This window comes from Bufo gargarizans, chromosome 5, assembly GCF_014858855.1.
Source record: "Bufo gargarizans isolate SCDJY-AF-19 chromosome 5, ASM1485885v1, whole genome shotgun sequence".
Classification (NCBI taxonomy): domain Eukaryota; kingdom Metazoa; phylum Chordata; class Amphibia; order Anura; family Bufonidae; genus Bufo; species Bufo gargarizans.
The window spans coordinates 37,295,365-37,583,722 of record NC_058084.1 but is presented as its reverse complement, the minus strand read 5'-3'; the positions used below and the strand labels follow the sequence as shown (position 1 = coordinate 37,583,722).

The window sequence follows — 288,358 nt, the reverse complement described above, 5'->3', positions numbered from 1 at the left end:
CCATTGTGCCATTGTGTGTTTAAATAGTGATGACTGTCCTGTTGTCTCCACATGTGTATTGGCAATTTCCCTTTGCCCTGAGAGATAATTGGATTGCTCCTCGGTTGTCTCCAGGGCAGAGAGGAGGAAACCATGATGCATTGTGGGGATGTGTTGTATCTGTCCTGTGTCGCAGTCTCCCTTCTGGTCCCCTAGGGGCGTGAACGATTGGTTGCTGTACTTACATTGTATGTGTTGTAATATATTGATTGGTTGTATTTCAAAACCCTGTGGGCAGTACTATGTTGGTGGTTTGTGAATAAAAGAGGCTGTACGTGAAGTACAGTCAGTTCCTGTTTTAACCTTCAAAGTGAAGTGTCGTCTCATTCTTGGGGGGAGGATTTATGGTATGCTGTTCCAGTTTGACTGCTAGGAGTGTAAACCTATTCGTATGGTTTCCTATTCCACTGTCTACAGCATTAATATGTTTGAAGAGGATTTATCTGCTTCTTTGGTTCGGTGATGGTGGTGTCTGCCAGAGTGCTTGGAGACCTCAGGAAACGCTAGGAGCATCCAGCAACGGAGGTACTCAGTCGGGGTGCCAGGGGATCGGTTACATTGGTGGCAAGCAGTGGAATGGCGTCCTAGTGCGAGGAGAAGCAGCTTGGAGACACCGTTCGTGGATTTACAAAATTCAGGGCAACGCTAGTATCCATACAGCGCCCCTGGCTACAGCAGGATAGAATCGGCTAGTCTTCGAACAGCATTCCACTACGAGGAGGAGGATGACCCGGACTGGAGGGATGCAGTCCGGAAAGGCGTCTGGCACGAGGCCCTGGAAGATGCACAGCGTCGGCGGGGCGAGTGTCTCCCCAGTGAGGAGCAGCAGTTGCGGATGCGAGTGGCCCTGCGAATGCCCCTTCTGGGAGAGAAGCTCCTGAATGAGTGGGTGACAGAACTGGAGAGCCTGGTATGGAAGGAGCTTTGGCTAGACAACGCCTACCAGGCACTCTGGTGGTATGTGATTCGCCACTCCCCCTGGATGGCTGAGCACGACAGACCCGAGGGTGAGGATTATGATGGCCCTGGCCTGTTGTTTGAGGCCTTCGCAGAACCGGAGTTCGGAGATGCTGGAGAGTCCCGGTTCTGGGATATCTATGACTACAGGGAGGCTATGCATGATTGGGCTACAGCGAGAGAGGTGAGACAAGACCTGGCATCTCTAGTAATAAAGGAGTGGGAGCTGGAGCAGGACTACCAATACCTCTTCAGCTCAATTCGGTCCCAATATACACTGCCAGAGAGCTGGGTGGCAGTCCCAGACCTTCAACCCTACAGCTGGGAAGACCCGACTGAAGTATCCCCTGCTTCAGTACCAGCTACAGAGGTAGGGGACCTCATAGACTGGTCCTGGGGGGAAACCCATATGGTAGGTGGAGATGAGACCGAGATCTCTCCACCGGCCCTACAGGGATGCTGGGCAGTCGGCCCAGATCCCCAACGGCAGCTGGAGTTTCAGGGAGTAGGGACAGTTGGTCCTGCTCCCCAGCGGCAGCATGTTTTGCAGGGAGAGGAGAGCATCGTCTCCATTCCCCAGCGGCAGTGTACCTTGAAGGGAGAGGAGACAATCGGTCTCTCTCCCCAACCACAGGGGGACAGCACCCCTAACTCCGATGGTGCAGATGGGACCACAGTCTCTGCACCAGGCCTACCGGGATGCTGGATGGCCGGTACGGATCCCCCACCAACCCCACAGGAATGCCAGGAGGAGGAGGTAAGCGATCCCTCCTCTCCACAGCTGATTTGTAACAAGGTCTTGGGGGCAGGATTCCCTGACCCCATCCCAGCGGAAGAGCTGGCATCTGGGCAGAGCGCAGTTGGCCTCTGCCCTCCCCTATCCTCTTCTCCAGAGCCGGACTTCCCACAGGCTACCCCAGCGGAAGAGCTGGCATCTGGGCAGAGCGCAGTTGGCCTCTGCCCTCCCCTATCCTCTTCTCCAGAGGCTGACTCCCCGCCGGCTACCCCAGCGGAAGAGCTGGCATCCGGGCAGAGCGCAATCGGCCTCTGCCCTCCCCTATCCTCTTCTCCAGAGCCGGACTTCCCACAGGCTACCCCAGCGGAAGAGCTGGCATCTGGGCAGAGCGCAGTCGGCCTCTGCCCTCCCCTATCATCTTCTCCAGAGCCGGACTTCCCACAGGCTACCCCAGCAGAAGAGCTGGCATCTGGGCAGAGCGCAGTCGGCCTCTGCCCTCCCCTATCCTCTTGTTCAGATACTGACTTCCCACAGGCATCCCCAGCGGAAGGGCTGGCATCTGGGCAGAGCGCAGTTTGCCTCTGCCCACCAAGTACCTACAGCTCCAAGCTGGAGAACCACAAGGAAGCAAGGAGTAGCAGATGCCCACTCAACAGCTGGGGACATACAGAACAGAGCCAGGCCCCAAGATTCAACAGGTCCAGTATTGGGTTGTGGTTGGACTGCCAGACTAACTCAGGTACTGACCGTGAGGTCAGGTATCTGGTTAGTCTTCCCTGGGAGGGGGAGATGTGTGGCGAAACCAACCTCGCCACTGGGTTTTGGAGAGGCCTGTTTACCAGCCTCTTGCCCCAGGATTATGGCCCATACTAACTTTAAACCCCTGAACCTATTCAAGTGAATTTTGGATAGGTTTGTCCCCAAGTTATACTGGGTAAATTGATGTAAGTTATATGTATGGACAATGTAAACTCACGAAGTTGTAACAATGTATAATAAGTGTAACTTGTCAGCTTGGGAGGATAGTTGAGTGGATAGACAGAGGGGAGGAATATGCTGGGTGTGTTTCTATTGTCCCATTGTGCCATTGTGTGTTTAAATGGTGATGTCTGTCCTGTTGTCTCCACATGTGTATTGGCGATTTCCCTTTGTCCTGAGAGATATTTGGATTGCTCCTCGGTTGTCTCCAGGGCAGAGAGGAGGACACCATGATGCATTGTGGGGATGTGTTGTATCTGTCCTGTGTCACAGTCTCCCTTCTGGTCCCCTAGAGGCGTGAACGATTGGTTGCTGTACTTACATTGTATGTGTTGTAATATATTGATTGGTTATATTTCAAAACCCTGTGGGCAGTACTATGTTGGTGGTTTGTGAATAAAAGAGGCTGTACGTGAAGTACAGTCAGTTCCTGTTTTAACCCTCAAAGTGAAGTGTCGTATCATTCTTGGGGGGAGGATTTATGGTATGCTGTTCCAGTTTGACTGCTAGGAGCGTAAACCTATTCGTATGGTTTCCTATTCCACTGTCTACAGCATTCATATGTTTGAAGAGGATTTATCTGCTTCTTCGGTACGGTGATGGTGGTGTCTGCCAGAGTGCTTGGAGACCTCAGGAAACGCTAGGAGCATCCAGCAACGGAGGTACTCAGTCGGGGTGCCAGGGGATCCGTTACAATAAACTTGGGAATTCATTTTTCCTTCAATGATAGCAATCCGTCCAGACCCTGACACAGAAAAAGCAGCCCCAAACCATGATGCCCCCACCACCATACTTCACATGTTGGGATGAGGTTTTGATGTTGGTGTGCTGTGCCTATTTTTCAACACACATAGTGTTGTGTGTTTCTTCCAAACAACTCAACTTTAGTTTCATCTGTCCACACAATATTTTGCCAGTACTGCTGTGGAACATCCAGGCGCTCTTGTGCAAACTGTAAAAGTGCAGCAATGTTTTTTTTAGACAGCAGTGGCTTCCTCTGTGTTATCATCCCATGAAATCCATTCTTGTTTAGTGTTTTACGTATCGTAGATTCGCTAACAGGGATGTTAGCATATTCCAGAGACTTTTGTAAGTCTTTAGCTGACACTCTAGGATTCTTCTTCACCTCATTGAGCAGTCTGCGCTGTGCTCTTGCAGTCATCTTTACAGGACGGCCACTCCTAGGGAGAGTAGCAGCAGTGCTGAACTTTCTCGATTTATAGACAATTTGTCTTACCGTGGACTGATGAACAGCAAGGATTTTGGAGATACTTTTATAACCCTTTCCAGCTTTATGCAAGTCAACAATTCTTAATTGTAGGTCTTCTGAGAGCTCTTTTGTGCGAGGCATCATTCACATCAGGCAATGCTTCTTGTGAAAAGCAAACCCAGAACTGGTGTGTGTTTTTTATAGGGCAGGGACAGCTGTAACCAACACCTCCAATCTCATCTGATTGATTGGACTCCAGTTGGCTGACACCTTACTCCAAATAGCTCTTGGAGATGTCATTAGTCTAGGGGTTCACATACTTTCTCCACCTGCCCTGTGAATGTTTACATGGTGTGTTCAATGAAAACATGGTAACATTTAATTCTTTGTGCTTTATTAGTTTAAGCAGACTGTGATTGTCTATTGTTATGACTTAGATGAAGATCAGATTACATTTTATGATCAATTTGTGCGAAATCCATATCATTCCAAAGGGTTCACATGCTTTTTTTTGCAACTGTAGCTTTAAGCCGTCTTAAAGGGAACCTGTCATCAACTTTATGCTGACCTCACTGAGGGTAGCATAAAGTAGTGACAGAAATGCTGATTTCAGCGGTGTGTCACTCATGAGCTAAAAGTAAGTGGTTGCTGAGAACCAGCATCATAATCATTACAGCACAGGCCTTGAAAAGAGTCAAATCTACTTGAGAAGAGTCATGGTTATTTATAATCTCCTGCTCTCTCTACTTGAGAGAAAGGGAGAAAACTAGTTAAAAGACTGTCAATCGTCAGCAGTTGGGCAGGGAGAGCAGCAATTCATGAATAACCAGGACTCTTCTCAGGTGGCCGTGACTCTTTCCCAGGCCCAGTCTGCAATGATTGTGATGTTGGTTCTCCGCAACCACTTACTTACTTTTAACTTTTACATGACAGACCACTGAAATTAACTCACCTGTCTCTACTTTATTCTGCCCTTAGTGTGGGCAGCATAAAGTCGATGACGGGTTCCCTTTAAAGCCAGGTCATATTTGTGCAACTGAAGAAGGTGAAGCCTATGATGTAAGTGTCACGGATGTTCCCGCAACAGGTGACAGGAGATCGGTGAGACTGGTGACATGTGGTTTGATCTGACATGTTTTCCGTTTGGATTAAATGACTTCTGTGTTGTTTCTGGTGCTTGCCCCAGGTGTGGCTATTGTGGTAATTTGACTTTCTCTGTTTATTGTTGTTTCTCCCACTATGCTATGCGGTTTATAGCTTCTGTTTGAGTTGTGGATAGCTGGTGTGTGGATCTCAGCTGCCATAGCCACTTGAAGTTAAGTGTTTTCTTTCCCTTTTGTATTTTGTTTTGGGTTATTTTGTGTGTTGCATTTCCCTGTTATTTTTATTAAGGCCTGAGGGAAACTCCTGTTCGTCCTTCCTTTTGGAGGTACAGGTTGTCTAAGTCCTGACATTAGTACCAGGGTCCTATAGGATGAGTTAGGACACTAGGAATTCTCATGTATTAACTCACCTACCTCTGGAGTCTGTTCATACTGGTAGTTAGGTCTTTGATTAGGGTTTTAATAGGAGATGTCCATCTCCTTTCCCTAGTTTCCATGCCTTATTCCCTCACCCCTTTCCCTCCTATGTTCAGTGTAGTGTTTCCCTCCTACACCCGAAAGTGACAGTAAGTAAGTTCCTGTTCCCTCTCTGGGTCATAAGAATGTTTATTCAGTTGACTAAGTTTAATAATGGATTCAGTAAACTGCACAAATTGGGCTTCCCTTTCTTTTTTTGTCTCTTGACGCCATACTGATGCAATGACCCCTTTTAAAAGCTTTATGGGCACACCAAATTGAAGCAATGCCCGTTTCCTCGGTCTTTTAACATCATTAAAAGAAAAAAAAATTCTGAAGAGCTTACTGTGAATGGGGGAGATATTTAAAGGAGTGTAGAATCCTGCCATTAATCCTCCATGGGATTCTAGGGGGGGGGGGGGGGGGGGGATTATATTGTTCAGATATCATAATGGAAATAGGAGCATGATCAGACCATCCTATGTGGCCAATGGTACAAGAAGAAACCTTTTGAAAGGTTTTGAAAGGTCCGCCAAGAAGAGGTCAATTCTAGAATAAGTTTTGTGAGCAGATGAAAAAAAACTATAATCCTTTTCCGTGAAATGTGTCAGACACCAGATATCCAATAGTCCCTCTGTTTGAGTAAGGTGAAATAACTTAGAAGGTTGTAAAGATTTGGGCGTAGCTGAGGAGTCCAGCTCAGGCCACATAAGCGAATTAAAGTCACCCATGTACAGAAGTGACCCCTTATCTAGCAAATCAACCAGTGCAAAAAGCCTCTTGAAAAATCTAAGCTGTCTTCTGTTGGGATCATATACTGCTACAAGAGTAAACAGAATATTATTGAGTTCACAAATTAGAATCACATATCTACCCCCTCATCTATATGAGTCTATTAACTTAATTGCAATCGTATCCCTAATTGCTTGCTATAGAAAATCCTTTTTTTTTTTTATCAACTGAGGCAGACACAATAACTGGGAACGCTTGTTTTTAAGTCTGTGAAGATCGGCCTATAAGCAAGTGCGTCTCTTGAATACATAAGACATCAGTTTTATCTTTGACAGCATCACGCCATACTTGAGATCTTATAAAAGGACTATTTAGACCTTTGGCATTAATTGAAGTAAATTTAAGAACCATTATAATGGAGTATTAAGAATGCTAACAGCCGATCATTACATACCCAAACCTTCTGCATTATGGAGCACGTATATAACAGCAGCTTTTGCGAGCTCCAAATGTAGTTAAGTTGCAGAAAAGCATTTTCTCCGGCAAGAAAAACAAAAAAACAACAAATACAAGAAAAATGAACCAGAAACACAATATAGTGGTTTCCATATTAAGGAACGCCAATACGCCAATAATAGATGGAATATGGCATTACTAGGGGGGGGGAATAGAAGAAAGATTCCCAATATCGGCCAATCAGGACTGAGACAATGGAACAACATATTTGCTCACGGTCCCTTCAGTCATTGAGAGAATTTTGCTGATGAACCGTTGACCATTCTTCTTCCAAATGAGAAGGTGAGGCAGGTATAGATGTTGACATGGAGCCAGGAGGTAGGATTACGTTCCAGCTGGAGATCAATTGCATTGCTTCTGGTGGATTGGATACCACCATTTTACCGCCATCTCTTGAGATCAGCAATTTAGCTGGGAAGCCCCATCTATATGGGATTTTATGAGACCTCAGGATCTTAGTAGCCTCTTGAAACTCCTGCCTTTTAGCGAGAGTAGCTGCAGAAAGATCAGTGTAAAGAGGAATGGAATTGTTCCGGCACCTCTGGGTTGTTTCGGGAAGCGGCCATCAGATTTTCTTTAATGTGAAAGAAGGTGTCACCGCCAGTCCTGTGAGAAGGTCTGGAAGATGTTCTTCTCTACCTCTTGTATGATGTTCTTTGTTTTGGTTTCCCTTTTTCATCTCCTTTCCTTCTGCCAGGTGCCACTTATTCAGACTAATCCTTTTCCTTTATATTCCCTCCCATACTGCCTCACTTTGCGGTTTATATTACACTCCGTGTGCTGTCCGCTCCGTTGCTCCGTTCCGTGGCCCCACAAAAAAAATATAACATGTCCTATTCTTGTCCGCGCTTTGAGAACAAGAATAGGCATTTATATTAAAGGCTGTCCGTTCCGCAAATTGCGGTAAGCGCACGGACGCCATCTGTGTTTTGTGGATCCGCGATATGCAGACCGCAAAACACACCATGGTCGTGTGCATGAGGCCTAAGGCTGGGAGTATACCATAGGCCCAAAAACTTGACACTGAGGCCTCCCAGAGTTAGCATAATGCTGCCCAGGGTAGGTTTCATGGCTGAGATGTGTCGTCGCCATATTCTTCCCCAGCGTGTTATCTGGGAGAAATGTCCCTGAGGTGGCAGGAGAGGAGGTAGACCGGGAAGGAGTACCTGCAGGAGAGTGTGCTGCTTCGCGCTGGTTATTCAGAGGTCCGCTGCACACTGCCGCAGCCATCTTGTGTTGTGCTCGCTGCAGGGAAAAACTTCTAGTTTGCCAGAGGCAGCCTTCTTTCTGGTCTTTGTCATTGCCCGTCTGTTGAGGATGACAGTCTCTGTCTGGTAAGTGGACTCAGGGCACTGAAGCCCCGGTGCCGTGCTGAAGAGCGATCTACTCTATGCACTGCTGGCCACGCCCCTCCGTGCCAGTGTGTAATTAAAACCAAAAAGCCCCATGTTACTGTCACATACTGCATCAGGGATGTGGATTCTCTAATCCATAATTCATATGGTGCTGGCTAGACTGGGGTGTAAAATTTAAAGGGGTTGCTGAGGATTTTAATATTGATGGCCTACAGATACCAGCTCCATCCATTACAGAAGGAACAGAGCGGATAGGCCCTCAATATTAAAACCCTGAAGAACTCCTTTAAGAAATCCCCAGGTCTTCAGCATTAACCCTCACAAGGAGGTGTAGACTGCAGGAGGATCTCCGGTCACAGTCCCCAAAATAGTCATTAATGGGTAGCAGTAGTGTTTAGCAGTAATAATAGTTTAGTCAGGAACAAAGCCAAAGGACTATAGATGAGCGAACTTTGGCAAAATTCGATTCGGCTGCTTCGATGAATAAAAAAATAAATTAGCTTTGTGAGTGTGACGCATCACATTTTTTTGTAAGTAGCAGGTGCCATAACAGGGAGCTGCGATAGCGCCGCTCCCCTTCATTGTACCCCTCAGATGCCGTGTTCATACATGATCGCAGCACCTGAGAGTAAAAAATTTAATCATACTTTGGTCCATTTGCTCTCAATGGGTCTGCCGCCACCATCTTGCTTAAAGATCTTGCACGAAACCTTGCGTAACTCGAGATGACGTCGTCACCACGCACGGGATTTCGGCCGAGATCTTCAATCAAGATGGCGGCGGCCGGCCCGTCATGATCAAATGGAGGAGGTAATTATTATTATTTTTTTTTTTTTTACACTATTTCCGGTTAAATCGATTAGTTACCACGAAGCACGAGGAAATTCTGATACACGACGAATCAAATTTATCCGGAAATTTGGATTGAACTCCACTTCATTGGATTCGATTTGCTCATCTCTAGTCATGACCGTGAGTATGCTCAGGATGCAACAAGATAGGTGGATGAGACAGAAGTATAGAACAACAGGTACAAGGCAAAGGATCCAAAGACTGGGGTATATTCAGGAACAAGGTCAGGGTCAGTACCAAAACACCAGTGACAAATACACAGTAAGGATGCTGCCACACGTTCAGGTTTTTTTTTATACAGCTTTTGAAGTCAAAACCAGAAGTGGAATGAAAAAGTGGAAAAGTTGTATCTGCCCTTATTCTTTCTGTGCTGTTGTGACCCACACCTGATTTTAGCGTCCAAAACTGCATCCAAACAGGAGCCAGGAAAAGTGGAAAGCTCAATCAGTAGGCAATGTTTTACAGCTGTAGTCCCTTTTAAATAAACCACCAGAGCTTGACATCATCTTTGGACATTAGTTTCCTCTGCAATCCGTTGCCACAGAAAAAGGAAAGAAGACAGGAGACATCGCTGGAGCAGTGGAGGTGTCAGCAGCAGCCGTGGCCGACAGCATGGGCTTGTTTCAGGAACCAGGAGTGGTGAGTAACATCTCATTTAGTTACTTGAGATGATATTTCGATTCCTACCACTGTTTTACAACTAAGCCTGAATAGAGTATTTTATATAATTAAAAGGGTTGTCCGATTTAGAAAATTCAATTTCAAAAACTCCCCATTAGGCCTCATGCACACAACAGTATTGCTTTTTCAGTGTTTTGCGGTCAGTTTATTACGGATCCGTTGTTCCGTTTTTTGTTTCCGTTGTGTTTCCGTTTCCTTTCCGTTTTTCCGTTCCGTTTTTCCGTATGCCATATACAGTATACAGTAATTACATAGAAAAAATTGGGCTGAGCATAACATTTTCAATAGATGGTTCAGCAAAAACGGAACGGATACGGAGGACATACGGATGCATTTCCGTATGTGTTCCGTTTTTTTTTTTGCGGACCCATTGACTTGAATGGAGCCAAGAACCGTGATTTGCGGACAAGAATAGGACATGTTCTATCTTTTCACGGCACAAAAAAACTGAAATACTGAAACGGAATGCACACGGAGACACTTCAGTATTTTTTGCTGAACCATTGAAGTGAATGGTTCAGTATATGTTCCGTATACTGAGCTCAAAAAACGTCCAGTATACTGAACGCAAAATACTGTCGTGTGCATGAGCCCTTAAGGATTACTAGGGTTAGTAATTAATAAGGATCCTCATTACTTGGCCAGAATTGAGAGCGCTTGCAAAGAACATCTCTCGTTGTGGAGGACCTATCCTGCATTACAGACAATCTATTGAATATTCATTATGTAATTCTTAATTCCCAACTGTTGTGGCGCTGCAGGGAAATGGGACAGTTGCTGCACGTTTTCCCCACTGCTGATCACTGGGGACCCAGCACCAGGACACTTTGTGGCCAGCTTGTTGCCAAGGGACTCTTCTAACAAGTAGTGATTGCCTAAAGCATAGAAACCTTTCAAGAATGAAGATAGGAAGTGGCACACATATGGGCACTTTATTATGGGGAATACAATACAACATTCTTAAAGGGGAATTCCAGTATGCAAAATTTTTTTTTTTTTTTACTGGAGTACAAAGTAAAAATCCTCAATATGTAGTAACATTTTTTTTGTATTTCCCCAAATAATGACAAAATGCAATGTTTATAGCTACCTAGGGTTTACGACCTGTAGTTCAGCTTGCTGGTCGAGCATGCTCAGTTTTAGCACTAGGAGTTACAGTAGGGTGTAAACGAGAACTGATATGAGAGGCTCAGTAGTGAGGGAGTATAATAGAAGATGCAAGGGAGAGTGGAGCCAGGGGAATACAGGGGCGGAGAATAGTTTGGTAGCCACGTGTGCCCACTGCACCGAGGAGGAGCTCATAGGGGCAAAGTTAGGATAAAAAAAAGATATTTACTCGTGTTTAGCATTAGTGTTGTACTGTTCTCTGTGTAAACTCCAATACAATATAAAGACACAATTCCACCAATATTCAATAGAAAGGTACATCTTTATTATTGCAAAATATGACTGGTCGACTTAGAGAATTGGGTCCTATGCATTGGGGCTTGGGCCCCGGATCTTATGAGACCCTAGCACCCCTCCTCCTTGGAAGAATTGTGTGTGTAGTCTGAACTGAATGCTTCCGGGGTCTCTGTTTATGAACTGCCTAAACTAATTCAGTAAAGAACACTGGATTTGTTACCCCTACACTGGCCTGATTATTGCCTTGCACCATCTGTGCACCGCTGCTACTATCCAGCCATGCACTTGCCCTCCTGCCTTGCACCCTGCCAACCGTTCACCCTTAAGGGCACCCCAACTACAATCAGGCTGGAGCCCCAGAAAGTCAGGGAGTGCACGAAGGAAGAAAGGGCCCCCTTCCATTCACTGCTGCACAGCCCCAGGAAGAGCGAGAGTGAGGATAGCCACCGTGAAGCACTATTACTCCTACCAGTGTCACGAATACCACTCCCATCCTCCTCCCAGCACTCTAGCACTGCGGGCTGCCTGCTGCATATGTCCACACGCAGTGGATAGCTGTGGATTTTCCACAGTAAAATTGTGAGTGAAAAATTCACATTGTATAAAGTAGTATCAAAGTGGAATGAAAGGGAATCTGCATAAGACCTGCAGTGCAAGTTTTATATCCAGAGAGTGTCAATTTATACTGTGGATTTCTGCTGAAGATTTCCTCCTTCACAATGCAAGGCATATCTCCCAACTGTCCAAGATCCAGGGGGACAGTCACGGATTTTGGTAGCTGGCCTTCAGTCCCAGGAGGACTGTGGAATATGTTGATTGCAACTGTATTTGAAGGATGTAGATACAGTGGAGCACAATGGTTAAGCAAGGGAACCGTCAGCTCTCTGCTCCACCACTCCTTGGCCTTTGCGCTCTCCAGCAGCAGACACCATGCAGTGATGTCATTGTGCTTGCTGGGAAGGAAAGAGCACAAGCCAGGGGATGATGTGCTCGGTTCATCGGGGGAATAGAGCTAGGTGAGAACTTAGTGAAAAGGAAGTTTGTCTACTAGTGCATGAAGTAATGTCTTGTGTTCTTATAGAGAATAAAAGTCTTCAGTAATCCATTATAGTATACAGGTCCTTCTAAAAAAATTAGCATATTGTGATAAAGTTCATTATTTTCTGTAATGTACTGATAAACATTAGACTTTCATATATTTTAGATTCATTACACACCAACTGAAGTAGTTCAAGCCTTTTATTGTTTTAATATTGATGATTTTGGCATACAGCTCATGAAAACCCAAAATTCCTATCTCAAAAAATTAGCATATTTCATCCGACCAATAAAAGAAAAGTGTTTTTAATACAAAAAAAATCAACCTTCAAATAATTATGTTCAGTTATGCACTCAATACTTGGTCGGGAATCCTTTTGCAGAAATGACTGCTTCAATGCGGCGTGGCATGGAGGCAATCAGCCTGTGGCACTGCTGAGGTGTTATGGAGGCCCAGGATGCTTCCATAGCGGCCTTAAGCTCATCCAGAGTGTTGGGTCTTGCGTCTCTCAACTTTCTCTTCCCAATATCCCACAGATTCTCTATGGGGTTCAGGTCAGGAGAGTTGGCAGGCCAATAGAGCACAGTAATACCATGGTCAGTAAACCATTTACCAGTGGTTTTGGCACTGTGAGCAGGTGCCAGGTCGTGCTGAAAAATGACATCTTTATCTCCATAAAGCTTTTCAGCAGATGGAAGCATGAAGTGCTCCAAAATCTCCTGATAGCTAGCTGCATTGACCCTGCCCTTGATAAAACACAGTGGACCAACACCAGCAGCTGACATGGCACCCCAGACCATCACTGACTGTGGGTACTTGACACTGGACTTCAGGCATTTTGGCATTTCCCTCTCCCCAGTCTTCCTCCAGACTCTGGCACCTTGATTTCCGAATGACATGCAACAGTCCAGTGCTGCTTCTCTGTAGCCCAGGTCAGGCGCTTCTACCGCTGTTTCTGGTTCAAAAGTGGCTTGACCTGGGGAATGCGGCACCTGTAGCCCATTTCCTGCACACGCCTGTACACGGTGGCTCTGGATGTTTCTACTCCAGACTCAGTCCACTGCTTCCGCAGGTCCCCCAAGGTCTGGAATCGGTCCTTCTCCACAATCTTCCTCAGGGTCCGGTCACCTCTTCTCGTTGTGCAGCGTTTTCTGCCACACTTTTTCCTTCCCACAGACTTCCCACTGAGGTGCCTTGATACAGCACTCTGGGAACAGCCTATTCGTCAGAAATTTCTTTCTGTGTCTTACCCTCTTGCTTGAGGGTGTCAATGATGGCCTTCTGGACAGCAGTCAGGTCGGCAGTCTTACCCATGATTGCGGTTTTGAGTAATGAACCAGGCTGGGAGTTTTTAAAAGCCTCGGGAATCTTTTGCAAGTGTTTAGAGTTAATTAGTTGATTCAGATGATTAGGTTAATAGCTCGTTTAGAGAACCTTTTCATGATATGCTAATTTTTTGAGATAGGAATTTTGGGTTTTCATGAGCTGTATGCCAAAATCATCAATATTAAAACAATAAAAGGCTTGAACTACTTCAGTTGGTGTGTAATGAATCTAAAATATATGAAAGTCTAATGTTTATCAGTACATTACAGAAAATAATGAACTTTATCACAATATGCTAATTTTTTGAGAAGGACCTGTATATATCTTCTAATCCATGTAGCTCTGTGTTAAAGAGGACCTTTCATGGGTTTGTAGTAAGTGAGATAAATATCTCTACCTGCGGGGTACCACTGATGCTGCCACCCTGCCTGTTTTTTTTTTATTGCGCTCCTGCACCCCGTTCTGGCCCCCCGCAAATTTTGCGCTCAGTATGAAAAAACCTCACTGGCTGTGACGCTCTGAGCTGCGATTGGACAGCGCTACAGCCAGGGGAAAAGTAGACGCCCACAGAGAAAGAATCAGTCTCCTCCCCATTGCTCTGATGCTCTATTTAAAAAAAAAAAACAGGCAGGGTGGCAGCACAGCGGGGGGGAGGTCCTCTTTAATGTTGACCCGGTGAGAAGTAGAGAGGCTTGTGGAGTCAAAGTGATAGATCAATGTATTCAATTAACCCTTCTAGTAAAGTGTTGATATATTACGATTGTGCCAAAATGATATGTTAGTGACAAAGTTTGCAATGTTTTATAACCAATATATTCTTTCAGAGGATAGGAACAAAGAAGAAAGTAAAATCAAAGATTATTGTTATATGATTCCTAAGAGAATATATTGGGTACTCATGTGCTGAATGTGGTAGAAAACGTTAACTGAATCAAGCATTGTGAAATACATCAGGAGGTGTAGCTTCCCTTATGCGTATTATTGTATTGATGTTGTCAGCACATGAATAATAATGTTCTGATGTCATCATGTACATGAATAATAATGGATTGATGATGTAATATCTGTGAACCATTGAAGTGAATGTACTACAGTAGACTGCGGCATTTTAAGCTATGTTAATGATATATTTTTGCCATCTTGAGAAAAAAATTAATTGGTTGCAAAAATGTTACCATTCTACACCTTGCTTTCCACCATCTGCCTGCCTTTCTTGTAATCTGCCTTGCCATTTGTCACCAATAAACACACAAGTTCCTTCCTAGCAAGAATTATCTCAAGAATCTTCTTGTCACAAATGCACCTGCCCGGGCTCCAGCGCGGTATCTTTGGCTTTGGCGCAGCCGCACCGGGAGAGATGTGCTGCTAAGCCACACTCCCTAGTGACGTGACAGCATCCTTAGGAGCAGGATACAATTCTCTGTTTCTCCCCGCAGTGGGTGTGTGCTGGAGGAGATTAGCAGGAGGCTGATTGCTCAGCTGCTTTATTCCTATGTGCAAGTGTATCTAACTAATGGAGCGCCAAGTCATGACCTATCAGTTTCTGATACCAGTGCCAGTTATAGTATCTAACTCACTAGCTGTGTTCCTGGTTCCCATGTGTATTGGAGAGTGTATTCTCACCACTCTCTGTCTTTCGTTTGGTACTGCGTTGTCCATCTAGTTCTGATCTCGTCTTGTCTTTTGACCACTCTCTGTCTCTCATTTGGTACTGCATAGCTTGTCTGGTTCTGACCTATTTACATACGACCCTGTTTTTGTGTTGTTTTGTCTCTTGGTGTTTGTCTGTCTCTGCATGAAAGTAGTGCAGGGGCTGTCAACCATTTGCAGTCTTGCTACCTAGGGCTTGTACTGCAAGTAGGTAGGGAAAGTGGACTGGGTTCTAGGTCAGGGCTTACTGTCCGTGTTTGTGTAGGATCCCATAGCGGGCAATAGCATTCCTACAACCTGCTACTATCTCTAATAGGCTAACGAATAATGTCATCTGTATATCAAAGTCCTTTTAAATTGTAACTTTATAGTATTGCTATGTAACTGTTATTTATTGTATTTCATGTACTGTGCCTGGTTTACCAGCAGGTGGCAGTGTGTCTGGAAGTGAGCTATAGGTAGAATGGAACTCACCATTCCATTTTATCCCCCTCCTTGGAGAAATGGGCTTGCCCAGTTCTTCCAAGGGGAGAGATGTCTTGCCTGTTGAGAGTAAGTTGAGCCTGATATTTGGTCCTAGCCATGGGCTAGAGAAGTAGTGCAGTGCAGTCCTGGCCTAGAAGCCCGACGGAGAGCATAGCAAGAAATCTGCAGCCAGAGTCAAGTCAGCCCTAACCCAGGGGTGGTAAGAGTTGCAGTTGAGATCCTAAAGTCTATCAAAGTGTGGTCAGAAGCCCACCGGGCCCTGAGCCTGCTATCAGTGACATGTAGCCCAGATAAAAGATGCCCTTACAAGATACCAGACAAGAGGAAGAGTTCAGCACAGCGGAAAGAACCAAGTTCACCTGCCAGTGCACCCTAAAACCTGCTGGAGCCAAAAGCTTCTGTTCTTTACTTCTGCGCCTTTGGAGGCTTGTGGCCACTAATCAATTGCTATGGGGTGGTTTTTATGCTTCAGAAACCGGCAAAGGGACGAAGAAACTAGCACACCTTCGCCAGAAGTGGAAGCCACTGCCATCTTGGAAAAGGGCATTCAGTGCAGTGATCCGTTTGCTGTGTCCCTGGACCCCGAAATTCCACCACTATACAATGAAAGCCTGCAAATAAAAGGGTGGCTTCATCCTGTAATCCCTTCACTGCATCAAGGTCTAATCATATTACACGGTGCTTTAAGGCCCCTAGAGCCAGGAGGAGAAACCAGCCTAAGAACACCCTAAGCACAAGCTGAGGGTGGCTTGGGTTTTAGTTAGGGGGTATGTAGTACCACAGAAGCCCACCGGGCACTGAGCCTGCTATCAGTGGTATCTAGTCTAGATAAAAAGATGCCCTTACAAGATACCAGACAAGAGGAAGAGTTCAGCACAGCGGTAATAGAGGAAAGAACCCAGTTCACCTGCCAGTGCACCCTAAAACCTGCTGGAGCCAAGACCTTCTATGATTCTGTATGAGCTGCTATCCGTTTATGCCAATGCCAATACTGAGTACATCAACTCAACTTACATCAGAGTCTGGACCTTACTCATTTCAGTTCCTAGCAATTACTTTCTGTGTAGCCACTAAGTGGCCTGACCTTGGAGCAGCAGATTCAGGTAGGAGCAACGTGACACCCCTCATAGCCACACCACCACTCGGCATCCTAACCCTGAAACTAGTAGAGCCTCTGGGGAGGGGCTCCAGGGGGTCTGCATTTGTCCCTACCTACAAGAGTTACCCTACTTCAGCTGGGGGAGGAGTCCAACAGACTGAACTACTGTGTTGGGGCATTTGCAGGGCATTCTTACTGTGAGTGGGCACTAAGGGGCATAACTACTGTGTGGGGCACCAAGAGAGCACCACTACTGTGAAGATGGAACTAAGGGAGCATTCTACCTTGAAGGAGGCACTACTGCTGCGTGGGAGAACTTACGTGAATAACTACTGTGAGGAGGCACTAGCTGCTGTGTGGGGCACTAAGATAGCATCCATACTGTGAAGGAGGCACTAAGGGGGCATTCTACTGTGAAGGAGGCACTACTACTGCGTGGGAGAACTTACGTGAATAACTACTGTGAGAAGGCACTAGCTGCTGTGTGGGGCACTAAGATAACATCCATACTGTGAAGGAGGCACTAACAGAACATCACTTCTGTGAAGGGGACACTAAGGGAGCATCACTACTGTGTGGGAGCACTTAGGGGTAATAACTACTATGTGAGGGCACTTAAGGTGAATTCTATTGTGAAGGGGGCACCAAGTGGCAATAACTACTGTGTGGAGGCAGAAAGGTCACTGAGCGGGTGTGCTACGCCTCTGATATTGTACCTCCTCTAGCCTTTCAAAAGTTGGGAGGTATGAAATGCAGGGGCGTATCTATCACGAGGCAAACAAGGCATTTGCCTAGGGCGGCACTTGCCAATGGGGCGGCAAAATGCCTTGTTTGCCCCTTGTGCAATCAGTCTCATCTGCCTCCGGTATACTCAGAAGATCCGATGGTATATTCTAACCCCCAGGCGTTCCCATGGTGACGGGGACGCTTGCCTGGGGGTTAGAATATACCATCGGATCTGAGTTTTCACGCTCTCAGTGAGAGCGTGAAAACACAAATCCAATGGTATATTCTAACCCCCAGGCGTTCCCATGGTGACAGGGATGCTTGCCTGGGGGTTAGAATATACAGGGCCCCGCCGCTCACAGGAAAACATTTAAAAACGAATCAGTAACCTAAACTTTATTAATTAGTGATGTCTTTACTGTATACCTTACTCTGTCTTTCAGCTCCGGTAACAGCAGGCAGTACGGGCGGGCGGCGCTCACTCACTGACGTCACGCGCCTGCGCCGCCTAGTGGGAGGAGCAGGCGCGTGACGTCAGTGAGTGAGCGCCGCCCGCCCGCACTGCCTGCTGTTACCGAAGCTGAAAGACAGAGTAAGGTATACAGTAAAGACATCACTAATGAATAAAGTTTAGGTTACTGATTCATTTTCAAATGTTTTCCTGTGAGCGTCAGGGGGAGGAGGAATCTGTGGATGGCACCGTTTAGGGGAGGGGGGGAATCTGTGGATGGCACCATTTAGGGTAGGGGGGGAATCTGTGGATGGCACCGTTTAGGGGAGGGGGGGGGAGGAATCTGTGGATGGCACCGTTTAGGGGAGGGGGGGGGAAATCTGTGGATGGCACCGTTTAGGGGAGGGGGGGGGGGAATCTGTGGATGGCACCGTTTAGGGGAGGGGGGAATCTGTGGATGGCACCGTTTAGGGGAGGGGGGGAGTCTGTGGATGGCACCATTTAGGGGAGGAGGAGGGGGGATCTGTGGATGGCACCATTTAGGGGAGGGGGATCTGTGGATGGCACTATTTAGGGGAGGCGGATCTGTGGATGGCACTATTTAGGAAAGGGGGATCTGTGGATGGCACTGTTTAGGGGAGGGGGATCCGTGGATGGCACCGTTTAGGGGAGGGGGATCCGTGGATGGCACCGTTTAGGGGAGGGGGATCCGTGGATGGCACCGTTTAGAGGAGGGGGATCCGTGGATGGCACCGTTTAGAGGAGGGGGACCTGTGGATGGCACCATTTAGGGGAGGGGGATACGTGGATGGCACCATTTAGGGGAGGGGGATCCGTGGATGGCACTATTTAGGGGGGATCGGTGGATGGCACATAGGAAGGGGTGGGGTTTAGAGAGAAAGGGGTTTGGCCTTGACAGGAAGGGGTGGGTCAAATTTATATTAGGGGGGTGCCCGAGTTTAGTCTCGCCTAGGGCAGCACAAAACCAAGATACACCACTGATGAAATGCACTAAAAATCAGCAAAGATCTGCATGTAATTTGGGAGGATTTTGCCGCTGATTTGTTGTGGATTTTCAGCACCATAATACATCCTGTGTGGACATGCACTAAAGCCAGGTCCACCAATAGATTTACAGATACATTATGCACCCGTACGTGTCATGGCCCATCCGTGACTTTATGGACCCAAACTCACAGCATCCTAGGAATCTACAGGGAGTGCAGAATTATTAGGCAAGTTGTATTTTTGAGGATTAATTTTATTATTGAGCAACAACCATGTTCTCAATGAACCCCAAAAACTCATTAATATCAAAGCTGAATATTTTTGGAAGTAGTTTTTAGTTTGTTTTTAGTTTTAGCTATTTTAGGGGGATATCTGTGTGTGCAGGTGACTATTACTGTGCATAATTATTAGGCAACTTAACAAAAAACAAATATATACCCATTTCAATTATTTATTTTTACCAGTGAAACCAATATAACATCTCAACATTCACAAATATACATTTCTGACATTCAAAAACAAAACAAAAACAAATCAGTGACCAATATAGCCACCTTTCTTTGCAAGGACACTCAAAAGCCTGCCATCCATGGATTCTGTCAGTGTTTTGATCTGTTCACCATCAACATTGCGTGCAGCAGCAACCAGAGCCTCCCAGACACTGTTCAGAGAGGTGTACTGTTTTCCCTCCTTGTAAATCTCACATTTGATGATGGACCACAGGTTCTCAATGGGGTTCAGATCAGGTGAACAAGGAGGCCATGTCATTAGATTTTCTTCTTTTATACCCTTTCTTGCCAGCCACGTTGTGGAGTACTTGGACGCGTGTGATGGAGCATTGTCCTGCATGAAAATCATGTTTTTCTTACCTTGCAGACTTCTTCCTGTACCACTGCTTGAAGAAGGTGTCTTCCAGAAACTGGCAGTAGGACTGGGAGTTGAGCTTGACTCCATCCTCAACCCAAAAAGGCCCCACAAGCTCATCTTTGATGATACCAGCCCAAACCAGTACTCCACCTCCACCTTGCTGGCGTCTGAGTCGGACTGGAGCTCTCTGCCCTTTACCAATCCAGCCATCTGGCCCATCAAGACTCACTCTCATTTCATCAGTCCATAAAACCTTAGAAAAATCAGTCTTGAGATATTTCTTGGCCCAGTCTTGACGTTTCAGCTTGTGTGTCTTGTTCAGTGGTGGTCGTCTTTCAGCCTTTCTTACCTTGGCCATGTCTCTGAGTATTGCACACCTTGTGCTTTTGGGCACTCCAGTGATGTTGCAGCTCTGAAATATGGCCAAACTGGTGGCAAGTGGCATCTTGGCAGCTGCACGCTTGACTTTTCTCAGTTCATGGGCAGTTATTTTGTGCCTTGGTTTTTCCACACGCTTCTTGCGACCCTGTTGACTATTTTGAATGAAACGCTTGATTGTTCGATGATCACGCTTCAGAAGCTTTGCAATTTTAAGAGTGCTGCATCCCTCTGCAAGATATCTCACTAGTTTTGACTTTTCTGAGCCTGTCAAGTCCTTCTTTTGACCCATTTTGCCAAAGGAAAGGAAGTTGCCTAATAATTATGCACACCTGATATAGGGTGTTGATGTCATTAGACCACACCCCTTCTCATTACAGAGATGCACATCACCTAATATGCTTAATTGGTAGTAGGCTTTCGAGCCTATACAGCTTGGAGTAAGACAACATGCATAAAGAGGATGATGTGGTCAAAATACTCATTTGCCTAATAATTCTGCACGTAGTGTATAAGTGAGAGTCTGGTCAGTTAAACCTGTTATTGAGCCAGTTCACACATCCACTCTTGTGTGGACCTGGTCTCAGTGCATGCCACGGATTCAGACTTGCTAATCAGCACCTGGAGGAGCTTGTCAGTCTTATATGAGAACATGATAGCATATAAAGTCCTGATTTTTAGATCAGTCGCATGACCTACACCGGGTGCAGTGTTATTACATCCTTCCATGCATAGGTTTTCTTTAGATTATTTATTGACACTACCATACAATGTACATCATACAGCAAATATGGACATATACATTGTACAGGTCCTTCTAAAAAAATTAGCATATTGTGATAAAGTTCATTATTTTCTGTAATGTACTGATAAACATTAGACTTTCATATATTTTAGATTCATTACACACCAACTGAAGTAGTTCAAGCCTTTTATTGTTTTAATATTGATGATTTTGGCATACAGCTCATGAAAACCCCAAATTCCTGTTTAAAAAAATTAGCATATCATGAAAAGGTTCTCTAAACGAGCTATTAACCTAATCATCTGAATCAACTAATTAACTCTAAACACCTGCAAAATATTCCTGAGGCTTTTAAAAACTCCCAGCCTGGTTCATTACTCAAAACCGCAATCATGGGTAAGACTGCCGACCTGACTGCTGTCCAGAAGGCCATCATTGACACCCTCAAGCAAGAGGGTAAGACACAGAAAGAAATTTCTGAACGAATAGGCTGTTCCCAGAGTGCTGTATCAAGGCACCTCAGTGGGAAGTCTGTGGGAAGGGAAAAGTGTGGCTGAAAACGCTGCACAACGAGAAGAGGTGACCGGACCCTGAGGAAGATTGTGGAGAAGGACCGATTCCAGACCTTGGGGGACCTGCGGAAGCAGTGGACTGAGTCTGGAGTAGAAACATCCAGAGCCACCGTGTACAGGCGTGTGCAGGAAATGGGCTACAGGTGCCGCATTCCCCAGGTCAAGCCACTTTTGAACCAGAAACAGCGGCAGAAGCGCCTGACCTGGGCTACAGAGAAGCAGCACTGGACTGTTGCATGTCATTCGGAAATCAAGGTGCCAGAGTCTGGAGGAAGACTGGGGAGAGGGAAATGCTAAAATGCCTGAAGTCCAGTGTCAAGTACCCACAGTCAGTGATGGTCTGGGGTGCCATGTCAGCTGCTGGTGTTGGTCCACTGTGTTTTATCAAGGGCAGGGTCAATGCAGCCGCTGTCAGGAGATTTTGGAGCACTTCATGCTTCCATCTGCTGAAAAGCTTTATGGAGATGAAGATGTCATTTTTCAGCACGACCTGGCACCTGCTCACAGTGCCAAAACCACTGGTAAATGGTTTACTGACCATGGTATTACTGTGCTCAATTGGCCTGCCAACTCTCCTGACCTGAACCTCATAGAGAATCTGTGGGATATTGGGAAGAGAAAGTTGAGAGACGCAAGACCCAACACTCTGGATGAGCTTAAGGCCGCTATCGAAGCATCCTGGGCCTCCATAACACCTCAGCAGTGCCACAGGCTGATTGTCCTCCATGCCACGCCGCATTGAAGCAGTCATTTCTGCAAAAGGATTCCCGACCAAGTATTGAGTGCATAACTGAACATAATTATTTGAAGGTTGACTTTTTTTGTATTAAAAACACTTTTCTTTTATTGGTCGGATGAAATATGCTAATTTTTTTAGATAGGAAATTTGGGTTTTCATGAGCTGTATGCCAAAATCATCAATATTAAAACAATAAAAGGCTTGAACTACTTCAGTTGGTGTGTAATGAATCTAAAATATATGAAAGTCTAATGTTTATCAGTACATTACAGAAAATAATGAACTTTATCACAATATGCTAATTTTTTTAGAAGGACCTGTATATATTTTCTACTGTAAACTGAAAGACTTACAAGCTGCAAACCAAAAAGAAAAAAGCAGCTGCGAACAGTAACGCGTCACATCTACAGCTCTCCAACAGCATTTTTTGGAATTGTATATATTATTAGATAGGAAAATACTGCCATCTAGTGGAGGTTTTTAAGCTCCTACTGCATGCTGTTGACAAAAAATATTAAAAATATTGTCTTTAATATCTCCCTTCAAATGCAGATCTCCACGGTCAGTGACTGATCTCTTATGTGATATCATGTGTTGAGGAATGGCGAAGATAATTGCAACCCTGGGACTCAGTGGCACTAATGTAGCAGAGCTGAATTTGATATAAAGTGCATCTGTAGTCATGTGGTAAAACACATCCCAGGTACTTGCAATGGGATCTTCACCTGATGTTAAGACGCACCTAGTAGGAAAATAAGAAAAAAATATATTTTTCATCAGACCTCCAAATCAAATCATCAGATCAGACACCCATCAGACCTCCACTCCATGTCAGGCCCCCATATCAGACCTCAGATCAGACCTCCATATCATTATTATTTATTATTAAAGCACCATTCATTCCATGGTGCTGTACATATCAGACTGTAGATCAGACCCCCATATTAAATCCTCAGATCAGACCCCCCATATCAGAACTCCATGTCAGACCCCCATATCAGACCTTCATCAGAGCTAACATAAGTAAATTAAAGCAGCTCTGTCACCAGGATCAACCCTATTAAACCAGACATACTGCCTGGAAGTCCTCATCATGCTGGATAAAACAATACCTTTCTTTTGTCTGCATGGTAAACAGCTACAGAGAAATCTGCGTTTTATTCATATGCAAATGAGAAGTTTGAGCACCGGGAGGCGGGGCTGAATCCTTGAAGTACTGCTTTGTAACTTTCCCTGTGCTCTGCATACTCCCCCTCCCCTTAATTGACAGGGCTAGACATGCTGAGGGCAGAGCTGTGTCCTAACTTCTACATATCATATACTCTATGTACTATAGCTTAAAGGGGTTCTCAGGCTTTACCCTTTTTGTTTTCTTAAAAAATCTAACCTGTGGAGGAAAGATTAATGATCACATACTTACCTTCCACAGTGCTTACCTTCTCCTGCTGGAGAAAGCGTCGCCGGCAGTCTTCACAGCGCACTAGGCTGAATGCTAGTGCGCATGTTCAGGACTGCTGGCCGCTCTCTGCCGTGTACAGACTTCTATGTGAAGCCTGTACTGACTCCTGCACAGCGCTTCTCACTTGGGGCACTCACTGGCAAATTGGGATGGGGGAGGGGGGGGGGGGGCAGCGCTGTGGAATTGTGGATGGCACTCTGGGGCAATGAGAATGGCACATGGGGGCACTGGATTTCACTGGGGCACAGTGGATGACACATGGGGCAATGGATGGCAAAAGGGGGTAATGGATGGCACAATGGGGGCACTGCATGGCATAGTGGGGGTACTGTATGGTACTAGAGGGCACTGGATGGCACAAGGGGCACTGGCTGACAAATAGGGGGCATTGGATGGCACTAGGGGCACTGGATGGCACTGTTGTGGATGCACTGTGGATGTCACTGTTATGGGGCATTGTGGATGTCACTGTTATGGGGGCACTATGGATGTCATTGTTATGGACGCACTGTGGATGTCACTGTGTCACTGTTATGGGGCTCTGTGGATGTAATTGTTATGGGGGCACTTTGGATGTCATTGTTATGGGGGCACTGTGGATGTCACTGTTTTGGGAGCAATGTGGATGTCATTGTTATGTGGGCACTGTGGATGTCACTGGTATGGGGACACTGTAGATGTCATTGTTATGGGGGCAACGTGGATTTCACTGTTATGGGGACACTATGGATGTCATTGTTATGGGGACACTATGGATGTCATTGTTATGGGGGCACTGTGGACGTCACTGTTATGGGGGCACTGTGGACGTCACTGTTATGGGGGCACTGTGGACGTCACTGTTATGGGGGCACTGTGGACGTCACTCTTATGGGAGCACTGTGGATGTCACTCTTATGGGAGCACTGTGGATGTCATTGTTATGGGGGCACTGTGGATGTCACTGTTATGGGGCACTGTGGATGTCACTCTTATGGGGGTGCTGTGGATGTTACTGTTATGGGCACTGAGTATAAGTGATAGGGCTCGTGCACTGAACCGTATCTGTTTTGCGGTCTGCAAGTCGCGGATCCACTAAATAAGGTTACTGTCCGTGTGCGATTCACATTTTTTGCAGTCCTATTGAGTTCTATGGGCTTTAGATCTGCATTTTGAGGACCAGAATAGGACATGTTCTATCTTTCGCAAAACTGACATACGGATGTGGAAAGCACAGGGACTTCATCAGTGTACTTTCTATATCCGTATGTCAGTTCCAGTAAGGATAGAACATGTCCTATTCTGGTCTTCAAAATGAGGACCTCAAATCCATAGAACGCAATGGGACTGCAAAAAATGTGGATCGCAAAATGGATACGTTCGTGTGCACACTCTGGAGATGGTGAGGGCAGAGCCTGTGGGCGGTCAGTGATGGGATTAGATACACATGTCAGGGCAGAGTCTGTGGACGGTCAGTGATGGGATTAGATACACAGCTCAGCAGGCTGTATCACACAGGATAGGATTAGATACACATGTGAGGGCAGAGCCTGTGGACGGTCAGTGATGGGATTAGATACACAGCTCAGCAGGCTGTATCACACAGGATAGGATTAGATACACATGTGAGGGCAGACCCTGTGGACGGTCAGTGATGGGATTAGATACACAGCTCAGCAGGCTGTATGACACAGGATAGGATTAGATACACATATGAGGGCAGAGCCTGCAGACTGTCAGTGATGGGATTAGATACACAGCTCAGCAGGCTGTATCACACAGGATTAGATACACATGTGAGGGCAGAGCCTGTGGACGGTCAGTGATGGGATTAGATACACCGCTCAGCAGGCTGTATGACACAGGATAGGATTAGATACACATGTGAGGGCAGAGCCTGTGGACGGTCAGTGATGGGATTAGATACACCGCTCAGCAGGCTGTATCACACAGGATAGGATTAGATACACGTGAGGGCAGAGCCTGCAGACGGTCAGTGATGGGATTAGATACACCGCTCAGCAGGCTGTATCACACAGGATAGGATTAGATACACAATGAGGGCAGAGCCTGTGGACGGTCAGTGATGGGATTAGATACACAGCTCAGCAGGCTGTATGACACAGGATAGGATTAGATACACATGTGAGGGCAGACCCTGTGGACGGTCAGTGATGGGATTAGATACACAGCTCAGCAGGCTGTATCACACAGGATAGGATTAGATACACATGTGAGGGCAGAGCCTGTGGACGGTCAGTGATGGGATTAGATACACAGCTCAGCAGGCTGTATCACACAGGATAGGATTAGATACACATGTGAGGGCAGAGCCTGCAGACGGTCAGTGATGGGATTAGATACACAGCTCAGCAGGCTGTATCACACAGGATAGGATTAGATACACATGTGAGGGCAGAGCCTGTGGACGGTCAGTGATGGGATTAGATACACAGCTCAGCAGGCTGTATCACACAGGATAGGATTAGATACACATGTGAGGGCAGAGCCTGCAGACGGTCAGTGATGGGATTAGATACACAGCTCAGCAGGCTGTATCACACAGGATAGGATTAGATACACATGTGAGGGCAGAGCCTGTGGACGGTCAGTGATGGGATTAGATACACAGCTCAGCAGGCTGTATCACACAGGATAGGATTAGATACACATGAGAAGTAGATTCCTGTCTGGGTGTAGAAAGACACAGGAGTTATAGATGGAGGAGCTGCTGCAGACAGTGCAGGGGGGCGTGGCCAGCCTGTGACATCACTGTGCAGTGCAGCCAGGCTTGTGTATCAATAAAGTTATGTATTCAACAAAACAAGAAGGGGAGAAAGTAAACAGATCTGCCAGGATAGTCTGATGTCTTCCAGGGGGGAAGGAAAGCTCAGACATAAAAAAAAAACAGGTATTGGGGGCATATGTATGGAAGGTGAGGGGTGTTAGGAGCACTGAGATGTGCTCAGAAAGCTGATCTACATATTATTGCTTTACTCACAAGCACAATATATGATTAGAAAAACACCAGTGATATATGTTATCTTATGAGCACAGAATAAAGCATGCATCTCTATGTGGTAATGCTGTAGCGTTGTGCTAAGTGTCCTGGGAGAGACCTTACGTAAAAAAAAAATTCTGTTATTTTTTTCCCTCTCATTTAAACATAAACGGCTACACAGTGGTCCCTCAAGTTGCAATATTAATTAGTTCCAGGAAAACCATTGTATGCTGATATCATTGTAATTTGAGTAATCGGTTCCATAGCCCCAAAATGTCATCCAAGATAAGAGAAAATTGAGATTTAAGAAAAATAAGCAGATAACTAAGGCAGATAATTAGTCATTAAATATAACAGTCAGGAATAGCTGCTAACTAGCAACTTATTGTATCCTGAGGGATCACTGTACTAAAATAATATATACAGTCGTGGCCAAAAGTTTTGAGAATGACACAAATATTAGTTTTCACAAAGTTTGCTGCTAAACTGCTTTTAGATCTTTGTTTCAGTTGTTTCTGTGATGTAGTGAAATATAATTACACGCCCTTCATACGTTTCAAAGGCTTTTATCGACAATTACATGACATTTATGCAAAGAGTCAGTATTTGCAGTGTTGGCCCTTCTTCTTCAGGACCTCTGAAATTCGACTGGGCGTGCTCTCAATCAACTTCTGGGCCAATTCCTGATAGCAACCTATTCTTTCATAATCACTTCTTGGAGTTTGTCAGAATTAGTGGGTTTTTGTTTGTCCACCCGCCTCTTGAGGATTGACCACAAGTTCTCAATGGGATTAAGATCTGGGGTCCAGTTAATTGCCCAGGTCCAGTTGATTGACGTCCTAGTTCTCCTCTGTGCCCGTAAAATCTTGCGCCTGCGCCGTCCCGTTTAGTATTAGGCGCAGGTGCAGTGAGGAAGCCGGCAGCAGGAGAGCGTCCTTCACTCACTGCGCCTGCGCTGAATACTAAACGAGACGGCGCAGGATTTTACGGGCACAGAGGAGAACTTGGACGTCAATCAACTGGACATGGGCGTGCCAAAGGGTGAGAAAACAGAGCCTCTAGGTGCTGCAGCAACACCTAGAGGCTCATTAGCATATTATAAAAGTCTTTATTAAGCGCGAACGGCGTCAGGCAGGGAGATATAAGTCATACAGGTTATGTTCTGCGGACATTAGCACATCGCTAATCTCAGCCAGATACATAACGTTATTTCTGATGACAGAGGCTGTGTGCAGGAGGGTGGCTACTACCAGTTTAACTATTTATCACATAGTCGCCCTTCTGTCACACATAAATATTGTTACCCAATCTGGAGATACATGGAGACATATATTATACGTGTTTTGTATCCTTCGATACTATATATCCCCACACAATGTATCTCTCTCCATTTTCAACATGGGTAACAGCTTGGGGAGTTATTCTGGGATGTTATGTACGGCGAGAGCTATTATTTTTCATTCACAAAATCTCCCGTACTACAAGCCCCAATACACTCCCACACGTCACTGTATTGCTTCCACATAAATCTTTGTATAATTCTGCGTCTGCTCGACACGTTTCTATGCCCCCTAAATTTATATTGGCATGTCATCAGGAGCAAGAGGAGTAAAGTACAAGGTTAGTTGAGCGCCGCACGTCCCTACACTTGGCGTATACCAGCACTCAAAACAGAAACCAAAGAAGAACGCTGCTTCGGTTTCTTGAGACATTGACAATTTATTATTGCGCAAAGAAGCACAGTGGACATTCACATTGCAGACAGTAAAACCATTTGGACTTAATGATGTTATATCATACACGTGCTTCATTTAGTGTGATTTGAGATCACATATTCTCACATTATTTGCACACTATATAGCTGGTCTATCTGCGATAGACATTATCTATAGTTCCTTGGTATATTACCCTGATGCTTCATTTATGCTATGCTCTTTTTTTTAGCTTTACATGTGGTAAATGTATGCACTAAGTGGCTTTGATCAACATAGTCTACGGCCAATGCAGCGCCGGAGGCTGCGCTTTATTGTTGCTGCACACCCGACATTAAATGTGACCAGTGCGGCCTCCCCTCTTCCTCCCCCTCCTAATTAAAATCACCCCCCCCCCCCATCATTGGTGGCAGCGGAGAGTTCCGATCGGAGTCCCAGTTTAATCGCTAGGGGCTCCGATCGGTAACCATGGGAACCAGGACGCTATTGCAGTCTTGGCTGCCATGGTTACTTAGCAATAAATAGAAGCATTATATTTACCTGCGATGTCTGTGGCCGGCTGGTCGCTCCTCCTACTGGTAAGTGACAGGTCTATGCTATAAGCAATGCGCCGCACAGACCTGTCACTTACCAGTGGGAGGAGCTCCCGGCCGGTCACAGACATTGCAGGTAAGTATAATGCTTCTATTTATTGCTAAGTAACCATGGCAGCCAAGACTGCAATGGCGTCTTGGCTGCCATAGGTAACCGATCGGAGCCCCAGAGATTAAACTGGGACTCCGATCGGAACTCTCCGCTGCCACCAATGATGGGGAGGGTGATTTTAATTAGGGGGGGGAGGAAGAGGGGAGGCCGCACTGGTCACATTTAATACTGGGGATCCGCACTGGCCACCAATGAATATAGAGTGAGGGGGGCCGCAATGGTCACATTAAAGACTGGGGAGGGAGGGAGGCAGGGGGGGCCGCACTGGCCACCAATGAATATAGGGGGGGGGGGCCGCATTGGTCACATTTAATACTGGGGAGGGAGGGAGGGGGGCCTCACTGGCCACCAATGAATATAGAGGGGTGGCCGCACTGGTCACATTTAATACTGGGGAGGGAGGGAGGGGGGCCGCACTGGCCACCAATGAGTTAAATACAGGGGAGGGAGGGGTCTGCCCCCTCCTGCCTGGCAGCACCTTATCTCTTACAGGGGGCTATGATACGCACAATTAACCCCTCAGGTGCGGCACCTGAGGGGTTAATTGTGCCGATCACAGCCCCCTGCAAGAGATTGGGTGCTGCCAGGCAGCAGGGGGCAGTCATGTACACAGTTCTCAGTATATTCTAACTTGAAGCGTCCCCATCACCATGGGAACGCCTCTGTGTTAGAATATACGGTCGGATCTGAGTTTTACGGTCTAACTCAAATCCGATGGTATATTCTAACATAGAGGCGTTCCCATGGTGATGGGGACGCTTCAAGTTAAAATATACCATCGGATTGGAGAAAACTCTGATCTGATGGTATATTAATAGGGACTCCTGACTTTACATTGAAAGTCAATGAGGGACGGATCCATTTGAAATTGCACCATATTGTGTCAACGTCAAACGGATCCTTCCCTATTGACTTGCATTGTAAGTCTGGACGGATCCGTTTGGCTCCGCACGGCCAGGCGGACACAAAAACGCTGCAAGCTGCGTTTGGGTGTCCGCCTGCTGGGCGGAACGGAGGCCAAGCGGAGTCAAACTGATGCATTCTGAGCGGATCCGCATCCACTCAGAATGCATTGGGGCTGTACGGATCCGTTCGGGGCCGCTTGTGAGAGCCTTCAAACTGAACTCACAAGCGGAACCCCGAACGCAAGTGTGAAAGTAGCCTAACTAGGCTTGACCTGAATATATATAAGACCTGAACTTTATCCCCATCTAGTGGCGGGATGTATAAATTGCACCTAATAGGCCCAGGGCCGTCTTTAATATTGATTGGACCCTGTGCAAGAATTTACTTAGGCCCCCTGGATCCCGCCTTCACACACCCTAGCATGCAATCACGCCCTCCACCACAACACACACAAAAAATAATAATCCACACACCTCGTAGAGTAAACCGCGGATCCGCAAAAAACGGATGCAAAACAGACAAGAATAGGACATGTTCTATTTTTTGGCGGGGCCACGGAACGGAGCAACGGAGGCGGACCCAAACAACGGCCGTGTGCATGAGGCCTAAGCACATGCAGTCTCATGAGTGGTCCACACCACACCCCTGCCTTGCTGCCTCACAGGAGTACAGGACCAGTATCTGTACACGTATGTATGGCATAATTGGGATGCACATCACACATGACATGACACAGGTCTTTACCAGGCTGCAGGCCAGCAGACACATTATTATTGCCACATGTGTCACATGCCACTACTGACTGTACAGCTGTTCAGAGTTCAGACAGTTCACAGTTCCACTTCCTTCAGAAAAGTGAGCCTGCCGTGCACTCCAGCGACTCACAGATAGAGGCAGTGGCGTTGCTATGGCTGGTGTCACCCTTTGCTCAGGGGGGCCCTCATGGTGTGGTGTGGACTGGTCATTTTTTTTACTAAGGAATATAGTTTAACCATTTATGTGCAAAAGAGAAAATAAGAAGTCACTAAGTCAGCTCCAATCAGATATCTGCACATAGACCAAGACTCTTGATCTATGTGCAGATTGATATCTGATTGGAGCTGACTTCTTATTTTCTCTTTTGCACATAAATGGTTAACTAACTATACTCCTTTGTGAAAATGACCAGTCCACACCACACCATGAGGGCCCCCCTGACCCTGAGCACAGATTAGTAAATGTGGCCAGTGGTGGGGCCCCAGGCCACAGTTCAGCAGCAGACTGCAGACAGAGAGAACCGAACCCAACCCAACCCATTATGTCTCCTGGGGCCGTCTGTCTCTATCCCCCACTAATTTATGAATGGATCTGTTCATCTGGGGTTAATTATTAATTTGGGGTGACCTGACCGACTGACCGGCCTAAATTTCTAATATAAAATAAAATCAATATGCGTGCTGCTTTTGCTTTACCTACCTCCTCCCCTCCTGGCGCGGCAGTGGCAGGTGTCAGGTCTGGCTGTGTAAGGTAGGTACTAGGTGAGTGAGTCACTGGTGCCTTGGTCTGGTCACGTGAGGCCGTGAGTGACTCACCACCCAATCCCTTTAGCTCCGGACCGGAGGCGGAGACTTAGTCCCTGGACTCCCTGCTGCTGGCGTGGCTGCTCCACCGTGGCGCCACTCACCAGGCTGCGGTGAGTGAGTCACACACCCCCTTTTACCACGTGACGGCAGGGCGCTGACGTGCTTGCTAAGCAGCGCTTGTAAGTTGTTCTGAAGACTGCTGCTGGCGCTGCGCATAGTTACACAAATGCAAAATTATACATGACAACCTAGTGCTTATAATAAAGTAAAAAGTGCTTTTAAGCAGTGCCCACACACACGTAGTGGGACGCTGCATACACATTTCAACTTGAATCATCTAAGATCACTATATTCCCCCCCTCCACCCCTTATCTAAGGGTTTTATCACTATGGTGGGTACCTTACTTAGCATTTCCAAAGCCACTAATTCCTCCTTTGTGACATTCAACATGTGTGGTTTGTGCAACTGGAGTGATCTCAGTGTCACGGACGTTCCCATGACAGGTGGCAGGAGATTGCTGAGACTGGCGACACGTGGTTTGATCAGACACGTTTTCCGTTTGGATCAAATGACGTCTGTGTTGTTTCTGGTGCTTGCCACACCTTCTTTCCCCAGGTGTGGCTATTAGGTTCATTTAACCATCTCTATTTATAGTTGCTTCTCCCACAATGCTGTGCGGTTTATAGCTTCTGTTTAGACCTTTGGATAAATTGTGGTTGTATCTCGGCTGAGTTCCTGGTGCTTCCATTGCTCCTTTGAAGTTAAGTCTTTCCTTTCCCTTTTGTATTTTGTTTGGGTTCTGTGTGTTGCATTTCCCTATTGTTTGTATTACACTGCTGTTTTTCCTTCCTTTTGAAGGAACAGATAGTCTCGTCCCTGCCATTAGTACCAGAGTCCTATAGGGCTTGACTCTTGGAGTTCTGATGTATTTTTAGCTAGTATTTCCCTTTCCTCTTCTAAGAAGGAAAAGTATTTGATTTTACTAAGACAGATATCAAGACGAACACGGAAAGTGAGATAGATCAGTCATCATCTGACTACGATACTGAATCAGATGCACAAACAAACAGTGGTTCGTTTGTGAGAAGTAGAGGGAAAGGGAAAGATAGATATTGGAGTCGAAGTTGTGGATGTGGAGGTAGTGATAGAGGCAATAGAGGGGTTTTATTAGGAGTAACATCTCCAACATCGCATTATCAGTTGAGCAAAAGAAGGGGAACATAAAACATACTGGGGACATAGATGAATTGCAGATCATCAACATTTCTAAAAGTCCCCTGAATCAAACAGATGAATTTACTACGTAAAGGCCTCTCATTTGTCCCAGACTGCCATTTTAACCTGTTTAATTGGGTCATGGATCTGAACCTGTCAGGAAGCTCAAATGGCGTAAGTTCTTCCTTACAAATGATAAGGAACAGTGTCAGAAATTAGGAATTGAGCTAGAAGAGCTACGCGATGTGAGACTTCTTGCTGACCTCCTTGAAGAGAGGGATAGAGAAAAGAGTGAAGGTTCTTTTACGAACCTCAGATTACCGTCAAAGAAAAATCCCCCAACAAATGAATAATTCCCTCTTGACGCTTTTCTCATAGCCACCACAGAAAAATGGAGATCACTCCATTTGCACAAACCACACATGTTGAATGTCACAAAGGAGGATTTAGTGGCTTTGGAAACGCTAAGTAAGGATCCCACCATAGTGATAAAACCCTCATAAAAGGGGGCGAATTTGGTGATCTTAGATGATACAAGCTATGTTGAAATGTGTATGCGCCTACTGGATGATAAATTGTGTTATAAAAGGCTTGACCGCAACCCAATGGAACTGTTTAAATGTAAGCTGACCAACATTCTACAGAACGCAATGCAACAACACCTTATAGATAAAGCGGAGCTAGCCTTTCGGTTACCGGAACATCCAATACTAGCAGCCTTCTACAGTTTACCTAAAGTACATAAGGGGTTATCCCCTCTTAAGGGCAGGCCTATAGTGTCAGGGGTGGGCAGTCTCACAAAGAAGATCAGTATATGTGTCGATGAAATACTGAGGCCATTCCTGATGAACCCGAAGCACAACAACCCTCCATCATATGTCAGGGACTCAGTGGATGTCCTGAGACGTTTAAATGACATCTACTGTGAGACTGATACACTCTTGGCCAGCCTTGATGTAGAAGCACTCTACAGCTCAATACCACACGATAAGGGCTGTCAGGCAGTAAAAAATGACTTAGCAAAAAGGGTGTCACATTTGTCCTCACATAATGGATTGGTGATGGTACTGCTTGAATTCATACTAACTCATAATATTTTCACCTTTGATCGCAAAATATACCACCAGCTTAGGCGAGTGGCAATGGGGAGCCCATGTGCCCCTATTTCTGCCAATCTCTACCTGTGCTGGTGGGAAAGAGAACATGTGTTTTGTGAAGTAATGGAAAAATGGACCCCTTCAACCACCTTATGGTTAAGATTTATTGATGATGGTTTTTATACTATGGAATAATGCAAACACGGCGTTTAAGGAATTTGTCTCACAACTCAATAATAATGAACTTGGTCTTGTTTTGACCAGCGAAATCAATGAGACCCATCTAACATTCTTGGTCCTCTCCATTAGTATTGATAGAGCTAGAAAAATAACAACTAAGATGTTTTGTAAACCCACTGCCACGAACACCTTGCTTAGATGGGAGAGTGCGCATCCCAACAGGCTGAAAAATGAAATACCAAAGGGGCAATACTTAAGAGCCCGTCGCAATCGCTCGGAATGGGTAGACTTTAAACGAGCAGCAAATGACCTGCAGAGAAGGTTTTGTCAAAGGGTTTATTCTGAGTCTTGCCTCAAGAAAGCTTATCAACATGCTGCTATGAGTAATAGGGATGAACTTCTACATCCAAAAAACAGGACACTGGGGATACAAAAATTCAGATCATAGGTACGTATGATCTGGCGCACAGGGAGGTCCGAGATATACAGAAAGACCACTGGGGAATCCTCAAATCGGATCCCCGTGGTAGGAAATTTTGTAGCAGATCATCCCCTCATTACATACAGAAGAGGAAGCAACCTGAAGGACAAACTAGTCCACAGTTGTACAATCCTTCTATTAAATCAACTTGGTTGACAAATAAACAGGTACTTTCAAATGTGGCAATCAAAACGGGCAACAAAGTCACAAGTACAACCACAGGACGAGAATACATCAGGTCGTTTATTAATTGTAAGACGACAGGGGTGGTGTACGTGGCTACATGTATTTGTCAAAAACAATATGTAGGAAAGACAAAAAGAGGATTTAGGAGGCGTATAGGAGAGCATTTATTGAGTATCAACAAGCAGGATGATACCCCTATAGCGCAACACATACTGGAATTCCATCCAGGAATGAAGGACTGTATCAGGTTTCAAGTAATAGAGCATGTGAGAGGCTCACTGAGAAGAGGAGACATTGACAATTTATTATTGCGCAAAGAAGCACAGTGGACGTTCACATTACAGAGAGTAAAACCATTTGGACTTAATGATATTATATCTCATACACGTGCTTTATTTAGTGTGATTTGAGATCACATATTCTCACATTATTTGCACACTATTTAGACATTATCTATAGATCCTTGGTATCCTTGGTTTTTTCGAGCTTTACATGTATGCACTAAGTGGCTTTGATGTGGTGAATGTAGTCTACTGTGACTGTGTTACATTTTTGTAGTAAGAAGACCGGCACTTCGCAGAATTTTCGTTTAGGAATGCGATTTATTGGTCACATATTATTATTCCATAGTGACTCATTTCAGCACTAATGTGCTTTCATCAGACTACAAACAAACATCTCACTTACAGACTTTAAATAGACAAATGAAATACAGGGGAAATTACGTCATCAGTAAAGCTCCTCCCCCTCATTGACGAAAGTAGCCATATCATCGAAATTTTCGAAATTTTGTAATGGGATATAATCCGATACATAAAGTAATCAATCCCGCTGGAGAAAAAAGAAAAAATACATTTGTAAACTTTATATGAGCAGGATACCTCATAGGAAGCAAAACACACTGTATTCACGATTGAGGCCCCTGGGCTCCATCGTTTGTAAACGATGGATCCAGTAGGCCTCTCTTTTTAGTAACAGTTTATTTCTATCGCCCCCACGACGGGGTAACGACACTCCCTCAATAATCTGATACCTTAACTGTGAAATGTTGTGTTTTTTTTCGTGAAAATGAAAAGGGTATTGGAAGCAATAAATTTCCTTTTCTGATAGTAGATTTGTGCTTACTTTATCTGTCCTTCATTCTCATTGAGGTTTACCCCACATATAATAATCCACATGGACACTTAAGAATGTAAATCACAAATCTACTATCACATGTGAATGTACCCCTTATCAAAATTCTTTCACCTGAATGGGGATGCGAAAAACATGGACCCTTGATAACACTCGAACAATTCACACAGTTAAGACAGGGAAACGTGCCCCGTCTAGGAACAGACAAGGTACTCTGTCCTCTCTGTGTTACACTTTTGTCACAAACTATGTTGTCATAGTCCAGATTTCTGGTTAGTGGTCCTTACTGTTGTTGTGACCTTTCCCATGCGATTTCTTACCATTAACATTGGTCACTGTATGGTTTGCAGGGACTAATGCACCGCACTAGTAGGTAGAAACATGCTGTTATAGGTCTGCTAGATCACTTATATAATGGCAAGTGACCCCTACTTGATTGTGACCATCATTATAATTGCAGAAGTAATACTAATAATGATTCTGATAAGTTAATGATGTTCTTGCAGTGACATCATTATTGTAGGTTTCTAATTAAACTATTGGATACTTTGTTAGTGTGGCGTAATGAATACTAATAAAGGATAGTCAGGTCCATCCTATAATGCCCCCAGACACTAAAAGTTACGTGATGCCAATTAACATGTTCCCACTGGAGCATGTCGTGATATACAGAAGGCAGGGAAGAGAGAGGACTTACCACTCCTCATTAATTGTTTGCTTCCCGCCATTTGGGCTCTGCCCAGTGGGCGCGGCTTCAGCTATATAAGTAGTGGCTGTTGGCAGCCGCGCCACGGCCAATGCAGAGCCGGAGGCTGCACATTATTGTTGCTGCACGCGCGCCATCAGAGGCGTGCTGTGTTCTTCTTTGGTTTCTGTTTTGAGTGCTGTTATACGCCAAGTGTAGGGACGTGCGGCGCTCAACTAACCTTGTACTTTACTCCTCCTGCTCCTGATGACATGCCAATATAAATCTATGGGGCATAAAAACGCGTCGAGCAGACACAGAATTATACAAAGGTTTATTTGGAAGCAATACAGTCATGTGTGGGAGAGTATTGGGGCTTGTAGTAAGGGAGATTTTGTGAATGAAAAATAATAGCTCTCGCCGTACATAAAATCCTAGAATAACTCCCCAAGTTGTTACCCATGTTGAAAATGGAGAGACATACATTGTGTGGGGATATGTAATACCGAAGGATACAATACACGTATAATATATGTCTCTATATATCTCCAGATTGGGTAACAATTAGAGATGAGCAAATTTCTCAAAAATCTGATTCAGCCGGTTCACCAAATTTTTCTAAAAAATTCAGTTTGATCCAAATTTGTTAGCTGCGAATCGCGTTAAAAAACTGTTATTTTCTGGCTGCAGAGAGCATTTATAGTGGTATAGAACACTTTGCCTTGCAGTAACACTCATAGGGAGTCTGCTATGGTAGTGAAATAATACTGTGAGTCAGTATGACATGCAGATGACAGGCGTTGCTCTTAGAATCACTGCACACTTCACTTATTTGGGCAGTTACAGGGCCAAAATTGACCAAATAACTCAAGTGTAAACTCAGCTTACAGGTCGATGTTAGCGTCAAGAAGAAGCGCACTCCTTTTACACCGTCGTCAGATGATTCCACATGTATGCCTACAGAACCTGTTCTATTAAACGCTTATACAAGTAGAGCCCCCCGACAGTGGAGTGGGTGTCAGCAGTAAGTTTGTGTTGACGTCACTGATTATTTTGCCCTTCTTCTGATCCTTCAGAACAATAACTCCCAAAAAACGGATCCTGTCTGTAGAGCATCCACCTTCACTCGGTAATCATTTGGTCAGTAATGCATCAGTATTGCTAATGCCAAAAAAAAAAAACAGGAGTGGATCCAAAACAGAGAAGACACGTTTATGGAATATTTGCATTTCTTCTGTGTTTTGTACCCACTCCTGCTTTTGGCTACCAAATCACAAGCCAATTCGGATGGGGCCATACAGGCCTTACAGCTGTTACATATACAGGATCCGTTGTGCGTCTCATTTTTCCTTTCTTATGACAGATCAGAAGAAGGGTGAAATAAATAATGATGTCAGCCAGACCAAAAGGCAAAATAGTGGCCCAGTCATGAAGTGGGGAGGGTGGGAACAGCATGAGTAGACCACAGAGTGGCCCAATGACAGAGTCTGGAGGTGGCAGCAGCATCAGGAGGAGGCCACAGAGTAGCACAATGACAGTGTGGAGGTGGCAGCAGCATCAGGAGGCCACAAAATGGCACAATGACAGTGTGGAGGTAGCGGCAGCAGCATCAGAAGGACGCCACAGAGTGGCACAATGACAGTGTGGAGGTGGCAACAGCAGCATCAGGAGGCCACAGAGTGGCATAATGACAGAGTTTAGCGGTGGCGGCAGCAGCAGCATCAGGAGGAGGCCACAGGGTGGCACAATGACAGTGTCGAGGTGGCGGCAGCGTCAGGAGGCCACAGAGTGGCGCAATGACAAAGTGTGGAGGTGGCAGCAGCAGCATCAGGAGGAGGCCATAGGGTGGCACAATGACAGTGTGGAGATAGCAGCAGAAGCATCAGGAGACCACAGAGTGGTATAATGACAGAGTGTGGAGGTGGCAGCAGCATCAGGATGAAGCTGCAGAGTGTGATGCTGGCAGCATCATTTTTAGGAGGCCACAGAGTGGCACAATGACATAGTGGTGAGGTGGAACCAGCATGAGGAGACTTCAGAGTGGCCCAATGACAGAGTCTGGACGTGGCAGCAGCATCAGGAGGAGGCCACAGAGTGGCACAATGACAGTGTGGAGGTGGCAGCAGCATCAGGAGGCCACATAATGGCACAATGACAGTGTGGAGGTAGAGGCAGCAGCAGCATCAGGAGGGCGCCACAGAGTGGCACAATTACAGAGTGTGGAGGTGGCAGCATTATTATCAAGAGGCCACAGAGTGGCACAATGACAGTGTGGAGGTGGCGGCAGCAGCATCAGGAGGAGGCCACAGGGTGGCACAATGACAGTGTGGAGGTGGCAGCAGCAGCATCAGGAGGCCACAGAGTGGCACCATGACGAGTGTAGAGATGGCGGCAGCAGCCGTGAAGGACATGTATTTTTCCTGACCGTAGGCTCAAGGACTGGCCCACCTTCTGTTCTACATATTTGTGCAGGGCTGGTACTGCCTTTTTCGCAAAGAAATGTTGGCTTGGGACTCTCCACCTCGGCTAGGCACAAGCCATCAGTTCTCTGAAAGGTGCAGAATCCACTACTTGGAAAGGGAGGGACTGCAGCACCAGCAACTTCGCCAGTAGCACATTCAGCTTCTGCGCCGTTGGATGAGTGCACGCATACTGTTGTATCTTGTCAATCGCTTCGTTGATCGATTGCTGACGAAATGACTGACGAGGAGTAGGAGGAGGAGCAGGAGCATCAGGACCAGCAGATGATTAGAAGGAGAGACCGCTCCCTTCGGCTGAGGTGGTGGAGCATTGACTGCCTGAAATCTGGTGCGTGCCACTGGGTGATGTAGCGGTTGCTGCGGCAGGCTGGACCACCACATCGGAGACACGGTTCTCCCAGGCCACTTTATGGTGATGCTGCATATGCTGAAGCACCCTGGCCACGCTTCAGCTTCTGCCCACAGATTCTACAAATGGCCATGTTCACCTCCTCCGGCTGCTTAACAAAAAACGGCCACACAGCCGAGTAGGCGATTTTACCCCAACACTCCGCACTGACTGACTACTACTGTCACTGCTTCCGTGAAGCCCTGTACCACTACTTTCCGGGCAGGTAGGCTCCAGCAAAGCACGTTTGGCTCCCAACCTCCCACTGCTGACTCCCGGTCACGCTAGCGACTTGCTGGCTCTGCCGCTGCCTCATGGGGATGCTGCCACCCTCTTCTCCCGATGATGATGAAGCCCCTAATTCACCCAGCTCCCAAGTGCAATCAGCTACATCATCATCATCGAGTACTGTCTACACGTCACTGATGTCCTTCTCAACGGTCAGGGGTCAGGAGTCTGACTGCTCGCAACACCAGCTCCCATACCACTCTCCTTATCACTACTTGCCCACCTAACTGAGGAAGCGGCGGATGTCTCCTCCACATGTTGGCTGGCCAGTAGCTGCTGACTGTCCTCTAGTAGCTCATCCTCGATGTATAGTGGAGCCGAGGCCACAGCATATAATACTTCTCTGGGTGAGGGAACAGAAAAGGACAGAGGTAGGTTGAGGACAATTGAGGGCACAGGGCCTGCTCTCGGGCCATGCCAACTAAGGGTTGTGTCTGTGTCTGACGAATGCACCGACTCTTGGCTAGAGGTGTCTGATGTCACTTGGGACGCAGTGGATGACCGAGTCAACCATTCAAGAACCGCTGGGTTGCTGGTCAAAACACGACTACTAGATGACACTGGGAGCTCAGGCCTCTCGCTGCAACTCCTGCTGCCACGCCCCCTAACTCTGCTGCGACCTGTGCCTGCGCCAGAAACATTTAGGCCTTTGCCATTCCCCTGTGCAGGTCCTGGCACTTCTCTGTCTGACATACTGTTAGATGAAATAAATAAATAAAAAGGAGATTAAAACACCCCAAAAAAGTCTGTAATTTTCTCACTTCACCACACAATGGCTAAAAAGCCCCTTTTCCCCTACTAATACAATCCAAAAAGGGCTTTAGAACATATAACTGCACCTCTGAATGGCAAATAGGCCCTTATTTTTTCCACTTATATACATCACAAAAGGCTTTAGAACATATAACTGCACCGCTGAACGGCAAATAATATATATTGTTTTCCAACTAATACACGCCAAAAAGGGCTTTAGAACATATAACTGCACTGCTGAACGGCAAATAGGCCCTTACTTTTTTCCACTTATACAAGCCACAAGACTTTAGAACATATAACTACATCGCTGAACAGCAAATAATGAATTTTTTGCCACTAATGCACGCTAAAAAGGGCTGTAATTTTCTCACTTTACCACACAACAGCAAATTTTTTTTTTTGCGCCACTAATACACTCTAAAAAGGTTTTAGAACATATAACTGGACCGCTGAACGGCAAATATATATTTTTTAGCCATGTGGGGATCAGCTCAAACAGTGACTTCAGGTGTCATTTAAACAATAGTCTTTTATTTTGTTCAAACACAGCTTTAACAAATGCTCGCTTACTTCAGCGGGTAAACACAAAGAAACACAATTCATATGAAATGGTCTCACTCACAGTCCTTTGTAGTTCCAGAGTTCCACCACCCGCTGGAGAGGGGGAAAAAGATTAGTCTACGGCAGGCTGATCCACAGCAACACACCACACAGCTTTACTCCCAGTCTGTTACACTTCCAGACTAGGAACCACTCCCCCAGCTCTCCTGGGATTCCTGGCTTAAAGGGGTTCTGCACTTTCATTTAACTGATGAGCTATCCTCTGGATAGATCATCAGCTTCTGATCGGCGGGGGTCCGACACCCGGGACCCCCGCCGATCAGCTGTTTGATGAGAAGGCAGCGGCGCTCCAGCAGCGCCGCGGCCTTCTCACTGTTTACCGCCGGGCCGCCCGCCCACTGACGTCACGACTTATATCAACTAGAGTGGGCGCGGCTAAGCTCCATTCAAGTGAACAGAGCTTAGCCACGCCCACTATAGTTGATACAAGTCGTGACGTCAGTGGGCGGGCGGCCCGGCGGTAAACAGTGAGAAGGCCGTGGTGCTGCTGGAGCGCCGCTGCCTTCTCAAACAGCTGATCGGCGGGGGTCCCAGGTGTCGGACCCCAGCCGATCAGAAGTTGATGATCTATCCAGAGGATAGATCATCAGTTAAATGAAAGTGCAGAACCCCTTTAAATAGGCCAGCCAACACCTGGCCTGGATACGTGGGAGTAGTCATCCCACCCTGCTCTTTGACTACTCCAATGAAACCCGGCCCGGATCAGCTGCAGCTAGCAGCTAAACTACCTCTAGCAACTGTCAATAACCTAGGGTTACTGACGAAACATTACCGGTTCATTTCACTGAGGCCAGGCACCTCGGTGACACGTATCTATCATCTATTATGGCACCTTGTGCCTTCTCACAGCCACTAATACATGCCAAAAACGGCTGTAATTTTCTCACTTTACCACACAACGGCAAATCCATTTTTGTGCCACTAAGACACGCAAAAAATGCTTTAGAATATATAACTGCACCGCTGAACAGAAAATATACTTTTTTTTGCCACTAATACATGCCAAAAAGGGCTTTAGAACATATAACTGCACTGCTGAACGGCAAATAAGCCCTTACTTTTTTCCACTTATACAATCTATAAAATGCTTTAGAACATATAACTGCACTACTAAACTGCAAATATTATATCTTTTTTCCACTAATACACGCCAAAAAGGGCTTTAGAACATATAACTGCACAGCTGAATGGCAAATAATATATATATTTTTGCCACTAATACATGCCAAATAGGGCTTTAGAACATATAATTGTATTGCTGAACGTCAAATAATATATCTTTTTTTGCCACTAATAAATGCCAAAAAGGGCTTTAGAACATATAACTGCACCTGTGAACAGCAAATAATATATGTTTTTTGGCCACTAATACACGCCAAAAAGGGCTTTAGAACATATAACTGCACCGCTGAACGGCAAATATATATATTTCTGGTCACTAATACACGCCAAAAAGGGTTGTTATTTTCTCACTTCATCACACAACGGCAAATACTTTTTTTGTGCCACTAATACACGCCAAAAAAGGCTTTAGAACATATAACTACACCGCTGAACGGCAAATATATATATTTTTTCCACTTATACACGCCAAAAAGGTAGTGACTAGCCAACTGTGTAACACTGTCCCAAAAGGGGCAAGTACAGCAGCTTGGATATGGTAAAAGAAACGCCATATGTCAGAAAGGATGCATAAGTCTGCAGGGGAAGCCGGGAGAGTATACACTGATCTGTAGAAACCAGCTACCGGCAGAGCACAATGAAACCCCCAGGGGAGGGGGAAGGAACTGACAGGTGCAGACAATGGCAAGGCCCAAGGGAACGGCCCTTTTATCATGTAGTACAACTAATCAGAGAACATAAGGGAGTACCAAGAACACCAGGACCAAGGCAGAACTACGGGACCATGTATGCTACCAGAGCAAGCAGCGGAAAAGTCCACCCACCGGTAGGTGTGTGGCACTCACTAGTCCTGTCACAGTCATATCAGAGAGGACGTCCAGCGAAGACATTTGTCTTTGACCACCCAGAGAGATTCTGTGTAGTGGAGGACGTCCAGCGATGACCCGAAACTGCAGTAGCGGCTAGTGCTCACAACGCTGCGTACTCCTGCAGGAGAGAACATCCAGTGTTGATCCCTGTACTTTGCCAGGACTGTGCCATGTAACTCTGTGAAAAGAAAAACAGAGAAGCAGTAATAACAACTTGAGTACTCCATCGTGAAATGGGGTAACGCGGCGGTGCAGCATGCAGTAGTACTTTATAGGGGTGACAAAGAACAATCCTAGCATGCCAGTGCACAACCTTCCCCGGAGGGAGAGCAGTTGTCTGGTGCATGAAAGGACTGGGAAGTCTTGTTAAGTCATCAGGCAATGAGGAAAAACCATTCCTAGTACGGAGACAAAGAGAGGACTTAGAGGACCTGGTTCAGGAGGAACTGCACCTGGTGTCAGATCTGAACAGGCCAGCAATATACTGAAACTAGGAAAGCAACTCTACTCCGCCCAGGAAGGGGGGAGACATATGGATACCAGGTATGCCTATGTATGCTAGGAGCAGAAAAAAGTGATTAATACTGCATCAGGAGATGGAAACATCACTCCACATGAATGGGAGGGCCACATGATTGCCTATCACAGATCAAAGCCAGGGAAGGGAGGGAAATGCCCAGTAATGCAGGAGCCGTATGGGCCGCAGATTGTATCAAAAGGGCATAGCTCCTGGAGATACTACAGATACTCTGCCTATAATAGGAGTAATGTGGCTGCATGGAGCTCATTATAATGAGTGCGAAACATAGCTACAGCATTGGAAATGCTACAGTATTTGGAGACGGTACAGGTACTCTACCATAGGGGAGAATACGGCTATGTAGTGCAGACTTAAAACCAGACAGGTGTAAAGGGTACAGCAATGGCTACCACATTAGAGGATGGCCACTATACCTCGCCTGGTAAGGGAGCAATAGGGCTGCAAGGTGCACCATAGAACCAGAGAGGTGTAACAGCTACAGCAAATCTGGAGTCGGTACAGGTACTCTACCTCTAAAGGGAGCAATGTGGCAGCTTGGTGCACACAACCCAGCATAAGTAATGGTTACAGCCAATGGAGATGGAGCACCAGAGAACCAGACAGGTGTACTGACTACAGCATCTTGAGACGGTACAGGTACTCTACCTATGAAGGGAGCAATGTGGCTGCATGGTGTACACTAGACCCAGGCATAAGCAATTGCCACAGCCTGTGGAGATGGAGCACCAGAGAACCAGACAGGAGTACTGACTACAGCATCTGGAGATGGTATAGGTACTCTACTTATGAAGGGAGCAATTTGGCTGCTTGGTGCACACTAGACCCAGGCATAAGTAATGGCTACAGCCTCTGGAGATGGAGCACCAGAGAACCAGACAGGAGTACTGACTACAGCATGTGGAGACGGTACAAGTACCTATGAAGGGAGCAATGGGGCTGCATGGTGTACCTATAACAAGTGCAAAGGCTACAGCCCCTGGAGCACCATAGGACCAGACAGGTGTAATTATTACGGCATTTGGAGACGGTACAGGAACTCTACCTATGAAGGGGGCAATGTAGCTGCTTGGTGCACACTAAAACAGATAGGTGCAAGAGCTACGGCAATTAAAGATGGCCTCTATACTCGCCTGGAGGGAGAGAATACGGCTGCATAGTGTACTGTAAAGGCTACAGACACTCACTCTGGTGAACCAGGGCTCCCTCTGTATATATGGTTGCGTGTCACATGTTAGCACCAGAATGGCTGTACTGGCTACAGCGCCCGGCGGGAACACTCTCCGACTAGGAGGGTGTGTTGAATATAGCCCCTGGTACAGTGAAATTACTGCAGTGCTGGGTACAGCATTTGGCAGTGGTACAAGTACCCCCCCCCCCCCCCCCGTTAAGGGGAAGGCGTACGTACCTAGGACAACACGAAGGTGTGCCGGCATGCTAAACACTTGGCGGGCCGACTTACCAGTGTGCAGCCAGGGGAGTGTCATCTGAAAATCCACTAGGGGAGATACCAACCCTGGAGAGGAGAGGTTCCTCAGTGGACATTAGTCTTTAACCACCCAGATGGAATCTGTATGGTCGAAGACCGCCTGATGCTCTGATACCGAGAGAGAATCGGAGCAGAGGTGTCCCCCGAGGCAGCGGATGGAATGGCAGGGAAGGATTTGTCACCAGACTCAGACCTGTCCTGGGAGGGACCCAAGGATGCCTAGGATAGATGTGACAAGCCGAGGTCGTCTGCGGGACCTAGTAAAGTGTGCCCCATCCGTGGAAGGGTCCCTGGGAGGGCCGAGGTGGCCGCAAGTTTGGGCAGGCAATCGGTGCAGCGACTCTGCCATAGATTTGGAGATTCGGACAGGATTCCCTATGGCTTGGGACAAAGAAGAAGCCCAGTCAGGAGAGACCGACACAGAAGTAGGTCAGGATGACATGAGAGGGCTAGGGAGCTACCGCTTACAAACAGGGACAGACAACGCTTTAGCGCAACAGGCGCACATAGTTACATCTCCCAAGAGAAAGCAGAGGGGGAGCCTGGGAAGGGAAAAAAACACCAGCCAGAGGCTGTCCTACCAGGCCCCAGGTGCTGTCACCCGAAGAGGCGCTGCAGCAGCTGTAGAGGGGACCAGGGAGGTTGCAGGAGGCATGCTAACAAGATAAGGCACCTTCTTCTTCCAGGCAGAGGGAAGAGGTTCCGCCCCCCCCAACAGAAAAACCCGCGCTTACCAGGATAGGAAGAGAGGATAGCCCCTCCCAGAAGCCAGGAGGGGCCATTGAGGAAGCCCGGGAAACCAAGGAGGGGACGGGATGAGCGCAATCTAGCAGGCCCAGAAGCTGGGGCCTCGATTTATGAGGCGGCCGGGAAGGAGCGAGGTGGGCGGGGCTTATCACGGCAGATCGGGGGCCCTACGGACAACAATAAATAGGTGGAGAGGGAGAGTAGCAAAAACCGGGGAGGGAAGACATGAGGCAAAGGAAGCACCTGGGCCCGTGGACAGGCCGGGAAAAAAATGCGGCCTAGTCCCGGCAAAAGCTGGTGACTAAAGTAGCTGGAAGGGCTGGGGAGGGAGCCTGGGGGGCCGTGGATGGAGCCCGGAGGGCCGTGGAGGAGCAGGGTGACCAGGGAGAAGAGGAGAAACGGGGGGGGGGGAGAGAAGGCACCCAGAACCCCGGCTAAAGTAAAACTACCCCCAGGCCACAGAGGGAACTAACCGGGGACCCCATAGCCTTGGGACAGGGACGGGGGAAGATACTCACCGTCAGACGTCTTCGGGCACAGCAGGATCACCCCATTGGCAGACTCATCACGGGGACCATGGAAATGCTGGCATGCCACTGAGGATGCAGTAATGGGGGACTGGGTGACCGGCGATGGTACCTGGTACCTGCGAAAAAAGCATGTCATGTCTGCCTCCTACGGACACTAGACTAAAACTGAATAACCTAGTGCTGTGGAGAGGGTATAGCCCACCTGGGCGGAGCCAACCTTTTTGATGTCTAGTGCCTCCTAGTGGTAGCTGGGCATATACCCATGGTACTGTGTCCCCCAATGCCATTAACGAGAAATAGAATATTTTTCATCAGACAATACCTTTAAAGGGTTTCTACCACTTTGATTTCACATAATTAGGTGTCAGACACTAGCGATCCGCTAGTGTCTGCTCTGCCAAACTATCCTGCTATAATAGCTTTTGGGGCAACCTAAAAAAAGAACTTATATTGATATGTTAATGACCCTCTAGGTGCTATGGGGGCGTCATTAGCACCTAGAGGATCGGTCTACCTTCTCAAGATGCCGCTGCCCAGCGCCTCCCTCCAGCCCGCCCATCTGCTTCGGAATGCGATCAAACGGACGACTTCACGCGCATGCGCCGTGCGCGGCTGTATTCGGCGCATGCGCAGTGAATGTCCGACCGCTTCCCTGCTCAGACATCTCCACTGCGCCTGCGCCGATGACGTCATAGTGCCCCATCGGCGCAGGCGCAGTGGAGATGTCTGAGCAGGGAAGCGGTCGGACATTCACTGCGCATGCGCCGAATACAGCCGCGCACGGCGCATGCGCGTGAAGTCGTCCGTTTGATCGCATTCCGAAGCAGATGGGCGGGCTGGAGGGAGGCGCTGGGTGGCGGCATCTTGAGAAGGTAGACCGATCCTCTAGGTGCTAATGACGCCCCCATAGCACCTAGAGGGTCATTAACATATCAATATAAGTTCTTTTTTTAGGTAAACGGCTGCCCCAAAAGCTATTATAGCAGGATAGTTTGGCAGAGCAGACACTAGCGGATCGCTAGTGTCTGACACCTGATTATGTGAAATCAAAGTGGTAGAAACCCTTTAAAAACTAGTTATTCATTCATATTTCATACTTGCCAACAGTTCTGACAATCCTGCAAATCAGCCTGTGGAAAGGGTGGGTATTATACAAGCCCCAAACCAAAGTGGCCATTTGGGGGAGTTCCTGCTTTTTCCAAGGTGAAGTTCATAAATTTTTAATTTTTAATGTTGGTAAGTATGCCATTCAGGCTATTATACATTGACCCACACTTTGGGCTTTTGGAAAATAGTATAGTTTTTAAGTTTTCTGAATAAGGAACCAGTGCTATTCATGTAGATTTTATGGTGGAATTATCGGCCTGTTCCACATCAGATATTTCGGCTTTGTGAACAGGACCAAAAAGTTGTGCAGTGTCCAGTTATATACAGCCATGTTAGGGTTAAAAAGCCATTTTTATGTTTTGTGAATGTTCTCACTTAGAACCATATTTTTTAAGTCCAAAATGATGAGCCTAGTTCTCCTGATACAAAGCTCCATCTGCCCTGTATAAAGTGATAAAGTATTAGGAAATGAATTAACCCCAAATTTTTTGACCTATTTAGAAAGGAAAAAAAAAATTGTGGACATTCGCTTTAAACCAGCTGAGATGGGTCGTAACAAAACTTGACTGTGGAATGAAACATACCATTAATCCCGTGGTTTGAATAACCCATGTGAATGAGGTAAGAAACTCTGATGCAACAAAGAGCCACAGTCTTAGGTTTACGTTCACAAAGCAAGATGATAATACGTCTCTTCAAAGGGAGAATCTCTGTCGTCCCACAAAAGTAATTACATACTCTCCTGTCAGCACTCCTGCCGGAGGACGCTCCCTTAAAGATCCACATTTCTGACCATACATTGAATAAAACATATTAAGACTTTAGATCAGTGATAGAATTTTTGGCAAGGATTTTCTGAGATCTTTATACTGATGACCTATCCTTAGGATAGACCATCACTATCTGATCGGTGGGGGTCCGACACAGGGACCCCCGCCGATCAGCTGTTTTGAGAAGGTAGCGGCGTTCCTGAGTGCGGCAGCCTTTTCACAGCTAACCATGCACAGCGCCGTACATTGTATAGCGGGTGTGCTTGGTATCGCAGCTCAGCCCCATTCTAGTGCTCCTAGGCCACGTGAATGGTGACTGTCACTGGCCTAGGAAAAGCAGAGAGAAGGCCGTGGCGCTCACAGTGCCTTTGAAAACAGCTGAGCGGCGGGAGTCCTGGGTGTTGGACCCCCACTGATCAGATACTGATGACCTATCCAGAGGATAGATCATCAGTATAAAAATCTCAGTAAACCCCTTTAAAATGCTTATTTCAGTTTATTACTGCTTTTAAGTAAAATATTTGACAAGAAATTTGTTACAGGTTCAGTTCTAACAAATCAATTGGCAGATTGACATTTCGGGTAGAAATAAATTTGTCCCGAATCAAAGGTGCCGCAATTGCCCTGAAAGGTTGTGTATGGTACTCCTAGGACTAGTAGTCAAAGTGACAGTGACATATATGTCTATGGGTAAACGGGTGGTAGCCGATGGTAACAAACTGCCTGTGTAATAACACACTGCACTGTCTGATTTTTTTTCTTTAACCACTTGCCTACCGCCGCATGACTTTCTACGTCGCGGCGGTAGGCTCTTATCTGTAACCCGACGTATAAAAGCGCACCCTGCTACGAGCGTGCATTACATTGAAGTTGAAAGCCGTCAGGGAGCGCCAACCTGCTGGCTTTAAAATGAAATGTCAGCCTGCAGGCTGGGAATTAACCTCTTCCTGCCTTGACTGTGGCAGAAAGGGGTTAATTCCCTTAAAAAAGTAAATAAAAAATAAATAAAATAATAAAAAATTTTTATAAAAAAAAGAAATAAAAAAATTAAAAAGATATAACAATAGTTACTAGTATTAGCAATAGTAATAAAACTACATACACACCCATACAAACATCCCGCCACTTTTTCGCTCATAAAAAATAAAATAAAAATATATATTTATTATATTTATATATATTTATTCGTTTTGGCAATAGTATAGTGGAATTTGTATGTGTAAAATATACAAACATACACACATTTGTTTATTTTAAAAATCTAGGTATTTTTTTCTGCGTAAAATATACAAACGCACGCAAAAAAAAATACTTAAAATGTCCATTAAAAAGTGTCACTTTGAAGGGGCTTGTAGCGTTTTGGTGCTGTACAAGATTTTTCTGGCAGTACGGTGCTATAGAACCAGCAGTAGAAAAATAGGTCCCCAAAATGGTCTCCAGTCTTTTGAAGTCTTACGGCAGGCCCAGCCAGTAGATAAATTACATAAATAGTGCTTATTTTCAGAGTACAAGAGTACGGGACTGGTTTTAGAAATGTTTTGTCTTGAAACCTTTTGTAACAGTTAGAAAAAAAATTGATAAGAAAGGAAAAATATAATTTTTTCATAATTTTCTGAGTTTTTCCTTAATTATTATTTTTTTATATTGTATCCATCATCTGATGGCACAAAAGAAAGGTCTAAGGCAGTGATGGCAAACCTTTTAGAGACCGAGTACCCAAACTGCAACCCAAAACCCACTTATTTATCCCAAAGTGCCAACACATCAATGTAACCTGAATACTACAGTCCTGTATAGTATATCTTCCATGTACTTTATCATTTAGCTATAATAGCCTGCCTAGATTCAGTGCGCTGCCTGTGCCGTTCATAGTGTTCCCTGCGCTGATGAATGGCAGGCATATTGGTACACAAAATACTTTTTCCAGGGTGCGGGTGCCCACAGATAGGGCTCTGAGTGCTGCCTCTGGCACCAGTGCCATAGGTTCGCCACCACTGGTCTAAGGTGTCCCAAGAAAAATAATATCAAATACATGTAGGCTGGCGCAGAAATTAATCAGTTATTTACAGTTAGATAGACGCATTGCTACAACTGATAAGTAAGGGGTATAAACAGTGGTGTAGCTATCAGGGAAGCAGGGGAAGCGACTGCTTCGGGGCCCAAGCTTAGGAGGGGCCCCGAAGCAGTACTGATAATTTTTATTAGATCTATAGGCTTCCCCTACCTACTGCTGTGCTGTACTTTACAGAAGCAGGTACTACATACAGCAGCAGCGCTGGAGCTCCTCCCTCTAAAGGTCCTTGCTCAGTGAGGAGGAAAGAGTACAAGTGCTGTCTCCTCCTACTATGGCCGTTCCCACTCTGGGATCGGCAGTATTGTCTGGCACACCACTTGCCAGTACTGCTTTTTGTTTTCTATTGGCTGCCAGCTTACTAGGACACTTGCTGCCAGCCAATAGCAGAGCATTATGGGATCAAGCTCAACCCCAGCATGTAGCTAGTGTACAGCAGGCTGGCTGCTCCTGCACACAGAGCTCTATAATGCCTGCCCCCCTCCTGTGTGTCCTGTTCTCTGACCACCCCATAGTAGGTTACTGATTAACCCCTCCACTGCTGTCCCTGAATGGCACAGAGGGGTAATGGCACCTACTTCTCCAGGCTGCTTGTGAGCACCAGACATCAGCTGTCTACGGGAAAGGCAAGTGTCTGTGTGTAGAAATAGGTGTATAACTATGTTCATGTGTGTGTGTTTATGTGTATATATATTTATTTATATATGTGATGAGCTCATGTATAAGTGCGTCCATGTATGTGGTGACTGTGCATGAGTGCGTCCATGTATGCGGTGACCGCGCATATGAGTGCTTCTATATATGTGGTGACCGCATGTATGTGTCACGGCTGAGAATGGGGAAAACCCTCAGCCGTGCGGTATCAGCAGATGGAGTCGCTGCAAGGCCAGGACAGAGAATTAGGGAGCAGGTCCCCTCCTACACATCCCTAATTCTGACCCTGTCTCCTATCCGTATGAGCCAACCCTGAAGGTAGGAGGACTCATACTCCAGAACCTGATATTCCTGCTCGCCCTCAGGGTGGCCCTGGACTAGGAGCAGGGTAAGACGACCCGTTCATCCTAGACACGGAGGAACAGGAGTCTCACTGGCCAAGCTACATAGAAAGGGGAAACATAAACAGACATATGGCAATGACAAGTAAGTGAGACTAGTACCACACTTACCTGCCACAGACACACAACCTGGAACCCACGTGCAAGTGCTGCTATCCACAACCAACACCAAGGAAACAGCACACAGCAGACATCACACGGGAACCCGCTAAACCATATGCTGCAAAAACAGATAAACCATAAACTAACACCAGACATAACGTTTTTGACCACCAGGGTGGCCCTCACTGGCAGATGGTAAATAACCAGGAGGATGTCTCCAGCAAGCATGGCTGAAGTACCCTCTCTGACTACTGCCTTCCACTGAGGCTTTATAGGGCCAAGTAGCCACACCCACAGTCAGACACACCCAGTGCACACACACACTAGGAAGGAATTTAACCCTTCCAACACCAGGGAAGGGAAGACATCAACTTAAAGGGGAAGTGCACACAACACATATAACACCCCGTGCACACCGATAAAAGGCACACCCTTTAAGGAGAGATTGCCAGGTGCAACCACATGCACATTGCAGCAAGCTGCCTAGCACAGCTCAGGCTGCTTTGCTGCGACATAAACAATGTTGCCAGCGGCAACCACAGGTGAGGCAACATACTTCAGCCCTCACCTGTGATTGACAACCAGACCAAAACCGCTGACAACCGCATGCGACCACAAGAGTCACAAGCATAACCATGGTCGTGACAGTATGAGTGTGTCTATGTATGCGGTGACCGCGTGTATGAGTGTATCCATGTATGTGGTGAGCGTATGCATGACTGTGTACATTAAGTTTGGGGGGGGGGCTCATACAAAAATTTGCTGTGGGTCCCAGTCAGTTCTAGCCACGCCCCTGGGTATAAACACTCTGGTAATTAAGTGGTTAATTAAAAAATGTTCAAAAAGTTATCACTTTTTGGTGGCAGATGTCTTCTTCTCTGTTTTCTGACCTGTAAAATGGTGTCCACCGTTTTGATTCGTCTGAATCGAATCGCAACAGATTTAGATTTGGCTGGATTATACATTTTTGGGAAATTCGAGACGGATTTGGTTAGTTTAGGATCGATTTGCTCAGCTCTAATAGTGACATATCAAATGTTTTGGGGTCCAAGTGCTAAGACACCCGGGGATCACTAGAACGACGAGAGAGAAGAACTCACATAGCGCACACTTTCTCCTCACTTAATGAGATAGAATCGAGACAGTCTCATAGACTTTCTATTGAGTCCATCTCGCTTCCGTCTCCTGCAGTGATGAGACACAGTGCTTTGTGTGAGTGCTTCTCCCTCTGTTTTCTAGAAATCGGTGGGGGTCTTGGCACTCATACCCCCAGCTATCAAAACTTTTGATATGTCTGATGACATATGAAATGTTTTCCCAAAGTACAGAAATTGCGTTGCAGGATACAGCAGCAGCTCAAGGTTACGTTCATATCAGATACAGCTCAGTAGGTTATACACACACATCTTTATAGGTAATTACACACAACATTACATATGTATACTGTAATTAGGCCCTTGCTCCTAATCCACCTAATCTTTTTGAGATAGCACCTTGCTTTACATGGAGATAACAGAGGGCAGGGATGACTTTCTGGAACGGTTGGTGTTGCACCTGAACTTCCTATACCTGTCACTAAACAAGATCCGTTGTCTTTTTACCAGTTGGTTAAGTGAGTGGTTTAAATTTCCTCCTAAAATACACAGCTGATAGAACATCTTTAACATCTTGCTGCACACGTTAAAGGACCTCAGCCTCGTAGGGAAGTATAACCTGCTTAGTCCTTCAACATGTGACTTCCAGTTCAACTTCTTGTCAACGTGCAGACCCAGATATTTGTAGGTCTCCACGGATTCTACCTCCTGTTTGCTAATTGTTAGTGGTGTACAGTCGACCTTCTCACGACCAAATTTTACTTGCATCTCCTTGGTTTTTGAGACATTGATGACCAGTCCATTAGACTTGCACCATCCTACGAACCCATCCACCACCTTCCTGCATTCAGACTCGTGTCCCTCCGTGATGCAGTCAACTATCACTGAGTCAGAGTACTTCTGCAAGTGGCAGAGTTCGCTGTTGTACTGGAAACAGTGGCGTAACTAGAAATGACTGGGCCCCACAGCATATTTTTGAATGGGGCCCCCCTCCCCCAGTAATTTTTTCACAACCCCTTCCTTTCATGCCGCCCCCATTCCTGTGGCTAGTAAAGATCGCTCTCTCAGACCAGGCCCGGCAGCTGTTCCATCTATTTTGTACACTGTCTATACTGTTACTGTATATTATTTCATTGTGTAATACTGTTGAGGGGGCCCTGACAAAATCTTTTAGTCCTCCTCCTCCTGGATGGGCCTTTCTGGGTCAGGGCCCCAAAGCAGCCGCTTCCCCTGCTTCCCCTATAGTTACGCCCCTGACTGGAAATCAGCTGTGTACAGCGAGAATGGGAACTGAGATAGTACTGTTGATTTGGCTAATAGACTGGCACACGATATCTGGTGATAAGTAGAGAGCAAGGTGCATTAAATATATCTTGGTTTATTTTCCTTATTATAATAAAAATATGTACTGTAAATAAGAGATGATATAGTAAGAAATATATATATAGAAAAAGGATAAAAGGGCAAAAGATGGCACAAAAATATATTAAATAAAAAATATAAAAAAATGATGATAAAAAGTAATACACGAGACATGAGAAGGCGCTAGGGACAGCAATAGGAAAAACCTAATTGTGAAAAAAAAATGAGAAAACGATTTATAAGTGCAGGGGAAGGATAGGGAAGAATCATTTCACAGCATCTTAGTGCAGGGAGGACATCAGAAGGCGCTAGGGACAGTGATAGGAAAAACCTAATTGTGAAAAAAAAAGTGCAGGGAAAGATTATTTGGGGATACAAATAGCCATTAGACAGCTATGTTATTCCAGCAATTTCTTCATGGGGTGCAAGTGCTATGTTAAAAAGCATTTAGTGGCTTATATCTGTGGAAAAAGAAAAATATATATATGCATTTCACTGTTATTGGTGGTGAAAGCATTTAGTGTTGTATTTCAGTACAGAAAGAAAAATATATACGCACTTCACTGTTGCAGTTATTTGTGGTGAAAGCGTTTAGTGGCCTATTTCAGTACAAAAAGAAAAATATATACACATTTCACTGTTGCAGTTATATGTGCTGAAAGTGTTTTGTGGCCTATTTCAGTGTAGACAGAAAACTGTATATGCACTTCACTGTTGAAGTTATTTGTGGTGAAAGCGTTTAGTGGCCTATTTCAGTGCAAAAATAAAAATATATATGCACTTCACTGTTGCAGTTATTTGTGATGAAACCGTTTAGTGGCCTATTACAGTATAAAAAGAAAAATATATTAGTCGCTTTTAGGGCTGTTTAAGGGTACTTTCACACTTGCGGCAGAGAGATCCGGCAAGCAGTTCTGTCGCCGGAACTGCCTGCCGGATCAGGCAAAACGTATGCCAACTGATGGCATTAGTAAGACTGATCAGTCTTAAAAATGTCTGATCAGTCGAAAAAATGCATTGAAATGCCGGATCCATCTTTCCGGTGTCATCCGGCAAAACGGATACGGTATTAATTTTTTTCACCTTTTTTTCAGTCTGCGCATGCGCAGACCGGAAGGACGGATTCGGCATTCTTCTATTCTGAATGCCATATCTGGCACTAATACATTCCTATGGGAAAAAATGCCTGTTTTTTTCGCCGGAGATAAAACCGTAGCATGCTGCGGTTTTATCTTTTGCCTGATCAGTCAAAACGACTGATCCTGATGCATCCTGATTACTCTTCATTCAGAATGCATAGGGATATGCCTGATCAGTTCTTTTCCGGTATAGAGCCCCTGTGACGGAACTCTATGCCGGAAAAGAAAAACGCAAGTGTGAAAGTTCCCCTTAATTTGCTTTTAATTTATTTAGTTCAGCGAAAAGTATGTCAGACAGAGAAGTACCAGGCCAAGCACAGAGGAGTGTCAGAGACCTAAATGTTTCTGGCGCAGGCTGAGGTTGCAGCAGAGTAAGGGGGCGTGGCAGCAGGAGTCACAGTAAAAGGCCTGAGCTCCCGGTGTCATCTAGCGGTCGTGTCTTGACCAGCAACCCAGCGGTTCTTGATTGGTTAACTCGGTCATCCACTTCATGCCAAGTGACATCAGACACCCCCAGCCAACAGTCGGTGGGTTCGTCAGACACAACCCTTAGTTGGCATGGCCCAGGAGCTGGCCCTGTGTCCTCACATGTCTTCAACCTGCCTCCCTCCTTTGCTGTTCCCTCACCCACAGAAGTATTGTATGCTGTGGGCTCAGCTCCACTATGTAGCGAGGATGAGCTACTAGAGGACAGTCAGCAGCTACTGCCTTAGATTCAGCTAAAGATACCCGGTCTGGGTCATCATAAATCAGCCCCAGGGCTCAGAAAAATTCATCCACCAATCGGAGAGACTGCGAACCGATCGGCAGAGAAAAAGCCCAGGACTGAGCATAACCTTTTAGCAGAGAAATGATAATCCCCACTCTTTGATTTTCGTCTCCAGATGAAATCGAACGCAGACGAAAACATAATTTACAGGACTCCCTGAACCAAATAAAGTTATCACTTCCCCTGGAAAACCTATCTGGGAGAGCGACCTTTGGTTCAAGGCTGACCTGGTTCCCACCAGAGTATCAACAGCTTCCATTTTGCACGGAGCAAGGGAAAAAAAATTACGGTATGGGCGGTTTATAATGTCACGGAAGGTGAGGGAAGGAAAGCAAACCAAACACCACTAACAGGCAACAAAACACCTGGCTAGGCCCCACAGCTAAGGAACAGGGAATGGTCACCACCTGACAAACCCTAAGCCTTTCCCTCACTGCTAACAACATGAACAAATCCCAATGGTAGAAATGTTCATGCACTGGAACCTAATCCTTGCTGCAACTGAAACAGACCCTCAGCTAGGGAACAGGCGATAAGACAACCGGTTCCTTGCAAGAGATGAAGGAACCAGTGTCTTCCTAAGGCCTAGCCAGGAAATACAACAAAAGGGAAGAAAAGAGGACTTATCTCAAGACAGACTGGGATCAGGAGATCCACCAAGCATCAACAGAGAACTCCAGAAGAAACTATAAACCGCAAGGGTTATAGTGAGAGGCAGGTATAAATAGCATCACTAACAAACTAAGGAGCAGAACCTGTGAGGGGGTGGGATCCTGCCCAAAGCTACAACAAAGCAATCTGTCAAACAGGCTCACATGCCGCAAGTCTGACAGACCTTCTCGGATCACTCAAAGGGCAGGGCATGACAGTAGTGTAGGAGCACACAGGCAGTGTAGATACAATGCTAAAGCACTGTCAGGAACAAATGCTGAATAAACACAGGCAAAACGCAGAAGAATAACAGAGGCACAAGACTTTAACACCTTTGCTGGTCACTAGGAACCTTAAAGCTCGGGCACCCTCTGTCTTAAATACCCAGGGAATCCTAGCCATTGACTGGGAAAGGATTTGGAAGCATGCACACAGGCCCTAAGGAGACAGAGGCTGAAGCACTATGCAGAAGCATGGAAGCAGCAGCATGGTTGGTGAGTAGCACGGCTTCCATGCCTGCAGGTGAGAACAGGACAGTGGTGGCCAAGGACAGCTCTCCTTACATCATGGCAACCAAATGCTGTTCACATCAGCAAGAAAAAGCTTCTTGCATGTTGGAATTTGCAAGACAGTGTCTGTTCTGACAGTACAGCGAAATTTTCTGAATACATTTGGTAATAGAAACTGCATTTTGTATTGGGTGAATTAATTTGTAACCACTGGCCGTTTATGTTATGGGAAATATTAGGGCCTTCTAAAAACTTCAGAAGTAAAAATGAACATAATTCGACTAGTATAGAATTACAAGTGCCACAAAATATAGTATGACGTATCTTACAAATTTGATGACAGGCTGGTGTTGAAGCTACCTTTCACCTCAGTGGGGTCAACCACCATAACATTACAATCTGGGGTTCTGGCAATCCTACCCTGGGTACCACCAATACCATCTACAAAGGGGACTCCATGTTCCCGTTGCTTAACTGCAACTGGCGTCACGTTTACTTGAGAGGGACATATAATCGTAAAAACCTTTTAAAGGGTAAGGGATACTCCAAACGCTGAACTTGTCCGTTGCATGTGCGTCTGGTGTCTGGTCACTTTGTGGGCCCCATTCTTTAGATAGGAGCGGGTTCCAGAGGTGGACCCATACCTATTTGACATTGATGGCATATCCTAAGGAAATAGTATCAATATCCCAGATAGGACAACACCTTTAATGGGGTTGTGCACCTTTGGGGATTTGGCAACCCCCCTCTTTGTCAGATCTGCGAAGAGAGCCATACTTACCTGCTTCCTGCCATTGGCTCCTGATTCCTTCTCTTCCAAGTCTTGGCTTCCCTACTTGGCTCGTAGTATGTAAACTTCTGTTTTGATGCTGCTGCAGCCAATCGCCGGCCACAGAGATGACCTTCTCCCCTTGTGTCACTTGACCAGCTGGAACAGGTCACCAAATTGAAGTTTACAGCCTGGGAGCCGAGCGGAAAACCTGATGCCGGGAAGAACAGGAGTCGGGAGCCAATGCTGGGAAGCAGATAAGTATGTAAACCTTTGCAGGTCTGACAAACAGGAGGGAAGGGGTGCTTTTTTTCTTTCTTCTATTAGCCTATTTACTCCCCTTTGGCTCCACTTCACTGTTCAAACAAAGCCACTTGTGATTGAAGTTCCTTCTGTTCCAAGTCTCTTCCTGACATCAAAGTCTTTCTTGTCTTGCATCCAACCAGAAAGCACCTGAGCACTATATAGAGTGACTGATATAGATCCCATAGGGAGAATACACAGTCTCTGCACCATCCAAGGGGAAGAACGTATCAAAATATGTTGGATCTTATTTTTTATTTTTGTCCCTAAAAATTTGAAGCTTGCAATAAACGTCACCGTCGGCATGAAGGGATTAGAAAAAGCCTCCCTGGTCAGTGACAAATCAACAAAGATGTATTCGCTAACTATCAACAGGTAACATGACTTTACTTATCTACTTCTTAAATGACTAACATCAAAATATAAATACAAAAACACTAGAATTTTGGTTTCTATTTAATTTAAAAATCCATAGTGATTATGCAATCTACCATCTATTTTTGTGCACATGTTAAGATTACTTACTATATTATTATTTATTTTGTTACATTCAATATATTTGAATTTTAATTAATTTTAAAAATAAAAAGCTATTTTTAGTTTAAACTGTTAAAATGTAATTTGATGTTATTTAGAATATAAATAATCATAAATCTGACTGTAAAATACTGCACGTTATATACATGCAATGTAAGTAAAACACGTTGATTCGGACGAGGATCTGTTTATTCATTTTTTTTTTTTTTAGCATTATGAACAAAATTCCAGTCTACAATATATTTATATGTTCAGTGAAGCCCCTCCAAAAAAACAAACCTCATTACTCAGATCAGATTTCCTGTGACATTTTCAGTTCCACCATATATTAGGCATACTGACCATCTTCTGTCTATAGACTCCAGACAGACTCTGGAGCCCAGGAGCAGCCCCGTTCTCTCTTCTGCTGAGCCACCTGTGCCCCCTCCCTTACTCCTGTAATGGTAAATTCTGTTGTATAGGAGTGAATAGTGAGACAAGGAGACAATTTCTCCCTGTTGCACCATGGCTTTTAACAAAATATACATCCAGATGGCACAAGGACAGTTGAAAATGGTGCAGGTTCAAAGTTTGCCCTATGGTAATCCCAGCCCTTCTTACATGTACCATTATGAAAGAAAGGGAATGTAAAGATTGCCATAATCTAATGTCTATACCATTCTCCACCTCTCCAACAGAAGTAGGAAAATAAAAATGGAGCAAGGAAACCCCTAATTACATGATAAGGGACAGGTGTTACCTCTCCAATAGCACCATGTACCATAGTGCAGCACAAAATACCACCCAGCAGCGCGAACTGCCACAGTGCAGCAAAAAATACCACCCAGCAGTGCCAAACACCACAGCTGACAGCAGCATTGTTACCCCTCACTGCTCCTCCCCCACAGACAGCAGTATTGTTACCCCTAACCACCCATCCCACACTGACAGAAGCATTGTTACCTCTAACTACTCCTTCCCCACAGACAGCAGTATTGTTACCCCTAACCACCGATCCCCCACTGACAGCAGCATTGTTACCCCTAACTACTCCTCCCTCATGGACAGCAGCATTGTTACTCTAACCACCCATCCCCCACTGACAGCAGCATTGTTACTCCTAATCACTTATGCGGACTGGCAGCACTACTATCCCCCTAACCACTCCTCCCAAACTGAAAGCAGCATTGTTACCCCTAACCACCCATCCCCCAGTATAAGCAGCATTATTAGCCCTAACTACTCCACCCCCACTGACAGCAGCATTGTTACCTTTCACTTGGGTGCTTCTCCCTCCAGAGTATCAGAATGGAAATGGTCTGCAACCATTTGTATTACTCTGGGTGTTCTCCATACTGGGGGTAGGGGCTAACTCAAATTTGGTACATCTTCTGCGCAGATGGTTTGAGCAGCCAGTGAGATAGGAAGGTGTCAGCGTATAAGTCCCTTAGGGCTATGCATTAGCTTGCAGCCTCTACACATCAACGTTACTGTACTTGGAGCATTATTGTATGTCCAAATGCCCCTTTAACAGTGTGGTGTAATTTGACACGGCAAAGCCGCACTTACAGTTCCTTGAGCAGGTACTTGGTGCTTTTTCTTATTTCCTGATCCACTCCAGAACTGGATCCTACAGATACGATACTCCTGGGGTCATCACTGCAAACCTCTCCTTCGTGCTGCCGCCAGTCTCCACCATGAGCCGGTCCATTCCCTTCCAGATTTAGCAGAGATGATTCCTTGTGGTTTCCCGCAGCACCAAGCACAGCCTCCGTCTGCTCACTTCCTGCTTCTAAAGGAACCTCCTCCCCTTATACAGGGAGAGTGTGATGCCATAAGTCATTTGCTAAGTGCAGTGTCAAACCTGTATATTCAGTTTGCTAACATACTTGTAAGGGTCCAAAACAGCCCATAAATTAGCTATTTTCCAACTTTGCAAACTAAATAAACTATTAGTATTCCTCTGATAGACAGCATCAATGTAGACTTTTATCATCTTATCCTTTGCTGCCATCTACTGACCAAAGTGAGATGTTGCAGTAATTATATAATTTACAACATAACAGAGTAATACATTTAAGGTTCCTTGTCCCACATCATCACACGAGTGCTGTACTCACCCCTCCTCCCTGGTCTCCTCCAGGCCACACTGCACTGTTAAGGATGTAGTGGGCGCACTATGACCTGACGCTGCAGGTAGTAAGGTGGCAATGCAGTGTGGGAAGGAGAAGACCAGGCAGAGGTCAGGTCACACAGTGGAGGGTCAGAGTGAGGAAACAAGCAAAGTTTAGTAAATGGGCAGACAAACAGAACAGCACACCTTCGCAGGAACTAGCAAGCTAGATAACCTATTGCTCAGGCAGAGAATGAGACAAATAGCATGGCATATATAACAGAAGCTGATTAACACATTGCAAACAGCTGCATGCAGAACCAAATGAGGGGTTAAACCTTGCAATACTGCAGAATGAGGTGAGGGTCAATGAAGAATATCAAAATACATTTTCCCCAAAAGACACAAAAGGGACAGGTGCCTGGCCTGCTACCTGAGTGCCAGACCTGTGACAGACACAGGGTGAGTGGAGTGGCTCTTGTGTCCATCTGCAGTAGTGGGTCAGTGAGAGGCACGGGCTGCAGACATAAGATATATAATATATCTGACTGTGGATTAGTAAAGTCCAAACCCTTGAGAGATGGTTTTGTAACATTTTCTGGCCTCGTGAACATCAACAATTCTTCTTCTGAGATCCTCAGAAATCTTTTTTGTTCATGCCATGAAACACTTCCACAAATGTGATGTAAAGATTAGATTTAGATCCTTGTTCTTTAAACAAAACAGGTCACCTACTCACTCCTGATTGTCATCCCATTGATTGAAAACACCTGACTTTAATTTCACCTTCAAGTGATCAGCTAATCCTAAAGGTTGACATACTTTTGCGACTCACATGCATGGATCAATGACCAGATCTTATATTTTTGTCTTAATTGATTTGGTTATCTATCTACTTTTAAGATGTGTGAAAAAATTATGTGCATTCAGGTCAAATGTATGCAAATATACAGAAAATTCTGAAGGGCTCACAAACGTCGAAGCACCCATGTATGTATCAGATTGTCAGCTGGTCACACCAAAAATGGCTGACAAAAAGGGATTTTCCATCATTTTAATATTGTTGGCCTAGAGCAAGAAAGGCAAACCTGCGGCTCTCCAGCTGTTGCAAAACTACAACTCCCAGCATTCCCAGACTGCCTATAGCTCCCAGCCTACAGCAGGGCATGGTGGGAAATGTAGTTTTACAACAGCTGGAGAGCCACAGGTTGGCCATCCCTGGCCTAGAGCTACTGTAGAACAGATGATCAGCAGGTTGTAGGTGTCAAAACGCTGCCAATCAGATACTGATAAATAAAAGGGAGCTCGTCTGCATTCGGTCCGTGCGGCGAGCGGATGGACACAAGGCGCAATTTACAACCAAATTTTGGATACAAAGTATTTTTTATTTTGCAAAGACGACGCGTTTCGGGGTACACAGGACCCCTTTATCAAGTCTAAAAAACACAAGGTTGATACAATAATATGAATAATTAATGAGAAGTTCTTAATAGTTGGAGGGGGATAGCTAAAATATATATATACATTTAAGGTCATTTCATAAATAAATGCATCAATAAATAGAAGATTAGATTGAAATAAAAAATATATAAAATGTATATAAAAATATATACAGTACAGACCAAAAGTTTGGACACACCTTCTCATTCAAAGAGTTTTCTTTTTTTTCATGACTATGAAAATTGTAGATTCACACTGAAGGCATCAAAACTATGAATTAACACATGTGGAATTATATACATAACAAAAAAGTGTGAAACAACTTAAAATATGTCATATTCTAGGTTCTTCAAAGTAGCCACCTTTTGCTTTGATTACTGCTTTGCACACTCTTGGCATTCTCTTGATGAGCTTCAAGAGGTAGTCACCTGAAATGGTCTTCCAACAGTCTTGAAGGAGTTCCCAGAGATGCTTAGCACTTGTTGGCCCTTTTGCCTTCACTCTGCAGTCCAGCTCACCCCAAACCATCTCGATTGGGTTCAGGTCCGGTGACTGTGGAGGCCAGGTCATCTGGCGCAGCACCCCATCACTTTCCTTCATGGTCAAATAGCCCTTACACAGCCTGGAGGTGTGTTTGGGGTCATTGCCCTGTTGAAAAATAAATGATGGTCCAACTAAACGCAAACCGGATGGAATAGCATGCCGCTGCAAGATGCTGTGGTAGCCATGCTGGTTCAGTATGCCTTCAATTTTGAATAAATCCCCAACAGTGTCACCAGCAAAGCACCCCCACACCATCACACCTCCTCCTCCATGCATCACGGTGGGAACCAGGCATGTAGAGTCCATCCGTTCACCTTTTCTGCGTCGCACAAAGACACAGTGGTTGGAACCAAAGATCTCAAATTTGGACTCATCAGACCAAAGCACAGATTTCCACTGGTCTAATGTCCATTCCTTGTGTTCTTTAGCCCAAACAAGTCTCTTCTGCTTGTTGCCTGTCCTTAGCAGTGGTTTCCTAGCAGGTATTCTACCATGAAGGCCTGATTCACACAGTCTCCTCTTAACAGTTGTTCTAGAGATGTGTCTGCTGCTAGAACTCTGTGTGGCATTGACCTGGTCTCTAATCTGAGCTGCTGTTAACCTGCGATTTCTGAGGCTGGTGACTCGGATGAACTTATCCTCCGCAGCATAGGTGACTCTTGGTCTTCCTTTACTGGGGCGGTCCGCATGCGAGACAGTTTCTTTGTAGAGCTTGATGGTTTTTGTGACTGCACTTGGGGACACTTTCAAAGTTTTCCCAATTTTTCGGACTGACTGACCTTCATTTCTTAAAGTAAAGATGGCCACTGGTTTTTCTTTACTTAGCTGCTTTTTTCTTGCCATAATACAAATTCTAACAGTCTATTCAGTAGGACTACCAGCTATGTATCCACCTGACTTCTCCACAACGCAACTGATGGTCCCAACACCATTTATAATGCAAGAAATCCCACTTATTAAACCTGACAGGGCACACCTGTGAAGTGAAAACCATTTCAGGTGACTACCTCTTGAAGCTCATCAGGAGAATGCCAAGAGTGTGCAAAGCAGTAATCAAAGCAGCAAAAGGTGGCTACTTTGAAGAACCTAGAATATGACATATTTTCAGTTGTTTCACACTTTTTTGTTATGTATATAATTCCACATGTGTTAATTCATAGTTTTGATGCCTTCATAGTCATGAAAATAAAGAAAACTCTTTAAATGAGAAGGTGTGTCCAAACTTTTGGTCTGTACTGTATATATATAAAAATATATATAATCTTTTGAAGGTGTGTTTGTTATAAAAAATTTCATAAATATGAGCAAGTATAAGTATACGTAACAGCGGGTCAGAGTACATAGTTTAAAATGCAGTGCAATATAATACAAAGGGTCCCCACAATAGGGTGGGCCATACTTCTGCGGAACGATATAAGTATTTGGACTGAATGGATCCGAATATAAATAAATACATAGATAAATATGTGCATGCACAATTTTTCACCCTAGTTTAGCGGAGGGTGCTGTCACTTTTTGTTGGAAAAATGGACAGTTGGTATCGTTAGCTATAAAAATATTGTATACAGGTTTTTTAATAGAAGGGTAAGTTGTCGGTACCTGTATCCTTGTCACCGTAGGCTTACTGAGGGGCACTCCTGTAGAAATCCCTTTTCAGGGGAATAACAGTCGGCACAGCTGTGATAAATCATGAGGTTGTATTAAGTTGGATATTGTAATTTGAGTCAGTTCGTGTCAGATGGAAAGTGGTGGGCAGATACTGGTGTGCTGGTCAGATTTCAGTATTTGTTATTTGTTGATGTGTTTGGTAGTGTTGAGCGCGAATATTCGAATATCGAATTTTTTTCGCGAATATCGGCACTTCGCTAATTCGCGAATATTTCGAATATAGTGATATAAATTCGATATTTCAAATATTCTTTTTTTTTTTTTTTTTTTCTTTCCCACTTCCCTAAAGTTGTTCTTACCTGTCCTTTGGATTCCTGGCTTCCTGGCTGCTCCAGTCAGTGCCCGTTGCCGCTTCTGCCGACTTTCGTGCTCATGGAGCGTCCCCATCACCATGGGAACGTCTCCATATACTAGAATGTACTGTCGGATTTGAGAATTACGTTGAAATCGCAATTCGATTATTTCAAGTTATAATAATCGAATTTCGATTTTAACTTAGCACTGCTATATTCCATATTCGTTAATTCTAGCCTAATATGGAATATAGCAGTGCTAAGTTAAAATCGAAATTCGATTATTATAACTTGAATTAATCGAATTGCGATTTTAACTTGGACCTGGTTTACTATGGTTGGCTTGGTAGAATTAGCGAATATGACGAATATATTCGTTATATTCCACAAAACGAATATGGCGAATGTATTCGTTATATTCCACAAAACGAAGATAACGAAATATTCTCCATCTTCGTTTTAGCTACCTATTCATCAACTTCGCTAATTCTAGCAATCATATAGGAAAGTTTACTATAGAGACAGCTAAGTTTAATTCGCTATGCGATTATATTACTGCTTTTTTTTATAAATAGAATAATTATAATAATTATCAGGTATTATAATTATTCCATTTTTTTTTTTTTTAAAAGCAGTCATATAATCGCATAGCGAATTAAACTTAGCTGTCTCTATAGTCAACTTTCCTATATGATTGCTAGAATTAGCGAAGTTGATGAATAGGTAGCTAAAACGAAGATGGAGAATATTTCGTTATCTTCGTTTTGTGGAATATAACGAATACATTCGCCATATTCGTTTTGTGGAATATAACGAATATATTCGTCATATTCGCTAATTCTACCAAGCCAACCATAGTAAACCAGGTCCAAGTTAAAATCGCAATTCGATTAATTCAAGTTATAATAATCGAATTTCGATTTTAACTTAGCACTGCTATATTCCATATTAGGCTAGAATTAACGAATATGGAATATAGCAGTGTTAAGTTAAAATCGAAATTCGATTATTATAACTTGAAATAATCGCATTGCTATTTCAATAGGAGAGTAGCCTTTAAGTTAAAATCGAAATTCGATTATTTAAATCGCATATTAATCGCGATAACAAGAATAATGACGAATATTCGATTTCGACGAATATAAAACGAATATTCTATCGAATATTCGCGAATTTCATCGAAATCGAATATGGCACCTGCCGCTCATCACTAGTGTTTGGTGGGAATATGCTATTGGGTGTAAGTGTTCCGGTAGGTGCTGTTTCTGGAGGCTGATATTAATGATGATGCAGAGGAAGCTAATATTAATGATAATGCAGAGGAATCAGAGCAAATGAGCGTTATATACTGGTGTTTACCTGAAGAATGCGGCCGGGGAGTATCCTGGTGTAGTTGCGCTTCTGTACCGGCTGCACGTGTAGCCTGCGGTGTGAAGAAGCGCGCTCTGGCGAGAGGTTTTTATGGAGGGACTAGGGGGAGAGGGGGCATGGCAGGGGCGTGTCTATGGGCCGGTCATTGAAGTTGGAGGCTCCGCCGCCTGGCTTTTTGAATGATGTATTCTGCTGGTAGTGGGTGGTGACATGGGGCGGGAGGAGGGGCGTGTCGAAGGGGCGGTCCTTGAGGTCGGAGGCTGCGCTGCCTGGCTGTTGAAACAATGTATGTTGCTGATAGTGGGTAGTGACAGGGGGCGGGACGGAGGGAGGAGTTTGCGCAGCGATGACTTTTGCTGCGATGTATTGCCAGTGCCATGGTATGGGGTGTGACGATGGGTATAAGAGTTTAGGCTGTCAGGTGATTTTTGTAATATGATGGAGACAGTATGTTGGTGTGAGAGCTGAGTGTAATGATTAATCATGAGGGTCAGCTGAACTGTTGAGAAGGTCACATGGGTGGGAGTGGGTCACAGCGTGAGTCGTATGTTGGTGTTTCTGGTGAAGGGATTTTAAGAGATATGTTCTATAGGGGTTATGGATAGCTTTGAGGGATCCTGGTTGTGGGTGGCCAGGTAGTGTCTAGAGACGTTATGTTTTAGGTAACCCTTAGTGATGTTAGACCAGAGTTTATTGATGCGCTCCCTTAGGGCCTGGATAGTCCTGCCGACGTACTTGACCTTAAATGTATATATATTTTTTAGCTATCCCCTTCCAACTATTAATAACTTCTAATTAATTATTTATATTATTGTATCAACCTTGTGTTTTTTAGACTTGATAAAGGGGTCCTGTGTACCCCGAAACGTCGTCTTTGCAAAATAAAAAATACTTTGTATCCAAAATTGGGTTGTGAATTGCGCCTTGTGTCCATCCGCTCGCCGCACGGACCCAGTGCAGACGAGCTCCCTTTTATATACCCTAATACGTACCAAAGTGGCGGTTTGGCCCCCGCCCATGGTCGATTTGGACACTACTCGGCAGCACCAACCCAGACGGCCCCAACACTTCCAACCTGCCTCCACTGTACACAGTGCAACCAAACCAGGTGAGTAGCAATTATTCATCCTGGTTAGGAGTAAGTAGTAGTATCTTGTTCACCGTTACCTATGAGCGCCTTCTCTTTTCTTGTGGCCATCTAATTGCTGTATTGTCCTGAGCTATTCGGGTAAGGAGTGCTAAACCCACTCAGAGATATGGCGGCTCTAGGTCCTGATCCAGGGAATCCACCGCTGACAACTCCCAACAAAAATGGACTACTGCGAACATCGCCTACACAAACGGAAGAAACTTACCAGCATATGGACTAAAACAAAGACCATTTAAAAGGCCTCTAAATGCACAACGGCAGAAGAGATCATTAAAGAGACGATCAGTTCAAAAGATCTAGCGAACTTGTTTTTTCACCTGGAGTCCACTCTCAAAGAAGAGATACAACACCATTTGGACTGGATCCTTTTAGAAACCTAACTCAGCGAATCTTTGGTTCCACGAGGACTTCGCTTGAGATTCAAAAGCCCTTTTCTTAACGATCCAGACTTCACAAAAGACTGAAATAACTATCTCCTAGAATGTGCCCGCTGCATAATGACACGCCTGGTAGCAAAAACGGAATCCCTTTGCCACAATCTCAAAGACAAAATACAAGAACACACCAACCAACTCCTGAAACACAAGTCTCATACAGAGTACATCAGGCTAAACAGACAAACCACAGGCAGACTCACACAGCATGAGCGTGAACTCATTGAGAAAAAGTCAGCTAAACTAAAAAGGGACACAACTGACTTCACCAACAACAATATCCACTTCTGGTCAAATAAAAACACCAATCCAACCAATCCGCCCAAAACAGTCCCATCCACTACACATATGTCTATCAAGCACTCCATTCAAACACATCATACACACAATCACTCATACACACATTCCAAAGCACCGATCATGCAGCAACCTGGCACATATTCACGCACGGCAACCATACATCATAGCAACCAGCCCACAACCAAACCTACCCCCACATCTCCAACTACAATTCCATCTCACAGTTCCCACTCAACTTCAAACAAACAGCTGTCTACAGTTGGGCATCGGCCCATATTCCATTCGGATGGACACCATCCAATTAACCCTCACCTGAACTCCTCAATAACACCACCAAACCCAACCACCCACTTGGCAAAACCCAGCTCCTTTGCCATTCTTTCCAATACTCACTCTGGAACCCCTATCTTTTTAACACCACCGTCCATACCACAAACTTCCCCAGGGGTGTCCACTGAACCTACCTCCAACTTCTTTTGGTCCTACCAAACCTACACCACCCAAGACCAGATTAGATTCCTCCGTCTACGAGGACTCCCTACTCACAATTCATAACGACAGCGATCCAGAAGACTCATCAAAATCCCCCTACCACATTAACAACGCATCAGATTCTTTTTTGCCGCTTCCGGGGACCCTGACCCTGCAAACAACTTATGTCCTCAAACACCCATGAGGGAACACATCAACAATAACGGATTTTTTCAAACCAAAAAAAGCACCAACCCAAAAAGGGACCAAAAGAAAAAATGCAGACGCGGACGGAGAGGAGGAACTGCCGAACGTTACACCAAAAACAAGAGGACCAAAGAAAAAACCCCAGAGCAAACACAGCCCGAAAGAGAACAAAACTGCACAACTGTGAAAATCTTCAATCTCTCTGGATACGACCTTACACCAGCACAAACCACCTTACTACAGAGAGGGTTATCTTTCTGCCCAGCAGAAAAGTTCAACGAATTTGAACTATTCGTTGATCTAAACTCGTTCATTCGAAAAATCTCATTGCAGCAACATTTCGCCATTCAAGCTGAACAGCCCACAAATAAGAAAGAAGACAGTATACAAAACCCAGTTTTGGATATCACTTTACACACCGAGCTCAAACCGAAGTCCTCTTTCAACCCCATTTATCACAGGAGCAACCACATAAACACATTTTTTTCCCCTCGTCTCTAAAGATGTCAGAAACATCAACAAAAACACCAGAACCAAACCCAACCTTACTCCAAAAGAAAAAGATGCCCTGAAAGAACTGAGCAACAATGATAACATCACAATAAGGAGTGCAGATAAAGGAGGCAGGATCGTGCTTCAAAAGAAAGCCGATTACATCAAAGAAGCACACAGGATCCTGGAAGATGCATCATATTACCCCTCACCGACAACCCACTCACTGAGGACATAAAAGAACTAGGAATGCTACTGAAACTGGCAGAAGACAACCATACATTGACCAAACAAGAAAGGGAATTTATCACTATTGACCATCCGACCACAGCAATTTTCTATCATTTGCCAAAAGTCCACAAAAGCATTGAAAATCCGCCGGCAAGACCCATTATATCAGGTATCAACTCCCTTACTAGTAATCGCTCACATTACGTTGATCTTTTTTTACAGAAACATGTTACCAACCTTCGTTCCCACCTCAGAAATTCCGCCCAACTCATCTCTTTGTTAAAAGATATCAAATGGAACCCTATTTATCGCTGGCTGATACTAGACGTGGCTTCTTTGTACTCGAACATTCCACATGAAGCAGGCATTATTACATCCCAATATTACCTAGAAACTGACAACCAACTTTCCCCGGAACACGAGACATTTATTATAGACGCCATTCGGTTTATTTTAACTCATAATATATTCACATTTGACTGCTATGGGGATGCGTTTCGCGCCGAGTTATGCAAACCTTTACATGGGACACTTCGAAGAACAACTAATATACAATAACTATGACTGGAACGACATGATCATATTTTACAAACGATATATCGACGATCTTATCATTATCTGGGGGTAATGATAACACCTGGAATCTCACCTTTACAGCCAACATCTCGGACCACCTCAATCGAATATCTGGATCTACTTCTATTACCTTGTAACGAAAACATCCAAACAAAAACCTACTTCAAAAAAAGTGGATGGAAACAAATATCTCAACTTTAGAAAATGGAAAAACAACATACCATACAGCCAGTTTAAGCGTATAAGGAGAAATTGTTCAACCAAAGACAACTTCACTACACAAAGTAAAATCTTATGTAATAGATTCCTGAGCAAAGGGTATCCAAGCAGGATCATTCAGAATGCCTACTCCAGGGCAAGCACCCTAGTCCAAGATGAATGCCTGGCGACTAAAACTAAGCTAAGAGAGACAGAAAATCCTAACCAATATAAAACATCACTAATCACCACCTATAATTCCAACCATGAAACCCTGAGGGGAATTTTGACAAAGCATTGGACATTTTAACCAATGATCCGTACCTCCAACCTAATAGACCACAGAGACCGCAAATCACATTCAGAAAGGCGAAGTTGCTGAAGAATATCTTGGCCCCGAGCAAATTAAAAAAGAAAAAAACAGCCACGATTAGTAATATTAGTGGGATCCCTGGTCCTGTGGGCAGCTTTAGGTGCAGCCACACCTTTAGTAAGTGCTGCACCAATATCTCCAACAAGACTAGAACCTTCAGGAGTAACAACACTGGCGAGGATTTCCACATCGAAAGTTTCATCAACTGCTCCACATCTTATGTGATATACCTCTTGGAATGCGAATGTGGTTTGTGGTTTGGATATACCTCTTGGAATGCGAATGTGGTTTGCAGTACGTCGGCAGGACTATCCAGGCCCTAAGGGAGCGCATCAATAAACACCGGTCTAACATCACTAAGGGTTACCTAAAACATAGCTTCTCTAGACACTACCTGGCCACCCACAACCAGGATCCCTCAAAGCTATCCATAACCCCTATAGAACATATAGAAGCCCATTGCCCGGATAGATATAGGACCCTCCAATGACGTGAAATGTTTTGGATATTTAAACTCCACACACTTGAACCCAATGGACTTAATGAAAGTATGGAGAATCAGTGCTTTTAACTACTCTCGCCCTTACATCTCACACCGCTAGGCTCCCTCCGCCTTCCCTCCTCACCCCCCCCCCCCCTCCAACCCCCTCCTGATCGCATTTGGCCCTCAATCCGGATATCCAGTCCGACACCATCTCGTGCCAATTTTGCACATTTCCACCATGGACTCATCATACTTCCAACTATACAATTACCTCACATACGGTCCCCCCCCCCTTCCATCCACTCACCTTCATCCATCTGCACTCCTCTCCATACAGCTCCCCAAATTCATATTCACCCTATCCACTCAACTAACACTATCTTAGACTGACAGCTACCCCTACATTCTCCCCTATCCCTCTACCCCCCCTCCCAAGGTTTTTAGCACATCCTCCCATATCTTAAAATCTCTTCACCAGAAACACCAACATACGACTCACACTGTGACCCACTCCCACCCATGTGACCCTCTAAACAGTTCAGCTGACCCTCATGATTAATCATTACACTCAGCTCTCACGCCAACATACTGTCCCCATCATATTACAATAATCACCTGACAGCCTAAACTTTTATCCCCATCGTCACACCCCATACCATGGCACTGGCAATACATCTCAGCAACAGTCATCGCTGTGCAAACTCCTCCCTTTGTCCCGCCCCCTGTCACTACCCACTATCAGCAACATACATTGTTTCAACAGCCAGGCAGCGCAGCCTCCGACCTCAAGGACCGACCCTTCGACACGCCCCTCCTCCCGCCCCATGTCACCACCCACTACCAGCAGCATACATCGTTCCAACAGCCAGGCGGCGGAGCCTCCAACTTCAATGACCGGCCCATAGACACGCCCCTGCCATACCCCCTCTCCCCCCTAGTCCCTCCTTAAAAACCTCTCGCCAGAGCGCGCTTCTTCACACCGCATGGCCCACCCTATTGTGGGGACCCTTTGTATTATATTGCACTGCATTTTAAACTATGCACTCTGACTCGCTGTTACGTATACTTATACTTGCTCATATTTATGAAATTTTTCGTAACAAACACACCTCCAAAAGATTATATATATTTTCATATATGTATTTTTGTCATGACCGGCGTACCAATCACATACGTGACACAAAGGGAGGGAAAAGGGAAGGCCCTGTCCAAGGGAAAGGGAAAGGTGGTGACCCCTAACTCACCTTGAGGCTGGCACCCGACTGCCCTGACGTCCCTAGACGGGTTCCTCACCCGTACGCCGATCACGTGCCTAAAACACTGGCTTTCCCTGAGATGAGCCCTAGATAGTGAACGGGCCGGTGGGATCACTAGTCCGCACCACTACCACGAAAGGAAAACACCAAGGAGAGGACAGACAATACAAACAAAACATATAATCCCAGGTGGGCGACCACAGTGGACAACAAAAGCCCAACAGGGATCCGGAGGGTAACACTCTGGAACAACAACCAGGGATCACAGCTCCAGTGGGTCAGTATAGAAGTCCAGGCAGGAAGCTCTATATCTGGCAACCAGAGAAGTGGGAGAGGAGAATATAAGGAGGTTGGGAGTGACAGACAAGAAACAGCTGAGGAGAAGAAGCTACGGATCCCTGAGTGAGACAAAAAGGATAGTAAGGCAAACACAAAAAACTATCATTAAGAAACAACGTGATCTTTAGACATAGAGCGCGCAGCCACCCGCTGCGACTTCATGACCCCGGGTATAACTGAGTCAGACGTGGCTCTTGACACCCTCGTGACAATTTTTTATATACATTTATTTTTTATTTCAATATAATCTTCTATTTATTGATGCATTTATTTATGAAATGACCTTAAATGTATATATATTTTTTAGCTATCCCCCTCCAACTATTAAGAACTTCTCATTAATTATTCATATTATTGTATCAACCTTGTGTTTTTCCGCTCGCCGCACGGACCCAGTGCAGACGAGCTCCCTTTTATATACCCTAATACGTACCAAAATGGCGGTTTGGCCCCCGCCCATGGTCGATTTGGACACTACTCAGCAGCACCAACCCAGATGGCCCCAACACTTCCAACCTGCCTCCACTAGAGCTGCGCTGTACACAGTGCAACCAAACCAGGTGAGTAGCAATTACTCATCCTGGTTAGGAGTAAGTAGTAGTATCTTGTTACCTATGAGCGCCTTCTCTTTTCTTGTGGCCATCTAATCAGATACTGATGGCCTATCCCTATACATTGCAGAGTGCCCAGTGTCTTTGCCCAGCAGTAACTTATTGTTGTACTGATTTTATACAATCAAGGAAGACAGCTCCTATTACAGAGAGCTATTATAACACTCATAAAGAATCTTTATTCTTTGTTTATTCAGTTGCTTCAGTCATCCATAAATGCATACAATATCAATGTGCCCTATGTCTTGTACATGGCTTATGGCCACGTTATATTAAGCGGAAGGAACACTTGCAAAATTTAAAGGGCATCTGTCAGAAGATTTGTACGTGTGAACCTGGCTGACCTGTTGCATGTGTGGTTGGCAGCTGAAGGCATCTGTGTTGGTCCTGTGTTCATATGTGCCCCCATTGCTAAAACAAAAGAAATGATGTTTTAACCCCTTAGGGACACAGCCTTATTTAACCTTAAGGACCAGGCCTATTTTCGCAAATCTGACCAGTGTCACTTTAAGTGCTGATAACTTTAAAACGCTTTGACTTATCCAGGCCATTCGGAGATTATTATTTCGTCACATATTGTACTTCATGTCACTGGTAAAATGAAGTTAAAAAAAATTATTTTTTTTGCATAAAAAAATACCAAATTTACCAAAACTTTTGAAAAATTTGCAAATTTCAAAGTTTCAGTTTCTCTACTTCTGTAATACATAGTAATACCTCCAAAAATTGTAATGACTTTACATTCCCCATATGTCTACTTCATGCAATTTTCTCTGCAATGCTCACTCCACTCCAATATCTCCCTGGCCTGCCAATCTACCACTGGATTGTGCGCTACCAACCAGGGAAGACCCAATACCACAGGAGAGGGAAGGCCCTCCAGAACGTAACATGAAAGACACTCATTATGGTGGTCCCCTACCCGAAGGTGTAAGTTATGGACAATGTGAGTGAGGTTTCTCTGAGACAGAGGAGCAGAATCAATAGCAAATATGGGAATAGGTCTCTGTAGCGTACAGAGAGACAAACCCATAGTGCGGGCAAAATGGGCATCTATCAAATTCACCCCTGCTCCACTGTCTAGAAAGAAAGAAATAGTCTCTGTCTTAACACCAAAAACAATAACCGCTGGCAACACAAATTGAGATGTTCGTATGGAGGAAACGTATACCCCCCCGGCTGACATCCTCCGCACAGCCTGGGGTTAGTAGTTTTCCGACGGTCTTTTGTTTTTGAGAAAGGAAGGAAAGACATTAATGAAATGACCCCTCCCCCCACAGAAAAAACAAGCCCCACACCTATGGCGAGCCTCAGGAGGATGACCTGACGAGTAGTTCCTCCTAGCTGCATAGGCTCTTCTAGGTCTGTACAGACTAACTGCTGCTTGGGAGGGGTTACCAATTGCTCAGGAATTTTCAATCTCTCCCTAAGACGTCTATCTATTCTGATAGAGAGGGACATAACAGCATCAAGGGAAAGGGGGGTCTCATACAGCGCAAGCGCATCCTTAACCCTTTCGGATAACCCAGAGCAGAACTGACTCCTGAGAGCCGGGTCGTTCCACTGAGTATCCGTAGCCCACCTACGGACCTCTGAGCAATATTCCTCTGCTGGCCGATCTCCCTGTAGGAGTCTCCGTAACTTCGACTTAACCAGGGCGACTCGGTCAGGGTCATCATATATGAGACCCAAGGCCCCAAAAAATGCATCCACAGACCGGAGAGCCTGGGAACCAGGGGGTAAAGAGAACGCCCAGGATTGCGGGTCCCCCTGAAGCAGGGAAATAACAATCCCCACCCGCTGTTCTTCATTACCCGAGGAGTAAGGGCACAGCTTAAAATATAACTTACAGGCCTCACGGAACGTCACAAATTTGTCCCTTTCCCCAGAAAATCTGTCAGGAAGAACAACCTTGGGTTCCGCAGCAACCTGGTTACCCATAGCAACCGCTGGGCTTGCGGTCTGCTGCAATTGCTGCTGGACCGACACCTTCAATCCTGCCACCTCCAAAGACAGGCCTTGAAGTTGTTTTGCCAAAGCAGCAATAGGATCCATACTGGATTCTAAATAGGCAGAAAGAGAGAGGGAAAAAAATATATATATATATTTTTTTTCTCTACCTACAAAAAATATTGGCCAGATATAATGTCATGACCGGCGTACCAATCACATACGTGACACAAAAGGAGGGAAAAGGGAAGGCCCTGTCCAAGGGAGAGGGAAAGGTGGTGACTCCTAACTCACCTTGAGGCTGGCACCTGACTGCCCTGACGTCCCTAGACGGGTTCCTCACCCGTACGCGGATCACGTGCCTAAAACCCTGGCTTTCCCTGAGATGAGCCCTAGGTAGTGAATAGGACGGTGGGAGCACTAGTCCGCACCACTACCACTAAAGGAAAACACCAAGGAGAGGACAGACAATACAGACTAAACATATAATCCCAGGTGGGCGACAACAGGAGACAACAAAAAGCCCAACAGGGATCCGGAGGGTAGCACTCTGGAACAACAACCAGGGATCACAGCTCCAGTGGGTCAGTATAGAAGTCCAGGCAGGAAGCTTTATATCTGGCAACCAGAGAAGTGGGAGAGGAGAATATAAGGAGGTTGGGAGTGACAGACAAGAAACAGCTGAGGAGAAGAAGCTACGGATCCCTGAGTGAGACAAAAAGGATTGCAAGGCAAACACAAAAAACTATCATTAAGAAACAGCGTGATCTTTAGACATAGAGCGCTGCAGCCACCCGCTGCGACTTCCTGACCCCGGGTATAACTTAGTCAGACGTGGCTCTTGACACCCTCGTGACAATTTTTTATATACATTTATTTTTTATTTTAATATAATCTTCTATTTATTGATGCATTTATTTATGAAATGACCTTAAATGTATATATATTTTTTAGCTATCCCCCTCCAACTATTAAGAACTTCTCATTAATTATTCATATTATTGTATCAACCTTGTGCTTTTTGACTTGATAAAGGGGTCCTGTGTACCCCGAAACGTGTCGTCTTTGCAAAATAAAAAATACTTTGTATCCAAAATTGGGTTGTGAATTGCGCCTTGTGTCCATCCGCTCGCCGCACGGACCCAGTGCAGACGGGTTCCCTTTTATATACCCTAATACGTACCAAAATGGCGGTTTGGCCCCCGCCCATGGTCGATTTGGACACTACTCAGCAGCACCAACCCAGATGGCCCCAACACTTCCAACCTGCCTCCACTAGAGCTGCACTGTACACAGTGCAACCAAACCAGGTGAGTAGCAATTACTCATCCTGGTTAGGAGTAAGTAGTAGTATCTTGTTACCTATGAGCGCCTTCTCTTTTCTTGTGGCCATCTAATCAGATACTGATGGCCTATCCCTATACATTGCAGAGTGCCCAGTGTCTTTGCCCAGCAGTAACTTATTGTTGTACTGATTTTATACAATCAAGGAAGACAGCTCCTATTACAGAGAGCTATTATAACACTCATAAAGAATCTTTATTCTTTGTTTATTCAGTTGCTTCAGTCATCCATAAATGCATACAATATCAATGTGCCCTATGTCTTGTACATGGCTTATGGCCACGTTATATTAAGCGGAAGGAACACTTGCAAAATTTAAAGGGCATCTGTCAGAAGATTTGTACGTGTGAACCTGGCTGACCTGTTGCATGTGCGGTTGGCAGCTGAAGGCATCTGTGTTGGTCCTGTGTTCATATGTGCCCCCATTGCTAAAACAAAAGAAATGATGTTTTAACCCCTTAGGGACACAGCCTTATTTAACCTTAAGGACCAGGCCATTTTTCGCAAATCTGACCAGTGTCACTTTAAGTGCTGATAACTTTAAAACGCTTTGACTTATCCAGGTCATTCTGAGACAGTTTTTTCGTCACATATTGTACTTCATGTCACTGGTAAAATGAAGTTAAAATTTATTTATTTTTTTGCATAAAAAAATACCAAATTTACCAAAAATTTGGAAAAATTAGCAAATTTCAAAGTTTCAGTTTCTCTACTTCTGTAATACATAGTAATACCTCCACAAATTGTAATGACTTTACATTCCCCATATGTCTACTTCATGTTTGAATTATTTTGGGAATGATATTTTTTTTGGGGGGGTGTTACAAGGCTTAGAAGTTTAGAGGCAAATCTTGAAATTTTTTAGAAATTTACAAAAACCCAATTTTTAGGGACCACTACAGGTCTGAAGTCACTTTGCGAGGCTTACATAATAGAAACCGCCCAAAAATTACTCCATTCTATAAACTACACCCCTCAAGGTATTCAAAACTGATTTTACAAACTTCGTTAACCCTTTAGGTGTTGCACAAGAGTTATTGGCAAATAGGGATGAAATTTGAGAATTTCATTTTTTTTGCCTAATTTTCCATTTTAACCCATTTTTTCCACTAACAAAGCAAGGGTTAACAGCCAAACAATACTGTATCTTTATTGCCCCGACTCTGCCGTTTACAGAAACACCCCATATGTGGTCGTAAACTACTGTACGGCCACACAGCGGGGCGTAGAGTGAAAGGCGCGCCGTTTGGTTTTTGGAAGGCAGATTTTGCTGGACTGGTTTATTTACACCATGTCCCATTTGAAGCCCCCCTGATGCACCCCTAGATAAGAAACTCCATAAAAGTGACCCCATCTAAGAAACTACACCCCTCAAGGTATTCAAAACTGATTTTACAAACTTTGTTAACCCTTTAGGTGTTGCACAAGATTTAATGAAAAATTGAGATACAATTTCAAAATGTCACTTTTTTGGCAGATTTTCCATTTAAATATTTTTTTCCAGTTACAAAGCAAGGGTTAACAGCCAAACAAAACATTATTTATGGCCCTGATTCTGTAGTTTACAGAAACACCACATATGTGGTCGTAAACTGCTGTACGGGCACACGGCAGGGCGCAGAAGGAAAGGAATGCCATACGGTTTTTGGAAGGCAGATTTTGCTGGACTGTTTTTTTTGACACCATGTCCCATTTGAAGCCCCTCTGATGCACCCCTAGAGTAGAAACTCCAAAAAAGTGACCCCATTTTCGAAACTACGGGCTAGGGTGGCAGTTTTGTTGGTACTAGTTTAGGGTACATATGATTTTTGGTTGCTCTATATTACACTTTTTGTGCGGCAAGGTAACAAGAAATAGCTTTTTTGGCACAGTTTTTTTTTGTTATTTACAAAATTCATCTGACAGGTTAGATCATGTGGTAATTTTATAGAGCAGGTTGTCACGGACGCGGTGATACCTAATATGTATAATTTTTATTTTATTTATGGAAGTTTTACACAATGATTTTATTTTTAAAACAAAAAAAATGTTTTAGTGTCTCCATAGTCTAAGAGCCATAGTTTTTTCAGTTTTTGGGCGATTATCTTAAGTAGGGTCTCATTTTTTGCAGGATGAGATGCGGTTTGATTGACACTATTTTGGGGTGCATATGACTTTTTGATCGCTTGCTATTACACTTTTTGTGACGTAAGATGACTTTTTTTACACCGTTTTTATTTTTCTTTTTTTACGGTGGTCACCTGAGGGGTTAGGTCATGTGATATTTTTATAGAGCTGGTCGATACAGACGTGGCGATACCTAATATGTATACTTTTTTTTATTTATGTAAGTTTTACACAATGATTTCATTTTTTAAATCATGTTTTAGTGTTTCCATAGTCTAAGAGTCCAAGTTTTTTCAGTTTTTGGGCGATTATCTTGGGTAGGGTATGATTTTTGCGGGATGAGATGACAGTTTGATTGTTACAATTTTGGCCTACATGCGACTTTTTTGATCACTTTTATTACCTTTTTGGGGAAGTAAGGTGGGCAAAATTTCAATTTCATCATAGTTTTTTATTTTTCATTTTTATGGTGTTCGGGTAAAGTAACATGACCGTTTTATAGATCAGGTCGTTACGAACGAGGCAATACCAAACATGTGTAGGGAATTTTTTTTTTTCGTTTTTAATCAGTGATAAATGTGTTTTTTGATTTTTACTTTTTTTCACATTTTTTAAACTTTTTTTTTTACCCAGACCCACTTGGTTCTTGAAGATCCAGTGGGTCTGATGTCTGTATAATACAGTACAGTACACTATATAGTGTTTTGTACTGTATTTTGCTTACACTTTGTCTGAACAGATCTATGCCTTCAGCACAGATCTATTCAGGACCATGGACAGCAGGATGCCTGAGAAGGCGTCCTGTTGCCATGGGAACCTTCCCCGTCTGCTCAGTTGTGGCCACAACTGCGCAGACGGGGAAGGGTAAGGGGGGGGGGCTCCCTCCCTCTGTCACCCCATCCTGTCCGGGGGCTGCAAAGGCACAGCAGCCCCCCGATGGGAGAGGGAGGGAGCTCCCGACTGTTAACCTCTGCTCTTCCATACTGCGGTCCGTACGGACCGCGGTATGGAAAGGGTTAAACAGCTGACATTGCATCACAGATGTCAGCTGTTTATACCAGGATGTCAGCAATGTGCTGACACCCTAGTATACCCACTGGCCACCAACGATTATTCAAGGGGAGGCGGGCGGGGGATCCCGCTTGCCGCACCGCGTGCCTCCCGCAACGCCACAACCCGCCCCCCCGCCAACATAAAATCATTCAGCGGGGGGGCGTGGCCAACTGCCGTAATGGACGGCCGCATCTGAGTGAAGCTCCGGCTCCCGCCAACTATCCTGAGCCATCCTGATCCCTACATCTGCTGAAATTTGCCCCATCGAGTTTACCTAAGCCAGCAGCCAGCGCTCTACCTCTGACATGAGTCCCAGCAAGGCGCAGATGGCGGCGGAGCGACTTAAGGAGTTCGCCAGGCAGGACTCTCAACATGGCGCCGCGGCTCCGTCTCCGACACGTGCGGCCAGCACCAGAGGCCAGTCGTCACAACAGCCACTCACCGAGGCGGAGGCTGAACCTGAATTCACCCTGCAAACCTCTCACCAGCAACTCATGGCAGCCATCACTGGGTGCCAGGTCTCCCTGACCGGGAAGATAGATGAGGTAAGGGTGGATTTGGGCCTATTACGCCAAGATGTGCAGCAGCTGCGCGAGCGGGTCCGGGTGACCGAGACCAGAGTATCAGACCTGGAGGATCTAACCAATCCCTTACGGGCAAGGATCACTGCAGTGGAGGCGTCTGTGGAGCTATTTCGCCAGAAATGTGACGACCTTGAGAACCGCGCGCGGCGCAATAACGTGCGCATTATTGGCATGCCTGAGCGGGCCGAAGGCCTGGATCCAGCAGTTTTCCTGGAGGGATGGTTCAAAGAGATATTCCCTAATGCTGCTTTTTCGTCTGCGTATACGGTGGAGAGGGCGCACCGGGTACCTGCCAGACCGCTGCCTCCTGGTGCCCCCCCAAGACCCCTGCTAGCTCGCATGTTAAACTGGCGGGACAGAGATCTCATTCTGGCACAGGCCAGGGCCGCACAGAAGATATCACTAGGCTCTGCGAACATTTCTCTGTATCCGGATTTTTCTGCTGACCTTCAGAAGAAACGTGCTACCTTTGTCTCTATCAAGAGACGCCTCCGGGAGCTAAACCTCAAGTATTCCATGGCGTATCCTGCTCGCATGAGAGTTGTAGATGGCGACAAGTCACTTTTCTTCTCCAATCCTGCTGAAGCGGAGGACTGGCTGTCTGGGAGACACCGACGTTCCCCTCCCAGATGATCTGGATTGCAACTGAAGCTCTTCATGGATATGCCTGAGAGAGATGAAAAGGTTGCTGCGTGGACTGTACCCTGCTTGCCCTCTATCTCTATTCATGACTTTTACTTTATTTTTCCCCTATGCTTATGTTCTCCAACGCTGCTCCAAGTCAGAGTTGGGTAAAGTATTAATTCATGTTGTTAATTGGCCTCAGGGTCATTGAGGGTTAATTGCGGGCAGTTTCTCATACCACGTATTCATGTAATCAGCAGATGTAACTTCATATGGGGGGAGTCAGCTACTCCACCTGCATTGGGTTTCCACCTACATACACCGTGCAGGTCCCCCAAACACATGGCCACTTGTTCATATGGATGTGATTATGTTTACCCCCTGTTGGGGTGGTTTAGTGTATTTGCAATGGTTTTCGCTATTACTGCAATGTCTAACAAGCAAAATGCGAGAGTCCTATACAGTGCACATTATTCCTGCCATGGTGAACCCCAGGAGAGGGGTGATTATCCTTGTGTCTTTACCTGGTATTTATCATGGCGGGTTTAAGAGTGATGTCCTGGAATGTCAGAGGTTTAGGCGGACCTAGGAAACGAATGGCTGTGTTTTCACATATCCGCAGTTTCGCGCCGCATATCTTGGGCCTGCAGGAGACGCACCTCACCACAGACACAGGAGGGAGAGTTAGGAAACCATGGGCTCAGTGGGTGGAAAGCGCATATGGCAACTCGTATTCTAAAGGGGTGTCATTATTGATCCACAGGGCGGTTAGATGGGAACCTCATCACACGTCTGTTGACCCTGAGGGGAAGTTTGTTTTTGTGTATGCCCACATTAATGGTATGCCTTATGTGATTCTAAATATGTACAATCCCCCCCCTGCCAATCTTTCCCTGCTGCAGGCTGCGGCAGGATTTGCAGCACAATTTCCGTCAGCCGGGATACTTGGCATGGGGGACCTCAACTTGGTTCTGGACGATGTGAAGGACAGGTTTCGCAACCCGTCCAGCGACTCCTATAGACGGACTTCGGGTAAAACTGCCTTTGCTCGTCTGTTGGATGAGCTTGGGTGGATAGACATTTGGAGGGAGAGGTACCCAGACAGAATTGAATTTTCTTGCTTCACTCCTTCTAGAGGAGCCTTATCTAGGATTGACTACCTCCTGGGCACCCCTGGCACCTTCATGGCTATTCGGGGAATACATTACGGATCCCAGGGTCCTTCTGATCATGCACCTATAACGGCCTCAATCACTGATCCCTACTCTGCTGTCCGTGTACCCAAACAACGCATACACCCGTTTTGGTTGTCTTTAATGTCCCTGAATGATAGGATACCTGACCAACTCCATTCATTTCTTGCTGTTAACTCAGCTGACACACATCCGGCCCTGCTGTGGGAGACTTTGAAAGCCTTCCTGCGTGGGTGCCTTAAGTCGTCCATCTCTTACATTAAGAAATTCACTCGTCGTAAGGAGGAGGACTTGGGCATGCAGTGCAGGAACGCGGAATCCTTATATGTCTCAGACCCCACTGAAGAGAACAGGAGAGATTGGATGTTGAAGGGTAGACAGTACATGAATCATTTGCAAGAGAAAAGTGATCGCAGGATGCTTTTCATGCAGCAACAATCCTTTGAACAAGGCAGTAGGGTGGGCAAAGTGCTGGCGCAGGTAGTGAGGAGGAATAACATGTCTCCGCCGATACTACGCATTAGTGACAGGGAAGGGGAGGTGGTGTCTGAGCCTGAGGGTATCCTGGACCGGTTCAAGGAATTCTACCAGGACCTGTATTGCTCTCGTGCTCAGTATACCACACAGGCACTGGAGGACTACCTTCAGGAGGTTTCTCACCCGCAACTATCTGCATCGGATAGGGAACTGCTGGATGGGGAATTCACCCTGGAGGAGGTAGAGGAGGCGATAGCGGGACTTAATTTAGGCAAAGCCCCCGGACCAGACGGGATTCCATTGGAGGTGTATTCTAAATATAGGGAAATTCTAGCACCACAGCTTTTGCGCATGTACAATGCCTCCTTGGATGCTGACGGTCTTCCAGACTCGTTGTACGAGGCCTCTATTGTTGTCTTGTTAAAACCTGACAAAGATCCAACAGAGTGTGGGTCGTACCGCCCCATATCGTTATTAAATCTAGATTACAAAATTCTAACTAAATTATTGGCAAATAGATTGAACAGAGTAATATCGTCCATTATACATGAAAATCAATCTGGGTTTATCCCTGGTAGATCTACCTCCAGCAACATACGTAGGGCGCAGGTTATTGCTCAGTTGGGATGCGCGGATCGGAGACTGTGGGCATTGGCCGCGCTGGACACGGCCAAGGCGTTCGACTCTGTAGAGTGGCCTTATTTGAAACATGTCCTTGGATGTTTCGGTTTTGGTCCTAGTTTCATCAGGTGGGTCAATATCATTTATAAATCCCCATCCGCGAATATTCTGATCAATGGCTCTCTATCGTCAACATTTGCACTATACAGGGGAACCAGGCAGGGATGCCCCTTGTCACCCCTTTTGTTTGCGGTAGCTATCGAGCATTTAGCATTAAGAATCAGGCAAGATGGTGTTTTTAAGGGCATAGCTATGGGGAATAGGGAGGACAGACTGGGCCTATATGCTGATGACCTCATTTTGTACATGGACTCAGTAGAGGTCACCTTGCCCCGAGCAATCACATTGATTGAGCAGTTTGGGGTCTTCTCTGGTCTATGCATAAATTGGGCGAAATCGGCCATAATGCCGTTATGGGCCGCAGAGTGGCCATCGGTATATCAGAATCTAATGGTAGTTGACAAATTCAAATACTTAGGAGTCAATATCACTAAGGACCCTGCCACCTCACATGATCTAAACACGAGCCCCTTGGTGTCATACTTTGTAGATAAATTTAAGTCTTGGAATACCCTACCGTTGTCTACCATGGGACGCGTAAATCTAATCAAGATGGTACTTCAGCCCAAGGCTCTGTATCTATTGGAACATGCGTGTGTACCCATACCACGCAAATTCTTCGACAAACTTCACTCCCTCATGGCTACATTTATATGGGGTAAGAACAGGCGTAAACTGGCCGTGAAATCCCTACAGAGGAGCTGGGATGAGGGTGGGGCGGCCCTGCCGGATCTATTCTTGTATTTCCTTGCCGGCCAGTTGCGTTACTTGGTGCCATGGGTGACCCAGGATGTGCTTCCTAACTCAGAATATTACTTGCAGGAGTATTTGCATCTCTCCACTCTGTGGCCGGTTTTAGAGGGCCCGTCATCTCTAACAGGCTCACTCCTATTGATCCACAAGCTGGCGCATCAGGTGTGGAGGGCTGCAAAGATGCAGCAATACAGTGATCTACCAGATGATATACAACTATGGAACAATCCATTATTTCCACATTTGTTACACTGTGAAGGAGAGAGGATATGGAGAGGGTACAGGTATTTGCTGCTTGAAAGATCTTTATGAGAATGGCATTCTGTTCTCCTTTACTCAGTTACAGACCAAAGCGGGTGTCTTAAGGCCACATTTCTTCAGGTATTTGCAGCTGAGACATGCCCTTCAGGCCCAGATTCGAGATCTTAAAAGACAAGTATCTCTATATCCGCTCATTGGGGTCTTCAGAACACAAGGACCGAGGGGACTGATATCCGCCTTATATACACATTTGCTCAACCTTAAAATTTCAGCTTCTCCATTGAGTGCGGAATGTAAATGGAGAGGGAATATACCTACATTGACAGATGGTGAGTGGAGTGAGGCCCTTGAAGTTCCGATAACTGTATCCCCGTCCCTTACTAACAGATTGATTCAGTTATTTATTCTGCATAGGTGTTACCTCACCCCTACTAGGCTATATAAAATGGGTAGAAGATCACACACCGGATGCCATAGATGTGCTCAGTTGGGCGCGGATTTCTGGCACCTGATGTGGGACTGTAGTTACATTCAATCATTTTGGAGGGGTGTAGTGGAGCTCATCTCTTCCCTGATCCCAGATACTTTGGCAGTTTGCCCAAAGATTTGCGTCTTGGGAATATTAGACGAGGATTCAAGACCACGCTACACTCTCACCTTCATTAGTGAAGCCCTGTTTTTAGCCAGGAAAGCTATTGCTCTTAGGTGGATGGCGGACAGGCCACCCACGATTAATCAATGGAAGACCCTTGTTAACAACATAATCCCCTTTGAGAAGATTATGTATTCCCGTAGAGGGTGCCCGCAGAAGCATCAAAAGATATGGGGGCCCTGGTGTGGTTCTCCTCTGACTGTCACGTCAGCTCATCTGCACTCTGTAACCTAATTGTCTCATTTTGTTCTGTTACCTGCTACAGCAATCCGGATCAATGTTCAATGTAGAGAATTAAACATGTGTCATTGTTTTTTTTTTTTTGAATGGATGCTTACTGCTAAGTGCACTATTGATATGTCTTGACCATTAATAACTTAAAGAGGACAACCTTTATTGTTGTATTGCACCTAGGCATTGTGATGCGTGACTCATTGTACTTAAATGTGACTGATTTCTTGTATTTCTTGCTTGTTACTTTTCAATAAAGCGAGTTTAAAAAAAATAAAAAATCATTCAGCGGTGCAGGGGGGGGGGGGGGGGGATTTAAACATATATATTTTAGGCATATTAAAGTTTCCCAGGGACCGCGGGGATCAGAAACTGCAGAAAGCGCAGCAAACCGCAGGTCTGAATTGACCCGCGTTTTTTTTGCGATCGCCGACATGGGGGGGTCACGGAACCCCCCGCGTATTTAGCCGAGGTGCCTGCTCAATGATTTGAGCAGGCACCTTGTTCCGATCACCGCCGGCCGGGTGGCAGTTATCGGAACAACACATGACGTACCTGTACTTTATGTGTCCTTAAAGGGAACCTGTCACCGGGATTTTGTGTATAGAGCTGAGGACATGGGTTGCTAGATGGCCGCTAGCACATCCGCAATACCCAGTCCCCATAGCTCTGTGTGCTTTTATTGTGTCGAAAAAACGATTTGATACATATGCAAATTACCTTGAGATGAGTCCTGTCCCTGACTCATCTCACATACAGGACTCATCTCAGGGTAATTTGCATATGTATCAAATAGTTTTTTTTTACACAATAAAAGCACACAGAGCTACGGGGACTGGGTATTGCGGATGTGCTAGCGGCCATCTAGCAACCCATGTCCTCAGATCTATACACAAAATCCTGGTGACAGGTTCCCTTTAAGTACCAGGACAACATGACGTACCGGTACGTCATGTGTCCTAAAGAGGTTAATATATGCTGGGGAAAACATCACATTTACTGGTTTATTGTTAGACAGTGTTACATTTACTGTTGGTTTATTCTCTGTGTACCAATCTGTTTTATATATTCTCAGCTTCTCGTTCACTACATTGTTCAGTAAACTCAACTGCGCTTCACTCCCCCCGCCTCCTGCAGACTAGCGAGCGCTTCCATAATGAAAGTGATCACTATTATTCGCTTTATAAGACACACTGCATCTTATAAAGCGGTAAATACATTAATTGGCGGGCCCCCCCTGGTTTATGGGCCCAGTCACAACTGCGACCGCTGCAACCCCTATAGCTATGCCACTGATACTGGACCATGTAGTTCTGCAACTGGTTTATGCCACTTGATTTACAGTGACTGGACATTCCCAGCCTGCAGATCCTGTATGCGGTGATCTCCATTCCTGCACCAACATTGGTTATCCATATATTAAACCATATGCTAAGAAGCAAGTATAGATATTGACCAAAACCCCTTCCTTTAGGCTCTATGTTTCTAAATATATCAAAGCCAGAGAAAAGTAGCTGTAACTATTAGAAGCTCATGTACAAGCTTCTAATCCAATAGGTCAGGTCATCGGTATATGCACCATGACAACCCCAGTCTTTCTTCTTCAAAGGCTAACCATAGATATATTATAGATCTCAGCAAAAATGAAGAGTTGTAAGACTTTTATCGAATTGTTGGTCATTAAAAGTGTTGGCTGGTTGAGAAAACCCCTTTTCATTTGCCCCAGGGATGCCCAACCTGCGGTCCTCCAGCTGTTGTAAAACTACAACTCCCACCATGCCCTGCTGTAGGCTGATAGCTGTAGGCTGTCCGGGCATGCTGGGAGTTGTAGTTTTGTAACAGCTGGAGGGCCGCAGGTTGGGTATCCCTGATTTACCCGATTAGGAAATTTGGAGATACCAGAGGAGTATACCCACATCTATTATACATCTAAGAGTGGCTATAAAGAGCATTTCTGGCTTTGGTGAAGCCGGTCAAGTCATGCACCATAAAGACAGCCAATGGGGACTGTGTAATGCACCTTTACTCCTTTGGCAGCGCTGTAGGAAAATTAAACACTTGCTGCCAAATTCCAACCCAATGTACAGGAAAATACCCTATGATCAACATAATGTTGAGAGACCCATTGAAACTGGATTCCCCAAAGCAGAAAACCCAAGTCATAACATAACAGGAAATGTACTTTAAAGAGGTTGTACAGTGGGTACATTTTTTTCTCTTAGGGCTCAGAGACGGCTAAAAAAAAAAAAAAAAAAACGTAATCACCTCACCAATCCCCTGCCACTCCCATTTCAAGTACTCCATCGATCAATACTTCCTGGACCCATCTCACCATACAGGAAATGGATCTGGCCACAGTGGTGACTGAGCACGTATTTCTTGTGTGCTGTTACAGGACCAGTTCCGCATCAGAATAGGAGTGTCTGGGGATCGGTGAGGGGAGTAATGCTGCTTTTATTTATTTATTTATTTAAACTCAAAACTATGAGAAGTTTCAGAAAATATTTTGTCTTCTTGAGAACACATTTAAAGTAAATCTCCAGCTTTTAACACTGCTCAATTTATGTATAGAGATGGCCTTGCGGTTCGCCCGGCGGTCGTTTTGCGGAGTACTTTGCGAGTTTGCGATTCGCCGAACATGCGAACATATGGCGATATTCGCGCCCGCCATATTCATTTACATTGTGAAGAACTTTGACCCATGACACATCCATCAGGTGGTACAGGACACCCAATTGAGACATTTCAGCACATGGACGTACCCCCTACCTTATAAATAAACCTGATCTGGCCGCCATTTTACATTCAGTCTTTTGCCAGTGTAGGGAGAGGTTACTGTGTGGAGCAGGGACAGGCTGTTAGGGACACAAATCTCTAGCCAATAGGGCCACAAATGTCCTTTTAAGGACTGGTATAGGTGTGCTATCGATAGGTGTGATATACTGAGGGGTGTGATATACTTATAATATACTTTCTAACATAGAAAGCATATTATAGTGCAATTGTATTGTGCAGCAGTTGTGTGCGGTTCTGCTGTGATACCGCAGCTGCACAGAGTGCCAAGCGCTATTGGAATAACTAATTTATACTGGTGTGATTTACCAGTTGCCCCCCAAAAAAACAGATTGAAGCAGGGGTGCTATATACCAATAATATACTTTCTATATGGTGCATTTAGGTAGTGCAGCATTCAGCGCAGCAGGGGGCACAGCGCAGTGCACTCGCCTAGCTCACAACAGTGTAGACTACCTCACATTTAAAAAAATTAATAAGGCATGGATCTCTGAGGAATTCAACACATGTGACGAGTCGACCATGTGTATGTCACGGGATGCCAGGGCGCTCGCTCTCCTCAGCACCGCCAGCGTCCCGTTTCTGTGCAGGAGCGAGGACGCGCACTGCGTCCTCGTCTTCTTGGTGATAGGGGGCGGGACGGACCGGCCGTGCACATCTCCTCCGTCCGCGCGGCCGGCGTCCTCAATTTCCCTGGGGAGGTCTGAGCGCCGAGCTGGGCACTAGGTGCTCAGCTGTTCTTCCTAGTGTGGGTGATGTGGCGCTGGCCACGTCACATGACCCCAGCTAGCCAGTATTTAACAGGCAGCCTGCTGGCCACAGGTTGCCTGTTAATTTAGGTTTCTGGCGATTGTTTGATTCCTGTATGCTTACCTGATCTCTGCCTGCTCCTCCTGTACTGCGCATCCCTCCTGGTATTCTGACCTCGGCTTCCACCTGACTATTCTTTGCGGACTCCTGTTGTACTTCACTACTCTCCTGATATTTGACCCCGGCTTTTCCTGACTATTCTTTGCTTATCCGTCTGTGCTAAGCTGCTCTCTTGGTATTTACCCGGTCCGTTCACTATCCGTTATTTGTCTTGTCTGTTCTCCCAATGCGTATCCTAAGTTAGGGACTGTCGTCCAGTTGTCCCCTGTCATCAGGACTCGTGAGGCAAGTAGGCAGGGCCAGGGGTGAGGGTGGAGCGCAGTGGTCACTATCCTCCCCCCTGTGTGTGTGTGTGTGTACGGGACCGTTATAGTGTAATTGAATTTCCTCATGACAGCCCACAAATATCCGCCACCACCCAGAACAAATAATGGTCACTGTCTTAGGTAAATACAGTGGCATAAAAGGCCTTCTATGTCCGTTGAATGCCAAATTTCTGGGGCCTGTACTGGCCAACAGTTACATATTTATCCTGTGACCGCCTAATGCACCTCCAGCGACAGAATCCTACAAAGTTGTGTGCTGTCAGGTGAATGCCTATTGGCAAATTTTTGGGGCCTGTACTGGAGTGGCAAATTCTCACAACAATACTTAGCGCACGAATAACTAATATCTCATGAGACCTTATAAAATGTGAAATAAAAAATGCATCATTAGGGATTTTAACAATGGCGCTTTTTTTTTAAACACTTGACTCGATCTGCATATACAGCGATTGTTCTAACATGCATGTGAAACGTAATCAAATACACTGCTTTAATGTCAAATTACTTACAGTGAGAAGTTCTTCCTCAACGTTGCGAAAAATTGTTGGCAACAATCTTTTCTGATCGCATCCAACTTCGATCTGGTGGAAATTAGTTGCTGTAGTAGACCGCGCCTATTTTGCGCGTGTGCATACGCGAAAATTAAATTGCTGATATTTTGCGATTTTTTTTTTTTTTTTATAGAGATAGCAAATTCGAATAATACATCTGGTATGTCACTGTCCATGCTGTGGGACTATTTGTGCACTTCTAGTAAGTATTTGGTGGCTGCAAATATGACCTGAAGGTTTTTCAGGTTCGCCTGCCATTCAAGTTTATGGGGCCCGCCGCGAACACATGGTTCGCGAATATTTGAACGCGCATTCGCGTCCCGGCCAATGTTCGTCCATTACTATTTGTGGACCCAACATTCTTTCTTGCTTAATTTTATAATATAGCTTTATAACGTTCGGAGCTCCATTTTACTGATACAGAACTTTTAATCCTCTGCATCGACAAAAGTTTAGGGGGTTGTCTGTGATTTATTTATTTTTTTAAATGCACGTTATGTGATAAACGTAAAAAAATAAGTTATATTCGCTTGTTAGAGAGCACCTGTCAACAGGATCAACCCTATTAGACCATACAGCCTTGTAGGGGTGACTCTGCTGTATAAATTGATATCTGTCTTGTGAAAATCGCTTGAGGCCGGGCCAGCACTGAAAAGCTGAGGCGTTGAGGTGTGAGCAAGGCTTGGCCCCGCCCTTTTGTGCACTAAAGGCCTCGTTTGCATAAATAAGAAGAGTCTTTTTTTCTCAGAACTGCCACAACCGATTTTCCCAATGCAAGTATTTTAAAGGGGTTTTCCGAGTGTTTTACACTGATGACCTATCCTCATCAGTATCTGATTGGTGGGAGTCTGACTCCCGGCGGTGGGCGGTCTGACTCTATGGGGAGATCCGCAGCCTCTTCCTAGGCCAGTGCTGTCACGTTCATTGGTCACACGGCTCAATCACAGCTCAGCCCCAGTCAAGTGAATGGGGCTGAGCTGCTATACCAAGCACAACCGCTATCCAATGGATGGCACTCTTATAACGACTGATCGGCAAGGATGCCTGGAGTCAGACCCTCACCAATCAGGTACTGATGACTTATCCTGAGGATAGGTCAGCAGGCTTAACCCTTCCAGACAGTTGGCTTCATTTAAAATGGATGATCCTATGAACTGGTACTCTTCTAAATCCCCCTGCTGCTCCAGTGCTGCCACTGGTTTCCGTTTACTTCCTGGTGGCAACGAAGGGCCGTACATGCAGATGTGAATACTGCCACCAATCATTAATCTTAACTGGGATGTCTGCATACAGTATATTTAGCAGGAGACCACTGAGGCCAGTGACTGGCTGCAGCAGTCACATGCATATGTATGGTACATCATCACTGTAGGACAAGTGAACAAACAAGATTTAGCAGGTAATTATAGCTTTTTATTTTATCATACCATACTCCCTGCAGTTTATATTTTTAATTTTTATTCTGAATAACCCCTTTAAAATATGTTTAATTATTATGAGGTTAACTTTGTAACAGTATGCATTAAGCACATAGCTCCCCGTAGTGGAGGATACAGGCAGCCAGATTTTATGGAGGGAATTTATTAGGACTAGCCTTTTTTTTTTACACCAGACTTAACAAAAAATACAATGGTCCAAGGTGCCCCAAAATTATTAAGAGGAGCACGGAGCTGGTTAAGATTTCTGTTGTAATGTACGCCAATTTTGTTCAATTGGTTAGGTACTGCCATGTAGCTCCCCTTTCACCCACCCACACTTTTTTTTTTTTTTTTAGAAAAGTGCTAAATGCAGCATAATTTAGAGGAAAGTACAAAACACAACTTGCTCCAAAATCTGCAACTTTTCTAAGCTGATGCTTTACTAATTCCCCCCTCTTATATCTATGCAACAGATTTTGATTTCAATATCAGAACAATTGAACCAATTACTACAAAATATATTAAGTCACTAATAAGACTACTTTCACACTTGCATTTTGGGCGGATCCGTCATGGATCTGCAAAAACTGATCAGTTACAATAATACAACCACATGCATCCATCATGAACGGATCAGTTTGTATTGTCTGTAATATAGCCAAGACGGATCCGTCATGAACTCCATTGTAAGTCAACAGGAGATGGATCCGTTTTCTATTGTGTCAGAGAAAACGGATCTGTCCCCATTGACTTACATTGTGTGCCAGGATGGATCCGTTTGGCTCAGTTTCGTGCTGCAGGCAGCGTTTTGGTGTTCGCTTCCAGAGCGGAATGGAGACGGAACGGAGACAAACTGATGCACTCTGAGCGGATCCTTTTCCATTCAGAAAGCATTAGGGCAAAACTGATCCATTTTGGACCGCTTTTGAGAGCCCTAGACGGATCTCACAAATGGAAAGCCAAAACGCGAGTGTGAAAGTAGCCTTACTCAAAGTGTTGGACCTTTTTTAAGTTTGGAAAAAGATGGTAATGAGGGTTGGACATTCACTTTTTACTCTGCATAATGCAGGTCTTTGTCTACCTGGTATAATCAGTTTACATCATTCTGTAATTTACAGTGTTTTTTCATTCTTAATGAAGGGAAATAGTTGTGTGCTTTTTCAAAAACATAAATCAGGCATCATTCTTGTTTACATATCCGTATTTCTTAATGAGAGACTCTGCGACACAGAGAAATGGTGAAATGTTAATTATTGAAGCCGATTGCCTAGTTATTGTTTCCTGATTGTGATTTATATAGAGCTTTGTAAATCCCAACCTTCCCTTTGGAAAGTTGCCCAGGAATTTTGGTATCAAAGAAGACCACTTCCATTACTATAAATGGCTTTTGTCAAAGGATTATTCTTAATTCCATCTATAAAGTGCTTTTAAAGGGTTATTAAGAGGGTCAGAAGAACAGCCATTTAGATCATGTTCAGGAACAACACATGCAAATTAGCTCTCTTTCCAAAAAATAACAGAAAGCTGGTCTTCTGATGCCACCAGATGTAAGGTAACTATCCTATAAGTCAGGGTTCCTCAACTCCAGTCCTCAGTTGTCCACCTATTGGTCCTGTTTTCAGGATTTCCTTAGTATTAAACATGTGATTAGAGTTGAGCGGACACCTGGATGTTCGGGTTCGAGAAGTTCGGCCAGTCAATGGGGACCCGAACTTTTCGGCACTAAAAAGGCTGTAAAACAGCCCAGGAAAGGGCTAGAGGGCTGCAAAAGGCAGCAACATGTAGGTAAATCCCCTGCAAACAAATGTGGATAGGGAAATGAATTTAAATAAAAATTAAATAAATAAAAATTAACCAAAATCAATTGGAGAGAGGTCCCATAGCAGAGAATCTGGCTTCACGTCACCCACCACTGGAACAGTCCATTTTCATAAATTTAGGCCCAGCACACAGGCAGAGGAGAGAGGTCCCGTAACAGACAATCTGGCTTTATGTCACCAGAGAATCAGTCTTCATATCATAGCAGAGAATCAGGCTTCACGTCAGCCACCACTGCAACAGTCCATTGTCATATATTTAGGTCCAGCACCCAGGCAGAGGAGAGAGGTCCCTTAACAGAGAATCTGGCTTCATGTCAGCAGAGAATCAGTCTGCATGTCATAGCAGAGAATCAGGCTTCACGTCACCCACCACTGTAACAGTCCATTGTCATAAATTTAGGCCCTGGCACCCAGGCAGAGGAGAGAGGTCCCGTAACAGACAATCTGGCTTCATGTCAGCAGAGAATCAGTCTTCATATCATAGCAGAGAATCAGGCTTCACGTCATCCACCACTGCAACAGTCCATTGTCATATATTTAGGCACAGCACCCAGGCAGAGGAGAGAGGTCCCTTAACAGAGAATCTGGCTTCATGTCAGCAGAGAATCAGTCTGCATGTCATAGCAGAGAATCAGGCTTCACGTCACCCACCACTGTAACAGTCCATTGTCATAAATTTAGGCCCAGCACCCAGGCAGAGGAGAGAGGTTCCGTAACACAGAATCTGGCTTCATGTCACCAGAGAATCAGTCTTCATGTCATAGCAGAGAATCAGGCTTCACGTCAGCCACCACTGCAACAGTCCATTTTCATAAATTTAGGCCCAGCACCCAGGCAGAGGAGAGAGGTTCCGTAACACAGAATCTGGCTTCACGTCACCAGAGAATCAGTCTTCATGTCATAGCAGAGAATCAGGCTTCACGTCAGCCACCACTGCAACAGTCCATTTTCATAAATTTAGGCCCAGCACCCAGGCAGAGAAGAGAGGTTCCGTAACACAGAATCTGGCTTCATGTCACCAGAGAATCAGTCTTCATGTCATAGCAGAGAATCAGGCTTCACGTCACCCACCACTGTAACAGTCCATTTTCATAAATTTAGGCCCAGCACCCAGGCAGAGGAGAGAGGTCCCATAACAGACAATCTGGCTTCATGTCGGCAGAGAATCAGTCTGCATGTCATAGCAGAGAATCAGGCTTCATGTCACCCAACATTGGAACAGTCCATTGGCATATATTTAGGCCCCGGCACCCAGACAGAGGAGAGGTTCATTCAACTTTGGGTAGCCTCGCAATATAATGGCAAAATGAAAATAAAAATAGGATTGAATGAGGAAGTGCCCTGGAGTCCAATAATATATGGTTAAGGGGAGGTAGTTAATGTCTAATCTGCACAAGGGATGGACAGGTCCTGTGGGATCCATGCCTGGTTCATTTTTATGAACGTCAGCTTGTCCACATTGGCTGTAGACAGGCGGCTGCGTTTGTCTGTAATGACGCCCCCTGCCGTGCTGAATACACGTTCAGACAAAACGCTGGCCGCCGGGCAGGCCAGCACCTCCAAGGCATAAAAGGCTAGCTCTGGCCACGTAGACAATTTAGAGACCCAGAAGTTGAATGGGGCCGAACCATCAGTCAGTACGTTGAGGGGTGTGCACACGTACTGTTCCACCATGTTAGTGAAATGTTGCCTCCTGCTAACACGTTGCGTATCAGGTGGTGGTGCAGTTAGCTGTGGCGTGTTGACAAAAGTTTTCCACATCTCTGCCATGCTAACCCTGCCCTCAGAGGAGCTGGCCGTGACACAGCTGCCTTGGCTACCTCTTGCTCCTCCTCTGCCTTGGCCTTGGGCTTCCACTTGTTCCCCTGTCACATTTGGGAATGCTCTCAGTAGCGCGTCTACCAACGTGCGCTTGTACTAGCGCATCTTCTTATCACGCTCCAGTGCAGGAAGTAAGGTGGGCACATTGTCTTTGTACCGTGGATCCAGCCGGGTGGCAACCCAGTAGTCCGCACACGTTAAAATGTGGGCAACTCTGCTGTCGTTGCGCAGGCACTGCAGCATGTAGTCGCTCATGTGTGCCAGGCTGCCCAGGGGTAAGGACAAGCTGTCCTCTGTGGGAGGCGTATCGTCATCGTCCTGCCTTTCCCCCCAGCCACGCACCAATGATGGGCCCGAGCTGCGTTGGGTGCCACCCCGCTGTGACCATGCTTCATCCTAATCCTCCTCCATCTCCTCCTCATCCTCGTCCTCCTCGTCCTCCAGTAGTGGGCCCTGGCTGGCCACATTTGTACCTGGCCTCTGCTGTTGAAATAAACCTCCCTCTGAGTCACTTCGAAGAGACTGGCCTGAAAGTGCTAAAAAAGACCCCTCTTCCTCCTCCTCCTCCTCCTCCTCCTGGGCCACCTCCTCTTCCATCATCGCCCTAAGTGTTTTCTCAAGGAGACATAGAAGTGGTATTGTAACGCTGATAACGGCGTCATCGCCACTGGCCATGTTGGTGGAGTACTCGAAACAGCGCAACAGGGCACACAGGTCTCGCATGGAGGCCCAGTCATTGGTGGTGAAGTGGTGCTGTTCCGTTGTTTGACTGACCCGTGCGTGCTGCAGCTGAAACTCCACTATGGCCTGCTGCTGCTCGCACAGTCTGTCCAGCATGTGCAAGGTGGAGTTCCACCTGGTGGGCACGTCGCATATGAGGCGGTGAGCGGGAAGGCCGAAGTTACGCTGTAGCGCAGACAGGCGAGCAGCGGCAGGATGTGAACGCCGGAAGCGCGCACAGACGGCCCGCACTTTATGCAGCAGCTCTGACATGTCGGGGTAGTTGTGAATGAACTTCTGCACCACCAAATTCAGCACATGCGCCAAGCAAGGGATGTGCGTCAAACCGGCTGCAACGAGATTTCGCCCATTATCGCACACCACCAGGCCGGGCTTGAGGCTCACCGGCAGCAACCACTCGTCGGTCTGTTGTTCTATACCCCGCCACAACTCCTGTGCGGTGTGGGGCCTGTCCCCCAAACATATGAGTTTCAGAATGGCCTGCTGACGTTTACCCCGGGCTGTGCTGAAGTTGGTGGTGAAGGTGTGTGGCTGACTGGATGAGCAGGTGGAAGAAGAGGAGGAGGAAGCTGAGTAGGAGGAGGTGGCAACAGGAGGCAAAGAATGTTGCCCTGCGATCCTTGGCGGCGGAAGGACGTGCGCCAAACAGCTCTCCGCCTGGGGCCCAGCTGCCACTACATTTACCCAGTGTGCAGTTAGGGAGATATAGCGTCCCTGGCCGTGCTTACTGGTCCACGTATCTGTGGTTAGGTGGACCTTGCCACAGATGGTGTTGCGTAGTGCACACTTGATTTTATTGGATACTTGGTTGTGCAGGGAAGGCACGGCTCTCTTGGAGAAGTAGTGGCGGCTTGGAACAACATACTGTGGGACAGCAAGCGACATGAGCTGTTTGAAGCTGTCTGTGTCCACCAGCCTAAATGACAGCATTTCATAGGCCAGTAGTTTAGAAATGCTAGCATTCAGGGCCAGGGATCGAGGGTGGCTAGGTGGGAATTTACGCTTTCTCTCAAATGTTTGTGAGATGGAGAGCTGAACGCTGCCATGTGACATGGTTGAGATGCTTGGTGACGGAGGTGGTGTTGGTGGTACATCCCCTGTTTGCTGGGCGGCAGGTGCCAACGTTCCTCCAGAGGCGGAGGAAGAGGCCGAGGCGGCAGCAGCAGAAGAGGCCGAGGCGGCAGCAGCAGAAGAGGCCGAGGCGGCAGCAGCAGAAGAGGTAGCAGGGGGAGCCTGAGTGACTTCCTTGGTTTTAAGGTGTTTACTCCACTGCAGTTCATGCTTTGCATGCAGGTGCCTGGTCATGCAGGTTGTGCTAAGGTTCAGAACGTTAATGCCTCGCTTCAGGCTCTGATGGCACAGCGTGCAAACCACTCGGGTCTTGTCGTCAGCACATTGTTTGAAGAAGTGCCATGCCAGGGAACTCCTTGAAGCTGCCTTTGGGGTGCTCGGTCCAAAATGGCGGCGGTCAGTAGCAGGCACAGTCTCTTGGCGGCCGGTGTTCTGCTTTTGCCCACTGCTCCCTCTTTTGCTACGCTGTTGGCTCGGTCTCACCACTGCCTCTTCCTCCGAACTGTGAAAGTCAGTGGCACGACCTTCATTCCATGTGGGGTCTAGGACCTCATCGTCCCCTGCATCGTCTTCCACCCAGTCTTGATCCCTGACCTCCTGTTCAGTCTGCACACTGCAGAAAGACGCAGCAGTTGGCACCTGTGTTTCGTCATCATCAGAGACATGCTGAGGTGGTATTCCCATGTCCTCATCATCAGGAAACATAAGTGGTTGTGCGTCAGTGCATTCTATGTCTTTCACCGCTGGGGAAGGGCTAGGTGGATGCCCTTGGGAAACCCTGCCAGCGGAGTCTTCAAACAGCATAAGAGACTGCTGCATAACTTGAGGCTGAGACAGTTTCCCTGGTATGCATGGGGGTGATGTGACAGACTGATGGGGTTGGTTTTCAGGCGCCATCTGTGCGCTTTCTGCAGAAGACTGGGTGGGAGATAATGTGAACGTGCTGGATCCACTGTCGGCCACCCAATTGACTAATGCCTGTACCTGCTCAGGCCTTACCATCCTTAGAACGGCATTGGGCCCCACCATATATCGCTGTAAATTCTGGCGGCTACTGGGACCTGAGGTAGTTGGTACACTAGGACGTGTGGATGTGGCAGAACGGCCACGTCCTCTCCCAGCACCAGAGGGTCCACTAACACCACCACGACCATGTCCGCGTCCCTTACTAGATGTTTTCCTCATTGTTATCGTTCACCACAACAACAAAAATATTATTTGGCCCAATGTATTGTATTCAAATTCAGCTGGATATAAATTTGAGGCCTAGTGCACTTGGTATGGGTTTACTGACAGAATTAGACTTGGAAATGCACAGTAGCGGGTGTGTGAAGTTATTCTGAATGTCCCTATGTGCACCTTCAATATGATCTACCCTTTTAGGGATAGATTTCAAATAGCTCTGATACAGCAGAAACCACTAAATTAGGAAATTGCTAAATTGGGAATTGTATTTCAACCCAGAACAAGAAATGTGCTTGAACGGACACTAAATAACTCGCCCAGCTACAGCACTAACGACAGATTTAGCTGGATATAAATTTGAGGCCTAGTATTTAGGCGCTGGGTGACAGGTATAGATTTACTGACGGAATTAGACTTGGAAATGCACAGTAGCGTGTGTGTGAAGTTATTCTGAATGACCCTATGTGCACCTTGAATATTATATACCCTTTTAGGGATAGATTTCAAATAGCTCTGATACAGCAGAAACCACTAAATTAGGAAATTGCTAAATTGGGAATTGTATTTCAACCCAGAACAAAAAATGTGCTTTGACGGACACTAAATAACTTGCCCAGCCACAACAGTACAGCAGTAACGACAGATTTAGCGGGATATAAATTTGAGGCCTAGTATTTAGGCGCTGGGTGACAGGTATAGATTTACTGACAGAATTAGACTGGGATATGGCCAAAAAATAACCACACTATTGCTGGTTAAATGCACTTGGTGTGACAGCTTGACCAACCACACTACTGAGGGTTAAATGCACTTGGTGACGGGCGCAGCTTGCCCCTGATGTAGTATATGGCCAAAAAATAAACAGACTATTGCTGGTTAAATGCACTTGGTGTGACAGCTTCACCCTAATGTAGGCTTTAGCCAAAAAACAACCACACCATTGAGGGTTAAATGCACTTGGTGACAGGCGCAGCTTGCCCCTGATGTAGTATATGGCCAAAAAATAAACAGACTATTGCTGGTTAAATGCACTTGGTGTGACAGCTTCACCCTGATGTAGGCTTTAGCCAAAAAACAACCACACCATTGAGGGTTAAATGCACTTGGTGACGGGCGCAGCTTGCCCCTGATGTAGTATATGGCCAAAAAATAAACAGGCTATTGCTGGTTAAATGCACTTGGTGTGACAGCTTCACCCTGATGTAGGCTTTAGCCAAAAAACAACCACACCATTGAGGGTTAAATGCACTTGGTCGCAGCTTGTGCTGGCGCACCACAAGACACAAAATGGCCGCCGATCACCCCAGAAAAAAGTGACTGACAAACGGTCTGGGCAGCCTAAAAACAGTGAGCAATTGAGTATCAGCAGCTCAATGACTCACAGCTGCAGATCGATCAATAATCAAGTCCTTTGGAGGAGTTAATCTGCCTAATCTCGCCCTACTGTCGCAGCCGCAACCTCTCCCTACGCTAATCAGAGCAGAGTGACGGGCGGCGCTATGTGACTCCAGCTTAAATAGAGGCTGGGTCACATGGTGCTCTGGCCAATCACAGCCATGCCAATAGTAGGCATGGCTGTGATGGCCTCTTGGGACAAGTAGTATGACGCTTGTTGATTGGCTGCTTTGCAGTCTTTCAAAAAGCGCCAAGAAAGCGTCACAAAAGCGCCAAGAAAGCGACGAACACCGAACCCGAACCCGGACTTTTACAAAAATGTCCGGGTTCGGGTCCGTGTCACGGACACCCCAAAATTCGGTACGAACCCGAACTATACAGTCCGGGTTCGCTCATCCCTACATGTGATATAAGTAGTTTCAGTGCATCAGGACTTACCGCAGGTATTCATTCTATGGGATACTCTCAAATCATGACCAGTAGGTGGGCTCTATGGACTGGAGTCGAGGAACACTGCTATAAATCAATGCTCGACCTTTTGAAGGAGAACTAAAGGCAGAATCCAAAAACAAACAAACAAAAAAACGAAATAATCAGAAATGTAACATAATCATTATACAGGGAGTGCAGAATTATTAGGCAAGTTGTATTTTTGAGGATTAATTTTATTATTGAACAACAACCATGTTCTCAATGAACCCAAAAAACTCATTAATATCAAAGCTGAATATTTTTGGAAGTAGTTTTTAGTTTGTTTTTAGTTTTAGCTATTTTAGGGGGATATCTGTGTGTGCAGGTGACTATTACTGTGCATAATTATTAGGCAACTTAACAAGAAACAAATATATACCCATTTCAATTATTTATTTTTACCAGTGAAACCAATATAACATCTCAACATTCACAAATATACATTTCTGACATTCAAAAACAAAACAAAAACAAATCAGTGACCAATATAGCCACCTTTCTTTGCAAGGACACTCAAAAGCCTGCCATCCATGGATTCTGTCAGTGTTTTGATCTGTTCACCATCAACATTGCGTGCAGCAGCAACCACAGCCTCCCAGACACTGTTCAGAGAGGTGTACTGTTTTCCCTCCTTGTAAATCTCACATTTGATGATGGACCACAGGTTCTCAATGGGGTTCAGATCAGGTGAACAAGGAGGCCATGTCATTAGTTTTTCTTCTTTTATACCCTTTCTTGCCAGCCACGCTGTGGAGTACTTGGACGCGTGTGATGGAGCATTGTCCTGCATGAAAATCATGTTTTTCTTGAAGGATGCAGACTTATTCCTGTACCACTGCTTGAAGAAGGTGTCTTCCAGAAACTAGCAGTAGAACTGGGAGTTGAGCTTGACTCCATCCTCAACCCGAAAAGGCCCCACAAGCTCATCTTTGATGATACCAGCCCAAACCAGTACTCCACCTCCACCTTGCTGGCGTCTGAGTCGGACTGGAGCTCTCTGCCCTTTACCAATCCAGCCACGGGCCCATCCATCTGGCCCATCAAGCCTCACTCTCATTTCATCAGTCCATAAAACCTTAGAAAAATCAGTCTTGAGATATTTCTTGGCCCAGTCTTGACGTTTCAGCTTGTGTGTCTTGTTCAGTGGTGGTCGTCTTTCAGCCTTTCTTACCTTGGCCATGTCTCTGAGTATTGCACACCTTGTGCTTTTGGGCACTCCAGTGATGTTGCAGCTCTGAAATATGGCCAAACTGGTGGCAAGTGGCATCTTGGCAGCTGCACGCTTGACTTTTCTCAGTTCATGGGCAGTTATTTTGCTCCTTGGTTTTTCCACACGCTTCTTGCGACCCTGTTGACTATTTTGAATGAAACGCTTGATTGTTCGATGATCACGCTTCAGAAGCTTTGCAATTTTAAGAGTGCTGCATCCCTCTGCAAGATATCTCACTATTTTTGACTTTTCTGAGCCTGTCAAGTCCTTCTTTTGACCCATTTTGCCAAAGGAAAGGAAGTTGCCTAATAATTATGCACACCTGATATAGGGTGTTGATGTCATTAGACCACACCCCTTCTCATTACAGAGATGCACATCACCTAATATGCTTAATTGGTAGTAGGCTTTCGAGCCTATACAGCTTGGAGTAAGACAACATGCATAAAGAGGATGATGTGGTCAAAATACTCATTTGCCTAATAATTCTGCACTCCCTGTATATATTTGTTATTTGCTGCTGTTTCATTAGATATCACAATTTCAGCCCATGAAAAATACTATAAAAAAGCAGTGCAGTGTTCTCTGTGGTTGCAGCTATGTCTGCTACCCCTTCTTCTCCCCCTGTCATGCTAGTGCTCAAGAGCCAAGAAGTATAGGAGGAGGGGCTGGGTTTAGTCTGGATAACTTTTGTCTACACAGCAAGAGTGACCATTTTCTTGGAAAAAAATCTCCTAGTTATTTATAGTACAAAATAGATTTGGTGTCAACCATGTGGAACTATAATAGAGTACAGAATACTAAAACTAGTATGTCCTTTCTCACTCTCAAATCATGCCACAGCTAGGCAGATTAGCTTTTCAGATTCCTAGGAAAGCTGGGTTGCCACCATGTGGAAGTGTAATAGACTACAGATTACTATATCTAACAAGATAAATCCCCCTCCTCGCTCCTAAATAGGGCCACGGCTAGGTAGATTTCCCTTTAAGGGATTTTCCAATTTCTGAAACAGCCCCCACATGTGCCAGGCCCCTCACAGATAATATACTTACCCCGCTTCCGGCACCACTCCTGGTCCCCGCACCGCCGGTGCTGCTTCTCCCTGTACACGGATGAAAACATCCAGTGTCGGAGAAAAGCAGCCAATGGCAGGCGGGGACAAGACTCCCTAGTGTCACCCACAAAGCTAGGGAGGCTCGTCTTCATCCCTGCCTGCCATTGGCTTCTGCCCCCCGACGCCGGATGTTTTCATCCGTGTACAGGGAGAAGCAGCAGTGGCGGTGCGGGGACCAGGAGCGACGCCAGGAGCAGGGAGTGGGGTAAGTATACTACCTGTGAGGGACCCAGGACATGGGAGGGGGGGGCTGTTTCAGAAATTGGATAACCCCTTTCAGGTTTTTGGGAAAGGTGGGTTACTACCATATAGATTTGTAATGGAGTCTGCAGAATACTAAATCTACCAAGTATAATCCCCCTTGTCACTCTTAAATAGTGCCACAGCTAGGCTGATTTACCTTACAGGGTCCAGAGAAAGCAGGCATACAATCATGTGGGACTTTAATAGACTGCAGAATACTAAATCTCCCAAACAAAATTTTCATTCCCACTTTAATATATCAAAACCTAACCCAAACAAGGGTTTGTAGCGACAGTCAATGAGAAAAAATATCTGTTCTGATGGAAACTTTCCCCTTCTGTCAGAAATGTATTAGATCTTCCACTCTAGTGATCGTCATTATTACTCAAACATGTAAGGCTGTTATTATGGGGCATCAGTGTACATTATAGGGAGATGGGTATAAGAGGAGAGAACTACAAGTCCCAGCATGCTCAGATTATTATTATAAGACACCAGTGGACATTACATGGAGAGTGATATATGATGAGAGAACTACAACTCCCAGCATGATCAGACTGTTACTATCGGGCATCAGTTGATATTACATGGAGAGGGATTTACAAAAAGGAGAGAACTACAACTTTCAGAATGTCCAGACTGTTATTATGGGGCTTCAATAGCCATTACATTGACAGGGATATACGAAGAGAAAACTACAAGTCCCAGCATTTTTATGATGTTATTATGGTAGTGAGTATAAGAAAAGTACTACTGCCTTAACCCTCGGAAGAGCAAAGTATGGGAGTGACAATGCCTCTGGGTGTAACAGTCAATCACAGTGATGCTCCCTAGGGCCAGGTCAATGTTAGGAGGGCACACCCCTTCTTTCTTCAGCGAATACAATGATGTTGGGGCTCCTGCCTGATGGTAGTTGGGGTGCCCTATAGGTTTGTGCAGTAGAAGTGTAGGGTGGGATGGCCAGCGTATGGTGCGGGCATCATTAACCAGGCCAGATGTGGAAAATAAACCTCTCTACTAGTGTTAAGCGAATTTAAGTATTCAAAGTGGACATTGATCCGAATTTCATTGCGATGATGCCAAATTTCCTTGTACTTCGTGGTAATGAAACAATTTTTCCTAAAATGGTGGCTGAAAAGAAAAACAAGTTATACTCACCTCAACCACATGCTTGCAAAGAGTATAATTTTTTTTATTTTTAACCCCTGATTTACCCCTGAAAGTTTAATGTGAATCACAGATGCTGTGATCAGCGTTGAATGCGGCATCTGAGGGGGTTAAATGATGGGGGGGGGGGGCACAATTGCCGTTCCCTGTCATTTTGCCCCCGCAATGGGGACGAAATTTGCGCCCAGTTTCGCAAACCTTTTTATGGGGCGTTTTGAGGATCAGTTCATCTATGGCTCTAGGTATTGGACTGATAACATTGTCTTCTATCGTAGATACATAGATGACCTGATCCTCATATGGAATGGTGATGATGCCTCGATTTCCTATTTTTTTGAGGAGATGAGGTCCACGAATTGGGGAATAAATCTGATAGGGACATCCAATCGTGTCAAGATAGAGTACCTTGATTTGGAACTGGAAGCCAGCGGGAGGGCCATCATCACACAAACCTTTTTTAAAAGGGTTGACTGTAATAGCTATTTGGACTATTTCAGCACCCACTATAAGAAATGGAAGGTGAATATTCCGTTTAGTCAGTTCAAAAGAGTCAGACGCAACTGTTCCCTTGATAGGGACTTTATTTGTCAAAGTAAAACCATTCGTGATAGGTTTCTGAAGAAGGGCTATCCCCCAAAGATAGTCGAAGCTGCGTATGAAAGAGCAAAGGGCCTATCCCAAAGTATGTGTCTAACGAAGAGTAAAAAAACACATGTTGACAATGAACACTTTTGTATGAATTTTCTGACGACGTATGGGAACAATCATGACGCTATTAGAGACAGGGCCGGTGCTACCATAAGGCAGACCAAGCGGCCGCCTTAGGGCGCACCCTGGGGGAGGGCGGAAAAATGTGACATGGAGGGGGAGAAATGTGACATGGGGGTCTGATGGCTGACATTGGGGGCTGATGGCTGGGGGATGATGTCTGACATGGGGTTCTGATCTGAGGTCTGATTAACATTGGGGGTCTGATTGGGGCTGTGAGCTGAGGTCTGATTAACATTGGGGGTCTGATTGCTGGTCTGACCTGAGGTGTAATGAAAAATATTTTTTTCTTATTCTCCTCCTCTAAAACCTAGGTGTGTCTTAGAGGGCGAGAAATATGGTCCTTAAACCAGCCATTGTCTGAAGCAGAGAGAAGATACCAGGACCACAGAGAGGAGAAGCGTGGGGGGGGGGGCGCCAAAATGTAGCTTCGCTTGTGTTGGCAAAAATCCTTGCACCGGCCCTGATTAGAGACGTTTTGTCCAAACATTGGCACATATTAAAAAGGGACCCACACCTGAGGCAAATGCTACCCGGTCAGCCTAGACTGACTTTTAGGAGGGCACAAACCCTTAAGAGTGTCCTGGCCCCCAGTAGACTTAGACGCTTACCCTCACAGTGTGTGAAGCCGACTGTGAGTAATCTAGTCTCAAGACCCTTGGGGAGTTATAAATGTAATTTATCGAGGTGTTTGTGCTGTTTGACCATTAAGGCCCCCTGCACACGATCAGGATTGCGTGCGGATTTTCCGCGCGGATTTGCGTGCGGAAAATCCGCACCGTAGGTCATGTACATTGTATTCTATGAGAATTTGAAATTCTCAATGCACACGATGCAGATTTTTTCCGCGCGGATTTTGACCTGCGGTGCGGATTTTAAAATCCGTGACATGTCAATAATTTTTTTTTTCCTGACCGGATTTTCTTAATTCACTTAGTGAAATCCGCATGCGGAAAATCCGCACCGAATCCGCACCAAATCCGCATGCAAATCCGCACCAATTAATGCGGATTGACCGCACGGATTTGCCTGTGAACACCTGCGGATTTCAGTGCGGATTCTCTGCACATGAATCCTGAACGTGTGCATGTAGCCTTACACTACATCATCCTTTCGCAGCAAATCTACTGGGGATTCCTTTTCTATAAAAAACCATCTTAGTTGTGGCTCTCAGAATGTCATTTACCTGTTGGAATGCCCATGCGGCCTACAGTATGTAGGTCGCACTATCCAAACCCTACGTAATAGGCTTAACAAGCACAGGTCTAATGTAAAAAAGAAATTTTTACAGCACAGTATATCCCGCCATGCGACAGAACATCACGATGGGTGCTTTTCCGGGTTTAAGGTTACACCCATCGAACAGGTAAATGTCGACTGTCTCAATCCAAACGGTCTGAATGAGGCTTTTGAAATAAACTTTTAGGGTCACATGACTACCGTTATTGATATTATAGATTATTTATTATCAATTTTTTATATCATCAATATTGTTTTAATCATGTTCATAATTATTTATTTATTTATTTATATATATATAAATTTCAATCTTTATTATCTAATTATTTATTTTTTATTTTCTAGTCTGTAGTGTCTATTATGCACTATTTTTATAGATATGCATTTATTTATATATATATATATTTGTGGTCGGGGTTAACGATGGCGAGAAGGAACTTACCCCATCTACGGCCCCCTCAACTCTAAAGCGGCTAGAATTATGCCGTAACCGTGGCGATGTAGGGACGCCTGAATAGAGGGCAAAAACAGCAAACTTAAAGGCAGGATTTCCTTTATCACAACACAAAATTACAGAACCAGATTCTGAAAAGCAAGCGCCATTTTGACCTTAGGATGAGGAATATACCTGCTAAAACACGATGACCGCCAGCGACTAACTTTGGATGACGTGCGTCGGCACCTGATTTTATGAAGCTGCGGATGCAGCCCTGATGCGGAATGAATGACCCGACACCGAAGCTGGATCCACACCTAAGCTGGCCAACAGAGGGCGTATATGGGACACAAATTGGTGGGTTGTGAGAGGCGATTGGCCGAAAGGCAATAATGGACTACTCGGCCCAAGGCCATCTAATGCTGCCAGCAACTGATTGAGTACACGGATTTAGCAAGCAACATGTGAGCAGTAGCTAGGTGTTCAGTTAGACCAGGACTAGTGACTCGTGCGGAGGAATCATGGCACCTGTGATGTCCGCTTCTGGCATGATCTGAAAGAAAAGGGAGGTATTAGCTCGTGACAAGGCATCCGCTGCCATGTTTTGTGTACCAGGCAAGTGTGCACAACTGAAATGGAAATGATGCATTAATGAAAGTTGTACTAGACGCCTTAGGAGACTCATAATATGTAAGAACTTAGACAAACCGCTGGTTAAAATGTCGATAACAGCTAAGTTATCTGTTACAAACAAAACTGAGCAATTAGACCAATTGCTACCCCAAACACGGGCGGCCGCGACAATGGGATACAACTCAAATAGTGCTGAGGTCTGCAAGAAACCCGGGATTCGTCTGACTCCAACTGGCCACTCGCCTGCCAACCAATGGGTGCCAAAAATGGCTGCAAACCCTGAACTTGCAGCTGCGTCAGAAAAAATTACAGGAAAACTACTGCATATTGCGGGAATGAAAAGGGAAATTCCATTCCACTGGTTGAGAAAGTGATCCCACATGTGAAGATCCGCTAGAGCCAGACTGTCTAAGTGCACCGGGCTGTCCTGACAAGGTGCTGAGGGGAGGAGTGTCAACAGACGAGAAATGAATGACCTGCCTTTTGGGATTATACGCATGGCGAAGTTCAGCATGCCCAACAGTGATTGGAACTCGGCCTTAGTGGTCACAGTAGTAACCGTGAACCTGTGTATCACTTCCCTGATCCTGTTCAGTTTAGCTGTGTAGCAGTACTATAATATAGTACCAAACTGAGAATAAATCCTGATTAACCTACACAAACAGCCTCAGCCTCTTTTTTTTTTTTTTTTTTTTAAATATGACAATGTGCTGCAACTTAAAGAGAAGCCTGCTGAGAAACTACAAAAGGGGTGCTTAACATAATTGCCTAAACCACATATGTACCCCCCCCCCTTATATACTAAATATTTTATTTTAACCCCTTAGTGACCATTAATACGCCTTTCACTGACTTAAACAAAGGAGGATTTAGCTAAAACAGCTTGCTTTAATCAATCAGTACATGTACTTAAAATGGTGCATTAAAAACTATAACTTGTCCTGCAAAAAATAAGGCCTCATACAAGTACATTGATGAAAAAACACTTGGTCACTAAGAGGTTAATCTTTACCAGCAAGCAGGGTTCTGACCTGTGCACTGAGCTGGAGCAAGCAGACCTGACTAATAGACCACCGAGCCTGCTCCAGCTCAGGCTCTCTACCTTCCTATCTAACTGCACGGCGGCCCGTGCAAGACTTTACGGCTGCGTCGAAGTTGGGAACACGCTGTCCCCTGTAACCCTACGATGAATGGCCGCGTGGGGAGCCGCACGTAGCTCCCTTGCCGATCGTTCCGGTGCGGTGGTGCTCCCCCTCACCTTGGGGAGCCGAAACACCGCCGGCCGGACTACGTGGACATGGCTGCTGGATGAGGCAGCATACTCACCTTTGACCGCAGACTCGTGAGCCAGTAACACTGCCGTCACCTGCCTGCACTTGTGGTAGGTAGAAACAAGACGAGACGTTCATTGAGGGAGGGGCGTATGCCGGATATAAAGGCAGCTACACCCCTCCCACAAATGCAGGCCAATAAATCGGCCTTTACACATATATATATATATATATATATATATATTTATATATATCATATAAAATGAATATTTTTTTTTTGTATACAGAGTCCCATATGTACATGTATACAGAGTCCCATACGTACAGATCTGATATCACCTATTCAATTTTAGGGCGTTTGTTTGTGGAATTATTTGTGGGATTAATTAATTTTTTATATATATGTCATATTATAAATTTACATCCAAGATATTTGCTTTTGGATCGCTCCTTTTTCTGCATTCAAATCATTAATTTGTTTCTTGGACTAATGCTGTTAGATTCTTGCATTCATGTATTCATTTATTTATCTATCTATCGTAATCTTTCTGCTAATGTTTTTATTTTTAGTGAAGTAGGGCGTCACATCTCTTCTTTCTGTAGCGCTGCCGATCATATCAAGAAAGCAGCATGACGCAGGACCTTTCAGTATGCCGAGTTTCCTTCTAAGCCGGCTGTTCAGCGTCCTGTCACCCAGCAACAAGCATTGCATCACAAGTCACATGATCGGAACTGCGATCATGTGACTCTGTGTGATGCTGTTCCTCCTCCCCAGCCATGGGCTGCATCTAGAGGCGATGCTTCTTCATGTTAATGTTTTATAAATACACTTATGAATTTGTCTGTAAACCCAAAGGGTTAGTTTGTTCATTTGTGTACCTATTTGCATTATTTTATGTACCAATGACTTTGTTTCTGCTTTGAGGTAACGCCCACCTCCCCTCTGACCTTGTTTGCATGTGACCATTTTTGTGTATATATATCCAGCATGTTTGTCTACTCTCTATGCAATATTCTTCACCTGATGAAGGGGACCCTTTCCCCGAAACGCGTTGTGTGATTGCAATAGAACTCTTGAAGATTCACCGTCTACCTCTGGTTGGTTCCTTGCGCCGAGGGATGCTCCTTTTCTTCCTGTCATTTTGCCCCTAACATACAATGGAAAGCGATTTGTGACGAAGTAATTCGTAACAAGTAAAGTTTCTTGTTGAAGTTCGGTGAAGCAGCTAAATCAAATTTTTCTTTTCATCTCTACTAAAGTGCAGAATGGAAGTTGTAGTACATTAAACTGTATCAAAACACAGTACCAAATGATTCACAGTGCAAGCTTCCTAGATAGCAATGTATGGATTTGACACAGGAAGTGAATTATAGTACTCTTTCCTCTGTTTCTCTCTCTACAGAATCAATGGTGGGAAATAGGACCAGACTGTGTCCAAGTGTGAAGGGTGTTTTAGTAATGTCCTTCTCACTGCAGTAAAGTCTCCATCAGCCTTAAACAGCAAATACCTTACTGACTGACTCCAATGCACGGCCATGCAGATTCTGGACCATCTTGGTCCTCTTTTCTCTCTCTTTCTGGAGTACTGTAAAAATGGTGAGATCTTTCACTTTAGAGGATAATCCTCAAAGAATGTGATTCTCTGGAACTCTGGCCTAGTACTGCGAGGAGTGAAGCACATGTAGTCTCCATTCACTTCTTCTGCTAACTCTAGATGTATTAGACTGACTGAGCTAGTGGTGGACCTAAGGTCAAACCTAACTTCCTGCAGGGTCTAAGTCAGGATTGGTAACTCCGATAGTCAAGCAGACCGGTAACACAGGTCAACTTTGCAGTACCAAATAAAATAAATATGAGTATAGTTGGTCCAGCCAAATAGCATTAGAGTATAATGTGAGGGTAGTCAGGTGTGCTAAGGTTCCAATAATTGTGGTCAGAAAGAGCCAAGTATCCAGTAGTTTAAAATAACCAGGAAAGCTGAGATACAACAGTTGTTCAGGTTAAGTTCAAAATACACAGGAAAAGCACTTACCATTTAGGAAAAATGCACCCATAATGGCAAAGCGGTCAGTTTAATTTAACTATGACATTAAATATTACTCCCGAGTAGTAGTCCAGCGTCTCTGCAAGGCTTGCTGAGAGACTCATTACTGCAGTTGCTAAAAGGAAAAAGATACAGTGATGGAGTTGCAACGCGCCCCCCCCCCCCCAGGTGCCAATCCCAGGTGTATAGGAATGCCAAGTGGTGTGGTGTGGCCCTTGATGTGGTGTGGCCCACGGTGGCTCTTACCTGGATACAACTGATCTCCAGGGTTAGGCTCCGAAGCAATAAAAGGGGGAAGTTAATGGTGGAGGTGGAAAGTCCAGACCTTGATAAAGTCCAACAGCTTTTCTTGGGTAAACGTGCATCCAAACAATATTCAGGATTTCTCTTGGTTCCAGCAGGTTTTGGCATAAACTGGAAGGCAAACTTGATAACTCTGCTTTCTCTGTCTGCTGGGATGGTAGGCTCGCTTGATAATGCTGCTTTCTTTCTCTCTGCTGTACTAAACTCGGCTTGGGTCTGGTTATTGGACTTTTGGTCGGTTCTCTTATCCCTGAATTGTTGTCCCCCTCCTGACACACAGTAAGTAAATTAGCAGTCAGGGGGCTTTCTATTAGCTACTTCCCTTTGGAGAGATTCCAGCTGCAGCCGGAGAACATTTTTCCCTTGCTGCTACATACTTCATGTCTTCTGAGCTCCACTATCGAGTCTAAACTGGAATAAACTAGAACTGCAACCCCTCCCTTCTGGTAGGAAGCAGGACTGGTCCACTTCTGCCCAAAGCTGTCTAAGGATAGCTCTGCCATATATGCTGCCACCTGCTGGTGAACCAGGCACATTAATGAACAAAACAGTTTCATCACAACAGCTCAAGGTGAAGAACCTGGAAAGAAATACACAGAATGATATTGGTGTTAGCAATAAAAGAAAGTAGCATCGTGAATAAATAGTAATACTACTCTGGGGTGTTACAGAGTGAGGTAAGGTTAATAATTTACACAGGTAATACCCAATTTCTCCTGTGCAGGAAAATCAAACACTTGCTTAAAACTGATTTGTAGGTGTCGAAGCTGCAAAGTCTCCTGTGAGCTGCTTATTTTTGGAGGCTCTTCAAGCAAAGAAGTTTTGTGCACGGCAGATGACGCATTTAAAGAGGTTGGCTAGTTTATATTACTAGCTGAACATGCGTTGGTAACAGCACATGCATGCAGCTACGTAGTAATAAGCATTATTAAACCATCATCTCTGTTGTCCAAAGACTAATTTATATTTACATGCAGGTTTGCTCACCTGCTTCCAGATGCTTGATTCGGAACATGGCCGCTGATGGAGGGTCCCTGGTAAATGTTAACCTGCACCACCTTTATCCTTGTCTTGTCTCCTGTCCTTAAACCATACCCTGACACCAGGGGCACCCCACCTCCCACCTGGCAGGAGCCCACAACCTGGGTGTGCCCCAGTGGAAAACTACACCTATTGTCCTGCATCTGCCTCTTCACTATAATCACCTTGGGAGTGAGGGAGAGGTACATAGCCACCATGAGCATCAGGACTGCTACCACCCTCTTCACCACTTCCACATCCATCCAGTTTTTACTGAAGAGCAAGTTCTAAACAATCATTCACATAAAATGGAGGCATGATTCTAAAACAGTTCCAATAGTTTCTGGTCTGAATCAAAGGGCTTATCTCCAGATCCCTTTCTAAGATGCACTTGCTCACATAACACATTTCTACATTCAAATCCAGCCCAGTGGTGCAATTGCTCATAAAAATATATGTCTACAATTCCCATTGTGGGGGTGAAGAAACACATGTATGGATGGGAGAAGCCTTTTTGGTCTAGGCAAGGGCTGTGAAGTCCAGTAACCATAAAAGTGCGTTACCTTCACAGACTACTTCCATGTACCCTCCTATTCATCTGCTGAACCTTCTCAGTAGTTCTTTTTTACTCTCAGTCTCATAGGTTCTCTAGAGACCTCCCTGGGTTCCAAACTCTCCTAATAATACTCACACACAAACTGACTAACTTTCACAAGAGTGAGGCCAAGTCTAGGTAATTGGGCCCACCCCTTCCTTGAGACAGTTGCCATGGAACTGGGATTAACCCTGTCATTTAGCCGGAAGCACTCACAACCAAAAAAATACAGTACAACACCAAGTACAACATTAAAGAACATTTCAGATAATAAACAGATATAAAAATTGGCAGTGGCCTAATGGGTCATTGCATATCTTTTGTAACTGAAGGACAATCAGATACAAGGTTCTCCTAACATGCATGTTACATGATGTAGTAGAATAATATATTTTCTTTATTCAGTCTAAATTCTAAAAATTTTCAGGTCTGGTTAAAAAGTAGCTGGTTGCTGTTTCAGGTCTGGTTAAAAAGTGTATAGCAAAGTTTTAAGTTCTGCACAGAATCTTTTTCTCTTTCTTGTCTCATGTGTTTTAGCTACTGAGCCTCTCTATTTCAACCACCTAATGTTTGACAATTAGGTTTTACTGTATCCATTGGTCCTATTCCTGCCTTCACATTATTAATCTCGCCCCAACTTGTCAACTGCAGGATCGCTAGTCACTACGTTTTTTTATATTTGGTTCTAACATTACTCAGCAATAATCAATAACTACCCCACACTTGATGGTATTGCTTCATAAAGATGCTCTGGCAATCAACTGATCAGCTGCAGGTCAGGTTTCCAGGACTAGACCATGGTAGGACTGTAAGGGGTCACAAGCAGGAGACCCCACATTATGATGTCCACATACCCTAGGTTGTTTTTATGAGACATGCCCTCAAAGTGGTTGTGCAGGGCATATACAAGTCGTCTCTTCTGGAGAAGTGGTGTAGTGTAATTACAAGTCCTTGCTCCATTCAAGTGAATAGAGTGAGTACTTGTGATTACACTGCACCACCGAAACTTCCGAGATAACACAGTGTAATGAAGAGAAAGTAACGCTCGCATGACTCCCAGCATAGGCAGGCATGGGATTCAGCCAGCTTCCTCCAGTTCTCCAAATCTGGTTGTTAAAATTACAACTGGATCAGAGAACCTTGTTACCGGCTGAGTCCCGATCTGGTGCTCTGGTTGCAGCAGGGCAGCTAGAGATGTTTATTTCCATTGCTTTGCGCGCCCACTGACAGTTTAGTTCCCTAGTTGGGTGGTATGTGTGTGTAGTGTATATATGGTGTATTTATGTGTATGTGTGTTGCATATATATGGTGGTTGTATATGTAAACATGTGTCGTGATGCCGCGTTTCTGCCGTTGAGTAGGAAGCCGACCCCTGAGCATAGGTCATCTATATATATGGCCTGCACAACCCCTTTGAGGCCTGGGGACAGCAGAGTACCAAAACCAAACCATATGTGTGGAAAAAGTCTTTATTTTGATATAACAAAAGCAGTTTATTATACGAATTGATGTATATGTTTGGGCAGCAGGCTATCGTGGATTCATAATTCCATAGCCCTTCTATACTAGAAAGTCTTTAATAGTTGTGCACTGGTTGATATTTAAGTTCTTAAAAAATAATTAAAAGCAAAAAGAACTGTCTATGTGAGAGAAGTCTATGAGAACCTGACCCAGTTCCTTCTCTCAATCAGTGGCACACCTGACATGTGCTTACTGCAAATCTAGGTGGGGAAAGGGGGCCCATAAAAAGTTTTGCTATGGAGCCCTATGAGATCTTTGTAAGCCCTTGCCCCAATACCTCCAAACATTGCTTTTATACATGTGATCTTACAATGAACATCATGCCATTATGTTCCCTGTATATTGTGCAATTTTTTTAATTACAGTTTATACTTTTATTTTTCATCCAGTGGGGAACAGAGAAACAATAATAATGAGAAACATCAAGATGAAGAGTCCACCAACCCACACCACTGTCACAACCATAGCACAAAGGCTTATGATGCCAGACAGAAAGAGCACAACATAGCCAAAAAGAAGCTCTACATTACATCAGCCATTTGCCTGGCATTTATTGTGGCTGAAATTGCAGGTAATTTTAGTGCACCTAAAATGTGTCCAGTCTCAAGTGTCCAACATGTGATATATTTTCCTGAGAAGATGGGTTGACCATTTTTCCTTATTTCTAACCAAGTTTAGACTGGCCCAGTAGAGTACCAAAGGATCGTCCAATGGGCCTATGCACTGACCCAAGAATGTGTCTCAAAGGTCCTGGAGAAGACTAACCAATTTGAAATTGACTTTGGAGCAATTAATTATCACTAGGGTCTATTTCATATGGTCTACATGTCCAATAATAATAAGAAAGATTTCTATACAAGTAAACATGGACATGCACTGTACAGATGAGGGTGGCCCTCAGAAGCTTTTCTTCTGGTGGATAAAGGAGCCTCATTCTAACACCTGTTTTCAAGTGCAATAGTCCATAGTCATCTAAACAAAATTATTTGCCCTTTACTTTGTCCATAAACTAAAGCTGATTTGTTATTAGTTTATGTACCAATTTGAAAAGACCTAATCAAGGCTTGAACCCTATAGAGATGTCATGACAAGACCTAAAACAAGTATATCATGAGTTAAAATTTAGCAATGTGTCTAAATTAAAGGGGTGGTGCAACGCTACAATTTTAAAACCCTATCCTCAGGATAGGTCAGACAGAGGTCCTACTCCTGACAACCCCACGATCAGCTGTTTAAAGCAGTAGCCTCTTGTGCAAGCCTGCTACCGCTTCAAAATTACCTGTGTGTCGTCTCACTTGTAGAGGCGTACCACACGACTACAGGCTGCACACATGAGTTGTTGGCAGCCTGTAAGCATGGAGACACATAGAACTGCATAGAAATTGTACACACCAGACAATAGGATATTTTGAATAAATAATTAGGCTTTATAGTTTATTTAATATGCAATGCATCAATAGAAAAAGTCACAAAATAGGCCTTAGAACGTTCCTAGATAGGTTTTTATTAACCCCTTACTGGCCAAGCATTTTTCTTAATTTTTTTCGGCACCTTCCAAGAGCTATATATACTTTTTATTTTTCCATCTATGTAGCTGTATGAGGGCAATTTTTTTATGGTGCAATTTTGAAGTACACATAACTTTCTATTAACTTTTATTAACTCTTTCTGTTATAAATTTTGTGGTGTTTATTTTTCGGCATAAATAACATAAGATATCTTTATTCTCTGGGTCAGTATGATTACAGAAATACCAAATACATACAAACCGGATTCCAAAAAAGTTGGGACACTATACAAATCGTGAATAAAAACTGAATGCAATGATGTGGAGGTGCCAACTTCTAATATTTTATTCAGAATAGAACATAAATCACGGAACAAAAGATTAAACTGAGAAAATGTACCATTTTAAGGGAAAAATATGTTGAATCAGAATTTCATGGTGTCAACAAATCCCCAAAAAGTTGGGACAAGGCCATTTTCACCACTGTGAGGCATCTTCCCTTCTTCTTACAACACTCAACAGACGTCTGGGGACCGAGGAGACCAGTTTCTCAAGTTTAGAAGTAGGAATGCTCTCCCATTCTTGTCTAATACAGGCCTCTAACTGTTCAATCGTCTTGGGCCTTCTTTGTTGCACCTTCCTCTTTATGATGCGCCAAATGTTCTCTATAGGTGAAAGATCTGGACTGCAGACTGGCCATTTCAGTACCTGGGTCCTTCTCCTACGCAGCCATGATGTTGTGATTGATGCAGAATGTGGTCTGGCATTATCTTGTTGAAAAATGCAGGGTCTTCCCTGAAAGAGATGACGTCTGGATGGGAGCATATGTTGTTCTAGAACCTGAATATATTTTTCTGCATTGATGGTGCCTTTCCAGACATGCAAGCTGCCCATGCCACACGCACTCATGCAACCCCATACCATCAGAGATGCAGGTTTCTGAACTGAGCGTTGATAACAACTTGGGTTGTCCTTGTCCTCTTTGGTCCGGATGACATGGCGTCCCAGATTTCCAAAAAGAACTTTGAATCGTGACTCGTCTGACCACAGAACAGTCTTCCATTTTTCCACACTCCATTTTAAATGATCGCTGGCCCAGTGAAAACGCCTGAGCTTGTGGATCTTGCTTAGAAATGGCTTCTTCTTTGCACTGTAGAGTTTCAGCTGGCAACGGCGGATGGCACGGTGGATTGTGTTCACTGACAATGGTTTCTGGAAGTATTCCTGAGCCCATTCTGTGATTTCCTTTACAGTAGCATTCCTGTTTGTGGTGCAGTGTCGTTTAAGGGCCCGGAGATCATGGGCATCCAGTATGGTTTTATGGCCTTGACCCTTACGCACAGAGATTGTTCCAGATTCTCTGAATCTTCGGATGATGTTATGCACAGTTGATGATGATAGATGCAAAGTCTTTGCAATTTTTCGCTGGGTAACACCTTTCTGATATTGCTCCACTATCTTTCTGCGCAACATTGTGGGAATTGGTGATCCTCTACCCATCTTGGCTTCTGAGAGACACTGCCACTCTGAGAAGCTCTTTTTATACCCAATCATGTTGCCAATTGACCTAATTAGTGTTAATTGGTCTTCCAGCTCTTCGTTATGCTCAAATTTACTTTTTCCAGCCTCTTATTGCTACTTGTCCCAACTTTTTTGGGATTTGTTGACACCGTGAAAATTTTAATCAACGTATTTTTCCTTTAAAATGATACATTTACTCGGATTAAACGTTTGATCTGTCATCTACGTTCTATTACAAATAAAATATTGACATTTGCCATCTCCACATCATTGCATTCAGTTTTTATTCACAATTTGTTTAGTGTCCCAACTTTTTTGGAATCCAGTTTGTATAATTTTTTTAAGTTTTACAAATTTTTGTGCAATAAAAGTTTTAAAAAGAAGACAATCTTTTTGGATCGCCGCATCCCAAGACCCATAACTTTTTTTTTTTTTTATATGGAGTTGTGTGAGAGCTTGAGTTTTGTGGGACAACTTGTAGTTTTGTATTGGTATCATTTTGGGGTAAATAATACTTTTTGATCGCTTGTTAATAAATCTGCTTGGTGACGACTAAGCAAAAATGATCAATTGTGGCATTTTTGTTTAGTTTACCGTAGGCGATAATTTGCATGATATTTGTGTAGTGTGGGTCGTTATCGATGCGGCAATACCAAGCATGTAAGGTATATTTTTTATTGGAATTTTTTTTATGAATTTGTTTTTAACTTTTTTTAACCACCTTATAGTCCCACAAGGGCACTATAACAGGCAACCTTTTATATAGTGCATTGCATTACAGTGCATTGCATTTTACATAGTGTAATGCATTTTAATGTCAGTGCTATACTGACATTGACCAGCAAACTGCGCCACAGATGCTTTGAGCTTTTTCCAGGCTCTTGAAAGCCTGGGCCCAATCTGTGCATCCAATTTAATATATATAAAATCACGTCTGTTATATACCCGGCATCTTTTCACCTTCAATTACCATCCTGGTGCAAGATACATTATGTTTTCCATAAATTATTGCTTAAGAAGTACATCCCTGTTATGATTCCTCTACCTAAACCTCCTAAACCAGTGGTAAGTATGAGGTGGAGAAAATTCTTGACTCTCTGAGAGTTCAGTTCTCTCTGCAGTACCTAATTCATTGGAAGGGATATGGTGCTGACAAGAGAACATGAGTATCAGCTTGGGATGTTCATACTCCTCATTTAATAAGAAAGTTTCATCTTAAATTTCCCTCAAAGCCTGCTCTCCAGGTTGAGGGTCCAGTGGCCCCTCTTAAAGAGGGAGGGGGGGGTGTTAATGTCACAAACTCACCTGAATCACTAGCTGTGTTCCTGGTTCCTGTGCTTGTTCCTCTGAGCCCTACTTGTCTTCTGACCACTCTCTGTCCCCCGTTTGGTACTGTGTTGCCCGTCTGGTTCTCATCTCGGCTTGTCTTCTGGTCACTCTCTTTTGGTACTGCACAGCTTGTCTGGTTCTGACCCATTTACATATGACCTTGTTTTACTGTTGTTTTACATCTTGGTGTTTGTCTGTCTCTGCATGTAAGTAGCACAGGGACTGTCAACCAGCTGCGGTCTTGCTACTTAGTGCTTATACTGCAAGTAGGTAGGAAAAGCGGGCTGGGTTCTAAATCAGGGCTCACTGTCTGTGTCTGTCCCTACCTACAGGTGTTACAGGTAGGTGTCCTTTCTGCTGCAGCTCTTTCCCTTTAACTGCCACAGCTTCTAGCGGTAGATCGGGATGGTGGCAATTGAAGGATGGAACTAAGCATGTGCGACCTCCACAGTGATGTGGACAGTGAAATAAGCAAAGGAACAAACAGCAGGTGGCACTATACAGATAGATTTTATTGATTGACCTAGTGGCTATACTAAGTTTTTAATTACATGCAATTACAAAACTATTCAGATTCAGGCGCTGGTTTGAAAAATTTAGAATATTTTGTTGTGGGACAACTACTTTAATCTGGTTACCTAGGATCTATCATTTTTTTAAAAGCTTAATTGCATAATGATTCAGCATTTCAGGCGTCTACTGTAGAAGTATGATAGTCAACATGTTGAGTCAATATTGAGTGAAATCTAACCAGATGTCGAACATTTGCTACAGTACATCATAGTTAATTTAGCAAAATTTTTGTACTGTGGATATCAGAAAAATCAATGATCATCACATCATTGGTTTTAGAAGACTTGAAGATACTGCATAAAAAGCTACGATTGGGTTGACCATTAGGGCAGTGTCCAAGGGTTCCACAGACTCATAACACCTGGGTAATAGTTCTAAAGATAAGTGTAAATAACAGAGGCCTAAGAGAAATGTAAGATAACTGCTCAAGTGTCATAAATAAGGTCTTCCTAAGGTACCCATGACCATTTTTGTCCAGGGACCCAGTCCACTCTCACTCTCTTTCTAAGAGATTTATTTCTTTCTAACATAATCTTACATTTATCTGAATCTATTTCAGGTGGTTACATTGCAGGAAGCTTGGCTGTTGTAGCTGATGCTGCTCACCTTTTTGTGGATCTTTCTAGTTTCTTAATTAGTCTCTGCTCCCTGTGGTTGTCCTCAAAGCCAGCAACAAAACGACTTACCTATGGCTGGTACAGAGCAGGTAAACATTTGTTAATGTCCATGTAAACATTACCAAAAATCTGCTTTCTTATGTCTGGGAGGCAGCCTGCTAGAGCAGAAACCTCCCTTAGGTAAAGTCCCAGAAAACTCTTTATAATTTAATGTTTCTACAAGTTTGTCCCGGGGTTCTCAATCTTCCTAGAATGCAACGGTACCTGTGAAGAAAACTATATTTACTTGCTTCATATGGTCCATTCCAGCTCCGTGGCTACTGGTTTGTCTTCACTAGACTTCTAGTTCCCATCTGTCAACTTTCACACAGACTGGGTCACGTTTGCTCCTGAAGTCAATGACCGCATGTGACCTAGCACTGATGTGCCGATTGAGGACATACCACTGCTGAGGCCAGTCATTGGTTGCAACTGGTCCCCGTCCAGTCCAGTGAAGACAGCCCTGGAGCCACAGAGCCGGAACCGAGTGACAGGGAGCAGGTAATATAGATTTCTTTGCATGTACAATCGGTGGGGGAATAAAAAAAGTAATTCCTGGACAACCCCTTTAATTCCTAGGCATGTATTCATGGAAGACGCCAAAATGTCAAAATCAATGCATGTGCGCTGGGAAATATAGATTTTGCTAGAGCTACCAGAATCCTCTGAGAAGTGGTTTTTGAAGATGCATCGGTATATAGAATATGTAGCAGAATTTGAGTTTTCCTTGGAGTTTTTTTCAAAACATTTTTATTTTATTTTTTTTAGAAATTGTTGGTGCCTTGCTATCCATGATCACCATATGGGTAGTGACAGGAGTGCTAGTCTATCTGGCTTGCGAGAGAATCCTCCATCCTGATTACACCATTGATGGCACAGTCATGCTCATCACATCTGCCTGTGCATTAGGCGCCAATGTAGTGTAAGTCTGTTATTGTGTTACAGTTTTGTTGCTGTCATCAAAAGCAAAACGGAACATTTTCCATGGTTGCAAACTAAAAATGCAGCTAGTTTGTTCCATCATTGTTTGTACTGTGTGCATTAAATAGGTAAAAAATGAAAATTTGACATTATATAGTAAATGACAATCTCTTTCTAACAAATCTCTAACCAGCCGTGTACCTCCGCATTCTTTGCTCCTATTGCTTTTTCTAGATTTATTTCAAGCTGTCTACTCAGAGGGCTTGTGTCCTTTCTGAGGAAGTGTGTCCCTTCTCAGTGAGTGTGTCATTTCTGCTGCAGCTCTTTCTCTCGGTCACAGGTTCTATTTGTAGACATGGCTGGCGATAGATGAAGGATGAAACTGAGCATGTGTGACCACCTCAGCAATATTACTGAGGTGAAGGGAGGAATAGGGTACGGCCACACAGGTTTCCAGATGCAGCTTTGGAAGCTGGAGTGGATTGTAGAAGGAGAGAAAGTATAAAGGACAGACATGACTTCTTCTCTTCTTTGAATTAACCCCTGGCTTTGGTTTCCAAAACTGCATGAAGAAACCTGGCTGTGTGGCCATACCTATAAGGAAAAGGCAAGCAGTAGATGGCGCTATACAGATACATTTTATTGAATAACTCAGTGGCTATGCTAAATTCTTAACTATATGCAATTACAAAAGTATTCCGATCCAGGTGCTTGTTCAAAAAAGGTAGAATATTTGTCATGGGACAACCCCTTTAACTTGTCCTCTACTAATACTGTATATGGAAAATTGTACATTGAGGGTTCAAATCCTCCTTAAAGAAAACTCCCATTATTCTGCAAAGTATAAGGGAGACACGGGGAACAACATGAACACAGGATTATCTAACTTTATACTGCATTACTTATTTTAACAGCATGACAACCACAGTACACTAAAAACTAAGCACACAGATCACCTTGAGCCCCGATCATTGTGAGTCAAAATTGACACAAAAAAGGTGAATTAGGTAACACAAATTTTTATTTTTTTATTAAACAGGGGTGGGACAATCTCTCTTGGTGTCGAAGGCCAAGATTTCAGAGTATTTCTTTCCCAATCCCTAAAGGAATTTTCCTGGTTCAGTAGAAATAGCTTACAGGGAGGAAATGTCATAAAATAAAACAGTAAATTTCCTCTAACCCTCATCCCCCTCAACATGTGAAGGGCCAGCTTACCAACCCTACCAGATATCAAAAACATGGTCCAATGGCTTCTATAGCTCCTCCCTTGGCCCTGTCATTCACTTATCTTAGCATCTTTTTTCTAATTCATAATGCACACCCCCTTCAGTGTTGCCTTAGTTGCTGCTTCCTCTGCTTATCCCTTGTTCCTCCCCTGAGGAATCTATATATATAAAATAGGAAGTATATGTGTGTATATGTTTGTATATATGTATATATATATATCCATTTCAATGAGACCCCTGCATAAGACCTGGCTCTCTCCCTTACTGCTCAGCCTATGCAAAAATCCCAATGGTAGATGATCGCATATCCTCGTACCTCGACTGTATAACACCTAAACACCCTACAATAGTGAGGGGACACGACCACCGGCTCCCTACACTAGATACGGAGGGAATCAGGGTCACCTGGGATCCAGCAAACAGAAAAACACAAATGAATGCACAACACTTACTTGTAGAAGACTGGGAAGTAGGATCAGCATGCACACACACTCCAGGAAGTAATATAAACCGCAAACTGATGCACTATGGGAAGGAATTTAAAGGGATGCAATCAGTACAACTACATGACAGCTGAGCGAGGCTAACGAGATGAGGAACTGAAAGCAAAACAAAGGAAGCTCAAGGAGGAGGTTCTGAAAGGCATCTGTCAGAGCTTCTCAGATGTCTGGTGGTGACACGGTCACTGTGAAAGTCACTGTTAAAGGGGCGGTCACTGTTAAAGGGGCGGTCACTATGAAAGTCACTGTAAAAAGGGAGGTCACTGTAAAAGTCGCTGTTAAAGGGGCGGTCACTGCGAAAGTCACTGTTAAAGGAATGGTCACTGGTAAAGGAGTGGTCACTGTTAAAGGGGTGGTCACTGTGAAAGTCACTGTTAAAGGGGCAGTCACTGTTAAAGGGGTGGTCACTGCCAAAGGGGCGGTCACTGTGAAAGTTACTGTTAAAGGGGCGGTCACTGTGAAAGTCACTGTTAAAGGGGTGGTCACTGTGAAAGTCACTGTTAAAGGGGTGGTTACTGTGAAAGTCACTGTTAAAGGGGTGGTCACCATTAAAGGGCCATGTTAATTAATATAAAATTGCAATAAATAAATACCCGAGCAACGCCGGGTCATCAGCTAGTCTATACATATAAAGAAGGACGTGTATGTGTGTGTATGCATGTATGTACGACACATATACGACACATTTAGCAGTGTAGTTGTTCCCTATGTGTCGTGCAACTTATTGTCATGCGACACATGTCGTCGTGTAGCCCTAGCCTAAAGCTGACCTACAGCAGTGAAGAAAAATGGCTGGGTTGTTATGGAAACCTGGAGTAAAACTGTGCGTAGGTGGAGACTAAGGGCATGTGAGCTTCTATTGGCTGATAAGGGACATGTGACCATGTGTATGGCAGTTGGGATATGAAGAGAAAGACTTGCAGGCTTGTATTGGACAATGCAGGTCATTTTTGGAGAATATCTCAGGAACGGTACGTCCTAGAGAGCGGAGACCCCCACAAGATTTCTTTCCATCTTTCCAGGTAGCAAAAGATGTGTATACATTTTAGTTGAAATCGATGGTTGCATTTTTGAGTGATCATACGTGGAACATACATACATATATACATACATACACATACTGTATATACGTCCTTCTTTTAATATATATACAGTGGGATGCGAAAGTTTGGGCAACCTTGTTAATCGTCATGATTTTCCTGTATAAATCGTTGGTTGTTACGATAAAAAATGTCAGTTAAATATATCATATAGGAGACACACACAGTGATATTTGAGAAGTGAAATGAAGTTTATTGGATTTACAGAAAGTGTGCTATAATTGTTTAAACTAAATTAGGCAGGTGCAGACATGTGGGCACTGTTGTCATTTTATTGATTCCAAAACCTTGAGAACTAATTATTGGAACTCAAATTGGCTTGGTAAGCTCAGTGACCCCTGACCTACATACACAGGTGAATCCAATTATGAGAAAGAGTATTTAAGGGGGTCAATTGTAAGTTTCCCTCCTCTTTTAATTTTCTCTGAAGAGTAGCAACATGGGGGTCTCAAAACAACTCTCAAATGGCCTGAAGACAAAGATTGTTCACCATCATGGTTTAGGGGAAGGATACAGAAAGCGGTCTCAGAGATTTCCGCTGTCTGTTTCCACAGTTAGGAACATATTGAGGAAATGGAAGACCACAGGCTCAGTTCAAGTTAAGGCTCGAAGTGGCAGACCAAGAAAAATCTCGGATAGACAGAAGCGATGAATGGTGAGAACAGTCAGAGTCAACCCACAGACCAGCACCAAAGACCTACAACATCATCTTGCTGCAGATGGAGTCACTGTGCATCGTTCAACCATTCGGCGCACTTTACACAAGGAGATGCTGTATGCGAGAGTGATGCAGAGGAAGCCTTTTCTCCGCCCACAGCACAAAAAGTGCCGCTTGAGGTGGGCTAAAGCACATTTGGACAAGCCAGCTTCATTTTGGAATAAGGTGCTTTTTTGGCCATAACAAGGGGCATTATGCATGGAGGGAAAAGAACACAGCATTACAAGAAAAACACCTGCTACCTACAGTAAAATATGGTGGTTGTTCCATCATGCTGTGGGCTGTGTGACCAATGCAGGGACTGGGAATCTTGTCAAAATTGAGGGACGCATGGATTCCACTCAGTATCAGCAGATTCTGGAGACCAATGTCCAGGAATCAGTGACAAAGCTGAAGCTGTGCCAGGGCTGGATCTTTCAACAAGACAACGACCCTAAACACTGCTCAAAATCCACTAAGGCATTGTCACGGCTGTTTGAGGGTGACAAGAGCAAACACAGTGAAAAGAGCTACTGACCGGACCCAAACTAGGGAAGATAAGGGGTGACCCCTGTCAGACCCTCAAAGCTCTCCCTATGCTGCTAAAGCACATGCCTGGATCCAAATGGTGGAAGGAGGCATGCCCGCGTACCTCAGACTGATGGCCACTGTAACCCCTACAATAGTGGAAGGGGCACGGCCACCGGTGCCCTACTCAGTATATGGAGGGAACCGTGGCCACCTCAGATCCAGTCAGAAAATAACCAGGTAAACAACAATATCTGCACACTTAGCTGAAGGAGATGCAGCCGCAGAGAAGACGGATCCAAGGACAGCTGGCAATATCCGGAGTGCTTGCTGCAGCAGAAACCAGGTCCAGTGAACTGATAGCTTACAAGTGAAGTTACTCAAGCCAGAGCTACAACTGAAATGAGAAATATAATCCACGCCCTGCAACAGGAGGAGGGGTGATTTAAAGGCAGGAAAATCAACCGCAGGAGAAACAGCTGAGAGTAATGACCTCATCACAGGGGCGGAGAAACAGAACAGTGAGAACACCTCCAAGCTCTAAGTGACATCATCGCAGGGGTGGAGACACAGAGCTGTGAGAACTTCTCAAAGCTCTGGTAGTGACAGTACCCCCCCCCTCTACGGGTGGACTCCGGACACCCAGGACTCACCTTCCCAGGATGAGCCCTATGAAATGCCCTGATGAGGCGAGTGGCTTTAATGTCCGACACCGGAACCCACATCCTCTCCTCAGGACCATAACCCTTCCAATGAACGAGGTACTGAAGAGAACCGCGGACAATGCGAGAGTCCACAATTCTGGAAACCTCAAACTCCAGATTGCCATCAACCAAAATCGGAAGAGGAGGCAAAGAGGAGGGTACCGGGGGCTGGACATATGGTTTTAAGAGAGATCTGTGAAATACATTATGTATCTTCCAAACCCGTGGAAGATCAAGACGGAAGGCAACCGGATTGATGACTGACAAAATTTTATAAGGCCCAATAAACTTGGGACCCAATTTCCAGGAGGGAACCTTCAGTTTAATATTTTTAGTAGACAACCACACCAGATCACCCACATTCAGGTCCGGACCAGGCACACGTCTCTTATCAGCCACACGCTTATACTTCTCACTCATCTTTCTAAGATTACTCTGAATCTTTTGCCAAATGGTAGACAAAGACGAGGAAAATCTCTCCTCCTCAGGTAAACCCGAAAGAGCCCCTCCCGAGAATGTCCCAAACTGCGGATGGAACCCATATGCACCAAAGAATGGTGACTTATCAGAAGATTCCTGACGACGGTTGTTCAAAGCAAACTCAGCAAGAGGGAGAAAAGAACACCAATCCTCCTGGTTCTCTGCCACAAAACAGCGCAAATATGTCTCCAGATTCTGATTGAGGCGCTCAGTCTGACCATTCGACTGCGGGTGAAAAGCAGAAGAGAAGGACAGCCGAACCCCCAGGCGAGAACAGAAAGCCTTCCAGAACCTGGACACAAACTGCGAGCCTCTATCGGAAACAATATCAGAGGGAATGCCATGCAATTTAACAATATGGTCGATAAAAGCTTGCGCCAACGTTTTAGCATTGGGTAAACCAGGGAAAGGAACGAAATGAGCCATCTTGCTAAAACAGTCCACGACCACCAGGATCACCGACTTCCCCGAGGAACGAGGAAGATCCGTGATAAAGTCCATGGACAGGTGTGTCCAAGGACGGGAAGGTATGGGTAACGGGAGAAGGGAACCTGAAGGTCGTGAACGAGGGACCTTAGCGCGAGCGCACGTCTCACAAGCAGCCACAAAACCCTCCACCGACTTACGAAGAGCTGGCCACCAAAATCTCCGAGCAATGAGATCAACCGTGGCTCTACTCCCGGGGTGACCAGCAAGAACCGTATCATGATGCTCCTTAAAGAGTTTGTGACGTAGCTCAGGAGGCACAAACAACTTCCCGGAAGGACAACGGGCAGGTGCCTCAGTCTGGGCAGCCTGGACCTCGGCCTCCAAATCGGAATAAAGAGCAGAAACAACTACCCCCTCCGCCAAAATGGGACCCGGGTCCTCGGAGTTTCCTCCTCCCGGAAAACAGCGAGAGAGAGCATCAGCCTTCACATTTTTAATCCCAGGGCGGAATGTAACGACAAAATTGAATCTGGAGAAGAACAGAGACCATCTGGCCTGTCTCGGATTCATACGCCTGGCCGACTCCAAGTATGCCAGATTCTTATGGTCGGTAAAAACGGTGACAGGGTGCCTGGCCCCCTCCAACCAATGACGCCATTCCTCGAAAGCCAACTTGATGGCCAACAACTCCCTATCTCCCACATCATAGTTTCTCTCTGCCGGGGAGAGTTTTTTAGAGAAAAAGGCACAGGGTCGCCATTTGGCAGGAGAAGGGCCCTGGGACAAAACTGCACCCACACCCACCTCGGAAGCATCCACCTCAACAATAAAAGGTAAGGAAACATCGGGATGCACCAAGATGGGAGCAGACGCAAAACTCTCTTTAATCTTAGAAAAGGCTGCAAGCGCCTCCTCCGACCAAGAGGAAAAATCCGCCCCCTTTTTTGTCATGTCAGTAAGGGGTTTGACAACAGAGGAATAATTCAAAATGAACTTTCTGTAGTAGTTAGCAAAACCCAGAAAGCGCATCAATGCCTTCTGATTCTCAGGAAGCTCCCACTCAAGTACAGCACGGACCTTCTCAGGATCCATGCGAAAACCAGAAGCAGAGAGGAGAAAACCCAGAAATTGAATCTCCGATACCATAAAAAGACATTTCTCCAGCTTGGCATACAGTTTATTCTCCCGCAGTATCTGCAGAACCTGAAAAAGATGATCCTGATGGGTCTGAACATCAGGGGAAAAAATCTAAATATCGTCAAGATACACCAAAACAAATTTCCCCATTAAGTGGTAGAAAATACTATTAACAAAATGCTGAAAGACGGCCGGAGCATTCATCAGGCCGAAAGGCATAACGAGATTCTCGAAATGCCCGTTAGGGGTATTAAAAGCCGTTTTCCATTCATCCCCCTCTCTGACCCTGACCAGGTTGTACGCGCCTCTCAAATCCAATTTGGAAAACACCTTGGCTCCAACAATTTGGTTGAAGAGGTCCGGGATCAGAGGAAGGGGATAGGGATCGCGAATCGTGATACGGTTCAGCTCCCTAAAATCTAAGCAAGGTCTCAGAGAGCCATCTTTTTTTTTAACAAAAAAAAAACCCGCGGCAACAGGTGACTTTGAGGGACGAATATGTCCCTTATCGAGACTCTCGGAGATATAGGTTCGCATTGCGATTCTTTCCGGTTGTGAGAGATTGTAGAGGCGTGCTTTTGGCAGCTTGGTGCCGGGAATGAGGTTAATGGGACAGTCAAACTCCCGGTGAGGAGGTAGCTCCTGAACACCGCTCTCGGAAAACACGTCCGAGAAATCAGAGAGAAATTATGGCACAGTTTTAGTAGACACCTCTGCAAAAGTCGCTGTGAGACAATTCTCTCTACAAAAGTCACTCCACTCATTTATTTGCCTTCCTTGCCAATCAATAGTGGGGTTATGTCTCGTGAGCCAGGGTAACCCCAAAACTAGAGGAGAAGGCAATCCGTTAAGGACAAAACAAGATATCTCCTCCACATGAGTGTCACCTACAGCTAGCCGGATATTGTGAACAATGCCTTTCAGAGATCTCTGCGAGAGTGGAGCAGAGTCAATGGCAAAAACAGGTATATCCTTTTCCAATGTGCAAACCTGAAAACCATGCATGGCTACAAATTGAGTGTCAATAAGATTGACGGCCGCTCCACTATCGACAAAAATCTCACAAGAAATGACTTTGCTCTCTAGCGCCACCCTGGCAGACAGGAGAAAACGGGAACTGCAGATCAGAGGAAAAGCATCAATTCCTACATCAAGTTTGCCCAAAGTAGTAGATGAAGTAGAACTTGATGATTCGCCTTTTGAGGTTTTTCTCTTCTTATCACTCTTAGTACAGTTCAGGAATCTCCTAGACGGACAAACATTTGCCAAATGACCTATGCCCCCACAACAAAAACACACCATATTCTGAGGACTAAATCCTCTTTTATCAGGGGCAAGTCGGCCTAGCTGCATGGGCTCCTCCTCAGAGGGGAGCGAGACAGGATGAGGCCCCTGCACACTGAATGAGTCCGCACCATTGCCCCAAGACTGACAATGGCTGGACAGAGAGGTCTTGTTTCTTTCTCTTAGACGTCTGTCAAGGCGTACCGCCAATGACATGGCAGACTCTAAGGACGTTGGTCTCTCATGGAAAGCAAACGCATCTTTCAATCTCTCTGAGAGACCATGACAGAACTGACTCCGGAGTGCAGCATCATTCCAACCTGAATCAGCTGCCCATCTCCGAAATTCAGAACAATAAAGCTCCGCAGACAGTTTGTTCTGGCATAAAGCACGTAAGTTCGATTCGGCCAGAGCAACACGATCCGGGTCATCATATATTTGCCCCAGGGCCACAAAAAATCTTTCCACGGATCGAAGGGAGGGATCCCCTGATGGCAGCGAAAAAGCCCAAGTCTGAGCATTGCCCCTGAGCAGGGAGATGACAATCCTCACCCTCTGTTCCTCATTACCAGAGGAAAGGGGACACAAGCAAAAATGGAGTTTGCATGCCTCTCTGAAGCGAACAAAATTCTCACTGCCCCCGGAGAACGTCTCCGGAAGTGAGACCTTTGGCTCGCAACAGACTCCATGAGCCGGAGCAGAGCCTAATGCTTGTAACTGAGTCATAGATTGACGGAGATCCGCTACTTCCAAAGAAAGACCCTGCATGCGGTCAACCAGGCCAGAAAGCGGATCCATGTCAAAAAAGGACGGTTTTGGTGGATTATAATGTCACGGCTGTTTGAGGGTGACAAGAGCAAACACAGTGAAAAGAGCTACTGACCGGACCCAAACTAGGGAAGATAAGGGGTGACCCCTGTCAGACCCTCAAAGCTCTCCCTATGCTGCTAAAGCACATGCCTGGATCCAAATGGTGGAAGGAGGCATGCCCGCGTACCTCAGACTGATGGCCACTGTAACCCCTACAATAGTGGAAGGGGCACGGCCACCGGTGCCCTACTCAGTATATGGAGGGAACCGTGGCCACCTCAGATCCAGTCAGAAAATAACCAGGTAAACAACAATATCTGCACACTTAGCTGAAGGAGATGCAGCCGCAGAGAAGACGGATCCAAGGACAGCTGGCAATATCCGGAGTGCTTGCTGCAGCAGAAACCAGGTCCAGTGAACTGATAGCTTACAAGTGAAGTTACTCAAGCCAGAGCTACAACTGAAATGAGAAATATAATCCACGCCCTGCAACAGGAGGAGGGGTGATTTAAAGGCAGGAAAATCAACCGCAGGAGAAACAGCTGAGAGTAATGACCTCATCACAGGGGCGGAGAAACAGAACAGTGAGAACACCTCCAAGCTCTAAGTGACATCATCGCAGGGGTGGAGACACAGAGCTGTGAGAACTTCTCAAAGCTCTGGTAGTGACAGGCATTTATGCAGAGGAACAAGTACAACGTTCTGGAATGGCCATCTCAGTCCCCAGACCTGAATATAATAGAAAATCTGTGGTGTGACTTAAAGAGAGCTGTCCTCGCTCGGAAGCCATCAAACCTGAATGAACTAAAGATGTTTTGTAAAGAGGAATGGTCCCAAATACCTTCAACCAGAATCCAGACTCTCATTGGAACCTACAGGAAGCGTTTAGAGGCTGTAATTTCTGCAAAAGGAGGATCTACTAAATATTGATTTCATTTCTTTTTTTGTGGTGCCCAAATTTATGCACCTGCCTAATTTTGTTTAAACAATTATAGCACACTTTCTGTAAATCCAATAAACCTAATTTCACTTCTCAAATATCACTGTGTGTGTCTCATATATTATATATTTAACTGACATTTTTTATCGTAACAACCAACGATTTATACAGGAAAATCATGATGATTAACAAGGTTGCCTAAACTTTCGCATCCCACTGTATATATATATATCTTATACAAAAAGTAACCAATCATCATTACATACAGTACATCATCCAATGCAGAACTTTATCAATCATCATGAAGCAGTTTTGTTTAAACAATTATAGCACACTTTCTGTAAATCCAATAAACCTAATTTCACTTCTCAAATATCACTGTGTGTGTCTCATATATTATATATTTAACTGACATTTTTTATCGTAACAACCAACGATTTATACAGGAAAATCATGATGATTAACAAGGTTGCCTAAACTTTCGCATCCCACTGTATATATATATATCTTATACAAAAAGTAACCAATCATCATTACATACAGTACATCATCCAATGCAGAACTTTATCAATCATCATGAAGCAGTTAAAGTGTCAATTCAATAATTTTGCAAGGCACTGTACAGTCAGGTCCATAAATATTGGGACATCGACACAATTCTAACATTTTTGGCTCTATACACCACCACAATGGATTTGAAATGAAAGGAACAAGATGTGCTTTAACTGCAGACTGTTGGCTTTAATTTGAGGGCATTTACATTCAAATCAGGTGAACGGTGTAGGAATTACAACAGTTTGTCACGGGGCACCAAAGGCACACTCGGTCTCCCATCAGCCGCAGACCTGCTGCTTAGCTTCGGGAGCGAGGATCTGTGTTTGGCCTCGTTCCCAGGGCATCTTTGCTAGCTGGGAGGCTCCCTGCTCCTAGGTCTGCCTTGAGGGCCGAGCTGATCACTCGGTGCTCGATTTGTCTATCTGTCGGTCATGTGACGCTGGCCACGTCACATGACCCTCACTCCCCACTATAAATACAGGTAGCCTGCTGGCCACAGGTTGCCTGTTAATTTTAGGTGTCTGGTGATTGTTTTGTTCCTGCATACTTACCTGATCCTGTGTTCCCTGATGATTCTCTGCCTGCTCCTCCTGTACTGGGCATCTCTCCTGGTATCCTGACCCCGGCTTCCACCTGACTCTTCTTTGCGTACTCCTGTTGTACTTCAGTTCTCTCCTGGTATTTGACCTCGGCTTTTCCTGACTATTCTCTGCTCATTCCTTAGTACTGCATAGCTCTCTAGGTATTGACCCGGTTCGTTCACATTCCGTTATTTGTCTTGTCTGTCTTCCCAGCACGTATCCTAAGTTAGGGACTGCCGTCTAGTTGTCCCCTGTCATTAGGACTTGCGAGGCAAGTAGGCAGGGCTAGGGGTGAGGGTGGAGAGCAGTAGTCACTATCCTCCCCCCTGTGTGTAGTGTACGTTACCGTCAGTTTACATATGTGCCTCCCACTTGTTAAGGGGCCAAAAGTAATGTGAAAATTGGCTTCTCAGCTGTTCCATGGCCAGGTGTGTGTTATTCCCTCATTATCCCAATTACAATGAGCAGATAAAAGGTCCAGAGTTAATTTCAAGTGTGCTATTTGCATTTGGAATCTGTTGCTGTCAACTCTCAAGATGAGATCCAAAGAGCTGTCACTATCAGTGAAGCAAGCCATCATTAGGCTGAAAAAACAAAACAAACCCATCAGAGAGATAGCAAAAACATTAGGCGTGGCCAAAACAACTGTTTGGAACATTCTTAAAAAGAAGGAACGCACCGGTGAGCTCAGCAACACCTAAAGACCCGGAAGACCACGGAAAACAACTGTGGTGGATGACCAAAGAATTCTTTCCCTGGTGAAGAAAACACCTTTCACAACAGTTGGCCAGATCAAGAACACTCTCCAGGAGGTAGCTGTATGTGTGTCAAAGTCAACAATCAAGAGAAAACTTCACCAGAGTGAATACAGAGGGTTCACCACAAGATTTAAACCATTGGTGAGCCTCAAAAACAGGAAGGCCAGATTAGAGTTTGCCAAATGACATCTAAAAAAGCCTTCACAGTTCTGGAACAACATCCTACGGACAGATGAGACCAAGATCAAATTGTACCAGAGTGATAGGAAGAGAAGAGTATGGAGAAGGAAAGGAACTGCTCATGTCATAGTGTCATGGCGTGGGCATGTATGGCTGCCAATGGAACTGGCTCTCTTGTATTTATTGATGATGTGACTGCTGACAAAAGCAGCAGGATGAACTCATTGGACGGCTCTTCACAGTGCAGATGGACAATGACCCAAAGCATACTGCAAAAGCAACCAAAGAGTTTTTTAAGGGAAAGAAGTAGAATGTTATGCAATGGCCAAGTCAATCACCTGACCTGAATCCGATTGAGCATGCATTTCACTTGCTGAAGACAAAACTGAAGGGAAAAAGCCTCAAGAACAAGCAGGAACTGAAGACAGTTGCAGTAGCGGCCTGGCAGAGCATCACCAGGGATGAAACCCAGCGTCTGGTGAGGTCTATGCGTTCCAGACTTCAGGCTGTAATTGACTGAAAAGGATTCGCAACCAAGTATTAAAAAGTGAAAGTTTGATTAATTATTATTATTCTGTCCCATTACTTTTGGTTCCTTAACAAGTGGGAGGCACATATGCAAACTGTTGTAATTCCTACACCGTTCACCTGATTTGGATGTAATTACCCTCAAATTAAAGCTGACAGTCTGCAGTTAAATCACATCTTGTTCGTTTCATTTCAAATCCATTGTGGTGGTGTATAGAGCCAAAAATGTTAGAATTGTGTCAATGTCCCAATATTTATGGACCTGACTGTATATACCTGTATATGTACTGTATCTGTATGTGTCCTTATACTCTGTATTGTACATTGCATTACATTTGTGTGTGCCTTTGTTATAAAGTTTTATTAATGTACAGACTATAAGGAAATAATAATAATATAGTAATAATGTAAAATGTGAATGTAGAACTAAATATTCTTACTGTTTACAAGTCTAGAAACCTTTCTTCCTGCTAAATCCGATCCTGAACATGCAGCTTATAACAATTCTAGCTTTTTGCTCATGGCCGCTTCTCCTTGTTATGACTTGACAGCTTGGCTTTGGTCCTGCATAATACAGGACATGGTCACAGTCACTCAGGAGGTCAGCATCAACATATGGCACCTGATTACAAGCTTCAAACTAATGCCAGTATACGTGCCGCCTTCATCCATGTCATCGGAGACCTGTTTCAGAGCATCAGTGTGCTCATTAGCGCACTCATCATATATTTCAAGGTCAGTTTATAATAGCGCATGAAGAAAGGAAATCATTTGGAAATTATTTCTAGGTCCTGGGCGTTCTCTACTAATACATGAAAAAGGAAGCAACATATTTCCAAGCACTTCTTCTTATAATGTAATATCACATTGGGAATTGTCTATTAGAATAGATATCCCAAAATACCATAAAAGTGTCTATGGGTGAGTTCAATGGAAAGGGGTGTGATCTTTCAATTTGGTTAAAGTGATACTCCTGCATTGTTTCCCGTACGAATTCTCAATTGTAGCCATGATGTCTCATGCCAGTACTGTCTCTTCTAGGTTTCTGAATATTATAATGCCATGCAGAATGTGTCTGGGTTGTTACATAGCAGTATTGGAATACATTGGGTGACAACCCCAAATGTTCTTAGCATTGTTAACTTCTTCTGTTGTCACTGTATCTCCTTCAGGTTGCATCCTGTAGCTGGTATAAGGCTATTGCCCAACCAGTCATATCTGTCCCTCCCTGCAGTAGGTTGGAGTTTTCTCATTGCCTGTGATATGCATGCTGCTGCACAGGACACAGTCAGTAGCCTCTCCTGTGCAATAGACTTGCATTTATGGTTCCTTAGCACCCGGATCAAATATGGAATGGGCTACAGATACATTGCTCATGTTAGATGTGATCTGGCCACAATTTCCTATGTGATGCTTAAGTAAGGCATTATGAGAACTGTAGTTAACAGAACTATTGCCAACAACCTGTGATTTCTACAAAGACAGTGGGCAGGAAATTCTATATTGTTCTAAAAGGCAAGTTACAAGTGGCAAGAGAGAAATAGAAAAACAGTGATAATGTGGACTGGGTTAGGGGCTGGTCGGAACGATTTAGTGTGAAGACAGGGAAAATCCAGCAGCCAAACAGGGGTGGAGGTGGTGGACACTGATCCCCAGTCAGTCTAAGCCCAAAACAACAGTAGCAATTACAGGGACAGATCCAGCGGACTTGCAAAAACATCAGCTTTATTGTACAGTCGTAGCCAAAAGTTTGGAGAATAACATAAATATTGGATAATGGAAAAGTTGCTGCTTAAGTTTTTCTAATAGCAATTTGCATATACTCCAGAATGTTATGAAGAGTGATCAGATGAATTGCATAGTCCTTCTTTGCCATGAAAATTAACTTAATCCCAAAAAAAAACATTACTGTCATTAAAGGACCTGCTGAGATCATCTCAGTAATCGTCTTGTTAACTCAGGTGAGAATGTTGACGAGCACAAGGCTGGAGATCATTATGTCAGGCTGATTGGGTTAAATCGGCAGACTTGACCTGTTAAAAGGAGGGTGATGCTTGAAATCATTGTTCTTCCATTGTTAACCATGGTGACCTGCAAAGAAAAGCGTGCAGCCATCATTGCGTTGCATAAAAATGGCTTCACAGGCAAGGATATTGTGGCTACTAAGATTGCACCTCAATCAACATTTTATAGGATCATCAAGAACTTCAAGGAAAGAGGTTCAATTCTTGTTAAGAAGGCTTCAGGGCGTCCAAGAAAATCCAGCAAGTGCCAGGATCGTCTCCTAAAGAGGATTCAGCTGCGGGATCGGAGTGCCACCAGTGCAGAGCTTGCTCAGGAATGGCAGCAGGCAGGTGGGAGCGCATCTGCACGCACAGTGAGGGGAAGACTTTTGGAAGATGGCCTGGTGTCAAGAAGGGCAGAAAAGAAGCCACTTCTCTCCAAAAAAAACATCAGGGACAGATTGATCTTCTGCAGAAAATATGGTGAATGGACTGCTGAGGACTGGGGCAAAGTCATATTCTCCGATGAAGCCTCTTTCCGATTGTTTGGGGCATCAGGAAAAAGGCTTGTCCGGAGAAGAAAAGGTGAACACTACCATCAGTCCTGTGTCATGCCAACAGTAAAGCATCCTGAGACCATTCATGTGTGGGGTTGCTTCTCATCCAAGGGAGTGGGCTCACTCACAATTTTGCCCAAAAAACACAGCCATGAATAAAGAATGGTACTAAAACACCCTCCAACAACAACTTCTTCCAACAATCCAACAACAGTTTGGTGAAGAACAATGCATTTTCCAGCACGATGGAGCACCCTGCCATAAGGCAAAAGTGATAACTAAGTGGCTCGGGGACCAAAACGTTGACATTTTGGGTCCATGGCCTGGAAACTCCACAGATCTTAATCCCATTGAGAACTTTGTCAATCCTCAAGAGGCGGGTGGACAAACAAAAACCCACTAATTCTGACAAACTCCAAGAAGTGATTATGAAAGAATGAGTTGCTATCAGTCAGGAATTGGCCCAGAAGTTGATTGAGAGCATGCCCAGTCGAATTGCAGAGGTCCTGAAGAAGAAGGGCCAACAATGCAAATACTGACTCTTTGCATAAATGTCATGTAATTGTCGATAAAAGCCTTTGAAACGTATGAAGGGCGTGTAATTATATTTCACTACATCACAGAAACAACTGAAACAAAGATCTAAAAGCAGTTTAGCAGCAAACTTTGTGAAAACTAATATTTGTGTCATTCTCAAAACTTTTGGCCACGACTGTAGTATTCACATTAAGAACAGCACATCATCGGAGCGGTCTTGACGCGTTTCGACTATACAACGGTCTTAATCATAGAGAGAGTCTGTGATTAAGACCGTTGTACGGTAGAAACTTTTCAAGACTGCTCCGATGTACGGTTTTTAATGTGAATACTGCAATAAAGGTGATGTTTTATCAAGTCCGTTGCATCTGAATGTAATTCCAACAATTTCATGTGTCTAGCAAACTTTTATATAAGTTCTATAGCATCAGAATGTATGCGTGTGAATAAAGTGTTAAAGAAATCAGAACATAATAATAATAGTAACAGTAACAATAATAATTTTATATTTTAGCCACAGTACAAGATCGCCGACCCAATTTGCACATTTATTTTTTCCATTTTTGTGCTGGCCACAACAGTTGCCATTCTACGAGACGTTCTACTTGTGTTAATGGAAGGTAAGCGTAAACATCATTGTCCTATTTCGACAATTATAATCTTCACGAGGCAGGCCTTCACGTATGCCAACTGATGGCATTTGTAAGACTGATCAGGATCCTGGTCAGTCTTAAAAATGCCTGATCAGTCAGAAAAATGCATTGAAACGCCAGATCCGTCTTTATGGTGTCATCCGGCAAAACGGATCCGGCATTTATTTTTTTCACCTGCATGCATGCGCAGACCGGAAGGACGGATCCGGCATTCCAGTATTTTGAATGCAGGATCCAGCACTAATACATTCCTATGGAAAAAAATTCCGGATCTGGCATTCAGGCAAGTCTTCAGTTGTTTTCGCCGGAGATAAAACCGTAGCATGCTGCGGTTTTATCTTTTGCCTGATCAGTCAAAATGACTGAAATGAAGACATCCTGATGCATCCTGAACGGATTATTCTCCATTCAGAATGCATGAGGATATGCCTGATCAGTTCTTTTCCGGCATTGAGCCCTTTTGACGGAACTCAGTGCCGGAAAAGAAAAACGCTAATGTGAAAGTACCCTAAATTGAAGGGTTTGGCTGACATTTACCTGATGTGTTTGGGCACGTTTAGGTGAATAAGCACATTTGGACCATCTTCAGACCATTCACCTTTTTCGCATTGTGTTATGTTGCAGCCTTGTGCTAAAATAAAAATCCAGTTTTCCCCATCATTCTGCACTCAATACCTCATCATGGCAAAGTGAAAACAGAATGGTAGAAATATTTGCTAATTTATTGAAAAGGAAAACTAAAATCTTGCATTGACATACGGTAAGTATTCAGACACTCTACATGTGAAACCACCCAAAGAATATCTTTACTATAGATGATTGACATTTAATAGTACACAATTAACATTGACATTTTTCATAAAAACCTATTCAAAAAACATGATTAAAAGACTAAAGAAAAAACTAAAAGAAAAACATACAAAAGTAACCACGTCCTGTGGCAATATCGCGTTATGGGTCGTATAGGTGCTGGATCCGCTGAAAACTTGTTGGGCTGTAGAGAAATTTAGTAGCAGCCGTCTAATGTTTGTATCATTGGTGTCTGTTGCCCATACAACCACTTTAAGTTCCATAATATACTGTTTGTTGTATTTGCATATTGTTGTAATAAATGCTGAGTAATGTTTTCGCTTCCTTCTGATTGATCCCCCAAATGGTACAAATAGTTTCTGCTTTCTGTACAGATAAATAAGACTAATCTTACTTTTGCATCTGTAAATTTGTTCAATGCAAATGTGTCTGGTAATTTATTCAGTGCAGTAAGCTGATGAAGCGATACGTAAATATTGCTGGTTTTATATTTTATCCGTCATACATTCAAAGTTCCATTTGACTGCTCCTGCTTTCACATATATTAGCACTGGTAAGATACTAACAGTGGTCGATGTTGGATGCTTACTGTTCATAGTAGTAGTAGTACGTAGTAACTACTAACAGTGAGTATCCAACATCGACCATAGTTGTCTTAGCTGTGTGCTTAGGGTCATTGTCTTGTTGAAAGGTTGACCTTCGGCTCAATCTGAATTCCAGAGCTCTCTGGATCAGGTTTTCATTAAGAAAATCACTGCACTTTGCTCCATTCAGCTTTTCCTCAACTCTGCCCCAGCTGCTGAAAAACACTCCCACAGCATGATGCTGCCATCACGTATCTTCACTGTAGAAATGGTATTGGGTAGTGCCTGGTTTCCTTCAAACATGAGGCTTAGAATTGAGGCCAAAAAGTTCAATCTTGGTTTAATCAGACCAGAGAATCTTGTTGAATCTTTGGAACTCAGCCACAGTGATCATTGGGTTCTACGTCACTTTGTTGACCAAAGCCCTTCTCTCCAGCTTAGGCTACTTTCACACCTGCGCTAGGTGCGGATCCGTCTGGTATCTGCACAGACGGATCCGCACCTATAAATGCAAACGATGGTATCCGTTCAGTGCGGATCCGTCTGCATAACAGCTTTTTCAGATCTGAGTTTTCACGATCTGAGTGAAAACTCAGATCCGACAGTATATTCTAACATTGAGGCGTTCCCATGGTGATGGGGACACTTCAAGTTAGAATATACTAAGAACTGTGTACATAACTGCCCCCTGCTGCCTGGCACCACCCAATCTCTTACAGAGGCTGTAATCTGCACAATTAACCCCTCAGGCGCCGCACAGACCTGTCACTTACCAGTAGGAGGAGCGCCGGCCGGCCACAGACAGCACATGTAAGTATAAGCTAAGTAACCATGGCAGCCAGGACTGCAGTAGCGTCCTGGCTGCCATGGTAACCGATCGGAGCCCCAGCGATTAAACTGGGACTCCGATCGGAAATGCCGCTCTGCTGCCACCAATGATGGGGGGAAGGGGAGTTGTTAGCCTGTGGCCACTGCCACCAACAGGGGCGGATTAAGTGCATGATAGGCCCGGGGCTGTCTACCCAACTTGGGCCCCCCCCCCTCCATTTTAGTTTAGTTTAGTTTTTTTTTTTGTATGAAGAGGCTGCGGTGCTTTATGAGCGCCACAGTCTCTTCTTAGGCCATATGACATCTTCAGACAAAAAAAAAAAATACTCCAAATTGGGTCCTAAACTGAAAAATTTGGTCGTCAAATTTAAAATACATATAATTGTAATAAAAAAGACATGGAGGAGAATACAGCACCACATACCTGTTACATCCAGTGACATCTCCTGTCATGTAGACCTTCTATTTCCTCTTCTCCTCCATTTGACCCAGACCACCATGGCAAATTCTTTTAGCTGCATCTCGTCTCTACAGTTTGTAACACAGACACGTTCGATTTCTCAATTTTTCCATCAACCTCCTCATCCTGGTGTCCCCACAGTGTCATCCTGCCACCCCCAATACTGTGCCCGTTGTGCTCCCCAATGCCCCAGGAACTATACTGCTGAAAAAATAGTGACCCTGATAGATATAATTGGGGTAATTTATCAAACTGGTGTAAAGTAGAACTGGATTTCCAAAAGAGCTGTCAAATATGAAAGGTGGAATCTGATTGGCTGCTATGGGCAACTAAGCCAGTTCTGCATTACACCAGTTTGATAAATTACCCCAAATGTTCCTATAGTGTCCACAGCAGCTAAAATGTCCCCTAGAGACCCCCAGTAATAATACCACCCTCTATTGTGCTCCAGGCAATAATCCCTGTATAGTGTCCCCAGAAATAATAGAATTGCCCCTATAGTGCCTCCCCAATAGCAACACCCCCATATAGTAATTTCCACCACACTGCCCCCACATAGTAATCCCCCCATAGTAATTTGCCCCCACACAGTAATTTCCCCCAAACTGCCCCCATATAGTAGTTTGCCCCCACACAGTAATTTGCCCCACACTGCCCCCATATAGTAGTTTGCCCCCACACAGTAATTTGCCCCACACTGCCCCCACATAGTAATTTGCCCCACACTGCCCCCACATAGTAATTTGCCCCACACTGCCCCCACATAGTAATTTGCCCCACACTGCCCCCACATAGTAATTTCCTCCACACTGCCCCCACATAGTAATTTCCTCCACACTGCCCCCACATAGTAATTTCCTCCACACTGCCCCCACATAGTAATTTCCTCCACACTGCCCCCACATAGTAATTTCCTCCACACTGCCCCCACATAGTAATTTCCACCACACTGCCCCCACATAGTAATTTCCACCACACTGCCCCCACATAGTAATTTCCACCACACTGCCCCCACATAGTAATTTCCACCACACTGCCCCCACATAGTAATTTCCACCACACTGCCCCCACATAGTAATTTCCACCACACTGCCCCCACATAGTAATTTCCTCCACACTGCCCCCACATAGTAATTTCCTCCACACTGCCCCCACATAGTAATTTCCACCACACTGCCCCCACAAAGTATTTTGCCCCCACATAGCAATTTTCCCACATAGCAATTACCCCACACTGTCCCCACATAGAAATTACCCCACACAGAAATTACCCCACACTGTCCCCACATTGCAATTTCCCCCACACAATAGTTTCCCCCACATAGCAATTTGCCCCCACACTGCCCCATCTAGTAATTTGCCCCCACACTGCCCCATCTAGTAATTTGCCCCCACACTGCCCCATCTAGTAATTTGCCCCCACATAGTAGTCCCTCTCATAATAATTTGCCCCACATAGTAATTTGTCCCCACATAGTATTCCCTCTCATAATAATTTTCCCCCACACAATAGTTTTCCCCACACTGCCCCCACATAGTAATTTGCCCCCACATAGTAATTTGCCCCCACATAGAAATTACCCCACAATGTCCCCACATAAAAATTACCCCACACTGTCCCCACATAGAAATTACCCCACACTGTCCCCACATAGAAATTACCCCACACTGTCCCCACATAGAAATTACCCCACACTGTCCCCACATAGAAATTACCCCACAATGTCCCCACATAGAAATTACCCCACACTGTCCCCACATAGAAATTACCCCACACTGTCCCCACATAGAAATTACCCCACACTGTCCCCACATGGCAATTTCCCCCACACTGCCCCCACACGGCAATTTCCCCCACACTGCCCCCACATGGCAATTTCCCCCACACTGCCCCCACACAATAGTTTCCCCCACATAGTAATTTGCCCCCACATAGTCCCCACATAGCAATTACCCCCACACAATAGTTCCCCCACACTGCCCCCAGATAGAAATTTGCCCCCACATAGTAGTCCCTCCCATAATAATTTGCCCCCACACAGTAATTTGCCCCCACATAGTAGTCCCTCTCATAATAATTTGCCCCCACATAGTAATTTGCCCCCACATAGTAATTTGCCCCCACATAGTATTCCCTCATAATAATTTGCCCCCACACTGCCCCATCTAGTAATTTGCCCCCACATAGTATTCCCTCCCATAATAATTTGGCCCCATACAGCCCCCACATTCCCCCCCATGTAATCGACTTCCCTAATAGGTCCTCCTGTGTCCCCCCCAAGTAGGCAAATTAAATAAAAAAAAAAAAAATGAACAAAAAATGAAAAAATAAATACTCACCTATGTCCAGGGCCAGGCGCTTGCTCGCAGAGGAAGGAAGGCGGGCGGGATGAGTCAGGCGCGTCACAGTGCTGCGTCCCGGCACAGGCGCGCGATGACGTCATCAAGCACGCCTGCGCCGGGATTTCACTACCGCATAGGCCTCAGGCCTACAAGGCCTGAGGCCTATGCGCTGAATGCCGGTGATCGGCGACGGGACAGGGAGCTATGCGCTCCCGTGCCCCGCCGCAGTAAGTGGGCGTTCGGGTCAGCGTTGGGCCCCCCAGCGGTGCTGGGCCCGGGGCTGCGACCCGAACGTCCCTATTGTAATCCGCCACTGGCCACCAATGCTTTTAATACTGGGGACTGGGGAGGGAGGGAGGGGGGGCCACACTGGCCACCAATGCTTTTAATACTCGGGAGGGAGGGGGGGGCCGCACTGGCCACCAATGCTTTTAATACTGAGGAGGGAGGGGGGTGCACTGGCCACCAATGCTTTTAATACTGGGGAGGGAGGGAGGGGGGCCGCACTGGCCACCAATGCTTTTAATACTGGGGAAGGAGGGTGGTCTGGTCCCTGCTGCCTGGCAGCCCCTGATCAGGGGGCTGAGATCCGCACAATTAACCCCTTAGGTGCAGACCTGAGGTGTTAATTGTGCGGATCACAGCCCCCTGTAAGAGATCGGGTACTACCAGGCAGCAGGGGGCAGTCATGTACACAGTTCTCAGTATATTCTAACTTGAAGCGTCCCCATCACTATGGGAACGCCTCTGTGTTAGAATATACTGTCGGATCTGAGTTTTCATGATCTAACTCAAATCCGATGGTATATTCTAACAAAGAGGCGTTCCCATGGTGATGGGGATGCTTCAAGTTAAAATATACCATCGGATTGGAGAAAACTCCGATCCAATGGTATATTAATAGGGACTCCTGACTTTACATTGAAAGTCAATGGGGGACGGATCCATTTACAATTGCACCAATATTGTGTCAATGTAAACGGATCCGTCCCCATTGACTTACATTGTAAGTCAGGATGGATCCGTTCGGCTCCGCACCGCCAGACGGACACCAAAACGCTGCAGGCAGCGTTTTGGTGTCTGCCTCCAGAGCAGAATGGAGGCGAACGGAGCCAAACTGATGCATTCTGAACGGATCTGCATCCATTCAGAATGCATTGGGGTTAAACTGATCCGTTTGGGGCCGCTTGTGAGAGCCTTGAAACGGATCTTACAGGCGGACCCTGAAAGGCCAGTGTGAAAGTACCCTAACTTGGTTTAGTGGGGCTGCTATCTCTAGGAAGAACCCTGGTTGTTCCAAACATCTTCAATCTTGGGTTAATCAGACCAGAGAATCTTGTTTCTCACAGCCTGAGGGTGTTTTAAATGCTTGTTTGAAGACTTTCATGTTTTTTTTTACTGAGAAGCTTCTTTGTGGCCACGCTGACAGGAGAGTGTTGCAGTGATTGTTGAACTTCTGGAAGTTTCTAATATCCGCACACAGGATCTTTGGAACTCAGCCACAGTGATCATTGGGTTCTTGGTCACCTCATTTACCAAGGCCCTTCTCTCCAGATTACTTGGTTTGGTGGGGCGGCTAGCTGTTAGGAAGAACACTGATTGTTCCAAACATCTTCCATTTAAGAATTTTGGAGACTATTGTGCTGCTGGGAACTTTCAGTGCAGCAGAAATTTGCAGACACACAATAATGTATCTGGGCTCTACAGGCAGTTCTTTCTGCATTGTTATTTGTTAGACCTTATATACACAGGAGCCTGTCTTTCCAAATCATGTCCAGCCAACTTAATTTACTAGAGGTAGAGTCCAATCAAGGTGTAGAAACATCTTAAAGATGATCAAGAGAAATAGGAGGCCCACAGCTAAATTTCAAGTGTCATAACAAAGAGAGTGAATACTTTGTTACTTTGTCCATTTTAAATTGAAATGTTTCCTTTTTAATAAATTTGCAAGCATTTGTAAAATTCGGATTTCACTTTGTCATTATGAGGTATTGAATCAGAATGATGCCGAAATTTAGAATTTTTTTAAAAATGTTAGCACAAGACTGCAACATAAAATGTGAAAATGTCTGAAGACTTTCGGAATGCACTGTAAATAATGGGATCGTATGAAATCTAGACTAGGGTAATAGAGTTGTAAGCTAACAATCAACAAGGGCAAAAGCAGAAACCAATGGGAAGAAACCTGAAAAAAAATTTGAGACCATAGTCAGGATTAGGAGTCGATTCAGTTGGTTAGATTCTAGTAGATTTCAAGTCTGATTTCTCTAATGATGTCATCTGTACAAGATCCTGAATTTCATATTGATAAACTGCACCAGAGAGGATAGTGATTGTGGCTGTGTAGGATATTATCAAATTTCTGCTAAAGAGATAAACCCATCTGACATTACAGGTCACGAGGGGACCTCCAGACCATCAGTTATCTGACCCACCATTGCAGCTGTTGATTCCAATCAGCTGGCCAAAACCATATTCATTGTGGCTCTTTACTTGATCTACTGTAATACAGGGCTCCTCTACTAATAGATTGTCTACAGCAGACATCTCCTTCAGTAGTCAGACCATTGTTTTAAGAACCTGGATTTATACTTACATCTTGGCATGGCTGTAGCTTTAACATCTTCTCAGATCATAAGTCTGCCATAGAGAGAGAAGGCCCAACCCTGGTAAATAAGGAACTTAAAGAAAAAACATTGTTAGCAAGCAAGTGGTAGAAAAATTGTTCAAGGATTATGGAAAAGGCGTTAAGGGGCAATCTAACATCAGGTCCTTATGTCCTGGGTGGCTAAACTGAACACTATCATGGGGGTGCACAATTTAGCTCTTTGCTATGGTCTCCTTTGTATATAAGCGACGGTTGTAAAGTTAAAGGGCTATTTCTATCTTATAAAGCGATGGCTGTTCTGACTTGATAACAAGGCAGCAAGTGTGAGATTCAGGAGACAATATGGTTGTCTGCCTTGACCAGCGCTACTTACCCTTGATGATCTATCATGCAGGTTAAACTCCACTAAAAAACAAATATGAAGAATCCAGATGAGGTTTATTCCCACTCTGAAAAACAGGAGACGGAAAGATCGTTTTTTTGCTAAGGAGATTAGAACAGTGCAATAGCATAACATGAAATGCCTGCCAGGAGTAGGAAAGAACGGAAGGACCGAACGCATCAGGTTAGGCCTCATGCACACGACAGTTTTTTTTCACGGTCCGCAAAAACGGGGTCCGTGGGTCCGTGATCCGTGACCGTTTTTTCGTCCGTGGGTCTTCCTTGATTTTTGGAGGATCCACGGACATGAAAAAAAAGTCGTTTTGGTGTCCGCCTGGCCGTGCGGAGCCAAACGGATCCGTCCTGAATTACAATGCAAGTCAATGGGGACGGATCCGTTTGATGTTGACACAATATGGTGCCATTTCAAACGGATCCGTCCCCATTGACTTTCAATGTAAAGTCTGGAGTTCTTTTATACCATCGGATTGGAGTTTTCTCCAATCCGATGGTATATTTTAACTTGAAGCGTCCCCATCACCATGGGAACGCCTCTATGTTAGAATATACTGTCGGATATGAGCTACTTCGTGAACCTCAGATCCGACAGTATATTCTAACACAGAGGCGTTCCCATGGTGATGGGGACGCTTCAGGTTAGAATACACTACAAACTTTGTACAAGACTGCCCCCTGCTGCCTGGCAGCACCCGATCTCTTACAGGGGGATATGATAGCACATAACCCTTCAGGTGCGGCACCTAAAGGGGTTAATTGTACTATCATATTCCCCTGTAAGAGATCAGGGCTGCCAGGCAGCAGGGGGCAGCCCCCCCCTCCCCAGTTTGAATATCGTTGGTGGCACAGTGTGCGCCCACCATCGCCCCCCCTCCCTCCCTCTATTGTATTAAATCGTTGGTGGCACAGTGTGCCAACCACCATCGCCCCCCCCCCCTCCCTCTATAGCAGTAACATTGGTGGCAGTGTGCGGTCTCCCATTCCCCCCCCCCCATCATTGGTGGCAGCGGAGTTCCGATCGGAGTCCCAGTTTAATCGCTGGGGCTCCGATCGGTAACCATGGCAACCAGGACGCTACTGCAGTCCTGGTTGCCATGGTTACTTAGCAATAGTACAACAGTAGAAGATTCATACTTACCTGCTTGCTGCTGCGATGTCTGTGTCCGGCCGGGAGCTCCACCTACTGGTAAGTGAAAGGTCTGTGCGGCGCATTGCTAAAGAACTGTCACTTACCAGTAGGAGGAGCTCCCGGCCGTTCACAGACATCGCAGCAGCAAGCAGGTAAGTATGAATCTTCTACTGTTGTACTATTGCTAAGTAACCATGGCAACCAGGGCTGCAGTAGCTTCCTGGTTGCCATGGTTACCGATCGAAGCCCCAGCGATTAAACTGGGACTCCGATCGGAACTCCGCTGCCACCAATGATGGGGGGGGGGAATGGGAGACCGCACACTGCCACCAATGTTACTGCTATAGAGGGAGGGGGGGGGCGATGGTGGTTGGCACACTGTGCCACCAACGATTTAATACAATAGAGGGAGGGAGGGGGGGGCGATGGTGGGGGCACACTGTGCCCCCAACGATTTAATACAATAGAGGGAGGGAGGGGGGGCGATGGTGGGGGCACACTGTGCCACCAACGATTTAATACAATAGAGAGAGGGAGGGGGGGCGATGGTGGGGGCACACTGTGCCTCCAACGATTTATTACAATAGAGGGAGGGAGGGGCGATGGTGGGCGCACACTGTGCCACCAACGATATTCAAACTGGGGAGGGGGGGGGTCTGCCCCCTGCTGCCTGGCAGCCCTGATCTCTTACAGGGGAATATGATAGTACAATTAACCCCTTTAGGTGTCGCACCTGAAGGGGTTAATTGTGCTATCATATCCCCCTGTAAGAGATCGGGTGCTGCCAGGCAGCAGGGGGCAGTCTTGTACAAAGTTTGCAGTGTATTCTAACTAGAAGCGTCCCCATCACCATGGGAACGCTTCTGTGTTAGAATATACTGTCGGAAATGAGTTTTCACGAAGTGAAAACTTAGATCAGAAAAAGCTTTTATGCAGACGGATCTTCCGGATCCGTCTGTATGAAAGCAACCTACGGCCACGGATCACGGACACGGATGCCAATCTTGTGTGCATCCGTGTTCTTTCACGGACCCATTGACTTGAATGGGTCCGTGAACCGTTGTCCGTCAAAAAAATAGGACAGGTCATATTTTTTTGACGGACAGGATACACGGATCACGGCCTCGGCTGCAAAACGGTGCATTTTCCGATTTTTCCACGGACCCATTGAAAGTCAATGGGTCCGCGAAAAAAAACGGCACAACGGCCACGGATGCACACAACGGTCGTGTGCATGAGGCCTTACAGGGAGATAGCAGGGACAAACTTCAAACAAGCAAAAACACAGTGAATAAAACTAGTGTTGAGCGAATCTAACTCCACGAAGTGGAATTTGATCCGAATTTCAGGGAAAGTTGATTTTCCTTGAATGGGGGTAAATAATAAAAAAAAACAAAAAAAAAACAAAAAAAAAACACACTTATCTCATCTCTTTGAGCGCAAAGAGATGGCCACCACCATCTTGATTGAAGATCTCGCACAAAATTCCGTGCATGGTGACGTATGATGCAATCAAATGGATGAGGGTATGAATGATTTTATAATTTTTTTTTAAACTGTTATATCAGTCTGCAATCGCCACTCCCTGTAATTGCACCCACTACGTACAAAGAAATGTGATGAAGTAATTTGTCACAAAGCAAACATTCAGCGGCGCAGCCAAATCAAATTTTTGAATACTTCGCTCATCACTAAATATAACCATGAGACATGGTTGGGACATGACAATGGCGTATCGTTAGGATATGCCATCACTTTTTGATCTGTGGGGGAATCGACCTCTGGTGTAGCACTGCGCCCCTCAGTCTTCTTCCTGCACAGCAGCGCTCCTCTCCACCCAGCTGTGAAGCTAATGTTAGCTGACTTCATTCACTTGGCCGGGGTGCGGTGAAGAGGAAACAGAGCTACATGAATGGTGTGGCTCCTTCATTCTCAGGATCAATACGGGTTAGAGCTCTGGGTAGTAGTGAAGCACTTTGTCCCCTTCATACTTTTCCTCTGCACAGTGGATCCCCATAAAGGAGTAGAGTACCCTACCAATAGACCAACATTTTTTAAGATGAGTTGTTTCGGAACTAAACTATAGATTGAATTTAGTATCGGGTTCTGTGTTTTGCATGGCTAAACTTACCTTGTGGAACTTTTATGGGTAGCTGATATGAAGTTCCATGACCGATCTGTTAAACATGTCATTATCAGTAAGTGTCTTACAGGACATCCTTTTGCCCTACAGGAGTCCCACGGGAGATTAATTATAGTGCTATAAAGCAGAGTATTCTTGCAGTGAAAGGGATTAAATCGGTGCACAGCCTTCATCTTATGGCTTTAACAATGAACCAAGTCATCCTCTCAGTTCATGTTGCCACAGGTCAGTAAATGTATGTGTGTATGGAACAAAAGTTCAATTGTTGGCCAATAAAGCCATTTTTTGTGCTTTTATCCCAATGCTTTACCTGTCATTCAACCCCTACCACAGCTTTCATCACAATGTGCTTTACCGCTGAGACTGGCTGCTCCGCTATGGGATTTTTCTATCAGAAAATACAATGGCTTAGGTTCTGAGTGACCTGTCTGCCACTGCAAAATGTCTGTAGCTGGCAAGCCATCACTCATATAGACGGTACATAAGAGGCTTTGTAGAGTCGGAAAAGGCACCACTGACTCAACAAAAAAATCCCTTTTGTTTTAATACTATATATTTGTAAAAAAAAAAAAGTGTATAAATAGATACATAAAAATCAATCAAAACATAAAAACATGCAAAAATCCTGGTCCAATGATTTATCACGGTTAACCATTGCACTGGAGCTATTTACAGTGCCTTGAAAAAGTATTCATACCTCTTTTCCACCTTTTTTCACATTACACCCAAAAACATAAATGTATTTGAGATTTTATGTGATAGACTAACACAAAGAAGAAAGTGTGTGTGAAGTGAGAAGAGAAAGATACGTGGTTTTCAAAATGTTTAATAAATAAAAATCTGAAAAGTGCGACGTTCATGTATATTCAGCCCCCTGTTCTCTGATACCCCTAAATAAAATCCGGTGTCACCAATCGCCTTCAGAGGTCACCTAATTAGTAAATAGAGTCCACCTGTGTGTAATTTATTTTCAGTACTACTACAGCTTTTCTGTGATGGCCTCAGAGGTGTGTTGGAGAAATTTATGATCACACAGCATAATGAAAACCAAGGAACACACCAGACAGGTCAGGGATAAAGTTGTGGAGAAGTGTAAAGCAGAGTTAAGTTATAAAAAAATATCCCAAACTCTGAACATCTCACGGAGCACTGTTCAATACATCATCTGAAAATGGAAGGGGTATGGCACAACTGCCACCTATCAAGACATGACTGTCCACCTAAACTGGCAAGGAGACCACTGATTAGAGAAACAGCCAAGATGTGCATGGTCACACTGGAGGAGTTGCAGAGATCCACAGTTCTGGTGGCAGAATCTGTCCACAGGACAACTATTAGTCATGTACTCCACAAATCAGTTTTTTATGGAAGAGTGACAAGAAGAAAGCCATTTTTGAAAGCAAGCCATAAGAAGTCCTGTTTGCAATTTGCTACATGCCATGTAGGGGACACTGCAGACATGTGAAAGAAGGTGCTCTTCTCAGAAGAGACTAAAGTTCAACTTTTTGGCCTAAATGCAAAACGCTATGTGTGGTGGAAAACTGACATCACCCTGAACACACCTTTTCTTCAGCATGGACAGGGAAGCTAGTTAGAGTAGAAGGGAAGATGGATGGAGGTAAATACAGGGCGATCCTAGAAGAGAAGTAGTGTTGAGCGCAAATATTCTAATCACAAATTTGTATCGCGAATATCGGCACTTCGATAATTCTAGTGCTATGTCTTGGTAATCGAGAATATTCTAGCTTTTTTTTTCATCAGTACCTTCCTGCTTCTTGCTTGTGGGCCAATGAGAAGGCTGCAATATCTTTGTCTGAGCTTAGCAACATCCCTAGCAACCAATAGGAAAGTTGCCTTCCCCTTACTATATAGAAAACTCCCCAGCAGCCATTTTCTGCTGTTTTTTGCAGTTGAGAGAGAGAGCAGTGACATTGCTGTGTTCTGTGCTTTGCTGAGTCATCTGGATTATATATATATATATATATATACACATATATCTATCATATTTTTCACCCTATAAGACGCACCCCCCCCTCCCCCCAAAGTGGGGGGAAATGGCAGTGCGTCTTATGGGGCGAATGCTGCCATTTAACACTGATATATCGCCGGCCATGATGCTGCACAGCGCGGCCAACGATGTATCAGTGGGGAGGGAGGAGGGGCTGGAGGCTGGAAACTGATATTGGAATTGCAGCAGGGCCCGGCACCTGCTCCGCCTGCTTCATTCATAAAGTGAGTACTATGTGGATTTCGCTACCGCTGCAGAGGATTTCTAAAGTTTAACAAAGCTCCCATGCCTACACGTTACATATAAATACTACAGTGAGCGGGGCCCGATGTAAGGGAATACAGTGACTGCACCGGGCCCCACTGCCATTCCAACACCAGTTGCCGACTCCCACCTCCTGTATTGGGGGTCATTCATTATTTACACAGGGACACTGTTATAGGGGGGATCTGTGGATGACACATATATAGCATAAGATGCTATATATGTGTCATCCACAGATCCCCCCATTACAGTGTCATCCACAGATCCCCCCATAACAGTGCCATCCACAGATCCACCTCATTAGTGTCATCCACAGATCCCCCCATTACAATGTCATCCACAGATCCCCCCCATTACAGTGTCATCCACAGATCCCCCCATAACAGTGCCATCCACAGATCCACCCCATTACAGTGTCATCCACAGATCCCCCCATTACAGTGTCATCCACAGATCCCCCCATAACAGTGCCATCCACAGATCCACCCCATTACAGTGTCATCCACAGATCCCCCCATTACAGTGTCATCCACAGATCCCCCATAACAGTGTGTCATCCACAGATCCCCCCCATTACAGTGTCATCCACAGATCCCCCCCATTACAGTGTCGTACACAGATCCCCCCATAACAGTGCCATCCACAGATGCCCCCATAACAGTGTCATCCACAGATGCCCCCATAACAGTGTCATCCACAGATGCCCCCATAACAGTGTCATCCACAGATGCCCCCATAACAGTGTCATCCACAGATGCCCCCATAACAGTGTCATCCACAGATGCCCCCATAACAGTGTCATCCACAGATCCCCCCCATTACAGTGTCATCCACAGATCCCCCCCATTACAGTGTCATCCACAGATCCCCCCATGACAGTGCCATCCACAGATCCACCCCATTACAGTGTCATCCACAGATCCCCCCATTACAGTGTCATCCACAGATCCCCCCATTACAGTGTCATCCACAGATCCCCCCATAACAGTGCCATCCACAGATCCACCCCATTACAGTGTCATCCACAAATCCCCCCATTACAGTGTCATCCACAGATCCCCCCATAACAGTGCCATCCACAGATCCACCCCATTACAGTGTCATCCACAGATCCCCCCCATTACAGTGTCATCCACAGATCCCCCCCATTACAGTGTCATCCACAGATCCCCCCATTACAGTGTCATCCACAGATCCCCCCATAACAGTGCCATCCACAGATGCCCCCATAACAGTGCCATCCACAGATGCCCCCATAACAGTGTCATCCACAGATGCCCCATAACAGTGTCATCCACAGATGCCCCCATAACAGTGTCATCCACAGATCCCCCCATAACAGTGTCATCCACAGATCCCCCCATAACAGTGTCATCCACAGATCCCCCATAACAGTGCCATCCACAGATCCCCCATAACAGTGCCATCCACAGATCCCCCCCATAACAGTGTCATCCACAGATCCCCCCATAACAGTGTCATCCACAGATCCCCCCATAACAGTGTCATCCACAGATCCCCCCATAACAGTGTCATCCACAGATCCCCCCATAACAGTGTCATCCACAGATCCCCCCATAACAGTGTCATCCACAGATCCCCCCATAACAGTGCCATCCACAGATCCCCCATAATAGCATCTTCTACAGACCACCATTAGTTCAAAACCCACCAAAAGCACACCTTTTGGTTCAAAATTTTTTTTTTTCTTATTTTCTTATAAGGCAAAAAATATGGTAATACAGATAGTTAGTGTAGGTTATATCCTGATATAGTGTAGCTGGTTCCAGTGCAGGGTGTTAGGTAGTGTGATAGGGATTACTGTACTGTGCATTTTCTCCAGTCTCAGGAAACTTCTAGCAGCTTGAAAAATGTAGAAAAAGTGACCCACGCCGGTATTGCGTGTGCAATACGCGCATATTACATTGCCGATTTTCGCAACCAAGAAAATAATGACTGGAGATCATGAATTCTTAAATTTGTGAATTTATGGTGAATATTAGGCCACAAATTTGAGAAATGTTGCGAAAACGAATATTGCCTATGCTGCTCATCACTGAAGAGAAGCTGGCAGAGGCTGTAAAAGACTTTAGACTGGGGCGGAGGTTCACCTTCCAGCAGGACAACAACCCTCAACATCCAGCCAGAGCTACAATGGAATGGTTTAGATCAAAGCATATTCATGTGTTAGAACGGCCCAGTCACAGTCCAGACCTAAATGCTATTGTGAATCTGTGGCAAGATTTGAAAATTGCCGTTCACAGGCGCTCTCCACCCAATCTGACTGAGCTTTGAGGGATTTTGCAAAGAAAAATAGGCAAAAATCTTAACCTCTAGATGTGCCAAGCTGGTAGAGACATACCCCAAAAGATTTGCAGCTATAATTGCAGCGAAAGGTGTTCCTACAAAGTGTTGAGCTGGGGGTCTGAATACAAAAGCACGTCACACTTTCCATATTTGTATTTATTAAACATTTTGAAAATCATGTATAATTTTCTTTTCACTTTGCACATACTGTACTTGCTACTTCGTGTTGGTCTATCACATAAAATCCCAATAAAATACATTTAAATTTGTGGGTTTAATGTGAATTTTTTTTGAAAAGTTCAAGGGGTATGAATACTTTTTCAAAGCACTGTAAATAGTAAATAGTTAGATTGTATTAACAGGACAATGCGTCTTCCACAGGTTATCAGTGTCCTTTGATCCGTCAATATAACATAGGTGCGTTATTCCGGATGCTATTACAGGTAATTGCCAGGTACTGCATGCAAAGTGGTTCGTCTGCTCAGATATAACTCCTGTATAAAGTCCTATTCAGATGCAGCGCGTTATTTGTATGTGAGCCAAATAGCTAGCTGTAAGATCACTATGTAACTGAATCGGTCAGGCTACTTTCACACTGGGGTTTCTGGGTCCGCTTGTGAGATCCGTTTCAGGGCTCTCACAAGCGGTCCAAAATGGATGAGTTCCGCCCCAATGCATTCTGAATGGATAAGGATCTGCTCAGAATGCATCAATTTGGCTGCGTTTGGTCTCCGTACTAAGTTGGGTTTTTTAGACGGTCACTAAAACACAGCTTGCAGCGTTTTGGTGACCGTTTGACTATGCGGAGCCTAACGGATCCGTCCTGAATTACAATGTAAGTCAATAGGGACGTATCCGTTTTTCACGGACACAATATGGTGCCATTGAAAACGGATCCGTCCCCTATTGACTTTCAATGTAAGTCAAGACGGATCCTTTTTTTTAATTTATTTTTTATGAATAATGCAAACGGGTCCGTTATGAACGGATACCAGCGTTTGCATTATCGGTGCGGATCCGACTGTGCAGATACAAGACGGACCCGCACCGAACGCAGGTGTGAAAGTAGCCTTAGTGTGCCAGTCCTTGTATTATACAAGAGAATCCAGAAATCAGTATTTGTTTTAGCAAAGTGTAGCTTACTGGAGCGGTTTTATTCAGACTTATGGGCTGGATATTTTTGAATGGCAGGTAGGTTTGGTAACCTTGGTGACACATACCTTCCGTCAATGACGGACCCTTGCGCCTTCCTACATGTTGCATTTGGAACTCAACTGTTTGGAAATCTATATATGAAAAAACGTCTTAGGCTACTTTCACACTGGCGTTTTGGCTTTCCGTTTGTGAGATCTGTTCAGGGCTCTCACACGCGGTCCAAAACGGATCAGTTTTGCCCCAATGCATTCTGAATGGATAAGGATCCGCTCAGAATGCATCAGTTTGCCTCCGTTCCGCCTCCATTCCGCTTTGGAAGCGGACACCAAAACGCTGCTTGCAGCGTTTTGATGTCCGCCTGGCGATGCGGAGCCAAACAGATCCGTCCTGACTTACAATGTAAGTCAATGGGGATGGATCCGTTTTCACTGACACAATATTGGTGCAATTGTAAACGGATCCGTCCCCCATTGACTTTCAATGGAAGTCAGGACGGATCCGTTTGACTTAGATTTAGACTTTTTTGGGAAAGAATAATGCAGACGGATCCGCTCCGAACGCAAGTGTGAAAGTAGCCTTATATGCAAGCAGGACACTGTGCAATATAAGAACTATTTGTCGCTATTGGTACGTCATTTCATATGATACAAGGACTGACCCGCCCCTTTTTTGTCGGCCACCTATTTAATGATTGTTGCATGCAACATTTTACTTGACCAGCTAATTTTAGATATTATAAAGCATTTCCGTTACAATCCCCCCTCCCCCAATCAGCCTTTCGACCAAATAATAAAAATAGTAAAATAGAACATTTAATTAAAAAAATTTAATTGTAAAAATGTTCTCATATGCAAAACATAAAATAGCAGCATTGCAACGCCACTGCTAGTAGCAGTCTGCTACTGTTACTTCTATTGCGGCCAGAGACTCCAGAGCGTCGGCACCCCCAGCAAGAGTGCGCTCTACACGGTGGCCTACTCTGCTTATGGGTGGCACCGGCCCTGACTGCAATAGCATATGGAATAACGCACCTATGTTATGTTGAAGGATCATAGAACATTGATAACCTGTGGAAGACGCATTGTCCTATCAATACGATATAACTACCAATTTATATAGCTCCAGTGTAATATATTTTATCATTTTTATTGTTTGCTATTTATTGGTTAACTGCAAGGGCCCTGTGATAAACCATTGAACCAGGATTTATACATGTTTTTTTATGTTCTGATTAATAGATTTTTATGTATTTATTTATACACTTTTTACAAATATACACACTGAGCAAAAATATAAACACAACACTTTCGGTTTTGCTCCCATTTTGCATGAGCTGAACTCAAAGATCTGAAACATTTTCTACATACACAAAAGACCCATTACTCTCAAATATTGTTCACAAATCTGTCTAAATCTGTGTTAGTGAGCACTTCTCCTTTGCCGAAATAATCCATCCCACCTCACAGGTGTGGCATATCTAGGTGCTGATTAGACAGCATGAATATTGCACAGGTGTGCCTTAGACTGCCCACAATAAAAGGACACTCTGAAATGTGCACAGTTTTGCCTTACTGGGGGGGGGGGTCAGAAAACCAGTCAGTATCTGGTGTGGCCACCATTTGCCTCATGCAGTGCAACACATCTCCATCGCATAGAGTTGATCAGGTTGTTGATTGTGGCCTGTGGAATGTTGGTCCACTCCTCTTCAATAGCTGTGCAAAGTTTCAGAATATCGTCAGGAACTGGAACACGCTGTCATATACGCCGATCCAGAGCATCCCAAACATGCTCAATGGGTGACATGTCCGGTGAGTATGCTGGCCATGCAAGAACTGGGATTTTTTCAGCTTCCAGGAATTGTGTACAGATTCTTGCAATATGGGGCCGTGCATTATCATGCTGCAACATGAGGTGATGGGCGTGGATGAATGGCACAACAATGGGCCTCAGGATCTTGTCACGGTATCTCTGTGCATTCAAAATGCCATTAATAAAATGCACCTGTGTTCGTTGTCCATAACATATGCCTGCTCATACCATAACCCCACCACCACCAAGGGCCACTCGATCCACAACGTTGACATCGGCAAACCGCTCACCCACACGGCGCCACACACGCTGTCTGCCATCTGCCCTGAACAGTGAAAACCAGGACTCACCCGTGAACAGAACGCCTCTCTAACGTGCCAGACGCCATTGAATGTGAGCATTTGCTCACTCAAGTCGGTTATGACGACGAACTGCAGTCAGGTCCAGACCCCAATGAGGATGACAAGCATGCAGATGAGCTTCCCTGAGACGGTTTCTAACAGTTTTTGTAGAACTTCTTTGGGTATGCAAACCGATTGTTGCTGCAGCTGTCCGGGTGGCTGGTCTCAGACGATCATGGAGGTGAACATGCTGGATGTGGAGGTTCTGGGCTGGTGTGGTTACATGTGGTCTGAGGTTGTGAGGCCGGTTGGATGTACTGCCGAATTCTCTGAAACGCCTTTGGAGACGGCTTATAGGTAGAGAAATGAGCATTCATTACACGGCAACAGCATGCCAATTGCACGCTCCCTCAAACGTTGTGACATCTGTGGCATTGTGCTGTGTGATCAAACTGCACATTTCAGAGTGGTCTTTTATTGTGGGCAGTCTAAGGCACACCTGTGCAATATTCATGCTGTCTAATCAGCACCTTAATATGCCACACCTGTGAGGTGGGATGGATTATCTCGGCAAAGGATAAGTGCTCACTAACACAGATTTAGACAGATTTGTGAACAATATTTGAGAGTAATGGGTCTTTTGTGAATGTAGAAAATGTTTCAGATCTTTGAGTTCAGCTCATGCAAAATGGGAGCAAAACCGAAAGTGTTGCATTTATATTTTTGCTCAGTGTAATTAAAACAAAAGGGATTTTTTTGGTGAGCCAGTGTCTTTTGAGCTTATTTATCATTTTAATTTTGTGCACCTATAAATCCTTCCATATATCAAGTAAGATTGGTGAGCCAAGGTGGCCTGAGGAAGGGGGCGTGACCCCCTAAAAGTCATAGACTGTGTGTGTGAGCACGCTGCCTCTCCAGCCTGAACTGAACTGGCTCCTTGAATGGATAAATACTAATGGATTAGCTTTTTTTCAATTTATATGGATAAGGCCTCATGCACACGACCGTTGTGTGCACCCGTGGCCGTTGTTCCGTTTTCCGTGATTTTCTGCAGACCCATTGACTTTCAATGGGTCGGTTGAAAACTCGGAAAATGCACCGTTTGTCATCCGCCTCAGTGATCCGTGTATCCTGTCCGTCCCAAAAATATGACCTGTCCTATTTTTTTGACGGACAACGGTTCACGGACCCATTCAAGTCAATGGGTCCGTGAAAGAACACGGATGCACACAAGATTGGCATCTGTGTCCGTGATCCGTGGCCGTAGGTTACTTTCATACAGACGGATCCAAAGATCCGTCTGCATAAAAGCTTTTTCAGTATATTCTAACACAGACGCGTTCCCATAGTGATGGGGACGCTTCTAGTTAGAATATACAATGAACTGTGTACATGACTGCCCCCTGCTGCCTGGCAGCACCCGATCTCTTACAGGGGGCTGTGATCCGTACAATTAACCCCTCAGGTGCCGCACCTGAAGGGGTTAATTGTGTGTATCATAGCCCCCTGTAAGAGATCAGGTGCTGCCAGGCAGCAGGGGGCAGACCCCCCTCCCTCCCCAGTTAAAATTTCATTGGTGGCCAGTGCGGCCCCCCCCTCCCTCTATTGTAATAATAACATTGGTGGTAGTGTGCACCCCCCCTGGCCCCCCCCCCTTCTTCCCTCTATTGTAATAAGAACATTGGTGGCAGTGTGCGGCCTCGCCCGCCCCCCCCCCCTTCCTCCCTCTATTGTAATAAGAGTGATTTGTGTCCGAAAACACACGATAAGGTACCTCTTTGGCACACAGGGACGACCACAGTTTCAAGGTTTTTTGGTATAAATACTATTTATTGTTCAGTTGACAACGCGTTTCAGCAAGGGGCAACAGGCAAAAGGTGTGACGCCAGACACAGCAGCAGCACACATCAGCCACCCGGCCACCTTTTGCCTGTTGCCCCTTGCTGTTGGCGCCCCCAAGACTTGAAAAAGGAGTTATAAACTCCGAAACGCGTTGTCAACTGAACAATAAATAGTATTTATACCAAAAAACCTTGAAACTGTGGTCGTCCCTGTGCGCCAAAGAGGTACCTTATCGTGTGTTTTCGGACACAAATCACTCTTCTCGCCCCTAACATTCCCTAGGAGTTTTTGGCAACTCCATCCAAAGGGACTGAACGGGTACCGGCAGCACGGACCTCCCTCACCCTCCCAACCTTTGGTGTTTCTAACCTGTTGTGCGCTTACACCTGCACAACACTCATAGGTGAGCACATTCAATCCATCACGTTTATCTGCTTATCATCACTTACTACCCTATGAGCGCCTCTCCCTTTTCTCTCTTGCCATAATTGCTCTATTGTAATAAGAACATTGGTGGCAGTGTGCGGCCTCCCCCGGCCCCCCCTCCCTCCCTCTATTGTAATAAGAACATTGGTGGCAGTGTGCGGCCTCCGCCGCCCCCCCCTCCCTCCCTTTATTGTAATAAGAACATTGGTGGCAGTGTGCGGCCTCCGCCGGCCCCCCCTCCCTCTATTGTAATAAGAACATTGGTGTCAGGGCTCCGATCGGTAACCATGGCAACCAGGATGCTACTGCAGTCCTGGTTGCCATGGTTACTTAGCAATAGTAGAAGCATCATACTTACCTGCTGGCTGCTGCGATGTCTGTGTCCGGCCGGGAGCTCCTCCTACTGGTAAGTGACAGTTCATTTAGCAATGCGCCGCACAGACCTGTCACTTACCAGTAGGAGGAGCTCCCGGCCGGACACAGACATCGCAGCAGCCAGCAGGTAAGTATGATGCTTCTACTATTGCTAAGTAACCATGGCAACCAGGACTGCAGTAGCGTCCTGGTTGCCATGGTTACCGATCGGAGCCCCAGCGATTAAACTGGGACTCCGATCGGAACTCCGCTGCCACCAATGATTGGGGGGGGGGGGGGGCCGGGGGAGGCCGCACACTGCCACCAATGTTCTTATTACAATAGAGGGAGGGAGGGGGGCCGGGGGAGGCCTGCACACTGCCACCAATGTTCTTATTACAATAGAGGGAGGAAGAGGGGGCTGGGGGGGCGCACTGGCCACTAATGATATTCAAACTGGGGAGGGGGGGTCTGCCCCCTGCTGCCTGGCAGCCCTGATCTCTTACAGGGGGCTATGATACGCACAATTAACCCCTTCAGGTGCGGCACCTGAGGGGTTAATTGTGCTGATCACGGCCCCCTGTAAGAGATCGGGTGCTGCCAGGCAGCAGGGGGCAGTCATGTACACAGTTCACAGTATATTCTAACTAGAAGCGTCCCCATCACCATGGGAACGCCTCTGTGTTAGAATATACTGTCGGATATGAGTTTTCACGATGTAACTCATATCCGACAGTATATTCTAACATAGAGGCGTTCCCATGGTGATGGGGACGCTTCAAGTTAAAATATACCATCGGATTGGAGAAAACTCAGATCCGATGGTATAAAAGGGACTCCAGACTTTACATTGAAAGTCAATGGGGACAGATCCGTTTGCAATTGCACCATATTGTGTCAACGTCAAACAGATCCGTCCCCATTGACTTGCATTGTAATTCAGGATGGATCCGTTTGGCTCCGCACGGCCAGGCGGACACCAAAATGACTTTTTTTTCATGTCCGTGGATCCTCCAAAAATCAAGGAAGACCCACGGATGAAAAAACGGTCACGGATCACGGACCAACGGAACCCCGTTTTGCGGACAGTGAAAAAATACTGTCGTGTGCATGAGGCCTAATGAATATGAATTTGTGCAAGGAAATTGTGATGATGCACCTTATCTGAAGATGTAAATGCACTTTAAATGAAGTCGTTGTGTCCTGTATATGGAAAGGATTGGTGAGCCGCCACCTGTTTGATTATTTTTGTCTATAGATTATCTGGTATTGAAGCTCATTCACAGTTTGTGAATGGTGCTGAGCCGTAGTACCAGATACAGGTCCTTCTAAAAAAATTAGCATATTGTGATAAAGTTCATTATTTTCTGTAATGTACTGATAAACATTAGACTTTCATATATTTTAGATTCATTACACACCAACTGAAGTAGTTCAAGCCTTTTATTGTTTTAATATTGATGATTTTGGCATACAGCTCATGAAAACCCAAAATTCCTATCTCAAAAAATTAGCATATTTCATCCGACCAATAAAAGAAAAGTGTTTTTAATACAAAAAAAGTCAACCTTCAAATAATTATATTCAGTTATGCACTCAATACTTGGTCGGGAATCCTTTTGCAGAAATAACTGCTTCAATGCGGCGTGGCATGGAGACAATCAGCCTGTGGCACTGCTGAGGTGTTATGGAGGTCCAGGATGCTTCGATAGCGGCCTTAAGCTCATCCAGAGTGTTGGGTCTTGCGTCTCTCAACTTTCTCTTCCCAATATCCAACAGATTCTCTATGGGGTTCAGGTCAGGAGAGATGGCAGGCCAATTGAGCACAGTAATACCATGGTCAGTAAACCATTTACCAGTGGTTTTGGCGCTGTGAGCAGGTGCCAGGTCGTGCTGAAAAATGAAATCTTCATCTCCATAAAGCTTTTCAGCAGATGGAAGCATGAAGTGCTCCAAAATCTCCTGATAGCTAGCTGCATTGACCCTGCCCTTGATAAAACACAGTGGACCAACACCAGCAGCTGACATGGCACCCCAGACCATCACTGACTGTGGGTACTTGACACTGGACTTCAGGCATTTTGGCATTTCCCTCTCCCCAGTCTTCCTCCAGACTCTGGCACCTTGATTTCCGAATGACATGCAAAATTTGCTTTCATCCGAAAAAAAGTACTTTGGACCACTGAGCAACAGTCCAGTGCTGCTTCTCTGTAGCCCAGGTCAGGCGCTTCTGCCGCTGTTTCTGGTTCAAAAGTGGCTTGACCTGGGGAATGCGGCACCTGTAGCCCATTTCCTGCACACGCCTGTACACGGTGGCTCTGGATGTTTCTACTCCAGACTCAGTCCACTGCTTCCGCAGGTCCCCCAAGGTCTGGAATCGGTCCTTCTCCACAATCTTCCTCAGGGTCCGATCACCTCTTCTCGTTGTGCAGCGTTTTCTGCCACACTTTTTCCTTCCCACAGACTTCCCACTGAGGTGCCTTGATACAGCACTCTGGGAACAGCCTATTCGTTCAGAAATTTCTTTCTGTGTCTTACCCTCTTGCTTGAGGGTGTCAATGATGGCCTTCTGGACAGCAGTCAGGTCGGCAGTCTTACCCATGATTGCGGTTTTGAGTAATGAACCAGGCTGGGAGTTTTTAAAAGCCTCAGGAATCTTTTGCAGGTGTTTAGAGTTAATTAGTTGATTCAGATGATTAGGTTAATAGCTCGTTTAGAGAACCTTTTCATGATATGCTAATTTTTTGAGATAGGAAATTTGGGTTTTCATGAGCTGTATGCCAAAATCATCAATATTAAAACAATAAAAGGCTTGAACTACTTCAGTTGGTGTGTAATGAATCTAAAATATATGAAAGTCTAATGTTTATCAGTACATTACAGAAAATAATGAACTTTATCACAATATGCAAATTTTTTGAGAAGGACCTGTATATCCAATGAACAAGAGTGGTGCTGCTTCTGGAAAAAAGCAAGAACAGCTTACTATCTCTCTAGAGTTTAAAAGTCTACAATTAATGTGTTCACACAGGCCTCATAGCTTCTGTTTATCATGGCTGTGCTCATTTTTTTTAACCCTATTTACTATATAATATAATCTGTGCTATTTATCATTTTTAAGATGTCTGTGAAGAATCTATGAGAATTTTAAAGGATGTAACAAAGAACTTATTTGACAACTTCCCCTTCCATTCAGTCACCATTCAAGTTGAACCAGCTGAAGAACAGAATCCGGAGTGCATATTTTGCTATGAACCAGGTGATTAAAAACGTTGTCTTCTGTAAGCTCAACAGCTACGGTTCCAATGTTCCAAGAAAACCGATATTTCTGCATCACAGGAAAATGATTTAAGATGATTAGCATGGACTCCTGCTAAGTGTTTATCTGATAACATTAAGTATTGGACCTACTATTAGAATTTTTTATTTCATTTAATGTGGATTTAGATATAGATGATCCATTACAAATAACCCATGACTGGAAATGATCCATTGCAAATAGACTGGACATGATCCACCACTAATGATGCTTGACTTTAGATGTTCAATTACAAAACAAAACAAAAAACAATGGCTGCGCATGATCCAATACAAATAACTAATGACTGGAGATAATAAATTACAAACAATCCATGACTGGAGACAATCCATTACAAATAATCCAGGACTGGAGATGATCCATTACAAACAAATCCCCATGACTGGAAATTATCCATCAAAAAAACTTTGACTGGAGATGATCCATCAAATAATTCATGACTGGAGATGCTGAATTGCAAATAACCAATGACTGGAGATAATCATTTACAAATAACCAATGACTGGAGATGATCCATCAAAAACCCATGACTGGATATCATTTATCAAATAACCCATGACTGAAGATGGTTCTTTACAAATAACCCATGACTGGAGATGATTCACTACAAATAACTCTTTGTTATAGGCAGTGAGTGTGGCCCACTGTGCCAACCAACTGGTTTGAACTTTGGGCTAGCCGTGGGGTTGTTATCCAGGGTGTTTTCACCCTTCAACCTCTATACTTGGATCTGGTGCACGCTGCAGGGGAGCCGCCAGGCTGCTAACACTTTTAATAGCTCATGTGTAGTTGGCTGCTGACCCATAGGAATTAGAGACAACGGTGCCAAGCGCAGAGAGATGAGGCAATACACAGTTAGGAAACAAGCAGAGTTCAGGGTTGGCAGAGTTCGTGTAAATCCTTGGAACAGTCCAAATGTCATAGCAGGAAGCTCAGGATTAGTACAGTGAAAATACACAAGTCAGGTCAGGTTACAGACAGTCAGAATCCAGGAAACAAGCAGAAGTTGGTAAACAGTCAGAAAAACAGATTAAAGCTCTTTTACAGGGTCTAGCATGCAATTGAAACAAAAAGTAATCTATTGCTCAGGTACGAGGTGGAACAAACAGCCCAATATATATAGGAGGGCTGATGAGCTCAGTAGTCAAACAGCTACCAAATTATTACCGGACAGAAAAAAAAATCTCAAAAATTGCCGACCCACAAGGAGCCTAAACTATCACCAAAAAATTAGGACAAAAATCTTCACGTAGTAAATATAAATAAACTTTATTGACAATGTAAAACTACATACATGATAGTAAAAGAGGCAGCACAAAGGTGGAACACAAAGGAGAGGAATAGGACCCAAGGAGGGGCTGGGAGGTTAGCACACCAGGAATCAGGAAAAAAAAAAAAGGATAATCAGGTGCTGATCACCAAGATACCTCAGGGCAATAAGCCCCAAACAAAAGGAAATGGAGGCACATGTGAGGATAAACAGACTTGGTGATTAAAAAGGAGAATTGATAAGCATACCCTGAGTGGTGTGTCGATCTCTCAGCCGCCTCCTGACCCAACGCGGTGATCAGCACCTGATTATCTTTTTTTTTCTTTTTCCCTGATTCCTGGTGTGCTGACCTCCCAGCCCCTCCTTGGGTCCTATTCCTCTCTTTTGTGTTCCACCTTTGTGCTGCCTCTTTTACCATCATGTATGTAGTTTTACATTGTCAATAAAGTTTATTTATATTTACTACGTTAAGATTTTTGTCCTAATTTTTTGGTGATCAGTAGTCAAACAGCTGAACACAAAGCAAAAAGAGGAATTAACCCTTGAAGTGCTACAAGGAGTAAGCCAATGGCTAGACACTAATATACACACAGAAAGAAGCCTAGCAGCCAAGCTTCAGCCTGCAGCTGGCCTGTGAAGAGGCTATGTGAGTGATGTGGCACTCATCCTCTACCTGGACTGCAAGATTCTAGCAGACATGGGGTGTAACAACGACAACATGCAGTGAAAATCTTCCCATCAAAACGATAGAAACCACAACAGAGTCCACCAAATTCTGTAGGAATTCTGCTGATGGTGACTGAGAGTGCTTTGGAACCTTCTGAACCAATAAGGTATTTTCTTGATAGACACCTAACAGAATAGATCAGAGGATAAATTAAAGGGGTTCTGCAGTTTGTTTTAACTGATGATATATCCTCTGGATAGATCATCAGCATCTGATCGGCGGGGGTCCGACACCCGGGACCCACGCCGATCAGCTGTTTGAGAAGGCAGCGGCGCTCCAGGAGTGCCGCAGCCTTCTCACTGTTTACCGCTGGCCCAGTGATGTCACGACTAGTATCAACTTGCCCGGGCGCGGCTAAGCTCCGTTCACTTGAACCAGCGGTAAACAGTGAGCGCCGCTGCCTTCTCAAACAGCTGATCGGCGGGGGGTCCCGGGTGTCGGACCTCCGCCGATCAGATGTTGATGATCTATCCAGAGGATAGATCATCAGTTTAAACAAACTGCAGAACCCCTTTAAGCAAACTGGGCGACCTAAAGTAAATATTCACATATTTTCATTCGTTCTGCCAATTAGATCATTTTACTCTTCAGGTCACAGGCCAGTTATGTTTCGCTTAGCACACTGTTGCAGAATATCAACATTGAGAAACTGGACAATTTCTGCTTCTTTACCCCACAATAATTATGAACCAACACGAAATGGCCCGAAGTCACCCCTGAAACGTTGTTTCACCACCTAGGCATTGGTCATTAGAGGGACACAGGGGAAAACAAGGGGATGAAATGATTTACTTCTATATTAAAGATCTAACTTGTCATCATGTTATTTTTTGCCACAATTAATGGTGTCATATAATGTTAAAAACTCTGTACCCACTAAACCATGTCCAGGTCTTTTTTTAAATAAATATTTGCAGGAGGTAATATTGACTGTCTGTCACATATTTTACTATTTATTTGCACTATTTTGAGACACACGAATAGGTGTTCTTTAGGTCACTTTAGTACAGAGCTACGATTGTAGTAATGAAGTAGGGTGCAAAGAAATGTGCAATGTCAGGGGCGCAGCTATGGGAGACTGGCAGGTGGAGCACACAATAACAGCACTCGGAGGTCAGTACTAACCCTGGTAGGTCACCCTAGAATTCCCTGACAACTGCTGAGCGGGTACCCTGATAATGGTGACCCCACTCAACAGCATTGCCCTAGACATGCCTAAATTAAGCTAATTGCAAAGGTAAGGGGGGAGGGGTGTAAAAATGAAATATATATGACTAGTACTAGTTAAGTCCACTACCAACATCACAAATTCTCCATTGCATGATCAGTCTTGATATCAGTACAGTCATGTCTGAAGTATACCACTAGTGTGAAAGTTCAGGATCAAATATCAAGGAACGTACATTTGTCCCAATATTCAAATTATCGTGGCCATGAATTTTTATCATGGTAGCCGAATAACACAGACTCCTGTTTGTGAAATTACAATATCCAAAATGCTGAAACTATGATGATGTGGATGATTCTGTTCACAGTGGAAGGTGTAGCCCAATATATCATTACTGTGGTATTTATCTTCTACCCTGCGTGTTATTAGTTTCATCGGTTTGTCAGTAGTACAACATAGAAACTGTCTATGACTGAGAAGACCCATTCGTCGTAAAAGTCGTCTGCTGATCATGTCAAACAGAAGTTAGATTACCCAGAAGTTTACAATATTGGACTACATCACCACTCAGGATGTCTGGTTTAGCCCATGATGTGGAGCGCCCATCCGCTGCTCATTGTAGGTTGATCTCTGATGTTTGAATTTTGATACCCTGTGGTGTTCGTGAGGATTGCTGTGCTCCTCTCATTAACCAGATTAGTACATTATGGAATGTAATGTTAGTAAGAACTAGGTGGAAGGGAGTAACATATAATTGCTGGATCAGACTACACAGGGTTTGTTTGTAGTCTGTAACCATGGTGAAACATAAACACATATAGGAGTTGCATACACAAAACAACAGGAGATTTTTAACCAAGTCTATTTACCGTAACATTGCTTAAATTAAGTTGAAAAAATGGTTGTAAAAGTGGTAGTAGTGACTAGAGATGGCCTTGCGGTTCGCCCGGCGGTCGTTTTTTGTGTGTTCGCGATTCGCCGAACATGCGAACATATGGAGAAATTCGCGCCCGCCATATTCTTTTACATTGTGAAGAACTTTGACCCATGACACATCCATCAGGTGGTACAGGACAGCCAATTGAGACATTTCAGCACATGGACGTACCCCCTACCTTATAAATAGACCTGATCTGGCCGCCATTTTACATTCAGTGTTTTGCCAGTGTAGGGAGAGGTTACTGTGTGGAGCAGGGACAGGCTGTTAGGGACACCAAACGCTAGCTAATAGGGCCACAAAAGTCCTTTTAAGGACTGGTATAGGTGTGCTATCGATAGGTGTGACATACTGAGGGGTGCGATATGCTTATAATATACTTTTATAATGCGTCAAAAACATATAGATCTATATAGTGATCACCTGGAAGTCAGGGGCCTAGGGGCTTACTAGGGCCATTTTTTTTATAGGGTAATGTTCCGGACGAGGTCGCTCTTATCAGGGCGGGTGGTCTGTGGTTAGGCTATCAGGGCCAGAATAGCACCCCCTGTAGGGCAATATCAGGGACAGTTCTTTGCCCACCCTGTCCTTCAATACCATATCATCATCTAGCCCAGGGATGGATGTTTTTTTTTGCTTCCCCTCCGGGATTCATGGATGTGCACTGGAGCCCCCCGGATTGTGGTAGGACATATGGTTTCTGATTTGGTGCCGCCGAGCACCTGATTTAGTGCCGCCGAGCACTTGTTATTGCCGACCACATCTATGCTTGTTTGTTAACTTTAATAATTTAATATATTTTCATTTTGAGGGATATCTTTTCCATTCACACGTCCGCAAAATGGGTCCGCATCTGTTCCGCAATTTTGCGGAACGGATGCAGACCCGTTAATTTTTAATGGGGCCGGAATGTGCTGTCCGCATTTGCAGATCCACATCTGCATTTGCGGATCCGCACTTCCGCATCCGTGCTTCCATTTCCGCAAAAAAATAGAACATGTCCTATTCTTGTCCGCAATTGCAGACAAGATTAGGCATTTTCCATTATAGTGCCGGCGTCGTGCGGTCCACAAATTGCGGAATGCACATTGCCGGTGTCCGTGTTTTGCGAATCCGCAAAACACTTACGGACGTGTGAATGGACCCTCATAGTAAAATGATTAAAGGTTACGTTTTATCTTTATGTATATTCTAATGGATTGCCTTCCTTGTACAGAAAGTATATTATAGTGTATTTGTATTGTGCGGCAGTTGTGTGCGGTTCTGCTGCGATACAGCGGGTAAATAGAGGGACAAGCGTTATTGGAACAAATAATTTCTACTGGTGTGATATACCAGTCACCCCCCCAAAAAAACTGATTGAAGCGGGGTGTTATATACCAATATACTTTCTTTATAGTGCATTTGGGTACTGTATAGTGCAGTTACGCTTGCGCGTACGCGAAAATTGAATTGCCAATATTTCGTATTGAGAAAAAAAATGAATGGAGATCACAAATTCGAAAAATAGATCTAGTATGTCACTGTCCATGTTGTGGGACTATTTGTGCACTTCTAATAATTATTTCTTGGCTGCAAATATGAGCTGAAGGTTTTTCAGGTTCGCCTGCCATTAAAATGAATGGGACCCGCCGCGAACTTGCGGTTCGCGAACATTTTATCGCGTTCAGGCGATCGCATTCGCGAACCAAACCGGCAGATGTTCGTCCATCACTAGTAGTGACTATAAACCAGACCTGACATTCAATGTAGGAAGCAAAAGAAGAAGAAGAACTCCTGCAGGAGAGATCCCAGATGTAACTGGAAATTAACATTATATCATCAAACTAATACACAGCAATACAGAAGTATTGCAATGAATTATATGAGCTCTCAGAGGATAGCATGTTCAAGTTCCCTAGTGGGACACTGAAAAAATGGTTAAAAAAAATCATTTTTTGTTCATTTAATCAGATGAAAATCTCAATAAAAAGTGGTCAAAACATTGTATGTTACCCCAAAATGGCACCAATAAAAATGCAGCTCACTCACAAAAAATAAAAATGAGATGGATCTTTGAATTAGGCAAGAAAAGAAATTTTGTGCAAAAGTTGAAAATTTTTTATAAATAAACATATATAAATTTGGTATTATATTAATCCTACTGACCCATACAAATAATAAATGTTTTATGTCACTTACAGACCATGGCAAACACCATAAAAACAAAACCCCAAAAAACTATGGTGAAATTGCTGACTTTTCTTTCTAAATCCATTAGATGTACCTGAAAATGGTGGTATTACAACACAGCCCTTCTCACAAACAAAAAGTTGATAGAAAAGTAAAAAAGTTGTAGGATATGAAATGCAGAGATGAAAAACTATTCATAATGCAGTAATAATTATTAACTAATTCAAATTATAACTCAGAAGCATTTAGTGTGACAAGTATTCAATAATGATGCAGAGAGAGAGGCTGGTGACAACCCCCAGTCAGGCAAAAGAAGTCACGGGTGCCGGCCACGAGTGGTCTAGAAGTCACTTTATTGTGATGCATCTCAGAGAAACCCTCTTCCTTAGATATCTCCAACTTTACTTGAAGAAGGGGGTGTCCCTAAAACGCATCATTTGTTGAATCAATAAAGTGATTTCTAAACCAGCTGGTGCCGGTGCCTTCTTCTGCCTGACTGGATGTTGTCACCAGCCTCCCACTCTGCATCACTGACTTGGCGTCTGGAACCCCACTGCGATGAGATAAGATGTGACGGCCAGCCAATTTAAGGACACTCTGCCCTGTCACAATAACACAAGGTGCTCCAATCCTAAATCCTGCCCTTTCACACTGACCTTTGCAATCCTAGCAATACTACTCTATGCTGCATCTTTTCGGCACTGCAAATATTCCTTAATAGGGTTCATCTGTAAATCAGCACATACTTTTACCTTTTCACAGGACTAAGTATATTTTCATACTGCCGGCTCAATTTTGGATCCATAAAACACTAACAAACAAAAACGACCCCTCACCCCCCCCCCCCCCCCCTAAAAAAAAAAAAACAATAAACAAAAAAACTCTATAAACATTTTGCATCTGGATGGGATTGCTTTAGAGAAGCAGCATTGCCCCAACCTTCATAGACAATGAAGAGATAAGAATATTTTCCAAGATATTAATGTAATATATAACCAAAGGAAAGTGACCTGGATGACGGGAACATCTGTTCCCCATATAAATAGCTTAGAAAGGACATGGCCAGAATGGAGAGTTGCTAGGTACAACTAATTGTAATTAAGTCATTAATTCAGGCGCAAAGCTTCACAAATTGCCCACAAAGTGTTCTGTTTCGCCGTCAGGAAAGCATTTAAAATTAGCAATTTAAACGGTTTGCACCAGTAGCTCAGGTCCACGCGCTTATTATCCGTACAACTGAAAGCCAGGTCAGACTCATACAAGTTGAGGTTTAATGAGCTGTATACAATTATCTAAATACAGTATATTACCGTAAAAATTCACATGACAGCCACTCTACTAATGTATATCACAGAGTCTGACGTTCTTATCATCACAGGAAGGCCGTTATCTGCGGGGAGCAAAATTTCTCTCTAAAGGCCCCTTTCTATGGGATGACTTTTCAGGCAATTATCAGGAAGGAGCCGTTCATTCTCAATAATTGCCTGACTGATCGATGATTTCTATGCATCTATCACCTCATTTGTACGGGGACGAGTGATCGCTACTGACATTGCTGGTGCCCATACAGATTAACTGTTTCTGGGCAGTAGATCCCTGTTTTCATAGGACCATCTGATGAACAGAAATTATTATTTTGGTGCTGCAACAAGTATGCTTTATTTGCTCGCTGTCGCACCTTTATACAGGTCAATAAGCGGTGAGGACGGATCACGGACCCATTTAAGTGGAATGGGTCTGTATCCGTCTGTGCCAGCCACACCGGACGGTGCCCATGCTTAGGGGACTGCAGTTTGTGGTTCCGATGCACGGAACGGGCGGCGCACCTTTGTGGGCATGAGCCCTAATGCACAGGGATAAGGGACACATTGAACACGAAACATGCACATAGCGATGTAATAATAGTGGAATAATGTGCATAGTGAAGTCACATTAATGTCACAGAATTGGGCTAATGCACACAGCGATGTCACAATACAAGGATAAAGTGATGCTACAACAGTGGAATTACACAAACAGTGATGTCACATGCAAGTAGAATGCCTGTATGATGTCACAGTACACAAATTATGTAGAGATTTAATAGCACAGAAAAGTGCAAAAAATAATAGCACGCAGAAGGGATAATGTTTCCTTAGTAAAACAGAATGGATTTGTATTAAATTTTCCATGGCACCTTATATACAGTTTACCACTAACTGCACCTTATGTTTGGATGGAAATGGGCTCCCTTTATTACTGAACCCCATAGCAGCTGTTATGCCTGCAACCCTGGCAGTGACGCCTATGCAGCAGGGCAACACATATCTTCCCCCCCCCCCCCCCCTTGACCTGTTTCCATCTTTCAATGTACATCTACATCTTCAACGAAAATAAAAATGTGATGGCCAGGATTGTAGTCTGAGTCTAGTATTAAACCCTTTAGATGCCACAGTCAATGCTGATCATGGTATCTAAGTGGTTTACAGAGGAAATGGGACTCTCTCAATCACCGGATACTAATCATTGCTATTGGAGCCAGAGGCCTACCAAGGGCCTCCAGGCCTGCAAGGTGTGGAAGCAGCCCTGGAAGGTCCAGGGTCCAATAGGCAGCCTGCCAGTGTAAAAATAAGAAGGCATCAGTATACCATCAGTATAAAAAATACAGAGTAAATGCTACCTTGTATGTACCTGAAAATAATGCCTTAGAAATGTGTAAATCACTCTGCAGTAAGGATTCACCTTAGGAAAACCTTTATAAGCACTACCGACAGAATCAGTAAGGGCAGAGTGGATCCGGTTACTTCCTTTCTATGACGGACAATAGGCTTTTCAGTAGTGCACGGCAAGTAATCATGGATGATCAAATACTATGGACTACGGATCAAAAGCTACCAAGATACTGATCAGTAGGGCCCAAGAGTCACATGTGTCACACAAGAAAAATGACCTAGGTTTATTTAGTCTAGGTGATGATTAATAAGACATAGCCAACCTTTAACTCCAGAGCCTAGGGGTCCATTTACACAGGCAAATAATGTGCACATCATGAGCGGCGATCCACAATAAAGCAAGTCTATCGGCACTTGTCTACTTCCATTTAAATATAGCAATTATCATGTGTTTTTCAAACGAGATTTCATACACTTTGCATTATGGTTGACAGTGTATCTCCTAATTACACAAGGGGATCTGCTACAGATACAGGTGTACCAGTGGCCCACTGCATAAGTGGTGAATAAATGTCATCATGCACTGTATACCTCTAAGGCTGTGAAGGGAGTAGGGAATCAATTGACCAGCCAGTCCCCTAGTAACAAGTTCTAGGTGCAGGCTGGTTCCACCCCCTTCCTCTACAGAGAAGCAGTCTAGTCCTGTGTAGTTTATGAGAGAGCAGCAGAAAGCAGAGCTGAGCAGAGAAGACACCAGGAGAAAGGCAGTAGAACCCCAATGCCAGGGCGTTTACCCCGAGGGAACAAGGGTGCGAACTCCTATTCCTGCACAGCCCAAGGAGAGTCAGAACGAGGACTGCCACCGTGAGTACTACTACTCCTATTGTTGCCGCCACTGCCACTCTTGTCCTCCTCATCTCCCAGGATCACTGCCTATATGATCAGTGACACATCAGCCATTGATCATTTGTCATTCGAATGATGAATAGGGCAATAGTTGGTAGTGAATATTCTTGTGAATTATTATTCAGGTAATTATAGCTTTGTGCAAAGGAGCTTAAAGGAAACCTGTCATCAACTTTATGCTGACCTCACTGAGGGCAGTATAAATTAGTGACAGAAATGCTGATGTCAGCGGTGTGTCACTCATCAGCTAAAAGTAAGTGGTTGCTGAGAACCAGCATCATAATCATTGCAGCCCAGGCCTGGAAAAGAGTCAAATCTACCTGAGAAGAGTCCTGGTTATTATAATCTCCTGCTCTCTCACCATCTGCTGATGACTGGCAGTTCTCTCCTAGAGAGAAAGGGAGAAAACCTGGTAGAAGACTGTCAGCCATCAGCAGGTGGGCAGGAGAGCAGGAATTCATGAATAACCAGGACTCTTCTCAGGTGGCCGGGACTCTTTTCCAGGCCCATTCTGCAATGATTGTGATGTTGGTTCTCGGCAACCACTTACTTTTAGCTCATCAGCATTTCTGTCACTATTTTATTCTGCCCTCAGTACGGTCAGCATAAAGTTGATGACAGGTTCCCTTTAACTCTATTGATATAAAGTGGATTGGGGAAGAGATAGGGTCGCTGTCAGTCTTCTCTACCGTGTATTGTCAGCAGTGTTGGGCCTAGGGCCCATTAGTAAAATACACATTCTGGAGGCTCGATGTACAGCTACATGTAAATATTATCTGACACCTATTCAGTTTGTATTGTTTGTTGAATAAAGTGTATATATACACAGTACATATATAGTGTTGAGCGCGAATATTCGAAAAGCTAATTTTTATCGCAAATATCGGCACTTCCAGAATTCACAAATATTTCGAATATAGTGCTATATATTCGTAATGACGAATATTCGTTGTTTCTTTTTATGATTGACACTCTCTCTTCCTACTTCCTTTTAAGTTTTCTTTTTTTTTTTTTTAACACAGTACACATCAGGTGATCATCCCTCCCTTCTTCTAGCTTGTGGGTCAATGACAAGGCTTTGTCACAGCTTAGCAACATCCCTAGCAACCAATAGAAAAGTTGCCTACCCCACGCCGGTATTTCACTTGCATTAAGCGAATAATACATTGCCGATTTTCGCAATCAAGAATATAATCTCAAATTCGCAAATATATGATGAATATTCTACAAAATATTCACGAAATATCGCAAATTTGAATATTGCCCCTGCCGCTCATCACTATATAAATATATACTGTGTATATATATACTGTGTATATATATATATATGTACAGTTACAAGAGAAAGTATGTGAACCCTTTGGAATGATATGGATTTCTGCACAAATTGGTCATAAAATGTGATCTGATCTTCATCTAAGTCACAACAATAGACAATCACAGTCTGCTTAAACTAATAACACACAACAAATTAAATGTTACCATGTTTTTATTGAACACACCATGTAAACATTCACAGTGCAGGTGGAAATAGTATGTGAACCCTTGGATTAAATAACTGGTTGAACCTCCTTTGGCAGCAATAACTTCCACCAAACGTTTCCTTAGTTGCAGATCAGACGTGCACAACGGTCAGGAGTAATTCTTGACCATTCCTCTTTACAGAACTGTTTCAGTTCAGCAATATTCTTTGGATGTCTGGTGTGAATCGCTTTCTTGAGGTCATGCCACAGCATCTCAATCCGGTTGAGGTCAGTACTCTGACTGGGCCACTCCAGAAGGTGTATTTTCTTCTGTTTAAGCCATTCTTTTGTTGATTTACTTCTATGCTTCGGGTCGTTGTCCTGTTGCAACACCCATCTTCTGTTGAGCTTCAGCTAGTGGACAGATGGCCTTAAGTTCTCCTAAAAAATGTCTTGATAAACTTGGGAAATCATTTTTCCTTCGATGATAGCAATCTGTCCAGGCCCTGACGCAGCAAAGCAGCCCCAAACCATGATGCCCCCACCACCATACTTCACAGTTGGGGTGAGGTTTTGATGTTGGTGTGCTGTGCCTCTTTTTCTCCACACATACTGTTGTGTGTTTCTTCCAAACAACTCAACTTTGGTTTCATCTGTCCACAGAATATTTTGCCAGTACTGCTGTGGAACATCCAGGTGCTCTTGTGCAAACTGTAAACGTGCAGCAATGTTTTTTTTTGGACAGCAGTGGCTTCCTCTGTGGTATCCTCCCATGAAATCCATTCTTGTTTAGTGTTTTACGTATCGTAGATTCGCTTACAGGGATGTTAGCATATGCCAGAGACTTTTATAAGTCTTTAGCTGACTCTCTAGGATTCTTCTTCACCTCATTGAGCAGTCTGCTCTGTGCTCTTGCAGTCATCTTTACAGGACAGCCACTCCTAGGGAGAGTAGCAGCAGTGCTGAACTTTCTCCATTTATAGACAATTCGTCTTACCATGGACTGATGAACAGCAAGGCTTTTAGAGATACTTTTATAACCCTTTCCAGCTTTATGCAAGTCAACAATTCTTAATTGTAGGTCTTCTGAGAGCTCTTTTGTGTGAGGCATCATTCACATCAGGCAATGCTTCTTGTGAAAAGCAAACCCAGAACTGGTGTGTGTTTTTTAATAGGCAGGGCAGCTGTAACCAACACCTCCAATCTCACCTCGTTGATTGGACTCCAGTTGGCTGACACCTCACTCCAATTAGCTCTTGGAGATGTCATTAGTCTAGGGGTTCACATACTTTTTCTACCTGCACTGTGAATGTTTACATGGTGTGTTCAATAAAAACATGGTAACATTTAATTATTTGTGTGTTATTAGTTTAAGCAGACTGTGATTGTTGTGACTTAGATGAAGATCAGATCACATTTTATGACCAATTTGTGCAGAAATCCATATCATTCCAAAGGGTTCACATACTTTTTATTGCAACTGTATACACACCAATTTATGTAAAAAGTTCATGCTACAGTAATATATTATGAAAGCAGGGCATTCAAATAGAAGCATGCAGTGGTTATTCCCTCATCTCAAACAATTTATTGAAACAAACAGTGGTGGGTATATCCCCACAAAAAACGTCAATGTCTCAATAACTTATCATGTGGCCTTGAGCATCAATTACAGCTTGACAACGATGCCTTATGCTGTTCACAAGTCAACTTATTGTCTGCTGAGGCATGTCATCCCACTCTTTTTGAAGGTAACCCTGAGGTCATTGAGGTTCTGGAGTACAGAGTTACGAGCCTCTACACGGCGACTCAGCTGATCCCAAAAGGTTTTCAATGGGATTCAGGTCTGGAGAAAGTGCAGGCCACTCCATTTGAGGTCCCCCAGTCGCTTGCAGCTGTTCCCTAATGATGCAACCTCGATGAGCTGGCATATTGTCATCCATGAAGATGAAATTAGGCCTGTGTTGTTCATGCAGAGGCACAATGACTGGATAGATTATGTTATTCAAGTAGTATCGGCTTGTAATTGTATGATTCACAAAGTGTAGGGCAGTTCTGTATTGACTAGACACACCTGCCCAGACTGTAACACCACCACCACCAAAGGCTCGTCTGGTGACAACTGTGGCTGATGCATAGCGCTCTCCCTGACGTCTCCAACATTGTTGGTGGCCATAATTTCTGCTCAGCATGAATCGACTTTCATCAGTGAACAGCACTGAGGCCCAGAGTAGATGCTCCCTGGCCCATGCAGGACACCTGTGGTCAGGTACCCTTGCAGGTCATCTAGAATGCAGACCATGCAGTTGAACAACGCATGAGCAGCATGAGAGCGTCATACTTGCGACGCTAGGCTCCGCCCCCCGACCCCTCCGGCACGCCGGTCGCCTGGTCCGTCGGATCGCATGTTCATGGAGACGCCAAAGTGAGACGCTGAGACGCTGCTACGCCGCCGGACCTGTAATGTGAGAAGTCGGGAGAGTCTCCTGCTGTTGCCCTTGCCCTGTCTTCCACCCTACCGGCGCCCAGATCCGCCGGTCTGCTTGATATTTTGGCCATCTCCCTGCCACCGGAGTGGTGACTGGATCGCTGAGACCGAAGGAGGCTGCTGAGGTGGAGCGGTGGTATGGCGTGCAGATGCTGTGAGGACCGGTGCAGCCGGCGGTGAGCAGGAGGTAACAGTAGACCCCGGTAGAAAAAGGGGACCTGTTGAGAAGGTACTTTTTCAAAGTTGTTTTGCAATCCGGCATGTTGGCTGATAGAGCTGCCCCCCTCTCCTCAGTTGGATAAGCATTTCTGCAGACCAGTAAAAAGCGGGTGAGGACCCTTAAATGAGGGTGAAGAAAGACGTGGAGGAGGGAGAAATTTATGTTCGAGAGTGAAATTAAATATGAAATCTAATGTGAAACTAGAGGCGTATGCTCTGGAAAGTGTCGATTGAAGCTGATGCGGTCTTCTCAATATCGGTGGAATAAAGTAATGAAGTGAAAGAGGGGAAAGGGAAGGGAAGTAAAGAAAGGAGAAGAAAAACAGGAGGAAAGGGAAGGGAAGAAAAAAAAAACAAAAAAAACGGGGGGTTCTGGGAAGAGGAAACATTGAGCAGGTGGTCTACGATAACATATGGTAGTCGCTACAGTTCCTGACTCCCCCAGCTTGATTGTGCTTAATTGTTTGAAGAACCCCCCCCCTTTATGAATTCTAAACCCTTCTAATATTTAATTTTTCTAACGCTTCCATCCCTAACCCTCCCTCTGGACTTAATCTGGATTAACGGACTATCATTTATCACCTTTACTTACAGTACTACCTCATGCTGAAGATTTAACGGACAAGTGGATATTAAGTTGCTGTGTTTTTTTTTTTTCCCTAGAGGTGACTTTGAGTTCCTTCAGGGAAAATAAGGACATCATCTATAACCTCGGACGTTTTTTTTTGTTATATCTCCACCCCCCTCTTGCTGTTGTGCGGTTTTTTTTTTCCCTGTCTCTCCTTCTCTTCTTTGTTTCCTTCTTTTTTTTGTGTATTATTAACAAATTGTCAATACTCCTGTTAAACTCTCTTCCTGTTCCCTGTGACTCGTAGTGGGAGATAGGGGGAGCTCAAAATGCCACCTAAGAAAGGCCCTACGGGGGGTAGTAATAGGAGATCAGCTACGGGATTGGAGACTGGGCCCAAACAGCAGGCTTTAAATAAATTTCTGACTCCGAACTCGCCGGGTCTTGGGTCCCCACAGAAGGAGAGAACTGATAGATCCTGGGTCTCATGGTCTGGTGCAGGACAGTGGGACCGAGAGGGGAGGAGGGGAGAGGGGAACAGCAGTCGCGTATACAGAAATTGATGCAAAGTTGATGAAAGACATATTTTGCACATGTCTCGAGGTTGGAGAATGTAATGGGGAATATAGTGACCCAGCTCGGGGCAGTGCAAATAGATGTTGGTGTAATCCGGGATGAGATGGAGAAAATAAGGCAGCGCTTACATGAGATGGAGGAAAGGGTTCCTGTTCTGGAACATTCGGTACAGAAATTGGAGAAAGAAGTGGTCTCGTTAAAGGAAATGAATACTAGGATGGAGCAAAAAATAATAAGTCAAGAAGATAGATCAAGGAGATCTAATATAAGATGCGTAGGGATTCCAGAGCGTGCAGAGGGCGATAACTGTACCGAATATATGGAGAGATGGATAAGGGATAATTGTACGGAAGGTGCTCTCTCTCCATTGTTTGCCATTGAAAGAGCACATAGGCTCCCTACAAGAAAGAGGGTTCCAGGAGAATCCCCTAGACAGATACTAGGTCAAATGTCTATTAAGTAGGGACCGTGATATAATATTATTGATGCCAGGACTTCTGAAAAGTACCAGATACAGGGTGTAAAGATTAGGCTATTCCCAGACTATTCTGCACACACTAACGCCCAGAGGAAAGAATATATTGCCGTTAAGAAAAGATTAAGGGGAGCAGGTCTAAAGTATAGTTTACTTTTTCCGGCAAAATTAAGGGTGGAATATAAAGGCAGGACTGTTTTTTTTCAGACCCCGGAGGAAGTTAGCGACTGGGCGGATGGGGAGGGGCTATGAGACCGGGGGGTGCGGAGGGGGAAGGAGCTATTATGCTAAGGTATGGAGTCACCCCGACTGCTGGATGGCAGGGAGGGGGGCTATTTGGGAGGGTAGGGTGGGTGTGGGTTGTGGGAGAGGGAGACGTGTTTTTTTATTTTTTCCTTTCTTTTTTCTTCCGCCTTTGCTAGATGGTTAGGATTGTCTCGTTGAATACGAGGGGTTTACGGGAGAGAGTGAAGAGGTATGCTATCCTTGAGTGGATGAAGAGGTTTCTGCCAGCTATCATTTGTCTACAGGAGACACATTTGGATAAGGAATCTTTAAGATGGTTGCAGAAGAGATGGATTGGGGAAAGTTACCATTCTGTATACACTACTTATTCAAGAGGGGTCTCAATTTTGGTTCATAATAAAATTAAATTTGAGTGTTTGACGTGTGAGGCCGATGACTATGGCAGATACCTCTTTTATGTTGTAATATAGAGGGGGTTAAAATGGTAATTGCAAACATCTATATTCCTCCACCGTATAAGTCAGAGATTTTATACCAACTGTATGGATTCATGCTGGATAGACAGGAATCTATAATGATTGCGATTGGAGATTATAATGCAGTAATGGATCCACTCAGGGATAGAACATCTAGCAGAGGGGGAAGAATACAAAAAGTAGATTTTATAAACTAGCCCAGGAATTTAACTGGATTGACGTCTGGCGCCTCCAGAACCCGGATGAAAACATGTATTCCTGCTACTCAAAAACACACCAAACCTGGTCTAGAATAGATCTGGCCCTGGGAAATAAAAATCTGATGTCCTATAATAGGATTAAAATAAAGTATCTTCCCATGGCTTTATCAGATCATAATGCCGTGGTAATGGAACTAGATTTGAACAAAAGAAGGCTTCACTACCGTTCAAGTTTAACTCCCATTGGTTACCAATGATCCCAGATAAAGAAAGTATAATGGAAGAATTAAGAACTTTTTTAGGGAGAATAATTATTCCTGCGAGTAGGCTAATTGTATGGGATACGGCTAAAGCATATCTAAGAGGATTGCTTTGTAAAAAAGTGAACCATTGGAAAAAAACCACCAGGGAAAAGGGGATTGTTCTGGAAAAAAAAGTTCAAGAATTGGCAATGACATGTATGAGATACCCCACTGACTATAATAAGAAAATATGGGAGGAAGAACAGGAAAAGTTAAAGCTATATCATATGGAGAGAAGTAGGAAAGAATTAAATTTTCAAGGGATCCGTCTGGCCACAGAGGGAGAAAAAGTTGGTAAAATCTTGGCAAATATAGCAAGAAATCAAAGAGAGAAATCCTGGATAGGGGCGATTAAAGATAAAATGGGTAGGACAATCAATACACCAGAAGGAGTTAAAGAGGTGTTCCTAAAATATTTCCAGGAGGTATATAAGTCTAAGGCACAATACTCAAAACAAGAATTAGATTTGTATTTAGACCAGATTCCTCTTAGGGAGATATCCCAGTCCCAAAAGACATTCTTAGAAAAAGAAATATCAATTGCAGAAATAAATAAGGTCTTGGGGCAGGTAAAATCTGAAAAAGCACCAGGATGTGATGGGCTCCCATTTGAAATCTATAAATCCTTCTCCCAGGTGTTAGTACCTGAATTAAAAGCAACATTGGACGAGGCTAAAAAAATTGGGGACCTTCCAGACTCTATGAAAGAGGCAATTATAACACTTATTCCAAAAAAAGGCAAAGAACAACTGGATCCGGGATCATATAGGCCAATATCACTTTTAAATACTGATGTTAAAATCTTGGCAAAAGTTTTGGCCGATAGGCTTTCAAAGGTGGTTAAAGGTATAATAAACATAGATCAAACAGGTTTTATACCTGGTAGAACGATATACTCAAACATAAGAAGGCTGTATCTAAATATCGAAGCCAATAGAACAGAAGCGGGGGAGAAAGCTGTACTATCATTGGATGCCCAAAAGGCATTTGACTGTTTAGAATGGGAATATTTATGGGCAGTATTAAAAAGGGTCGGTATAGGGGAAGGATTTATAAGATGGATACAATTAATATATCAGGATCCGCGGGCTAGAGTGATGGTGGATGGGAGCTTGTCCCCGCCCCTTGCCTTATCTCGGGGCACTAGGCAGGGATGCCCTCTCTCTCCACTATTATTCGCTATCGCGATTGAACCTATGGCATGTATAATAAGAAATGATGGGGAAATTAAAGGTTTTCACTATGAGGGTGGGGAAGAAAAATTGTTAATGTACGCGGATGATATTTTGCTATTTATGCACAATACTGGAGACCAGTTTAATAGAGTTATAGATATAATAGATAAGTTTGGATGCTTTTCTGGATTAAATATTAATTGGGGGAAATCACATATGCTGATGTTGGGAGAGGCACAACCACAGGGGTTTTTGAAGGTTCAGGTGTTGGGAAAACAAGAAAACTTTAAATATTTAGGGATACAAATTTCCGGAAACATAGGAGAATATGAAAAATTAAATGTACTTCCCCTAATAAAAGAACTTAGGACCAAAATACATGTTTGGCGTAGATTACCAATTTCAATACAGGGTCGTGTAAATTTAATAAAAATGGTCTTTCTCCCTAAAATATTATATGTCCTTCAAAATGCCCCAATTAGACTGTCGCAGGACACTTTTAGATTACTGGATAGTTTAATGGGTGATTTCCTCTGGAAAGGTAAGATTCCCAGAATAAAGAGAGAGATACTTCAGCTCCCAGTGAAAGAAGGTGGACTAGCAGTTCCGAACTGGTTTTTTTAATTATATAATCACGCAATATGGTCAAATAAAGAGTAGCTTAGATGGTTTGGTGGGTAGGCAGGTAGTAAACAGATTGGGATGGAAAGACAAATGGAACTTTTTAGAAGTACTGGAATCAGGCACTTTGGGGAGAAATAGTATTGGAAATAGAGTTTTAAACTTAACGGAATACATATGGGTGGAGATTAAAAAAATACTAGAGATTAAAGGGTTTCTGCAATACACACCTTTATGGAAAAACATTAACCTTAAAGAACTGCAGGGGATTAAGATGTATATAAACTGGGAAAAAAATGGGATGAAATATTTAAACCAGATATTTGAACAGGGTAAATTGAAAGACTTTAATACAATGGTTAGAGAGTTTGGTATACCGCATAAGGACTTATATAAATATTTTCAGCTTAGGAATGCATTGAGGTCAGCTATGCAAGAGGAAAAATATAAGATGGAAAGATCTGAGCTATTGTACAAATTCACTAATGTGGGTGAAAGAGCAGGCATAACGGCAAAAAGATATAAGATATTGATGGAAGGAAAAAAGAAACGGGTTATAATATTAGCTAGAAAAAAATGGGAGAATGAACTCCAATTTTTTACGGAAAAAGACGCATTAAAGAAAAATGGAAAGACGCATTAAAGAACTATTCTCGAGTCTCAAATAGGGGTTCACATAAGATCTCACAATTCTTTGTAGTCCATAGGTTGCATAGATCCCCATGGATATTGAAAAGAATGGGTGTTAGAGCCTCGGATGATTGCGTAAAATGTGGGGGAGAGAGAGCTGACTTAATGCATTGTTTTTGGAGATGCCCCAGATTGTTTAGATATTGGACAGAAATAACAGATACTATACACCGAATTTTGAAGGTTCAAATATCAGAAGATCCCATGACTTGTATTCTGGGGGCAACCGAACATCTGGGTCTAAATAGAGACATAAGTATGGTCCTGAGTAAGGTGCTATTTCAAGCTAGACTCTTAATACTTAAGAAATGGGTAGGTGCTGACCCTCCAACAGTTAGGCAGTGGAGAAAAGCAGTGGATGATATGATTAAAGAAGAACGGGTGATGGAGGGCCATAGCAGTAAAGAAAAAACTATGGATGAAATATGGAAGAGATGGCTACTTTAGGGCTGGATAGATACACTTTTTTTTTTTTTTTTCTTTTCACACGTCTCCCTCTCCCACTCCCCAAGGGAGGTGGGAGGGGGGGTAATTGGGGAGTAAAAAAATATTTGTATATGTATGGAATAGGATTGGAATGTCCTCTCTCTTTTTGATGGTCCAAAAATGTAATTTGTATCCAATCTATTGATGAGGAATTTTGAGATAATGGAAATAAAGAGATATCTATTTTAAAAAAAAAAAAGAATGCAGACCATGCTAATGTAAACGGTTTTGAATGGTCTGACATGATTGGGTGCCTCCCACCTCCCTTAAATGTGCCTGGAGTTGTGTGGCATCCATCATCTGGTTCCACAGGACATTGTTCACAATGAAGCGGTCATCAGTGTGGGATGTGGCCAAAGGACGTCCACTTGTATGCCTTTCTGTGACTCTTCCAGTCTCTCTGTATCTCTGTTGCAATCTACTGATAATACTCTGTGACACTCAAAGCTCAGTGGCCACTTCCATCTGAGAACACCCTACTTGAGGCCTCGCAATGGCGAGGTACTGTTGATCAATTGTTAGGTGTCGTCTTGGTCTCATGATGTCAAAATGTGAACACCATGATGAGGAGCATTGTTTAAATACCAATTCTAATTGAACCAGGAAATTTATTGGGTGATTCATGGATCAAACACCTGTTGTTAGTTTAGCCATTAAGCTCCTTGTTAGAGAACAGCAAGTTGTGCAAAAAGTACTAAAACATTGAACAGTTGGACGTGCATTCAAAAGTTTAGAGAAGGTCACATTAAGTTCACCTGTCATGGTGCACTCGCAATTAGTACATATAAATATATGCAGAAAATATACATGGAGGATGCATGGAGCACCTTGGAAATTAGCATTTGAGTTACCAGAGTGTATAAAATAACAGGCCTGATAAGTTACACGACATTAGAAAGTCTTTTTTTTACTAATTAGGATTATTTGCCCTGAGTTTTACTTTCACAGCCAAGAACATATATAAATGTCACATTATCCATTAATATATAGAGTTGGAAAGTTAAAATGATTTAACCCCGCCATGTAATGAAGCGCTCTCCTCCCGACCATATAACTCAGCCTCTAATCATATTTGTATTTACTATCTCTTTTTATGCCTTCATTAGTTTATTATTTAATGCATGCTTTTTCCTTGAGTTGCCGGATACTTTACAGAAAGTGCATATTTCATTCGGTTTATTTATTTGCAGGCAATGGAATCTAAATCTAAGTCTTCTCTACAAATCAATATCTCATTTTTAGCGCGCTCTGAGTGTAACGTGCAGATCAGAAGAGAAATCATTTACCGAACCTGCAGACTAATAACAGTAACAAAATGGCTCAGTGGGAGAATTTGTCCAGACGGCTTCAAATACACGAGTGCCATTGTGTTTTTATTCCTTCTGCAAATCAGTGGCGAATGCGCTTCAATCTTCACAATGCCTCCCTGGAATATGCAGGCATTATGGTTTAATAAATTACTTTTCCCGTTCCCACATGACAAAGTTCAGAAATATATCATATAATAGGGCCATTATCATAGCTAAGATGATTCAGTGCGCTGCTGCGTTGTAATGAAATCTGGTTGAAAGATGTCTACTTCATAGTACGAGATATAAGAGATTGGCTGGATGAGTCTAAGACAGACGTACAGTCAGTTATAGAGTGGGAGACAAAAAGTTTTGGTATCTTTATATTGTCTGCAAAATTCTCGCAATGTAACAGTATCTTCCTCCATTATAACATTATGTATGGGAGAGGGGGGTAACACTTCCAACTAGTGTTGAGCGAAGTGAAGCATCCGTAGCGAAATTTGGTCCAAAGTTTAGGAAAACTTTGATTCTAAACAAATCCAAATTTCCCTGCCGGTCATGGTAACAAATTAGTTTTCCTAAAATGGCGAATAATCGCCAACTATTCGTAATTTTGTGAAATTCTTTTCGATTGCGCTATTATTTGTGCGCGCGCACATGTACGTACGCACGCACTATTAGCGCTACATAAGTGATGAAAACGGTTGGCAGCAACTTTCGAGATTGTGAGGAAGAACCCCTGATCACGGTAAGTAATTGTACATTACAGCACTGTTTTAGATTTAAATTCCATGCATGTCATAACATTAGATTTATATGCAGATTGAGTTTTTATAAATATTCGAGATCGAGCAAATCGCCACAATTGATTTGAATAGTTTAGCGCAATACATACAACTTTTAATCAGGTCTGACAACATAATACTGATTGTTGAACTTACTATTGTGTCCTCTCGAAGTGACGATAGCTGCATCGCAATAAATATTTGTGTTACGAATATTCGCGCTCTACTCACTGACTCACTGTCAGTAATATTGGAGCCTTCTCATTTGGACCACAAGCTAGAAGCAGGGAGGGATGGTCAAATTTTTGTGTACTGTGAAAAAAAAACGAAAAAAACGAATATTTTACGAATATATAGCGCTATATTCTAAATATTCGTGAAATCGCGAAGTGCCGATATTCACGATAAAAATTTGCTTTTCAAATATTTGCGCTTAACACTAGTGGCCAGGGTATACCTGATTTATTGAGATTTGTGACATATTAATTCGTAACAAATCAAATTTCTTGTTAAACTTCGGTGAAGCTGCCAAAATGAATTTTTCAAAACTCATCTCTACTTCCAACCTTAAAGGGGTTCTCAGGGATACAAATATTCATGACCTATCCTCGGGATAGGTCATTAATAGCTGGTTGGTGAGGGTCCAACACCTAGCACCACAACTGATCAGCTGTTTTGGGCAGCCCCGGCACATGGAAATGTACATTGTATCGAGCAGAAGCAGAAGGTTTAGAAAGCTGTAGGGGCCATGCTGGGTACCATAGCTCAGTTCCTATTAAGTGAATGGGAGATGAGCTTCAATATACCGGTTCTGGAAACAACACAGTGTATTTCTGCTTCTGATCCGTACACTGCTAGCCAGTGTTGTTACTGCTGATGGCTTCTCATCTGCCAGCTAACAGGAGGAGGTGCCAACATCAGTGTAGGCCCAGGAGGAAGCTGACATTGGTGTAGACTACCAAAGCATGGTGTGAACAGAGCAGCCAGAGATGCTAGCAGCTATTTTACAGAAATAAAAAGGGGCTGAGAATAGAAAATTGAGGAAACGCACAAAAGAGGTCTACAAAAATTTAACTACAGGTAGGCACCTTTAAAGCCACTTTAAGGCATAAAACTCTGGAGAGTCCACAAAGGTTCTCCATGGATGCAAACATTGAAAAAGGCTCATTGTTCTTTGCATTCTTATCCAGAATTTGCATTGTAAAGTTCAATATTCAATTAACAAAAAGAGGGCATTCTCCAATGTCTACCATTAGAAAATATCCTAAAAAACTGTTTTTGACTCGATTGTTGCAAAAAGACCGGACTCGCTTCATGCATTTCAACACTTTATTATGTACATGTATATTTGAGGGAGGCTCGTGCCTGAGCCAAAACATGTTGCATGTACTCACACTGATGCGACAATAAAGTGTTGAACTACATGCAACGAATTCCGCTCTTTTTGCAACAAATGAAACTGGGATGCTTTCCTTAGACGTCAGCACAGCGAAGAACTGGTAACGTAGTGCCAACTGGATTATATACAATTTTGTTTTTGACCCGAGTCAGAGCACCCAGGAAGACTGACTCTAAATGGTATCAGGGGTTTTGTTTCCCTCAGTACTTTTGTAAAATGTTTTGGATTCAATCTAAAAAGGGCTGAATGTGAGGACAGCCCGCCATATTAGAAAATTAGCATGCTTCTTTATACTGCACAGCCAACACATTTCAGAGACTCTGACATGCGATGTGCATCCACTTGGCAATAGTACTATCTGGATAGTATCTTATAATTTTGGGACATCATGCAGGAAAATACAAACCTTCAAGATGACACTTTGATCTAATGTGACATCTAGCTCCAATTCTCATTTGTAGAAAAAGAGTGCTTTGTTCGAGTTGCAGGTTTGCGTGAAGAGAATTTAGAGAAGGACAAGATCATCTACATCAGTTAGCAATGCTGGGTAAGATGACCTGGAGATCACATGTGTTCATATTCTAACCAAGATAAGTTTGAACCAAACCTATGCGCTTATATAAATTCAACGTTAAGCAGTTTCCTCGCTACCATCACATGTTGGAGACAAGGAGCCACTAATTTGTCTTAAAGGAAAGAACAAGCTAAAAGACTTTGTCGAAAGGCTGGGTTTGGAAATGGGCGCGACATGGAGCCAGGTCTAGAGGGAATACCATGTTTCACCATACAAGAGTCCCATACTGCTAAATAACTTTATAGAGTCACTGGTCACTGTACTTTCACACAATTTTATTTTATTTAATAGAGAATGGTATAACTAGCATATTTTTTTTTTTCATTTAAAAAATCTGCCTGCATCCACCTGAAAAAAAAAAAAAAAGCTGTAAAGTCATGGCCACTAGGAGTCTCACTTCCAACTAAATTGCAGTCCATTGCCTGTTGTCAGGCAAGATCTGTCCCTAGTATCAGAAACGCAGAAGGCGGTTCACAGGAAATGTGGCGTGTCAGAGCTACCTGACTTCCAGAACATGATAAAACCAATGCTTCTACATAGCTTCTAAACATCATAGGAGCCTTTTTGTAAATCTGATTCATGCTTCTTATCAGCTTTATGAGCTCCCTAGAAGAAAACAAACATAGTGGGAAGTAAGAGAAGTGAGGTAACTGCATACAGTACTGAAGGACAGGAGATATCCACTGCTTCTGAGAGAAATGCATCTGGCTGTGCAGCCAAAACAGGGAATAATATGGCTAAAAGATACTTTAGGGAAGCTGAAACATAACTGTTCCTTCACAATTATGATTCTACAATGAAGCACAGCCATTATGCAAACTTTTCTTGAAAGCTCAGGTATGCTTTAAAGGGAACCTGTCATGTTGAACCTGATGTTTGAACTGCTGGCAGCATGTTAAAGAGCAGGAGGAGTTGAGCAGATTGATACATAGTTTATGGGAATAGATTCAGTAAAACTTGTAATTTATTTGCTTACATTTCTGTTCATTCTGGGCTTTGAAGTCAAGGAGTTCTGTCTATGACTGTGCATACATAGATAACTGTCTATGACTGTGCAAACATAGATAGGACAGTCTCCTTCACTTCAAAGCCTAGAATGAAGAGGGATTTAAATGAATAAAATACAAGTTATAATGAATCTTTTCCCACAAAACTACAGTTTATATGAATCTCCTCACCCCCCCCCCCCTCCGCTCTATAACATGCCACCTGTAGTTTACATTGCATTTTCGTGGTGACAGGTTCCTTTTAAACGTAATGGGGGAGATTTATCAAAACTGGTGTAAAAGTAGAACTGCCTTAGTTGCCCACAGCAACCAATCAGATTCCACCTTTCATTTTTTCCAAGGAGTTCTGAAAAATGAAAGGTGGAATCTTATTGGCTGCTATGGGCTATCCATTACACCAGTTTCGATAGATCTCCCCTAATGTGCTCAAAATTAAATTCTTTGCACTTTCCACTTAACATATAAAAGGAAAAACTACATTTTATTTAGAGAAAAATTATACTAAAACATAAATAAACTCCAAGAAACAAGTCCTGAGCAAAAAAGTAAAAAAAAAAAAAAAAAGTCCTGCAGTAAGGCAAGAATGGAAACATATGCTGCGTTGGAGGCTGACTTAAAAGGGAATGTGTCACCTATAATTTTTTTTCTGACAGTTCAAACCCCATAGTGAAATACATAGATAAATGTTCAATGGCAGGAAAGTGTTAAAACACCAACAATATACTAACTGGTTCAAAACCCCCGTGCACCAGTGGCATTGCTCTGATCCTCCGCACTGTTGCAGCCATTAAGTCTTGTATTCAGCAAAATACCATTGAGGTCTGTGATTGGCTGCAGAGGCCATATGTAAACAAAGCCCTGCAGCTCGGACTGGAGCAGAGACAATGGAGCAGAGGGAGTTTGAACCATTAAGTATAACTTTTTGTTATTTTACACCTTCCCCTTACATCCCCTTTAAGTCTGGTAGTCAAAACTTGCACCCTGAAGTTCTACATATGAAGATTTATTTTATTTTTTTTATGATTTTTACATTTGTTAGGAGGATTTTTCTGCTTCTTTGCTTTTCAATGTCAAAAATGTGCCTCCTGAAAACCAGAGTGTGATTTTTCACCGATGATTTATTTATTTTTTTAATCTTGAAACTACGGTTCCTCACCATATTGTGGTATGAAGCTCTCATCGACATTATTTCTTCCCTAACAATCTGAAAAAGAAGATCAAGACATCTTACATCTTATTACTGGAAGCCGTGACAAGAACCATTTTCTCTTCCCCTTGGGCAGCACAATAAATTGGACCACCCTTGCATTTTATCTTATTTAATAGCCATGTGAACAACATTTAACTGTTAATCGGTTAATAAAAGTGACCCCTGTACTCCGCAATGCGTATTTCTATTTACATAGATTACTCTGTCTGAATCCATAAATCGATTTTACTACATATTAACTATCTAATTAAAAATAACCTCTGTTGAAAACACAGCTTAAATATATTTTAGGGCGTCATTAAAGTTATATCAACAGTAAAACTGGTGTTAATTAAATTCTACCTCTTAGCGTGATAATTTAAAGGTCATTACATAACTTACATTGAGAAGTTTTACCTCTGAATACTGTAAATGGAAAATGTAGCTAATTTTGTAGATATATGCCGTTTCCATAGTTTCCAATATCACAGGAATTATCTCTGTGATACATAACAGATAATAAACCCAAAAAATAAAGGTTTATCACAAGTAGCCCCCCTCCCCCCTCAAAAAAAGAAGAAAAACTAGCTTCATTCACAGCATGTGGTCTATATAACAACCATGTGGAACACCTTGAGCTCAGACATGACATTAAGCTTTTCCCTCTATCTTAGCAGGAATTCCCAGCATAAGCTCAACCACAAGTCAGCACAAACTAATCAAATCAATGCAAATCCTCATCTCTCTGAAGGTAAAGGCAGGGGCGTTGCTATAGGGGGTGCAGATGTAGCAGACGCTACTGAGCCCCTGAGGGGGTCCAAAGACCCTTGTGCCTCATAATAAGACACTGGTATTATAGAAAGGGCATCCTGGTCATGTTACACCTCTGGCTGGAAGGAAGTGGTAAGGTTTCAATTTTTGGGTCTGGCAGCATGAAGGCTAGGTGCTTCCCTGCCCCTGGCCACAAAGCACTGTGGGAAGAGGGGCCCAAGCTGAACTGTTGCACCAGGGCCCATGAGCCTTTAGCTACGCCCCTGGGTAAAGGGATACTCCACTTGAAAGAGTTTCCCATGTGAACTCTTAATGAAATCAGACAGTGCTGTTTCATTTGGTTTTCTGTACAATAGAAACTCGGCATCTGACAATAATACAGTGTAAAATATATAAAAAAAATAAAATAAAATCATACTTACAACCATGGGATTGCAAAGAGCTCTCCACCGCCATCTTGACTGAAGATCTAGCGCGAAAACGGGATTTCGTGCAAGATCTTCAATCAAGATGGCGGCAGTCGGCTCTTCAAGCTCAAACGGATGGGATGAGTATGATCAGGGGCGTAGCTAAAAGCTCATGGGCCCTGGAGCAATAATTCAGCTTGGGCCCCCCGTCCCTCAGTGCTTGTTGGCAAGGGGCAGGGGAGCACATATCCTTTCTGCTACCTGAGGCAAACATTCTTAACCTAACCCCTTCCCTCCAGCCAGAGCTGTAAATAGACCAGCATGCACTTTCTATAATGCCAGTGTCTTATGTGGCACAAGGGTCTTTGGGCCCCTCAGGCTCCTGGGCCCGGTAGCGACTGCTACCTCTGCACCCCCTATGGCTACGCCCTTGAGTATGATTATTATTATTTTTTTCACTGCCATTGAGGGAAAATTGATTTGCTGCCACGAAGCATTAGGAAATTTGGCTTTGCGGCTTTGTGGAATTTGATTTGCTGAACGCTAGTGATGTTCTTTATCAAAGCAGCGGCATTCACTTCGCACATGCACTGCTTTTAAATTCTCATTGTCTTGGACGGCTTTATTCAAGTTCTGTGGCGCCGGGATTCACTTACGCTTTTCAGCCGGATGAAATACAAATGTAATTGTGGCACAACCCCTTTAATGATACGCTATTGAAAATAGAAAATTGTAAGACACCACGCGACCGCTTGCAACTTTTTCCCTTGGAGAACCATTGAAGTGGCAGTGCGGTAGCAATAATTCTATCATTTTACCATCAGCCGTAGCTTTATTCATTCATGTAAAGAGTTGTGTATGTTATTGCAATCTATTCATATAGAGGCCACAGGGAAGCATAGTGCGAGCCCTGATAGCACCGTTATAAACTAAACTTCATGAAGCACAACACAATAATGGATATTCCTTTCAAACTAATGGTAAAATGTGTGCGATGGAGTCATCTTCTGCATTAAATCAGAGCCTCGATGCGTTTCCCTTTATTTCCATCGTTATGAATCCTCTGACATTGGAAAATTTGAGTTAAAAAGCAAATAGGATTAAGGTGATGTTGATCCATCTGCTGAATGATGAGGGGTCATCAGTCATTTGCGGCAGGGCGATCGTGCACAGATGTTGATAGCCCGCGTCTACAGCCACCTCCAGTGATTGGGCAGACCCCATCTGCTGCCTCATTTCTACGTTTGGCTCTCACAGAATGAGATACTTTGAAGACAAAGGTCACTTTTGTACCTTGACAATCAAATTGCATATTAACTCCGCGCTATCATGTTAGGGATGTGTATCTACAGGCAGACGGGCTTGATGCAATGACTGAACAGGTCTTATGTTATGGGAATGAGAATAGACATGACGTCGGCTGATGGGAAGAAGAGAAATTCCATGTTGTCCATATTATCACTGTAATATTATTAGTGATGGACGAACATCGGCCGGGAAGTTTCACGAATGTGATCAAATATTCGCGAACCGCAAGTTCGCGGGGGCTTCATTCACTTTAAAGGCAGGTGAACCTGAAATACCTTCAGGTCATATTTGCAGCCACCAAATACTTACTAGATGTGCGGCAAGGAAGCCTGCCTTTTGCCAGATGAACGTGACGATGGCAGAATGGAAGGTGGAGTGGGGGATAACTGGGAGGAGAGAGGAGAAGGAGAAGAGGCAGGACGATGAGCGCTGGGAGTGTGGCTTTGTGGGTTCTGACGGTCTTGCCATCACTGGGCTCAGTGATGGGAGGCCAGGTGCCTTCTTAAGGCGGTCGTCACTAGGTGAGTGTTGGGCTTAACGAGACTTATGCGTTGACAGCACAGGTTGCAGATGGCAACACTATTGTCAGCATCGGACACATTAAAAAAAGCCCACACTGCGGAGCCATGTGCCGGCATCCTGGGAGCGCCAGATGTGACCGTGCATGGTGGATGTTTTGTTCCAGATACATTAGTAATCTGCTTTTTGACTCCTGTGCCCTGTGAGCTCTGCCTGCTTCTCCTTCCTGCTGCTCCGTCTCTCCCTCTGAACTCCCCTCCTCTTCCTCTTTTGTGGGCACCCATGTGACGTCCATCGACACGTCCTCATCGGATTCGTCACCTTCACCACCACTGACATTAGAGATCTCGGAGTAGGCAGCAACAGCGGGGACCACCCTCCTTGGGCTGATCTGGGTACTGTCGTCAGACTGCTCGGTGGCGACCGTTGATACCTCCTCTTTCTGATCCGATGCCAAGAATGGCTGCGCATTGGTAAGGTCTTGGAATGTATGGGAAAATAATTCCTCTGACTCGAGCGGAGGGGATATGGTGGTGGTGGTGTCTTTAGGGGGTGCACACAGCAGAGAGTGAAGAGGGTGCAGATAGAGAGGATGAGGAGGGTGCAGAAGCAGAAGGCTGAGTGAGCCACTCAACCAAGTCTGGTGCGTCCTTTGACGTAATCGCACGCACCTTCTGCAACTTCCCACTTAGGCTCCAGCCTGGTGCACCGACCCGACCTCTACCACCCCTGTGGAATAGCCTGCCTCTTCCTCTGCCTGTCATTTTCTAAATGACCCTGTGACAAAGTCCCTATAGAAGAGCAGTATGGAAGAAGGTATATCACACCCCTGCCTCAATCAGTTTTTTTGGGGGACAACTGGTAAATAACACCAGTAGAAATTATTGGTTCCAATAGTGTTTTTCACTCTGTGTAGATGCGGTAAAATGCAGCAAAACCCCAGACAAATGCTGCACTACCTAAATGCACTATATGGAAATATTTGGTATATAAAATCCCTGCTTCAATCAGGTTTTTTGGGGGGCAACTGGTAAATCACACCAGTAGAAATTATTTGTTCAAATAGCGTTTGGCACTCTGTGTGGCTGCAGTATCGCAGCAGAACCGCACACAACTGTTGCACAATACAATTGCACTATAATATACTTTCTATGTTAGAAAGTATATTATAAGTATATTACATCCCTCAGTATATCACACATATCGATAGCACACCTATACCAGTCCTTAAAAAGGACTTTTGTGGCCCTATTGGCTAGCGATTTGTGTCCCTAACAGCCTGTCCCTGCTCCACACAGCAACCTTTCCGTACACTGGCAAAAGACTGAATGTAAAATGGCGGCTAGATCAGGTCTATTTATAAGGTAGGGGTATGTCCATGTGCTGAAATGTCTCAACTGGCTGTCCTGTACCACCTGATGGATGTGTCATGGGTCAAAGTTCTTCACAATGTAAAAGAATATGGCGGGCACTGAATATCGCCATATGTTCGGCGAATCGCGAACGCGCAAAGTTCGCTGCGAACCGACCGCCGGGCGAACTGCAAGGCCATCTATAAATATTATATTTAGCATATGTGATTTTATAAAGAGAACTCTATTTCTGAACAAAAGTTCTACAAGCTACACCGCATGTTGAGTTAGTTTAAAAATATATCATCCTTCACATCTCCTATTGGTTTTTATTTGGGGGGTAATATCTCTCCTTGGGGAGAGAGCGCTTTAATTGACGTGAGGAGACTTATAGGCCATACATGCTCCTCTGGAATTCTGGGAAGAAAGGGATGCAAATGAGCTCTTAACAAGCTCCGCCTCTAATGCCACCAGATGTAAGGCAGCTATCCTATAACATACCTTCCAACCATCCCGGATCCGGTTGGACAGTCCCGGATTTCAGTGGCTGTCCCACGGTCCCGTTACGGGGGAGGTATGTCCCGTTCTCTGGCAGCTGTCCCTGCTTCAGCAGAGACAGTTACCTGTAATGATGAAGCAGAGAGCCATTGGCTCCCTGCTCCACCATTCCTCCCCCCTGCTGGCACGCCATACTGCTAGTCTGTGCAGGGGGCGGGGCCGGCCATCAGCCTCTGCTCCTCCTCCTCCTCCACAGACCAGAGTAGCCGATGTGGATCCTGCTGCTGCTGCTGAGGGAGGTGAGTATGTTGAGTTTTGTTTTTTTTGTGAAGGGGCGCAGTCCTTGGTATATTTATGAGGGGGCACAGTCCTGGGACATATCTGAGGTGACATCACTGGGCATATTTATGAAGGGGCACAGCTGGACCTATTTCTGTGAAGGGGGCACAATGCTCACATAACTACTGTGTGGTGGCATAAATGGGGAATTATTACTATGTGGGGCATTTAGGGGACTGGCTGGGATTAGGTGTTTAGTTATGTTTTGGGCAGAGTTAGAGACGTAGCCTAGTGTGGAAATAATTTGCCTTGTGTGCAGCACATAGTGTCCCTCTTCCTTCTTTTCAAAAGTTGGGAGGTATGCTATAAGTCAGTGTTAGACCCTTTAAATAGACCTTGAGACATGACTTGGATATTAAATAAGCCAGCACCTCATCTGCAGACAGCTGTTTCGGGGTGATTGCCCCTCATCAGTTAGTGCAGAAAGTACTTGCTTAACTGGTCAGAATTTGGGGGGTACTATCTCTCCTTGGGGAGAGAGCGCCTTAATCGTCATGAGGAGAATTATAGGCCACCCGAAACAGCTGTAGATGAGATGCTGGCTTATTTGATAACAGAGTCATGTCTCAAGGCCTATTTAAAGGGTTGAACATTGACTTATAGCAGCGGTCCCCAACCACCGGGCCGCGGCCCAGGACCGGGCCCTGGAAGATTGTTTGCCGGGCCGCGGCAATACAGAGGAGGGGAGACGCCAGGACAGGGGCGGGCAGGGGGGCGGGCAAGGGGGAGGGCCCGCGGCCCCGCAAGTGATTTTTTTCAGTGCGCCGGCCGGGCCCTTTCTTATATTTTGAGTGCGCCTGCACTGCGCTTCATAACCTGTTATAATCCTGCGAGACCCGTGACCTCCTGCGTCGGGTCTCGCAGGATCACTGCTGGAATGACACGGCGGTGCGCCGCAGGCAGAGCCACGGCATTGCGCACCAAACTGAAGCCCGCCACAGCCTGCAAGTACAGGGGGGCAGATGATCAGTGGCACTAATGTTTGAATTCAGAAAGGGGGGAGCCCGCACCGGCCATATGAGGGCAGGGCAGGGACAGCAAAAACTGAAATATATAGAGAATGGGGGCAAAATGAAATATAGGTAGAGAGGGGGCTTCTGACAAAACATTGGCAATTATAACTGGGTTATTATTGCCAAAGTTTTGTCAGTGGCCCCTCTCTACCTATATTTCATTTTGCCCCCATTCTCTATATATTTCCTTTTCATTTTGCCCCCTCATTATTTTCTGCCCCTGCCCTAATATCATATCACATTATAATAACCGGCACTAATGTCTGAATTCAGAAAGGGGGGCCCACGCCGGCCATATGAGGGCAGGGGCAGCAAATAATCACGGGGCAAAATGAAAATGAAATATATACACAGAGGGGCAAAAAATGAAATATATAGGAGTGGGGGCAAAATGAAATATAGTGAGAAAGGGGGCGACTGACAAAACTTTGGTAATAATAACCACGTCGGCCACATGAGGGGCACGGTGGTGCTCATGGTTATTATTGCCACAGGGGGGGCTCAAATTCAAAGGTTGCCCTGGGGCCCATAGAATTCTAGTTACGCCACTGCGCCAGACTCATGCGTGCCCGACGCGCATATCACACACAGCGTGCGGCCGTACAGAGGGTCGGAAGGAGAGCGTTCCTTCCTTCCAACTGTGATGCTGGCCAGCCACTGCCACCAATATGAAAGCTGAAAAGGGCTAGTGAGGGAGGGATTGGTTAGGTCTCATTGCCCCACCAATGGAAATGAACATGGCGGGGGGGGGGGGGATTTTTCGGCATCCAGTTTCAGATAGTATCTGAGGGAGTGAGTGGGAGAATGACCTGCAGTTCCTTTTCCATGTCACCTTGAAAATATCAGCAGTGCAGCAGAGACCCTAGTCAGTTTTGAGTCACATTTAAATAATAAATGTAATAGTTATCTATTTTAACATTAACCTTGTGTTTTGTTTTGCGCGTGAGTCAGTCAGCGCCGACCATCACCCACTAAGCCCCGCCCACCCCCTAAGCCCCGCCCAATACCTAACACACACACCCCTCCCCGATCCCTGGGAAAATTGTCTGACATGAAACTGGTCCTTGGTGCGAAAAAGGTTGGGGACCACTGACTTATAGGATAGCTGCCTTACATCCGATGACATCAGAGGCAGAGCTTGTTAAGAGCTCATTTACATCTCTTTCTATCGGTTGTGAGTTACACTTTTCTTTATTGCTAAAGATGCAAACACATTGGCAGAGACGTATGTCTTTGTTTCCCATAGCAGCCAATCACAGCGCAGCTTTTATTTCATATTCTCCTCTTCGAAAATGAAAGCTGTTCTGTGATTGGTAGCGATGGACAACACAGACCTTCTTTCTTTTAGACAGTTTCCTAAATCTGCCCCATCATTTCTACTAAAGGTCGATTACAAAATGGTGTGATTTGTAGTAAAATGGCGAATTATCGCTGATACCAGAATGTGACATCCAAATGAATAGCTCAAAATTACTTCAAAAACAAAGTAAGCGGGTGACTATGCAATGTTATTAACTCTTTAGTGACCTGTTTGGGCCTTAATGACTAGCAGGGGCGTCGCTAGGCATGTAGATTCCGGGCTTGGGCCCTGGACTACAAGCACATTACCCGGAATCTCTGTCCGATAGCGGTATTTTTCACTGCACTGGAAGCTTCTTTTTATGGTTATATTGAGCCACCAGTGAGGGACTGCAGTGGGGCCCCAAATGACATCAGCCAGGCGCACATTAAACCTGTAAGGAGGTGCTCCATTGTGCAGTGAGACCGGCCAACAGTCCCGCACCGTGACTTAGTATTAGAGCAGAAGCAGGGCTTGTGTTTAGCCCCGCTTCTCACTCAGGCCTGGCAGCGGAGGACCAGACCCAGCCCTGCAGGAGATTCAGACAGGACAAGCAGATTCCCATCACCCACGTGTCAGTAAGGAGCCGTGCACGGACATCGCCGTCAGGGGCGTAGCTGAAGGCTCATGGGCCCTGGTGTGAGTGTTCAGCTTGGGCCCCCCTTCCCTCAGTGCTTTGTGGCCAGGAGCAGGGGAGCACATAGCCTTTGTGCTCCCAGAGGCAAAAATTGAAACAGCACTCCTCCCATGTCAAATTCTTTACCTAACCCCTTCCCTCCAGCCAGAGGTGTAACTTGACCAGCATGCACCTTCTATAATACCGGTGTCTTCTTATTTGGCCCCCTCAGGCTTCCGGGACTGGTAGCGACTGCTACCTCTGCACCCTCTATAGCTACGCCCCTGATCGCCGTCCTTTTCTAGATTGTGCACCGTATAGGCGGCAATCTCTCCTTGTCAATCTGCGTGCCTTGGGACTGCTGAGCGATTCCCTAGGCCGGGGGAGTCCCATCGTTTTATCATTCTGCCAGCAGTAACACGGACTGACGGGAAGGCTGAGAGCTGATTGCTATCCCCTATTTGGAAGTGAATACTGGTCTTGTGGGAAAATGATAATAGATTATATGATTTATGATCAGAAATGGTTACTAGTCTGTGCATTGATAGGATTGCGCTGGTTTCACACTAGAGTGTGTCTGCAGGAGCTCTGTACTGCCGGGGGTCGCATAACATTATATTGATTTATGATGCTATGTAACCCTTACAGTTCTGGAATGTATTGTATAACACTGACAGCATTAGCTCCATCTTATCGTCTTGCCACTCTACCCCATAGCCCAGACATATGAAGAATACGGGAGATTGTTGTCACATGTACCACACAGCCAGTACTTGTCAGATATTCCTGCAGCTCCTTTAATGTTGCTGTAGGCCTCTTGGTAGCCTCCCAGACCAGTTTTCTTCTCGTCTTTTCATCAATTTTGGAGGGACGTCCAGTTCTTGGTAATGTCACTGTTGTGCCATATTTTCTCCACTTGATGATGACTGTCTTCACTGTGTTCCATGGTATATTATATCTAATGCCTTGGAAATTCTTTTGTACCCTTCTCCTGCCTGATACCTTTTAACAATGAGATCCCTCTGATGCTTTGGAAGTTCTCTGTGGACCATGGCTTTTGCTGTGGGATGCGACTGAGAAAATTTCAGGAAAGACCAACTAGAGCAGCTGAACTTTATTTGGGGTTAATCAGAGGCACTTTAAATGATGGCAGGTGTATGCTGACTCCTATTTAACATGATTGTGAATGTGATTGCTTAATTCTGAACACAGCTACATCCCCAGTTATAAGGGTGTGCACACTTATGCAACCACATTATTTTAGTTTTTTGTTTTCTTCCCTCCAGCTAAAAGATTTCAGTTTGTCTTTCAATTGAGTGGTACAGTTTATAGGTCATATTAAAGGTGGAAAAAGTTCTGAATTGATTTATCTTTGTCTCATTTTTTTTACATCACAGAAACCTGACATTTTAACAGGGGTGTGTAGACTTTTTATATCCACTGTAAAGCTGATTGTATATGTGTGTGTATGTATGTGTCTGCTAAAGGAATCCGCACCGTCGCATTTACAATCACGAAATTTAGCACATCAGGTGTCCGGGAAGGTTTTAGACCGGGTCTCAGCTCTCTACCACGTACCGTTCCTGAGATATTTCCAAAAAATGCATTAGCCAATAGATGCCTTGTCACATGATCCTCATCAGCCAATAGAAGCTTGCAGGCCCTTAGCCTCCACATACACACAGTTTTACTCCAGGTTTCCATAACAACCCAGCCATTTTTCTTCACTGCTGTAGGTCAGCTTTAAAGGGGCAGGGCGTTGTGGATGACACTCTTAAGGAAGCGGAGAGCTGTGGAGGTTACAGTTCAGGGGGCAGGTATGGTGGCCATTCATGCAACCCTCAAAAGACGGACTTATAAACCCCTGATCTGGTTAGGCATGCCCCTCCTACTCCGCAGCCAACGGGGATTGAAAAAATGAAGGTAAAAATCTACTTCTGTCAGCTACAGGGAGGGAGGGTGACTTAATCCCTGCAGCTCACTCTCAGACAGCCTAGTGCTGCTGTCTGAGAGTGAGCCCTCCGTCAGACAGGGTGCCGGACTGTCCGGACTAAAACTGGACCTTTGGCCACCCTAGTGGCAGGCTGATGTGGAGGTCACATTTAAGGAGATAGTCGGCTATGAAGGTCAGTGTTAAGGAGCAGATTGCTGTAGAGGCCTCTGTTAAGGGGACGGGGTGTTGTGGAAATCACTGTTAACTGTGGCACTGTGGAGGTCACTAATAAAGGGGCGGCCACTGTGGAGGTCACTGTTAAAGGGTAGAGTGCTGTGGATGTTACTGTTAAGGGGGCATGCCGCTGTGGAGGTCACTGTTAAAGGGGCGGGGTACTGTAAATGTCACTGTGGATACTGTCGTGGATACTGTCGATATCTTTTAACGACATGCACAAATATTAACTGAAATAAATGAAATATACCCGTGAGAAGCCGGATCCTTCTTCTAGTATATATTTAATTTAATGTTTGTGTGTGTTGTTAAAAGATATCAACACTGTCAGTGGCGTAGCTACAGGGGTCGCAGCGGTCGCAATTGCGACCGGGCCCCTGAGCCAGGGGGGCCCACGGCCCCCCCACCGCCTCCTATTCAAAATGTGATCTAATAGTGCCGGGGCCCGGGGGCAGTGCGCACGGCGCAGCGCAGTAGGCAGCTCACGTGACTGTGTCAGAGGGGGCGGCCGCGGAAGCAGACATTGAGTGAGGTGAGGTCTGAGTGACTGAGTGAGGAGGAGCCGCCCGGAGGCGTGGTTTGCGCGCATCGCCGGCTCCCTCCCAGTCAGACACTCAGAAGCAGCAGGCGGCAGTGACTGTGTGGTCCTGCGGACGTGCGGTGGCTGGCGGCGCGAGGTGAGCTTTGAATAGCCTCTGGCCGGCCGCCGGGCCCTCTAGCCTCTACAGTACTTTATAATACAGATGTGCCGCCGTAAAGCCCCCTCTCATCTCCCCTCTTGCTGCAGACTCAGGAATGGCAGAAACAGTAGCACAGCAGCATGCAACGGTGAATGAATTATTGCAAAGTGTGTCTGACCTTAGCTAGATAGAACATCACTGTGCTGCATCGACAGAAACAGCAGTGGCTGAAACCACATCAGAAGATCATGCACCAAATAACCACATTAACCTAGACTGCGCGCTTTCTTGTTTTCACTCAACAGATCTCAACTTAAATAATTACCGAATCGTTAACAAAATCCGTCTTGTTCTGGATCATTACTACATTTAAACGCAAGCGTTTTCCTCATTTTGATCCATCAAATAAAAGATATGTCACCCCCCCCCCCCTCCCCCATGGATAGATCATGTTGCTTTTCATAATACAGCTTTCTACTCACTAAACAGTATAATGTTAACAAAAATGAAGTAAAAAAAAAAAATCACAAATTTGGGTCACAACTTTGTGTTTTTATGTCACTTTTAAAAGTGAGTGGGCACCAGATTTGTGAAATTTGACTATTATAATGGTGGACCATGGCCGACACTGCTCCAGTCACTCAGACAGTCAACCCTACATTTGCCCATCTGCTCTTCCTCTGTTGACCTGGACCCGTCGATCTTCCTCAGCTTCCTTGCATTGGATCAGGCCACCACAATTCTGTTTTGTCTCTCCTGGCATGCTGCAACCTGCTGTTGTTAGCTAGGCCTCTCCCCTAGTCCTCAGGGTATGAACAGCTCCCTGGGCTCTTACAGGGCAAGCACCCATGCGCCCAGTGGCGTAGGGATCGCCATAGCAATGGCTATGGGGCCCTACGCCACTGGGGGCCCGCCGCCGACTGAGGATTAAAAAAATAATGATATAAAACCATGTGGCGAGTGGGCCGGGCGTGGCGCTGTGATAGGGGGCGGTCGGACTCTGAGCCGGAGGCAGAGAGGCAGTCTGGGCTGTGGTTTGCCGAAAGTGTAGGAGGCAGAAGCGGCATGTACAAGGAAGCTGGAGTGTGGGTGGCTGGCTGGCTTGGCGGCGCGCGCAGTACGGTACGGCTTCACCGTGTCGGTCGGTTCAAGTGGCTGAGGTGAGGGCTGGCTGGGGAGTGGGACTGAGTCCGTCCCTGTTGCGATGTGTGTCCAACCGAAGCAGCAGGCGGCAGCGTCAGTCAGTCAGTGAATGGAGTCAGACGTGGAGTACTGTAACTGGAGACTAGAGTGGACAAGTATTACAGACCCCTCAGGTAGGATTAGGTGGCTGTGTCTTTGCCAAAATCCCACTAACCATTACCACAAATGCAGCTGCGCCTGCCAGGCTTGAGCAGGTATATGTGTGAATAGGGAAGATGCTGAGATCCGGCGGTACCTCACAGTGAGCTACCACCGGATCTCAGCATCTTCCCTAGTCCATATTCACACATATACCTGCTCAAGCCTGGCAGGCGCAGCTGCATTTGTGGTAATGGTTAGTGGGATTTTGGCAAAGACACAGCCACCGAATCCTATCTGAGGGGTCTGTAACACAGGAAGGTGAAAGTACATATCGTGGGGTGTGTATGTGTATTGGACAGAAGGTAGGGATATGTCTCTTGTGTAGTTTAGGTATTTAGGGAGAGTAAGGGGTATATATCTAGTGCTGATACAGAGCCACTCTTCACCTACACATGTATCAGCACTAGATATATACCCCTTACTCTCCCTAAATACCTAAACTACACAAGATACACATCCCTACCTTCTGTCTCATACACATACACACCCCACGATATGTACTTTCACCTTCCTGTGTTACAGACCCCTGTACAATTTAACAATCTTTAATACACAGACATTTAGGCTGGGTTCACACCTGAGCGTTTTACAGCACGTTCCTACGCGCTGTAAAACGCTCAACAGGCAAAAACCAATGATTCCCTATGGGAATGGTTCTCACCTGAGCGTTTTACAGCGCGTACGAACGCGCTGTAAAACGCCCTACGCCCCAAGAAGTACAAGAGCTTCTTTGGGGCGTATTGTCGCACGTTCCCGCACATACTTGTTTGTTTCCTCGCGCGTATGTAAACGCACGATAAAAACGCCTGAAAAAAGTGCATACAGAGTACACTCAGGTGTGAACCCACACTTAGATTCATACATTTCCTACACTGACACAAATGCGTTGCCAGTGACCAACTGTCTGTGCTCAGTCCTACGCGTAACCGTCACAAGTGCACGAGGAGCTGCGGATGTGGTGGCAAGGTCTGAGAGGTATGTGGGAGATTCGGGACGGGGGGGCCCATAATTTTTTTTTGCTATGGGGCCCAGTCATTTCTAGCTATGCCCCTGAACACTGTCCACTATAACAGTGACATCTACAGCACCCCGTCCCCAAAACAGTGACATCCACAGCCCTCCCTTAACACTGACCTCCCCCACAGTGCCCCGTCACTTACAATTTGACCTCCACAGCAGCCCACCCCCTTAACTTTGACCTTTACAGCAGCCTTCCCCTTTAACAGTGACTTTCACAGCACCCCCCCCCCCCCCCCTTGACAGTGACCTCTACAGGGGCCTGCCTCCTTAACAGTGGCCTTTACTGGATCGGAGGCATGTACTTTTGAACAGCTCACTCTAAGACAGTAGCACTGTACTGTCTGAGTGTGAGCTGCAGGGAGAAAGTCACCCTCCCTCCCACCCCTGCAGCTGACAGAAGTTGATTTTTACATTCATTTTTTCAATCCCTTTTGACTAAGGAGTGGAAGGGGCGTGGCCTAACCAGATCAGGGCGTGGCTTAGTGGGACATGGGGCGGGGTTTTAAGTATTTTGAGGGAGGACACATTGTGGTAGGGGTCGTGTCTGGGCTCCTTCCTGCAAGAGTGACGCCCCTCTGGGGCTCGCTTTGTTGCTCCTTCCTCAGTGCGCCTGCGCCGATGAAGTCAGCCCTACACCCAGAAGACAGTCTTCTCTTCTGGGTGTAGGGCTGACGTCATCGGCGCACTGAGGAAGGAGCAGCCAAATGAGCGTCCTTCTCTCAGAGCGCCTTCGCCGAATGAGGACTGGTACGGCTCAGGCGCGGGATTTGAGCTGCAGGCAGGGCCAGTTGGAGAATAAGAGCGCTCGCTGGCCCTGTCAATCAAGTGGAGGAGGGGGTGTTTTTTCAGACAGAGGATGCGGCGGCTACCAGCAAGTCCGCCGAACTTGCTGGTAGTGAAGAAATTTACATATCACAAAAGTACGTTTTGTACTGAAATTACTGCACAGCCCGAGGTAAGAGGGGTATATATGGAATCTGCTTACATTAGCAAATATATTAAGTCAAAAACTGAAAATTGGTGTTTGGGGGGTGACAGAAGCCCTTTAAGGCCTGCTACCTTGTTTGTGTGAAAGCAGGTGGATTCGGCTTTGTCCAAGGACTTCTTCTTTACCGCATGGTGTGAACGAACACCAGAATCACAAGGTGACTGTTTTCCTTGAAGCAGACTTTTTGTTTTGTCATTTACTTAGGCCGCATGCACATGACCATGGTGTGTTTTGCGGTCTGCAAATCGCGGATCCGCAAAACACGGATGGCGCCCGTGCGGAACGGCACGGACAGCCTTCAATATAAATGCCTATTCTTGTCCGCAAAGCGCGGACAAGAATAGGACATGTTATATTTTTTTAGCGGGGCCGCGGAACGTAACAACGGATGCAAACAGCACACGGAGTGCTGTCCGCATCTTTTGCGGCCCCATTGAAGTGAATGGGTCTGCATCTGAGCTGCCAAAACGGCGGCTCGGATGCGGACCCAAACAACGGCCGTGTGCATGAGGCCTTAATGTGTGAATAAACACTGAACTGTTTAATTCAAAGACTTTGTTGTTGCCTCTATACTGCGTCCGCTAACCTGCCTACCAGAGCGAATCCCCACAGAATGTACAGAAATACTGTTCAATATTTCTTTTCAGAAATATATTTCCATATCTTTATTTTGGCTGCACTAAAAAACTATTACATTGTGTTTAGAAATTTAGAAGCCAAGTGTGCAGAGGCTTATAGGAGCTAGAATAATAGCAATCCCCTGGAAATGAAACCGCTTGGGTTATTTATTAGGGCAGTGTTTCCCAACCAGTGTTCCTCCAGCTGTTGCAAAACTGCAACTCCCAGCATGCCTTGACAGCCTTTGGCTGTGCGGGCATGCTGGGAGTTGTAGTTTTGCAACAGCTGGAGACACACTGGTTGGGAAACACTGTATTAGGGGATGTCATCAGTATTTTGACCCCACAGTTTGTTTTTGTTTTTTGCAGGAATTAATGCTAAGCAATTGAAATATTTTTTTTTTTTTTACACAAACGTGTCATTTTGAAGACAGTTTTTTTTGTACAAAAGACATGAAAAGATCCTTTAAAGCAGGGATGCTCAATCTGCGGCCCTCCAGCTGTTGTAAAACTACAACTCCCACAATGCCCTTCTGTAGAATAATAGCTGTAGGCTGTCAGGGAATTATGGGAGTTGTAGTTTTGCAACAGCTGGAGGGCCGCAGGTTGGATAGTTGGTAGGGTGCGAGGCAGAAGAGCAAGATGTAAGTTGCAGACCAATAACTAGGCCTGTTTGGTTACAATAAATAACTTCTCTCTTTACTGAATAGATGATAGGAGTAGGAGTACATACAGCAGCAATAGGCACAGTTCTAAGGCATATCTCAGAGTAGCCTTTTCCTAATAGTTGTGTATAGGCAGCAGCAATGATGATAGTAATTCTCCCTGAGTATGTTTCTAGATACACTTTGCAGTCTTCCCATACAACCACAGGTGTACAATTCTGTTTTCATCAACTCCTTCTGCAAATCCCAGTCTGCAGGGTGCAGATATTAGATCTGGATGGCCATTCCATCTGACAAGTGTGGAGGGCACTGAAGCAACATACCCTTTCCACAAGCAGTAAAGTCTTTTGCCATAAACGAGCGATTACCTTGCCGTCTTTGCAGCATGGCCTTGATGGTCCTCTACATTCCATAAAAGTCTATTCTCTTTCTCTCAGGGGTAGTCTCTCAGTTAAGTTGCTCTATGGTAGTTTTCAGTTTCATCTATAGGGGTACCATGGATCAGGCTTCTCTTTGGGCCTACTTTTTTAGGAACCTACAAAAGCATGTCTTCACTCTAGCTTAAATGACTAGACACTTCCTCTCTACAAGCCAAGGGGGCAAGTTCAGCCTGTCTCCTGAGAACAGGAGTGGACTGGGAACTTAAAGGGTTTCTGTCACCGCACTTTTCACTATTAATTAGGCTGATATTATACATGTGCAAATATCACCTAAATTAAACTCTGCTATTTTATTTTTCAATGTGCCCCCGTTTTTGAGCAATTATAACTTTTATTATATGCTAATTAGCCTCTAGGAGCGGGGGGCATTGCACCTGCTCCTAGAGGCTCCGTTCGCCAACCTCTTTCCACTCCCTTCTACTCTTGATTGACAGGGCCAGGCCAGCATTTGTCGCCTCCTGCTGGCCCTGTCTCCCGGGGAAATTTCGCATCTGTGCAGCCCCGTTCAGTATTCGGCGCAGTGAGGGAAGGACGCTCGCCAGCTGCCAGCTTCCAGCTTCCTCACTGCGATGTATTCGTCGCAGTCGTTTCTCTCTCCATTGAAAAGTACCTGCCAAAGGCTGACATCACCAAGTCTTCATCATGACGTCCTCAAGCTGAGCGCAGGTCCTTCGGCAGCTCCTTTTTAATGAAGAGAGGAGCTACGTATCATGAGCATGTAGGCCTAAGCAGTAATTTGCTGAGTCACTGCATATAGTTTTCTTCACATTTTTTATACATATATTTTCACACAAAACAGGAGAAATCAAAACATTTTAAAATGGGCCCCTCTGTTACTGTCTTTGAAATACGCTACATTCTTATCTTTGTGGTGTATGCAGATGAGACGTGAAGCTTTGTACCTATAAGGGAGGCATGTTTCTAAAAAGACTTGTGCCTGTACATATGACTATGTCTCGCTAACAAAGCAGTTGTCCCGCATTTCTGTCATCCTGATGCTGTCGTGAACAACATTCTGGTCGGACATGTGATAAAATATTGCAGGAAAAAAACTACACTGTAGTGAAGGGCAACATGCAAGAAAATGGAGGAAAATGTATCCAACTATGTAGCAATTTGGGTTTGTTCACAAGATGAAAGAACACCTGTACAGCTATAATGACAAGCTATTTTTCAAAGTGACTGGTCGTACAACGTCTCTTTAGCCCCAACAATCCCTATATGAGAGACGGACGTGCCAAGTGACGTGATGCACGATAACAGGCCCCTGTCCGGCCATGTAGAAACCTCTATGCACAAAAACAACCAATCACCTACAGAATAGATAAAAGGACAGTGTCCAGAACCATCTGTAGGAACAGTAATGGATCACTAATCCCCAAAATGCTGTCAGTATTTCTATTGTCGGATGTAAGAGGTCCACCAAAAAATAATCCTTAATAAAGCCCTTAGTGTATTGGTAAAAAGCAACTCAATTATTAGAGATTCTCTAAATAAATAAAAAAATGTATATATACATATCATGCCCCTATCACAATACAGTAAAGTTAATGGAAATAACATCTTTATGTGACAGGACACAGTCATAAAGAAATTAGGACTTTAAATTCATCCACTAATAAATCCATATCTGGGATTCCAGCAGGAGAGTAATCCATGATCTCATCTTATTTAGGCAGTCATAAGCATTTTTTATTTTTATTTTTTGTTTTTTGGTGAAACCTGAAAATTGGCACCAACATGCATGAACGTTGCTAAAATACAGGGGTGGCATAGGCAGCATCGGTTGCCCAGCAAGAGCGGGCTGATGTTTATTTGTTACCAAGAACATTTGTGGGAGCCAGATGTGAGCTTCTGCACAGTAAAACACCTAAATAAAAATGAATTTGTCAGTGATCAAGTCCTGGAATTAATTGAAAAAAATCCTAACTGGTAAAATTTGTTTCACTTTCTGAAAAAAAATCTACTTCACAGCCCATCCTAAAAGGATCCCTCCCTGGAAAGCCACAAACTAAGCCGAAAATAAGAATAAACTTACTCCCTGAAAAGGTTTATGCTTTGCAGCAGTAGAAGAGAAAAATCAAAGGGGCAGTAGCAATTAAAACGTGATGTTTATTAGTATGACTAAAACAAGTAAAGTCCCCTTACAAGACAAACAAACAGATACGGTCGGGTCCTGTGTACGAGTGTGTCACTGGAGCAGTGACCCACTGTACCCAGGATCCCTAGGGCGAGCCCTTTATAAGGTTGTGCGGACCCCAAAGGTCAGGAGGTGCCACAAGTGGTGCTAATAAACCCCGGCAAGGGTGTCCTAGATCCCAATTGGAGAGCAGGGACGAACCCAGGTGGAATAGAAAATAAGGATGGGTCTTACCGGTACCGGGGCAAACCGTGCTTGATGGTGAACAGTCACGGCAGACAACCAAGGTGAGTTCTTATTCTAGCACATAGATAGGGTGTTCCAGTCCGGGGGAAGGGTACTTCGTAGGTAGGAGGTTGCCTTTTGGAGAAGGGGCCGCAAGGGGAACAACTGTCCCTGTAGCGCCCTACTTGACCTACTATGGCCCTGTTACCCTAACACGGGATCCGTGCCCCGCAAGGGGTGGTCCCGTCCGGAACCTTGCCCTGCAATAAGGTCCCTAAGAGACCCTGTCAGGGTAATGGAGAGGGGAACACCTAATCTGGTTGGACTAAGGTGGTAATAACACCGTGGGCAAATTGAGGATATGCTCATATGCCCCTAAATGTAAATGGTATGCTCATATGTCCCTACGCGTTTCGTCAAAAATTGAACATACATGAAAAGAGTACTAGTACTAACAACCTCTTGAGTCATCAGGGGACAGGGGTTGGTACTAGTGGCTGTGGTCCAAGTCACCAGGCGTCGGTGTTGTAGTACCGAGCGCCCGTGGCCTAGACCAGACTAGAGAAGGTCATTAGGTGTACTTAGTCTATTTATGAGAGTCCTCACAGCCACATAAGAAACTAAGCTTATGCTCGGCTATTAGGAGGGAGGTACTGGCTACCTCCAACCACTTAATGGTGAATAGCGTGGTTGATGCTGTAGCTAGAGTGCGTATGGCATGTCCAGGTACATCTGAAACACAAAGAATAAAAAGCGTACAAACGCCCCATGAACTACTAAAATGAGGTTGATCTATTTAGTAGAAGACAGCATACAAAAGTACAATGATCCCCTGAAAGCGATATGTGGATACATAGTCTCCAAATATAAGGGTGGGGATTCTGGCAATAAAAGATGCTAGTACTTACAGTCAAAGCTTTGGTGCGTATGGCATCCAACTGGCTAGGCCGGCGTCGTTCCGTTTTATTGAGGCCGGATGTATGGTGTCTGGCAGCGCTACTCTGCGCGCCGCTACTGTTTTTAAATCATAAGGGGACGCTGCGCATGCGTGCGTCACTCTCCAATGGGTGGCGCAGATTGATGATGTCGGCGCAGTCAGAAGACCTGACGGTCCCAGTCTGATGACGCGGCCCAAGTTCTGGGTCACGTGTGCAGCGTCATCAGTCAGGAGCGCCGCGGCCGTCCCTCCGCTATGTATACGCCCACATCCCAGTCCGTCCACCACCAGGCCGGTGACCGCTGCTGAATGGGCGGAGCTGGCTGACGCTGGGAGGGCGGGGATCGCGGCATCTCCGAGAGGCTGAGAGGGTGGAGCTGAGTGTATCCTTTAGACTCGGCTGCTACAAGCCACTCGCAGGTAGTTGGTCCATGGAGGGTCATAGTTACAGGACCTCCAGATTGGACAACAAAGTGGATATTTAATAGCAGGGAAAACCACCATGACTGGCAATAGGTACCCTATCTTTTTTGTTATTACAGAGACAAGCGAATAAGCAGCAATATATGAAATAGTTGCTGCATACCCAATCGGAATTAAACGTCACATAGGGTACTATGGCTATGAGCCCACATGAGGTCCAGTCAAAGGGGGGAGGGGGAAAAAACCAGATGAAGAGGGTTTGCCTGGAAAAAAGTATATTCATAAGTAGGCAATATACATTTATGGTCCTTTCACAGAAAACAACCAAAATGCAATTGTTCGTTTAAGCCTAGTGGGTGGGTGGTTTTTAATTTAAAAATCCACCAACACTCACGCTGAAGTATACGTTTATCCCAATCGCCTCCACGTTGGCGCTTCTGGACGTTGATTTTTCTCTTACGCTTGACAGCAGTACCTTGGTGAGAGGTGCGTTTGCACTGCTCTCACCTTTATAGGACAACTTAACTAATTTTTTCCTTTCACTATTCTTGTGCCCTGTGGATATGGCAGGTTTCCTAACCACAGGCTTAGATAGGAACTCTTGGCTCAACGAGGCCAAAACAGTTTTTTCAGAGCAAGCCTTCACGCAAAAAAAGTACACCCCCACCCTAAACGGTGCGTTCACCGAACTTACACGCATATATAAGGAGCACATTAGCTCCTGGTGGGAAGTACAGGGCCTAGACCAATACATAAAACAAGGCATAGTACCACGTGGTCTCCGTATATCCCTGACTCCTGCCAACCGCATTATAAATCCCGACCTTCTGAGAAAGTGGGAGAAAGAGGCGACAAACAGTTCCCTTAGGTTCATGCAGATACTCTTAGATGAGGAAAGGATTGTCCTTGAACGAGTAGAAAAAAACCTGGGGGATCAGATCGAAATCACAAAGAGGTTCCATCAAGATCCCGAGTTCAGTAATAAGGAAACACAACTGCAGAACACCATCGAGCGTTATCAGTATCACCTCAAAGAACGCAAACATAGACAGTTTTCCAGAGACTCACAGGACTTTAAAGAAAACAAAGCATACCTTTTTCTGACAAACCCCGATAACCCCCAGAAAACAGATCAATCCTCCACCGAGACTGACATCTCGGATAACGAAAGAGAGAGACAACCCATAACTAGGGGTCGGGGCCGGGGAGGGTATAGAGGAAGGCGTCGGGGGGGTCGCTATAACACAAACCACTATAGCAATCAATCGCAATGTATTCCCCCCACCTCACAATCATCCTCCTCATCATCCACTTTTTTAGATCAAGGGATGCATTACGATCTGCGGAATCGTATCAACCAACCCCCGGCAACACAACAGCGTTAACTGACGATAGGCTTGTGATTAATCTGTCATCCCGACCTCTGACTCCAACTGAGGTCAAGATTTTGAGACGGGGCCTATCGTTTGTACCAACCAGCCGATTTGATCTATTCCGCTGGACCAAGGATCTCCACCTGTTCGCACGCAAACTTAGATGGCATAAACACTTCCAACTAAGGGATAAAAAAGAAAGTCGCGAGCTGGGGATACCGGTGGAGATCCTCGGTGATGTTCGCTTTCTGTACAATCTGGATAGCATGCCATGCAACCCTGAAGGTAAAGGTCCTTTTACGGACCTGAGAAATAAGAGCTCTAAAATGCCGCCCACCGGGGAAATCTCGTGCATTGACGTCTTCCTCAAGCATACTCTAACACAACTCTCCACCATGGACTCATCTCCTATGAGGTTCAACTGTAGCAAGGGAGAGAGGGATGCACTACAGACACTAGAGAAGGATAGACAAATAGTGATTAAACCCTCAGACAAAGGGGGCAATGTAGTTGTTATGAATACCTCAGACTACAAAGATATGTGCCTTACTATTCTCCAAGATACCCAGGGATATGAAATTCTGTCCACCAACCCCACCTGTAGATTCCAAAAAGAACTACTAGACATCCTTACCCAAGCTAAGTCGGATAAGCTCATCAGTGTGGATGAGTTCGCATTTCTCTATCCCCCCCACCCAGTAATGGCGACCTTTTATTGCCTGCCAAAGGTTCACAAAGAGACAACACCCATCAAGGGACGTCCTATTGTGTCGGGGGTAGGGAACCTTTCACAGAATGTAGGTATCTACGTGGACCGGATTCTGAGTCCTTTTGTACAAGCACTGCCTTCGTATGTGAAGGATACCGGGGATCTCCTAACCAAACTTGAGAATATAGAGATGGAACCGCATTGGCTCTTGGCGTCTATTGACGTGGAGGCCCTGTATTCGTCCATACCGCATGACAGGGGTTTGGATGCAGTGGCTCATTTCCTAAGAGCCAGGGGACTGCAGTACACTGCACACAATAACCTGGTCCTACAACTTCTTCACTATGTTCTACATAGTAATTTTTTTCTCTTTGATGGTCGTATCTTCCACCAGCTCAGGGGCACCGCCATGGGCAGCTCGTGTGCGCCCTCCTACGCGAACTTTCTCCTGGGCTGGTGGGAGGAGACACTGGTCTTTGGTGATACACCTAGAAGGTATCTGGAACATGTGGTCCTCTGGTCCCGCTACATAGACGATATTTTCGTTCTGTGGAGCGGGCCAGAGGACGCGTTCACCACGTTCGTAGAGGACCTGAACACCAACAACATAAACCTCAGGTTTACCTCCGTCATAGTGAAGGATCACCTTCCGTTCCTAGACATCTCCATCTCTAGGGGTAGTGGCGGTAGGGTACAAACAACCATCTACCGCAAAACAACGTCCACGAATTCCCTTCTCAGGTGGGATAGCTGCCACCCTACCCCACTAAAACGGGGCATACCGGTCGGACAATATTTAAGACTCAGACGCAATTGCTCCGATACCAGGGAATTTAAGTGCCAGGCCGACGACCTGAGAAGGCGCTTCCGTGAACGTGGTTATCCAGATAGGACACTTAAAAGGGCCTATTAGAGAGCGTGCACTGAAACACGCACCTCTCTTTTATACCCCATTAAGAACCCGGTCAGCGAGCCTAGGAGACTGATACGGGTCATAGGGACTTTCGATGCGGCATCTACCAACGTAAGAGAGATCATAGGCCGCAATTGGGGGACCCTTTTGATGGACCCGGACTTGACCACGGTTCTAAGCCCTCAACCCTCCGTGACTTTTAGGAGGGGCACAAACCTGAGAGATAAATTGGTGAACAGCCACTACTGTCCACCTGAGAAACCTAGAACGTGGCTGGACAACCCGGTCAATGGCTGCTTTAGATGCGGACATTGTAGTTTCTGTGGTCAGCTCACCCAAAGTAAATCCTTTGCGTTGGACCCAGGTGGCCATGCTTATCACATACGTGACTTTATCAATTGTCGTACCACAGGTGTTATTTATCTTATCACCTGTGAGTGCGGCAAGCGATACGTCGGGAAGACCCGCAGGGAACTGCGCAAAAGGTTGGGTGAGCACCTCGGGGACATACGGAACGATAGGGACACTCCAGTGGCAAGGCACGTCCAGCATCACCATGGGGGCCGTGCATCTGCGGTGACCTTACTGGGCATTGAACACGTCCAGAAGCGCCAACGTGGAGGCGATTGGGATAAACGTATACTTCAGCGTGAGTGTTGGTGGATTTTTAAATTAAAAACCACCCACCCACTAGGCTTAAACGAACAATTGCATTTTGGTTGTTTTCTGTGAAAGGACCATAAATGTATATTGCCTACTTATGAATATACTTTTTTCCAGGCAAACCCTCTTCATCTGGTTTTTTCCCCCTCCCCCCTTTGACTGGACCTCATGTGGGCTCATAGCCATAGTACCCTATGTGACGTTTAATTCCGATTGGGTATGCAGCAACTATTTCATATATTGCTGCTTATTCGCTTGTCTCTGTAATAACAAAAAAGATAGGGTACCTATTGCCAGTCATGGTGGTTTTCCCTGCTATTAAATATCCACTTTGTTGTCCAATCTGGAGGTCCTGTAACTATGACCCTCCATGGACCAACTACCTGCGAGTGGCTTGTAGCAGCCGAGTCTAAAGGATACACTCAGCTCCACCCTCTCAGACTCTCGGAGATGCCGCGATCCCCGCCCTCCCAGCGTCAGCCAGCTCCGCCCATTCAGCAGCGGTCACCGGCCTGGTGATGGACGGACTGGGATGTGGGCGTATAAATAGCGGAGGGACGGCCGCGGCGCTCCTGACTGATGACGCTGCACACGTGACCCAGAACTTGGGCCGCGTCATCAGACTGGGACCGTCAGGTCTTCTGACTGCGCCGACATCATCAATCTGCGCCACCCATTGGAGAGTGACGCACGCATGTGCAGCGTCCCCTTATGATTTAAAAACAGTAGCGGCGCGCAGAGTAGCGCTGCCAGACACCATACATCCGGCCTCAATAAAACGGAACGACGCCGGCCTAGCCAGTTGGATGCCATACGCACCAAGGCTTTGACTGTAAGTACTAGCATCTTTTATTGCCAGAATCCCCACCCTTATATTTGGAGACTATGTATCCACATATCGCTTTCAGGAGATCATTGTACTTTTGTATGCTGTCTTCTACTAAATAGATCAACCTCATTTTAGTAGTTCATGGGGCGTTTGTACGCTTTTTATTCTTTGTGTTTCAGATGTACCTGGACATGCCATACGCACTCTAGCTACAGCATCAACCACGCTATTCACCATTAAGTGGTTGGAGGTAGCCAGTACCTCCCTCCTAATAGCCGAGCATAAGCTTAGTTTCTTATGTGGCTGTGAGGACTCTCATAAATAGACTAAGTACACCTAATGACCTTCTCTAGTCTGGTCTAGGCCACGGGCGCTCGGTACTACAACACCGACGCCTGGTGACTTGGACCACAGCCACTAGTACCAACCCCTGTCCCCTGATGACTCAAGAGGTTGTTAGTACTAGTACTCTTTTCATGTATGTTCAATTTTTGACGAAACGCGTAGGGACATATGAGCATACCATTTACATTTAGGGGCATATGAGCATATCCTCAATTTGCCCACGGTGTTATTACCACCTTAGTCCAACCAGATTAGGTGTTCCCCTCTCCATTACCCTGACAGGGTCTCTTAGGGACCTTATTGCAGGGCAAGGTTCCGGACGGGACCACCCCTTGCGGGGCACGGATCCCGTGTTAGGGTAACAGGGCCATAGTAGGTCAAGTAGGGCGCTACAGGGACAGTTGTTCCCCTTGCGGCCCCTTCTCCAAAAGGCAACCTCCTACCTACGAAGTACCCTTCCCCCGGACTGGAACACCCTATCTATGTGCTAGAATAAGAACTCACCTTGGTTGTCTGCCGTGACTGTTCACCATCAAGCACGGTTTGCCCCGGTACCGGTAAGACCCATCCTTATTTTCTATTCCACCTGGGTTCGTCCCTGCTCTCCAATTGGGATCTAGGACACCCTTGCCGGGGTTTATTAGCACCACTTGTGGCACCTCCTGACCTTTGGGGTCCGCACAACCTTATAAAGGGCTCGCCCTAGGGATCCTGGGTACAGTGGGTCACTGCTCCAGTGACACACTCGTACACAGGACCCGACCGTATCTGTTTGTTTGTCTTGTAAGGGGACTTTACTTGTTTTAGTCATACTAATAAACATCACGTTTTAATTGTTACTGCCCCTTTGATTTTTCTCTTACGCTTGACAGCAGTACCTTGGTGAGAGGTGCGTTTGCACTGCTCTCACCTTTATAGGACAACTTAACTAATTTTTTCCTTTCGCTTTGCAGCAGTAGCCACCATCTCTCCCTAACCGCCACTGTGGTGTCTGTGTGCACGGTGGTGAGCATGTAGACATCCTTCCCGTCCTTTGACTTCACTGCAAGCAGCTGGCGTCCTGCAAGTGTGAAGGATATTCCTCTCTCCCACGCTCCATTTCCGTTCCGTTTTTCCGTATGGCATATACAGTATACAGTAATTATATAGAAAAAATTGGGCTGGGCATAAAATTTTCAATAGATGGTTCCGCAAAAACGGAACAGATACGGAAGAAATACGGATGCATTATGTGTTCCTTTTTTTTGCGGTCCAATTGACTTGAATGGAGCCACGGAACGTGATTTTCGGGCAATAATAGGACATGTTCCATCTTTGAACGGAACGGAAAAACGGAATGCATACGGAGTACATTCCGTTTTTTTGTGTGGAACCATTGAAATAATTAGTTCCGTATACGGAATGCAAAAAACGGGCCGTAAACAAAAAAAAAACTGTTGTGTGAAAGAGGCCTTACAAGGCGTCATATTGGTCTAAGGGCTCGTTCACACAAATGTTTTTTGCGTTCCATATATATGGGCTGTTTTTTTTAGTTCCGTATACGGTCCGTATACGGAACCATTCATTTCAATGGTTCAGCAAAAAAAAAAACGGAATGTAACCCGTATGCATTCCATTTCCGTATTTCCATTTTTCTATTTTTCGTTCCATGAAAAAATAGAACATGTCCTATTATTGCCCGCAAATCACGTTCTGTGGCTCCATTCAAGTCAATGGGTCCACAAAAAAAACAGAACACATACGGAATGCATCCGTATGTCTTCCGTATCCGTTCTGTTTTTGCGGAACCATCTATTGAAAAAATGTATGCCCAGCCCAAATTTTTCTATGTAATTACTGTACACTATATATGCCATATGGAAAAACGGAACGGAACTGGAAACACTACTGAAACAAAAAAACTGAAAAACGGATCCATTAAAAACAGCCTGCAAAACACTGAAAAAGCCATACGGTCATGTGAACAAGCCCTAAGAATGGGTTTCCTATAGGAATATTTTATTGGCATAATTATGCTTGTCTTAATGAGCTCTGTATTTGGGATAGGTCATCAATATCTGATCTGTGAGGGTCCAACACCTGGCACCCCCTCTAATTAGCTGCTTTAAAAGAAGGTGGCGCTCTATACGAGCACTGCTTCCTGTTCATTACACTATGTGTTGTCTCTGGAGTGGTGGCGAAGGGTAATTACAAGTGCTCAAGTGAATGGAGCGAGTACTTGTAATTAACCTACACCGCCAAAACTTCCAAGACGACAGGCAGTGTAATGATAGGAAGTAGCGCTTGCAGCACCGCCTTCTTTTCAAACAGCTTATCGGCGGGGGAGCCTGGTGTTAGACCCGCGACGATCAGATATTGATGACCTATCCTGATGATGACAATCCCATAATGTTTTTTTGTTTTTTTTGTGACAAGGTGCCACCTATAATAGACTATTAGGCAGACTTTTCCTCCAAAACTTTTTAGTTGGAGAAGGACAAGGCACCCGTTTTTAAATGGAGGTCTTGAGAAGAACTAGACCACATGTTGATTCAAGCAAAAAAAATAAAAATAGATTATTTTGAAGCTGCAGAAAGTTCTTTGCCCAGAGATATAAAACTTGAAAGAATATTATAAAAAATGTTCTAAAAAAGTTGTAATTTATAACAGCGGATGGCATCTATGGGAGATGCCCAGTGTATTGCTATAAAGGTAGCATTTATAGGTCCCTGGTGTTATCTGAAGTGAGGAGACCAAGTAATTATTAGCCTCAGGAAGAATGTGGATAAATGTCTTCCTTCAAAAGCTGAGAAGAAGTCATAATTCTTAAATCTCTAATGCCAGTCTCAGGTCCTGACTCCTGAATTCACAATTGCTGCAGTTTACCGCCAACTGATCACAAGTGTGGAAATAGATATATATCTATGTAGCAAAGCTGTGGCCTGTGATGAAGAAGTTAAGGTAATTCAGTAGCTTTACCTTCAGACAATCAGAGTTGTCAACAATGTCCCATTTATTTCAACTGAAAGTAATCCAACATGCAAGACCAACCACCATACCGTGCAGAATCTCCCAGAGTAATAAGAACTACTCAAATAGTTTTGTCAATAATGTATGTGTCCATACAATCATGCCAGCCATAGTAATGCCCAACTGCCCATTCACAATACCAGCCATAATACCAGCCATCAATGGTGCTAACCATAATCCTTATTAAAGGAGTTGTCCAGCCATTCTTTAGCTATTGATGAACTATCCCCAGGATATCAGATCGGTGGGGGCTCGAGACTCGGCAACCCCCACTGATCATATTTCTATGGCAGCCACCACTGGACAGAGATGGAAGCATAAGTCATCAACTGTGCAGAGGACGTACTGATGTACTGCATCTCAGCTCCCACCAATCTGGTATTGATGATCTATATCTAAAGAGTGGACAAAAACATTAAGATTTATTTGAAAACACTCATCATACTCATAAAAAAAATTCTTACTCAACAATCCCCAGCTTTTTCTATTATGATGCTTCCTGGGTTCTGCTCTCCAGTTTCTGCACTTCCTGGTCCCTCTCGACACGTGACTACTACAGTCTACCACTGGCTGTGTAGACCTTTGCTGCGAAAAGTGATTGGTTGCAATGTCACATGTCTATGTCAAGAGGGACTAGGAAGTAGACTATGGAGGCACCTTAGAAAGCCTTGGAGATGGAGTAGTGGTGAATCAGAAAGACATTGTTTTGGAACATTCAGTTTTTGTAAAAAAAAAAATGTAAAGGGTTTGTCCGAGTAATTTTTTTGTTCTTTGTAATCAAATATAAGGGGTTTACAATTACGGTAACTTCCTTCATCTGCAGTGGCTCCTTTCTCAGATTTCACTTAGGGTCAGCTTCTCTCCTTGCTCTGATGATGTCTCGTACACAAGCCTGAAAGAGCAGGTCTGTGTCTGTGCACCAGATGTCACTGTTCTGGCCATGCCCCCTGTACTGCCGTCTGCTACAGTCTGCCCTGTGTCTCCTCCCTACTGGATTCTTCAGGAAACTTTAACCCCTTCTGCAGAACAGACTCAGGGCTAGAGGCTTTGCTGAGCAGCTGCAGGCAGTCAAGAGACACAGGATCTGCCCTCCTCATCTGCAGACACAGAGCTGACAGACGAGGAGTTCTGAAAGCATTGCAAATGAACAGATAGGGCCAAGATCCTGTGTGTATCAGCAGTGTCATTGTACAGCTGGGACTTGTAGTCCTACACGTGCAACATGCTGCTGAGTATCCCAGCAATCAGACATTTCACTCAGGGCAATACAATTTTTTTGCCTAAAACTTGATTAGCTTCATTGTACAGTATATTGCTGACCATCAGATTTACAGTGCTATATCTTTTTTTCATAACTCGGGCAAACCCCTTCAAGTGGCTGGACAACTGCTTTATTAATGTCAGCCAAATATACTTTCTATATTATATAAATATACTTTTTTAGTACCTCCGATCAGGCCCACCAGGCCCACCTGTGACAATAATGGACCCTTAATAAAACAGGCACCTTAAGGTTCTATAGAGGGTTGTCCCTCAGTAATTTCCTCTGGTGAGCCCAAGGCAGTCGAATGCTGCCTCCGATACACACATTTTCAACTATAGTGCCTAAAAATAATGCCACCTCTGTCCATATAAATAGTGGCCAGAATTCCAAGAATGAACTCCTCCATATAGGGCTACGTAGTGCCCACTAATATACTGTATGCAGTGCCCAAGCCAAATGCAGTTTACAGATATACTGTATAGCACTTCCTTTGGCCAATAAATTGTCTAAGAGTACTAAGCCCCCCCCCCCCCCCCCCTGCCCTCTTTAGTTATGTTGTGATTTCTGACTACCAATGACAAGTAGTCCTGCAAAACCAGAGAATGGAGAGGTGCTCTATACCAGGAGCTCCTCTTTTCTAACCATCCTTTTATTTTCAAGGCAGGTGATACATGCGGTGGTCGGCTGATCAGTGTGGCAGTCAAATTTTGAGATGGATTGTCTCTGATGAGACCACCCCTTTAATTACAATGCAGGCACTGTTTATAAGGGGGCACTCTAATAGCCACTTTAATAAAATTCAGATTATAATTTTTTTTGCAGCCTTGATAAACAAAAAATATCAGTTCATCAATATTTCATCTTCTGTGTACCAATATTCACAGTCAATTCACTGATTATCCAGCTGGAAAAAAAATCACTTCATAAATATTTCATTCTCTAATGTTCCATCAGTTCATTCATCTGTGGCAAAGGATTGCCTCTTGTAACCGAGCTTCATTCTGTACATTAATATCAATACCCCGAGGGCCAAAAAGTGGAATTAGGCGGTTATAATGTGTGCAGAAGATACATTTACATCAGGGAATTTCCATTCATGTGTGATAATTCCGCTATCTAATCAGGCCAGTATTAGTGTCCATAGCGGAATTAAGCGGCATCTGTAAGGTAGTAAAGAATTCTACCACGGCGCCATTCTAATTCACTTAGAAATGAAGTGCCATGCCATTTCTTTAGATGCTGCTTGCTACTTCTGTAGTTGTAATATACTCGTACATAGGAGGCAGTATTATAGTAGTTATATTCTTGTATATAGAAGGCGGTATTATAGTAGTTATACTCTTGTACATAGAGCGAAGTGGTATAGTAGTTATATTTTTGTACATACCGTAGGAGGCAGTATTATAGTAGTTATATTCTTATACACAGGGGAAAGTGTTATAGTAGTTATATTCTTGTACATAGGAGCAGTATTATAAAACATATATTTCAGCCTCCTATGTGCCACAATATAACTACTATTTTATTGTCATAGGAGCAATATTATAGTAGTTATATTCTTCTACATAGGAGACAGTATTATAGTAATTATATTGTACATAGGAGCAGTATTGCAGTAGTTATATTCTTGTACATAGGAGTCAGTATTATAGTAGTTATATTCTTGTATATAGAAGGTAGTATTATAATAGTAGTTATATTCTTGTACATAGGGGCAGTATTATAGTAGTTATAGTCTTGTACATAGGAGGCAGTATTATAATAGTTACCATATGTTATTGCACATAAGAGCCAGTATTGTAGTAGTTATATTATTGTACATAGGAGGCAGTATTATAGTAAATATATTCTTGTACATAGGAGGCAGTATTATAGTAAATATATTCTTGTACATAGGAGGCAGTATTATAGTATTTATATTCTTGTACATAGGAGGCAGTATTATAGTATTTATATTCTTGTACATAGGAGGCAGTATTATAGTATTTATATTCTTGTACATAGGAGCAGTATTACAGTAGTTATATTCTTGTACATAGGAGCAGTATTACAGTAGTTATATTCTTGTACTTAGGAGCAGTATTATAGTAGTTATACTCTTGTATATAGAAGGCAGTAAAAAAAAGTAGTAGCACATCTAGGGCAGTATTAATGTAGTTATATATTTGTACATATAAGACAGTTATATATTTGTAGTTTTATATTTGTACATATATTTTTGTACATAAGGAGGAAATATTATAGTAGTCATATTCTTCCTCATAGGAGGCAGTATTATAGTGCTTATATTGAACATAGGAGGCAGTTATATAGTACCGTAGTTATATTCTTCCACATAGGGGCAGTATTTTATTAGTCCTTTTTGCCTCCAAAGTTAATTTCTATTTATATCATACAGTGTTAGATGTTAATAAACTGGCTAGGAGGTTAATTGTTCATAACAATTTTTTTCAGGTATGCTGAGTGTAGTGGGAGAATAGTGAATCAATGTGAACATGAACCTGCTAGTAATCTGTCTTCTTAGGAACACATTGTCTGACCTACAGATGTGGTCACGGAATTGTTAGTCAATCACAAGGGTATACGTCTATTTAGACAAACATGATTTACTGCTGATATAGACGTTTAAAACTCAAAAATAATAAATATTAACAATAAACAGTGATTCTTTTTTAAAATCTCCCAGTCATGAATGAAAGAAGCCCTAGTCCGCAATATGGATGTCTGCGGAAGGGCTGACTGGGGGATAGAGAAAAAATAATAAATGAGTCTGAAGGAGACAAAGTGGCCCTCTGAGTGCCAGTTGAGCCTAATGTATACCGGCTACAAGGAGAGCATAGTCCATCCGGTCCATAGATACCGGTGCTCTCCGTGGCATTAGCTATACTGCTCACTTGTTCCTTAAAGAAGACCACAATCCATCTTTGCTTATGACTCCACTTAAGGTGCTGCTAGTCTGGTGTTAAGAAATGGTTGCTAAGTCCTACACTTGACGCATTTCTACTGCTAAAGTGTCATCAGTAGTGATCGCACAGCAGCAAAGTAACCAAGTACAGCAGCCACAGCACGTGTGGCGTGGTGTCCGGCACTAGTATGGCCATGACGGGCGCCCCCAACACCAGCGGTTTTATCAGAGCTATCTGCGCCCATGGGCGAAGTCGAGGGACTGCAGGCAGTGGAGTCCGGGGAGGAGGAAGCCAAGTCTCCAGAGTGTATCCGCCCAGGAGAGTACATCGCCCGGTTCACATGTGAGAAGCCTCGGCGACCTGCTTTGTTAGGTGACCTACAGATGTAGCAGAACTAAAAGAAACTATAATAACACATCACAGCGTTATCTATTGACAAAAGCCATTGAAGAAGTTAACATTTTCTTGCCGTTGTTTATTTAAAGGGGTTGTGCAGTCTGCTTGTATCGATGACCTATCCTCAGGATAGATCATCAATATCTGATCGGTGGGGGTCTGACACCCAACAACCCCTCAGATCAGCTGTTTGAAGAGGTGCCGGCCCTCCATGCGAGCGTTGCTTCCTGTTCATTATGCTGCCCGCCATCTCTGAAGTGCAGTGTAATTCACGTGAATGGAGAGAGTACTTGTAATTACACTACACCACCGCTACAGAGGATACGATAGAGAGTCGGACCCCCGCCCGATCAGATATTGATGACCTATCCTGAGGATTGCTGTCTACAGTCTACATGTTAGCTTTATGGATGAGCACTCTGTGACTTTGGATGTGTTAGTCTAAATTTTCTTGCAGTGTGTTTGGAGGCTAGCTCCCTCCTTTAGATTGAGCCCTCCCTGCGCACCTGCCCAGGGCTTCTGAGCAGAGTATGAATATTTCTGGTTCCTACACCACCGTGAACATTGTAGGCTTAGATTAGGCTCAGGATAGGCAGTTCTGTTAGTGTTAGGTACCCATCTGCAGAAGTCACCTTGACGTTGGTTGATGGGCCTAACACACGTTTGATCAAAAATGTCCACAAAGAGGTTACATTTTTCATGTATAGTACGTATAGTACCACTCTAATCCAGAATAATCCCAAATCTCTAGTTCTATGAATTGTATGTATGACAGTGTGCTGCCATACATATTTTCTTTGCTATCCTGAGGAGCGGTCATCAATATATACAGGCTGCACAACCCCTTTAACATGTTAACAATACCTTTTAGCTCTGCTTCAAGCTGAAAATGCTTCTGGTGACAGTGTGAATTTTTCTCAATCTTTTATTACAAAAAATCCTTATTTCTATTCTGTGCAGTTGAGATCTTCTGCTCCTCAGGAGATTGTTGAAGACAAACTGGTGCCGTTACTCAGGAGCTTAGATATATCAACAACTAATAGTAATATGAAGCAGTCTGAATGCAAAGCTATGCCTGATTTAAAACTGATGACTGATACGGTAATCAGACAGGATAATACAGGGAAAGTGATGATTCTGTTGGATTCTGCTGTATATAAAATTCAAAACCTTCAGATGCTAAAGGATGAAAGTACATATATAGGGCTGTCATCTAACCCTACAGAGTGGTGGAATGAGAAGTTTGGTAGATGAAGGTGTTACTGCAGGGCAAATGACAACTAAGCAAACAGAATATATTCTGGTTGACAGCCCTGTACATGCAATTTTTCACTCTTTACTTAGGAAATACAAAGTCCCTCCTCCGCTTGCTTCCACCCTTTAGTAGCTGGGACTGGGTCATTGAATGAGAATTTGTGCGGCTAGCTGACAGCTTATTGCAGCCACTGTTCCTGGTTATTTACAGGATACTAAGTCAGTGTTGTTTGCATTGGAAAACTAAGACAGTCTGATTCATATTCACGGATTACAGCTGATATTACATCCTTATATAGAGCAGTCCCATTATTGGATTGAAATGGTTTCTCAATATGTACAGCAACTACACGGAGGCACTACAAAATGTTATAAGCGCAGTGGTCAAATTTCTTTTGGAACAATTTAGCTTTTTTAATGGTCAAATTTTTCTTCAAAAATCAGAAGCTTTGATGGGGAAGGGGGGGGGGGGGCTAAATTCTGTCCGTCCATTGCAATTAGTTACCATCGTTTTTGCTGGGGGAAAATAGCAGTGCCTCCTATAAAACAAATACTAATGAGCGCTCACTAGTATGCAGGAGATGCGGAGAGTGGTGAGTGAATCCCTGATAGCACTGATACTCACTGCTCCCTGGTCTTCTTCCGGGTACAGCCCTGAGCTGTGTCCCAACCACGTATAGCATCAGAATGTGGTGCACGTAGACGTGCATGATGACCTGACGCTGTGCGACATCATGTTACAGTGCAATGGGGGGGCCAGCAGAAGACCAGGAAGAGTGCAGGAAGAGAGTGTGGTCCAAAGCAGGAAAGGCAAGTTCATTTATTTATCTTAATGGATGATAAAGGTTTGGGGTCAGAATGTATTCCTTATTATTTATTTATTATTATTATTACCTTTTTTTCTTATAAAAAGAAACTAAAACAACCTACAACCTAGGTGTGACTCAGGCGGGTCTTATAAAGCAAAAAACACAGAATGTTGCATGGTGGGAGAGTTTTTTTTTGTTTTGTTTGACCAACATAACCCCTTTGCTGCCTCTAGTATCTGGAATGGTTGATATATTGATGACCTACTCATTAGGTCAACATAAGACCGTGCCATAGGCGGAAGCATATTTCAGTTCCAACTTGTGTAATTAGTTTTTTTTTTCATCATGTTTATCAAATAAATTTTTGGGAGGTCAGTCTGGTAGGGAACTTAAAAATAGGGCCACCTTTCACAAAGCTGCTGAGGGTAACGTTTTTCTTTCTATGGTTTTATGTGAATCCAAACGTGTAAAAAAAAAATCCCTGTAGGGGAATATATACACGTAGAATGTAATTGCTAGACTGATATAACTAGAGCTAGCTAGTACGCTTCTTGGAGTCTGAAAAAGGTCAAGCGAATTGCAGATTTTTTAAAAATGCATTTATTTTACGCATTTTCTGCAGCGCTTAAGGCCTAAGACCACCATCCTTCTTCTTAACAAATAATAACCCTGCTCCCATAGTAGAGACTAAAGGTCTAATATGCCCTTTAGCAAGGCTCTCCTTAATATAATCTTCCATAGCCTTGTGTTCGGGCTTAGAAAGATTATAAATTCGCCCTTTAGGAAATTTGGCACCCTCTATTAGCTCTATGGCGCAATCATAAGGTCTATGGGGGGTTAGAACCTCTGGAGTAGGGGATGAGAGCACATCAGAATATTCCTTAATAACTGAGGGTAATGTATTAGACCTTACTGAAACCCCAGCCTGGCCCACGGACAAGCATGAGTCACACTTTGGTCCAAAGGAGAGTTGGTGAAATGGGGACCTATCTATTGTGGGGTTATGTAAACGGAGCCAAGGCAACCCTAGTACCACCTCAACCGGTAGGTTCTCCAGGACTAAAAAAGAACATATCTCAGAGTGGCACACACCCACGGTTAGAGAAATTTCAGAGGTACATGACCTCACCGTACCACCAATCAGGGAAGTAGCATCAATAGCCATGACATGGATACCCAATTTACTAGCATATTTAAAGTCAATAAAGCTGGCCGCTGAACCGGAATCACTAAAGGCCTTACCCGGCCACTTATTAACCCCCAGAGAAATTGTTATGGGTACCAAAAGCTTACATTTAGAAAAATCAGGGTATACCTGGTCTTTAGGTTGTCTTCAGGGCCGTCTTTAATATTGATTGGACCCTGGGCAAAAATTTACTTGGGCCCCCTGGATCCCGCCTTCCCACACCTTAACAGGCAATCACGCCCTCCACCACAACACACACACAAAAAATCCACACACCTGGTAGAGTACAGTGAATGACTGTAAATACTTCCAGTTCTGAAGACTCCAGCGGCTCAGGATCAGTGCTCTGGGCTGGAAGTGGGCACCGCTCTGCAGGAAGGAGACCAGGGCTCGGTTCACCCTAGTGTTACAGTGCACCCCAGCACCCCACAGTATGCAGTATAGCACCCTATAGTATACAGCACCACACAGTATGCAGTTTAGGACCCCACACTATACAGTACCCCACAGTATATAGTAGAGCAGTATAGCAGCCCACAGTATACAGCACCTCACGGTATACAACACCTCACTGTATACAGCACCCCAAACTATACACGATACAGCCCCCCACACTATACAGTGCAGCAGTACAGCACTCCCCCCCACTATACAGGCCCCCCCACACTATAAAGGCCCCCCACAGTATACAGCCCACCACACAGTATACAGCCCACCACACAGTATACAGGCCACCCCCCCCCCATAGTATACAGCCCACCACACAATATACAGCCCATTACACAATATATAGCCCACCACACAGTATACAGCCCACCACACAATATACAGCACCCCACTATACAGTATTTTACAGTATATTAACATAACAGCCACTGTCACTTTTTTTGATGTAATCTTTACACAAAAAAGCTCCACAGTTAACTTCTGTAGGACCTGTGATGACCTCATAGCCATGTGACCAGTAATTGCTAGGTTACTGGTCACATGATAATGATGTCATTAAGGTCCTAGAGCAAAACTCATTAAGGTCCTAGAATTAAGATCATTAACACAGTACGATCATGATGCCTGTGTAGCCGACAGCCTGACACCCGGGCAGTAGCTAGCAGGGCTCAAGAGGCAGCTGCCTTGGGCCCCCCAGGAGCAACTGGGCCCAGGGCAGCTGCCCCTTTTGCCCCTTGGTAAAGACGGCCCTGGTTGTCTTGCCTTAGGAGACTTGTCAGAGAGTACCCTCTTAGGACACTTGTTGATCCAATGGTCAGGATCTCCACAGTAGAAGCACTCTCCGCGTCTGCGACAAAGATTACCCCGGGTCATAAGAGGATTCATGATACAGTGGTTATTAGGCCTGTTAATCTGTAACGGTCACGTGGGGTCTGAGGGTCATGTGACGTGGCCAGCGTCACATGACCGACAGACAGACAAGTCGAGCACCGAGTGATCAGCTCGCCACTCAAGGCAGACCTAGAAGCAGGGAGCCTCCCAGCTAGCAAAGCCGCCCTGGGAATGAGGCCAAACACAGATCCTCGCTCCCGAAGCTAAGCAGCAGGTCTGTGGCTGATGGGAGACCGAGTGTGCCTTTGGTGCCCCGTTACAATGCAGATGTTGTCCTTGGACAGATTTGTACCTAGGACCCCAGTGCTAACCATTGATCCACTGTAAGATTAGGGGTGAACTTCTTAATGAACATAAAATGCATAATGACAAAAAAATGGAAAAACATCCTGTAGTTTTTTCTACTTGTCAGGGTACATGGACACGGTGCATATTTGTATGCAGAAAATCCACATGAAATCTACATCAAAAACGCACAAAAAACGCACATTAATCCGCACTAGTTATCATGATTTTGGTATATTTTTGTGCATTTTTTATGCAGTTTTTGGTTGATGATTTTTCTGTGGATTTTGTGTTTATGTTAACAACCCCTTTGAAGTCTATGGGAAAATCACTCTACAGAAGGTGTGGAATCGCACAAACAATTGACATGCTGCAGATTTTAAAATCCACACAATGGTTCAATTTACACACAGAAGAAAAAAGCAAAGTGTACATGATTATTTTAACATGAGAATGCAGGTGGAAAAACCGTGTGTAATCTGCATTGTGTCCAGGCACCTTAACAGTATGGGATGTGGAGCGATTTGTGATGTCGTTAGGAAGTTCATCCCTACCAGGACCCAGGCTATCCAAAGGTGTTAGATCAGGGTATTACATGTGTCTCCTGTAAGGGCCCTTTTTTAATCAGATCCTTTCACCCAGTTTCTATGCTGATCCTTCAAACAAGCAGTGCACATGGTTGCAACATAGGGGCATGTTCAGATGTGGACACAAGGTCTGCATATATTGTTTGGTTGTCTCTTCATCCCAATCATTCCAATTAGTGGACAATACATTAACATAATAAGATGCATTATGACTAAGAGTGTGTTGTACACCTGAAACGCGTCAATGTGGAGTCTTACCCACCTGTGTGTCTTGTACTGGAGAGTTTTTGAGACGATTGAATAAAGTCGTGGAATTTTACCGTATGGCTGGGATTTCTTTCATATTGCAGTGCTTATATTCTTGTATATAGAAGGCAGTATTATTGTAGTTATATTATTGTGCACAGGAGGCCCTATTATAGTAGTTATATTCTTGTACATAGGAGGCAGTATTATAGTGGTTATATTCTTGTACATAGGAGGCAGTATTATAGTGGTTATATTCTTGTACATAGGAGGCAGTATTATTGTAGTTATATTCTTGTACATAGGAGGCAGTATTATAGTAGTTATATTCTTGTACATAGGAGGCAGTATTATAGTGGTTATATTCTTGTACATAGGAGGCAGTATTATTGTAGTTATATTCTTGTACATAGGAGGCAGTATTATAGTGGTTATATTCTTAACCATATTTCTTTTTATTGAAAGAAAAATCAAGGCCATAGCCCACACATGACATTACAATGATGGCAATAGGGTACAAGATAGTCATCCAGCATACATGTCAAGTGCAAACAATACAAGCTGTCATTGACATTGATCATATAATGAAATCAAGGAAAAGAGAAAAGGGGGAAAGGGAACGTCAGGAGAGGAAGGGGGGAAGGGAAACAAGGAAGGGATACACATCTGCTCTATCAAGTAAAGTTTCTATAGACTTTCCATGGAGACCATAATTTTAAGAAGCGAGAGCGTGAATTATTCTCCCAATGCGCTAGCTCCTCGAAACGGTAGATCTGATCCACCTTCTCAGACCACATAAGGGTAGTCGGCGGGGAGTCATTCTTCCACAAAAAGGGGATGAGCAGCTTAGCCGCTGTGAGCAACAACGTTGGAAGGTCGTATTTGGTAGGTGTGAGGGAATTGTTCGGGCACCATAGTAAAATAAGCTTGACATCCAGTGATATCTTAGTATTACATATTTGGTTAACTAATGCCTCGATAGTGTTCCAAAACGGCCGGATCTTTTGGCAGAACCACCAAATATGTGACAGAGATCCAATATCTGTGCCACATCTCCAACATTTCTCGGAGACTTCTGGGTTCAATTTATGCAAAAATTCCGGTGTTTTGTACCATCTACAAAGAAGTTTAAATGAGTTCTCCTGAATCCTCACACAACGGCTGAAGCCGTGTGCATGAGCCAGGATAAACGCCCTTTCTGGTTCTGTGAGGGATATGGAGAGCTCATGTTCCCATGAAACCATGAAACGAAGCTCCGGGGGCAGGGAGGAGAGCAATTCTTTATACATCTGAGATAACGGCCGAAGGGGGGGTTTAGTAGATAAAACCCTCTTTTCAAGCCAGGAGGGGGAGCTGCTATCAGAAAAGGGTCCAATACATAGTTTGGTATCTCTCTGGAAGTTCGCTAGGTGGAAAAAGGGTGCAGCCTTGACCTCAGGGAGGTCCATTACTGAGTCCCATTGTATACTACCGTCCGGGAGAAGGACATCCCGCAGAGAAATGTCAGCGAGCTTAGACCAAATCCCGGAGGGGTGTAACACAGCAGGATGTAAATGGCTTTGAAGTAGTCTAAGTGGCATGCAAGTGTTCGGAAAATCAAAGGTACGGGATTGGACCATTTTGGACCACTCCACCAGCATGCCCTTCCAAACCGGGGACGTATAACAATGATTAGCTGAAATAGGCCTGATACCCCACAGAGTAAGCAATTCCTGGTTAGTCAAAAGAGCAATTTCAAGACGGGAGCAAAGGGAGTTGGAGTGGCGAGACATAATAGATACACATCTACCTAACTGTACAGCGGTGTAATAAAGCTTCACATCTGGCATCCCAAAACCCCCCAACTTTTTATCTCTTGTAAGCACAGAGTAAGCAATGCGTGGCGATTTGCCATTCCATAGGAAGCGTGTAAATACCCTGCGGACTTCAGTAAAATATGAATTCGGGAGCCAAATAGGGAGGGATTGCAGCAAGTACAAGAATTTGGGGAGGATAAAGGTCTTAATGTAGTTTTTTCGTCCCACCCAGGAGACAAATGGGAGTTTCAAATTTTGTAAGTGCGAACGAACAGTTTGCAGGAGCGGCATGTAGTTAAGGGAGGCTAGGTCTTGAACATTAGCTGATATGTGCGTCCCCAAATACACAATGTCTCTGGAGGCCCAAGAGAATGGGGTGGTCTGCTTAAGAGCAGTAATCACTGCTTGTGGGCAAGAAATGTTGAGAGCCATGGATTTCCCATAGTTAATTTTGAAATTTGATATAAACCCAAAGTCTTCAAATATATCCAGCAACCTGGGCAAGGCCTCCTTAGGGTTTGAAGTCATGACTAAAAGGTCATCCGCGAATGCTGCAGCAACGTGAGTACAGGAACCGATTTGTAAGCCCTTAATCGCCGGGTCCAATCTAATTTTACATAAAAGGGTCTCCATCACTAAAATGAACAGTGCAGGGGATAAGGGACACCCTTGCCTCGTCCCATTAGTAATGCGAAATGGCGGCGATAATGTTCCATTTACTTTGACCATGGCAGAAGGGGCCGAGTATAACGTATAAATAGCTGTAATAAATTGGTCTGGTAGGCCGAACTTCGACAGGGCCCCCGACATAAAATGCCAGCTGACCCTGTCGAAGGCCTTTTCCGCGTCAGTACTTACCAACACCAAGGGCTTAGCTGATCTTTTGGCCCAATTCACAAGATGAAGAAGCCTTACCGTGTTTTCAGACCCCTGTCTGCCATGGACAAAACCCACCTGGTCCTCATGGACGATGTCAGGTAGCACATCCTGGAGCCTAGTGGCTAAAATCTTCGCCCACCACTTCACATCACAGTTAAGCAGGGAGATCGGCCTGTAGTTGCTGCAGCATGTCGGATCCTTATTCTCCTTATGTAGGACCGTGATGTGCGCCAATAAGGAGTGTGGAGCCAGAGAACCCCCAGTAAGAAGGTAGTTGCATAGGTCCCTGAAGCGGGGAATTAAAACATCCTTAAAGGATTTAAAGTAAGCAATAGAAAACCCATCCGGTCCTGGGCTCTTGCCCGAGGGGATGGACATGAGAACCTTATGAATCTCTGAATCGGTAACAGGCCTAGTCAGCTGAGATGCCTTGATAGAGGGTATGGAAGGGAGGTTTAGATTCTGCAAAAACTTATCAGTGGCTTCAGAGAGATCACTAGAGACAGCGCCCTCTGGGGGGGGGTATGTTGTATAGCGTCTCATAAAAAGCACAGAAGGCCTTAGCTATATCCAGGGTAGATTTATGTACCTTGCCTTTGGGGTCCTTAATAGAGGAAACAAAGGAGTCAGAGAACTGCTTCTTGGCAATCGCCGACATCAGTCTGTTTCCTCTATCCCCATGAGCATAGGCTTTAAATCGAGAACGTAAGATCAGCTTTGCAGAGATTATATTTAAAAGATTTTTCAAATGTACTCTAGCCTCAGTAAGTTCCGTCAGGGTGTTCCTAGCCTGAGATTCCTTGTGAGAGGATTCAAGGCGAGCAATTTTCGCTAGCAAAGCATCTAATGCCAGCGTCCTTTGCTTTTTCACATAGGCCCCTAACGCTATTAGTTCCCCCCGTATGACTACCTTATGTGTCTCCCATAAAATGGAAGGGAAAGGGGGTGAGTCTGTTGCATCGTTGAGCACAAAAAACTCAGAAAGCGAGGCCCTGATTTTGCAAGCGTGGGTAGGATCCAAAATCAGGGTGTCGTTCAAACGCCATATGCGTTCTTTCCTCTTTGATCCTGACAGAGAGAAATTAATGATAACAGGCGCATGATCGGATAATGTGATACTACCAATCCGGGCCCCAGAGACATTGCGTATATGTGACGCATTCACAGTTTGAACATAATCCTGTTCAGGGGAATCAGTAGTAGAATGAGGTTATATACCAGGGAATCACAGAATTACCACCATTCTAAAATATAACCTTTAATTGTATTTAAATAAAAGTCAATACACCCTTATCTATACAAAAAATAGAAAATAAATAAATACAAAAAAGAAATCAAAAAATAAGGTCTAATGGTATAGCCCATCTAAGGCTGATAGGGAGGTGGAAGAGCAGTTGTATTGGGCCTATAGGGAAAAATGTCCCTGATGCTGGCCCTGATGTAGATGATCCTGCCTATATACGGAATAGCCGCCCTGATAAGGGCGATCCCGTCTCTCGTACCTCCTAAAAACCCTAAAGAACCCTAGCGGGAGAAGGAACACAAGAATTATTAAACTTGATAGAGGACCTATACTAAAGTACACAAAATAATAAATAGAAAAAGTACCCGAGGAGATTAAATGTGGCAGTCAATAATCAAAAGAAAAGGTGAAAAAGATGTCCAATGCCGTCCCTACGCGTTTCGCCTGGTTGTTGTCAGGCTCATCAGGGCACAAAATTGATCATGGAGGACCGACACCAAAAAGTACTAAAGTAATATTATGTACATGAAGATTTATTTTTGATTTTTTTGAGCTATTTTAGATAAAATAATAACAATATAAGCCGCTGGCTCTAATAAGAATAGTGACACCTGTCAGTAAGATAACAGAATATTTGATACAGGGGATCCCTAAGTAGCCGGTGGTGGATCGAGAGGTGGGGGTCTGGATTGATGAACTCTACATATCCCCAAATCTCAAGATTTCCAGGGAATGGCTACGTGACGGTATATCATTTTATATATATAATGTATAATCCGAATAAGAAGGTCCCCCTGACTCGCTGCAAATTGGTTATAATAATATTATGAGCGGACACCACACATGAAGAATCTGGACAAAATTAGATAATTTAAACCAAGATGTGGTAAGGCGATGTGCAGTAGGTACCATAGAAATTAGCTATTGAGATTATAGCAGTGCAAGATAGCAGGCAAATAGTGCTATTAAAGCACATGGTACTTGCGTTCCCTTAAACGGTTAGGGGTCCACATGTTGAGTCCATGGATGAGGAAGCCAGAGTCAGATGAGATGTTGAGGTGGCGCTCAGGTGGTGATGTGCGGCAGGTAGCAGGGAAACACTAAACGTGATTACCTATATATAGAGTACTTCCGGGTATCGGGGAGGCCGGGCGTCCACGTGATGGATGTGACGTGAGGCGTGCTACGTAGCACGCCCCCACGTGACCGGGAGACTGACGCGGCCGTGCATGTGACCTAGTGAGGTCACTGTGTGGGTCACGTGACGGGTAGCAGGGAGGCCGGGCGCCCACGTGATCGGTGTGACGCGAGGCCTCCTACGTCAGATGCCCCCACGTGACCGGGAGGAGGACGTGATCAGATGAGGTCACTGTACTGGTCATGTGAGATAGGCGGAGCATAGGGGCCGAGATGGCTGATTGCACTGGCCATCATTAATGAACAGTATCAAAATGTGAGTGGATTAGATATTAAAAAGGGGGTTGAGGAGGAGTGTGGGCAAGGGAGATGGTGGGGGACTTAATTGATGTATCCTAAAGGGAAGTAAGTTAATAATTGGATGATGGCGAAGAGAGCCGGGGATCGAATTAAACAGAATACTGGAAGTGTATCAAATATAGGTGTATGCATCCAAGATGGATGCATTAATAATGGATAGCCAGGGAATAGTTGATAAGGGGTGACCAACTATTAAATAAATAATTGAGGATCAGCTGTGGAGGGGTTAATCTCCCAGTCAACATACGTTGTACTAGATAAAAGATAAATTGATCCTATCAGATTGGAGGCCTCAAATAAAGCACGCATAATCTATGTTTTCGTTTAGTCCAGATGGTGCCACAGTGTTTAGTCTGAAGATCCATCTGGACTCTTTCTGTTTTAATAATTTGTCTATATCCCCACCTCGCTTAGACATTTTTAGGACTTCAATCATGAAGAAGTGGATACTTTTAGTGGACCCTGCATGACTCATCCACATGTGTCTGGATATCGGTTTGTCTCGTTTGTTTCGGATATCTCCGATATGTTCAAGAATCCGTTTTTTTAAAATTCTTTTGGTCTTGCCTATATATTTGAGTCCACAGTCACATTGAGCCATGTAGATTATCCCAGCTGTGTTACAATTTGCAAAACTGCGAGGATAGAATGTCTGATCACCTAGGCTATTCATGAATGTTTTACCGGGGACTATATACATGCATGCCTTGCATTTACCGCACTTAAAAGTGCCCACTTGTCTGTTAGACAGCCATACCTTCTTTTCTGGGGGCTCAAAGTGACTGTGGACCAAGGTGTCACCTATATTGCGTCCGCGTCTATAGGTGATTGCCGGATTATCCGGTAGAACCTTTGTAAGATCAGGGTCGGTCTTCAGAAGAGACCAATATCGATTTAAGATGTCTCAAATTTGTCTTGATTCTGAGTCAAAGGTGCCGATGATTCTAATTAGATCCTGAGGGGCTGGTTTTTTAGGGTTTGGTTGAAGGAGGGTGGTACGGTCCTTAGAGTTGGCCCAGTTCCATGCCTCAAACAGACAGGGGTCAGGATAGCCCCTTTGTTTGAAGCGATCAAAAAGTTTAGATGCTTCATGCGAGAAGTTTTGACTATTGGAACAGTTCCTTCGAACTCTTAGGAATTGGCCTTTTGGAATGCCCCTCTTAAGGGGAGTGGGGTGAAAACTTTCCCAGCGTAGAAGACTGTTGGTTGAAGTCCTCTTCCTAAAGAGGGTGGTTTTAATGTAATTGTGTTGATCTCTTGCCAGACAGACATCCAAAAAATTGATGGTATTGGGGTGCATTTCAAAGGTGAAAAACAGTCCAATGTGATTTGAGTTCAGGGTGTCCATGAATTGTTGAAATTGACTAGCTGTACCTGACCAGAGTAGTAGAATGTCATCTATATATCTGGACCATAAAGAGATGAATCTGGTCCAGGATGACATCGATTCAGAGAAGATGACCGTGTCCTCCCATTGCGTATATGTGAGTCAGACAGGAACAGGTAATCTAACCTATGGAATGACATCTTAGCGTGCAAATAAAATGTATAATCACGGCCATTAGGATTCATAGTGCGCCAAACATCAAGGACCTTCAATTTCCTTAGGGAAGTTTTGAGCCTTTTCAAGAGCCTGTAGGATACAGATGGCCTCCCCATCGATGTGTCAACAGCTGGTTCCAGAGCTACATTGAAGTCGCCCCCCAGAACTAACAGCCCATCAGAGAAGGATGACAATAAGGCAAGGGTCTGAACGAGCCATGGTACTTGGCCTCTATTAAGTGCATATAGATTGGCGAATGTAACCGGCGAGTCACCAATTACACCCTTTACAAAAATGTACCTGCCCTCAGGATCCGCTGAAGTAGCGGTGTGCTTAAAGGGGAGGTTTTTGTGTATCGCTACACTAACTCCTCTGCTGGCGGAATCGTGTGTACTATGAAACCACTGAACAAACCTCTTAGGAGGAAGTTTAGGGATTTTATTTGTTCTAAAATGCGTCTCTTGGAGGAAGACTACCGAGACCTTGTCCTTCAGCAGAAGGGAAATGGTTTGAGACCTTTTGCATGGCTCGTTCAGCCCGTGTGCGTTCAGAGAGGCGACTACAATCGATGACATGACAATATCTGTACTAGGAAGAGAAAGCACACAGCACCCATGGAAATGTCTAAGAGAGTATAGCATATATGAGCAGGATAAGGGAAGGAGGAAAAGGGAAAACATGTAAAATAAAATAAATTAAGATAAATAACCATCAACATATTGGACTGGTAAAAAACCAGCTCAGATGTAACATACATCTAGAGAAAAGTAGGTGCTCACCTATCACCATCCAAGACAGGGTTGGATTGGTGAGGGGGCAAGTAAAGCACCTCTAGGTCTACCACAAAAACGGAGACCAAAAACATAAAATGCTTCCAGCACCGGAAACGATCCGGTCATTCCCCTGCAGTTGGGGAGAGAAAAAATTGCCTACTGAGAGGCAGAGTTCCAAAACATCAGAAAAGTGTCCCGAATAAAGCGTGACTTCTTATAAAAACACTAGGCCAAAAACGTAAAACATTGCTAAAAGCAAGATGATCAGAAAAAGGCCATTACCCTCCATGTAAACAATAGGCTATGCAGCCGAGAGACAGTCATCTCTAATGTAGAAAAAGAAGGTAAGGCATATTATTAGCAGCCCCTGCTAACAGGCAAAAACAATCAACGGCACCTTGGTCTGAGCTCAAGTGAGGGCCCTGTCCATCTTGCTGCGTCCCAGGCGATCTGGCTTACTTGCGGATGCCGTCTGCCAAGAAGACACCCGCGGCGGGATAGGTAGGGGGCCATCCTGGTCGGATGGTAGCCACGAGGGAATCTCCACCGGAGGGACATCTAGGGACCTCCATACTGACTCCAGGTCTGCTGGTGATCGCACTGTGAGCAGTTTACCATTCCTGGAGACCGCCAGCCCAAAAGGGTAAAGCCACCGGAACGGAGTTGACGTCTTCCTGAGAGCTTCGAGGAGAGGCTTGAATAGGCGCCGCTTAGCCAAGGTGGATGGCGCCAGATCCTGGAACATCTGTATCTGCACATTTTCGTACTCTAGCACCTCCATCTCTCGTTGCCTTTTTAGGAGGGCTGCGGTGTCTACATAGCTCAGTAGGCCGCAAATTACGTCACGTGGTGGCTCTTGTGGTTTAGGCCTAGGGCGCAGCGCCCTGTGTATGCGCTCCACCACGATCCCCTCCGCTCTGTCTGGCCCCAGCATTGTGGAGAACAGCTCACGCACCACAGTCGGTAAGGCCTCTGCCGCAATTGACTCAGGTAGGCCGCGTATGCGTATATTGCGCCTGCGACTCCGGTTCTCCTGGTCCTCCAGTTTCAGGAAGGCCTCATTCAGTAAAGCCTTATGTGATGCCAGCACTTCTGACGCTTTACCCTCATAGGTCAAGATGGCGTCTTGCGTACCCTCCAGCGTGACCACTCTCTGGCCTAAATGCTTCATATCATCTTTGATGTCCGCCAAATCTTGCTTGAGAGGTGTAAGGGCCGATTCAAGGACCCGGCGAAGGGTCCGCTCTGACAGAGGCGGATCCCTGGGCCTCCTGTCCGAGGCATCAGAGCCGCTGCCCGCATCGGATAGTTCTCCTGCGTCAGAGTCCTGCGCAATAGACGCCGCCATATTGGCGCCTTTCTGTGCGGCAGCTCTCGGCGTTTTTCAGAGAAACTTCTCCATCTCAGGCTGTCTGGAGCGCTGTGGGGTAGACTCTGAGCTTCCTCTGTTCTTTTCTTTGCCAGGTTTCCCCATAATCAGGTAAATTATAAGCTTTTATAGGGTAAATGAGCCGGAATGCTGGAGGAGCTCGTGCGGCCATTCAGCAGCGTGGCTCGGCTCCGCCCCCTATAGTGGTTATATTCTTGTACATAGGAGCAGTATTATAGTAGTTATATTCTTGTACATAGGAGGCAGTATTATAGTGGTTATATTCTTGTACATAGGAGGCAGTATTATAGTAGTTATATTCTTGTACATAGAAGCAGTATTATAGTAGTTATATTCTTGTACATAGGGGGCAGTATTATAGTAGTTATATTCTTGTACATAGGAGGCAGTATTATAGTAGTTATATTCTTGTACATAGAAGCAGTATTATAGTAGTTATATTCTTGTACATAGAAGCAGTATTATAGTAGTTATATTATTGTACATAGGAGCAGTATTATGGAAGTTATATTTTTGTACATAGCGGGCAGTATTATAGTAGTTATATTCTTGTACATAGGGGGCAGTATTATAGTAGTTATATTCTTGTACATAGGAAGCAGTATTATAGTAGTTATATTCTTGTACATAGAAGGCAGTATTATAGTAGCTATATTCTTGTACATAGGAGGCAGTATTATAGGAGTTATATTCTTGTACATAGGAGCAGTATTATATTAGTTATATTCTTGTACATAGGAGGCAGTATTATAGTGGTTAAATTTTGGACATAGGAGCAGTATTATAGTAGTTATATTCTTGTACATAGAAGGCAGTATTATAGTAGTTATATTCTTGTATATAGGAGCAGTATTATAGTAGTTATATTATAGTACATAGGAGGAAATATAGTTACTGTAGTTGTTATAGTTATATACTTGTATATAGAAGGTTGCATTACAGTAGGTATATTCTTGTATATAGGAGCAGTAATATAGTAGTTGTCCCAAACAAAAAGATAGAAAAAAGCAGACGGCACTCACCGCTGTAAAGTTCATTCCTTTATTCTTGGCATCATACTAAATATACAAGCCGAGTACATACATAAGGGCTGTGGCGGACTATTCCTACACAGGATGCTGAATGGCTTCTAGTATAGTAGTTGTAGTCTTGCATATAGAAGGCAGTATTATAGTAGTTATATTCTTGTATATAGAAGGTAGTATTATAGTAGTTATACTCTTGTAAATAAAAGGCAGTAATATAGTAGTTATATTCTTGTATATAGAACGTAGTAGTATAGTAGTTATATTATTGTACAGAGGATCAATATTATATTCTTGCACATTTAGGGCAGTATTTTGTACATACAGTACATAAGTATGCTACTTTCACACTAGCGTTTTTTGTGGATCCGTCATGGATCTGCAAAAACACTTCCATTACAATAATACAACCGCATGCATCCGTCATGAACGGATCCGGTTGTATTATGTCTTCTATATCCATGACGGATCCGTCTTGAACACCTTTGAAAGCCAATGGGGGACGGATCAGTTTTCTATTGTGCCAGATTGTGTCAGAGAAAACGGATCCGTCCCCATTGACTTACATTGTGTGCCAGGACAGATCCGTTTGTCAGGCGGACAGCAAAATGCTGCAGACAGCGTTTTGGTGTCCGCCTCCAGAGCAGAATGGAGACTGATCGGAGGCAAACTGATACATTCTGAGCGGATCCTTTACCATTAAGAATGTATTAGGGAAAAACTGATCTGTTTTGGACCGCTTTTGAGAGCCCTGAACGGATCTAAAAAAACAGAAAGCCAAAACGCCAGTTTGAAAGTAGCCTAAGACAGTATTAGGGTCCATTCACACGTCCGTGGTGTGTTGCGGACCCTCAAATTGCGGGTCCGCAACACACCAGCCCGTCACCCCCATAGAAATGCCTATTCTTGTCCGCAAGCTGCGGACAAGAATAGGACATGCTCTATCTTTTTGCGGAGTTGCGGACCTAAAGATCGGGGCCGCGCACCGCAAATGCGGATGCGGACAGCACACTGTGTGCTGTCCGCATCCATTCCAACCCCATAGAGAAGGAATGGGTCCGCACCTGTTCCGCAAAATTGCGGAACGGATGCGGACACATTCTGCGGACGTGTGAATGGACCCTTATAGTAGTTATATTTTTGTACATAGGAGGTAGTATTATAGTAGTTATGTTCTTGTACATAAGGATGAAGTATTATAGTAGTTAGTTTTGTCAGTTTGTTTGTATATGTGTACCTGGAGGTGTGGAAACTCCAGATTGAGTATTATTTAGGTGCACCTGTGTAGCCTGCGTCACATGACTCAGTGATAGGTGGGACTCACAGCCTCCTCCCATTTTATGTGTGACTTCACGTTGGAGGTAACTGGGAGTCGATTGCTGTGTAGCCCATATGGCCCCTGTAATTGCTCATACGGCACAGGTAGGTTAGCGCTAGGTCCCGTGCCACTATGAGAGACCTTGACGAGGTGCGTGGGCTCCGGTATGTTCTTGATATAGGAATATATTGGCGAAAGTCTAATTTTAATATCAGAGTGAGGGTTTAGCCATATATTGTCAATTGCATTTACCATTGTAGTGCACCAAATTTTTGCAGTGTTTAGTTATATTCTTGCACATAGGATGCAGTATTATAGTAGTTATATTCTTGCACATAGGATGCAGTATTATAGTAGTTATATTCTTGTACATAGGAGGCAGTATTATAGTAGTTATATTCTTGTACATAGGAGTAGTATTATAGTAGTAATATTCTTGCACATAGGATGCAGTATTATAGTAGTTATATTCTTGTACATAGGAGGCAGTATTATAGTAGTTATATTTTTGCACATAGGATGCAGTATTATAGTAGTTATATTCTTGTATATAGAAGGCAGTAATATAGTAGTAGCACATCTAGGGCAGTATTAATGTAGTTATATTCTTGTACATAAGGAGTAAGTATTATAGTAGTTATATTCTTGCACATTGGTGACAGTATTATATTAGTCATATTTTTGCTCGTAGGGGGTAAAATTATACTACTATCTTTGGGCAAGCATAAAATGAATTCAGACCTTATGGGCATGAATATGGATCTGTAATAGCAGGGCATTGGAAATGCTGATGTTATATAATATAAAGAATGATATCTCCATATATTTAGGACATTGTATAAGATTACGTCCAGGTAGAAAACTAATTTCTGTTTACAATAAAAGACAAACTAATCATCAAGCAGAGAAATAAACAGATGCTTTGTTTCCTTCATGTGATTTTGTGATAACTCTTTGAAGAGGCGAGCACCGCGGGAATTGTTATCCGTTCTACACAAATTCTGTCAATAGCGGATCCAAGTGTCTGTTCATTTTTGCAGCTTGGTTTTTTTTTTTCTTCTCTTTTATCACGGATCAACAAATTGTTGACCTTTTAAAAATAACAAAGTCAGACATCAAACTGATGGGAGATGTGCCCTAGAACAGTACAGGCTGTTTCCACCTTCCACAAAAACTGCACAAAACAATTAAATCAGACCGATGCAGGAGTTATAGGTTTATCTGTTATCTGTTTACAGATTTAAAGGGGCTTTTTTAGGTGTCAAACATTGATGGTCTATTCTTTGGATGGGGCATCAAGTTTTCATCTGTCCAACTCCAAGGTTTCCCCTTGATCAGTAAAATAAAGGGGACTGTTCATTGTTTGAATAGCACATGGACTCGTCTGTATGTGTCTAGTCCTGCAGCTTAGCCCAGGCACAGTACCACACCCGGAGAGCAGTCAATTTTCTGGTGAAGGTAACTACTGGTCAACATGTTTTCATAATGCTTCCAATAACTTTAATGATGACTGCATGATTAGCTATGCTCTAAGCCAGGGATTCTCAAACTGCGGTACACGTACCCCAAGGCAGGGACGGATTGGGAACTAAATCTGGCCTTGGAAAAAAAACTAAAAGTGGCCCCATATTGTAGGTTAGTCCAAACTGACCGAAGTAGGTGGGGCCAGTAATACTGTAGAAATACTGAACAAAATACCACCACAGCAGCATCAAATACCACAGTATAGAACAAAATACTGCTGCCTGCACCACCGTAAGAAACTGTATCATCATCCCGAGGATGGCAATAAAGTTGAAATCAGGAGGGCACCTAAAGCCACTGGCCAGGTGCATAAGTGCCCGCTGCTCCTACATTAGTTAATACTGGGAGCATCAGATCTTTATGTACCTGGCTGGCGACCATGAGGAGGGCTTGCGTGGCCCTCTGGGCATCGGCCCACAGGGAAATTTCCCTGTAGGGTCTATGGCCACTCCGCCCCTGCCCCAAGGGATACATGAGGGAGGGGTACGTGGGACTGCCCTAGCAGCCAGAAATGTTTTACTGATGCAAAAGTCTCCTTGCCCTGCCGTTCACTCTGATAGGCTTCAGGCCGGCACAGGCGGTGACATGACAAGATCATTAGGGATGAGTAAAGCGAATATACAGTAGATGAGCAAAGTATTCCAAACTTTGATTCAGCTGCTTTGCCGAATTTTACAAAAAAATGTACTTTGTGACTAATTACTTTGTAAGTAGTGGGTGCAATGACAGGGACCGGTGATTGTGCTGCTCCCATCATTGTACCCCTCAGATGCTGCGTTTATAGCTGATCGCGGCATCTGACTGTAATAACACAGTGTTAAATAAACAAATTATAAATCATACTTACCTCATCCATCGGCTCGCAACGGCCCAGCCGCTGGCATCTCAATTGAAGATCTGGTGCAATATCTCACATGACCCGTGTTGATGTCATCATGTCGGCCGGCGTGTGCCATACGTCACCGTGCACAGGATTTCGTGGGAGATCTTCAAGCAAGATGGCGGCAGCCAGCCCGTCACAAGCAAATGGATTAGGTACAGCAAGTATGATTTTTTTTTTTTTTTTGTGTTGAATCTCTTTTTATTGCATAGAGAAATAAAGCAGTAATTTAGACATAGTAGCCAAAACAATGAAGGCAATAGACATCGCCCATTCCCGGGCTATATAAAACAAACAGTGCCAGTATACAAATGGACATAGAAAACCATACATTCCCCTGGAACACATGCAATGTGGTCCACAGGTGTCAAACTCCAAAAGTATGTACCCATCAAATGGCTCAATAATTGGGGAGACATAAAGCTTGGCATAGAAAGCCGTGGGCACTGGCAGGAATGAGAAAAAGGACACATAACCAATTCCTCAGTATCAGCCCATTGAACAAAAAGCTACTATATGCAGCTCATGGCAAGGCGAACTAAAACAGTGAACAAGCAAGAACAGGGGGACAGACAAAGACAAGACATCGACAAACAAAAGACAGGGACGGGAAGAGGGATGGGAAGGAAGGGAAAGAATAACTAGGCAACATATCACGTGTGCCAGGTGCAATCACCTGTATCCAGCCAGGTTTGGAAACGGGGGGAGCTTCTAAAGTGTATCCACGTGATTCTCTGTAAATTATCAGAAGATCTCCACTGGCGTGGAATAATCTGCCTCATTGATAAAACAAACGTTCTAAGCACTCCTCTTTTGACATGCTGGATCCTGCCCGGGAATATCGAGAGCAAAGCAATCAAAGGGGACGGAGGTATAGTAGACCGGTAAAGAGTATTATACAGAGCAAAAACATCCTGCCACAATGGGGCAACCCCAGGGCAGTCCCACCAGATGCGGAGCATGGAACCAACCTCTGTATGGCAACGCCAGCAGGTGTCGGAAACAGACGGATAAAATTGATGCAACTTAACCGGAGTCCTATACCAACGTGCAAGAATCTTATAGTTCAGTTCCTGTAAGCGACAGGACAAGGATGACTTATGAGTAAATAAGAGGGAGCGGCTCCATTGCTCAGCAGACAGGGGAAACGTCAGATCGTTCTCCCAACCAGAGGAAAACCCAACACTTCTCATCTTTTCATCTAGTGATAGGTCCTCCATCCCGCCGGCACCCAGCAAGCTATATATCAGAGAGATACCATGATCTGGACCTGTGTTGGCAACACAGAGCTTCTCAAAATTCGTCAATGGGGCTGACAGCTGTGATCCGGGAGCCAGGGAACCCAAAAAGCTACGAAGTTGAAGGTAATGGAACCAGCGACCCGGGGCGTTTGGAAATATATGTGACATATCAGTAAGGGGTAAGAGACCCAAGCTATTAAAAATATCCCTGATTAGAATCCGGGGAGGGGGAACCATACGAAAAGATGGCAGGTTTCTGATCTGAGGAGGAAGGCCAGGGTGCGCCACAATATGAGTCAAAGGGCCTGGAGCAGAAATTAACTTAACTTTGGAGGCAAATCTGCCCCACACTTTAACCACACTTTAACCAGAGTAAGAGAATATTTTGTGTGGCTACAGGAAGCCAAAATATCCCAGGTACCAGATGTGGTTCGAGGGTATGTTCTATGTCTACCCAAAGCTTCAGAGAACGTTTGTGTACAAGGTCTAGAACACAGTTTGAGATGGAAGCCCTAAAATATGCCTGGAAGTCAGGTAGGCCAGCTCCCCCCAAGCTCTTTGCTCTGGACAAAACTTTGTAGCTCACCCTGGCCCTTGCGCCATTCCAGATAAATCTAGAGACTAGTGACCGCAACTGGGCAAAGAATCTGTTGGGTACCTTACATGGGGCAGTCTGGAACAGGTAGAGGAGTTTGAGTAAGACGTCCATCTTTAGGGCATTAATCCTACCGAACCAAGAAACCTGAAGGGGGGACCACTTCTGGAGAGAGGCCTCTATCCTCCTAAGCAGTGGTTTATAGTTCAATTTGAAAGAAAACTAGGGTTTGCGGGAAGGTTGATGCCCAGGTGGCGAATCGAGTCAGGGGCCACCTTAAACGAGAATCCTTCCTTGATGTGGGTGATTTCTCTATGTGGTAGTGATACGTTCAGAATTTCGGACTTCTAGATATTTACCTTGAAATTACTAAGTCTACCAAATCTCTCAAATTCCCGAAGGACCGAAGGTAAGCCTATTCTGGGATCTGAGAGGTAAAGAAGCAAATCGTCGGCAAAATGGGACAATTTGTGCTCTTTCGTTCCAATTCCCACCCCTTTTATAGATGAATTGTTACGTAGAGCGTTGGCCAAAGATTCCATAGTCAGAATATAAAGGAAGGGGGATAATGGACAGCCCTGACGCGTACCATTATTAATAGCGAAGGGCGTAGAGAGGAGGCCATTGACCCGTACCTGGGCTGAGGGAGAGGAGTAAAGAGCCATAATACGCCCAATCATTTTAGCTCCAAGGCCTACATGTTCCAGGGTCAAGGCTAGGAATCCCCAGTTGACCCTTTTGAAGGCCTTCTCTGCGTCTACTGAAAGCAGGCACAGAGGAGACCTAGTAGACCTAGCTCTAGCTATATTGCCCAAAGTCTTCAGGGTGCTGTCACGTGCTTCTCTGCCTGGGACAAAACCCACCTGTTCCTGATGTATACATTTCGGGATGAGGGGATGTAATCGCAGGGCTAGTAATTTGGCGTAATGAGATGCCTGGAGAAGTGACTTTCAGTCAATTCTGAACAGGTTAATAAGTAGTTTCTAGAAGGGCCTTCTTTAAAATCCAGATTCACAGAAGATAGTGTCTAGTGTAGCATTTATTTTTCTGCCCAGTAGAGAAGCTCTCAGGATGTCATTTTGTGAACTGCTACAGTCAAGCGGTCATGCTTCTGAATCATGATAGTTCCGTTGTCAGATTCCAAGCATACAACTGGCATGTCGGTGGGATCTGCTGTAAGCTGAGCTGCCTGTTGTGGGAGTATGGAGATGACACCAGCGTGCTCATCAGAGAGACTTCCACAGCAGCCCAAGTTAAGTCCCTGAGAATCTGTGCACAAGATTCCAACAATAGACAGGATCTTCATCGTCTCCTCTAGGTGCTGCTCCAGAGCTGCCTCCATCATTACAGGAAGATGCCAGATCCTAGTGATGTCGCGGTCATGTGATTAATGACGAGCGGAGCAAGTATGATTTTTTTGTATTTTACACTATTTCAGGTAAAATCGATTTGCTACCGCGAAGCACGAGGTAATTTGGCTTCACGGCAAATCGAATTTATCCTGAAATTCGGATTGCTCAACATAGAAGTGAGCTTCGGGTCCTAGATCTGAAGTCACTTCGCTCAAAACTTCTAATTAATGCTATACTGAGATCCGTCTCCATACTGCATTAAAATGTACTGCCTCCTATGGGGCAAAGTCAATTATTCCCAAATTCTCGTGAGATTTTGGTGAATAACTTCGGTATTTGATTTTCAAACTGGAAAACCATTTTAAAACTTGGATCCGAACTCTGCTTCGTTTCCGAGGTACCAGTCATAAATGTGAAGAAAGAGCCGCACATCCGGAATTGATGCCAGAGGAAGAACCCGCAGCACGTCAGATGGTCATGTGATCCTGGCCAGGATTGCGGAATCGGCAAGATGATGGAAGTTCCTGTTCAAAGTGTCTTCTCTCTACGGGTTAGCTAAAAGGGGTTCTTAGGCCCCTTTCAACCGGGCGAAATTTCTGCGCAGGTGCAATTCGTCAGATGAACGCATTGCACCCGCACTGAATCCGGACCCATTCACTTCTATGGGGCTGTGCACATGAGCGGTGATTTTCACGCATCACTTGTGCATTGCGTGAAAATCGCAGCATGTTCTATTTTGTGCGTTTTTCACGCAACGCAGGCCCCATAGAAGTGAATGGGGCTGTGTGAAAATCGCAAGCATCCGCAAGCAAGTGCGGATGCGGTGCGATTTTCATGCATGGTTGCTAGGTGATGATTGGAATGGGGACCCGATCATTATTATTTTCCCTTATAACATGGTTATAAGGGAAAATAATAGCATTCTTAATACAGAATGCTTAGTAAAATAGGGCTGGAGGGGTTAAAAAAAATAAAAAATTATTTAACTCACCTTAATCCACTTGTTCACGCAGCCCGGCTTCTCTTCTGTCTTCTTCTTCTTTGCTGTCCAGGAGAAAAAGGACCCGTGGTGACGCCACAGCGCTCATCACATGGTCCGTCACATGATCCATCACCATGGTGATGGCTAATGTGACGGACCATGTGATGAGCACAGTGACGTCACCACAGGTCCTTTTCCTCAAAAAAAAAAAAGACAGAAGAGAAGCCTACACAACACCTAACCCAAACTCGAACTGTGAAGAAGTCCGGGTTCGGGTCTGGGTACCAAACATGCCGATTTTTCTCATGCGCGTGCAAAACACATTAAAATGTTTTGCACTTGTGCGGAAAAATCGCGCATTTTCCCGTGAAGCACCCGCATCTTATCCGGCCCAAATCCATGATGCTCTTGTGAAAGAGGACTTAAGGTATAGGACTGGAGAACTCCTTTAAGATGTTTGCCATCTTGATGCTCTTGACTGCCCACGAAATTTAGTTGTTGAGCAGAGTGTCCCATTTGTATATAGCATGGGCTGCATTTCATCCCCCCACCCCAATCATGCATTGGGGAGTAGTACGATGAGTTCTACTTTAAACACTATCAGCTCTACAATGTAGTCTCTAAACCAAAAGGAAATGTTTTCCATTTCTCATTTTCTCAGAAAGAGTTTCTTAGAAATCAACAAGCATTATGTAAAGAAGTACGAAGAGATAAAAATATGTATTTCAATAGCGCAGAGGGAGGCCACGGCTCCCACTAATACAGCAATTCAATGCATTTGTATAGGTAAGTATGTAACAAAGCACAACAGCACTTATTAGCTTTTGTTCTCGGCTCTTCTCTATCTGCTCATGGTTCTGCTCTTCGTCACACAATAGGACAATGGAGGTCTTCACATCATGCACCTGCTTGCCTACCCAGCTCTCCAGCAGATTGACTGTAAAATTGTTAGACCTGAGCCAGGATATTATCATTAATTAGTCGAAGAAAGAATTTATGAATGGCCTATACTGTATACCCAAGGATTCCAGGAGCTGTGAATACATCTCAGAATGTGAATCTCATTTTCCCATGCGGCCTAAAACAGCTGGTTTGTCTCGTACTGGAATCTATGCCGAGGTTCGTCTTCAGTTTCTAAAATTAATTTCTGATTAACAATAAGAAATAAGACTTAACACTCTTCCTGACTCAGCAATTTTTTTTATTTAATTTTTTTTTACTCCCTGCCTTCCCGGACCCATAGCTTTTTTATTTTTCTGTTCATATAGCCATATGAGGGCTTGTTTTTTTGTGGATCCCAACCAATCAGATCTTGATGACATATCCTGAGAATAAGCCATCAATATTCTACTACCAGAAAACCCCTTTAAAGAAAAGCTATACATTTTGTAAAAGAGGAGAATCCTTTTAACGCTATAATTGCCCAATCAGTTCCCAAAATGCATTGCTTTAATATTTCAGAATTTTATATTTTGTTAATAAAACATCATGAAATTAAAAAAGCTGCCAAAATTAAGTAAAGCAAATTATTTCTGAAAAAAACAAAAAAAAAAAAACACTTTTGAATATACTTTGGGTTTCAATTCTCAGTCGTTTGCGTTATATAAGGCCTGTTTCACACTGGCGTTGAGCTTTTCAGGCAGGCTGTTCCGGCAGGGGAATAGCCTGCCGGATCCGTAGTACCGTTTACACATGTGTACTGCCGAAACTCCGTCCCGACCCCATTCACTATAATGGGAACCGACCGGAGATCCGTCCGCAGCACGAATATGCCGAGAGCCTGCCTGCCGGAAAAGCTTAATGCCAGTGTGAAACTGGCCTAAGTCCACATGGAGTCATAGCAATGGCCATGGTGGCTGTTTTATTGCTGTCTAAAATACTCTGCTCTGCTGTGAATCTACTCTTACCAATTCCAGATAAACACTGATGATGAAATATGCAAGCTGGGGGAAGATTAAATACTCACAGGTCTCCTGTATATTCAAAGATCTTAAAACGTATGTCTAAAATGTAATAAAGCATTATACAGGAAGAAAACAAGTCTATGCCTGACAGATATATATCCAAAGTGGGCCCTGACGGACATTCATCTCAGCATATCTGACAACGATATTAGAGCAGCGAGGCTTGATAAATGTGCCACGTAGACGGAGGAAATCATTCCACCTCTGATACGTTTAGAGCGAGATGTTCACTACAAAGGCTTTTTTCATGCCGCCCCTACGAGGATAGGAAACTATTAACTATGGTTCGGGATTGTTATGTAACATTTCAGATATTCTGTCAGTTGAAAGTCTACGTGAAAAATATTCAATTTGGTCGCATTGATTAACTCTCTTTCCCATGGCAAGACATTAAAGCATTTCAAGAACAAAAGTGATCTTCAAACATCCATTTGGGCCGGCGAGAACCTTTCAGGATTTTGTATTGAACACAACGGCGTTGGCATTTGATGGGCAGCGTGAAGTCGTCACTCGAAATGAAGAGTGTTATAATTCAAGTGAATTCAGATTTCTTGTGTCTTTATTACTAGCAGTGAAACCTGGATGGAAAGTGTCCTGCCTGGGAAAGTGTCTAGGGAGGCTGGTGAAATGTATAGGCTGACTTTAAGGTCAAGTGGACGGAATGTGTAATTCACTGTAACTGTATAGGTGTAGTGCTTATTTAGCGCTGTACACCTATTATTTATATACCAGTCAGATGAACACAGTCCTCTGATTAGTATAGACTCAAATGTCAGAGGTATAAATCACAAAGGGCAAATATCTGGTGCCTACTGTGTGTTGCGCCCAGGCTCGGACTGGCCCACAGGGGTACAGGGGAATGCCCTGGTGGGCCCCTGAGCAAGGTGGGCCCCTAGTCTGCCACCCCCTGCACAAGTGGCACATAACAGTGTTTAGTACACTACATACATATATTCAATGTAAATACAGTACCTCAACCAGCCTATGTTCATATAAAAAAAAGTTAGATTATTTATTATATTTGAATGTATCTGTACGGTGGGCCCCCAAAATAAATTTTACTGGTGGGCCTAAGTACCCCAGTCCGACACTGGTTGCGCCACTATATCAAAAGTGTCCAGTGGAATCAAACCTCTGAACAAAAACACAGTACCCAATGCCAGCCTTAGTAAAAGCAACAGTGTTGCAGCTGGATACACAATAGTCACCCAGAGGATGGCCATACACTTTGCCATCCACTGAGGACAACAAGTAAAAGTTGCCTCACTAAGGCCTGTGCGGTAGACAGCTGATATGGCTCATAAACAGCCAAACATCCGCGAAGACTGGCAAAAGTGACTACCATAGACGGCTCGACGCGTTTCTGTGCACTCTATTGGCGCACTTCCTCAGGAGCATTTGCTTGATTTAGCACCAGAAACTAAACCCTGCCTGAGCCGCACATTCTCTAGGTTGAGAGTTGGCATATTAGTGCGCCAATAGAGTGGTATCCATTTGCGCACGGCTTTCCAGATCCAGAGGGCAGTTCTGTATTCATCTAATGCAAGTGTGAAAGTACCCTCAGTCGCTGCCTACCACAAGATGTTTGGGGGTCGTTATCTTGGAACTCCCTCTCAAACCCCCTTTCCTGGAGTCCAGGATGAAGTCAAGGAGGCTCCACACCCTGAGTCAACCTGGACCAAACTGGTAGTAGTCTTGCCTGCTGCTCCTCATCCAACAGGGAGTATGCCACTCAACATGCCTCTGACTTGCACTCCAGCACCTCTGCTGTGGACTGCTGCCCTGCTGCTCTTTGTTTGCCACCCAAGTGACCAAGGCTGCTAAAGTTGAGGTCTGTGATAAGAGTGCTGACATCATTACATTGTCCCAGCCACACTCCTCATGCTACTCGTGGCATATAGCAGCGATTCACCTGCTACGGTCACAACTGGCACTATGTGCTCAGTATTTACAGTGTTGGTTGATATGTTCATATAATACTTTAAAGTTGTCAGTTGTAATGAACTATTTTCCTTGTGGGGGCGCTGTAGGAAAATTGAACACTTACCGCCAGGTTTCCCCACACATTACAGCTGGGTTCGCAACAGAGGACATTCTATAATACATTTATTGTTGCTGGATGCTTCTAAAAGGAAGGGATTGCCAAAAGCAGATAGCTCCTTCAAAGAAGGGGTTTTGATGGAGACTTCTAAGTGCCACTTGGTGGTGGAGTCCCTAAGACATGTGACCTCGGTGCCCTCTATATAAATACAAATGTGTCCTGCTTTACCTTTCCTTTTGGCTCAACATATCCTATGAGGAGTGACATGTGTTACCACTTTTTTTGAAAAAAAAAAAAAAAATGACAAAAACATGATTTTGTGATATTGTGTCATGAGATGTCATATGTATCTATGTGCAGCCACCCAGTGGTTGTCATGCAAATTGCAGCCTGTCAAGGGTTTTTCTACACTAACATGTTGCAATATAGTGTTGAAATTATTTCATACAGAATTAGAGTCCTTAATTAAATTCAAGTTATGGTAAAGGGAACATATCTGTAAATCCCTAGACTGGAGGTGAAAATTACGGATACCCTAATTTAAAGGGGTTGCACGCCTTTGTGGGTGGGGGTTGGCAAACCCTCCCTTTTTGGGCAGACCTGTGAAGGGTTATGTCTACTTACCTGCTTTCCAGCGCTGGCTTCCCACTCCTTCTCTCCCCGGATGTAGATTTCTGTCTTGATGCCAATTGCTGACCATAGCGGTGACCTGCTGCCCTTGCGTCACTTGACCATTTGACATGATGCAAGGAGAGCAGGTCACTGCTGCAGTCAGCAATTGGCTGCAGTGGTTTCAAAATGGAAGTTGACATCCCGGCAGCGGAGGCCGGGGAGAGAAGGAGCAGGGAAGCAGGTAAGTAGGCTTCCCTTTGCAGGTCTGCCCTAGAAGCGGGGGGACCCCTAAAGTGCACAACCCTTTAAAGGCTCCTGCCCCTTCCTTATGATAACCATTTGAGAAGGTGAAAAATAGTAGGCAGTATAGGAAACTAAAAGTGGCAGTATATGTATATAAAAGTCTTACAGTGAGGCAGCATTTCATATCCGGATTTGTCGTTCATTCGGAGCTGTGTTACTTTGCTAATAAGAGACCACGAAGCTGTTAATCATCAATGTCATTAGGCTGGAGAAGTGCACATGTAGCACTTTACGGAGAATTTCCCCTCTAGAGACTTTGCTCGCTGACCTCCAGACCAACTGGAACATGCTCTGGATGTACTTAGCAACATCAGACTGGTTTATCTGTTTATCTACCATATGGTATCATTAAGAGCTATAACCCCCACCGTAATCTCAAAGGCAGCTTTGTTATTACTGTTCTGAAGTTTTGCGTTAATAGGTCGATCCAAACAGGTGGAATATAAAATAGGATTCTGTCCTTTAAAACATTTTCTATAGGTTCTAAAATATGCCATTTAATCAAGGAAATGTGGGCACAGAGATATGGGCATGAAGTTCAGTGGGGGTCTAGTGCATCATGATCAAGCAGTTGATTGAGCGGTGCTGGGAGTCAGACCCACAGGATAAGATATTGATGACCTATCTTGAGGATAGTAGTCCTGGAAAAGTCCTTTAAAAATATTATAGTTAGCAAGTCCAAGTAATAAAATCTACACACATTGGCTTCGATTTAATAGTGAGCCTGTGCCAAAAATCTGTCTAAAAAAGTGGTGCGATTTGGAGCATCTACGGTTTCTACACTTTTTCGGATTTGCTGAATCGGGGATTGGTGCTTAGTGGAAAGCAGGCAGAGCTTTGTTGGACAGAGACGGGCCTAAGATGCACCATTTTGAGCCAAAATTTCAGCGAAATTCTGGAGTAAAAATCTGTTTCAAAGTAAGCCAACTAGTGTTGAGCGAAGCACCCATAGTGGAAATCGGTCCGAATTTTATGAAAAATGTGATTCTAAACTAAGCTAAATTTCCTCGCGTTTCGTGGTAACTAATCATTTTCCCTAAAATGGTGGCTGGAATCGACTTAAATAAAATACTCAACTCTTCCCCTTGCTTGTGCAGATGCAGTCCGGTCCTCTGTTGATTGAAAAAGACCTGCCGAAGGACCTGCGCTGAATGTGATGACGTCACCACGTGATCATGCAGGGAGCGCCGGTGACGTCGTCACGCTCAGCGCAGGTCTTTTTCAATCAAGAGAGGAGCAGAATGCAAAGCTGAAGTAGAATTTTTCAAAACTTAGCTCATCTCTAAAGCCAAAAGTTGGTATAGAGTCAGAGAAACGTGTCTCTCCGCCATCTAAGCTTCCGCCATCTACGGGATCAGTAAATCTGGGCCATTATAGAGAGAACCATTGTGTAGATCCTCATGATATCACATATTCTATATTCACCCTACATGTGATTGCTATAATTATTTCATTTTCGGAATAATTTCATGCTGTTTTATTTCTGTTATTTTTCCTCATAATTTTGTGTCTCTGAACTGATTGAAGATATAGAAAATGATAATGGAAGCCAGTAATGGCAAGAACGCTAAATGCTGAGGCTTTCCCTCAACCTCCATTATTCATAATGGATGTCTATTATCTATAGACAGTGCAGGCAACCATTTTGTGGACAAATTTACATAATGCAGACTGACAGCCATAAAGGAAGTAGTGATATTAGCCGGGTATACTTTGTCATTAGCTGATTGATAAGCTGCATACAATGAGTGCTTGCTTGACAGTTTAAGGGCATATATAGTAACATAGTACATAAGGCCGAAAAAAGACATCTGTCCATCCAGTTCGGCCCGTTATCCTGCAAGTTGATCCAGAGGAAGGCAAAAGAAAAACCTGTGAGGTAGAAGCCAATTTTACCAACTTTAGGGGAATAAAAAATTCCTTCCCGACTCCAATCAGGCAATCAGAATAACTCCCTGGATCAACGACCCCTCTCTAGTAGCTATAGCCTGTAATATTATTACGCTCCAGAAATACATCCAGGCCCCTCTTGAATTCCTTTATTGTTCTCACCATCACCACCTCCTCAGGCAGAGAGTTCCATAGTCTCACTGCTCTTACCGTAAAGAATCCTCTTCTATGTTTGTGTACAAACCTTCTTCCCTCCAGACGCAGAGGATGTCCCCTCGTCACAGTCACAGTCCTGGGGATAAATAGATGATGAGAGAGATCTCTGTACTGACCCCTGATATATTTATACATAGTAATTAGATCTCCCCTCAGTCGTCTTTTTTCTAAAGTGAATAACCCTAATGTTGATAATCTTTCTGGGTACTGTAGTCCACTTATTGCAGTTATTACTTTAGTTGCCCTCCTCTGAACCCTCTCCAGCTCTGCTATGTCTGCCCTGTTCACAGGATAAACCTACAGCGGAACAAGAGAGTCCAAAACGGCAATGTATACAAAAATAAGAATACATTTAATTGAATACATAAATATAAAAGTATTTAGATAACAAAACACACACAAAATGTGTGATACCTCCCTGCAGAGTATGCATGAGCTAATCAATACAAAGTGAGCACATATGAGGAGAGCCTGCACAGGTCTAAATACTATACAGTTTGTGAAGTGCTAAGTGCAATAAACATGCAACCTACAAAAGCAGGAACCAATCAAAGGTCTATAATGGCACTCACACAAAGTATATGCATAGCAATAAACATGAGGTGGACACATACAAAAAAGACCTACAAATATCTATGTACTACTAGACAGTTTGTAAAGTGCCAAGTGCAGCAAGTATAAAGCCTACAGAAGACAGAGGTTAATCAAGATTTTATAATAGCGCCCACATTAAATAAAACATATGCACATACTATGATTATAGCTTACCCATAATAATGCTGTCACCACCAGGAGGACTACACTCCCCGACGCGTGTTTCGGCGGAAACACCTTCTTCTGGGGGTCCAAGAGCCCAGAACTGTACACAGTACTCCATGTGTGGTCTGACGAGTGATTTGTAAAGTGGTAGGACTATGTTCTCATTACGGGCATCTATGCCCCTTTTCATGCAACCCATTATCTTATTGGCCTTGGCAGCAGCTGCCTGACACTGGTTTCTACAGCTCAGCCCAGTCCGAGCATTTTCATTTTATATACTAACCTTTTATGCAGTACGGTGCCAAATGCTTTGGAGGAGTCCAGATATACGACATCCATTGATTCGCCGCTGTCAAGTCTAGAACTTACCTCCTCATAGAAACTGAATAAATTAGTTTGACATGACCGATCCCTCACGAAGCCATGCTGATATGGCGTTATTTGCTTGTTTTCCTTGAGGTACTCAATGATACCATCTCTTAGAAAACCTTCAAACTGTTTACCCACAACAGATGTTAAACTTACCGGCCTATAGTTTCCGGGCTCTGTTTTTGGACCCTTTTTGAATATTGGCACCACATTTGCTATGCGCCAATCCTGTGGAACACTCCCTATATATATATATATATATATATAAAAAAAAAGAAAAAAGAAAAAAGAGATGGCAGCACCGTCACAAATAAAACAAGTTGAATGCAGGGTGCACGCAGCCCAGTTTGGATATAAGCCAATCCAGCAAATGTAAATGATGAAAAGAAGGGCAGCACTCCAATGAATAAAAATTGAAAAAAACTTTAATTACCCATAAGGCTATAGCGACGTTTCGGCTCCTTACATCTGAGCCTTCCTCAAGCTGTGTGTACAAACCAAACTCTAAGCATATATAGTGTTATGGCTACCCATAACCAATTACAAATCAAGTGAACATAATTAATGAAGAATCGACATTACATAGTACATAATGAATATAAACATAGATCAAGACACCCATGAAGCATAAACCAATCATGATACCCCTAATTAAATGCACATTAATAAAGTGAATATAAAATATAATAAGATATCTTTACAGATACATAATTGATAATATTATTAGTGCCAACTGTGGACAATTACATCAGGTGATATGTGCTTACTGGTACAGGTGATGTATATAGCGAATCCAGGGCGAGGGACGGCTGTGCTCCATGCTAACATGCACGATCCGGCGTGCCCGGAACCACACTGCGCATGCGCACATGACGTGCATTACGTGTTCCCGACCATTCCTGATGACATCACCTGACGTCTGGATACATGCGTCACTATGCTGGCGCGGCCATTTTAGACAAGGGCAAATCAGCCCATTACATTGCGCCAACCCACTGTTAACAATTGCCTCCAGTAAATTATGGAATCGGGATGGTGATGGCATAAAAGATGCCAAAGTATCTTAGTGGCTCAGTGGGTTCAGGTGAAGGCCACACCCACCTTTGGAAGTGTAGTCGCCACCCGTGACCAAAGTGCGCCTTATGGGTAATTAAAGTTTTTTTCAATTTTTATTCATTGGAGTGCTGCCCTTCTTTTCATCATTTATATATATATATATATATATATATATATATATATATAGCTGATTATAGCAGGCACCAGAATAGCCAAATCATACCAAGGTCTGAAACTTCTGATAGGTCCATCTCGGTTCCCACAGGATAAGGAATAAATATCTGATTAGCTGGAAGCTGACCACTGGGACCCCCACCCATCGTAAGAATGGGTGCACCCTATTCCCCAGCCTGAATGGAGCAGCAGCTGATCCATTCAACTCTATGGGACTGCTGCAGAAAGCTGAGCACTTGTATTCAGCTATCTTTGGTAGTCTCATAGCCTCTATAAGAATATGGATGCTGCACACTTCATGTAGGCTAGTGGGTAAATTACAAAAGAAGATGTCTTTCCTGCCCTGGGATGTCTTATTGCATGTGTGCACATGTAGATACTATACTCCCCATGTAACAAGCTGGCCAGAAAGGCCATTGCCTGGGAGGGGGCCAAGACTACACTGCAGATGTGTCAGTGTCTCACTAACCTATCGATGTTTGAACATGGCCTAGTTTTCTATTTATTTATTTTTTGTTGTAGAGTATGTGTAGCTCCTTCACATAGCTGTTGTCCTGTTGCTCCCCACTAATCCTGTCTGCTGTTGGCTAAGGGCTTAGGTCATCTGTAATCTCCCTCTTTTCTGTGTAAGGCTGTGTTCACATGCTTGTATAGTCATGAGGAAAAATGTAACATGAACATTGAAATGCCGTGAGTACACATATGGATTAGCCACGGTTTCTGCATCAAGAAATAGCTTATTATTTATTGATACAGATTTTAAACCAACGTAGAAAAAAAAAGATCTGTGTGTGTTTGACCAACAACACAAATTCCAATTGAATACAATGGAATTTGGATTTGATAAAAGGCTGTGTGAACAAAGGACAAAGCAGCAAGGTGTGTGTGTGTGTGTGTGTGGGGGGGGGGGATAAGGTTGTACTCAGCAGAGTAAGCTGAATTAGAGAGAGAGAAGAGGAGCTGGAGTCTGCATGGAGAGAGGAGGCAGAGATCACATACACAAGGGGGAGAGAAGACCTCACAGGAGCAGTATCAGATGGAGAAGACAGCCCACAAATGAAACTGTGCTAGTCCATGAGAGCAAGTGAAGGCAGCAGCATTTTGGATTCACAAAATACACATCCAACATATATTTTTTGGAGCACAAGTCAAGTTTAAAGGGAACCTGTCACTGGGATTTTGTGTATAGAGCTGAGGACATGGGTTGCTAGATGGCCGCTAGCACATCTGCAATATCCAGTCCTCATAGCTCTCTGTGTAAAAAAAAACAAAAACGATTTGATACACATGCAAATTAACCTGAGATGAGTCCAGCGTGAAGTAGCCCAGCACCGCCCTGCATCCTCAGAATCTCCTCCTTGCTCCCCGACATCAGAAAGCTAGAGCACCGTAATCTCGCAATGTGCGAGCTAGCGCATGCGCAGTGTCATCCTAGTGTTCCTTAATTCTTACCTGTGCTGGCATCAGCCTCAGGGAACGTACTGTGCATGCGCTAGCTCGCGCATCGTGAGATTACGGCGCTCTAGCTTTCTGACGTCGGGGAGCAAGGAGGAGATTCTGAGGATGCGGGGCGGTGCTGGGCTCCTTCACGCTGGACTCATCTCAGGGACAGGACTCATCTCAGGTTAATTTGCATATGTATCAAATAGTTTTCTTTTTACACATAAAAGCACAGAGAGCTATGGGGACTGGATATTGCAGATATGTTAGCGGCCATCTAGCAACCAATGTCCTCATCTCTATACCCAAAATCCCTGTGACAAGTTCCCTTCAAAGCTAAGATCAGTATAAGTAAAATAATGTCGTTTTCAAACTAGCCAGATAAACACATATAATAGGCTTTACATATTTTCAGCTTTGCTGCATAGACTTGGACAGATCAGCAAAGTCACCTTACACATTGAAAAAGCACATAAAAAAAATACCCAGACAAAATTGCTGCAAATCGCTGTATGTAGTTATGTCTCATGCAGATATATAAAGGATTACTTGTATGGTCTGGTGAGAGACTGGGTCTTACCACAATAGGGTATAAAAGTGCTTCCCCTGCTGACCTATAAAAAGGCTCTTAGGTAACCCCTGCAGAGAAAGCAGTGGGTCTAGTGGATGCTGCTGCTGCCAATTACAAGCAGGGACTCACAGCAGCAGGCATTAGTGCTGATTCTTCTGACATGAAGTGGACTACAAATCCTAAGCTAAGAAAGTCTGAGGAACAGCAGGCATCTTAGAGACAGCAGCATAGCCAGCGGATAGAGAGATTGAGAGATCTCCAGACAGAAGTGTGCTCCAGTGTTTCCAGTGTAAGAAGGGAAAGCTCTGCTGCTACATTAGCCCTACAGCACAGCCCAGACAGCTCTAGTGTTTCCAGTGTAATAAGGGAAAGATCAGCTGCTGCATTACCCCCATAGCCAAGCCTGCACCTGTAGCTGGTCAGCTAAGACTTAGCTCAACGACACAGCAGACACAACAGAAAGCATAGAGTTAAACTGTTGTTGCTGGGCAGGAGTCTTGACCAATCTTAGCCAGCCTCACATAGCCCAGCAGTTTTGACCAATCACAGCCAGCCTCACACACAGCCTGTGTGGGAAATCCCCCTAGCAGGAGCTGCTATAATTATTTTTTACCACAGAGAGAAGCTGCTTATGGAAGCAGAGATGCCAAAATAGGTATTTAAAACAGTTATATAAGTTCCTATTGTTAATATAGTGATTAGAACTGTATACTGAACTGGTTATATGTATGTTTACTTACAGTTCCACCATACAAATTGGATACAAACAAACTACTGAGCCATACGATCCAAACAAATTGCATACAAATGCAAACTGCTCATACCAGATCATAAGCAATTGTATAGCGCAAACTGCAAACCATGTAGAGCAAGTGAACTATTGGTTAACCTCAGATATACCTCTCAAAGAGATCATAACTGTGCTTAAATAACTTAAAGTGAGAGTACAGATACTCAAGAGAGAAATATAGCCACCATTTTATGCTGAATGACAAGATTGAACAGTTGAACCACCATCTTATGCATACCGCTGCCATTTTATGATACTTTATTCAACACGTGTTTTGTACATGGACTATCTGCTGCGGAGGCAGGCAGTGTTATATATGAAGAAAAGTTGAAGTTATTTCAAGCATTTGGTGTGCTCTTTAAACCTACTGCTTCAATAGAACGGCGCTAGAGGAATTACAGAGTAATAGACAGTCTGGTTAGACTAAAAAGTCAGAGATATCAAAATTCTAATGCCACAGCGCAAAAGGCACTTCTTAGTGCTGCACCTGCCACAGCACCCAAGGAGGCTCTTGCCCCCAACTTCACTGCCATCTAAGCCTCTGAACGCTGCAGCCCCAAGCTAGTTCCCGGGCAGGCCCATCGTAAGTGCACCAACATTAACGGGCCAACGTTTTCTGCAACCGGCCCTAATGTTCATACTGGGTTAATTGCTAGACAGTAAGGTATAGTAAGCTGAGTGCTAAGAGTAGATAGCTGGGAAGTGCATTCTGTGTTTATCTTCCAAAGGAGAATGTGTGTTATCACCATCACTGCTTACTGTTACAGATAGCCCACCCCCTTCACCAGGGGTTTTTATTAGACAGAATTGTAATCTGTGCTTTGATCCTTTTATTGCATTATCTTTATGTTCTTTACCATTCTTCACCCTTTCCCAAATAAATCTGTTGATCGGTTAACTCCTTCCTGGGGCGAGTGTGTACTGAGCTATGCAGGGGTTTCCCAAGTTGTCCACTGGCAGAAGAGGAAGACCTTCCTGCTATCCTATAGAGCTCCAAGCAAGATTTGGGTGGAGGCACTGTACCATAGGGAGGTGAGAACCACCATACATCCTGCCTACTGAGGGATGCCCAACATGGTGTTACACTTCTTTTGGGTAGTGTACCTCTTGGTGAGAGATTGTTGACTGTTAGACATGTATCAATGACACATTTAAAGACATTTTTCCCAGTTTACAGACTATGTGAGGGGCACATCATTGGACCGATAGAAACGGGATGGTCATCATTTCGACAAATTTTCATCTAAGCCATTCTGACCAAGCTGTTAGGAGTTGTTGGGAGCAGTGGTTAAGTAAGGGCATGAACACACGCGAACAGGCTCTGGATGGGCTAGACAGACCATCAGAAGAGAAGACCTTTTGATCTGCCGACAAGCTCCTACAGTTTTGTTTTTCACCATCCAGACACAGGTGACATCTTCATTACATATCCCTGTCTCTGCCCAGACCATTTCAATGCACTTAGCAGAAATAAATTTGGTGTCATGGCGCCCCTTATGTGTCCTGCCACTGACAGCCAGCCACCATCATCTTTTCCTACAGAGGTTTCTTCGACAAGAAACCTGATACGCTATGGCCGGAAACCATATAGTCTTTAGCGACAAATCCAGTTTCTGTTAGGGATCTCATGATGGTCGGGTTCTAGTATTGAAGCCTCATGGTGAGCACTTAAATCCTGCCCTTGCTCTGGCGCTAAACACTGTCCCAACTGCTGGTGTGATGATCTGGGGTCCATCGCATACGACAGTTGGAATGGTCACCCCTCATAGTGATACAAAGGACACTAACAGTTCGATATGTACAGGACATCCTGCAGCCACATGTGTTCCTCTCATGGCAGGGCTTCCAACTGGCATTCTTTATCAGATAATAGCCAACACAGCAAAGGTTTCCCAGCAAATGTCTCCTCCAGATTACAACACTTACTTGGCTGCCTGGTCACCAGATTTATCACCAAAGGAGCATTTATAGGACCAACTGGGATGCCAGCTTTCACAACCTATGAGTGTGCAGGATCTACAGACCCAGCTGTAATATCTGTGAGCAAATGTGCTGCAGGATACCATACAGAACCTGCATGCCTCCATACCCAACCGTATCTCATCCTGTATCCAGGCTAGAGAAGCCTTAGGCTAGGGCTAAATTACCAAATGTGTTGCGCAACATATAGGAACAACAAAGCTGGAACATGTGTCGCGTGACCTTCATGCCGCACCAATGTCACGCAACATATTTTGTAATGCTAGTCTATGGTGTCGCACTGCGAGATGCAACATGCTGCGACTGCAATGTGACTGCACAAAAATCCATCTTGAATGGATTTTTTGCGACTGTCCAGTCGTCGCATGTCACAGTTCGACACTATGGACTAGCATTACAAAATATGTTGCATGACATTGGTACGACATGAAGGTCACGCGACACATGTTGCAGTGTAGTTGTACCCTATATCTCGTGGGACACGTGTCGTCGTGTAGCCCTAGCCTTACATGGTCCTAGAGCCTCCTTTACATTGTACAGTTTTCCCCAATAAACGTATACTTTGGGTCCATTGTTGTAATCACTTACATATATCATCATTTTATATATATATATATATCTATATACACACACACACTATAAATACTATATATAACACATATATATGCACATTTTCCTCCATGATGGCGCAGACTTGTATCGCATTGATTTTGGCACGGACATACGTATTTTTTTGTAATAGTTTACTGTTTAGAAAAGATTTTTCTCACTAAATATAGATTTTTCTTACCCCACAGAGGCCTCATTAACCAGAAACTCATCATGAATATAAGAGTAGAAAATAAGCACAGCTTTACACTGGTAGGAAGTTTTGCTAAGTTTCCATCTGCTTTCTGGGAAGGGATTACACAAAGTTAGATAAATATGGCAGCTTTCTTCCCAAGCAGCACCCCACCAGCCCACAGGTTGAGTGTGGTATTGCATCTCAGCTTCACTAAAGTAAATGAAACATCGGACATAATCTGTGGTGGAAGAAAGCAGTCCTGTTTTATCTGATCCTGCATAGCCCCTTAAAAGAGAGCAGATGGAAACCAAAATATTCCATCAGTGCAATGAGGGTCTATTTTGTCCTTCAAAAACTCCTCTGGGGAGCCAATAGCAACCAATCAGATTCCACCTTTCATTTTTAGAGCTCCTTCAGAGCATGAAAGGTGGAATCTGATTGGTTGCTATTGGCAACTGAGAGTTTTCCTTTACACCAGTTTTGATAAATCTCACCCCATGTCTCATGATCCATGTACAGGCATCACTCACTGATTCTCAGCCTTTTTTTCCCTTCTAGTGGGACATCCTGAAACATTTAGGCCCCTTTCACACGGGAGAGTATTCCGCGCGGATGCGATGCGTGAGTTGAACGCATTGCACCCGCACTGAATACTGGCCCATTCATTTCTATGGGGCTGTTCACATGAGCGGTGATTTTCACACATCACTTGTGCGTTGCGTGAAAATCGCAGCATGCTCTATATTCTGCGTTTTTCACGTAACGCAGGCCCCATAGAAGTGAATGTGCGAATGCGGATTCGGTGCGATTTTCACGCACGGTTGCTAGGAGACGATCGGGATGGAGACCCGATCATTATTATTTTCCCTTATAACATGGTTATAAAAGAAAATAATAGCATTCTAAATACAGAATGCATAGTAAAATAGCGCTGGAGGGGTTAAAAATAATAAAAAATAAAATTTAACTCACCTCATCTCCTTCTGTCTTCATCTTAGCTCTGTGTAGCAAGGACCTTTGGTGACGTCACAGTCATCACATGATCCATCACATGATCTTTTACCATGGTGATGGATCATGTGATGACCGGAGTGACGTCACCACAGGTCCTGTTGCTACACAGAGCTAAGATGAAGACAGAAGGAGATGCCGGCTACGCGAGCAAGTGGACTAAGGTGAGTTAAATGTTTTTTTATTTTTATTTAACCCCTCCAGCGCTATTTTACTATGCATTCTGTATTCAGAATGCTATTATTTCCCCTTATAACCATGTTATAAGAGAAAATAATACAATCTACAGAACACCGATCCCAAGCCTGAACTTCTGTGAAGAAGTTCGGGTTTGGGTACCAAACATGCGCGATTTTTCTCACGCGAGTGCAAAACGCATTACAATGTTTTGCACTCACGCGGAAAAATTGCGGGTGTTCCCGCAACTCACCCGCACATTTTCCCGCAACGCCCGTCTGAAAGAGGCCTCAACGTGAAAATGGCTAAATGTAGCTAAATGTGCCTAAACATCAATCAATTGGCTTGAAACTTTGCACAACCTAAGTTCCCAGCTCTCCAAACCTATCCTGGAAGTTTCATGGATTTTGGTTACCCACAAGGCAAATGAGTGACATTAATCTTGTTTTCTGGGGAGCTTAATGTGGTTTAACGTACAAAAAACAACTCAGATGTATAGGAGCACAGGCTGACACTGGGTATTAGAGCAACAGCTGAATAGTGATAGGCATGAGATCTTCAGTAGGAGAAACACCAGACTTGCTCCTGAGGTTTATTTCACTAACCATGTACCTTTGGTAGACATCCAGGTTCTCTGGTCCTCCTCCTCAATCAGCATCTGAGTCCTCCTGTAGGCTTCAGTCCTAGTCAAACTTTTCCTACACTTGAGAATTCCCACCCTCAGACCAAACCTGGAGAGATAAAATATTGAGGCACTCAGTTTGGAAGTTTTGCAATTAAAATATATTTTTTATTTCATTTTTCTGCATCATCCATTTGCCCGTGGTATATTAAGAAATGACAGGCTATTTCTGACCAGACGTTTCGGTCACGGTGGACCTTCATCAGTGGTCATATTATCTGGAATAGTATTGAATACATATTTAAAGTAGGTATTTTATAGATGGCAGAGTATGAAGTTAAGTAAATATTAATATAACATAACAATAAATAATTTACAAGCAAAATTTGATAAAGTTGTAGCAGCAAAGTAGATAGGAGTCCAGAGGTTGGTAGATACATATACATATATATACAGTACAGACCAAAAGTTTGGACACACCTTCTCATTCAAAGAGTTTTCTTTATTTTCATGTCTATGAAAATTGTAGATTCACTCTGAAGGCATCAAAACTATGAATTAACACATGTGGAATTATATACATAACAAAAAAGTGTGAAACAACTGAAAATATGTCATATTCTAGGTTCTTCAAAGTAGCCACCTTTTGCTTTGATTACTGCTTTGCACACTCTTGGCATTCTCTTGATGAGCTTCAAGAGGTAGTCACCTGAAATGGTCTTCCAACAGTCTTGAAGGAGTTCCCAGAGATGCTTAGCACTTGTTGTCCCTTTTGCCTTCACTCTGCGGTCCAGCTCACCCCAAACCATCTCGATTGGGTTTAGGTCCGGTGACTGTGGAGGTCAGGTCATCTGGCGCAGCACCCCCATCACAGAGAAGAGAGGAAAAGGAGGGGGTGGGGGCGGTTTGGATGGGCCCTATTGGGATCTATATATGAGGGATTGTTGTGCCCTTATGAACTATATTATGGCGTATTCTATACGTATGTGTATGTATAGGACTTTTAGATCCCAGGGATACACAGAAGAAAAAATCTACCGGTGGTCAAGGGGCATTGTTTAGTCTAGGTAGGGGAAGGTAAAAGGGAGGGGGGAAAATGGGGAAATGGGGAAAGGGGGAAAGGGGGGGAGGGGGAAGGGGGAGAAGGGAGCACGGGGAACAGAGGCCAATACATCACCCTCACCCGCTGTGGACAATTCAGTGCGTCTGTAGAGAAAATGAAAGACACATATGTCAATATACATCAATACTGTCACAAGTTTATGAAAAAGTCACATTCGTGATTCAAGCCGTTTGGTGTTAATGTCCCCAGTTTATGGATCCAGAAAGCCTCCCTCTGTTTCAGGAGGAGCGTCCGGTTACCTCCTCTCCTTGGTTGATCGATTTGCTCCAGGATTTGAAAACGCAATTGGGAAATTTGTGGTTTTTTCTCTAGAAAATTTTGAGGTATAGGTAGGAAAGTATGGCCTAGTCTGATTGTGGATTTATGTTTGCTTATCCGGTCCCTGATCTGTTGTGTTGTCTCGCCGACGTATCCGAGGCCACATGGACATTTTATTAGGTAAACGACGAAGCTCGAATCGCAGGTATAGAATCCTTTATTCGCCATAGCCTTTCCGGTGCGTGGATGCGTAGCGTATTCGCCTTTAACGACGATGGAGCAATGGGCACAGTGTAAGCACGGATATGTCCATTGTCTTTTACTGCGTAGGAAAGTTTGTTTAGGAGGTCTTGTAAAGCTACCTACATCCGCTTTAATCAATTTGTCCTTAATGTTGGGTGGTCTTTTGTAACAAGTTAGTGGATGTTGCTGAAACGCTTTGATGTCCGGGTAAGCTTTAGAAAGTAGTGACCAATTCTTTTTAAGAGCCTGCTGTATTTTAGGCATATATGGCTTCGTTTCATAGACGATATCTTCTGCATCTGGAAGGGCCCAACTTCTACCATAGACAGTTTTATCAAGGACCTCAACCACATCTATAGTGAGTTGGGATTTACCTCACATGTCAGCCAGAAGGAAATCAGTTTCCTTGACACCCTGGATCCAGGATCGCTCAGCATAGATCTATACCATAAACCCACCAACCGGAATAGTCTTCTCCTTTACAACAGTTGTAACTGCTGTGGCTGGCGAATGGTGTTGGAGTCAGTAACCAGGTCGATTGTAGAAAATAAACTAGTCTCTCGTGCTAAATGGGAGTTGTAGTACATCCAACGATAACAAAGCACAGTTCCAAGGCAAGTAACAGTGCAGTCTCTTTCCAATGGCTGTATACAAACAGCAACAATGATGATAATAGGAGTAGTAGTCTCTTAGCTCCTTCTAAACACTTTGCAACCTCTCCAAGATGATCAGGCATGTAAAACTCTCAGGAATAAGTATTGGTGGGGTACAGATCCTACAAACAGTTGGCCTATCCATTATACTGTATCAGTGTGAAAGGTACCATTAACTGTTAATCCTTCCACAAGCAGCAAAGTCTATAGCCATAATGAGCAAATAGCTTGCTAACACGCACAGGCTTGTGATCCTAAACAGTCTTTGGATATCTGTTCCTCCTTCCCACAGGCATTCTCCCCTTCACAGGAATGATATTTCTCCTGGAAAAATTATCTTCCCATGCCTTAAGCCTCACACAATCTTAAAGGCATCTGCTTCTCTCACAAGCAAAGCTCAAAATGAGTTAGCATCTGCCCTGAACAGCAGGCAGAGGTAAACTGAAGTGGCTGATGCAATACTAATTAGAAGGCTCCTCCTTCAGAGGGGAAAGAATGTTTCCTCTGCTGAGTCTGGCATAATTAACCAAAGAGTTAACCAAGACAACTTTTGGGAATACATAGTACAAAGCATAACACAAAACATTAATAATATTGGTAATGTACCAAACAAACTCTTTGCAGGGCCTTGCTTCTGGGGTACTGCACTTGTCACTTCCTGTAGCTTTTATGTGGAGCATATTTTTCACATTTCTGCTGTGAAAATACATGTGAAAAATGAGTATCAAAAAACACTGGTATACGTCTGGTTTTCACAGGCTGATTTCTTTTAAAACAACTTCGTATTTTTTAGGCAACAGCCAACACTAGGGCTAGTGCAGTATATAGAAATGTATACGGTTACCATTGAACGGAACGGCAGCTGTAAAATCTCTGTGCACTGAGCTCCCCCTAGTGGTGGCTGCAAGAAATTGCCATGGCTCTAAGTTGGGAAAGCGGAGTTCACTGCCACCTCTCACCATGGGCCCCATAACAGCTGCTTGGTCTCAGGGTCGTAGCTATAGTGGAAGCAGCGGAATCGGCTGCTTTGGGGCCTGAACTCAGAAGGGGCCCACCCATGAGAAAGCTTTTATTTTCAGGGCCCCCTCAACAGTATTAGACAATGACAGTATATACAGTGACACGACATACAGTATATAAGTGTAGGAAATGGATGGAGCGGCTGCCGGGCCTGGTCTGAGAGAGCAATCTTGACTAGAAGCAGGAGTGAGGGTTGCATAGGAGGAGGGCGTTACGAAAAAGTTGCTGGGGGACCCAGTCATTTCTAGTTACGCCACTGCTTGGTCTTTCTCCAAGGTGAATGGGTCCTAAGAGCTGGAGTTTTTGGACGATGTCCCAGGGGTTATCCCACAATCTACAGGATAGACGATAAGTGTCTGATCACGGGAGGCCCTGCCATCGCTAGAACGGGGTCCCGAGCCCTTTCATACCAGCGTACACAGATGGCTATCACATAGCGACTGAACTCCCAGCTGCCTCTCCTCCAAAGACACCAGATGCTCATGCAAATGCAAACTTTTCAACTCCTTAAATGATTTCCCCGTCTACAGTATCCATATATTCAGATTTATTACAAGACGATCCTTGATACGAGAAGCCATTTTCATCTCCGCTATACTTATTCTCAAGGATTTGGAGTCAGCAATAATATCTCCGAAGCCTATGAGATGAATAGACAGTAATTTAATTAATGTTGCTTTGTCAGGAGGACGTCGGGAAGCGCTTGGTAAGAGGCTGACAAACAGCTTACTGCAAACATTCCTAGCTGACAAATAAAACCTCCCCGTACATTGTATGACAGTCCTAAGCTGGAATCATGCATTTTAATGATGCATAATAAACGCACACCCTGCTTCCATCCTTCCTCTCCCCAGACGGAATAAAAATTCCGACAGCCTCTAAGTCAATAATATCGAGATACATTAATCATGGAAGATACAAAAGCAGCGAAACCTTCAAAGTCGAGCCCCATTTCCATCTGATGTGCCTCCTATTTGATTATCCTCGCAAGATATTCCGTATAAAAAGCATGATAATTTGATTTGCGTCACCTAAAGCTACATCCAGCGGTAAAAACTGAGAATCATTTTTATATATTTTTTTTTTTCCGCCGGTTACGATGTCGGAAAGACGACGACGTTTATAAAGGGAGAGGGGGGGGGGGGGGGGGGCAAGGGAATTACCATCTCCGGTGCTGGCTGTGAAAATGACTAAAACGTAACCTGCAAATAAGGGGCATGGAGATGATGTTTTAACGAAGAAAAAAAAAAAAAGGACCTAAGGTGTTTTCTACTTGAAAAATGAGACTGAACTCAATAAGACGTCTGTGCAATCTCCACAAGAACACATTGCTTTGCCGGAACAGCGGGAGAAATTATTATTTGTATGAGGCTCCAGCGCGCTGTTTTTTATTTTTATCATCTGTAAATGTACCCGGCAATCAACAGACAGCAGAAGTGAGCAGTGCATTGATAGATATTGTGAGTGCGGGAATAGATGGTGCGAGGGGCTGGCGGATTCGGTGGAGTGCTACTGCCATCTGGTGGAAGAAAAAGGGAACACGTCGCCGTAGGATTTAAAACTCCAATCACAAAGGGATATGGATGAAGCGTAAATAAGATGGACAGTCGATATCATGGACTGCAATTTTATTCGCTTTCAGCCTCTTTATTTCTTCGATGCTGGCCTCATTCATATCAGTGCACAGAAATATGAATGGAATATGAATTAGTGCTTACATATTCACCTTCCCATTGCCCAGTTGGCATGAGTTCCAGGAGTGGCATGCGTGAATGTTTTATGCCATCCTCAGTGTCTCTTATTGCAAACACTACTCAGTCCTATCCATCTGCCTTCCCACCCGCCACTGCCCCCGGAGTCCATTTTCCACCCCTCTTTCTTTTTAATGTTGCACTGGTGGTTTGTTGCAGGGTCTTTGACAGTCACCCGTTTTAGGGGCGTTGTAACTGTCGCTGCGATGGGAATATATGGAGGTCTCTGATCACCCCTGTTAGCGCTGTTCCTGGGGTTGTGCTTTTATTGGGGGTGGGGGGTGTCTGAGTCATTGGCTACATGCACACGACCGTGACGCATTTTGCAGTCCGCAAATTACGGATCCACAAAACACAGATGCCGCTCAGTGTGTGTTCCGCAATTGGCGGAACAGAAGGGGCGGCCCATTTTAGAAATGCCTATACTTGTCCTCAAAACAGACAAGAATAGGACATGTTCTATATATTTTTTTTTTTTTGCGGGGCCACGGAATGGAGCAGCGGAGTGCTGTCCGCATCTTTTGCGACCGACAATGTGAACCCAAACAACGGTCGTGTGCACGAGGCCTTTCACTGATATTGGGAGTGCTGTGACCAGGATTACCAACTGATCAGAAATTTCTGGACAGTGCGTAAAAATAGCAAACTTTTTTCATGTGTCCGATAAAAAAACAAATCGGTGTGATTTTTTTGAGGCTGTGTTACTGTGTAATTATCATTTTACAGCTCCCAGTAAATGGTGGTAATAAGTTCTTATCAGTACAGACATGTACTACTGATAATCTATCATTCATTATGGTTTTCCAATTTGTCCATAAAAATGTTGACTGTCCAGAAAAAAGAAAAATTCTGTCTGGCAACCCTGGCTGTGGCTATTATAGGTGTGTAGTGGGCTCTATAACCCCTGCTGTTAGGCTAAGGCTCCTTTCACACGGGCGTTGCGGAAACATGTGCGGGTGCGTTGCGGGAACACCCGCGATTTTTCCGCGCGAGTGCTAAACATTGTCATGCGTTTTGCACTCGTGTGAGAAAAATCGCGCGTGTTTGGTACCAAAACCTGAACTTCTTTACAGAAGTTCGGGCTTGGGATCGGTGTTCTATAGATTGTATTATTTTCCCTTATGACATGGTTATAAGGGAAAATAATAGCATTCTGAATACAGAATGCACAGTAAAATAGCGCTGGAGGGGTTAAAAATAAAAAATAAAAAATTACTCACCACTTGTTCGCGTAGCCTGCATCTCCTTCTGTCTTCAGCTTTGCTTTGTGTAGCAACAAGGACCTTTGGTGACATCACAGTCATCACATGATCCATCACCATGGTAAAAGATCATGTGATGGATCATATGATGACTGTGACGTGACCAAAGGTGCCGGCTACACGAACAAGTGGACTAAGGTGAGTTAAAATATTTATTTATTTTAACCCCTCCAGTGCTATTGTACTAAGCATTCTGTAGTCAGAATGCTATTATTTTCCCTTATAACCATGTTATAAGGGAAAATAATAATGATTGGGTCTCCATCCCGATCGTCCCCTAGCAACCGTGTGTGAAAATCGCACCGCATCCGCACTTGCTTGCGGATGCTTGCGATTTTCACGCAACCCCATTCATTTCTATGGGGCCTGCGTTACGTGAAAAACATATATAGAGCATGCTGCGATTTTCACGCAACGTATAAGTGATGCGTGAAAATCACCGCTCATGTGAACAGCTCCATAGAAATGAATGGGTCGGTATTCAGTGCGGGTGCAACTCACGCATCGCATCTGCGCGGAATACTCGCCCGTGTGAAAGGGGCCTAAGGCTACACTGCGACCAACACAGATGCCTTCAGCTGCCAAATGACCATGCAACAGGTCAGCCAGCTTCACGGGTACAAAACTGCTGACAGATGCCTTTTGATACATACTTAGCAACACTGCAGTTGGTAAATTAGGGACAAGTAGACCCTTCCCCAGGAACACCCCTAATCCGCACAGAACCACCCATTTATCGTCGGAGCTTAAATAAAAAAATGCCCATTTTTACCTGGGGTCCAGGGTTCGAATCGGAGCAAGGGCAACATCTGCATGGGGTTTGTATGTTCTTCCTTTGTCTCTTATAATGATTTAAAAGCATCTATTTTATACATTTCATTTTTCGTCATCTTCAGAACCATTTCTTTGTGACTTGATATTAAAAAAAATGTACAAATCAAGTTGCCATATCAATGTTGTAGTTGAGAAAAAATCTGGTTTGCATTAAAAATGCAGAAAACAAGGGAAACAAGGAAGAAAGCGTTGAGGTTAGAAGGGGTGTGTGTACACATAGCAGGCCGCAGTCTTCATCTCCTCGCCCTGTCAGCTGCCTCGCTGATGGATATGACACCATACACTTGATCTTACTCTCCACTCTCCTCCCTGCGGCAGCTCCGAGTTCCAGGCTTTGTCATATAAAGGTTTTTCCACTTTTCCAATTCTAAGAGAAATTGACAAGGTTTTCTAGTCTCCTACATGAAAGCTTCCGGAAACTTGGAGCGTGACAGTGTCAGAAAAATAATAGCCATGAACGTGAAATCCTGCACTGCATATTGACTTGTCCCGGATCCATAGCGCTGTGTACGTTATACCTGAAGCACGATATTCCATGATGATAGAGGAAAAGGCTCTGCTGTTTTCCAGAAACAGCGCCACTCTTGTCCATAGGCTGGAACTGTTATTGCAGGTCAGTCCCATTCACTTGAATTAACCTGAGATGCAAATCAACAAAAAGATTTGTGCTGTTGTATCTACAAAAATAGCAAACCCTTTTTTCGGTGTCTCTTGACATTTTGGTACATTTTAATCCCTTGGCACCATCTGCTGTACATTTATGGTGACTGGTGTTAGGTAGTTAATGCCTAAATGGACGTCCTTGCCATGGCACCATCTGCAAAGGATGTCAGCTGTATGTTTCAGTTGACACTCCAATCTCAGCCATTTAATCTCTTAGGTGCCACAGTCAATAGTGACTGCAGCATCTAAGAAGTTATAAAATGGGAAGGGGCTTCTTCTGTCACCCAATCTCAGGATGATAAACGAGGAGCTGGGGGCCTATGAAGGCTCCTAGGTCTGCATCTTTGTTCTCCTGTTATGGATGCCTGTCAGTATTACACTGACAGGCATAATACATTGCAATACAGGGATGCTTTTTGCTCATCCTGCCGTAAGGAGCAGGTTCTTAGGAGTACACAGTAACTGACTAGTGTTGATCGCAAATATTCTAATCGCAAATCATTAGTGCCGATTTGCGCAATCACGAAAATAATGACTGGAGATTGCGAATTCTAGAATTCGCAAAATAATTGCGAATATTATGCGAAAAATTCACGTAATATCGCGAAAACTAATATTGTCTATGCCGCTCATCACTATCACTGACTGGGAAGACACGCCATAAAGATGCAGGACACACAGAAGTTAGGCTACTTTTACATTAGCGTTTTTTGCGGATCCATCATGGATCTGCAAAAACGCTTCTGTTACAATAATACAACCGCATGCATTTGTCATGAACGGATTCGGTTGTATTATATCTTCTATAGCCAAGACGGATCCGTCATGAACGCCATTGAAAGTCAATAGTGTCAGAGAAAACGGACCCGTCCCCATTGACTTACATTGTGTGTCAGGACGGATCCGTCTTGCTCCCCACCACATCGCGGACAAAAAAACGCTGCTTGCAGCGTTTTTCTGTCCACGATGGGGATGCAACCAAAAGGAACGGAATGCATGTTGGTGCATTCTGTTTCGTTCAGTTTTGTCCCCATTGACAATGAATTGACAGAGACTCATTGATCTCTGCATGATCTACAGAAGGTGAGAAGGAGTAAGATGAAGGAGAGAACTAGAGAACCTAGAGTCTGCATGGCCAAATATAGGATTCAGTAAGGTAACATGTGAACAAACAGACATATTGCTCAGAAGTGTAATACAAACTTTATACCAATCCTAACACCACCACTAGAGGACCCCACCCTACCAACCTTCCATGCTAAGGAGGTGTTGCAAGGTACTAGGAGCTCCTGATAAATCCTGCTATAACAATCACCATCCCCTCAGATGTCTTCATAAAACATAACACATTTAGGCCTCATGCACACGACCGTTCCGTTTTTTGCGGCCCATTGTAGAAATGCCTATTCTTATCCGCAAAGCGGCACTCTGTGTGCAGTCCGCATCCGTTGCTTCGTTCCGTGGCCCCGCCCAAAAAAATAGAACATGTCCTATTCTTGTCCGTTTTGTGGACAAGAATAGGCATTTCTACAATGGGCCGCGGAAAATTGCGGAAGGCACACGGGCGGCTTCCGTTTTTTGCAGATCCGCGGTTTGCGGACCTCAAAAAACGGCACGGTCGTGTGCATAATGCCTTAAAGTGAGACTTCAAGCATAGCAATTTCCCCTTCCCCGTGGTGATGGACCATGTGATTGGACCATGTGATCTGACGTCACCACAGGTCCTTTAGCTGGCAGCTCATGATTAAAGAAGTAAGAAGAGACCGGCAGCTACGCGATCAAGAGGAGAAGGTGAGTTAATTATTTTTAATTTTTTAACCCTCATCTGACCACCTACTAAGCATTCTGTATTAAAGAATGCTATTATTTTCCCTCATAACCATATTATAAGGGAAAATAATAACATCTACACAACACCGAACCCAAACCTGAACTTCTGTGAAGAAGTTCGGGTCTGGGTACCACAGTCAGTTTTTTATCACGCGCGTGCAAAACGCATTGCACCCACGCAATAAAAACTGAACAACGGAACGCAATCGCAGTCAAAACTGACTGCAATTGGGTACCTACTCGCGCGGGTTTGCCGCAACGCATTCGGACCTTATCCGGACACGCTCGTGTAAACTCAGCCTTAGGTAAATCCTCTAAGGTGCCATATGCTTTCAACCCATATTATGCCGCTTCCCAAAATTAGAATCAAAAGTGATTGAAAAGATGTACAGGTGAAACTCGAAAAATTAGAATATCTTGCAAAAGTCCATTTATTTCAGTAATGCAAATTAAAAGGAATTGCACTAAGGCAGCTTAAAATTAGAATTTTGTAAAAAGGTTACAAAGTGTCACACTCTAGTCAGCTAATTAACCCATACCCCCCTGAGCAAAGGGTACCTCAAAATTGTGACTTTGGGGTTTCATAAGCTGTAAGCCGTAATCATCCAAATTATAACAAATAGAGGCTTGGAATATCTCGCTTTGCATGTAATGAGTCTCATATGTTAGCTTCACCTTTTATGTTGCATTACTGAAATAAATTAACTTTGCACAATATTCGATTTTTTCGAGTTTCACCTGTAAATGCCCCATTATGGTACTAATAAAAACTACTGCTCATCCTGCAAAAAAACTAAGCTGTGCACAGCTCTGCAGATGGAAAAATTAAAAAGACGGCAACACAAAATCATGTTTCTTTTGGTTAAACAGTGTTTAGTAAAATATAAAAAAAGATATATGTATGTATAAATGTATGTATATGTAACACCCCGGAGTGGTGTTACCACTACTGCACCCTGCTACGGTCTCTTAGGCTCCTTTCACACCTGCGTTAAGGTGTCCGCTCGTGAGCTCCGTTTGAAGGGGCTCACAAGCGGCCCTGAATGCAGCCGTCTGGCCCTAATGCATTCTCAGTGGAGGCGGATCCACTGAGAATGCATCCGCCTGCCAGCGCTCAGCCTCCGCTCCGCTCAGTGAGCAGACACCTGAACGCTGCAAGCAGCGTTCGGGTGTCCGCCTGGCCGTGCGTTCCGACTTATAATGGAAGTCAATGGGGACGGATCCGCTTGAAGATGACAGCATATGGCTCAATCTTCAAGCGGATCCGTCCCCCATTGACTTTCAATGTAAAGTCTGAACGGATCTGCTCAGGCTACTTTCACACTTAGAAATTTTTCTAAGTTATAATGCAGACGGATCCGTTCTGAACGGATGCAAACGTCTGCATTATAGGAGCGGATCCGTCTGATGAAACATCAGACGGACCCGCTCCGAACGCTAGTGTGAAAGTAGCCTAATGCGCTAATATAATGTCATCTTATGTATGTCTTTCTAGGTCCTCCACACAATGTGCATTCATAATCTTGTTATGTAACTGTTTATTACATGTAATGGTTCACCAGCAGGTGGCAGCGTAAATGGCAGAGCTATCCTTAGAGAGAATGGAACTTACCATCCATTCTTTCCCCTTTGGGCAGAAGTGGGCCAGTCCTGCTTGTTACCAGAACGAGTTGGGGAAGTTCTGGTTTGTTCTGGTTGGGATTCCATGTTGGAGCTGCTAGAAATCTAACCTACTTTTTGACTGAACATAAGTTCGACTACAAGAGTGAAGTGCAGCAAAAAGAGGAAACAAAGACACCAAGTTAGCTTGTCAGTACAGCAGAGTGAGAGAAAGATATAGCAGAGTTGAGTTTGCCTGCCAGTTTAATGCTAAAGCCTGCTGGAACCAAAACAAAGCCTGTAAACTGTTTGAAGAAATGTTTATTCAAAGTAAAGCTGCCATTGAACTTCATCTCAAGGTTTGGACTCAAGTTCTTTCTAATCCCTCAATTATTCCCCCTATCATTTGCTTTGGAGCCAAAGCCTAGGGTCCAGCAGTATAGATGTAGGAGCACCGTGACACAAAGAGACATTTAGGCTCCACTACACCATTCAGCATTCCTACACCTGGGACCCGTTATAGAAGAGCCCTTGGGGGAGGCACCCATTGCATGTAGCCCACAGAATAAAGCTCAAATGTTAGCAAGGTGGATCAATGGTTAGCACTGGTGACTTGGAGCACTGGGGTCCTGAGTTTAAATCCAACCAAGGGCAACATCTGCATGGGGTCTGTATGTTCTCATTGTGTTTGCATGGTTTTCACACTTCAGAAAACTGCTTGAGGGTGACCCACCTTAGCCATAGCTTGGTTAGGCAGCCATTTCCTGTGCACTGGGCCAGGAAGTTGAGAGAAGCAGAGACCAGTGCAGCATCAGAAAAGGATCGGCAAATAATGACTACTCTTTTATTTTCATCTCATCCTGCGACTTAAAAAAATATATCCCCAGATAACCCCTTTAAAAGGATTTTCCAACAGTTACAGGCTATGTACACCTTTGGGTGCAATTTTTTTAAAATTATTGCATTGTACAATTATTTTGGATAAAAAACATTTTTTTCAATTGGTCTTTATTTAAAAATGTTGAACCCCTATCTCTGTAAGTCATTGACATTCTCTAGTAGCATGCTCTGAATTTTCACTCAGTTCCATCAGGCAGCTCAGCAGACGGCTCCGAACCTCTGATCTCTGACCTCTTAAACACTCATTATAGCTTAATTCTTATCTCAGTGATAAGAATGTGGCTTAAGTAAGTGTTTATGACCTTTCAGGCCTGTTTCACATCTGTGTTGAGCAGATCCAGCAGGCTGTTCCGGCGTTTAACGGGAACTGCCTGATCAGTCACTGCCATGCGCTGCCAGAATTCCAACCGGCTGGCAGTGCACCGCAGTGACTGAACAGGCAGTTCCTGTTAAACGCAGGTGTGAAACAGGCCTTACTAATTTACATATAAGTGGGGTCATTTATCAAACTAGTGTAAAGTTGAACTGGCTTAGTTGCCCATAGCAACCAATCAGATTCCTCCTTTTATTTTCCAAAGAAGCTGTCAAAAACGAAAGGTAGAATCTGATTGGCTGCTATGGGCAACTCAGCCAGTTCTACTTTACACCAGTTTGATAAATGACCACAAAGGTTTATTAAATGACTGGCACAAAGTGAAAGTAACAATCCCACCGCTAGACAGTTAACCCTTTGTGAAAGAACGGCTCATAAAGACCAATTGAAAAAATGATTTGTAGCCCAAAATGAGTAAAATGCAATCATAATAAAAATTTCCCTGAAGGTGTACCGTACACAGCCTCTAAATATTACTTTTCTGTCTTGGATCAGGCTAAACATAACAATTTCTAATAGGAATCATTAAAACCTGTGTACACCATCGGGGGCATTTTTTTATGATAGCATTTTACTTATTTTCTGCTCAAATCATTCTTTCAATTGGTCTTTAGCAAAAAAAATTCAAACTGCTTCTGAGAAACATGGGTTTAAAAAAAAAAAATCTGTTTGCAAGCTGTAACTTTTATTTATTTTTATCCCATCAGCTGACAGCTCATGTAGAGCTCTTATCTCCGACTTCCTGACCTTATAAACATTAGTATCAAACTGATAAGAATATGGCTTACATAAGTGTTTATGAGGTCAGCAGACCACAGATAGGAGATGTACATGAGCCACCAGCTGATGAGATTCAAAGAAAATAGAAAGTCGCAGACTGATTTTATAAGTCACAAATGGTTGAACAGTTTTAATATAGACCAATTGAAAGAATATAGCCGAAAATATGTAAAATACAATCAAAGAAAAAGCATCCATGGTCTACAATATCAATATGGAGTAGTGTGGGCCTCTAATGGAAGTCCCTGTAAGTGTAACTTGAAGTTCTTGGGCCCCAATGTAAAATCTGTAACAGCCCCCCCCCCCCCCTTTCTACCATGTGCAAATCAAATGTGATGAGGGCAGAATTAGGCACAGCCAATCTCATATATCTTTTGAACTTGGCTGGTTCTCTACCACCCTTTGTGGTATCATCCATTCCACATGACCATGCCAACAAACACCTGGCCGACGTGGACATCTCACTATGTGATGAACAGTTTTGAATTTGAAAGGTCCTCATATCAGAATTTTTACAACTTTACATATTTCACATCTATGTTTCATCCCCGCGGAACAAACAGCCTCGTTTTAGCAGCCATCTGTTCTCATATGTGCTAAAGGTGGCCGGCAGTCCAAGAAATAAAGGCCATAAATTGCAGCATTCACAGGTCAACAGCCGGGTAATTTTTACCATCCAGTTACGGTGACCGTGGAAAGAGTTTTTTATGGTAAAATCAATATGTTGCAATCAGAGCTAGAATCGTCATGAAGGAACAGCATAAATAAATCCACACATTAGTAGGACCTGAAGTGACGACGTAATCTCAAGCTCTCAGTCTTGCCAATGTGTAATGAAACAAATCAGGCCCATGACCTGCTAATACAATGGGGCCGGGTGCTCATTAGATGAGGTCGGGTGAGTATGACGTTGATGATCGCCTTATAATCAGTTAGTTAACTGATCTATCATATTATGAAGAAAGATTCTGAAAATGCCAAGAACAGGAATAGAAAGTAAGAAAAAAGTATTAAAAATCCTATTTCAAGGAAATCTGTCACCAGGATAATCGCTATTGAAGTAAAGCCGTGGCCTAATGGCACTTAGTACCTTATTTCCAGATGTGCCTTTGTTCCAGCAATAGATTTTTTCTGTCTTCTGAAAATCCAGTTTATTTGGTATGCAAATGAGCCAGTAAGGTGCCCAGAGGGGCGTCACTCTTGCAGGAAGGAGCCCAGGCATGCCTCCTGCCACAATGTGTCCTCCCACCCATCCTACATCACATTCAAGCCATAACTCTGTCCCCCCTTTCCCTGCTCCCAGCAAGAGGGCGTGCTTGGGCCTACCAGGAGGCGCGCCTGGGCTCCTTCCTGCAGAGTGACGTCCCTCTGGCCACCTTAATGGCTCATTTGCATACCAAATAAACTGGATTTTCAGAAGATAGAAAACATCTATTGCTGGAACAAAGGCACATCTAGAAATAAGGCACTAAGTGCTATTAGACCATGGATTTACTCTAATAGCGATTATCCTGGTGACCGATTTCCTTTAATGTGGTCTGTCTGGTCTACAATGCTTCCCTAGCTCAGGACAGAAAGGGGTTTTCCCAGATTTTTATACTGATATTCTATCCTCTGATAAGTCATCAGTATCTGATCGATGGGTGTACAACACCCGGGACCCCACCGATCAGCTGTTTGATAATGCAGCGGTGCTCACAGTGGCCTTCTCTCAGCTTTTCCTAGGCCATGAGCAACTCAGCACATAGAATTGAATAGAGCTGAGCGCCATACCAAGAACAGCCACTATACAATGTACGGCGCTGTGCTAAGTAGGCAAGGAGAAGGCTGCAGCACTCACAGGAGCGTCGTGCCTTCTCAAACAGCTAATTGGCGGGGGTCTCGGGGGTCAGACCATCACCGAGCAGATACTGATGACCTATCCTGAGGATAGGTCATCAATAAAAAAAATCTCAGATGGGGTCTGAAGGAGAAGACTAAGTATGAGAAGCCGCCAAATGGCTGAATCATTACTGATATATAGCCGTCACTTCTTTTTTCATCACAGGCATCACTACCAGGGTTGCAGACATAGCTACGGCGGGGGGCCCAGAAGCAAATGTGGCCCCCTTCCAGGGATGAGATGCAGTTAGTGATGACTATCGATGCTGGGAGTATGTAAAATTGCATGCAAATCATGGGAAACCAAGGAAAAGACTTACTGTACAGTTATATAACTTTGTGCATTATGCCTATACTGTGCCATTACTTTTTTGCCATTTTTATGCTCTGATGTCACTAATCATTTTTCTTCTGTTGTGACATCACTTCATGCATTACACCTGTACTGTGACATCACTGAGAAGATTATTTCAAAGATTTATCAGCTATTGTTTTACGGAGTAAGTCTCCCTGTTTGGTGAGAAGGATAATGTATTATATTTATAGTGCATTATATTTACAGTGTTGCATTACTGTGAGCATTGCCCCACTGCAGTGACATCACTATGTGCATTTTCTCATCACAGTGACACATTTTTTTGTGTGATTCATTTTTCCCATGCATATATGTAATTATCCATAGAGCACCAAAACCTTCCAGCAGAGGATCTCAATACCGGAATTGAAATAATCAGTTTTGATGTTGCACATCAGGATGCATCAATTCCGTTAGGATGCGGTAGTGTGAAATCAAAAAGGAAAAAAAACGCATCCGTCACTAAATACATTGAAAGTCAACTGGTGATGGATCCAGTTTTTTAGGCTCCTAAAAAAACAGATCAGTCACCTTTAACTTACATTGTTTTCAGTGCCGCATCCATTTTTATGACCGGACACAAAACCGCAGCTTGCAGCGGTGTTGACAGAACGGAAGAGAACCTGATGCATCCGGAACGGCTCTCTTTCAATGAGGACTAAACAAAAACATTGTTTTTCTGGTATTGAGATCCTCTGCCTGAAGTGTGAAAAATGTATCAGCCTTGTGGTGAGTTTCCAGGCATTTGTGGTGGATTTGCTGTTTGACCCAGCTTACCTAACTATGCTCGATCTTGTATATTTCATGCACCAACCCAGGTTTGATCTTTTTGAACTTCTTTAGATACCGAATTTGGACTTTAGATACCTGGATGTGTTTTACTATGTCTCCAAGCATATCCATTTACCTGTTACTTGGCCCTCTTTTGGGTGGTAGCTTAAGGTCCATTCCTTGTGTGGGTAAAGAATGAAGAACAGGAGGATACGTTATGGTTGCCATACACCTTCAATAACTTTTCCTCCCAACTTCCCCATACATATGCAAGGCTTGTTACTCACAATTTTGGAGAGCTGAAAAAGCAGCAGCCCATGTTTCTTTATAGTGCCTTCACATCATGTATGCCTTTTGGTGCCTCTTTACCATGTGTCATGTAGTGTCTCAGGGAAATGCTCACATAATAAGACCAGCCATGTGCTTACATTAAAGGGGACCTGTCACCAGTTTTATGGTGTCCTAACTAAGGGCAACATAAATAAGTGATTGATTCTTTTAGCAAAATGCTGGGTCACTTTCTTTAATTGACCCAGTCAATCTGCCAACATCTTGTATTGAAAAGCTCCAGCTGATAATGATGAGTCATGAATATTCATGGGCTCCTGACTCTCCCCGCCCACCTGCTGCTGAATTACAGTTATTTTCCATATGAATCAGCAGCAGGTGGGCAGGGGAGTGGCTATAGCTCTGAATTAAATATACGCTGGACTCAATGACATCACACTGGACTCAAATCAGCTCATTAGCATGTGCATGCGGCATCTTTGTGTGTATATTATGAGGTGTGTATATTATGAGGTAACCATCTGTCACACCAGTAAGTGAATACATCTAAGGTACTTTTCAGTAGTTAATGATTGTATATAATTAGATTAGAATCAAATATCCACATGACAGGTTCCCTTTAAAGGGGTTTTGCCCAGATAGAAATGTAAGTATGTGAAGGGTAAGGGTCCTGGGGGGACTCTTACTGATCACAAAAGCAAGACCCCCTACCCCCACATGGAGCAGCAGATCAAGCATGAATGCTGCCGCGTCATTCACTCTCTAAGGGACTGCCAGAGATAGCCAAGTACGCAGTCCAACAGAGCAACATGAATGGAGAAACAGTGGACATCTGCAACCTGCTCCCCTATCATACAGGCACACACCCACTCTTGTGATTGGTAAGGTTCTGTTCAGTGTTAACCCCATCAATCCAATATTTATCCCCTTCCTTTCGATGGGGAAAAGTTTCTATCTTGACATGACCCCTTTAATTATCAAAAAGGACATCCTCACTTCCCTACACAATGTAATATGGGAAGCTGTAAAACACCACACTTTACAAAAATGTGTTTTCAGGTTCCAATCACAAAGTTATTTTAGCCATTCTGCATAGTAACTTCCGAACCATGCTCTCCATTGCAGTGGCCCAAAAACAATTAGACCATTACAGCAGAGACTGCATGGCTTTACAATGGGACACTCACTACTCAGTAATACATTCCTTTATGTAGACAATACATGAAACTAAGGTAGATCTAGAGCTCTGGAGGGACAATTCTTATTTACATATGCCACCATGTATTACTCCTATGTCTGCTGGGGTTTAGGGTTGAGCGAACCCGAACTGTAAAGTTCGGGTTCGTACCGAACTTTAGGGTTTTTGTACCCGGACCCGAACTTTTTTTTGTAAAAGTTTGGGTTCGAGTTCGGTGTTCGGCGATTTAATGGCGCTTGTTGAAAGGCTGCAGGGCAGCCAATCAACAAGCGTTTAACTGGTATGCCCTTAGAAGCCATCAGAGCCATGCCTACTAATGGCATGGCTGCGATTGGCCAGTGCAGCATGTGACCCAGCCTCTATATAAGCTGGAGTCACGTAGCGCCGCACGTCACTCTGCTCTTACTAGTGTAGGGATAGGATGCAGCTGCTGTGAGGGAGAGATTAGAAGAGACTTTGATATCTGCACTTGGTGTGAAGTCAGCGATTTACAGGTTTTTTTGTTTTGGGGGTACAATGCAAAATTTTTGTACCCTGCCCTGAGCCCAGTGAGACTGAAAAAAAAAGTTGAATCTGTCTGTTAGTTAGGTGGGCGTCGGCGGCCATTTTGTGCAACAGCAGTGTACTAGCACTGCATATGTGCCAGGGACAATCATTTAATCCTGTTCTTGTAGTTCAGTGGCCGACATATACCCATTTTTAAAGTGCACGTGCACCACATATGTGCCAGGGGAAGGGAAATAATACCGTCTGAGAGTTCAGGGATCCAGGGGGTGACATATCCCCATATTTTTTTTCTGTAAAGTACCCCTGTGCTGCATTTCTGAGAGTGAAGTATAATCAGTTAAATCCATCTGTTCCATTGTGGGGTGACATATTTACATTTTTTGTTGTAAAGTACCTCTGAGGCCTACACTGCATATGTGACAGGCAGGCACATAAATTCAGCAAATCCATCTGTTTTATTGTAGGAGTGACATATCCACTATTTTAAGTAAAAAAAAAAAAATTTACTTAATTTGTGAGATTGAAATATAATCTCAGTTAAATCCATCTGTTTCATTTAGGGTTAAAAAACCCTTTTTGGGGGGCAATAAAGTACCTTTTGCCCTGTGCTGCATTTCTGATAGTTAAAGAAATACAGTTAAAGCCATCAGTTTCATTGTGTGTAAGAAAAAAAAAACTTTTTGGGGGCAATAAAGTACCTTTGCTGCCTGCACTGCATAGCAGACCGGGCAATAAGTTTAAAAAACTCGTCTGTTTCATTGTTGGGTGACATTAACCCATTTTTCCTGTCCAAAAACCCCTGCTCTGCCTAGGTGACAGGGACCTAAATTTCTAAAATTTGACTGTTCCATTGTTGGGTGACATTAACACATTTTGGCCGTCAAAAAAACCCTTGCTCTGCATTGTTCACAAGGAACTTAACTTAGCAAAAATGTCTGTTACTTCGGTGGATGACCACAAAAAATTAGGAGAGCGTCAAACAAGGGACGTGTCCCTGGTCATGCTGCTGCTGGTGTTGGTGGAGCTCCTGTTGCAGGGAGAGGACGTGGTCGATCTGTGCAAGCTACACGCCCAAGTGAAACACCTTCCTCAGGTGCGAGTAGGTGACAGAACGTTCAGCATTATTTGGTAGAGCCGAATGCGGCTCTACGAATGGTGAGGCCAGAACAAGTACAGGCGATAGTAGATTGGGTGGCTGACAGTGCCTCCAGTTCCTTCACATTGTCTCCCACCCAGTCCCCTGCTGAAAGCTCAGAGTTGGCACCTACAGCCCATGGCCATCAGTCTTTCACCTCACCCCCTTGCAAATCAGGCAAGCAGTCTGAGCCCCAAGTCATGCAGCAGTCTCTTATGCTTTTTGATGACTCTGCTGGCAGGGTTTCCGTGGGCCATCCACATAGCCCTGCCCCAGAAGTGGAAGAGATTGAGTGCACTGATGCCCAACCACTTATGTTTCAGGATAAGGACATTGGAAGACCACTGCAGCACGTCTCTGATGATGACGAAACACAAGTGCAAACTGCTGGAGCTTTCTGCAGACCGGCAAGGAGGGCAGGGATAAAGAGTGGGTGGAAGATGATGTGGAGGATGATGAGGCACTAGACCCCACATGGAATCAAGGTCATGCGAGTGACGTGTGCAGTTTGGAGGAAGAGGCGGTGGTCACACAGAGCAAAAGAGGGAGCAGGGTGCAAAAGCGTCTGTTACATTCTCGGGTGACATTTTACCATTTTTGCTGTATACAAACTGCAAACTCTGCATAGGTGACAGGGAACAAAATTTAGTAAAAATGTCTGTTACTGATCGTAAGATGCGTGAGTACAAGCGCACGCTGGTAGACTTGCTACTGATGGCATTCCCACCTGACAGCGGAGGTTCAGTGGAAGCACAAAGCGAAGGCTGAGGAGGAGGAAGAGGTCGCCAACGCAGCTGAGGCACCGCCACCACCTCAGAAGGCAGGGTTAGCATGGCCAAAATGTGGAAAAGTTTTGTCAGCACACCACAACAACCAGCACCACCAGCTGATATGGAACGTCTTAGCAGGAAGCAGCATTTCAGCAACACGGTGGAGCAGTAGGTGTGAACACGCCTACACGTACTGACTGATGGGTCTGCCCCTTCAACTTCTGGGTCTCCAAATTGGGCAAATGACCTGAGTTTGCCCTTTATGCCCTGGAGGTGCTGGCCTGCCCTGCAGCCAGTGTATTGTCTGAACGTTTGTTTAGCACGGCAGGAGGGGGTTATCACAGACAAGCGCAGCCGCCTGTCCACAGCCAATGTGGACAAGCTCACGTTCATTAAAATGAACCAGGCATGGATCCCACAGGACTTGTCCGTACCTTGTGCAGAATAGACATGTATACTGGCCTCATCCAGCCATTGTTGTACTCCAGCACACTTTCTCTTTGTTTTATTTTTTTATATTTCCCAATGTTTTGGGGTCTACCAAAATTTAAACAAAAAAATAAAATTAAAATAAAATAAAAACAAAAACCAGTGTTGGCTACCCTCCTCCACTGCCGCTTCCACCTACACCGCCACATCCACCGCCTCCTCAACCCCCTACTCCATATGGACCTCATCCTCTTAGATCAAGATTATTATTTTTTATTTTTAGTATTTTATGTTATTTTAAGTCATTTCCCTATCCACATTTGTTTCCAGAGCACTTGCCATGTTCCAAACCACATTTTGCTGCCTTTTGCAGCCCTTTAGCCCTTTCCATGACTTTTTTAGAGCCATTTTAGTGCTCCAAAGTTCGGGTCCCTATTGACTTCAATATGGGTTCGGGGTCAATTTAGGGTCAAGTTCGGGTCCCGAACTCAAACTTTTTTGCGAAGTTCGGACCGAACCCGTCAAACCCAAACTTCCAGGTGTATGCTCAACTCTACTGGGGTTCTATAATGTTTTTCAACTCTTTGACTGTTACAGGAGGCAACTATTTAGCTTAATCTTGCCCTAATGCATATATGGTCTGTATGGAGGACTTCGATATGATATTAGATCCTCACTTAGAATTTCTTCCCCAAACTTGCCCCCCTCTCACTACAGCCATCATGGCTATGGCTAAAAGGAAATCTATAAGGCCTCTATATGCTAAATATTGTGATTACCTAGTCCTCAGACTGGTGTCTAGCACGTCATTTTTAATTACAGACTCCATGAGTGTGACTACCATTGTAGTGATGATAAAGCTAGGAAGAATGTGGCCTCTATAGGCTCATTTGATTGTTAAATTGTGACTAAAAAAACATTTGTAGCCACTAAGCTTTAAGTGAGTTCCCATTTCATTGTAGCATGCCATAAACTGTTACATTCTTTGATAGGAATGACAGGAAACCTTCTTATTGCTTACACCACCTGTTCATCTCAAGGCTTCCCACTGCCCATGGACAGGATGCAAGGGCACACCAATCATGAGGCAAGTTGAGCCTCTTGCCTAAGGCGGCAACATCTAGTGGGAAGAGAGGGGTTGCACTAGAGCGCAGAAGCAAATTACTGCACTGAACACCATCGTAGACAACAACCTCTTCACTTTTATTACCAGCTGTGAGATGACCCTGAAGGAGTCAGCCACCTTGGGGAGGATGTAATGGACATTGTAAAGATCAAACTGAAGATAGATAGATATATAGATGTCTTAAAAGATATACTTATACTTTATAATGCAAATGTGCGCATTGTGTGATATTAATGAATGCACTGTAAGTATGTATGTTAAGGGCAACACTGCGGTTATGCTGCCACCTAACCTGTGCATCGTGGAAGCAGTCTAGGCTCATAAAAGGTACAGTACTGTAACAGACAAGCCTGCAGGCTGTAAGCAAACATTGTGTGAGAGACTGAGTGCAATACTGCACATCACGAGGAAGAGACACCGCAACGAATAACAGTGTGCACAGTGGCCATGAAGTCTGAGATACTGCTGCCGTTCATTGCTTTCCTTTATCTCGGTGGCCAGCAAGGAGGCTTGAGCTGAAGAGCTGGTGTAAGCACTGAGAGAGTGTGGCAGGACATCTAACGTTTCAAATTTTACTAGAAACTGGCAAGACCCCCTTGACTCTGCCATATATGGCATTATCCACAGGACCAAGCCAGCTTCATGTCTAGGAAATCGAGATCTGATAATATTCGGAGGTCATTGCCTATATCATATGCACACGATAAGTGAAAAAGATATTGGCATAGCTGGAAACAACAAGGCCGTTGACTCTATCAAATGGATCTTTTCTTTTGACAATATTCACTGAGACACCTTGTTCGTCTGACAGACTTCTCTCCTAATCTTCCGATACATATGCATGTTTAGTTGATATAGTATATGTAATTAATGGAAAAGGGGTGAAAAAAAAGGCATTGAAATCCAAAATTCCTGAACTTATGTAGATCCTTATGTAGCACCCCTTATGTAGCACCTATCAGCTGTTGGGGTAGATTCAAAGGCCACATCCACATTAGATGGTTAAATGTTGAACAAATCAGAAAAAATTATCATGTTTGGCTAATACAGATCTAAGCTTTTGTAGAGTGGCTTTTAGGTACCTGTGGAGATACGGTTGGCCTGTACACTGTTGATCTGATTTTATTTCTTGATTGTAGGGAATCACTCCCCGGAGATAGTAAGTTAATAGATAATTTCAGTCCTTTGTTAGGTTTAATCATCAGTCGGCATCATTGATCTTTACACCACTACAATGCAGACAGTAGATTATAGATGCTGAACATCTAAAGGTCCCCATTACGCAGATAGAGCAGACGATTGTCAGCAGAGAAGCGTTCCCTCCTGCCAATCACCTGCTCGCTAGAGGAGGTGACCGCTGCTATTACATGCAGTGATCTCCTCCTCCATATAGGGATGAGCAACCGCTAATACATCGCTTGTCCCTATACCCTCTCATTGTTTGCCGGCACCAGAGTGCCTATTACACAGCACGATCTGCCACCGGCAAACCAGGATTTTTTTAACATGTTTGCTCGTTTATCGGGTAATCGTTGGCAGTACTACACTGCCAGATGATCGCTAATGATAATCTGCCCGTGTAATAAGGCCTTGTGGTTCCTAATATCTAGGTATTCACATTGTCAGAGACCACAACATGACTTTCAATCTTTATCGGTCACCTTTATTATTATCATTTCAAGGGAAATGTACAGTATGAAGCCCACTCCCTCTCTCATTGGCCAGCAGAATTAATCTTAGCAAAATGTTTGCTTTGTCTATTCCTAGAACATGCAAGCATTCTGTTCCTCAATAAATTTTTATCACTAATATTAATTTTCTTTTATTGTCCTTTATATAGAGCCAATATGCCCAAATCGGTACATCACTTTTGTTGTGGACGGAACACTGTGAATACGAACTGCACAAAGGTCATCGTCTGTCGTTCTTGTGGTGATAAACTTTATACCTATGGGGATGATACCTATCACTATCACCTGGCCATGAGTAAACCCTGTGGGTTAATAAGTCCTGAGAGTTTGTCTGCCTATTTTTCAGTGGGTATTGATATCCACATTGGCTGGCTTGAACTGGCCCACAGGAAAAGAGGTTAAAACCCCCTCACCCTGTGTGCCCTGAGTAAGAGTGGGCCCCCAGTCCTCCACTCCTCTCACAGATGACACATGGCACAGTAGATGGCAATACATACGAATAGGCTGCTTACAGAATCTCAACCAGCCTATGTGTCCATGTAAAACAATGGGTAGGTTTTTCAAGAAATGACCTAGTTTATTATTATAGATCTGGATCTATAATGCATCTGGTGGCTGAGATGACTTCTAGGCACAGAGGGACATTGGCCGGTACACTTTTCCCAGGGATCTGCCTTCTGGAAGTTGCCGCAGAGACCCCATAATCAATCATCTTGAGCGTCTTGAAGCTGCCTGCCGCTGTGTGAGTATGTAGTGAGCATGTAGCTGTACATTGGGGCTCCAGAATGAATTTTAATGGTGAGCCCTAGGCACACCAGCCCAACACTATGTGTTTCTGTCTCTCTTATGGAATTAGATAAATAGATGTAGACCGAGATGGACGCATAGTGCTTTACTCCGTCTGGAAGATCGTCCCTAACACCAGCTTACTATAGCCCACGAAAGCAAAGATGGTAAAAATCGTGAACCCCAAGCAAGGAGAACACCCTGCGATCCTTAAGGGCCAACTACCCAGCGGCGACATGGAGAAATTCCTTAAAAAGGCGGCCGCAACGATCGCATCGCGGGAACCTAAAATGGCGCCGGCTCAACAGGCCAAAACCCTGAAGCGCGCCTCGGCACTTTCTGATGGAGAAAGCAATTCGGAGGACCGCCAAGCCAGCTCAGACTTACCGCTCACCAGGAAGTATCTGGATAGAGCCCCCAGCAGAGTCATAGAGCCCATCATGGCCGAACTATCGGCTTGCAGACAGGAGGTGAGACACATCGGGGAGCGGGTGGAAACCTTAGAATCCCACCAAACCGCTGCATTAAATCATCAAACTGCGGTAGTGATTTCTCTCAACCGCTGCACTGCCCACCTTAATGAGCTACATAACGCCCTTGAAGACCAGGAAAAAAGAGGGCGCCGCAATAACCTGAGGTTCAGAGGGATCCCTGAATCTGTCCCACCTGGCGATATCAACACGGTCATCCTCACCATATGTGGCTCCCTGCTGGGATCTGATTTTCCTCAAGAAGTCGTGATAGATAAATAGATGTAGATATTAGATAGAAGAGAGAGAGAGAGAGATTAGGCCTGTTCACTTCTACGTCCTACAAACAGTTTAAAAAATGTACAGTATATTTAAATTTTTTACAAAAGATTTTTATTTTAACTTTCTTTGAAAAAAAAAAAAAAGATCAACATGGGCAGAAATATGCTATTTATCTGGTTGGCCTGAGAGAGAAAGTATTAGAACTGGGTAAATCTAAACCCCTTCAGTAATATGGTGGCAAATAAAAAATGGGCTATGGACACATTATTCTGGAGACCTTCTCTTCTGCATGTGTGACTGTTAGAGGAAGTTCACACAACAGACTCTGAAAACACAGGCTAAATTAGATTTAAATACACTGACTCAAGCACACGCAGTGTTCGGTCGAACTCTGCGATGTGCCGAGCATAGCGATGCTCGAGCCGAACTGGTGTTCGGCCGAGCGTGCTCGCTCAACACTAGTAATAAGTCAAAGTAACTGGATTTGTTGCTCCATTGAATCTAATCTAATATATCTATAGTTACAGACTACAAACAAACTCTGTGTAGTCGGATCCTGAAGTCATGCTCCCTCCTATTACCTTCCAACCTCTTAGTTGTCTAGCAAATAAAGCTACCTGTAGAGTCAATAATATTGGCAATGTATTTATTTTCTATATTTTCCACTAGTTCATATTTCAGAATTTAATTAGAATTTTTCAAATATCATTTTTTTTCGCTAAAATCTTTTACTTTGTGAATTGAGGTTTAATAAAGTGGCAGATTTTCTGGAATAAATAAAGCCATTTTTATTTTTTTTACAATGCAAGAAGAACATTTTGAGCGATATGAATAATGCAGCATGATGGTATTAAAATTTGAGTTGAAAACTCATCATCTGTCATGAGCACGTCCAGGCAAGGTAACTATGAATTTTGCATAGGATACCATGAGATGTTGAATAAGTGCCTGGATCATATAAATTTTAATATGTTAGGGCGTGCCAGAAGGAACCTACACAGAGAAGCAATATGCTAGTAGGATATAAGAAGATGAGATGTTTTTTGTAAATATAGTTATGTTGAGAAACAATGATAGTGAACATGCTAAAGGAAATCATGTGTGTTGTGATTCATTCTTAAGGTATTCCTTTCTTATGCTCTGTGTATCCAAAATGGTTGTCTATAGGAAGCAAGTAGTTAAACCTGACAGTCTTAGTGCACTTCCCAGGTTGATAGGCTGGTCCCAGAGTCTTTGCTAAAAGGCCTAGAGGAAAGATGTGTATGTGAGCTCCTCAGGACTAGGCCTAGTGCAGGAAACAAACAGCCCTGGGACAGAAATGTGCCAGAAAACAACTAAGCTGAGAGAGTACCCCTGGGAGACAGAAAACAGACATCTTCAGATGGTTGACAACCACTTAAACGCCATAGTCTTAAGACAACAAGGTAATCACTTGTTTTTGGCAAAAGACTTTACTGCTGTGAAAACGGTCAATTGCCTCCACCACACTTCTGAGATGGGCTTACCATCTGAGTTCTGCACCCCTCAGCCTGGACCCAGGGCCGGTGCAAGGATTTTTGCCAACACAAGCGAAGCTACATTTTGGCGCAGCTGGCTTCTCCTCTGTGTTGTCCTAGTATCTTCTTTCTGCTTCAGACAATCAATCGCTGGTTTGAGGACCGTTTTTCTCGCCCTCTAAGACGCACCTAGGTTTTAGAGGAGGATAATAATAAAAAAAATATATATTTTCCATTACACCTCAGGACAGACCAGCAATTTAGACCCCAATGTTAATCAGACCAAAGATCACACCCCCAATATCTCATATCAGACATTAGCCCCATCCATCAGCCCCCCATGTCAGCCATCATGCCTCCATGTCACATTTCTCCCCCTCCATTTTACATAATCCCCTCTGTCACATCACCCCCATGCAGATTTCTTCCCCCCATGTCAGATTTCTCCCCCTCAATGTCACATTTCACCCCCTCAAGGCCTCAATGTCACATTTTTCCCCCCTCAATGTCAAATCACCTATGTCACATCAGCCCTCCATGTCACATTTCTCCCCCTCCTTGTCACATTTCACCCCCTACTTGTCACATTTCTCCCCCTCCAAACCATGTCACATCACTCCCTTCGTGTCACATCATTACCCCCTATTGTGTCACATTTCAATCCCCCCCATGGCACATCACCCCCTACCCCCCCCCCCCCCGGCCAGCCCGGACCCCATCCCCGTGTCACAGACTACAGACATTGTCCCCCCTCCCATCATGTCACGTCACCATCCCCCCTCCTCCATTTATGATTGTTGTTTGTGTAATAATTTTTTTAAAACACATTTATGCCATGCACTCTGGCGCTAGTGCACTCATCACCTACCCACCTGTCCTGCTGCTACGGCAATCTGACTGTGTGTGAGTCAGACTCACAGACACAGTCAGCTACCCCCCTTGGGCCGGGGCCGCATGGTGCACGCAGGCTGGGGTGGGAAGTCGGCGGCTCTGCGGCACAACTCACAAGTAAGTGATTTTAAAAAAAAAAAGGTACATTTTTCCGCCCTCCCCCAGGATGCCCTCTAAGGCAGCCGCTTGGTCTGCCTTATGGTAGCGCCGGCCCTGCCTGGACCCCCTCCGTTTGCCCTCCTGCCTTGCTACCATCTACCTGACATTAAAGTTGAGGGTGTGCTTCAAGGGAAGAAAGGGTGCATTCTTCCAAAACTGCATGTGCGTCCTAGGGAGTGCTTGGGGGGAGAGGGGGCTACTACCACCCTCGTTGCCACATCCACCACCTCCTGTCTTCTCGAGCTTCTGCCACCTCTAAACTTTCTATGTGGCCCAGCGCACTACAGATGCCTTTGACCGCAGCACTGCCAATTTCCAGCACTCACACTCCTCCACAGGTACTACTCTTACATTGACCCTTCTCTCTGCAGAGATTTTTCTTTCTGGGGATGACTTGCAGTCCATAGCACTGACCTGCAGTTGTATCCTCCAGCACCACATCTATCTATCTATCTATCTATCTATCTATCTATCTATCTATCTATCATAACAAAGTGTATGGTAAAATACTGGAAGGGGTGTATATTTCATCAAGAGTGCTTACCTGGGTGAGATGAAAGGTATCCAGAAGGTTGTATTTGTATCAGCAAGGTAAGTTTTCTGGAGCGGTGTTGTTCAGATTTTGTTGTGTGCTGGATTCTTTTGAATTGGTAGGTAGGTTTAGTAGAGGGACCTACCAGTCCACATACTTCGGGACAGTTATTCTCCTTAGCCTGAGGAGATCCCAGATGTGGCTGCTGGGGTCATTACTGGGGAATAAATAGAGGTTTCAGAGCCAGTGTTAGATCAGTGGCTGTCTGTGTGGCTTTGCAAAATCTGATGCCCATGAAATGCTGAAGGAGTATGTGAGCGAGGAAAATTCTCTTTATTAGTTAGTGTCCTGGATTAGCAAGTGTTTATTTCATGTTTTGTGTTATGCTGTGTTCTTCACCCAAGTGATAGTTAACTTGGATGCCCTGTTTTGCGTTGTGCTGCATGAAAAATAAAGCATTGTTTGGATTTTTAACCCCTGCAGTCTGTCATTGCTTACCCCACCGCAAATACACGATCCTTACACTATCTGTCTGTCTAGTTTATATCTATCTCATGTCTATCTATCTATTTTATATTTATCTGCAGTGACCCAGTGATCACTGCAAAGGGGTGAAATTGTGTTTTAGAGGTTAAATTAGTGTGCTTATTTTTTATAACATGTATTTAATTGCCAAATAGAGTAAAACTAACCCTAAAATT

At 44.4% G+C, this 288,358-nt stretch overlaps 2 protein-coding genes across 2 annotated transcripts; one reads left to right on the top strand and one right to left on the bottom strand.

Annotated features, from left to right (window-relative positions):
* Window positions 1-58,083: 58,083 nt before the first annotated feature.
* On the top strand, window positions 58,084-181,926 carry SLC30A8 (solute carrier family 30 member 8). Its single transcript, XM_044294795.1, has 9 exons — window positions 58,084-58,312; window positions 113,389-113,570; window positions 118,489-118,635; window positions 119,354-119,507; window positions 132,495-132,678; window positions 135,555-135,660; window positions 147,088-147,222; window positions 160,625-160,762; window positions 181,829-181,926. The coding sequence occupies exons 1-9, from the start codon at window positions 58,242-58,244 to the stop codon at window positions 181,840-181,842; spliced, it is 1,131 nt and encodes a 376-aa protein (XP_044150730.1). The 5' UTR covers window positions 58,084-58,241; the 3' UTR covers window positions 181,843-181,926.
* A 59,567-nt stretch (window positions 181,927-241,493) lies between these two features.
* On the bottom strand, window positions 241,494-241,880 carry LOC122939245 (ragulator complex protein LAMTOR5-like). The gene has a single exon (XM_044295285.1). The coding sequence runs from the start codon at window positions 241,851-241,853 to the stop codon at window positions 241,575-241,577; it is 279 nt and encodes a 92-aa protein (XP_044151220.1). The 5' UTR covers window positions 241,854-241,880; the 3' UTR covers window positions 241,494-241,574.
* Between the last annotated feature and the right edge of the window lie 46,478 nt (window positions 241,881-288,358).

Bases quoted from the DNA above. Each gene is read 5' to 3' on its own strand.
- LOC122939245 (XM_044295285.1), bottom strand. From the start codon at position 241,853: ATGATGGAGGCAGCTCTGGAGCAGCACCTAGAGGAGACGATGAAGATC.
- SLC30A8 (XM_044294795.1), top strand. From the start codon at position 58,242: ATGAAGGGATTAGAAAAAGCCTCCCTGGTCAGTGACAAATCAACAAAG. The intron at 119,508-132,494 runs GTAAGTCTGTTA...ATGACTTGACAG, and splicing joins GCATTAGGCGCCAATGTAGT to CTTGGCTTTGGTCCTGCATA. The intron at 132,679-135,554 runs GTCAGTTTATAA...TTTATATTTTAG, and splicing joins CACTCATCATATATTTCAAG to CCACAGTACAAGATCGCCGA.